Source organism: Podarcis vaucheri, assembly GCF_965113315.1.
Source record: "Podarcis vaucheri genome assembly, chromosome: 1".
Classification (NCBI taxonomy): domain Eukaryota; kingdom Metazoa; phylum Chordata; class Lepidosauria; order Squamata; family Lacertidae; genus Podarcis; species Podarcis vaucheri.
In genome coordinates, this window is record NC_138759.1 from 24,028,348 (window position 1) to 24,316,705 (window position 288,358).

A 288,358-nucleotide genomic window follows, 5' to 3' on the forward strand; every position below is an offset into this window, starting at 1 on the left:
TGCTGGAGCACGATTTCTGTTCTTATCCTGAAGCAAAGTTCCTAACCTGAAGCACTATTTCTGAGTTACCGGAGTCTGTAACCTGAAGCATATGTAACCTGAAGCATATGTAACCTGAGGTACCACTGTACCGTCTTTCTATCTTACAATAATCAAGGCGGTTTACAAGCTGAAGAAACAAAGAATGTACAATGTACAATCTAATGCCATACAAAAATGTGATAATAAAACATAGCTTTAAAATAAACAACCTACATCAAATAAAGTAACATTCAACAATTGTTATGTTGTTGTTTGCAAGCTGAAACACCCACAAAATGGATTAAAGAAATTTTATTTTTTTTAAGAGAATTGCTAATGGAAGTGATTCATTTTTATGACTAAGAAGGTGTTCAGCTAAGACAAGTTATTCAGAGACCTGAGTTTTTTCTTCCATTTGCTTACCAGTCTTTTAACAACTTCCCTTCTGCCCTAGATGGAGCTCTAACTGGGTGGGTGGTTGAAGAAACCCTCCTGGCGTTCACTTTAGTCTCGCAACTGTGGGGTTTTTTTTGTTTTTAATTTGAAAGACTCCCACTTCACATAACTGCATCCTGTGTGGTTCTAGCAACAGATGAGCGGAGGAATTTAACATGGAGGACAGGTCTCCTGTGTAGTTTTTGTATCAGAGCCACTGACCCTCATTTTTATGTGAGGACTATGGGAAGATTTCCACATAGCCTGTTCCTGCCACATAATTTTAAATTCTGAAAATCTATTCCCTGTACTAGTCCACAAGCATTGTGTGGTCAGGCAGAGTCCCCCCCCCCCCAACTCCAGGCGACTCCCGAGTGAAATAATGACTCAAGACAACGTGCTATGGGATTAAAATTGGCCACAACTTTATTAAGTTTCGGATGTAGGGAGACCTTGTAGGGATTAAAATTGGCCACAACTTTATTAAGTTTCGGATGTAGGGAGACCTTGGCTCAGTCACTGGGCGTTTATCCTTCCCAGTCCCCAGCCGGGGATCTGGGAGACATCAGGGTTATCCAGAATGTGTGGGCATTGGGCTGGCTCTGGAGAACTTATGTTCAAGCAGAGAGCCCGCCCCCCATTTCGCAGCCATCGCAGGGGAGAGCAATGACAACCTCTCGGCGTATGGCCAATGCCTCCCCTCAAGACCCCTTTAAAGTGGAACCCTGGGATCACCACCACAAGGGTGGTTCACCGCTTCACCCCCCCCCCCCCAGTTTGGGAAGATAGACTAAAGGATTCCGCCCAAGGCCTGAAACCACCAAAGTTGTGACGTTTTGCTATGGGGAAGGCAAAACCTGCCAATGCAGGAAAATTCCTTTCTGGCCCTTCAACAGCGACCTGGACATAGCAGCGCCTGCGTACCTGTGGAGAAGAGGTTAACCTGCAAAAGAAGACTTAACTGAGGGAGGGCAGGGTGGAAGAAGCTCTGGAGCCAACTGACGCTTCGCAGGTAAGATTCACCTTCTGTTGTGTTGGCAGGGCGGTCCCTCCCCCTACCTGGCCGATCCCCTGGCAACGCCTCAACAGGTGGGATTGGGCGACTGGCTGAGATAGGTGGAGACCTCCAGGTATCCAGCCTGGGGAGGGCGAAGCCAGCCCATACTACTGGGAGCCGCACTGGGATCCGGGAGGCTGCGTGCGACCACGCAAAAGGTGCCCCCCATTTGACGTAGGGAGTGATCATTTCTGAAGGTGGATCAGTTTATGAGTCCTGTTGCTATTAGGAGTCACTGTGACGGAACTTGAACTCTTCCAACTGTCATCCTCTGGAACCCAGGATAAAAGCAAACAGTTGGCTGTCTCTCTTGGAAGTGGCAAAGATGGCTCAGCAAAACTGATACAGCCTTGGCAAAGAAGGTACTTTAAAATGTGAAGTGGTATAGAAATGGTTTAAAGAAAGAAAGAAATGCTTCATTTGGACACAAGATAATATCAAGTATGGCACCCCCCATGCCAATAATACGTAATGTCGCAATTCATTAATCTGATGAAGTATTCATTCTTTCTGTTTAATGATAATAATTATATAATTATCTATATAATTACAATTACAAGTTGCCAATATGGTGTAGTGGTTAGAGTGCTTTATAATATTATTAACGTTGTAGGAAGGACAAAGAGATTCTTTTGCATATATTGAGTATATTAAATAGATCTTTGTTATTACTTTGGTTTTATCATTATGCTTGAGGCCTTCAAATGAGGTTTTTTTAATGCAAAGTCCCGTATTTAGCTTTTAATTGTTCTACCATATGTCTCCATTGAAAAAACAGGAGAAATGGAGGTTGAGTATTATTGCTGCCTGTTCATAAGAAATAATTTGATCCTGCGCAAACCAGTTGCTTATAGTTTAACAAAGTAGTCCATTTTTCTTAATCTATGATCTTTTCTTTTTTAAAAAATATATATTTATTTTTAACATTCATATCCTGCCTATTCATTCATTTGAGATCCGCACGGCAGCTATTGACTATATGAAACAAACAAACAAAACAGAAAACAAAAGTAATCCAATCATACAGAGCAGGAATAGGGAACCTTTGTTTCTCCAGTTGACATTAGACCTAAAGTAGTAGAGCAACATTAGGAGTACAGGTTCCACATCCCTCACAGAATCAAAGATTTGTAGAGTTGGAAAGGGACCCTGAGGATAATCTAGTCCAACCCCCTCCAATGTAAGCATATGCAGCTGTTTCATACGGGGATTGAACCTACAACTTTGGCATTATCAGCACCAAAGTAATAAATGAACAAATAACAGCAAAGCAACAAGGGGCAGCAGAGTGTCGGTGTTGAATCAGTTGCAGGCGTTGAGCTGATTTTTTGCTCCCTCTACAATATAATCCTTAAGTCCAAGATTTTACTTTTCCCCAATGGCATGAGCTCCAGCCATTCACATGTAGTAGAGAAAGGCAAGGCATTTAACTCAGGAGTGCATTTGCATACCCTCCAGCGTATCTCCAAGGAAAATAGGGGGACATTCCAGAATCAAATCAGAAACCTATACGGCTTCTGCAAATCCAGGACAGTCCCTGAAAAATAGGGACAATTGAAGGGTCTGTGTTATGTACTGAGTTGAATAGGATCCAAACTGCAGCAGTCTAATTGGTCCTAGAACAATAGGATCCAAATTGCAGCAGTCTGATTGGTCCTAGAACAATAGGATTCAGAATGCAGCAGTCTGATTGGTCCAAGAACAATGCAGCAGTATGATTGGTTGGCAGGAACCACCCAATCATGCTCCAGATAAAAGTGAATTTACAATCTGATTGGCTTGCAGTAGAATCCCAGAATTAACCAATCATGTGCAGCCCATTGTGTAAATAATGTATATAAAGCAGATACTTTGAGGGGACTTTCATTCATTCCTCCTCACCACTATGAGCTGAATAAAGAGCATGAAATCACTTTGCGACTCTGAGTATATTTCAGTCTGCATCTGGGGTGGGAACTAAATCTTCTTTCTGCCATAGGTGAACCCAGGGTTTGGAACAGGAAGCAGCTTGCAGTTTCCATAGCACCTAAGGGGATTCTTTGATGACCAAGCATGTTGCTCTTATCTGCATCCTTGTTGTCTTCCTTGGTCACTGTGCATATTATGTGACTACTGGGGGACCAGCTTTATATATAGCTTTGAATTAAATGCACATTTATATTATTTTTACAATTACAGATGGTGCTGTTGCAGCTTTATCTTGTGCTTGCAGCTGTTCTACAACTTTCATCAGGACTTAGCTACAATGTAAATGGTAAGTTGTATTTTACTTTATTTCACCTTCCTATTCTTGCATACGGGTTAGTTACTAGTGCACTGAATCTCACAGCCATGCATTTGCATGTGCTGTAATTTGCAAAGGACTCCATAAAGATCAAAACTTTATTTTGTCCAAGTGATGATAGGGCCCACCTTTCAAAGGGAAAAGTGTGCACAGTTTTGGGAACTGAATCCAGGATTTAATTATTTTTTTTTACTGCAGCAGATGCAAGAAGCTTCTTAAAAAAAACCCAACCTATTAAAGAGCAAGAGATATTTGCTAATGATGTTGAATGTGTGTAGTCTAGGAGTCAAGTGAGCCACAGTGAGAGCTTGGGAAGATACTGACTGAAGCACAAAGGTTAATTTGGTTGTTCAAACCCATGCAGTCTAGCCTTGGTTTAAAGATTACCATAAATATATTATTTATTTTCTTATTGCCCACCCTAAACCCTACGTCTCCCAGTAAAACTTTCTTCCTGAGACTGCTAATAATATTGAATGTTGTTATTGTGATTATTACTACTGTATTTTTTATTGCTCACTCACAAAAGCCAATGCTATCCATTTCAGCCCACAATTTCACTTTTGATTTGAGTTTTAGTATATTCTAGTTCTGTAATATCATCTTTGAAAATATTAGTGATCATATTTTTTTCTCACTCAGTGGGGAGCAATTCGAGTTTTTCTTGCTACACAGAAGAGCATCCTATGACATCTAAGACAATTAAATTGTTTCTTTCAGATGACACTTTGGTAAGTTTCCAGCAATGTATCTCCAGTTGCAATTGAATGGGGAGTAGCTCAGCAAATACATTGGTACCTTGGTTTACAACCATAATCCATTGTAAGCCAAAACAGGTTGTAACCCAAGGCACGCTTTTGCCAATGGGGTCTCCCCCCCAAAAAAAGGGTTGTAATCCAAAAAAACGGACACGCACTTCCGGGTTTGAAATGGTTGTAATCCAAAAAGGTTGTAATTCAAAACGGTTGCAAACCAAGGTACCACTGTAACACACTTGTATTAAGGCAGCGGGGAATAACTCACCAATGCACCATTCTTTGGTTCGGCAGAATAAGTTAATCAATTCTTTTATTTTCTTCCCCAAATTTAGGAAAAGGAAAGGGAATGAGAAAGTAATTAAAATAAGGGCATGGTAATATTATATAAATAAATACAACAGTAAGAAAGAACTCATCATCAGTTCACATTATGGATATGCATAAATCATAGAAGTTCATTTAAGTTCTCCAAATGTCCAGATAGATATCCACACAAAGTTGATATCTAGATGACATATGTTTAAATGGATTGTTAGCTGTCATCACTAACTGAATCGGAAGCGGTTAGACTAAGAAGCTTAGCTAAATGGAGTGAACTATTATTGGTTGTTCAGACTCCCCTTGGATCTAACCACACCGTATGCGATTTAAAGAATTTTTATTTATTTATTGGCATCAAAACATAGTCTTGCAGTTTGTTTGTTTATTTAAATAACAATAAAAGGGTGTTCTAGCTTCTGAACTTGCTGCAGCTATGAATATAGCCAGGTAATTTCTTTTACATGCTGCAGGGCTAATGAGTCTGGAATCAAGATTCTCATGGAGCTAAACTAGCTCAGGGGTTGCCAACCTTTGGGGGGGCAGTGGGCACATTTTGAATTTGAAGGAAGTGCTGTGAGTGCCAGTCACAAAATGGCTGCCATGGGGAGTGTGGCACAACACATCCTGGCTGCTATGGAGGGGCAAGGAAAAACACAAAATTAGTCACAGTACAGCCATTGCTGCTGCTCCCACCAGCTTCCTGAACAGCCTCCTCATGTATCTGAAGAAGTGTGCATGCACACGAAAGCTCATACCAAGAACTATCTTAGTTGGTCTTTAAGGTGCTACTGGAAGGAATTTTTTTTTTTTTTTACTATGGCAGACCAACACGGCTACCTATCTGTAAACAGCCTCCTCATGGTTGGCAAGCAAATAGGATGGACCAACAGGCAAGAAGGGAAACCATCCCTTCCAGTTTTTGCCCTGTGCAAATCCTTCAAAACCAACCAGATTCTGAGGGGGCATTTTTTCTCTTTTGAGATACAGTGGTACCTCGGGTTACATATGCTTCAGGTTACATATGCTTCAGGTTACAGACTCCGCTAACCCAGAAATAGTGTCTCGGGTTAAGAACTTTACCTCAGGATGAGAACAGAAATTGTGCTCCAATGGCGCAGCGGCAGCAGGAGGCCCTATTAGGTGATCCATGCGACGGTCACCTCCAGACTGGATTATTGTAACTCGCTCTACGTGGGGCTGCCCTTGAGACTCACCCAGAAACTCCAGCGGGTGCAGAATGCCGCGGCGAGACTCCTTATGGGGTCTTCGCTGCGAGATCACATTCATCCGGTATTATACCAGCTGCACTGGCTCCCAGTGGAGTACAGGATCAGGTTTAAGGTGCTGGTTTTAACCTTTAAAGCCCTATACAGCCTAGGACCCTCGTACCTACGGGACCGCCTCTCCTGGTACGTCCCAGAGAGGAACCTACGGTTTGCAAATAATAACATCCTCAAGGTCCCAGGCCTCAGAGAGGTTAGGCTGGCCTCAACTAGAGCCAGGGCCTTCTCGGCTGCGGCTCCAACCTGGTGGAATGCTCTGTCACAAGAGACTAGGGCCCTGCGGGACCTGACATCTTTCCGCAGGGCCTGCAAGACAGAGCTGTTCCACCAGGCCTTTGGTCAGGGCGCAGCCTGACTCCCTCCTCTGGCAACCTGCACAGAATTTTGCTTAATCGGTTGCCATCAATTTGATTTTAACTAATTTTTATAATGAAATATTTTTAGAATGTGTGATTATTTGATTGATTGATTGTTTATTTGATTGTTGTTAGCCGCCCTGAGCCCGGCTCGGCTGGGGAGGGCGGGATATAAATAAAATTTATTATTATTATTATTATTATTATTATTATTATTATTATTATTATGTAAAGTGGTGCGTCAGGTTAAGAACAGTTTCAAGTTAAGAACGGACCTCCGGAACGAATTAAGTACTTAACCCGAGGTACCACTGTAAAACTTAAAATAAAAAGCCAGAAGAAGGCCTGGCCTGGTGAAGTCTCTCCTCTCACAGGTCTTCCTCCAGGCATTGCTCCCTTATGAGGAGTCCCAGGGCTGGAGGGTAGGCCTTGCCTAATGAAGAAAGCCTTGCCAACACTGCCTCAGGATATTGTCAGGGATGAAACAAAGGGCAGCCTTGTTTGCCCATTTAGAAAGGAAGAGGAAGGATGGCAGGAAGGGGCCTTGGGGTGCAACAGAAGGACAAACTTAAACATTTTAGGCGTTTTGGCTAATTAAACCATCTATGGCCTTTTAAATGTGTCTGTGGGGGATTTATTGTGGGATTTTTTCTATTATGTTATGTATTTTGTGCTTTTCAGGTATATTAATTTGTTAAATAATGATCATTTTCTATACTTTAACCCTAAACTTCCCAATTGCAGTGGCACTTGTCCATGCTAGCCAAAAGCAGGCAAAATCACTTGAGAGAGGGCAAGGGCAAGTTGTGTCGCACAGCGGTAAATTAATCAACGCAGAGTCTTCTTTATAAACAGAATAAAACTTTTACTTGAAGAAAATAAACTTGTTCAGAAACAGCATAGTTTAAGAGCATACACAGAGTGCTCATAGCAGCTATTTTAGTCTTCAGAGAGGCACAGTCTTTAGTTACTGGTTAATTGGGAGTCCTGGAGCCGCTCGTTCTGTCTGCAACAGCTATACATTCACATAATGAGCTGAGACTGACTCTGATAGAGACTTCATTACAGACTGATGCCCAGAGAGAAAATGGCTACTTTATATAGGAAGAATAAGTCATCACTCAAGATGAGTCACGTGTCATGATGAATTAGCAATTTACTTTTAGCAGTTAAAGATTGTGTAGGCCTTGTTCTGTGCCTAGGCCTTGCCAGCTTCTGCCCTCAAAAACCTTTGTCTCATGACAAGTTGTCCCACAAAAACGAGGATTTCTGCCCACCTTTCCTTTATGACTCCAATAATAATAATAATAATAATAATAATAATAAATTTATTATTTATACCCCACCCCAGCCACTCTGGGCGGCTTCCAACCAAATATTAAAATACAGTAATACATCAAACATTAAAAGCTTCCCTAAATAGGGCTGCCTTCAGATGTCTTCTAAAAGTCTGGTAGTTGTTGTTCTCTTATTTATTTATTTATTTATTTATTTATTTATTTATTTATTTATTTGCTTACTTATTGCAGCTTCCGCTTTTGAAATCAATGCAGGTTGCCATTTAAAGGTTTAAAAATTCCAGATGTTGTGGATATGTGCTTCATATGTTAATCCTGGTTTTTTTCCCTGTTAAAGACTGTCCGCTGTCATTTGTATAATATTAATAAACCCGACACCGAGGAGAACAGACGGAAGAATCTAGTTCTTTTTACTTCAGTTGGTCTTGCTCCCAGCATCCAGATCTTCAACAGTACCTACTCCAAAGTCTTCTACTTCAAAATGACTCTGGTAAAGCATTGCGGAAGGGCTCATAGCACATCATTTACATGCAGAAGGTCCCAGGTTCACTCCCTGGCTATTTCCAGTTAAAAGGGATCAGGTAGCAGGTGGTCACCTCTGCCTGAACTCAGGACAGCCACTGTCACCAGTATACAGTGGTGCCTCGCAAGACGAAATTAATTCGTTCCGCAAGTTTTTTCTTCTTGCGAGTTTTTCGTCTTGCGATGCACGGTTTCCCATAGGAATGCATTGAAAATCAATTAATGCGTTCCTATGGAAACCGCCTTCAGACCAGGTCCGGGGACAGTCTCTCCCCCGACCTCTTCTGAAGGCTGGGGGGGGGGACAAGGGCTTTTCTTCCCACCCCCAGCATTTTAAAAAAAACCCGGGACAGCGGAGGACTTCTCCGCTGTCCGGGGCGATCTTAAAATGCTGGCGGGCGGCATTTTAAAATCGCCCCGGGACAGCGGAGGACTTCTCCGCTGTCCGGGGCGATGTAAAAGCCCCTGGGAAGGCAGGCGGGGGGACAAAGACTTTTGCCCCCGCCCGCCTTCAGAAGAGGTCCTGGACCTCTTCTGAAAGCGGGCGGGGGGCGAAAGTCTTTGCCCCCCCGGCCTGCCTTCAAAAGCTCTCCCGGGAAGGCAGGCAGGGGGGACAAAGACTTTTGCCCCCCGCCCGCCTTCAGAAGAGGTCCTGGACCTCTTCTGAAGGCGGGCGGGGGGCGAAAGTCTTTGCCCCCCCGCCTGCCTTCAAAAGCTCTCCCGGGAAGGCAGGCAGGGGGGAGCAAAGACTTTCGCCCCCCGCCTGCCTTCAAAAGCCGTCCGGGAAGGCAGGCAGGGGGCGGGGGGCGAAAGTCTTTGCCCCCCCGCCTGCCTTCAAAAGCTCTCCCGGAAGGCAGGCAGGGGGGAGCAAAGACTTTCGCCCCCCGCCTGCCTTCAAAAGCCGTCCGGGACAGCGGAGAAAGGCACTGCCTTTCTCCGCTCTCCCGGGAAGGCAGGCAGGGGGGAGCAAAGACTTTCGCCCCCCGCCCGCCTTCCAAAGCCAAGTGATAGCTTTCTGTTGCACAATAGAATTAGCACTTTGAAAGAATTCTTGTTAGTACTTCATTTCATGAGCATTAACAACAAAATACATATCAAACCACTGTGAGAAACAGTTCTTAAGCTATGAGACTATCAGCTATGAAAATTCATAATTGGAAAATCAGTCCGCACAGTAGTTTACCTAAATGTATGTGACTCTTCAAGTATTTAAGACTCTTCAAGTATTTAAGACTAAAAATCTTGGGTTGCCATCCTTTTTTTAAACAAAAGGGAGAAGGTGTGGATTCGTGGATTATTGAAATCAACCGAGAAGAGTTAACATATAATACAGGTGAGAGATTTATAATTTCCACTTATTTATCCTCACAGGCTATTGATGCTTCCTTGTGTTGTTGTTGCTGTTTTTGTACTCACGTTGAAGCCTTATTTACCTAGGGATCCATTAGCCACGCCATCCCCGAACCTTGGAGGGAACAAAAAGTACCAGGAAAGCAAAAATCTTCTTTGGAGAAAAGAGTTTATTGAAAATCTGTGCACAGAGATAAGGTCTGTACTCAGAGACAACCAGCTGGATAGCTCCTGAAAATATTCTGGCTGTAGAGCAAGACACTTCAACAGACCTTTTTTATACTTTTCTGATCACTCTTCCCCCTCCCACATCTTCCCCTATATGGAACATCCATATCGCTTGCTAAACACATTTTATCGCTTGCTAAACATTCCTGTCTTTCTGCTAACCAAGCACTCCCTTCCCTCTCCTTCATACACGTGTCTTCTTTTGCTAGGTAAGCATTTCCTTCGTGTCTTGTCTTATCTTGCATTACTTAAAGCAGAAGCAAAACAGCTTGCTAGTGGGTTTTAGTTACCAGCAGTTTCTGGCTAGGCAGGAAGCGACCTTCTGACCTGTAGCTAACATCAGCAGTTTCAAATAGCTGGTCAGGCAGGAAATGGACTTTTGCCCTGCCAGCCAAATTTAGCACAGTCACTGGCGGCGTGCTAACTGTCTGGCCAAAATTTGCAGAAGTTGCAGAAGTAAGATTTCTTAGGTACAGAATACAAAGCACAGAAAATATTGAGAGAAACCTTTCCCATCTTCCTTTACTCCCTCCTCTTCTTTTGAACAATCTATTACTTAGATTCGTTCTGGGGTAGGGGTCTATATTCTCTCATTACAGCAATCACGCGAGGTCCCACAATATTCTGCAAGCATTGCATCAAGCAGGGAATACAAAAGCAAAGAAGCAATAGAAGCATTATTGGGCCCACCAGCATGGTAAATATTCTCCCCATCCATCCACCTGGGAAGATGCTATCCAACCAAGACATATCCCAGCCCTCCCAAATTTGTACAGGGACATGTGCCACCTTTTCAATGCTAGCCGCCAGATCACGGATAGCCTCGCCATGGTCTGAAACGTTGAAGCAACATGCTCCATTTCAGCCATTTGTAACCACCTATTGTAGGGGTTATGGGCACCCCACTTAGTCATCAAACGGGAAATGTCGGCAAGGGAGGTCGGGGGACTTTTTCCTGCCTGTGCCAATACACATGTGGGCTCTCCAACTAGAAAGAAAAGGAGAATCATCAAAGGTATAGATGGATTACGTTTCTTCCCACAAATACGATACCGTTCATGCCAACAGAAATACGAGAGCATCCATATGACAAGGGCGGTACATATCACTCCTACCCACCAAACCCAATATCTCCATGGTTCCTCCCACCAATATTCAGGGGGTCATTTCTAGTTTTCTTTTACAGCTGAAGGGCCCACTGATATTCGTATTCAATTATTTCCTGGACCTCAGGGGTAACTTTCCACTTCTCTGCTGAGGCACCTACTATGCGGAGCAATTTCCCTACAATCCCTTGTGGGTGGACTGGGCTCTCGTGTTGTCTCTTCAAGATATTATACCCAAAAGGGGCTTCTCCCTCTTCATATATCAGCATGCACCCACAGGAATATGTCCACCCCTGCAATGGCCTGACACTTGGGGTGACTATATCAAGGGGTTCCGGGCCCAATACCAAAAGTCCTGGTGGTGCCTCTAAATTGGCTGGAGAACAAGTGTCTACGTTGGGGACGCTGCCCGCGGGCGCCCCTCCCATCCAATTATTCAGCCGTGCGTAGAGATACCAGCCTCCGGAGTGATATCAGCAAGGCGGTCGTCACTGGAGGGGATCTTCAGGATGCTGAGACACAGTCCAATCTGAAGCAGCTTTCTTCACTTGAATGTGGTGGACCCAAGGTGTGACGCCAGCGACCTTCACAGCTGCGGGTGTGGAGAGCAGATGGGCCCTTCCAGCACGGTTGCAGTGGTGCCTGGGACCAGTCTTATCCACACCTCGTCACCTGGCTCAAACTGGTCACGCAAGGAGTTCGGGCCTGGGTCCACCTGTTGAGAGAGAGAATCTCGAGAGAGTGACTGTACATAGTTACTCAATTGCACATCTTGGCTAGCATATGGAGTTAACATTCTAACATATGGGACTGGTCTCCCAAACAGAACTTCAAAAGGTGACAAGTGGGTCCGTTTGGACGGAAGACTACGGACCCTGAGTAATGCCAAGGGCAACATGGTCACCCAATTAGACCCGGTTTCCTGTGTCAGCTTGGACAGCTGATTCTTTAGAGTCCTGTTTATTCTTTCCACCTTTCCAGAACTCTGGGGTCTATAAGCAGTATGCAGCTTCCAATTGATCTGGAGCGCTTTAGCCAGTCCCTGTAGGACTACATGAACGAATGCTGGTCCATTATCAGATCCTATGGACCTTGGCAATCCATAGCGAGGGATGATTTCCTTAAGCAGGCACCTGGTTACTTCAATTGCCTTTTCAGTCTTTGTTGGCCATGCTTCGACCCATCCGGTGTAGGTGCACACTGCCACCAGCAGGTAGCGATATAGTCCACAACGGGGTAATTCAGTGAAGTCCACAACAAGATCTTCCATAGGTGCAGTTCCACTGTGCTGAACTCCCAGGGGAGCCAGTGGTCCGGTTCTGGGATTATTCTTTTGACATAGCAGACATTTCCTGGAAACCTGGGCTGCCAGTTGATAAAGGTGGGTTATATAGAAGCACTTTGCCAGCTGCTTGGTGGTAGCATCTGGCCCCATGTGGGTTGACTCATGGTATCTCTGAGTTATCTGCCGAGACAGGGACTCTGGAATCCATATCCTGTCATCAGGGGTGAGGTACCATCCTTCTTTGGTCAATGTCAGCTCCTGGGCATCTGCAGTGTCCCTTTCCTGTTGTGTGTAAGCCGGCTTGTCAGCGGTGCTTAAAATTTCTTCTGGGATCAGTGCTCCAATGATCGGATCTGGGGCCAGGTCCCGGGCTGCCTCCTTGGCCACCTTGTCTGCCAGTCGATTTCCTCTGGCCACTTCCCCTGGTCCAGTTGTGTGTCCATAACAATGGATAACCGCTACTGCTTCGGGCTCCCATACAGCATCCAGAAGGTTCAATAAGGCTTGTGGGTGGGCCACCTGGCTTCCTCTGGAGGTAAGCAAACCTCTTTCTTTCCATAAGGCTCCATGGGCATGTAAAGTCAGGAATGCATACTTAGAATCTGTATAAATGTTTATCTTCTGCCCCTTTGCCAGGTTCAGGGCCTGGTAAGCGCAGTTAGTTCTGCCAGCTGGGCCGATGTTCCAGGTGGGAGTGACTTTGCTTCAATCACCTGGTCTTCCAGGGCTACCACTGCATAGCCTGCCTTCCGCTGCCCAGCCTCGTTTGCCTCGTCTTTGAGATCAGGCCTGCTGGAATATACTTTGTCCATTACTTCAATGCAATCGTGCATCTGCTCCTCACCTTCTCCTACCGGCAACAGGGTAGCTGGGTTGAGGGCGGTGGTGACTTGGAACTTCAAACGCGGGTGCAACAATAGCATCTGGCACTTTCTCATCTTTGCTTGGGAGAGGAAATAGGTACCCTTCATGTCAAGCAGTGCTGGGACTGCATGCGGGGTCACACAAACAGTGTCTTGGCCAAAAGTGAATTTGTCGGCTTTGTTCAATAGGGTAGCTACTGCCACAACTGCTCTCATGCATGGCGGTAAACCTTGTTCTGTAGGCGTCAGGCGCTCAGATAGGTATGCCACGGGCTGTTGCCAGCTTCCCAATTTTTGGCATAGCACTCCCTTTGCTGTTCCCTGGTCTTCATCCACAAACAGGGAGAAAGGCTTCTCAGGGTTTGGATGCCAAGCGCTGAGGCTTGTTATAATGCCACTTTGAAATCCTGAAAAGCCTGTTGCTGTTCCCTGCCCCATATAAAAAGATCCTTCTCTATTCCCCTAGTTGACTCATGCAGGGGCCAAGCAATGCTTCTGTAGTTGGTAGTGAGTCCAGGAGATATTGTACATCATCATAAGTGGGATTTTAGGTTTTAAAAATCCCTTCAAACAGTTTTATGATCTTTGCTGGATTCTCCTCAAAAGAGGGGTTCTGATTTCTCCAATTACAAACATCTGCACTTGAAAAGGGTATATGCTGTGCCTTCGCTTGTCCAGCTGGGACAGGGGCTGGTGGATCATAAAACCCTCCGAAGGGGCATTACTCCGGCTGCCTGATCCTTCCTGGTTTTCTCATACTGTCTGTGAGACATACTTTCTTCGCCGCCTGTCCCCACTTCCTCTTTTCAGGGGTGTAGCATTTCTGTTGCCTCAACTAACAAGGGACTCACATCCAACTTCTCCCTCAAATGGCTTTACAAACTCCTTTAGTCTCTTTTTCTGTTTTTCTGTCCACATTTTCTTTCCTTGATTCATATCATCTAGTATCTTCCTAAACTCTTCGTCATCTTCCTCTTCTTCCGTCTCACTATCCTCCTTAGCAGGTCCTCCTCCCCCTACACCAGTACCTCCCTGTGCTTCTTGATTTTGGCCTGGGGGGGTGTTGGAGGGGCTGTTGCTGGAGTGTAAGGTGGTGGCTTAATCACTCCCCTCTCCTCATCTTCTGGGTCTTCTAACACCAGAGGCTTCACTGTACAAATCCTGTTCTGTGTGTTGCTGTCACAGCAAAACTTTAGCCATGGTAGATTCTTTTCTACATTGGTCTTCCATGTAGAGATGTAGGGGATTTGATCAGAACGGTCATTCAAAATGTTCTGATATTATGGATTAATGAGTTGCAAATCTAGATGGACGGCCAATTTATTCTTTTGGGTAGGCCAGTCTAATTCACAATGTCCTCATCTTCCCCTCATCAGCTTGAATCCCCAAAAGCCTTCCAAGTATCTGACATGCAACATAGCAATAAAGCCTTCCAAATATCTGACATGCAACATAGCAACATACAACATACAAATCACATCAATATAATTTCAACATGTAACACACTAAACACACCAAAATAACTTCAGCATGCAATACACAAAACACAAAACACACCAAAAATCACAATATATATATATCCCTCCCTCTTCTGTTCCCAACTTCTGCTGGTGGCACTCTCCTGCACAAGCAGTCCCCTTTTATTCCTGGTGGCTGGCACTCTACTGCGCAACCAATCCCCTTATTCCTGGTGGCATCTTATTGCCTGTGGCACCCTGCCACAACCAGGGGAGGTTGATCAAGCCTCCTGCCCTTTCCGTCGGGCTGCCCTTTTCCGCCGGGCTTACCTTTTTCCGCTGCGGACCTGTCCCCTCGGCGCCGTCCTGTCCTCTTGTTCTCCCTCAACTAGATGTCTCCACTCCAGAACAGTGTGGCTGGCTCCCCCCACGAAACAGGTGGGGTGCGCAGGGAGCCTGCAAACGCTGCTGAGCTGTTCACCTTGGTTGAGCCTGGCCCTCCGGTCCGTATTGGGGAGGGGGCTTATCCCGGACGAGCCCCCAGAGAGATGAAGCCTTATTTACCTAGGGATCCATTAGCCACGCCATCCCCGAACCTTGGAGGGAACAAAAAGTACCAGGAAAGCAAAAATCTTCTTTGGAGAAAAGAGTTTATTGAAAATCTGTGCACAGAGATAAGGTCTGTACTCAGAGACAACCAGCTGGATAGCTCCTGAAAATATTCTGGCTGTAGAGCAAGACACTTCAACAGACCTTTTTATACTTTTCTGATCACTCTTCCCCCTCCCACATCTTCCCCTATATGGAACATCCATATCGCTTGCTAAACACATTTTATCACTTGCTAAACATTCCTGTCTTTCTGCTAACCAAGCACTCCCTTCCCTCTCCTTCATACACGTGTCTTCTTTTGCTAGGTAAGCATTTCCTTCGTGTCTTGTCTTATCTTGCATTACTTAAAGCAGAAGCAAAACAGCTTGCTAGTGGGTTTTAGTTACCAGCAGTTTCTGGCTAGGCAGGAAGCGACCTTCTGACCTGTAGCTAACATCAGCAGTTTCAAATAGCTGGTCAGGCAGGAAATGGACTTTTGCCCTGCCAGCCAAATTTAGCACAGTCACTGGCGGCGTGCTAACTGTCTGGCCAAAATTTGCAGAAGTTGCAGAAGTAAGATTTCTTAGGTACAGAATACAAAGCACAGAAAATATTGAGAGAAACCTTTCCCATCTTCCTTTAACGTAAGGTGGTGAGTACATTTCATTTCAAAAGAAAAACTTCGCACAAAATCCTGTTGGCAGGGGGGAAATTTGGAAACTTGGTAGTGAGCATTTGGCACAATCTCAAATGGTGCAGAAGTAGTATACCAACTTCAGTGGAGAGAAAGCAAGTTTTGAGATAATGTATATTGCATTTATTTTGACTGTGATATTTTTGTAACTTAAAACAAAAAACTTTTTGTAACTTGAATAGAAAAAAATAGAAAAATTAATTGGCTAGAAAAAATATGCAGGAATGTTCATTACTAAGAATTCAATTGAAGAGCAGTGCACCATTGTAGGCAAATTTGAGAAGAGCATGTAGTCGTCATCAACTTTGGCGATCTCTCGTAGCCGAGTAATATTGACATAAGCATACAGCAATATCCACTTGTGTCTATCTGCAAGTGGAATGGGTTTCCACTTGTGCGACGAGTTTTTGCCCCCTGAAATTTGCTCCAGAGGGTTTGGTCGTGGGGATTGCAAGAGGGAGGAGAAAATGAAACCATGTTGTGCAAGCAGAGAGGCCTGTTTGCTTGACGTTGGATATCACCCATAATACTTGTGTACTTATATGACTAATCTGTCTTTGTCTTTCTTGTACATGCCGCTGAAACAGATATTAATCCAATTGAGGAATGGTTTGTAAAATTTAATATGCATCATGGTTTAAATATGTTCACTACTACGGGAACCTTGTTGGATGTCATACGAGGTACGTCATAGCTCATAGGGAGTGTTTGCGGTTTTGTAAGTAATTGTGGTTTCATGGAAATTAGCACGGACATTAAGTTTTCTGAATTTATTCATATGATATGGAATGTTTTATTTATATTCCGCTTTTTTTGGCCCAAAGGCTCCAAAGCAGTAAACAACATTGATACATATGCATACAGAAGAAATGAATGATAAAATTGCAACACATAAAATATGTCAATCAAAACAAAATATAATACTGGCAGGATTTCCAATAGCCACCATCATGAAAAAAGAGAGTATCCCGTGTGTGTGTGTGTGTGTGTGTGTGTGTGTGTGTGTAAGAACAGGTCTAAGGAAGGTACTCATTACTTGAAGCGGTCTCCTAGTACTCTTCAATTTCCAGCAGACTTAGACAACCTTGTCTCTTCTGTATGCCTTCACCCACTTCTGTATTTTCCCCTACCTTCCACCACAGTGATGGCAGTCCCATTCCCATCCCCCACCCCAACCCTGGGCCAGACTGATAACATCCCTTACTCACTTCCAAGCGTGTCTCCACAAATTTCAGAGATAGTCGCATATTTCCTAGAAAGAATTTTTGCTTTCTTAAACATTAGTGCTCTCTTGCAGATCCTCTTCTTCAGTGGTATTGGACCCTTGGTGAATACCTGAATATTAATGATACATTGTCTGCAGTAGCCAATATCCAAATAGCAAAAAGTCCTTGTGCAAGTGATGTAGCAATACTTGGTCTGATCTATAAAACTAAAAATATAGGTAAGTATCTTGCATTTTTACATAATTAGCTGATCCACCAGCTTCATTTTCCGACTGGGTAAAGTGGGATGTAACATTTTAAAATAAGTATACTTGTTTACTCAGAAGTAAGTCCCATTGTGTTGACTGAGTTTCTCCCAAAAAGCTCAGCAACTTTTACTTCTAGAAATACAGCAACCCTAGGCAGCAGGGAAAGGCCTTCTTGCTGCCATGTGGTTTGAAAAGAGTAGAGGAGCAAGTTCCCCTTGGAGCAACAGGACTGAGGACATTCTGTTGTTCTCAGAGGGCCTGGTGCAGCTTTCATGGACAATTGCCTCTCACAGCAATGGAAAAGACTTTGTTGTTGTTTTCAAAAAGATCATTTGCAGTTTTGCAAACCTTGTGCATCGCTGGCACTATTTTAGCTCGGCAAGCAATGACACTTGCATACTGAGCATTCAAAATAGATGGAATAAATGGTAGGTATGCATTTTTTGAAATGGTATCCCCTCCCCCTCCCCCCAAAAAAACAATTAATTTGAATTATTTGCTCACCGGTTTGTTTGTTTTTAGTCAAATATGTGTGTGATGGTGAAAAGCATGACTGCTAGAGCATTTTGCTGAGAATCTCAGGTGGGAAGGAGAGGACAGGACACAACCACTACACTGCAGCATATTCTACAATAACCACAGGAATACGCCAGGGATATGTTGGCAACTGTCCCCCACCCCACCCCATACCGAACCACCTGCTTGTGCTTATTAACTTAGATATGTGGTACTAGTAAAGCAGGCAGACATGCTTTCTTTCAGTGTGTGCAAGTAGGTTTGAGCTGAGTATTTAAGGTCTGTAATTGTGGATACAGGGGTGCTTATTTCCTGATTTTGCTGCTGTTGGGGTGATAGGTTGTTCTTCTACCTAGACTCAACATATATTTGTAAATAAACTCAAATATCACAGAGAAACCTCCGAACCAAACCAGCTACACTGCTGAAATTTCTAGGAAATATGAAGCTTTATAACAGTTTAATAAATGATGGTAGCCTGGCTTTATACTGTGATTCAGTTTTCATGTAATGATTAGTTTTCTTTTGTATTTGAAGGAATAATTTTAGGATTGACTGACAGTGGATTTATGGGTGGGGATACAGTATGGTTTAACTTGTCTGCTACCATTTGTGCCATCTTGGAAAACGGTAATTCTTATTTTCAATTGTTTAATTAACCCATATGCATTTCCTTTTTATTTGTAGACTGTCTTACCCCAAGGCCTTAGAACACGTTGCACTTTCATAGAATGTACAGGGTTGGCCCGAATATAGACTATACCCCTAAAATGAGATCTCTCAAAACATAGATTCTCTACTTATAAGATTGTCACCATAGACTGCACTCAGGTTTTATGTGAGCCAGATTTTGGGGGGAAGTGTGGCCTATATTCAGACCAATACAGTAATTGTAGGTCTCAGAGTGAAGGTTGTGGTGTGATGTCCAGTTCAAAACCCTAGGATCTGGAGAGCCCTCCCTCATCCCTTTTCTTTGGACCGTGATAAGAAAGAATCTCTGCCTCCTTGGGTCCAAAATTTCAGCTTCTTGGCTATGGGAACCCTCATCCCTCAGCATTTAGGGTCTTCTCTCCCAGGGGTGGGATTGACAGGACAGATTCTACAGCCTGTTTAGGGCTTTTGACTGACGCCAGACTTGAATCTGGCATGTTGGGCTACTAAGTGCTTTCAGCTGTGGTTCCCAGGGTTGCCATTTTTTTTAATCTGGAGTGCAGAACCTCCAAGTGTCCCTATTTTCCAGAGACAGTCCCAGATTTAGAGGAGCTGTCCCGGTTTCTGATTTGATCCCAGAATGCCCCACTTTTTCTTGTTGTTGTTTAGTCGTTTAGTCGTGTCCGACTCTTCGTGACCCCATGGACCAGAGCACGCCAGGCACTTCTTAGGATATCCCTATTTTCATCTGAGAAATACTGGAGGGTATGGAGTTATCTGACCCCCAAGGCATCTGAAGGCAGTCCTGTATAGGGAAGGTGGCTTTTTAAATGTTTAATGTTTTGTTGTTTTTTATAAATGTTGGAAGCCACCCAGAGTGGCTGGAGCAACACAGTCAGATGGGCAGGGTGGGAAAAGTCAGCCTCTATTCTTGCTGCCCCCTGAACTTGCCTTTGCTATATCTTTTTTTTAAAAAATGCAGCAAAGGAGCAGGGTTCGAAAGAGCAGATTTCATCACTCCACCCTCTCTAAAAACCACATAAATCTAGACCTTCTTCAAATGCATATCAGGTGCATGGATTGCCCAACAGATCTGGGTGTCTCAATATGGGTGTAATTTGCCATGTCTATAACAAGTAATGATGGAAGTCTGAAAGATGCAACTCAGGTTACTCACAGTGCCTTTTCTCCCCTCAAGATTGTTACGGACTTGCGCTTGTGGATCTCACCTTAACAAATACTCGTCTTGTACTCCTCACCTCACTAGGATTATTTATCAGTGATGATCTGCGCATTGTAACTGGAAAGATGTTGCAGGTACGTATGTGTACTTAAATATCCCTGTGTCCCCTTCCCCCAATCATCTAATGTTTTAAAAACCACTGGTAAGCATACTGCAAAAAACCTAAGTTTGGAAGATCTCCTCCTGAAATCTATTAACAGTTCAATGCCATACAGGTCTGCTCAGAAGACAATCTCATTCAGTTTAGGACTATAACCCTACTATACACATTTCCCTGCAAGTAAGTCCCATTGAACATGGTGAGAACTGTGTCTGGGTAGGCACATCTAGGATTGCATTGTTAATCTGTGTACTAATCATTCTCTCTCCAGTTCACCTGATGAACTAAGTGTATGAAGAGGCTAAGCTGGTTGCTTCGTATGTGAACCATTTTAACCTTACCAAACTTGTGGTCTTTTTCTATTCTATGGGGAAGTGGGAAACTTTGGAAAGAATCATAGAATCATAGAATAGAATCATAGAATCATAGAATCATAGAATCATAGAATCATAGAATCATAGAGTTGGAAGAGACCACAAGGGCCATCGAGTCCAACCCCCTGCCAAGCAGGAAACACCATCAGAGCACTCCTGACATATGGTTATCAAGCCTCTGCTTAAAGACCTCCAAAGTAGGAGACTCTACCACACTCCTTGGCAGCAAATTCCACTGTCGAACAGCTCTTACTGTCAGGAAGTTCTTCCTAATGTTTAGGTGGAATCTTCTTTCTTGTAGTTTGGATCCATTGCTCCGTGTCCGCTTCTCTGGAGCAGCAGAAAACAACCTTTCTCCCTCCTCTATGTGACATCCTTTTATATATTTGAACATGGCTATCATATCACCCCTTAACCTCCTCTTCTCCAGGCTAAACATGCCCAGCTCCCTTAGCCGTTCCTCATAAGGCATCGTTTCCAGGCCTTTGACCATTTTGGTTGCCCTCCTCTGGACACGTTCCAGTTTGTCAGTGTCCTTCTTGAATTGTGGTGCCCAGAACTGGACACAGTACTCCAGGTGTGGTCTGACCAGAGCAGAATACAGTGGCACTATTACTTCCCTTGATCTAGATGCTATACTCCTATTGATGCAGCCCAGAATTGCATTGGCTTTTTTAGCTGCCGCGTCACACTGTTGGCTCATGTCAAGTTTGTGGTCAACCAAGACTCCTAGATCCTTTTCACATGTACTGCTCTCAAGCCAGGTGTCCCCCATCTTGTATTTGTGCCTCTCATTTTTTTTGCCCAAGTGCAATACTTTACATTTCTCCCTGTTAAAATTCATCTTGTTTGTTTTGGCCCAGTTCTCTAATTTGTCAAGGTCGTTTTGAAGTGTGATCCTGTCCTCTGGGGTGTTAGCCACCCCTCCCAGTTTGGTGTCATCTGCAAATTTGATCAGGATGCCCTTGAGTCCATCATCCAAGAACTTGAAAGGGCAAATTTTAAAGGTCTTAACAGCCTGGAGCAACCTAGCCAGATGGGCGGGGTATAAATAATAAAAATTATTATCATATTCCCATGCTTCACTTTTGCTGCATATTTTGTGATTTTAAATATCTGCCGGGGTCTCTCAATAAAGAGTACTTGCCCCAAACTTGGATCTTGGTATCCAGGACTTCTCCTTTCTTTTTTTTCTTTGCACCAACAGTAGCTTTGCTGCAATTAATAGATACCTCTTCTATTAAGATCAATCTCTGTGGCCCTGCTTCAGGAGTGCTACCTTTAGAAGTGAAGGGGATTGTGACAGGGCCTTTTCTGTTGTAGCCCCTTGTCTTTGGAAGCCTCTCCCCAGAGAATTTTGCTGGCACCATTGTTGAATACTTTTTAGTGATGGATATGGTACTTGATTTCCTTAGGTGTTTTAGCTGTTGGTTTGTAGCTATTGCTTATTTCCTGTTATCTCACAGGAAAAGTACATGCCCTGGCTAGGTTGCCCCAGGCTGTTGGTGGAAGCAGGATTCTTATGTCACTCAAAACAACCAATGACCATGTTAATAATATTGAGTGTAAGTGGTAAATGAATATGTAAAGTAATACACTTGTGAAATTGCTTGTGAAAAGTGTGGAAGAGAAAGTGATGATTCATACAATTTGGTCTTATTGTGTTTTATTTCAGTTCAACAAACCAAACTTATGTGGCTTTGAAATGGTGAGAAACTGCTAAATGTTGTGTTTGTTGTTCTCAATGGTGTGTTTTTTAACATCTCACAAATAATGTTTTCTGAAACTCTTTCTGGCATTCATTTTGTTAGCCATTTAGAAATAAGTGTCCCAAGGATCATAAATCACGTAGTATACGGATCCTAACAATGAAATCCAGAGACCCTGGTACACTGGGCAGAATGCTAACATCGGCTTAGTATTGACATCAAATGTGTTGTCAGAATCCTATGCAATTCCAGCTGCAAGTTCAAATGTAAATGGCAGCACTCTAAAGGAGAGAAAACATAGCAATATATTGTGACACACACACACACCCCAGCACTGACACAATGCAATCTCTGTATGCTAGGCAACTGACACCTGCAAATCAGCCGTGTTGCTTCCATGCCCTCACCCACCTCGACGACACATAGAAGACAGAAGCTTGCAGGCACACACACAGAGCCCAATAAACATAGCTTTCTAGCGACAACACAATTGACAGGAAAACTCACAGGAATCAGCTGCTTGATAGCCAATGCCTTGCTTTTTATATTCTCAGAAGACACTGAACTTCATTTCTCCACCCCCACCCCACCTCACCCCCCATGCCGACCAACTGCATTGTTTGTAGACAGGGGAATTACAGTGGTGCCCCACAAGACGAATGCCTCGCAAGACGGAAAACCCGCTAGACGAAAGGGTTTTCCGTTTTTGAGCTGCTTCGCAAGACGAATTTCCCTATGGGCTTGCTTCGCAAGACGAAAACGTCTTGCTAGTGTTCCGATTTTTTTCCGCTCCCCCCCTTTTTCTAAGCCGCTAATAGCCTTTTAGCCGCTAAGCCGCTAAGCCTTTAATAGCCGCTAAACCGCTAATAGCGCTAATCCGCTAAGCCGCTAATAGGGTTGCTTCGCTAGACGAAGGGACTCGCGGAACGGATTATTTTCGTCTTGCGAGGCACCACTGTATTGGGCCGTCTTTGTTTTTATTTTTATTATGTAATCTGCGTTTTTTAATTGAAATTTATTGTTGTGAACTGCCCTGAGATCTGCAGTTATAGGGTATATTAGTATATTAGTAGTAGTAGTAGTAGTAGTAGTATTACTACTACTGGTTTATCACAGTCGCAGTTCACAGAGGAATTGCTGTGCTGAGGGGGGGTGTAGATGAACTCCTTTTACTCTTGTCCCAGTCACAGACTCATCCTGGAGATTGCTGGAGTAACAAGCTGAATGAGGGTTGGGGGAAGGGATCCCTCTTGGCCCATTCCCATTAATACAGAGAAGAGAGCTATAACTCACAAAAACGTTTGTAAATTGCTTAGAGGCTATTGCAATTAAGCAGTATATAAATTACTGTGATAAAGCAGTGAGTTTTGAAAGCAAGACATAGAATAGTGCATTGTATAGTTCCAGTTGCTAGTTTCCACTTGTGTGCTATAATTTCAGAGGACAAGAGGAATTGGGTCCCATTGAGGCCATATAGCTATCCTTTGATCTGTGAATTCCCTGACAAGGTTATATAAACAGCTGTCAATGTGTTAAATCAGAATTCTGTGCTGCATGAGAAGAACAGAAAGAGGCAGTGGAGTAGTAGTTTTGGGGAGGCATTTTGTTTCATTTGGCAGGAGCATTTTCACTTAAACCCTTTCTTTTCTCCTGACTATCATTGGGAGCTGGAATGAGATCTTGGGGAAGTTGGTATCTCAACTACATCTTGCTCTGCTTCTGACATCTCTGTAATTCTGTCTACTTTTGGCCATCAATTCTCTTGAGTTGTTCCACCACCAGCACCACTACTAATATCACTGGCATTGCCACTAGAAACTAGAAAGCTAGTGCTGTTTTCTGACATTTGACAGTATTGTCCACTGTCTTCCTTGGTTCCACAGAGGTTTTTAGGCAATGTGTGATAGTTAGAAAGGACGACTTGTGCCTCAGCAGACCCTTTCAGAATCTTAACAGCTATACTATGCAAATTCACTTGGCATGCTAAGTATTTCCTTGTCTTTTTCCGCCCACAGGATGATTATCTTAAAGCTGAAATATGGTACAGCCGCCAGTGTCTAGCTAATAAAGAATTATATGAAAGTAAGGAAACCAGGGACTCAGCTAGATTGGTAAAGAAAAAGTGATTTATATGTGTTGAATGCGTAACTTGAATCCATGGGTTCTCCAACGTTATGGAGAAATATAGCTGTGTCATCTAATGTCCTAATGTCTGCTTCCAATGTCTTCATGTAGCTGTTGAATAGCATGGGGGACAAAATGGCACACTGCAAAACTCCTTAGTGTAAGTGGAGGCAAAGAGTGCTCCTGCAATGCTTGCCTGCAATAAACCAGCTCAAGGCAGAGAGCATGCCTCTCCGCTCATACACCCTTATATATTTTAAGGCATGTAACAAAAATAATTTCAAAATTTCACCCAGAGTTCTTTTTAACTGTTCACATGAAACTGGGTTGATGCCTTTTGTAAACTATATTTTAGAAGTGCAAGCACTGAGTTGTAGCTAATATATTTCTGCTTTTCTTGCAGCAGACTATGTTGGGCTGTCATTCAACAAAGATAAGTCATTGAGCCAGGTAAGGCAAATGATGATAAAACCTTATGAAAATATAGTTGAGGTTTGGTGCATTCTGTTCAGTACATAATTTGACTTCCTGGCCACCTTGGCAAATTAATGTTCAGAAATCAAAAGGACAGTTGAGCCAATTTATTACTGGAAGCTTTTGTGGTCACTATCAGAGCTTTTTGGGAACTGGCTGCCATATGCTATTAGGATAAGTTCAAAGTTCTTGTATTTATTTACAAAGCCCTAACTTGTAGCATAAGGAGCTTATGATAGCATAAGGAGCATCTCAACCTTTAGATCACTACCTGATCACTGAGGTCTTTGGAGGAGTCACTGTTTGGGGTCCCCACACGTCCTTGTATTCACCAAGGGCCATTGGTTCAGTACTGTGGGTCCAAAAAAGCAGGTTCAGAGCCCCAATCCAAAAGAGGCTTCTGATCTAGGCTTCTGAGTCCCACAACAGTTTCTGGCCGAAAATTCTATCAGTTTAAACATATACACAGGCCCTGCTTTCTGCCTGCTAGCCATGCAAAAATTCACAAAATGTCCAAATGTAAAGAATTATTCTATGCCTCGCTATACACTCCACAGATTCAGATATCTGAAGATCCAGAGTTTACCCACTTTCTTAATTCCTTGCATCTTTGTGCTTTGCTAGTCGGTGGCAGCTATTTGGGGGAAGAAACCATGCAGGGAGGGAGGGAGGGAGGGAGAGAGAGAGAGATCAGACAAATCAGAGCAGGAGAGATTGGACAATTCATTTCCCCCCTTTGTCTTTCTTTGGCTGTTAAGCTGCAGCCATCTCAGGAAGAAACCATGGAGAGACAGTATTGGGGTGGGGGTGGGGTGGGGAGATCATACAAAGACCACGGTTAGAAACGTTCGCACAGGAATTGATGGAAATAATGTGAATGCTTGCTCATCAAATGATTTCCAGGGAATGCATAGTGTTTGGTTAGTAGGACCTGTGTGTACTTTTTAAAAAGCATCAATAATGTGCAGCTTGGCCCTTGCTCTTGTAAAATCTTCTTGCTTTGCTTCTTGTTTGCTTTATACAGGAGAGGCCTGCTGAGTGGAGCACTGACACGGCGAGTTGCTGCCACTTACCAGGAAGGAGGACAGGAGGGGCAAGGTAATGGGGAAACCACTGCTGCATAAGTGCATCATCATCAACATCAGCATGTTGGTGCACCGTACAGCTCTGACCTTTCTGTTGCCTTGGCCCTCCACTTCTCCCTCCTGGTCAGTGACAGTGGCTGTCCTGCTAGGAGGCCAGGTACACACCATTGCCCCTCCCCACTAGCCACTCCTGTATATTCAGAGCTCAGTGGATTCTTTAGCAAAGCTTTTAAGTTCGAACAATGATATATTTCTAAATCAATTACTTTGCATCCTTTTCTTCTTGTTGTTTTTTTAATTAAAAAAACAGGAATCCACTTGTTTCTATAGCAATGATACATTTAAAAAATGGCATAGCTGCTTGCCTCACAAAATGAAAGGTGAAAGGCACTTATCCAGACGGGTGGTTTCTTTTCTTGTTGATTATGAACAGAACACTGGCATCGCTTTGTTATCTCAACAGGTACAGTGCACCAAAGGACTCTGATTTAATTATTATTTAATAGATAACTCTGAACAGATGGCAATTTGCTGCTCTTGTTTAGAATGGATTCTCATTTTTTATGATGTGATTTATGGTTTGGTGAAAGCATTTGAATTGAATTAGAAAGGGGGCAATTCACAATGGATGGGACAACTGATTGAAAGCCCCCTCTCCCCATTTTCCCTGGCTGACCCTCCAATATCAAACCTGTGTCCTGCAATAGCCTCAACTCCCTCCCCACCCCACTGCCAAGCTAAGTTCCTTCAGGAGGAGTGGTGGGATATTAATTAACTAATTAACACATAAACTTCCACAGTTCACCTAAGTTCACAGGTAGTCTATGAATGCCTTTCTGAAGAATATAGATCCTTCTGTTCTCTTTCAGTTCCATGATTCCAATATATATGTTGGATATTTTCTCCAAAACAATGGCTATGGTGATGTTTTAAAAAGGAAACATTTTAAAATGAGGCATTGTATCTTCTGGTGCTCTGATCCCTGCAACTGTTGTCTTTTCTAAAACATCTCTTCTTCTTTGTCAGTTACAAATGCCACAGGTGCCTTCTCCCTCCCTTAGAACAATAATTAGGCAATATATTTTTGATTGCCCCTTAGAAGGCAGAGGAAGTGCCCAGATAGATTGCATCTGGGCACCTCTTCTACTGCATTCTTAAGGTCAGTAAAAGGGTGTTGTTGTTGTTTAATTGCTCTTGGCCAGTCTTGCCTTCCCTCTGAGGCACGAGGGCATTCAGCTAACTAAACGTCCCGAATCTGGGACTCATAGGTGCCAATTCCCTGGGGCCCTGGGTGCCCAAACACCCACAAAATTTCCCATGAAGGGGCTGCGCACCCACAAATTTTGGTGCCAGGGCCAAGCATGCGGCATGGCACCCACGACCCTGGGCAACCACGACCGCGGGGCTAAGCTTTCACTCCTGCTGGGACTTTGAGGCCTGTCTAACAAGCACTTCCTGAAGAGGCAGAAGCAGCAGTGTGGCAGAGAAGAAAATGAAACCCGTACTTGGATTACTTGATCTTCTTGCAGCAGAAGGGCATTCTGCCCATCTGAGTGCAGTTCTGGCTCCATATGGCAGTTCTTTGAGCCAGCACTTCGTGTATGTTCCCTTTTCTCAGCTTCTTTTCTGAACTTAGAGGTCCCAGCCTCTCAGAAAGTGCTTATTAGCTATGCCTAAGGGATGAACCCCCCCCCCACGCGAGTGGCGCTGTGGGTAAAAGCCTCAGCGCCTAGGACTTGCCGATCGAAAGGTCGGCGGTTCAAATCCCCGCGGCGGGGTGCGCTCCCGCTGCTCTGTCCCAGCGCCTGCCAACCTAGCAGTTCGAAAGCACCCCCGGGTGCAAGTAGATAAATAGGTACCGCTTACCAGCGGGAAGGTAAACGGCGTTCCGTGTGCTGCGCTGGCTCGCCAGATGCAGCTTTGTCACGCTGGCCACGTGACCCGGAAGTGTCTCCGGACAGCGCTGGCCCCCGGCCTCTTGAGTGAGATGGGCGCACAAACCCCAGAGTCTGTCAAGACCGGCCCGTTCGGGCAGGGGTACCTTTACCTTTAAGGGATGAACCAGGGCCTTCCCTTCAATGAACGCCTTCCTGGCAATGAGAAGGTCTAAATTGGCTCTTGTTAGGGCAACTATACCTGCCGAGTTCTAACACTCTGCTTGGACACTGTGTTTCTGCTGTGGCACCCAGAAATTTTGGTGTCAGGACCAAGCATGCTGCATGTCACCCACAACCCTGGGCACCCATGGTCGTGGGGCCAAGCTGACACTCCTGCTGGGACTTCAAAAGCACGTCAAAGTGCAAGTAGATAAATAGGTACCGCTCCGGTGGGAAGGTAACCAGCGTTTCCATGCACTGCTCTGGTTCACCAGAAGCAGCTTAGTCATGCTGGCCACATGACCTGGAAGCTATACGCTGGCTCCCTTGGCCAATAAAGTGAGATGAGCGCCGCAACCCCAGAGTCGGTCACGACTGGACCTAATGGTCAGGGGTCCCTTTACCTTTACCTTTAAGTGATGAACCAGGGCCTTCCCTTCAATGAACACATAGCTGTCAACTTTTCCCTTTTCTTGCAAGGAATCCTATTCAAAATAATGGAATTTCCCTTAAAAAAAGGGAAACGTTGACAGCTATGAATGAACGCCTTCCTGGCAATGAGAAGGTCTTAACCAGGTATGAATTGGCTCATGTTAGGGCAACTATACCTGTGCAGTTCTAACAGACTGCTTGGACACTGTGTTTCTGCTGTATCATTTCTTTCTTTGATAATGCATATGTTTAACTGTGTTTCCTTCTTTTTCTTCCTAGAATCGGGCATTGATATCAGTGCATAAGTTAACAGACGGCAGCATGAATAAAAAAAGAAAATTCCCAGCCTTCTGGTTTCCAGATCCGCGATTTATACCAAATGGATTGTATTTTCACACAAACAGCCATTTTCTGTATGCATATGGCAATCAGGTGTGTAAGAAGGAAGCTGTATTAACAACTGGCACATAGTGTTGCAAAGGTGGCATGCCAACCCTCAACCTCAATCAAGCGGTAACAGGATTCTGGGGGTTCCAGACCCTCACCCTGCGGCCGTGTTTCCCTTGAGAATCAAGACACAGAAGTCACACATCCTCCAACATTTATCCGATGAAAATAGGAACGCCCCATTCTACTATTTATACCCCACACATCTTACTTGGTTGCCCCAGCACTCTGGGCAGCTTCCAACGTATGTAAAAACATAATAAAACATTAAACATTTTAAAAAAAACTTCCCTATGGATTGCCTTCATACAGCTCGGGGGTTGGATAACTCCATACCATCCAACATTTTCCCAATGAAAATAAGGGTATCCTAAGGAAAAGTGGGATATTCCTGGATCAAATCAGAAACGGGAATGGCTTCTCTAAATCAGGAGATCCCTGGGAAATGGAGACACTTAGAGGGTTTGAGTGGAGGCTGTCATAGCTTTAAGAGTTAGGATTTATTCACATAGTTACACCTGAATTTAGATGGAGGGGGTCCAGATCTTAACAGCACAGTTATCTCAAGAGAGGCTCCCCCCCCCTCCCAGCACTGCATTCCAAGGCATCTCTCCCAGCTTCCCCGCGGCCTGCCTGCCAAGATCATGCTCCTTTCCTTTTTCTGTTCCAAGCCTCCTGCCCAAAGCCCCAAACTCTTCTTGTGACATCACACCCAGTTACCCTGGCAACCTTCCAAATTTCCTGTCTCTGTTTATATTTTAGGGGGGGCAGAAGGGGAGGACAGTTCTCTTGGATTGCCAGTGGCCCCATCTTGTTTCTCGATGGCTCTGTACTTAGCTTGTGGCTAGGGTAATCTTCCTTTGTCCTGCATGATGGTTCAGCCTGCATTTTTACATTGCTAAGCTGTCTCACATCTGGGTTAAGACATCAAACCATTATTAATTTCTTTTTTTAAAAAAATATGGGTGTCTTGACTCTGGTGGGCAGTGAGAGCACACCTTGCTCCAGGAAGAGAAAGCGGTTTGCATTGAAACTGCTGCTACAGCGGAGAGGAAAAGGCTCTGATTTGGCAGCAATGCAAATTTGGGCAGGTGCCTGGGACGGCTCACCTGACTGCCCCCTGGCATGGTCATGATGTTGGGTGATTGAAAGGTGTGTTGTCCTGCACGCTGGTCAAAAGTTGGCTTGCTGGATGTGTTTGAGTAAGATGCATGTAATCTGAGTTCTGCAGGCATGCAACAGAGTTGCTATCCTGTGGGATATATTGTCCAGTGACTTGTTTCTGAATATTCATTCATTTGAGCATAACTCCCAGATCACCCTTATCTTCAGAGTGGTTAATAGTCAGGAGCTAACAGAGAGACAGCCAAACTACCGTTCCTCTCCCTTGGAAGTCTGCATCTATGTGACTTTTTGTAAATATTCTTCAGCATCTTCAAGACAATGTGGTGGGTGCTTCTAGGTATTTCAAATGATGGGGTGTTAGAGAAGGAGGAGTACCTTTGTTGGGGGACACGTTGTGCTCCTTCTGGGGTAGTTTGTCCACCTTTAGTTCCTACCTTGTGCTCAACTCTCACTTGTGGCTCCTATTAGCTGTCATTATGGCCCAACTCATAGCCGCGGACATGCCTTAGACTTGGTGTTTACCTCTACAGATGTTGATGATCTGACACTAACTAAAAGCGAAACAAAAGATGTGCCATGGTCAGATCACTTCCTGGTGCAACTGGACTTCTCCGCAACCCTTCCCCTCTGCAGGGAGGTGGGACCGATTCGGATGGTCCGCCCCCGCCACTTAATGGATCCAATTGGCTTCCAGAGAGTGGTAGGGGATGTTTTATCCCAAGTTGATGGCCTTTCAGCTGATTCCCTGGTGGCACGCTAGAATGCGGAGTTAACCATGGCTATTGACTGTCTGGCTCCGAAGCGCCCTCTCCGATTGCATGGAGCCCGGACAGCCCCGTGTTTTCCCTGGAGCTGAGGGTGATGAAACAATCGTTGAGACAGCTGGAGCGCTGGTGGCGGAAAACTCATTCTGAATCAGACTGGACACGGGCTAGAGCTCAACGTCGAGCCTACCAAGTGGCAATGGTGATGGTGAAGAGGGCCTTCTTCGCCGCCTCCATTGCATCTGCAGAAAACAGCAGCAGGAGACTTTTTCAGGTGGTTCTCAATCTATCGGAACCACCTGTACCACCGGGGCCTGGTAGGGACCCCAAGATCTCCTGCAGTGCTTTTGCAAAGTTTTTTGCAGATAAAGTCGCTCAGATTCAGCAGGAGGTAGACTCCACCGTGGGAGCAGGACCAGGGTGGGAGAGTGCTAGAATTCTGTCTGGTCCTGTTACATGGGATCAATTCAAATCTGTTACCTCCGAGGATCTGGACAGGCTGCTTGGACAAGTGAAACTGACCACCTGTCTCCTTGATCCTTGCCCACCCTGGCTGACAAAAGCGAGCCGGGAAGGGCTGGGCGATGGGCTCTGCGGGGTGGTGAATGCTTCCCTCTGTGAGGGAGCCTTCCCAGACCCGCTGAAAGAGGCGGTCATTAAACCGCTTCTTAAAAAAACATCTTTAGACCCGGCCAATTTGGCCAACTATTGCCCAGTCTCAAATCTACCATTCTTGGGCAAGATGATTGAGCGGGTGGTTGCTGAACAACTCCAAGCACGCCTGGAGGAAACGGACCATTTGGATCCCTTCCAATCGGGATTCAGGCCTCACCATGGGACTGAAACTGCTTTGGTCGTGCTGGTTGATGATCTCCGGCGGGCTAGGGACAAAGGTAAGAGTTGTTTCCTAGTTCTGCTGGATCTCTCAGCGGCCTTTGACACCATCAACCATAACATCCTTCTGGACCGTCTAGAGGAGCTGGGGGCACTGTCATACAGTGGTTCCGCTCCTTCCTCCTGGGCCGTGTCCAGAACATGGTGGTGGGGATGAGTGTTCAGACCCCTGGGCTCTCACTTGTGGGGTGCCTCAGGGTTCTGTCCTCTCCCCTATGCTTTTTAATATCTATATGAAACCGCTGGGAGAAATCATCAGGGGGTTTGGACTGGGTGTTCATCAGTATGCAGATGACACCCAGCTCTACCTCTCCTTTAAATCAGAACCAGTGAAGGCGGTGAAGGTCCTGTGTGAGTGCCTGGAGGCGGTTGGAGGATGGATGGCGGCTAACAGATTGAGGTTGAATCCTGACAAGACAGAAGTACTGTTCTTGGAAGATGGGGCGGGCTGGTGTGGAGGACTCCCTTGTCCTGAATGGGATTACTGTGCCCCTGAAGGACCAGGTGCGCAGCCTGGGAGTCATTTTGGACTCACAGCTGTCCATGGAGGCGCAGGTCAATTCTGTATCCAGGGCAGCTGTGTACCAGTTCCATCTGGTACGCAGGCTGAGACCCTACCTGCCCACGGACTGTCTTGCCAGAGTGGTGCATGCTCTAGTTATCTCCCACTTGGACTACTGCAATGTGCTCTACGTGGGGCTACCTTTGAAGGTGACCCGGAAACTACAACTATGCGGCAGCTAGACTGATGACTGGGGGCAGCCGCTGAGACCATATAACACCAGTCCTGAAAGACCTACATTGGCTCCCAGTACATTTTCAAGCACAATTCAAAGTGTTGGTATTGACCTTTAAAGCCCTAAACAGCCTCAGCCCAGTATACCTGAAAGAGCATCTCCATCCCCATCATTCTGCCCGGATGCTGAGGTCCAGCGCCGAGGGCTTTCTGGCAGTTCCCTCACTGGGAGAAGCAAAGCTACAGGGAACCAGGCAGAGGGCCTTCTCGGTAGTGGCGCCCGCCCTGTGGAACGCCCTCCCATCAGATGTCAAAGAGAAGGCAGCCCTCTTCAGGGAAGTTTTTAATGTGTGACATCTTAATGTATTTTTAATCTTTGTTGGAAGCCGCCCAGAGTGGCTGGGAAAACCAGGCAGATGGGTGGGGTACAAATAATAAATTATTATTATTATTATTATTATTATTATTATTATTATTATTATTATCATTATTATTGGGAGGTCACTTCAGTGCTGCTAACACAGTGGTTTGACTTCACCCCTAGAGGCGCAATCCATTGTCTCTCAAGACAGATGGATGCCAACAAAGATCTCTTATACAATATTATTTATTGTCTCTCCCCCTCCCTTTTAGGTGTGGATTTCTTATGATGGAGGCAACTATTTTACACCATTCTTTACTTTAAATGCTGAGATGGTTATAGATGTAGATTCATGTGTTTACACCCAAGCGATTATATTTGTGACTGACGCGGCAAACCTTTTCTACACTAAGGCAGGTAGGAAAACATTAAAAAGTGGAGTCTCCTGCAGTCTTTGAAGACTCAAATATGAGATTAGGCTAAGAAACCAGGTCCCCCAACCTATGTGTTCTCATAGCTAGGTAGGGAGAAACAAGTGGAAGCACCTGATGCACCTAAGGAATTCACTCTCTGCTGGGCAGAACCAGGGAGCCCTAAGGGTGCCCAAACCAAGAACCATGTAGACTAGAGACATAGATTCACTGCATCTTCTATGACTTCTACCTTAAGTGAGATTGCAGGAACTTGGGTGACCAACAGCAAAGGCTATTATCTTGTCTCCTGATGCCCCTATTTTCACATTATTCTCCAGGGAATAAATGCCCTATGCATTCTGCTTGCTGATATCTCATAGTGTAGTATGGTTGGCTGGGATCCAAAGAGCCGTTGCAATCTTCTAGTGGGTCTTAGAAGCTTTTAATCCACTCATTTGTTGCTGCAGCACCCTGCATCTACCCCCCACCTTCCAAAACCCTCCATTACAGACCAATCCATTCAGACCATGAGGCACAAGGAGCTTCTTCCAAAATGGAACAACACCTCCTTGCATGCTTCAAAGTATTTGACCACATATGACCTTGTTAGATCCTGGCCCTTAGGAACTATTGTCTGAAGTTGCATATTTTAGATATACTTTATCCTCATCAAAACGATCTATTTCCTCATTGCATTGATTAAATATGGGTTGGAAGAGCTGTTGATCTCTCCAAATAGTCACAGAAACCTATTGTTCTAGAATAAACTCATGCTTCCTATAATAATAAGATTTGATGCATGCCCATTATTTATATTTCCCCTTTTCTGTAGGTGTACTGAGATATGCCAAGGTTTTCCCCCCGGCAAAGGGTATCTTCAACATGTACTTTGACCACCTGGGAATATTAAATCATATTTCTCTGAATGATACAATTGACTCATTTGTAAAAGAGACGAGTGTGGATGTGGACACTTTCTTGAAGGTTAAGGATGCTTTTGATGTGTGAATGAAAAATGTCTATGAGATTGTAATAATTGTTGTTCTTGTTAAGGACAAACCTTCACTCTTCCAACATGTCAAAGTAGGAAGCTAGTGCTAGAATGGACACTGGAGTCATTAACCCAGCATTTTTTCACCACTATCCAGATATCCTTATAATAGATGTACTTCTTTTTTGAAAAACAAAAATTAAAAGTTGATTTTAGAAAAGCCACCATTATAATGGGTTACAGCAAGAAATACAATTCTGTTGTTCCTGAAGAAAATAGCTGCTCACTGCTTTCTGAGGGGGGAGTGGGGGCGACGTTTGCGGTCCCTCGAGCTCTGGCCTCACGTGCTCCAGTCATTGCAGGAAATTTCTCCCCAGTCCCAGGAACCCTGGTCGATTCCCTGCCAAGAAGGACCATTAAAGCTGGCAGTCTGGGCATTGGCTGTTGCTCCTGCCTGGCCTGGCAGCAACACCTTGAAAGGCGGTGGGCCTCAGCGGCACAATCGGGTCCCAATAGCTCAATCTGAACCATATTTCCTGTATATGTGCCCTATATGCCGAGGGAGTGCATTAATGGAACTTTCAGAAAACCATTGAGTTTGCCCCTCCCCTTAGCACAGGCAAAGTCATATAATGCTTCAACTAAGTTGCCACCTTCAACTCCTTCACTTCTTTCAAGTGGGACTTGAAAGTGCTTAGCTTTAACTGACTCCTACCATTATCTTCAGTACCCTGAGCAAATACTGATTTTTAAAAACAGTCTTGTTGTACTCATTAGAAATTTAAGAGAAACTAGGGAGAAATTTTGTAATACAGTGGTACCTCGCAAGACGAACGCCTCGCAAGACGGAAAACCCGCTAGACGAAAGGGTTTTCCGTTTTGGAGGCGCTTCGCAAGACGAATTTCCCTATGGGCTTGCTTCGCAAGACGACAGCCCATAGGGAAATATCCGGGACAGCGGGGAAGCGCAGCGCATCTTCTCCACTGTCCTCGCACCTCCTCCGAAGCCGGGCGGTGGGGCGGGAACGCCTCCTCCCGCCGCCGCGGGCTTCGGAACGCTGCTCCGAAGCCAGGCGGCGGGGCGGGAACACCTGCCCCCACCGCCCGGCTTCAGAACGCTGCTCCGAAGCCGGGCGGGGGGGCGGGAACACCTGCCCCCACCGCCCGGCTTCGGAACGCTGCTCCGAAGCCGGGCGGGGGGGCGGGAACACCTTCTGAAGGCGGGCGGGGGGCGAAAGTCTTTGTCCCCCCTGCCTGCCTTCCCAGGGGCTTTTAAATCGCCCCGGACAGCGGAGAAGTCCTCCGCTGTCCCGGGGCGATTTTAAAATGCTGCCCGCCAGCATTTTAAGATCGCCCGGACAGCGGAGAAGTCCTCCGCTGTCCCGGGGTTTTTTAAAATGCTGGGGGTGGGAAGAAAAGCCCTTGTCCCCCCCCCAGCCTTCAGAAGAGGTCCGGGGACAGACTGTCCCCGGACCTGGTCTGAAGGCGGTTTCCCTAGGAACGCATTAATTGATTTTCAATGCATTCCTATGGGAAACTGTACATCGCAAGATGAAAAACTCGCAAGACGAAGAGACTTGCGGAACGAATTAATTTCGTCTTGCGAGGCACCACTGTATCAGTATTATTTTTTGATTACTGCAGCTATGTCTGTGCTGCTTAATTACCAGTTTCATCATCATCATCAAACCTTTTATTGGCATCACATACCAACATCCATAGCAATCAATACAGAATTCCCGCCTTCCCAGTGACACAAAACATTTGTGAAATGAAAGAGACAAAGCAATCTAACATTACATCTCTAGGTCTCCAGGGAGATCAGACGTCTGCAGTGTGTTTCGATGACAAAAAAACAGATAAAGATATTTAGCCACTAACTTGGTGAGCTCCTGATTGTTCCCCAATAATAGAAAATGTATGACCTCTAACTCTGGTTTCCATTTGGGGATGCAGAGTTGATCTAGGAACTGCAGGCGGAGATCAACATATAGTTTACATTTAAGAACAAGTTGCTGTCCCTTTATCTTAAACTGTTGTAGCCCTGGGGAAAGAAAGGGATCTAGCAAAACTTCACTAAGGAGAGGATCTTTATCTGCTGTGAGGCAGATGTTTAACCAGCATGTAAGAAATCTCGCCCAGGCTGCAGTCTCTACCTTGTGTTGACCTCCTCTAGACACAAGCTGCCTGCACTCATTCTACCGGCTGGGTAAACCCTGGCAGCCAGACTGGAATTCCGTAGAGCAATTGAGCTATAACTTACAAGAAATACACAACCCACCCAAAGGCAGCAAAGTCCTGAGCGACCCCCGCTTCAGTCAACAGTGGGTCGCACGAGGCTCAGGGAAAGCTCGTGGTGTAGCCATAATACTCAGTAGAGACCTGAACTTCATTGCCACAACAGTCCTCAAGGACAAAAAAGGCAGATTCATTTTCACTAAAGGGGCACTAGATGGCAAAATCAAACTGACAATCGGCTCCATATATGCCCCAAGCGCGAAACAATTAGAATTCTTCCAGAAGACACTAAACAAATTCCTCTCCTTCTCTGAAGGGGAAGCAAGCCTAGGAGGGGACCTCAATCTAAATATGAAAGGTATATCCCTGAAAGATATCCACCCTACAACCCCATGGGCAACCTTCCTCCGAAGGAAACCCCCAACAACTAGGAACTCTTACAAGTTACTAAAAATGCTAAAAAACAGGGGTCTCTACGACATTTAGGGTGAACAAAACCCGGGAGACATCAGCTATACATTCCAATCAGGACGCCATGATACAGTGTCCAGACTGGACAGCATTCCACTCACACAGGAATCAACAAACATAGGTAACATTGATTCCTCAGTGGAATCAACAAACATAGGTAACATTAAAATCACAGATCACGCCCCAGTAGAAGTCATCGTTAAAATAGGAGAAGGAACACAAACCACCCCATCATGGTCCTTCAGTCCCATCCTAACTACAAACAAACAAATTAGAGAGAGTCTCACAAAAACCCTCCAAAACTACTTCAAGGAAAACGATGTAGACAATATAACAACCCCCTCCTATGGGACGCAATGAAAGCGGTCACCAGAGGAGCTTGCATAAAAGAGAAAACATTCCTTAAAAAACAAACCTCCTAAAAAATTAGCAAAATAGAACAAGACATCACAGCCCTCTCAACACGCTACAAACAAACAGGATCTAAAAAACTCCTCAAACTTCTAGAACAAAAAAGGAGAGAACTAGACTCCCTAGAAATTAACAAAACAATGATCAACATTCTATACTCTAAACAACATTTCTATGAATATGGAGGGGAAAACTCCAGATTACTAGCAAATAGATGTAGGAAAAAAGCACTCAAAACAAGAATACACTGCATCACCAAAAAAGACGGCAACATAACATTCTCCCTCAGAAATAACCTCAGAATTTGCAGAATTCTACTCCAACCTATACACCTCCCATAACCACCAGAGAAGGAAATCAGAAAATTTCTAGCAGGACTGACCATGCCTACCCTAACTGATGAGGAACAGGAATTCATGGACAGCCCTATCACCCCAGAGGAAATAGATGCGGTCCTCAAAAACCTGAAACCACACAAAGCCCCAGGCCCAGACGGCTTCACAGCAGAATTCTATAGGAAATTCAAAGAACTCTTGATGCCCTACATGACCCGTCTATTCAATGACATCATAAAAGGGGGCCCCATCCCCAAAACCTGGACCCACTCCAAAATAGTCTCCATCCCCAAACCACTAAAAGACAGCCTCAAAGTAGAATCATACCCCCCAATCTCATTAATAAACCAAGACTATTCACATCAATCTTGACCAACCACCTAAAAATCTTCCTACACAAGTTAATAGCCCCAGACCAGACTGGCTTTGTCCCTGGCCGCAATATAACAGACCCCATCAGGAAACTACTGAACCTGATCGAACACAGCAAAGCAACTAAACTCCCATTGACAATTATGTCCCTAGACATCCTCAAAGCCTTTGATTGCTTAGAGTGGAAATACATATTAGCAGTACTAACTAACATGAAATTTGGCCCCAACTTCCTACAAATCCTCAAACAAATATACTCCCAAGCCTCAGCAAAATGCAGAACTAACAATATGGGTTCTAATACTATAGCTATCCAAAGAGGCACGAAACAAGGATGCCCACTGTCTCCCTTCTTATTTATCCTGGCTCTGGAACCCTTAGCAATCCACATCCGAGCAGCCACAGACATCAAGGGAGTGGAAATAAAAGGCAGAACCTATAAATTAGGGCTCTTTGCAGATAACCTAATGGTCACAACACCAGACCCCATAAGCACAGCAACCTCCCTAATCAGAGAACTCAACACATTTGCAATGGTGTCGGGCCTACAGGTAAATTTTACAAAGTCAGAAGCCATGTGTTTCAACACCCCTCCTCACACCCAAAAAGAACTCACGAAGGTCACCAAAATAAAACTTTGCCACACCAAGTTCAGATACCTAGGGGTACAAATAACCAGAAACCTCAATAAATTGTACCTCCACAACTACAAGCCCCTGTGGCGACAAATTAACAAAAACCTAAAGAGATGGAATAACATGAATTTCACTCTCTCAGACAAAATAGCCATGATCAAAATGATCACACTCCCAAAACTAACCTACCTATTCCAAACCCTCCCAATCTGGATCCCCTCAACCCACTTCCGCAGTTGGCAGAGAAAACTACACTCTTTCATCTTCTCACATAAAAAAACCAAGAATAAGCCCCAAATACCTGCACCTCCCCACCTCAGAAGGAGGATGGGGAATCCCCAACATAGAAGCATATTACATTGCCAACCAAATACGCCATATAATCCCATATATACTAGAAGATGAGACAAAACAATGGGTACACCTAGAGAGGGACACAATTGAAAATACCTGCACCACAACATACCCACTCCTCCCAAACAAACTAAAGAAAATTCCCACAACACTTAACAGGTACACACAGACCATGCTCAAAGCATGGAAAACACAAATAGGCAAACTATCCCCAACTCCATCCCCACTAATCCCCCTGGCGTACCACCCATTAATCCACCATGCAGCACAAAACCTCCAGATAAAAACCTGGTGAACCAAAGGCTTATATCGCCTAATAGACTTTTATAAAAATAACAAACCCTTGTCAACACAAGAAATGCAAGACAAACTAGAAGACACCCAAATGCCCTGGTTAACACAACACCAACTACATGCCCTCTTAAACAACCCAACAGTAAAATCAGCAGCAACTAGGCCCCTGACAACCTTCGAAAACCTCCTCCTAACAACAAAGGGAAACGGTAAAGGGACGGTATCCGCAATATATAAAATACTACTCCAAAATCCCGCAAATCCCCTAGATGCAATCAAAAAACAATGGGAGAATGACATAGGCTATGAGATTAACCCCACTCAATGGACCAGAATGTAGTCTAAACCCCCCTTTAAATCCATATCAGCGAAAAGAAAAGAACTCACACTGAAACTCACCTACAGGTGGTACCTAACACCAAGGAAACTAGTGCTAATACACCCAGGAACCTCACCAAAATGCTGGAGAGGGTGCACCTCCACAGGCACATACCTCCACATGTGGTGGGAGTGTCCCAAAATCCAACTATTCTGGACAACAGCCATACGAGAAATATGTAAAATAACTAAGCAAGTATTAGACTTCACCCCAGAATTGGCCCTACTAAACATCTTCCAGGACAACAATACCCATTTACACCACAAAGAACTCATAACCCACCTACTTTCAGCAGCCAGAAACACCATAACCAGACACTGGAGAGACCTGTCAGGAGTAAGCATGGACCAATGGTACCAAATAGTATGGGAAACAGCCCTACTAGAAAAATTAACTAATAAACTGAAACTGACACGGGGACAAACAGAAGAAGACGCCTTCACCCTGGTATGGCTCCCCTTTATCACATACACAGCCCAACAGGACAATGACAATAATCCACCAACAGCATACAAATCAATATGGCTAACCTGATCCAAAACACCCACCCACCTCACTCAACACACGAAAACAAAGATCACCACAGCCAATCACAAACAAACAATCACACCCTAGGCCAACCCCAACCTCTCTCACCACCAAAGGAACACAAGTGAACAACACAAGCAACGCTGACACCAAACTCTACATACATTAAGCATAATAGAAACACCGCCACCTGACCCCACCCCCATCCATCTTCCCTCCCTCCCTCCACCCCCTTTCTTTTTTCTTTCTTTTTTTCTTCTCCCCCTAATGCCTCAACAAATGAAATGGATTTGTAAAAATGTTACATGGGGAAAAAACAAACGAGGCATTACACTTACTTCTGTAAAACAAGAAAATCCTTAATAAAATATTTTTTTTAAAAAAAAACTTTGACGTTGAAGACCTTGAGGGCAGAGGGGATATGTGAAGACCTTGAGGGCAGAGGGGATATGTGAATTACCTCTTGTTATAAAGAAATGCAGTTTCTAAGCAATTTCTCCTCTGATTGCTATTATAAATTAAATTATCTTTTTAAAAATTCCTATTTATTCCTAAAATTGTTTAGCAAGTTTTGTATCTATAAATGCATGAAAATATATATATATAATTAATTTTCTCACTTTGTTCCAGGATATTGACTTAGGTTTTGAATTTCCTTTGGCTGTACAGTATATCACTGAAGAGCAGATGTTACTTTTAAACCACGAGCCACTGATAGCAACAAAACGTGAGAGATTCAGTAATCTGCAAAGAGGCAAAAGATTAGATTATGAGTAAATATCAATAGCAGCATATGTTTTGTTAACAAGCAATGTCTTGTTCTGTTGGGTTTTTCTTTTTAATGTACCCTGCTGTTTTACAGAATATAGCAAAATAGCATCTCTCTAATTTGGTTAAATTGTTCAGAGGGTTGCCACTTTCTTGTTCTGCCTGCTCTTAGAACCACTTTGTACTAACATTTGCAACATATACCGTGTAATACAAGTTTCAAACTGTTAACGGAAAAATCCGAGGGCTCCCTTGGACAAAAAACAAAGACACCAACCAGGATAACTTGGAGCAAAACAGCAGCCTACAACAAAACTTGTAGGCTTCAAAAATATATCAGTAGGTGATGTGTGTGTCGTAGGAAATTGGAAATGGTTTCTGCAGTGTGTATGATGATGACATGGTTTTCCCATGACTTCATCATCTGGGGGGGGGGACGGGGACCCACCACCACATTTGGGAGCAAAGACTGCTGGAGTCTGCTGTCTTCCAGGGATGTGATATTGCTAGACCCAGAAGGAACAGGTTCAGATAATATGGCCCATGAAATATTGTACCTACTGGGTGTACCTAACTTGGAGATTAAGGGGTATTTTTGTGTGATTTGATTTAATATTTGTATTCTGCTTTGCCCACAACAACTGTTGAGCTCAAAGTGGCTCACAGTAACAATAATACCATTACAAGTTAACAGACATTGTGATCATGGTAGTAAATTCAAAGCACAGGAGAATATAAAGCTAAAGACAAATTCATCAAACAGTTACTACAACTCAATACAAAATCATAATGATTCAAAAGATCAGAAATAGCTGCTGAACAGTAGCCCTGTGCCAGCTGACATGCTTGAAACCACAATTTTCTCTTAGCACTATTTTCCAGCAAGGGAATGTTAGGAACTAGTCGAAATTCGTTAAAATTCATTAGATGTGTGATCTGACATCATCAAGGTGGTATTAAATGTATGCTTCTTTTTAATTTAGGCCAGGAGGATCGTGTATAATCAAAGATGTTTTTAGGACGCCAGCTCCTCCGGGCTTTATATCATCTGTACTGGTAGATGTTCTAGATCGGTTTCCCGTTGAATCTAAAACTGCTAGCCCATGTACAGCAAATACTTTAAGAGTTTTGCCCCCTACAGGGACCAGTATATCATACAGGCTTCAGCTGACTTCTCCAGGTTTGTGCATCACCTGATAATGAAAAGTTTTGGAAGGAGGGTCTTTGGCTTATGCTAATCACACTTAAGTGGGGAAATATATAGGAAAAGAATTGTAGGGAATACTATTCATCTAAGATTGGTTGCATGGTGGTGGCCCCTGCCCAGCATTTCCTAATTTCCTATGTAGCCTCTTTTATATGTTCCTCGCCATCCAGTCATTTTTATTTCTACTAGATCCCCTTCCTAAATCAACAGCCAGCCAATCAGTCTCCAACTATGTGTAAATTCATGATTTTCTTATGGAGACAAAATGGCAAAATGAAGGAAGGATATGGACGATGTATCCCAGAAAAGTAAGGTAAAGAGTTAATCTGGTAGCCCCATAAAAAGAAGAGAAAGAGCCCCCAATTTCCAGCCTGTGAATGAAGCATGGGATTTCAGCCTTCACTTGACACTGCCTGCATTTCTGAGGTTTCTAGCAAAATAAAAAGTTTTATGAGCTGTGGGAGTTACAGGGCTGCTGTTGACTAGGAGAGCCACACAGGTAGTGGCAGTCTGTCAAAAATTAGGAATCTAAACTTTATATCAAAGAAGCCATAGCTTCAGGTCAGTTTATCTTTTGTGTAAATTAGGCATATTCATAGCAGCAGCAGCAGTAGCAACAACAACAACAAAGGGAAATGCAGCTTCTGCACATTGAATGATGTTTTCTTTATTTTCTTGTTTTCTAGGTGTGAATATATTTAAACCAACCGATCTTGAGAAAACAGTGGTGATTCCAGGCAGTAGCAGTTTCTTCATTGTTCAAGTTGTGGATGACCAAAATGCTTTAGGAGATGCTACCATGCCCAATAGGGTGCTTTTAAATACAGACATTCTACCTGGGAGGTGGTTCTTGTATGACTTTGGCACTGTAAACAAAAGAAAATGGAAAATTGTTGTTGACATATGTAGATATACAGTACAACAGTTTGATGACCTACCACGCCATGCCATTAAATACTTGGATATTGGGTCAAAGCTGGAATTGAAATTCAGAGTGACTCCAGTTAATGTAGGTAAGACTGCACATACCAGTATTTCTTGTCTCTCTACTCTATGTATTCTCTCTAAAATGTCTGAAAGTGTTTGAAATCATATGAAAGCAAACTCTTTATAAGTTATGATCCTCACTCTAATAATTTAACTGAAATTCAACAAAATGTTTTTTACATATATTTTTATCCTATTGACTCCCATCCTGCCTACAGATCTTTCATATGGATTTCTCATTTTGATGTGCATTTGGTTTTTTTAAAATGATATTTATTGAAAAAAGATTTTTTCTAAAAAATTACAAAGAGAAAAGACAAAAAGACAAAAACAGGGGGGGGGGGGAATAAAACCATCATTTTCAAATTCTCCACTTTCATTACCTTCTTTCCATGACCTCCTCCTCCCCCCATCTCTTGTATCTTAATAAATAATTATCACAGCAAATCCTTTCCATAATTCATAATATTCTGTCATTGCATTGCATTGCTCTATTTTCATCTTATCTTATAAAAAAACCTTAAAACTTAAAACTTAAATCTTATTTTTACCAACTTCTCATAATCATTACCTTTTTACCTCTTTAAACACTTTTTACAAGAGCCAAATAATTTCATTTCAGCATTTTCCCAACGTTCATCAACATTCCTAATGATAGAAAAAGAAATAAAAACAATCCAATCTTCTTCCAGCGTCCCCTCCCCCCGGTCCCGGGATTGTCAGTCCTTTTTCATTTTGATGTGCATTTGTACACAGATGTATATGAAATAAGGGTACACTGTAATCAGCCAAAATCCTCAAGTATTTTTCAACCCAACTGCAGTCTCAGAGTGGAGCTAAGTTTTGCCTTTTGTGTGAGGTTGTTCTACAGGAAAGAAATATTGGAAATAAACATTATTCTCATTGTTGTTTCCTTCCACAGCGTATAATGTGTTCCATAATAGGCTAATGCACATTGTAATTGGAAGGCCTTCTCTACTGGATGTGAGCACAAACATTTATTTTGACGACAACAATAGCAATTTAATCGATATCACTGTTCATAGTAGATTTTTTGAAAAGGTAACATGCTGCCAGCTCTTTTCAGAGTACCTTGATAAAGTACACACAGCTTTAATGTGCATTCAGACTCCAAAAATCTTCTCCCCGTGTTTTTGTACAAAACAAACTTATGTTGGTTTTAGACCAGTTTACGCTATGGCTTTCCTCACAGAACCCTAGAAATTGTAGAGTAATGAAGAAGAGAAGAAGAGTTTGGATCTGATATCCTGCCTTTCACTCCCCTTCAGGAGTCTCAAAGCGGCTAACATTCTCCTTTCCCTTCCTCCCCCACAACAAACACTCTGTGAGGTGAGTGGGGCTGAGAGACTTCACAGAAGTGTGACTGGCCCAAGGTCACGCAGCAGCTGCATGTGGAGGAGCGGAGACGCGAACCCGGTTTCCCAGATTACATGACTACCGCTCTTAACCACTACACCACACTGGCTCACAGAGTCACAGTCTCTGGCTCACAGTCTCTGGCTCACAGAGACTTGGTTGCTAGATGTGTTGGGAATTGGTTGCAGATGTTAGTAGGTGTGGTGGTGAGCTGGCAGGGAGGGGCCAGCTTGTGTGCTGGGAAAAGGCATTGGGTTGGATACTTAGTGTAACCTGGGGGTGAGAGGGAGCCTCTCCTGTTGGACATGTAAAAATCTCAGGGTACCCTGGTAAAGGCGTCTGGGTTGAAATCCGAAGGTCCAGATGACGTGAGGTGGGGGTGATGGGCCAAAGGACTTCCGTTCAGTGGCCAGGGGCTGTCAGCTTAGTTTACCAGCATATTGAGGGGACCCTTAACCCAGGACTGCCCCTTGTGAATAATCATCCAGCAGTCAGGTAGGATGATTTGGGATACACACCCAATGCCTATGCCAAAACCTCATGGCCAATTTATTTCCAAGTTCTTCTCATGTCGTTTTTGTTGCTTACTTCCCAGTTCCCAAGGCACACTGCGCACGGGCCTGCAATCCCCCTCCCACAAGCACAAGCACATTTTAAAAGCTATAAAATGTTAATCAGCCAAACGCCTGAGAAACATTTTCACCTGGCAACTAAAGATATGCAATGAAGGCGCCAGGGAAGCCTCCCTACGGGAGCGTTCCACAAATGGGGAGCTACCACAGAAAAGGCCCGCTTTTGTGATGGCACCCTCCAGACCTCTTGTAGAGAAGGCACATGCAGAAGGGCCTCAGGTAATGATTGCAGGGTTCTGGTTGATTTATATAGGGTGAGGTGGTCCTTGAGGTATTATAGTCCTGAGCCGTTTAAGGCTTCATAGGTCAAAGCAGCACTAACTGGCAGCCTTTGGGGGGAACGCAACACTGATACGAAAACCAGCCACTCATAGTGTTACACTCCTTTTAATAGCCCTCACCCTACCCCTAATCGCCTTCAGGCACCAGTTTAGCACAGACACAGCTATATAGTATAAGACTACACTACAAGGTTTACTGAAAACAATGGGATGCAAGTTATTAATGACTACAGTGCAATTGTATCTTACACAGGCATTCCGTTCAAAGCAGACTGCATATCTGCAAAAATGTGTATACTCAAATCATTGGAACTGGACCCCTTCATGAGCATCCTGGGACTCCAGAAGCCCTGAAGTGCTCTTGCGAGATCTCACAGGTCCATCCAAGTTCTCTTAAAATCTCCCAGGAGCACCTCAGACCCATCATGCAGATAGGCAAAGCATGGCAGAGATAGCTTAAAAGTTCTTTTTTGCATCAGATTTTCCTGGTGCAAAAATAGCTTTTAAGTTCTCTGCCTTGCTTCTCAAGCAAGGTGCTCGCCTCCTGCCAGCTCCTTATTCAACTTGCAAGATTTCAACCAGCCAGACTTCAACTGCGTATGGTTGAAATCAGGCAAGTTAAATGCATGTATGACGTGGTCGTACTGTAGGTCTATTGTTATGAATGGGGCCCAGTCCCAGCTATCATTACCTGATGTGTGACCCTTGTCTTTATATGGATATATTGTTGTCATACATTTGTTTTGGAGTATTAGATTAATAATATTTATTATTCCTGTTTGAGAAACATTTGTCATATGATAATTCTTAAAACTATTCCAATGGAAGACAGAATTTGGATTTCTTCTAGTACGTACAATGCACACATGCTGTGCTGGTGAAATGAATGCAAATGCCTTACGTCAACAGCAGGCTCAGTCCCTTAAATCTTCTGGCAGGCTGGACCACACACACACACACACACACACCAGCAGAGGGGGCTTCTCTCTCTCTCTCCCCCAGCCCCTCCCTCCCCGATTTCCTACTTCCTCTGGCAGTGGTTGGGAGCCGGCAGCGGCGACGGCAGCTCTCACTTCTGGAAGAGCTTTCCCGGGCGCCAGGCACAGGGCCAGCAGGCATGCCAAGCTCTAGCTGAAGCCCTGCGATGCGCCCATGGGCCTCTCTGTCCATGGCTGCCTCGCTGGCCAATCTGAAGCCTCACCGCCCACAAGCTGAGGAAACCTGGCACGGCTTTGAATTGGCCAGCGTTGCTGCCTGCCCAGAGGCGTCTGCGGCTTAGAATTGGCTGCGGGAGCTTCCTGAAGCCAATCCATAGCCACCCACACGCCCATCATGGAAGTCAGTCCCCGCGTGGTAAGATATCAGTTTAGCACGGGGACTGACTGAGTGGGCAGCAGAGTCCTTGGGCTGGATTAAAGAGCCCCTTGGGCCTTATCCAACCCACAGGCTCTTTGAGTGCGTTATCCAACCCCTACTCTTTGAGTGCGTTATAAACATGTAACACCAGATGGTGCTGGAGAAAAAACAAACAAAATTCTTTGCGATTTTCCATAGTGTTTGTTTTCTTTTGTTATAACGATTTAATTTCTGACTTATTTATAGTGGGTTTCCCCCCGTGTGTAGATCCATCCTATGATGGGAAGCTAATTATATTCATCTATGTTGGAGACCAAGTAATGTTATGCTTTTTCATAAACATCCCTAGGGTAAAACCACCATAGCTGTGATCGCATTGGGATCTCTCCGATGTGAAGTGACAACTCTTGTCTTAACACTGAAGAATTCCTGCTCCTATCTTAAATCAATGCACTATGTTCTATCTGCTAAAACCTCTCCTTCGGACTGGCTAGTTGAGGATGTCAGCGCTGAACCAAATGGCTCAGCGATTGCCAGACTTTTAAAGCAGCTACCGGTAAGGATCCTAAATCCTACATTTTAGTTTAGAATTCTTTCGTACCCTTTATTAAATGTTCTGAACAGGGGAAGGGCACAGATGTACCCATTGTTCTATGAAGCCCCGGGATACATTGTTCCAAAGCCATACCCAGGCACAAGACACCTGAGTTGGATGGATTTAAGTGTGGCCCGTGAAACAGAGAGCGATGCTGAGGACATCACTACACTCTCTGGCATCTGTGTCAGTGAAGCAGAAAGGTAAAAGCTAACTTATCTTCTGATAGAAGGCAGGGTCAACATTTCCAACTGTCTTTTTTAAAAAATCAATTTTTTTAATGTTTCATTAATAACAGTCCTATGGAGGCCACATTAATTCGATGGCAAATCATGCCAAATCACAATACAATCAAAAGAGCCAACTAAACAGTTCCGAATTAAACATTTTTGGATGACTTCCCGTGTTCTGGATATCAGGAGTTGATGTTATTCCTTGATCCTGCACCAATTCCGATCTTAATCATCTCCAGATCAAAACCTTGGCACTCAGTGGCTGATTCATTTCGCAGGTTACCATTCTCTTTCTTCCAAAACACGTATGTTTCTTAAGTCCGAAATTCAGATACATCTTAAAAGAAACAGAGATACCTCCGCTCATGGCGACTGCATCGGGGAGTTTCCAATACGTGCAGTGCTATGTCCTCTGCGTCCCTTCATTACGTCTGGGCTTCAGAGCTCTTCTCAGGATATTTGAATCATTAGCCCTTTTATTTCCTTTCCCCCTTTCTTTTCTTTTCCCACTCTTTTATTATTTTCATCTTCATGTTTCTTTTCCCTGCCTTCCTTTGGTCTTGCTCCTGGTGTTGTTGTTTTTATGTCCTCTGCTCTGGGTCAATGAGGGGGTTGTATGCACATGGAGGTGAGGGCTGGCTGGTGAAGGACCCTGTGTGAGAGGCAGGGAAGGGAAGGTCTCCCAGGTTGGGAGGCTGGAAGAAGGGAAACTCCCAGGTGAGATCTGGGAAGAACCACCCCCTTATGTGTGAGACACGGCTTGAGATCTACCTTTGAGAGAGGACTGCATTTCTCTCTCTTTCTCGTTCTGTTTTCATTTAGATTAGTTTGCTTTTTAAATTTGTTCTTTTATCTGTATTAATAAAGCCGTAATAAATTTTTATTTTTTTAAAAAAAAGAAAGAAATCTGTGCTGCTGGTAATAATTGTATGAATACAGGGTTGGGGAGATGACACAAAGGGGAAACCAGTCTTGTTTTTCATCATATAATTTCCCTCCTCTTTTTTCATTTACAAAGATTATCACACAAATAAATTTATACAACCAATTAAAAAACATAAAATCATTTACCCTTTCTGTGCTTATGTTTTATCTTTTATCACTGCATATCCAATTCATATCTATTTACTATTTATCCTTTGTATTTTATTTAAATTATTTTCACTGCACGTTTTTATGTCAGTCCCGCTAACTATTTAAGTTGTTTGCAAAAATTCTTCAAATAATAAATTTTCCCCATTAAAATGTGTTGTTTTTCATACAGGTGAACTACAGGCCACCATCGGTTTTGGGAATTGCTGTTCCACTCACAGAAAACTTCTATAATGCTGACCCTAGCAAACCTAAACTGAGGGATTATTTTACAAATTCAAAAGTAAGTCTTCATAGCTACTCCTGTAAGAGCTTTGAGAATGCACATTTAAAAAAATTGCTATCCATTTTGCACTCCGTGCTGTTGCATGTTCTTTACAAACAGATACATGCATTAAGAAAAGAGATTTCTAATTAAGAGGAGAATATTGAAATTCAACTTCCAGATAAGAATTTCTATAGAGTTTGGCCCAGAACTTAGGCATCCTGCTTGCACATACTATAGACTCAACATCTGTCTGCTTCCCACTATAAATAGCTGGTTTTTGCATATTATTCTAAGAAAAATAACCTGAAAACTTGGGCTCGAATCCTTATGTTTTAACTTTATGGCCACCTCATGGCCACCTCATATCACTTGCCAAACCTTTGCAGTAATAGGATAGATAGGATCAGAACATATGACGACACAATTGCCCAACTACTTTCCACACACTCAAGGTAAATATACTTTAGGAGCAATGGGAACAATTTGAAGCACCAAGAGCAGCCAATATGAGCATTTCCTTTTTTTTTGCCCTAGGCGAACTCTACTGTCTCACCCCATTTTACAATCCTCCATGTTTTCCTGTTCTATCAACAAGAGGCAGTAGAGGATTGCATGCATAGCTCCTTTTGCACTATTCCAGATATTCAAGATAATGATATTTTACATCTGATTAAAGACTCTCAAAGTCCACATTATCAAGGCTGCTTAAGAATATGGAGAGTGTAGAGAAGAAAAAGGGAAAGGCTGAAAAACAGGCAGAGGACTTCATCTGCAAAATCATTTGCTGTCACCCAAGAGCCCCAATGTCCATTCAGCTCATTTGTCTCTTGCTCAAGAGAATGCTTCTCTTCAACCCAACTGCATATAATGCTTCCTGTTCACTAAGGAACAAGAATTATTGCATAGTTCTCTTTGCCCTGACTCTCCCTTTCTTTCTAACAACCTTTTCCACCAAATTTGAACACGCAGGGCTCTCCAGTCCACTGATAGTTGAAAAACTATAGACTGATTCAGAGGTCAAATGATTTCCATTGCATATGTTGATCTACTTTGTAAGCACAGTCGAGAATTGCCTTGATTATACCTTCTTTGGGACACGGGTGGCATTGTGGTCTAAACCACAAAGCCCAGGGCTTGCCGGTCAGAAGGTCGGCGGTTCAAATCCCCACAACAGGGTGAGCTCCCATTGTTCAGTCCCAGCTCCTGCCCACCTAGCAGTTCGAAAGCACATCAAGGGCAAGCAGCGGGAAGGTAAACAGCGTTTCTGTGTGCTGCTCTGGTTCGCCAGAAGTGGCTTTGTCATTCTGGCCTCATGACCCGGATGCTGTCTGCAGACAAACCCTGGCTCACTCAGCCAGTAAAGCGAGATGAGCGCCACAACTCCAGAGTCGTCCGTGACTGGACCTAACAGTCAGGGGTCCCTTTACTTTTCCAACAGAATTCTGGACGGTACAAGCAATGTGCTGGCAAGTCAAAGCGCTCCGAATGTGGATGTACAGAAAATATGAAGCTGTCCTTTTCTGTTGCCTTTTCTGATTGCAAGGAGAAGGTAAGGGCTATGCCTACATGTGTAGCTTTTTGTTTGTTATTCGGAGGATATATGTAGTACAGTCATACCTCGGGTTGAATGTGCTTCAGGTTGAGCGCTTTCGGGTTGCGCTCTGCTGCAACCCGGAAGTGACGGAGTGTGTTACTTCCGGGTTTCGCCGCTTGCGCACGCACAGACGCTCATAATGACGTCACATGCATGCGCGGAAGTGGCAAAACGTGACCCGCGCACGCGCAGACGCGCCGTTGCATCTTACGTTCTATTCAGGATGCGAACGGGGCTCCAGAACGGATGTCGTTCGCATCTGGAGGTACCACTGTATCCTGGAACCATTACATCCAGTATGTAAAGTACCGGGTATATCAAAATAACAGTACGTTAAGAAACCTAAGAAGGCAAAAATACCCTTAGCTGCTGCTGAGAAGATGACAATGTTGTGACAGGCAAATATCTTTGGGAAGGGAATTCCGCAAATGGGGCATCTTAACCAATAAATCTTTTCTCTGGCTGCCTTCTGCCACACCTCAGATGGTGGGGACACCTGAAAGAGAATTTCTAAAGACTCCCATGGTTCTTCAAGGTGCTTGGGTCCCAAGCTGTATGGGGCTTTAAAGGCGAACTTAGAAATGGACTGGTAGCTAGTGAAGCCTTTTGAGCCACTTACAGTTACTAACTTAGCAGCTGTATTCTGCAGTAACTGCAATTTCTGAGCAGTCTCCAAAGGTAGCCCCAGATGCAACCCAATACAGTAGTCAATCCTTGTTTCCAGATAACTGTGGCCAGGCTATTGCTTTCCAGAAGAAGCTGCAGCTGGCACACCAGCCTAAATTAATGTGAAAGACATTCCTTCCCACAAAGGCTTATCTGGTTCTCCATTGACAAAGCTATATTTAGGAGTGTGCTCAGTCTAAGAATTTGATCCTTTAGAGCAGTGTTTCCCAACCTTTTCCCAACCATGGCCCTCTTCTGACCTTGTGTTCTTCCTGTGGCCCACCCCACATGGACGTAGCCAAGAGGGGGGCATGGGGGCAGCTGTCTTCTCATAAGTAAAAATCAATTAAAATCCATGCAGAGCCGGTGCAACGCTGCCAACGGGCCCTACACTCATTGGCAACATCTGATGGCCCTGATCCACTAAGCGCTGAGGTGGATTGCACCCTGCACCTTGCAGAGTCAGGCCAGGCTGCCACCGAACCCAGCACTGGCAGCAACAACAAGCAACTCTGGCTTGCCACCCCACCACTACACTTAGCTGACCTGGGAGCTCTGGACTGCGGGCTCTACTGGTCAAAACGGGAGCCTCAGCGATTGCCCTCTCTTTCTGGAAACAAACCAGGACTGCTCCAAGAAAACACACGTGGCAAAAAGGAACGTTAGGCCCTGCTGGGCTGCCTCCTTACCAGCTTGTGAAACGCTACTTTAGAAGGAGTGCAACCTTATGCATAACAGATTTAACAGATGTGCCACCTACCCACAGAATCTCAGACCTTCTGGGACTGATTTTCAGTCCATTGGATTTCATTCAGCTCATTAGCAATTTGTAGGTCCAGCATCAGACTTCCTATTTAGCAGAACTAAACCAGATTATGTAAATACTTACATTTGTGTCATTCCATGTCTTTCCATGCAGGCATCATTTTAATGTCAGTGATTTCTATATATGTTTCATTGCCAGGCCTTGCGAATGAAATTCCCAGTATCAAGGCTTCCTCTCTATTTCACCATTGAGGACGAGGGTCGCTCTATAAATCTGACATCTCCTTATTTTATCACAATCATAGAAGTCAACAACAGAACCAACTGGAAAGTTTCAGGTAGGGAGTGGAAGAATCTTGGGATTCATCATTATCTTTCGTATCGGAGAGGTTCTGTTGGAAATACTTGTCGTCAATGTATTTTCAGGCTCTCTTTCTTGCCCTATAGTAGGTGTGAGGAACCTTTGGTTCCCTGTATGTTCCTGATTTCCCATCATCCCTATCCATTGGCCATGCCTGCTGGGGCTGTTGCAAGTTCTAGTTCAGGGAAGACTTGATGTGGAAAGATTTGAATCTAGTCCAATTCTTTCTGCATGCAAAACTTATTACACCCACAGACCCTTAAGGCCTGAAACAAGCATAACACAACCCATTGGTTTACCATGGGTACACCCTTCCCCCTAGCTGTTCTTCCTCCTCTAGTTCTCCTGCTAGCTTTTACCATGACTAATAGTTATGGTGGCAACAAAGAGGAGTTCAGGTTAACCAACATTTCATATGAATGTTTGCCCACACCCCTCCTTTTTCACCCACTTGTGATAATTACCAGTAATCACTGTTAGTGCTTTTTTCTGGGGGGATGCAGGGGTACACATAACCCTAAACATTTTGTGAATCTAAGTTTGGCCTCATTGAGGGGCAGTATTTCAATATGAGTAGAAAAATGAGAGTACCCCTAAACTTTTTTTTTAGAAAAAAAGCACTGCTGTTTGTTAACCTCTGGAAAGCCGCTGTAGAAGACCCTGTGCAGCTCTAATACATCATGCTGTGCCTCTGATACCTTTCTTACTTTTACATTTCATGAGAAACAGATCTGGCTATTCATCTGTATTCAGGCCCTACTGAAATGTAAAAAAGAAGGAAGAAACTCAAACCTACCACTCTGCGACTGTTTTAACTGTTTTTTCAGGTACCAATCAAACATCAAGTATGTTAAAAATGAAAAAATATTTGGAGCACAGACTCAAAACTGAACTATATAATCCAGATGGCCTATCTATAACGATAACTGTAAGTGCCAGAGAAAATACATACAGTGCTACCTCGGGTTACAAACACCTTGGGTTACAAACACTTCCAGTTACAGACTCCACTAACCAGGAAGGAGTGCCTCGGGTTAAGGATTTTACCTGAGGATGAGAACAGAAATTGCACGCTGGCAGCGCAGCGGCAGTGGGAGGCCCCATTAGCTAAAGTGGTACTTCAGGTTAAGAACGGTTTCAGGTTAAGAACAGACCTCCGGAATGAATTAAGTTCGTAACCAGAGGTACCACTGTACTTTGAACGAAAAGACCAAACCTTAAACCCAAACTCTTCTTACCTTAAAATCTTTGTACCAGGGTGGTCCAACTTTTCAAACAAAGTGGGTCACAAGAGTACTCATACCCTTTCAAAGTGCCCCAATTTTCCTGCATCGTCCCAGAATTTGAAGAAGCCATCCCAGCTTCTGATTTGATCCTAGAATGTCCCATTTACCCCCTCCAGTGCCACTACAGACCCTGGGGAGGAGGATGCTGCACTTTCGCACAAGTCAGCATGGCACCAAAAGACATACGTCCTGATTTTCATCAGAGGAATGTTGGTGCCATGCTGACTTGTCGGTGTACTTTGACACGGAACCTCCGGGTCACACAAAGCCTTGTCATGTGGGCAGGTGGTGTGGTGTGGTGGAACAAGGCCTAAAATTGATGCACGCCCCACCCCCCCTGTGCTGCCTTCCCAAAGCTGGGTAATAAAGGCATCAGGCCTTGGGAAGGAGACAGGAGGGCTCTAGGATCCTTTCAGCCCTCACAGCTCCTTCCCAGCACTTACCCAACTTAGAGAAGGCAGCACGAGGGTTGGGGAGGGGGGCATCAGATGTTGCTGAGGGGTGGGGAAAAAAACCTTGAGGTCCACATGCAGCCCTGGGACCACATGTTGGGCCACCGTGCAATATTCATTTGACATTGTGGTGCTGTGGTCTAGTTATCTCCCGCTTGGACTAATGCAATGCGCTCTACGTGGGGCTACCTTTGAAGGTGACCCGGAAACTACAACTAATTGGCTCCCAGTACGTTTCCGAGCACAATTCAAAGTGATGGTGTTGACCTTTAAAGCCCTAAACAACCTCAGCCCAGTATACCTGAAGGAGCGTCTCCACCCCCATCGTTCTGCCCGGACACTGAGATCCAGCACCGAGGGCCTTCTGGCGGTTCCCTCATTGCGAGAAGCAAAGCTACAGGGAACCAGGCAGGGGGCCTTCTTGGTAGTGGCGCCCGCCCTGTGGAACGCCCTCCCATTAGATGTCAAAGCGATAAACAACTACCTGACATTCAGAAGACATCTTAAGGCAGGCCTGTTCAGGGAAGTTTTTAATGTGTGATTTTATGGTATTTTTTGTTTCTGTGGAAGCCGCCCAGAGTGGCTGGGGAAACCCTGCCAGATGGGTGGGGTACAAATAAATTATTATTATTATTATTATTATTATTATTATTATTATTATTACTGTGGTCTAAACCACTGAGCCTAAGGTCAGCGGTTTGAATCCCCGCAACGGGGTGAGCTCCTGTTGTTCAGTACCTGCTCCTGCCGACCTAGCAGTTCGAAAGCACATCAAAGTGCAAGTAGATAAATAGGTACTGCTCTGGCAGGAAGGTAAACGGCATTTCCGTGCGCTGTTCTGGTTTGCCAGAAGTGGCTTAGTCATGCTGGCCGTATGACCCGGAAGCTGTCTGTGGACAAACGCCGGCTCCCTCGGCCTATAGAGCAAGATGAACACCGCAACCCCAGAGTCGTCTGCGACTGGACCTAACGGTCAGGGGTACCTTTACCTTTTTAATTTGCATATTAATTCAAAATCTCAGAAATTTTCTGTTCCAAGGATATAACACAGTTGCTAGCAACACTGATTTTTAGGCTGTAGTTATACAAACAATTGATTGCATGTAAGATGCTTTTCTCAATAAGCAGCTCCTGTCTGTTCTACGTGGTACTGCACATTATTTCTGTGAAACATTTCAAGTGAACATGAACACTTTATATTTCGGTTATAGTTTATGACATTTAAGAGAATCGGTTTTTTTTAAAAATGGAGCAGCAATATTGAGGCAATATTGCATCATGTGCCACATTGCAGTTCAGCCAGCCATATCTATATTTCTGTTCAGGTCATACAAAACACTTATTTTCTTTCAGCAACCAGATCAAGGATTACAGCCAAGGATTACAGTTTTAATTTAAAAAATGAAAACAAATGTTACTGCATATTAGTAACAACTCCCCCCCCCCCTTTCCAACAGGGATCTGAACTTTTCCATTTCAGGGTATCAACTATTCCTGGAGTCTCCTTTTGTAACTTATTTGACGAATTTCAGGTATTGTCATTGGCTCATTTTAAAAACAACACACAAATTACACCATACTATTGGATGAATTAACAAACATAAAATAGGATACAAGATTGTACAAAATGTTCCCACATATTTAGCCCTGACTTCAGCACATTCCCAGAGAACAGCAGGAATTAGCGGGTGCAAGGGGGACTGGACTGGAGAAGGACACTTTAGGGAAACGCACAGAAGTGGAAGCTAAAGCAGACTGGAGCTTTTACATATATATATAGCCTCATACAGGGTGTGTCTTTTAAAAAAGGCCCTGTGGAACATGTGTACTCTGTATCCACGGGGCCTCTTTTAAAGGACTCACCCTGTATATAAGAATGACTTTCTGGATGCCAAGGCCCAGAACTGAGGCAAGTACTCTTTAGTGAGAGAAGCCCAGCAGATATTTAAATAGCACAACTGTGACTTCGGTCATTGACTAAAAACACTGCAAGGCAGGAGTAGCCTCTAAGCTCACAAAGCAATAGCTTTGAATGGTGCCTGAAGATTTTGCTTTGTCACTTCTGTTGTACAAGCTCTAGAAACTTAATTGTGTGTGGCTTTTTTTAATTAAAGTTCAGAGTTTGGGCCATGTGCTGGCTCTGGCACAGCAATATGCCCCCTGCCCTCTTGGCAGGCCTGCCAGTGCCAAACATATGACCATGGAAAGGCTGCCATCTCAAACAAGAGCTGATAGAGTCACTTGGATAATCTGGGCCAGGTTAACTTTCTGCTCCAGCCTTTCCAATTTAATGCCTTCCAGGTGATTTGGGACCGCAAAGGGCTAATGGGGATGGGAGTCCCAAATGTCTGGGAAGGCTAGTCTGCTCTGGCTGGCAGCACCTCTCCAATATTTCAGGGAGAGTTCCTTCCTAGCCATGCTACCCCAAATCTTTCTGAAGTAGAAATAGTAGTAGTAACTGAACCTTTGGCCTTTTGTAAGCAAAATGTGCTTTACCACTGAACTGTGAGCCTTCCCTCATAGAACTGATTGTCTGAGAATACAAGGAAAAACCTATGCTTAACAAAGAGAGACATACTTTCTTAGCCCATACTTTTCTGGGTATTTTATTTTACGAGGTACAATATAATACAGTATCTTGCAACAAACCACATGCAATGCTTACCAAATTGCTTTCCCTATAAACTCAGATGACTGCTTCTCTTCCCCCACCACTTAGATTTGCATATGCCAGCTTTCGCTATCACTTAGACCAGTTTCACTATCTTGTTGTCAACAGGGTGAACAATAGTCAATTTAAAGGGAAGTGACTGTTGGAATTACAATATTTTCTGTTGCAGATTTATATTGACGATTCTCCACTGGCATTCCCAGGAAACTCTCTTATCACTTCAATGACGACTATTTTAATGGGAGGCATTATTTTTGTGGCATATATTCTGTATGTATTTGAAACTGAGATAAGGAACTTCTTAAAAAGGAAACTAAGAAGAAATAAAGTGGCATCAAAACCCCCACCCAAGAGAGCTTCAGTAGATTCTGGTGATTCTGCAGGAAGTTGACTGGCAATAGTAATAACGTTATAATAATGTGTTGGTTTTTAAGACCCCCTGTTGCTTTTATCAGTAACTATGTTCCAGAAATGTTAATGGTATTTTTTTTAATGAACATATTTACAACTATTTCATCTTTAGCTGTAGTCTTTCTGTTTAAGAAAAATATTTTTGAAAATATGTGATGAATTTTCACTTGTTGTTCCTTAGGATGAAACGCATTTAGTAGCTGCTTGTCCTGAATTTTACTGAAGTTTATTGGGCAAGATTCCCCCCCCCCTCCGAAAATGTCACTGAAGCAGTATACAATAAAATAGTTCATATATTTAAAATACACTGCATTGCTAAATGTGTCTACTTACGCCTCTGTTTATTTTAATGTACAGGTTATTTCTGGAACTCTCTAGCTTTCTCCATAATCCAGCGCATGTTTGCGATTTGGTCTCTGGTTCCTCTGCCCCTTTGAAATCCAGCTTGCACTTCTGGGAGTTCTCGGTCCACATACTGCTTAAGCCTGTCTTGTAGAATTTTAAGCATAACCTTGCTAATGTGTGAAATGAGTGCAATTGTGTGGTAGTTGGAGCATTCTTTGGCACTGCCCTTCTTTGGGATTGGGATGTAGACTGATCTTCTCCAATCCTCTGGCCACTGCTGAGTTTTCCAGCATATTGAGTGTAGCACCTTAACAGCATCATCTTTTAAATTTTTAAGTAGTGCAGCTGGAATATCATCACTTCCACTGGCCTTGTTATTAGCAGTCCTTTCTAAGGCCCATTTGACTTCACTCTCCAGGATGTCTGGTTCAAGGTCAGCAACCAGACTGCCTGGGGTGTATGAGACATCCATATCTTTCTGGTATAATTCTTCTGTGTATTCTTGCCACCTCTTCTTGATGTCTTGTGCTTCTGTTAGGTCCTTATCACTTTTGTCCTTTATTATGGTAATCTTTGTACAAAATGTTCCTTTCATATCTCCCATGTTCTTGAACAGATCTCTGGTTTTTACCATTCTATGGTTTTCCTCTATTTCTTTGCATTGCTCGTTTAAGAAGGCCCTCTTGTCTCTCCTTGCTATTTTTCAGAAATCTGCATTCAATTTCCTGTATCCTTCACTATCTCCCTCGCATTTTGCTTGCCTTCTCTCCCCCGCTATTTGTAAGGCCTCGTTGGACAGCCACTTTGCTTTCTTGCATTTCCTTTTCATTGGGATGGTTTTCATTGCTGCCTCCTGTATAATGTTGCGAGCCTCCATCCATAGTTCTTCAGGCACTCTGTCCACTAAATCTAAATCCTTAAACCTGTTCCTCACTTCCACTGTGTATTCATAAGGGATTTGATTTAGATTGTATCTTACTGGCCCCGTGGTTTTTCCTACTTTCTTCAGTTTAAGCTTGAATTTTGCTATAAGAAGCTGATGATCTGAGCCACAGTCAGCTCCAGGTCTTCTTTTTGCTGACTGTATAGAGCTTCTCCATCTTTGGCTGCAGAGAATATAATCAATCTGATTTGCTGAATGCTGGGAAGATTTGGAGGAGGACGAATTTAAAATCACAACAGCATTCAGATTGGGTAAAAGACAGAACAGAAAGACTCTGAGGGATTGCTTGATTACCCTTAGATCCAAGGAAGAAAGGGACAAAATATTAAAACTACATTTTGAAAAGGCCCTGCAAATTGAAAACTCATCTATACAGATTTTTAAAGATATCCCTAAACATATTTTGGATTTGAGAACCTTTTATAAGGATTTGGTTTATCTGCTAAAGAAGAACACTATCCTCTTTAGGTGGGAATTCCCACAGGGACTCTCTTTTGACTACAAGGGAAAGAAGGTGAAAATAAAGACGATACAAGATAAAGAGAGATTTTTGGAAAGATACCGAGAGGACTTACAGAAGGGAACTGTGGACCCAATTGCAGAACAGAGGAGAGCAATAGATATCCTGAACCTATCGTTTGGACACAACCCACCACCATCAGAGGAAGAGCAACAACTTGGAGCTGTTGGAGGAGTACCAGGAAAATAACAAGATGGCCCTGCAATTCCTTAGTTGGAATTGTAATGGGCTCAACATGCCTTTGAGGAGACGACAAGTTTTTCACATTTTGAACAGAGAACAACTGGATTTGATATGTTTACAAGAAACTCATATAACCAGAGCTCACAGGAGATTACTTATAAACAAAAGATTAGGACAAGAATTCATCTCATCGGACAAAGTCAAAAAAAGAGTTGTGATTTATGTAAAAGAAAAGTGGGCCCCAAAAATGATGTTTAAAGATGAACAAGGAAGATATTTGGCAGTTGAGATACAAGTACAAGGAGAAAAATTTCTGATAGTTGGAATTTACGCACCAAACGAAGGCAAAGCAGAATTCTTCAAGAAACTTCATGAAACTCTGATGGACTATTTGGATTACAATATGATAATTATGGGAGACATGAATGGTGTGGTCTCCACAAACATGGACAAGGCACAAAGATTGACAGTCACCAAGGAAGGGAGACTCCCGAAGACCTTCTTTGAAATGATGGAAAATATGGACTTAATAGACATATGGAGAACAAGGAACCCTCTTGAGAGAGAGGGAACTTTTTTCTCCCAAGCAATGATGACCTGGACCAGAATTGATCAAATTTGGATTACTAGTGGGATGGCTCCAAAGATTAAGAAGGTAGAAATCTGCCCAAAAACTTGCTCCGACCATAACGCCGTGAAGATGGAAATGAAACTTACAACAACTGGTCAATTTAGATGGAGGATGAATGACACCCTGTTTCGAGATAAGGAGATCCACATGAAGGACCACAAAATGAAGGAGATATAGATAAATTCCTTAATAAATATGGATTACAAAAAATCTCTCACCAAAGTAAGGTGGATCTGAACCAGAGAATAACAGAACAAGAGATAGAGGGTGCCATTCAGAACATGCAACTGGGCAAATCTCCAGGGCCAGATGGATTGACTTCCAGATATTACAAATCTTTGAAGGAATGGTTGATTCAACCGTTAAAGGAAGTCTGTAACGAGATCCTAGAGGGAAAAAAGGCACCTGAATCGTGGAAAGAAGCGTATATATCACTTATACCAAAGACAGAGACTGAAAAGACTCAACTGAAGAACTACCGCCCAATATCATTACTTAATGTGGATTACAAAATTTTTGCAGACATTTTGGCAAAAAGATTTAAAAAAGTGTTGATGGAGAAGATTCATAAGGACCAAGCAGGCTTTCTCCCAAAAAGGCACCTATCAGACAATGTAAGGAATATAATAGACATTTTGGAAAAGTTAGAGGTGAATATAAACACTAAAGCGGTGCTGATTTTTGTGGACGCGGAGAAAGCCTTTGACAATATTTCTTGGAGCTTTTTGAAAAAGAATCTTCATGGGATGGGGGTAGGGCAAGGATTTGAGAATGGTATGGGTGCGATATACTCTGAACAAAAAGCTAAGTTGATTGTAAATAATGCAATAACTGAGGAACTTAAGATAGAAAAAGGAACACGACAGGGGTGCCCAATTTCCCCATTGCTTTTCATTTCGGTTCTGGAGGTGTTGCTAAATATGATTAGAAATGACCAGCAAGTTAAAGGTGTAAAGGTCGGAGCTAAACATTACAAGCTAAGGGCATTTGCAGATGACCTAGTATTGACTTTGCAAGAGCCAAACACTAGCACGAAAAGGGTGTTAGAAATAATTCAACAATTTGGCCAGGTAGCTGGATTTAAACTGAATAAACAAAAAACTAAAGTCTTGGGGAAAAACTTAACAGATATGGAGAAGGAGGAATTTCAAGAGGAGACAGGTCTGACGGTGGTTAAGAAGGTGAAATACCTAGGGGTTCATTTGACATCTAAAAATCTGAACTTGTATAAGGACAACTATGAAAAATGTTGGTCAGAAATTAAAAAAGATCTAGAAATATGGTCAAATCTGAAATTGTCAATGTTAGGCCGAATTGCAGTTATCAAGATGAATGTATTGCCTAGAATGCTATTCTTGTTTCAAACCTTGCAGATCCTTGACAAGATGGACTGTTTCAAGAGGTGGCAGAAAGATATTGCGAAATTTGTCTGGCAGGGCAAAAAGCCCAGAATAAAATTTAAAGTACTTACAGATGCAAAAGAAAGAGGGGGATTTGCCCTGCCGGACTTAAAACTGTACTATGAAGCAGCAGCTTTTTGCTGGTTGAAAGAATGGATGCTCCTCGAGAATACAGATATCTTGGATTTAGAAGGTTTTGATAATATGTTTGGTTGGCATGCATATCTATGGTATGACAAAATCAAAGTGCATAGGGCCTTTAAAAATCATATTGTCAGAAAAGCGTTGTTTAATGTCTGGATAAGATATAAAGATCTGTTGGAAAACAAAACCCCTAGATGGGTATCACCTTTGGAGGCTAAGGCACTGAAGAAAATCAGTATGGAGGTTGGATGGCCAAAGTATTGGGAGATTTTGGAACAAGATGGAGACAAATTGAAATTACAGAGCCATGAGAAAATGAAACCTAAAGTACGAGATTGGCTCCATTATTATCAAATAATGGAGGTTTATAAACAAGACAGGAAAATTGGCTTTCAGGTGGAAAAATCAAAATTAGAGACTGAACTGTTAGAACCCAATACTAAGAATTTGTCAAGAATGTTTAATTTGCTGTTGAAATGGAATACACAAGATGAAACGGTTAAATCAGCCATGATTAAGTGGGCACAGGACATTGGTCATAACATTATGTTTGCTGACTGGGAAAGGTTGTGGAACACCGGTATTAAATTTACGGCATGTAATGCCTTAAAGGAAAATATTATGAAAATGATTTATAGGTGGTACATGACCCCAGTCAAGCTAGCAAAAATTTACCATTTGCCTGATAATAAATGTTGGAAATGTAGAGAAACTGAAGGTACTTTCTACCATCTTTGGTGGACATGCCCGAAGATTAAGGCTTTCTGGGAAATGATATATAATGAAATGAAAAAGGTACTTAAGTGTACTTTCCCTAAGAAACCAGAGGCCTTTCTCTTGGGCATTGTCGGCCAATTGGTGTCAAAGAAAGACAGAACTTTCTTTATGTATGCAACAACAGCAGCAAGAATACTTATCGCAAAGTATTGGAAGACACAAGATCTACCCACCCTGGAAGAATGGCAGATGAAAGTGATGGACTACATGACATTGGCCGAGATGACTGGCAGAATCCGTGATCAGGGAAAAGAGACGGCGGAAGAAGAATGGAAGAAATTTAAAACCTATCTCAAGGACTATTATAAACTTGATGAATGTTAGAATGTCGAGGTTTTCAGAAAGAAAGGGTTACAGCGATATAAGACTAGATTAAAGAAAAGACTAAGACGACAGAGGTTGGACAGAGATATTTAGAAGTTGCTAAAAAATTTTGGACATTGGGATGCAGAAAGGGGAGGTATGGGGGAGTCTCAGAAAAGAGGTTTATGAAAAAAATGTTATGAAACTATACGTGTTTGTATGTCTTTTTATATGTTTGTTTGTGTTTAAAAAAAAACTTTGTAAAACCAATAAAAATTTTATGTAAAAAAATATAATCAATCTGATTTCGATGCTGCCCATCTGGTGATGTCCATGTGATGTCTCTTGTGTTGTTGGAAAAGAGTGTTTGTGATGACCAGCTTGTTCTCTTGACAGAACTCTATTAGCCTTTGCCCTGCTTCGTTTTTAACTCCAAGGCCAAACTTGCCAGTTGTTCCTTTTATCTCTTGACTCCCTACTTTAGCATTCCAATCCCCTATAATGAGAAGAACATCCTTCTTTGGTGTCATTTCTAGAAGGTGTTGTAAGTCTTCATAGAATTGGTCAATTTTAGTTTCTTCAGGTCTGAAGCTCAACATCAAAAAAAACCCGAAGATCATGGCCACTGGGCCATCACCTCCTGGCAAACAGAAGGGGAAGAAATGGAGGCAGTGAGAGATTTTACTTTCTTTCTTGGGCTCCATGATCACTGCAAATGGTGACAGCAGCCACGAAATTAAAAGACGCCTGCTTCTTGGGAGAAAAGCAATGACAAACCTAGACAGCATCTTAAAAAGTAGAGACATCACCTTGCCAACAAAGGTCCGTATAGTAAAAGCTATGGTTTTCCCAGTAGTAATGTATGGAAGTGAGAGCTGGACCATAAAGAAGGCTGATCACCAATGAATTGATGCTTTTGAATTATGGTGCTGGAGGAGACTTTTGAGAGTCCCATGGACTGCAAGAAGATCAAACCTATCCATTCTAAAAGAAATCTGCCCTGAGTGCTCACTGGAAGGACAGATCGTGAAGTTGAGGCTACAATACTTTGGCCACCTCATGAGAAGAGAGGACTCCCTGGAAAAGACCCTGATGTTGGGAAAAATGGAGGGCAGAAGGAGAAGCGGACGACAGAGGACGAGATGGTTGGATAGTGCTCTCGAGGCTACCAGCATGAGTTTGACTAAACTGTGGGAGGCAGTGGAAGACAGAGGTGCCTGGCGTGCTCTGGTTCAGGGGGTCACGAAGAGTCGGACACGACTAAACGACTAAACAACTACATTTCTGCAATACAATTTTATCCACTGGATCATGGTCATCAAAAGTTACAAATCCAAAGCCCCTCTTTTTACCAGATTGTCTGTCTGTAATTATTTCAATTGTGTCGATTTTTCCATATTCCAAGAAGTAGTCTCTAAGGTGATGTTCCTCAGTATCTTCTTTAATTCCACCAACTAACATTTTTTTTCACAGTAACATGAACTCCAGGTTTTCCAGATTCCTCCCTGGCTACGGCTCTTTTCGGCTCAACTACTGTTCCATCAATGGAATGAGGTCTGGCAGCCAATTGCTGCATCAATTTCAGCCATGGAAGAGAATGTGACAAAACCAAATTCTCGTTTGCTTGCAGGGTCTCTCATAACCACACAATCCGTTTACTTTCCCCATTGCTCATAGCAGTTTCTCAAACTTTCTTCTGTTGTTTCGATGCTTAAGCCACCAATGAATAGTTTGTGGAACTGCTCTTTTCCCCTCCAGTCACTCCCCCGATCTCCGCGAGGCATTTTTGGCTGGTTGAGGAAGCAAAAAGAAGCAAGGGAGGAGGAGAAAGATTCTTTAAATATATATATAGCTGAGGTCTTTTTTTCTGAAGCAATGGCTTGGCTAGAGGTGTGTCCCCCTCTGCAGGTGGGCCGGAAGCAGTAGCAATGGAAGTGTGTGAAGCGGCTAATGACCCTTTGCTTTCTCAGTGGGCATATTCTGACTCCATTCCCACAGGCACTTGGTTATGCTATTAGAGGGAGATATTCTATTAAAGGATAATGGAAGTAGAAGATTCTGCGAGACCAAATAGGTTACTTACAGAACCACGCTCCGTACATTGTTTAGGGCAGAACACAAAGCCAAACACGACCATCTAGTGGCATATGTAAAAACAGCAGCCTTCAAAAATGGTGTTAGATAGAGTATTATTATAATAATTATTCCTTATGGCACGTTAGTTGCTCTGTACCTTAAAAAAAACTTTCTGGGAGATTTACAAGATAAAATACTGCAGAAAGAAACAATTAAAATAAGAACATATTAAAAATAGGGACGCGGGTGGCTCTGTGGTCTAAACCACAGACCCCAGGGCTTGCCGATCAGAAGGTCGGTGGTTTGAATCCCCGCCATGGGGTGAGCTCCCATTGTTCAGTCCCAGCTCTTGCCCACCAGCAATTCGAAAGCATGTCAAAGTGCAAGTATATAAATAGGTACCACTCCGGCGGGATGGTAAACGGCGTTTCCATGCACTGCTCTGGTTTGCCAGAAGCGGCTTAGTCATGCTGGTCACATGACCCAGAAGCTGTCTGCAGTCAAACACCGGCTCCCTCGACCAGTAAAGCGAGATGAGCGCCACAACCCCAGAGTCGTCCGCAACTGGACCTAACAGTCAGGGGTATTAATAATGCAAAATATGTATGGTGGTTTTCCAACTAATTTTTCCTCAGAGTAGGCCTGGTGAAATTAATGAGCATGGCGGAGTTAGGTTCGTTAACTTAAATAGCTCTACTCTGAATAAAACTTAGCTGAGTAAAACCTAGTCTGAGTAAAACTTACCACCCCTAAAATGTTCACCCAATAACACTGGAAATAAAATTGTAAGTATCATCATGCCATTATACAAAAGTGTGGTACAATCACACTCGGAATACTGTTTACAATTCCAGCACCACACTACAAAAAGGATAACGTGGAGTTAGAGAAGATTGAGAGAAGGGCAACCAACATGACAAAAAGCTTTTTAGTTTAGAGAATAAGGTGACTAAGAGGGGACATGATAAAAGGATGGATGGATTGAGGAATGTGTTTTGCTTCCTCTCTCATAGCGTTAGGATTCACAGACATGCAATGGAGGTCAACACTGGAAGATTCAAGTCAGACAAAAGGGAGCATTTCTTCACACAATGCATAATGAAACTATGGAATACCTTCCCACAAGGCATTGCAACAGCCACCATCTTGGATGGCTCTAAAATATTAGGATTAGACAAATTCATGGAGGGTACGGCTGTCAATAGCTACTATTCATGATGGCTGTGTTCTGCTTCCAATATTAGGTGGGAATCAGAGTCATAGTGGGAAGCTCAATGAAAATACCAACCCAGTGCGGCATCTTTAAAAAAGACAAATTTCATGCTAGGACCCATTAGGAAAGGAATTGGGAATAAAAACTGCTGATAGCATAATGCTGTCATATAAATCCATGATGTGACTGCATTTGGAGTACTGTGTTACAGAACGTCAGAGCTCTTCCCTCCCCCAGCTGAGTTCTCAGGTTTTTCTGAGGAGAGGAAATATCTGCTAATCCAGTGTATACAGCCAGAGAGTGCTTTTTTGGCAGTATGAATGCTGCCCTCTAGTGTCCCTCATGTAAGTCATTTCTGCACAGCTGGTTTTTATATAATTTTTTGTTGTCGATAGAGCTGGGCATAGGCAGTAGCAGAACTCTCTTCTCCTGAAGTGCAGGAAATGTTGTGCTTTGCTGCCACAAAGTGTCTGTTGTAGAGAACAGCAATGCTGAGGAGCACACACACACATCCACACACCTGTTCAGCTAGCTGGGATAATTATGAATGCATTGAAATCTGTGTCACCTGTGCTCTCCAACTTTTTTTAGTGACTTAAATGTGAGTTTTACAACAAACAGTGAGGCGTCTGGTTCTCCCTTCATTAAGAGGGTGTTGGGGATGGGCTACTGGCAGTGACGTAGGAAGGGGTGCAGGCCGCCCCAGGTGTTATCCCTGAGGGAGGTGACAAAAAGCCAGCTGAACTCTTCTTGACACGGTCTCCTTTGAGGCAAAGGCGGCGTCCAGGGCGGTGGTGGGGTGGGCAAGGTCTGGGCACGGTGTGTTTGCACACGATTACCTCAAGGAACTGAGCGGGGTTGAGTTACTTCGCGTCCCCTTCCCACCTCTGTGGCCGGGGCCGGGCGCATGTGCTCTCCCTGCCTGTCCATGTCCCGCCCTCGCCTCAGGTGCTTTGTGTGTGTCTGTGAGGCCGCGGTTGAAGCTGTGCTGCTCACGGGGCAAGGCAGGGTCCTTCTGGTCCTGACACGGACTCCCAAAAAGGGCGCGGAGGCGGGAGAGGCTGCGGTCGCCTGCTGTCACCTTTCATTTGAAGGCCAGGGCTGCACGTTTGGGTTTCTTTTCCTGTGTAATGGGCTGTGTTTTTGAAGTTGTGAATAAATTAACAGGGCGACTCTTTCCTCCTCTCTCTCTCTCTCTCCCTCTCTGCGCCCCCTCCCACCTTTCCACATCTTCCCACTTAACTGTTTCCTGCCTCACTTTAAATCCTTTCTCATGTGGAAAGACACCTTTGGGAAGCGATTTTGCCCTTTCGGCTCCTTTCCCCTAGAATTATAGTATTGTAGAGTTCGAAAGGACCCTGCTGAGGTTCATCTAGTCCAAACCTCTGCAGTGCAGGAATATGCAGCTGTTGTATTTTTTTTTACATTTGCTCTCAGCCCTCGTTTGCCCTCCTCCTGCTATGTAAATTTACATATCTCTCTCACACCCACCCACCCACCATTGCCTCGGATGCTACTCCTACTCAGAGTAGACTCATTGAAATGAATTAAAAATCCAAACATTAATTTCAAAGGGTCTGCCCTAAGTAGGATTTAGTTGGATGTAGCCTGTTATTATGACCAAAGTATCTTAATCAAAAAGATCTGCACAAACCAGTTTATCTGAGTGCACTATTCTCAGGGTGGGGGGGACTCATTTATTTATAATTACTCAATCATATGGGACTAAATTGCATTATGTTGTAAGGACCTTTCATAAAATCTTAGAATTGTAAAGTTGAAAGGGACCCCAAGGGTCATTAAGTTCAACCCACTGCAATTCAGGAATCCCAACTAAAGCATCCATGACAGATGGCCATCCAACCTCCGATTACAAACTTCCAAGGAAGGAGAGTGCAAAACCTCCCAAGGAAGTCTGTTGCACTGTTGAAGGGCTCTTGCTGTCAGAAAAGTTCTTCCTGAATCTCCTCTCATGTAACTTGAAGCCGTTGTTTTGTGTCCTACCCTCCAGAGCGGGAGAAAACAAGCTTGTTCCATCTTCCATGTGACAACCCTTCAAATATTTGAAGATGGCTGTCATATCTCCTCTCTTTTTTTTTTTTTAAAAAAAAAAATTATTAACTGACCAATCAAATCAAATCACATCACATAAATTCTGAATTACAAAGCCAAATTTTAAATTTTTTGTTGGGGGGACCCATATTTCAAGTTCCGAAGGGGATTCCAATCATCTTCTTGCTGCTGTGTTAATATCCACAAATCTGTCCAAATAATGTTCATAATTCTATCCAGTCCTATCTTGCTGTTCTCACATCTCATCTTGTTCGTATATTTTTCTTTTTTTCTTTACGATCTCTTCTGATAATCTCCTTAAGCAGGTAAACACCAGTTATAATCCTGTGTGAATTTTCCATTTGTCCAATCCATCATGTTGAGATGGTTTCCATATATCATCACTTTCATAAATAAAAGAAGAGAAGAAGAAGAGTTTGGATTTGATATCCCGCCTTTCACTCCCCTTCAGGAGTCTCAAAGCGGCTAACATTCTCCTTTCCCTTCCTCCCCCACAACAAACACTCTGTGAGGTGAGTGGGGCTGAGAGACTTCAAAGAAGTGTGACTGGCCCAAGGTCACCCAGCAGCTGCATGTGGAGGAGCGGAGACACGAACCCGGATCCCCAGATTACGAGACTACCGCTCTTAACCACTACACCACACTGGCTCTTTCCATCATCAGTCTCGCAAATCTGTCGCCTTCTTTAGTCTCTCTGAGGAGGCTCACTCACAATATGAAAACAAATCTATTCCTCCTCCCAGACATGTGTCTTTCGACAGAACTTGCCAAAATGGCAACACTATTTTTTGCTGCGTCATTCCAAAGCTCTTATACTTTCCACGGTCTCCTTAAAACATGCTTTGGTTAGAAAATTATCTCCATACAGTCTTAAATCCTCAGCTTGTCATTTAAACGGCATTTCTGACTTGTGATGTGTGTGGGGGGGGGGATTCTTGGTTAATCACATAGAGGGGAAAAAAGGAAAGTTCCCCCCTCCCCATCCAGTCCCGTTGCCGAACATACCGAGCCTTGGTGTGTCTTCTCATGATTTATTCCTGTTCCTCCGGCCTGTCTTGTTTCTCAGAGATCTCTTCGGTTAGCAGTCTTTACTCCCCATTCTTCCTTGAAATATATGCATTAGCTTCCTCCTAATTGTTTCTTTTGAAGTTGCTGCAGCTAGAGGCGCGAATCAGAGACAGCGTCCAGGAGCGCCGAAGTCCGCACAAGGGCTTTCTGCCTAGTGCCCCCACCCCCTCAAATTCGGGGGTGGTATAGGGCACAGCAGACAAGGGCAGTCCCCCCCACACGCTTGGGGGGGCAGGAGGCTGTTTACTCCCATCACAGCCTCTTAATTACCTCGTGTGGGTCGGAGAGATGTTATTGTCAGCCATCTTCCGATGCGCCCCTAGTGGCCCCCCCGGGCTGTCATATCTCCTCTCAGTCTCCTTGTTTCCAGGCTAAACATACCCAGCTCCTTCAAGCACTCCTCATAAGGCTTGCTTTCCAGACCCTTGATCATCTTGGTTGCCCTCCTCTGCACACCTTCCAGCTTGTCAATGTCCTTCTTAAATTGTGGTGCCCAGAACTGGACACACTATTCCAGGTGTGGTCTGACCAAGGCAGAGTAGAGTGGTACTTGATCTAAAGACTAGACTTCTTTTGCTGCAGCTTCACATTGTTGACTCATATTGTGGTCTACTAAGACTCCTAGATCTGTTAACATATACTGCTGGTAAACCAAGTGATCCCCATCTTGGTGCAGCTGGTTATTCTTGCCTAAGTGTAGAACCTTCCAGGCTGAAAGGGACTAGTGGGACTTAGAAGAACAAAAAGGAAAATCCCTTCTGATGGGTTCCAGCGTCACTTGCTGCAATTTGGGGATTTCTTAAAACATGGAATTTTGTAAAGCACTTATCTAGATTAGGGAAGGTTTAAGAAGGCAGTCCTCATCTGACCACACCATCCATAGGCACCAACTCCCTACGGCTGAGGAGACCTCAGACCATCCCGCCCCCTGCAAAACTGGGATGGGGCTAAGCCCACCCACAGGGGCCAGATCTCGCTGTGGCGGGCCTCGCAGGTCCTTCCCAAGCCTGCGATGAGCCCCATTGGACTTTCCCATGCCTGCGGCAGGCTGCGAAAAGGCCCAATAGGGCTTGTTGCGGGCACAGAGGGGCACCTATGACACCACCTAAATCAACTGTACTTGAGCGCTGTACTTTTGGCTGTTCACAGAAGCAGCATGCAGGTATGAGAGATTACATCCTCTTTATTGCTCCTGCTTTGGGTGCTTTTGCTGGGCATGAACTCAGTGACCGTGCCGGGCAGCAAAAACCTTATCTACACCGCTAGGATTTGCTGAAACAAATTTGGAAATTGGGATGTAGAAAGGGGAGGTATGGGGAAGTCGGTGAAGTAAGGTTTAAGAAAAAAGGTTATGAAACTATACATGTTTGTTTGTGTGCTTGTTTGTTTGTGTTGTGTATTGTTTGTGTTTATAAAAACTGTGAAAAACCAATAAAAAAATTATATATATATATATATAAAAAAACCTTATCTACACCACTGATGTAAGTATCTAATTTTCCTTCTTTTAATAATTTCAATGGGGGGGCGGGGTTGACAATAAATTTTCCGCACTGGTGAATTCACCTGACCTTCCTACGCCACTGGCTACTGGCAGGCTGAGTTTTGGGTGCCTGTAGCAGGTCACCATTGCATTACAACCATCGTGTCCTAGCTGAAAGGAGCCCTAGGGAACTACATTTCCCAGGCTCCCTGCTACTGCAGATGTTACTGTTCATGGGCAGTAGGTAGAGGCTCGAGAGAGAGCCGAAGCAAGACAAAGTCAGACATTGTTGCTGTTGCTCCATGCTGCTCCTGTCCCACCAGAAAAAAATGACATAGAAGTGCCTCCTCCTGCTGCCTTTTCTCACTGGAAGACACCTCTGTTGTCATAGTTAATGCAGAATCATGTCTGGTGAACCTGCTTTATACTATTGTTATGTTGTTGTTTGCAAACTGAAACGCCCACAAAACGGATTAAAGTATTTTACCGTATTTTTCGCTCTATAACACGCACCTGACCATAACACGCACATCGTTTTTAGAGGAGGAAAACAAGGGAAAAAATATTCTGAATGAAACAGTGGACGTATCATTTTTGTGCTTCATGCTGTGGCCACAGACATGTGATCTGATGGTGAATTTGGGGTGACCCAATGCAAAAATCCTGAGAATCCCTGTGGATCCATGCTTTGTAACCATGTTTTTGCACCAGTGCAGCCCCAGGCAACAGTGGGTGTGTGATTTTGGGGGCCAGGCTGTAGCTATGGACATGCTATGTGCTCTGATGGTGAATTTTGGCTGACCCAATGCAAAGATCCTGAGGATCCATGTGGATCCATGCTTTGTAACCACGTTTTTGCACCATTGCAGCCCCAGGCAACAGTGGGTGTGTGATTTTGGGGGGGCAGGCTGTAGCCATGGACATGCTGTGTGCTCTGATGGTGAATTTGGGGTGACCCAATGCAAAGATCCTGAGGATCCATGTGGATCCATGCTTTGTAACCACATTTTAAGTGGGGAGGGAAGGAAAAACACAGAAAGCTAAGAATGCAGGAGAGGGCTATAACGTGAGGAAAGGAAGGCAAAAGTTTCCCCCCACCCACCCACACAAGCCAGCCAGCGTGCTCTCTCTCTCTCTCTCGCTCTCTCTCCCTCTCCCTCCCCCTCCCACCTGCATGTTTTCCGGCTGCCTGATATATACGTATTTTTTTTAACTGCCTTGACAGAAGAAAGCATTTTAACTGCATTAAGAACTATTTAGCAGCGAAACCTAAGCTTTGCCATCCCTTAAGAGGTACAGACACTGTAATCTTCCAGATCGCATGAATTTACAGGCAAAACACTGTTTAAGGATTTCATCCTTTTAAATGGAAGAAAGCATATTTGAATGCTGTGTGTCTCCAAAAACAAAAAGCAGAAAGTCAAATCAGAATTTTAAACTGAACCTGTAATCTCTCTTCCCTTCACAAACATTGTTCCCTCCGGAGCATGGAGAGGAATTAGAGGGACGCTCTGCTTTCCTCTCTTCTTGCCTGGAGGGGAGGGGCTTTCCCTGCTCTTTGTTCCGTTTGAGCAAACACAGTAACGAAACAGAGCGGGTGGGCAGTAAGACCCTGAGGCAGAATGCAGGAAAGCAACCACTTCCTCTTTCAGGTTTCCCTTTCAGGTTTCCCTTCTCCCTGAAGCGCGGTTTGATTTTTGCCTGATTTTTCGGCTCCAGGGACCACACATTCGCTGCATAACACGCACAGACATTTCCCCTTCCTTTTTAGGAGAAAAAATCTGCGTGTTATAGAGCGAAAAATACGGTAATTTTTTTTAAAGAGAATTGCTAATGGAAACGATTCATTTTTATGACTAAGAAGATATTCAGCTAAGACAAGTTATTCAGAGACCTGAGTTTTTTCTTCCATTTGCTTCCATCTTTTATCAGCTTCCCTTCTGCCCTAGATGGAGCTCTAACTGGGTGGTTGAAGATATCCTTGTGGCATTCACTTTAGTCTCGCAACTGTGGGGTTTTTTATTTTTAATTTGAAAGACTCCCACTTCATATAGCTGCATCCTATGTGGTTCTAGCAACAGATGAGCTGAGGAAATTAACATGGAGGACAGGCCTCCTTTGTAGTTTTTGTATCGGAGCCACTGACCCTCATTTTTATGTGAGGACTACGGGAAGATTTCCACATAGCCTGTTCCTGCTACATAATTTTAAATTCTGAAAATCTATCCCCACAAGCATTTCTGAAGCTGGATCAGTTTATGAGTCCTGTTGCTATTAGGAGTCACTGGGACGGAACTTGAACTCTTCCAACTGTCAGCCTGTGGAACCCAAGATAAAAGCAAACAGTTGGCTGTCTCTCTTGGAAGTGGCAAAGATGGCTCAGCAAAACTGACACAGCCTCGGCAAAGAAGGCATGTGAGAACCTTCCCTGAAGCAAGGACAGTTGAAATTCTTTCCATTTTAGAGTTAGAGCAGCCATTATCTAAACAAGGGCGGGGGGTGGAGTAGCAGGGATTGTAAAGCCCCATATTTTTTGTTCTGTTTGCATGGAGAGCTTTCTGTGGATTTTTTTGAAAAAAAAACAGAGGGATTGGGCATCTTTAAATTTGTCATTTACTGGCCTTCTAATCAAATCATATAAAACTGGAAATGGGTGACCTCTCCAAAGTTTGTGCTGGTGATATGAACCCTACCATAAGCTTTGGGTCACCCCAAATCATACATTATCATCTTCAGGAGACTGCCTTCTACAAGACAGCATGCAGTTACAATTGGCCCAATGATTTTGTTTTGCTGGATTTTTCTTTTGCTGCATTCCATTGGGGAGTATTTCTGTATTTGCATGTATCTGACTCTCATTTGTAATGTTTTACCTGGATTTTTAGTAATGCTCTATTTAAGACAGAAAAACTACTTAGAGATTACTTTTAAAATGTGAAGTGGTATAGAAATGGTTTAAAGAAAGAAAGACATGTTTAATTTGGGCACAAGATAATGCCAAGTATGGCACCCCCATGCCAATAATAGGCAATGTAGCAATTCATTAATCTGCTGAAGAAAGTATTCACACTTTCTGTTTAATGATAATAATGATATAATTATTTACATTAGTTATATTATATTAATTATATTATATTATATTATATTATATTATATTATATTATATTATATTATATTATATTAATGATATAATTATAATTACAAGTTGCCAATATGGTGTAGTGGTTAGAATGCTTTATAATATTATTAACATTGTAGGAAGGACAAAGAGACTCTTTTGCATATATTGGGAGCATTAAATAGATCTTTGGTATTACTTTGGTTTTATCATTATGCTTGAGGCTTTCAAATGAGCTTTTTTCTTAATGTGAATACCCACATTTAGCTTTCTGTTGTTCTACCATATATCTCTGTTGAAAAAACAGGAGTAATGGGGGTATCTATGATTGAGTATTATTGTTTCCTGCTCATAAGAAATAATTTGATCCTGCACATACCAGTTGCTTATAGTCTGCATCTGGGATGGGAACTAAATCTTCTTTCTGCCATAGGTGAACCCAGGGTTTGGAACAGGAAGCAGGTTTCAGCTTGCAGTTTCCATAGCACCTAAGGGGACTCTTTGATGACCAAGCATGTTGCTCTTATCTGCATCCTTGTTGTCTTCCTTGGTCACTGTGCATATTATGTGACTACTGGGGGACCAGCTTTATATATAGCTTTGAATTAAATGCACATTTATATTATTTTTACAATTACAGATGGCGCTGTTGCAGCTTTATCTTGTGCTTGCAGCTGTTCTACAACTTTCATCAGGACTTAGCTACAATGTAAATGGTAAGTTGTGTTTTACTTTATTTCACCTTCCTATTCTTGCATATAGGTTGGTTGGTTGGTTAGTTGTGCACTGAACCCTGCAGCCATGCATTTGCATGTGCTGTGATTTGCAAAGGACTCCATAAAGATCAGAACTTTATTTTGTCCGAGTGATGTATCACTATAGGGCCCACCTTTAAAAGGGAAATGTGTGCACACAGTTTGGGGAACTGAATCCAATATTTATATATATATATATATATATATATATATATATATATATATATATATATATATATGCTTTCGTAGATTTTCACGGGTATAGGAATGCAGGTTTTGGTGTCTTCGGGTGTCTTCCCGTGTAAGAGTCGGGGTGTCTGTGCGACGTTTCGACGAGGTCTCACTCATCATCTTCAGGCTGGTGCTTTCGGCTTCTTGTTACTGGAACAGAGCAGAGTCTGGTGTTTGAGTTCCTATAAATACTGTTGAGGGGTGTGGTGTATAGCCTCCAACGTTCTGGGTAGAGAGGAAGTTCCTAGATTAGTGTGCCTTTTCTTCTTTTGTTCCTTAATTACTTGAGGGATATCTTGGGTGATTTCATGAGTGATATTCTGAATATCACTGGGTGGGTCATTAATTACTTGAGGGATATCTTGGGTGATTTCATGAGTGATATTCTGAATATCACTGGGTGGGTCATTAAGTGTAGATTAGATTGCTAAAGCTCTCGTGTCTTGACCTCTTGAGCTTGTGAAGAGTTTTTCTGAGAAGATGGCTGTGCTGCATTTAGTTGTGCTCTGGCTTGGCTTCGTGTATAGGGGCGAGCTATGGTTTTGTGCCTTGTGCCAGCCTCTCTTTTCCAACACATGAAAGAAACAGGACACGAAATTAATTTTGCAGATTCCAAATTGCTCTTTAACATGGAACATCACCACAAGAGAATAATCATGGAAGCCATCGAGATAGAGAAACACCCTCACAACATGAACAAGCGTGACGACACGTCCCGCCTGCCAGACATCTGGAAATTAGCCCTCCGCACAAAAACCGACACCAGAACCAGAGGCACATAGAACGCCGTCACCAATCAACCACACCAGACCCAAACCCAGACCCTCTCCACAGACATATTACAGACTCCATCCAGCAACCAAACTATAGTGGCACCTCCGGATGCTGCACCCCCCTGCAATCCCTACACAGATCTGGCTGGCACAAGGCACAAAACCATAGCTCGCCCCTATACACGAAGCCAAGCCAGAGCACAACTAAATGCAGCACAGCCATCTTCTCAGAAAAACTCTTCACAAGCTCAAGAGGTCAAGACACGAGAGCTTTAGCAATCTAATCTACACTTAATGACCCACCCAGTGATATTCAGAATATCACTCATGAAATCACCCAAGATATCCCTCAAGTAATTAATGACCCACCCAGTGATATTCAGAATATCACTCATGAAATCACCCAAGATATCCCTCAAGTAATTAAGGAACAAAAGAAGAAAAGACACACTAATCTAGGAACTTCCTCTCTACCCAGAACGTTGGAGGCTATACACCACACCCCTCAACAGTATTTATAGGAACTCAAACACCAGACTCTGCTCTGTTCCAGTAACAAGAAGCCGAAAGCACCAGCCTGAAGATGATGAGTGAGACCTCGTCGAAACGTCGCACAGACACCCCGACTCTTACACGGGAAGACACCCGAAGACACCAAAACCTGCATATATATATATATATATATATGCAGGTTTTGGTGTCTTCGGGTGTCTTCCCGTGTAAGAGTCGGGGTGTCTGTGCGACGTTTCGACGAGGTCTCACTCGTCATCTTCAGGCTGGTGCTTTCGGCTTCTTGTTACTGGAACAGAGCAGAATCTGGTGTTTGAGTTCCTATAAATACTGTTGAGGGGTGTGGTGTATAGCCTCCAACGTTCTGGGCAGAGAGGAAGTTCCTAGATTAGTGTGCCTTTTCTTCTTTTGTTCCTTAATTACTTGAGGGATATCTTGAGTGATTTCATGAGTGGTATTCTGAATACCACTGGGTGGGTCATTAAGTGTAGATTAGTTGCTAAAGCTTTCGTGTCTTGACCTCTTGAGCTTGTGAAGAGTTTTTCTGAGAAGATGGCTGTGCTGCATTTAGTTGTGCTCTGGCTTGGCTTCGTGTATAGGGGCGAGCTGTGGTTTTGTGCTTTGTGCCAGCCAGATCTGTGTAGGGATTGCAGGGGGGTGCAGCATCCGGAGGTGCCACTATAGTTTGGCTACTGGATGGAGTCTGTAATATGTCTGTGGAGAGGGTCTGGGTTTGGGTCTGGTGTGGTTGATTGGTGACGGCGTTCTGTGTGCCTCTGGTTCTGGTGTCGGTTTTTGTGGGGAGGGCTAATTTCCAGATGTCTGGCAGGCGGGACGTGTCGTCACGCTTGTTCATGTTGTGAGGGTGTTTCTCTATCTCGATGGCTTCCATGATTATTCTCTTGTGGTGATGTTCCATGTTAAAGAGCAATTTGGAATCTGCAAAATTAATTTCGTGTCCTGTTTCTTTCATGTGTTGGAAAAGAGAGGAAGTTTTTTCTTCTTTTTTGACGGCATTCTTGTGTTCTGCGATACGTGCATTTATTCGTCTGTTTGTTTGTCCAATGTACGTGGCTGGGCAGACTTTGCAGGGTATTTCATAGACCCCTTGGTTTTCCAGCTGGATTTTGTCTTTTGGGTTTCTGAGGATATTGGCTATTTTTTGGTTGGTGCAGAAGGCTGTTTTGATATTGTGTTTATGGAGGATTTTGCTGATTTTGTCTGTAGTGCCCTTGATATAAGGAAGGAGGGCCATGCCATTGTTTTCTTCTGTGTCTTGGTTTTTGGGGGGTGTTTCTTTTTGGATTAGCTTCGTAACCCTGTTTTTCTGGTATCCATTGGCGATTAACACATTTGAGAGATTCTGTAACTCAGTTGTCAAGTGGTCTTTGTCAGCCAGGCGTTTGGTTCTGGAGATGAGAGTTTTGGCTACGGAGTTTATTTGTGCAGGGTGGTGGTGTGATTGTGCATGTAAGTAGCGGTTGGTGTGTGTTTTTTTCCGGTAGATAGTGTGTCCTAGGGAGCCATCAGGTTTTTTGTAGATTAGGACGTCAAGAAAGGGGAGTTGGTTGTTGTCTTCTATTTCCATAGTGAATTGTATTTTGGGGTGTAGGCTGTTGAGATGTGTGAGGAAGCTATCTAGTTTTTCTTTCCCGTGTGGCCAAATTACAAAGGTGTCGTCAACATATCTGAGCCAAAGTTTGGGTTTGTGTTCTGACTTGTCTAAAGCATTGGTTTCAAAGTGTTCCATGTACAAATTTGCGATGACCGGTGAGAGGGGTGAACCCATAGGTGCTCCTTCTATCTGTTTGTATCTTTGTCCATTGTGGATGAAGTACGTGTTGGTTAGGCAGTGGTTGGTCAGGTCCAGGATGTATTTGGGGGGGTTGTATTTGTTTTGAATGGCTGTCAAGGCTTCATTAATGGGCACTTGAGTGAAGAGAGATACAACATCGAAGCTCACAAGTAGGTCATCGGGATGTAGGTATTGCTTCTTTATTGGCACAAAGCACAAAACCACAGCTCGCCCCTATACACGAAGCCAAGCCAGAGCACAACTAAATGCAGCACAGCCATCTTCTCAGAAAAACTCTTCACAAGCTCAAGAGGTCAAGACACGAAAGCTTTAGCAACTAATCTACACTTAATGACCCACCCAGTGGTATTCAGAATACCACTCATGAAATCACTCAAGATATCCCTCAAGTAATTAAGGAACAAAAGAAGAAAAGGCACACTAATCTAGGAACTTCCTCTCTGCCCAGAACGTTGGAGGCTATACACCACACCCCTCAACAGTATTTATAGGAACTCAAACACCAGATTCTGCTCTGTTCCAGTAACAAGAAGCCGAAAGCACCAGCCTGAAGATGACGAGTGAGACCTCGTCGAAACGTCGCACAGACACCCCGACTCTTACACGGGAAGACACCCGAAGACACCAAAACCTGCATTCCTGTACCCGTGAAAATCTACGAAAGCAAATATCTCACCTCTACGGGGAGGAAACCTTCCAGCTGACAAGAACCTACGAGAAACTAGAAATCCGAAGAGCCACCATCTTATGTGATCTCCTGTTCCTACGCAACTGCCGAGACAACAACTTAACTCCCACATGCTTCCAACTTAAATTCCACTCTAAAACCCCAGCTACCGAAAGGATCCTGAAACGAACTGAACTATCCCTAATCAGAAACGAAATACATAAGAAAAGATACCTACTAAACCAAACCAACAAAGATCTGCTCACTCTTCACCTCAAACTATGTAACAAAATCCACCCTGCACTCTGGGACAAATGCAAACAACTAGCCGTCTGGAGAGCTGAAACTGAGACCTCACATAAGACAGACAGACACACCAACAAACTCTACAAACTAGAGAAACGCCAGAAACCCAGCCACCCTCCACAACAACCCATGAAACAAACAGTACATAACATATCAGACAGGATCCTCACCCCAACTGAAACCAAAGTACTCTCCAAAGGTTTCAACTTTGCAGTCGCCCCGAGACGCATCCCCACGGAAAACATCATATGCGGAGTCGAAGCTAGCCTGACCAAAATCGACCCAGATGAAGCCAATAAAATCAGACTTGAAGTCACCAACATCCTCTGCTCCAGCAAACCACCCAGAAGCAATTTACACAAAGAAGAACAGAAAGCACTCACCAACCTGAGGAAAGACAACAACATAATCATTCTCCCAGCAGACAAAGGCAACGCCACTGTTGTGATGAACACATCGGACTACCAAGCAAAACTATCAAATCTACTCCAAGACCCTACCTACCAACCTATAAAAACAGATCCCACCACCTATCTGGAAAAAACCACCAAATCCAAAATAAAAGCCTCTCCTATCAGTGAAGAAATCCAGCTAAGAATCATCCCCAGAGAAAAATCATCCAGATGCCCCAAACTCTACGGTCTCCCCAAGATACACAAAGAAGGAACACCACTCAGACCAATAGTCAGCTCCATAGGCTCACCTCTACAAAATCTCGCTAAATTTCTCGCTAAGCAACTTCAGCCCTATGCAGAATCCATCGCTTCACACGTTACTAACTCCTTCCAGTTCATAGAAACAATAAAGAAGCAATACCTACATCCCGATGACCTACTTGTGAGCTTCGATGTTGTATCTCTCTTCACTCAAGTGCCCATTAATGAAGCCTTGACAGCCATTCAAAACAAATACAACCCCCCCCAAATACATCCTGGACCTGACCAACCACTGCCTAACCAACACGTACTTCATCCACAATGGACAAAGATACAAACAGATAGAAGGAGCACCTATGGGATCACCCCTCTCACCGGTCATCGCAAATTTGTACATGGAACACTTTGAAACCAATGCTTTAGACAAGTCAGAACACAAACCCAAACTTTGGCTCAGATATGTTGACGACACCTTTGTAATTTGGCCACACGGGAAAGAAAAACTAGATAGCTTCCTCACACATCTCAACAGCCTACACCCCAAAATACAATTCACTATGGAAATAGAAGACAACAACCAACTCCCCTTTCTTGACGTCCTAATCTACAAAAAACCTGATGGCTCCCTAGGACACACTATCTACCGGAAAAAAACACACACCAACCGCTACTTACATGCACAATCACACCACCACCCTGCACAAATAAACTCCGTAGCCAAAACTCTCATCTCCAGAACCAAACGCCTGGCTGACAAAGACCACTTGACAACTGAGTTACAGAATCTCTCAAATGTGTTAATCGCCAATGGATACCAGAAAAACAGGGTTACGAAGCTAATCCAAAAAGAAACACCCCCCAAAAACCAAGACACAGAAGAAAACAATGGCATGGCCCTCCTTCCTTATATCAAGGGCACTACAGACAAAATCAGCAAAATCCTCCATAAACACAATACCAAAACAGCCTTCTGCACCAACCAAAAAATAGCCAATATCCTCAGAAACCCAAAAGACAAAATCCAGCTGGAAAACCAAGGGGTCTATGAAATACCCTGCAAAGTCTGCCCAGCCACGTACATTGGACAAACAAACAGACGAATAAATGCACGTATCGCAGAACACAAGAATGCCGTCAAAAAAGAAGAAAAAACTTCCTCTCTTTTCCAACACATGAAAGAAACAGGACACGAAATTAATTTTGCAGATTCCAAATTGCTCTTTAACATGGAACATCACCACAAGAGAATAATCATGGAAGCCATCGAGATAGAGAAACACCCTCACAACATGAACAAGCGTGACGACACGTCCCGCCTGCCAGACATCTGGAAATTAGCCCTCCCCACAAAAACCGACACCAGAACCAGAGGCACACAGAACGCCGTCACCAATCAACCACACCAGACCCAAACCCAGACCCTCTCCACAGACATATTACAGACTCCATCCAGTAGCCAAACTATAGTGGCACCTCCGGATGCTGCACCCCCCTGCAATCCCTACACAGATCTGGCTGGCACAAAGCACAAAACCACAGCTCGCCCCTATACACGAAGCCAAGCCAGAGCACAACTAAATGCAGCACAGCCATCTTCTCAGAAAAACTCTTCACAAGCTCAAGAGGTCAAGACACGAAAGCTTTAGCAACTAATCTACACTTAATGACCCACCCAGTGGTATTCAGAATACCACTCATGAAATCACTCAAGATATCCCTCAAGTAATTAAGGAACAAAAGAAGAAAAGGCACACTAATCTAGGAACTTCCTCTCTGCCCAGAACGTTGGAGGCTATACACCACACCCCTCAACAGTATTTATAGGAACTCAAACACCAGATTCTGCTCTGTTCCAGTAACAAGAAGCCGAAAGCACCAGCCTGAAGATGACGAGTGAGACCTCGTCGAAACGTCGCACAGACACCCCGACTCTTACACGGGAAGACACCCGAAGACACCAAAACCTGCATTCCTGTACCCGTGAAAATCTACGAAAGCAAATATCTCACCTCTACGGGGAGGAAACCTTCCAGCTGACAAGAACCTACGAGAAACTAGAAATCCGAAGAGCCACCATCTTATGTGATCTCCTGTTCCTACGCAACTGCCGAGACAACAACTTAACTCCCACATGCTTCCAACTTAAATTCCACTCTAAAACCCCAGCTACCGAAAGGATCCTGAAACGAACTGAACTATCCCTAATCAGAAACGAAATACATAAGAAAAGATACCTACTAAACCAAACCAACAAAGATCTGCTCACTCTTCACCTCAAACTATGTAACAAAATCCACCCTGCACTCTGGGACAAATGCAAACAACTAGCCGTCTGGAGAGCTGAAACTGAGACCTCACATAAGACAGACAGACACACCAACAAACTCTACAAACTAGAGAAACGCCAGAAACCCAGCCACCCTCCACAACAACCCATGAAACAAACAGTACATAACATATCAGACAGGATCCTCACCCCAACTGAAACCAAAGTACTCTCCAAAGGTTTCAACTTTGCAGTCGCCCCGAGACGCATCCCCACGGAAAACATCATATGCGGAGTCGAAGCTAGCCTGACCAAAATCGACCCAGATGAAGCCAATAAAATCAGACTTGAAGTCACCAACATCCTCTGCTCCAGCAAACCACCCAGAAGCAATTTACACAAAGAAGAACAGAAAGCACTCACCAACCTGAGGAAAGACAACAACATAATCATTCTCCCAGCAGACAAAGGCAACGCCACTGTTGTGATGAACACATCGGACTACCAAGCAAAACTATCAAATCTACTCCAAGACCCTACCTACCAACCTATAAAAACAGATCCCACCACCTATCTGGAAAAAACCACCAAATCCAAAATAAAAGCCTCTCCTATCAGTGAAGAAATCCAGCTAAGAATCATCCCCAGAGAAAAATCATCCAGATGCCCCAAACTCTACGGTCTCCCCAAGATACACAAAGAAGGAACACCACTCAGACCAATAGTCAGCTCCATAGGCTCACCTCTACAAAATCTCGCTAAATTTCTCGCTAAGCAACTTCAGCCCTATGCAGAATCCATCGCTTCACACGTTACTAACTCCTTCCAGTTCATAGAAACAATAAAGAAGCAATACCTACATCCCGATGACCTACTTGTGAGCTTCGATGTTGTATCTCTCTTCACTCAAGTGCCCATTAATGAAGCCTTGACAGCCATTCAAAACAAATACAACCCCCCCAAATACATCCTGGACCTGACCAACCACTGCCTAACCAACACGTACTTCATCCACAATGGACAAAGATACAAACAGATAGAAGGAGCACCTATGGGATCACCCCTCTCACCGGTCATCGCAAATTTGTACATGGAACACTTTGAAACCAATGCTTTAGACAAGTCAGAACACAAACCCAAACTTTGGCTCAGATATGTTGACGACACCTTTGTAATTTGGCCACACGGGAAAGAAAAACTAGATAGCTTCCTCACACATCTCAACAGCCTACACCCCAAAATACAATTCACTATGGAAATAGAAGACAACAACCAACTCCCCTTTCTTGACGTCCTAATCTACAAAAAACCTGATGGCTCCCTAGGACACACTATCTACCGGAAAAAAACACACACCAACCGCTACTTACATGCACAATCACACCACCACCCTGCACAAATAAACTCCGTAGCCAAAACTCTCATCTCCAGAACCAAACGCCTGGCTGACAAAGACCACTTGACAACTGAGTTACAGAATCTCTCAAATGTGTTAATCGCCAATGGATACCAGAAAAACAGGGTTACGAAGCTAATCCAAAAAGAAACACCCCCCAAAAACCAAGACACAGAAGAAAACAATGGCATGGCCCTCCTTCCTTATATCAAGGGCACTACAGACAAAATCAGCAAAATCCTCCATAAACACAATACCAAAACAGCCTTCTGCACCAACCAAAAAATAGCCAATATCCTCAGAAACCCAAAAGACAAAATCCAGCTGGAAAACCAAGGGGTCTATGAAATACCCTGCAAAGTCTGCCCAGCCACGTACATTGGACAAACAAACAGACGAATAAATGCACGTATCGCAGAACACAAGAATGCCGTCAAAAAAGAAGAAAAAACTTCCTCTCTTTTCCAACACATGAAAGAAACAGGACACGAAATTAATTTTGCAGATTCCAAATTGCTCTTTAACATGGAACATCACCACAAGAGAATAATCATGGAAGCCATCGAGATAGAGAAACACCCTCACAACATGAACAAGCGTGACGACACGTCCCGCCTGCCAGACATCTGGAAATTAGCCCTCCCCACAAAAACCGACACCAGAACCAGAGGCACACAGAACGCCGTCACCAATCAACCACACCAGACCCAAACCCAGACCCTCTCCACAGACATATTACAGACTCCATCCAGTAGCCAAACTATAGTGGCACCTCCGGATGCTGCACCCCCCTGCAATCCCTACACAGATCTGGCTGGCACAAAGCACAAAACCACAGCTCGCCCCTATACACGAAGCCAAGCCAGAGCACAACTAAATGCAGCACAGCCATCTTCTCAGAAAAACTCTTCACAAGCTCAAGAGGTCAAGACACGAAAGCTTTAGCAACTAATCTACACTTAATGACCCACCCAGTGGTATTCAGAATACCACTCATGAAATCACTCAAGATATCCCTCAAGTAATTAAGGAACAAAAGAAGAAAAGGCACACTAATCTAGGAACTTCCTCTCTGCCCAGAACGTTGGAGGCTATACACCACACCCCTCAACAGTATTTATAGGAACTCAAACACCAGATTCTGCTCTGTTCCAGTAACAAGAAGCCGAAAGCACCAGCCTGAAGATGACGAGTGAGACCTCGTCGAAACGTCGCACAGACACCCCGACTCTTACACGGGAAGACACCCGAAGACACCAAAACCTGCATTCCTGTACCCGTGAAAATCTACGAAAGCAAATATCTCACCTCTACGGGGAGGAAACCTTCCAGCTGACAAGAACCTACGAGAAACTAGAAATCCGAAGAGCCACCATCTTATGTGATCTCCTGTTCCTACGCAACTGCCGAGACAACAACTTAACTCCCACATGCTTCCAACTTAAATTCCACTCTAAAACCCCAGCTACCGAAAGGATCCTGAAACGAACTGAACTATCCCTAATCAGAAACGAAATACATAAGAAAAGATACCTACTAAACCAAACCAACAAAGATCTGCTCACTCTTCACCTCAAACTATGTAACAAAATCCACCCTGCACTCTGGGACAAATGCAAACAACTAGCCGTCTGGAGAGCTGAAACTGAGACCTCACATAAGACAGACAGACACACCAACAAACTCTACAAACTAGAGAAACGCCAGAAACCCAGCCACCCTCCACAACAACCCATGAAACAAACAGTACATAACATATCAGACAGGATCCTCACCCCAACTGAAACCAAAGTACTCTCCAAAGGTTTCAACTTTGCAGTCGCCCCGAGACGCATCCCCACGGAAAACATCATATGCGGAGTCGAAGCTAGCCTGACCAAAATCGACCCAGATGAAGCCAATAAAATCAGACTTGAAGTCACCAACATCCTCTGCTCCAGCAAACCACCCAGAAGCAATTTACACAAAGAAGAACAGAAAGCACTCACCAACCTGAGGAAAGACAACAACATAATCATTCTCCCAGCAGACAAAGGCAACGCCACTGTTGTGATGAACACATCGGACTACCAAGCAAAACTATCAAATCTACTCCAAGACCCTACCTACCAACCTATAAAAACAGATCCCACCACCTATCTGGAAAAAACCACCAAATCCAAAATAAAAGCCTCTCCTATCAGTGAAGAAATCCAGCTAAGAATCATCCCCAGAGAAAAATCATCCAGATGCCCCAAACTCTACGGTCTCCCCAAGATACACAAAGAAGGAACACCACTCAGACCAATAGTCAGCTCCATAGGCTCACCTCTACAAAATCTCGCTAAATTTCTCGCTAAGCAACTTCAGCCCTATGCAGAATCCATCGCTTCACACGTTACTAACTCCTTCCAGTTCATAGAAACAATAAAGAAGCAATACCTACATCCCGATGACCTACTTGTGAGCTTCGATGTTGTATCTCTCTTCACTCAAGTGCCCATTAATGAAGCCTTGACAGCCATTCAAAACAAATACAACCCCCCCAAATACATCCTGGACCTGACCAACCACTGCCTAACCAACACGTACTTCATCCACAATGGACAAAGATACAAACAGATAGAAGGAGCACCTATGGGATCACCCCTCTCACCGGTCATCGCAAATTTGTACATGGAACACTTTGAAACCAATGCTTTAGACAAGTCAGAACACAAACCCAAACTTTGGCTCAGATATGTTGACGACACCTTTGTAATTTGGCCACACGGGAAAGAAAAACTAGATAGCTTCCTCACACATCTCAACAGCCTACACCCCAAAATACAATTCACTATGGAAATAGAAGACAACAACCAACTCCCCTTTCTTGACGTCCTAATCTACAAAAAACCTGATGGCTCCCTAGGACACACTATCTACCGGAAAAAAACACACACCAACCGCTACTTACATGCACAATCACACCACCACCCTGCACAAATAAACTCCGTAGCCAAAACTCTCATCTCCAGAACCAAACGCCTGGCTGACAAAGACCACTTGACAACTGAGTTACAGAATCTCTCAAATGTGTTAATCGCCAATGGATACCAGAAAAACAGGGTTACGAAGCTAATCCAAAAAGAAACACCCCCCAAAAACCAAGACACAGAAGAAAACAATGGCATGGCCCTCCTTCCTTATATCAAGGGCACTACAGACAAAATCAGCAAAATCCTCCATAAACACAATACCAAAACAGCCTTCTGCACCAACCAAAAAATAGCCAATATCCTCAGAAACCCAAAAGACAAAATCCAGCTGGAAAACCAAGGGGTCTATGAAATACCCTGCAAAGTCTGCCCAGCCACGTACATTGGACAAACAAACAGACGAATAAATGCACGTATCGCAGAACACAAGAATGCCGTCAAAAAAGAAGAAAAAACTTCCTCTCTTTTCCAACACATGAAAGAAACAGGACACGAAATTAATTTTGCAGATTCCAAATTGCTCTTTAACATGGAACATCACCACAAGAGAATAATCATGGAAGCCATCGAGATAGAGAAACACCCTCACAACATGAACAAGCGTGACGACACGTCCCGCCTGCCAGACATCTGGAAATTAGCCCTCCCCACAAAAACCGACACCAGAACCAGAGGCACACAGAACGCCGTCACCAATCAACCACACCAGACCCAAACCCAGACCCTCTCCACAGACATATTACAGACTCCATCCAGTAGCCAAACTATAGTGGCACCTCCGGATGCTGCACCCCCCTGCAATCCCTACACAGATCTGGCTGGCACAAAGCACAAAACCACAGCTCGCCCCTATACACGAAGCCAAGCCAGAGCACAACTAAATGCAGCACAGCCATCTTCTCAGAAAAACTCTTCACAAGCTCAAGAGGTCAAGACACGAAAGCTTTAGCAACTAATCTACACTTAATGACCCACCCAGTGGTATTCAGAATACCACTCATGAAATCACTCAAGATATCCCTCAAGTAATTAAGGAACAAAAGAAGAAAAGGCACACTAATCTAGGAACTTCCTCTCTGCCCAGAACGTTGGAGGCTATACACCACACCCCTCAACAGTATTTATAGGAACTCAAACACCAGATTCTGCTCTGTTCCAGTAACAAGAAGCCGAAAGCACCAGCCTGAAGATGACGAGTGAGACCTCGTCGAAACGTCGCACAGACACCCCGACTCTTACACGGGAAGACACCCGAAGACACCAAAACCTGCATTCCTGTACCCGTGAAAATCTACGAAAGCAAATATCTCACCTCTACGGGGAGGAAACCTTCCAGCTGACAAGAACCTACGAGAAACTAGAAATCCGAAGAGCCACCATCTTATGTGATCTCCTGTTCCTACGCAACTGCCGAGACAACAACTTAACTCCCACATGCTTCCAACTTAAATTCCACTCTAAAACCCCAGCTACCGAAAGGATCCTGAAACGAACTGAACTATCCCTAATCAGAAACGAAATACATAAGAAAAGATACCTACTAAACCAAACCAACAAAGATCTGCTCACTCTTCACCTCAAACTATGTAACAAAATCCACCCTGCACTCTGGGACAAATGCAAACAACTAGCCGTCTGGAGAGCTGAAACTGAGACCTCACATAAGACAGACAGACACACCAACAAACTCTACAAACTAGAGAAACGCCAGAAACCCAGCCACCCTCCACAACAACCCATGAAACAAACAGTACATAACATATCAGACAGGATCCTCACCCCAACTGAAACCAAAGTACTCTCCAAAGGTTTCAACTTTGCAGTCGCCCCGAGACGCATCCCCACGGAAAACATCATATGCGGAGTCGAAGCTAGCCTGACCAAAATCGACCCAGATGAAGCCAATAAAATCAGACTTGAAGTCACCAACATCCTCTGCTCCAGCAAACCACCCAGAAGCAATTTACACAAAGAAGAACAGAAAGCACTCACCAACCTGAGGAAAGACAACAACATAATCATTCTCCCAGCAGACAAAGGCAACGCCACTGTTGTGATGAACACATCGGACTACCAAGCAAAACTATCAAATCTACTCCAAGACCCTACCTACCAACCTATAAAAACAGATCCCACCACCTATCTGGAAAAAACCACCAAATCCAAAATAAAAGCCTCTCCTATCAGTGAAGAAATCCAGCTAAGAATCATCCCCAGAGAAAAATCATCCAGATGCCCCAAACTCTACGGTCTCCCCAAGATACACAAAGAAGGAACACCACTCAGACCAATAGTCAGCTCCATAGGCTCACCTCTACAAAATCTCGCTAAATTTCTCGCTAAGCAACTTCAGCCCTATGCAGAATCCATCGCTTCACACGTTACTAACTCCTTCCAGTTCATAGAAACAATAAAGAAGCAATACCTACATCCCGATGACCTACTTGTGAGCTTCGATGTTGTATCTCTCTTCACTCAAGTGCCCATTAATGAAGCCTTGACAGCCATTCAAAACAAATACAACCCCCCCAAATACATCCTGGACCTGACCAACCACTGCCTAACCAACACGTACTTCATCCACAATGGACAAAGATACAAACAGATAGAAGGAGCACCTATGGGATCACCCCTCTCACCGGTCATCGCAAATTTGTACATGGAACACTTTGAAACCAATGCTTTAGACAAGTCAGAACACAAACCCAAACTTTGGCTCAGATATGTTGACGACACCTTTGTAATTTGGCCACACGGGAAAGAAAAACTAGATAGCTTCCTCACACATCTCAACAGCCTACACCCCAAAATACAATTCACTATGGAAATAGAAGACAACAACCAACTCCCCTTTCTTGACGTCCTAATCTACAAAAAACCTGATGGCTCCCTAGGACACACTATCTACCGGAAAAAAACACACACCAACCGCTACTTACATGCACAATCACACCACCACCCTGCACAAATAAACTCCGTAGCCAAAACTCTCATCTCCAGAACCAAACGCCTGGCTGACAAAGACCACTTGACAACTGAGTTACAGAATCTCTCAAATGTGTTAATCGCCAATGGATACCAGAAAAACAGGGTTACGAAGCTAATCCAAAAAGAAACACCCCCCAAAAACCAAGACACAGAAGAAAACAATGGCATGGCCCTCCTTCCTTATATCAAGGGCACTACAGACAAAATCAGCAAAATCCTCCATAAACACAATATCAAAACAGCCTTCTGCACCAACCAAAAAATAGCCAATATCCTCAGAAACCCAAAAGACAAAATCCAGCTGGAAAACCAAGGGGTCTATGAAATACCCTGCAAAGTCTGCCCAGCCACGTACATTGGACAAACAAACAGACGAATAAATGCACGTATCGCAGAACACAAGAATGCCGTCAAAAAAGAAGAAAAAACTTCCTCTCTTTTCCAACACATGAAAGAAACAGGACACGAAATTAATTTTGCAGATTCCAAATTGCTCTTTAACATGGAACATCACCACAAGAGAATAATCATGGAAGCCATCGAGATAGAGAAACACCCTCACAACATGAACAAGCGTGACGACACGTCCCGCCTGCCAGACATCTGGAAATTAGCCCTCCCCACAAAAACCGACACCAGAACCAGAGGCACACAGAACGCCGTCACCAATCAACCACACCAGACCCAAACCCAGACCCTCTCCACAGACATATTACAGACTCCATCCAGTAGCCAAACTATAGTGGCACCTCCGGATGCTGCACCCCCCTGCAATCCCTACACAGATCTGGCTGGCACAAGGCACAAAACCACAGCTCGCCCCTATACACGAAGCCAAGCCAGAGCACAACTAAATGCAGCACAGCCATCTTCTCAGAAAAACTCTTCACAAGCTCAAGAGGTCAAGACACGAAAGCTTTAGCAACTAATCTACACTTAATGACCCACCCAGTGGTATTCAGAATATCACTCATGAAATCACCCAAGATATCCCTCAAGTAATTAAGGAACAAAAGAAGAAAAGGCACACTAATCTAGGAACTTCCTCTCTGCCCAGAACGTTGGAGGCTATACACCACACCCCTCAACAGTATTTATAGGAACTCAAACACCAGATTCTGCTCTGTTCCAGTAACAAGAAGCCGAAAGCACCAGCCTGAAGATGACGAGTGAGACCTCGTCGAAACGTCGCACAGACACCCCGACTCTTACACGGGAAGACACCCGAAGACACCAAAACCTGCATTCCTGTACCCGTGAAAATCTACGAAAGCAAATATATATATATATATCAAGTTCAAGAAGCTTCTTTAAAAAACCCACCATATTAGAGACCAAGAGATATTTGCTAATGATGTTGAATGTGTGTTGTCTAGGAGTCAAATGAGCCACAGTGAGAGCTTGGGAAGATACTGACTGAAGCACAAAGGTTAATTTGGTTGTCCAAACCCATGCGGTCTTGCCTTGGTTTAAAGATTGCCATAAATATATTATTTATTTTCTTATTGCCCACCCTAAACCCCATGTCTCCCAGTAAAAGTTCCTTCCTGAGACTGCTAATAATATCAAAGGTTGTTGATGTGATTATTACTACTGTATTTTTTTATTTATAACTCACAAAAGCCAATGCAATCTATTTCAGTCCCCAATTTCATTTTTGATTTGAGTTTCAGGATATTCTAGTTCTGTAATATCATCTTTGAATATATTAGTGTTCAATATATCTTTTTTCCTCACTCAGTGATGGCCAATTCGAGTTTTTCTTGCTACACAGGAGATGAGCGGAATATGTCATCTAAGGCAATTAAACTGTTTCTTTCAGATAAAAGTTTGGTAAGTTTCCAGCAATGTATTTCCAGTTGCAATAGAATGGGGAGTAGCTCAGCAAATAATGCATTTGTATTATGGCAGTGGGGAATAACCTGCCGATACACCATTCTTTGGCTCAGCAGAATTAGCTAATCAATTCTTTTAGCTATTTCCCTCCCCCCCTCCAAATTTAGGGAAAGGGAAGGGAAGGAGAAAGTAATTAAAATAAGGGCATGGTACTATTTTATAAATGAATACCAACAACAGTAAGAAAGAACTCATCGTCAGTTCATATTATGGATACCGATAACCATTGGTGCATAAATCATAGAAGTTCATTTAAGTTCTCCTAAAGTCCAGATAGATATCCACACAAAATTGATATCTAGATGACATACCATATTTTTTCGTCTATAAGACGCCCCTGTCTATTTTGGGGGCCTCAAAATTTAGAAGATAGGCGGGATTGAGCTTTTGGGGAGGATAATTTGGGGGGAATGCCAAAAATCGTTCACCTGCCAAAACGCAGCACACAACCAAGTGACGCAAACGGAAACCACCTATCAGCTCCCCGATTTCCACCAGAGGTCACCAATCATGCTCCCGCTTGCTGCGACAAGAGCAGCTGTCTATTAGCTGCCGCAGTGGGAATCAGGAGGGCTAACGGTGGCGATCAGGCAGCTGTGATGCAAGCGGTTGTGTGCTGTGTTCCGGCGGGTGAGCGATTTTTGGGATCCCCCCCCACACACACACACAATCAAGCAGCCAATGCCGAAAATTGCTCAGCTGCCACAATAAAGTGCAAGCCCGAGTTTTTAAGTGGTGATTGGCCACTTGATTGTTGGGGGGGGGGGAGGAGATGCCAAAAATGGCTCACCTGTCGGAACGAAGTGTGAGCCTGAGATTGTAAGTAGCAATTGTAAGTGACACGAGCGGTTGTGTGCTGCGTTCCGGCAGGTGAGCAATTTCCAGCATCCCACCCCCCAGCAATCAAGCGGCCAATCGCTTCTTGCAATCTTGGGCTTGCGCCAAAAAACCTTTCGCCCGTCCCTTCTCAGCACTACCTGTGTATAAGACAAGCCTAAATTTTGAACCTCATTTTTGGGTCAGAAAAGCTCATCTTGTACACAGAAAAATGTGGTTTGTTTAAATGGATTGTTAGCTCTCATCACTAACTTAATCGGAAGCGGTTAGACTCAGAAGCTTAGCTAAATGGAGTGAAATATTATTGGTTATTCAGACTCCCCTTGGATCTAACAACACCATATGCGATTTAAAGAACTTTTATTTATTTATTGGCATCATAACAAACATGGTATTGCAGTTTGTTTAAATAAACAATAAAACGGTGTTCTAGCTTCTGAACTTGCTGCAGCTATGAATATAGCCAGGTAATTTCTTTTACGTGATGCAGGGCTAATGAGTCTGGAATCAGGATTCTCCCTTTCTTCCCTCCTGCCATATGGACAACATTGAACTTCATGGAGCTACATCAGGGGTTGCCAACCTTTTGGAGGGGGGGGCAGGGGGCACATTTTGAATTTGAAGGAAGTGCCGTGAGTGCCAGTCACAAAATGGCTGCCATGGGGAGTGTGGCACAACACATCCTGGCTGCTATGGAGGGGCAAGGAAAAACACAAAATTAGACACAGTACCGCCATTGCTGCTGCTCCCACCCGCTTCCTGAACAGCCTCCCCATGGTTGGCAAGCAAATAGGATGGACCAACAGGCAAGAAGGGAAACCATCCCTGCCAGCTTTTGCCCTGTGCAAATCCTTCAAAACCAACCAGATTCTGAGGGGGCATTTTTTCTCTTTTGAGATAAAACTTAAAATAAAAAGCCAGGGACCACCAAGCTGGTGCCTGTAGGCACCATGGTGCTCAGACCCTTGAAAAAAGACCCCTGTAGATGCTGGGCTAGCAGTTCCTGAGGTAACTGCAAAGAAAGACACCTAGAACAGGCGCCGGCTCCGCATTTATAGATCTAGGCCTATGAAATAGACACAGTGGCCAAAACTGCCCCAGGATACTGTAATTTTCGCAGGAAGGGGCCTTGGGATGCAACAGAAGATAAGCTTAAACATTTTAGGCCTGGCCTGGTGAAGTCTCTCCTCTCACAGGTCTTCCTCCAGGCATTGCTCCCTTATGAGGAGTCCCAGGGCAGGAGGGTGGGGCAGGGCAGGTGGAAGGAGGCCTGGCCTGATGAAGAAAGCCTTGCCAACACTGCCTCAGGATATTGGAGAAAGGAAGAGGAAGGATGGCAGGAAGGGGCCTTGGGGTGCAACAGAAGGACAAACTTAAACATTTTAGGCGTTTTGGCTCATTAAACCATCTATGGCCTTTTAAATGTGTCAGGGGGGGGTCTATTGTGAGATTTTTTGCTATTATATTACGGTACATATTTTGTGCTTTTATATTGTAAACTGCCCTGTGATATTCAGGTATATTAATTTGTTAGATAATGATCATTTTCTCTACTTTAACCCTAAACTGCCTAATTCTCAGTGGCACTTGCCCATGCCAGCCAAAAGCAGGCAAAATCACCTGAGAGAGGGGGAGGGCAAGTTGTCCCTCCACAAAATGAGGATTTCTACCTTCCTTTCCTTTCTGGCTCCTTAAAGCCTTATTTATTGCAGCTTCCGCTTTTGAAATCAACAGTCCAGTTTGTTAGGTTGCCATTTAAAGTTTTAATAATTCCAGATGTTGTGGATATGTGCTTCGTATGTTAATGCTGGGTTTTTTCCCCCCTTGTTAAAGATTGTCCGCTGTCATTTGTATAATATCAATAAGCCCGACACCCTGGAGAACAGACGGAAGAATCTAGTTCTTTTTACTTCAGCTGGTCTTGCTCCCAGCATCCAGATCTTCAACAGTACCTACTCCAAAGTCTTCTACTTCAAAATGACTCTGGTAAAGCATTGCGGAAGGGCTCATAGCACATCATTTACATGCAGAAGGTCCCAGGTTCACTCCCTGGCTATTTCCAGTTAAAAGGGATCAGGTAGCAGGTGGTCACCTTGTCCTGAACTCAGGACAGCCACTGTCATCGGATACTTATTAAACAATGCCATAACATTCGGCTGGAAACTTACAGTGGTCCAATGTGTAGCCCAAGGACTGCATGCAGTCCTCAAGACCTTTTTTGTTGGCCCTCAGCAACATTTGACGCCCTCTCAGCCCTCACACTGCCTTCCCAAAGCCAGCTAAGTGAGGTGCTTGGTTTGGGAAAGGAGGCGCAAAGGCTCTGCCAAGGTCCTAGAACCCTATTACCTCCTTCCTGAAGCTAGGAAAGCGCTAACCGCATCAAGGCAGTGTGTGGCCCACAGATTACATGGTCAGAGTACTCTTGCAGCCCACTTGGTATAAAAGTTGGGCCGGCCTGAGCTAGATGGACAAGCAATCTGACTTGGTTTAAGGAAGGTTCCTGGGGTGGATCTATACTCATGGTTTTAAATGTTATTTGTAAGGGCTACCTGCAAAATTTCATGTTTGGATCTCAATGTTTTGTATATACATGTCTGCAATATTTGATTTTATTTAGGATAAATGGGTCTTTTGGGAGCAAAATGTAACGGGAACAAACAAGACTTCAAACTATAACTATAATATCAGTTAGTCCAAGCATTTCTTTAGAACATGGGTAGGCAAACTACGTTCTAAATCCGGCCCGCAGACGGTCGAGGAATCAGCATCTTTTTACATGAGTAGAATGTGCCCTTTAATTTAAAATGAATCTCTGGGTTATTTGTGGGACCTGCCTGGTGTTTTTACATGAGTAGAATGTGTGCTTTTATTTAAAATGCATCTCTGAGTTATTTGTGGGGCATAGGAATTTGTTCATTTTTTTTCTTCAAAACATACCGTGTATTCTCGAATATAAGCCAACTTTTTCAGCACATTTTTTATGCTGAAAAAGCCTCCCTTGGCTTATACTCAAGTGAGGCGGGCAGTGGCAGAGAGATGAGCCCTTTCTCGCCACTCGTCTCTCTGCCACCGCCCGTAAGCTATGAGACTATCAGCTACGAAAATTCATAATTGGAAAATCAATCCGCACTTAAATGTATGTGACTCTTCAAGCATTTAAGACTAAAAATCTTGGGTTACCATCCTTTTTTTAAACAAAAGGGAGAAGGTGTGGATTCGTGGAGTATTGAAATCAACCGAGAAGAGTTAACATATAATACAGGTGAGAGATTTATAATTTCCATTTATTTATCCTCACTGGCTATTGATGCTTCCTTGTGTTGTTGCTGCTGTTTTTCTACTCACGTAAGGTGGTGCCATGTTTTTCATTTCAAAAGAAAATTTTTGCACAAAATCCTGCTAGCAGGGGAGAAATTTGACAACTTGGTAGTGAGCATTTGGCACAATCTCAAATGGTGCATAAGTAGTATACCAACTTCAGTGGAGAGAAAGCAAGTTTTGGGATAATGTATATTTGCACTTATTTTTGTAACTCACTCTATTTGGTGAAGGGTGTGAAGGGTCTGAATAGAAAAAAAGAGAAAAATAAATTGGCCAGAAAAAATATGCAGGAATGTTCATTACTAAGAATTCAGTTGAAGAGCAGTGCACCATCGTAGGCAACATTTGAGAAGAGCATGTAGTCGTCATCAACTTTGGCAATCTCTCGTAGCCGAGTAATATTGACGTAAGCATACAGCAATATCCACTTGTGTCTATCTGCAAGTGGAATGGGTTTCCACTTGTGCAACAAGTCTTTGCCCCCTGTGGACCCCTGAAATTTGCTCCAGAGGGTTTGGTCATGGGGATTGCAAGAGGGAGGAGAAAAGGAAACCATGTTGTGTGAGCAAAGGCCTGTTTGCTTGACATTGGATATCACCCATAATACTTGCGTACTTATATGACTAATCTGTCTCTGTCTTTCTTGTACACGCTGCTGAAACAGATGTTAATCCAATTGAGGAATGGTTTGTAAAATTTAATATGCATCATGGTTTAAATATGTTCACTACTACGGGAACCTTGTTGGATATCGTACGAGGTACGTCATAGCTCATAGGGAGTGTTTGCGGTTTTGTAAGTAATTCTGGTCTATTGGAAATTGGCACGGACACTAAGTATAAAGTTTTCTGAATTTATTCATATGATATAGAAAGTTATATTTATATTCCGCTTTTTTGGCCCAAAGTCTCCAAAGCAGTAAACAACATTGAAACATATGAATACAAAAGAATTGAATGATAAAACTGCAATACATCATCATCACAATAATAATAATTTATTATTAAAACCCCACCCATCTGTCTGGATTTCCCCAGCCACTCTGGGTGGCTCCCAACAGAATATTAAAAATACAATAAAACATAATGTGTCACACATTAAAAACTTCCCTGAAACAGGGCTGCCTTCAGATGTTTTCTAAATGTCAGGTAGTTGTTTATCTCTTTGACATCTGATGGGAGGGCGTTCCACAGGGAGGGCGCCACTACTGAGAAGGCCCTCTGCCTGGTTCCATGTAACTTTGCTTCTTGCAGTGAGGGAACCACCAGAAAGCCCTCAGAGCTGGACCTTAGTGTCCGGGCTGAAAGATGGGGGTGGAGACACTACTTCAGGTATACTGGGCCGAGGCCATTTAGGGCTTTAAAGGTCAGCACCAACACTTTGAATTATGCTTGGAAACATACTGGGAGCCAATGTAGGTCTTTCAGGACCGGCGTTATATGGTCTCAGCGGCCACTCCGAGTTGCCAGTCTAGCTGCAACATTCTGGATTAGTTGTAGTTTCTGGGTCACCTTCAAAGGTAGCTCCATGTAGAGCGCATTGCAGTAGTCCAAGCGGGAGATAACCAGAGCATGCATCACTCTGGCAAATGAGTCCATGGGCAGATAGGGTCTCAGCCTAGGTACCAGATGGAGCTGGTAGAAAGCTGGCCTGGACACAGAATTGACCTGCACCTCCATGGACATCTGTGAGTCCAAAATGACTCCCAGGCTGTGCCCCTGGTCCTTCAAGGGCACAGTTACCCCATTCAAGACCAGGGAGCCCTCCACACCTGCCCGTCCCCCCGAAACAGTAATTCTGTCTTGTCAGTTGAAACAAAATATCATACTGGCAGGATTTCCAATGGCCACCTTCATGAAAAAAGAGAGTATCCCGTGTGTGTGTGTATTTTACTAAGAACAGGTCTAAGGAAGGTATTCGTTACTTGAAGTGGTCTCCTAGTACTCTTCAATTCCAGCAGACTTAGACAACCTCGTCTCTTCTGTATGCCTTCACCCACTTCTGTATTTCCCCCTACCTTCCACCACAGTGATGGCAGTCCCATTCCCACCCCCCACCCCAACCCTGGACCAGACTGATAACATCCCTTACTCACCTCCAAGGGTGTTCCCACAAATTTCAGAGATAGTCACATATTTCCTTCACTCAAGTGTATTTTCTTTTTAAGTAAAAAGCAGAAAGAATTTTTGCTTTCTTAAACATTAGTGCTCTTTTGCAGATCCTCTTCTTCAGTGGTTTTGGAGTCTTGGTGAAAACGTGGAAGTTAATGATACATTGTCTAAAGTAGCCAATATCAAAATAGCAAAAACTCCTTGTGCAAGTGATGTAGCAATAATTGGTCTGATTTATACAACAAGAAAAATAGGTAAGTGTCTTGCATTTTTACATAATTAGCTGATCCACCAGCTTCGTTTTCCTACTGGGTACAGTGGGATGTAAAAGTTTAAATAAAATAAGTGTACTTGTTTACTCAGAAGTAAGTCCCACTGTGTTGGCTAGGGCTTAATCCTATACTTGCTTGGGAGTAAGTCTCATCAAATGAAGTTGTTTTTGCTTGTGAATGCATTTGTTACACTTCTACTACACATGAGTGTTCTGCAACTAGCTGTTAACCTGTGAAATGCTGGCTCCGTGTGCATATGTGTCCCCTTGGGGAACATTGTGTGCGAATCTAGGTCTATTATTTCAGGTCAGTAGGGGTGATGGTGGAAACCCTGCTTCTAAAGAGGACTTGCCTGGTTTAATCTGAATAGATCACCACCTGGATCAAATCATGAGTCCACTTTAGAATTCACATTCCAGCAAATTCCTTTATGAGATAGTCTGAGGGTTCAGCACTGCCTCTGTTCCTATTTACTTTTTTTCCCTTCTAAAATGTTCCATTCTCTAGCAGGGTTGCCATATGTCCGTAATTTAACTGGTGAAAATAGTGTCCAGGGGGGGATTTCGGAAAATCAGCTAAATGTCCGGAATTTTGAGCTCAACAACTTTGAGTTTCATTAATTTCTAAAATAATGTCTGCTCAATAGCTTTGAGTTTTCCCCAGAAAGCTCAGCAACTTTTACTTCTAGAAATACAGCAACCCTAGGCAGCAGGGAAAGGCCTTCTTGCTGCCATGTGCTTTGAAAAGAGTAGAGGAGCAAGTTCCCCTTGAAGCAACAGGACTGAGGACATTCTGTTGTTCTCAGAGGGCCTGGTGCAGCCTTCATGGACAATTCCCTCTCACAGCAATGGAAAAGACTTTGTTGTTGTTGTTTAAAAAAAGATCATTTGCAGTTTTGCAAACCTTGTGCATCGCTGGCACTATTTTAGCTTGGCAAGCAAATGACACTTGCATATTGACCATTCAAAATAGATGGAATAAATGGTAGGTATGCATTTTTTGAAATGGTATCCCCCCCCAAAAAAAACAATTAATTTGAATTATTTGCTCACTGGCTTGTTTGTTTTTAGTCAAATATGTGTGTGATGGTGAAAAGCATGACTGCTAGAGCATTTTGCTGAGAATCTCAGTGGGAAGGAGAGGACAGGACACAACCACTACACTGCAGCATATTCTACAATAACCACAGGAATACGCCAGGGATATGTTGGCAACTGTCCCCCACCCCATACCGAACCACCTGCTTGTTCGTATTAACTTAGATATGTGGTACTAGTAAAGCAGGCAGACATGCTTTCTTTCAGTGTGTGCAAGTAGGTTTGAGCTGAGTTTTTAAGGTCTGTAATTGTATCTGTGGATACAGGGGTGCTTATTTCCTGATTTTGCTGCTGTTGGGGTGATAGGTTGTTCTTCTACCTAGACTCAACATATATTTGTAAATAAACTCAAATATCACAGAGAAACCTCCAGTCATCTCTTCATCAAAAGCAAACCAAACCAGCTACACTGCTGAAATTTCTGGGAAATATGAAGCTTTATAACAGTGTCATAAATACTGGTAGCCTGGCTTTATACTGTGATTCACTTTTCATGTAATGCATTGTTTTCTTTTGTATTTGTAGGACTAATTGTAGGATTGACTGACAGCGGATTTATGGATGGGGATACGGTATGGTTTAACTTGTCTGCTACCATTTGTGCCATCTTGGAAAACGGTAATTCTTATTTTCAGTTGTCAATTGATCCATATACACTTCCTTTTTATTTGTAGCCTGTTTTACCCCCAGGCCTTAGGACACGTTGCACTTTCATAGAATGTACGGCATTGGTCCGAATACAGACTACACCTCTAAAATGAGATCTGTCAAAACATAGCTTCTCTATTTATAAGAGTGTCACTATAGACTGCACTCAGCTTTTATGTGAGCCAGATTTTTTTGGGGGGGGGGAGTGTGGCCTATATTCATTTTTTTTTAAATGATATTTATTGAAATTTTACAGACAATAAAAAGTTACAAAATTAAAAATAGGAAATAGAAAAAGAGTAACAATAATAAAAGGGAAAAAATACAACAATACAAAGACAAAATACATAAAAAGCAAAAAAAAGTTAAAAAGAAACCAATATTTTCATGTCTTATATTTCATTTATTTGTTTCCTGACCTCCTCACACACACCCTTTTTGTATTCCAGTTCACATGGTTAATTCAGCAAATCCTTACCCTCTATCATTTATCTTTACTTAATATCTTAACCTATTATAACTATATATTTCCAACCATTGTCAATCCGTATTTACATATTCTTATTAATCTTTTTACCAAAACCGCTTATTTTCAATCCAACATCCCTTTAACATTCATTAATTTTACAGTATTTCTGCAAGTAGTCTTTAAATTTCTTCCAGTCTTCTTCCACCACCTCTTCTCCCTGATCTCGGATTCTGCCAGTCATTTCTGCCAGTTCCATGTAGTCCATCACCTTCATCTGCCATTCTTCCAGTGTGGGTAAATCTTGTGTCTTCCAATACTTTGCAATCAATATTCTTGCTGCTGTTGTTGCATACATAAAAAAAGTTCTGTCCTTCTTTGGCGCCAATTGGCCGACTATGCCCAAGAGGAAGGCCTCTGGTTTCTTCAGGAAGGTATATTTAAATACCTTTTTCATTTCATTATAAATCATCTCCCAGAAAGCCTTAATCTTTGGGCACGTCCACCAAAGGTGAAAGAATGTACCTTCAGTTTCTTTACATTTCCAACATTTATTATCGGGCAAATGATAGATTTTTGCAAGCTTGACTGGGGTCATGTACCACCTATAAATCATTTTCATAATATTCTCTCTTAGGGCATTACATGCCGTAAATTTTATACCTGTGGAAGTGTGGCCTATATTCAGACCAATACAGTAATTGTAGGTCTCAAAGTGAAGGTTGTGGTGTGATGTGGTGTGGTTCAAAACCCTAGGATCTGGAGAGCCCTCCCTCATCCCTTTTCTTTGGACAGTGATAAGAAAGAATCTCTGCCTCCTTGGGTCCCAAATTTCAGCTTCTTGGATATGGGAACCCTCATCCCTCAGCATTTAGGGTCTTCTCTCTCTTGGGTATGGGACGCGGGTGGCGCTGTGGGCTAAAGCCTCAACGCCTAGGGCTTGCCGATCGAAAGGTCGGCGGTTCGAATCCCCGCGGCGGGGTGCGCTCCCGCTGTTCGGTCCCAGCGCCTGCCCACCTAGCAGTTCGAAAGCACCTCTGGGTGCAAGTAGATAAATAGGTACCGCTTACCAGCGGGAAGGTAAACGGCGTTCCGTGTGCGGCTCTGGCTCGCCAGAGCAGCGATGTCACGCTGGCCACGTGACCCGGAAGTGTCCCCGGACAGCGCTGGCCCCCGGCCAATAAATGTGAGATGGGCGCACAAACCCCACAGTCTGTCAAGACTGGCCCGTTCGGGCAGGGGTACCTTTACCTTTACCTTTACCTCTCTTGGGTGGGATTGACAGGTCAGATTCTACAGCCTGTTTAGGGCTTTTGACTGACGCCAGCCTTGAATCTGGCATGTTGGGCTACTGAGTGCTTTCAGCTGTGGTTCCCAGGGTTGCCATTTTTTTTACTCTGGAGTGCAGACCCTCCAAGTGTCCCTATTTTCCAGAGACAGTCCCAGATTTAGAGGAGCTGTCCCGGTTTCTGATTTGATCCCAGAATGCCCCACTTTTTCTTTGGATAGCCCTATTTTCATCAGAGAAATACTGGAGGGTATGGAGTTATCTGACCCCCAAGGCATCTGAAGACAGCCCAGTATAGAGAAGGTGATTTTTTTAAATGTTTAATGTTTTATTGTTTTTTATATGTGTTGGAAGCCACCCAGAATGGCTGGGGCAACAAAGTCAGATGGGCAAGGTCAGAAGAGTCAGCCTCTGTTCTTCCTGCCCCCTGAACTTGCCTTTGCTATATCTTTTTTTTAAAAAAATGCAGCAAAGGAGCAAGGTTCGAAAGAGCAGATTTCATTACTCCACCCTCTCTAAAAACCACATAGATCTAGACCTTCTTCAGATGCATATCAGGTGCATGGATTGCCCAACAGATCTGGGTGTCTCAATCTGGGTGTAATTTGCCATGTCTATAACAAGTAATGATGGAAGTCTGAGAGATGCAACTCAGGTTACTCACAGTGCCTTTTCTCTCCTCAAGACTGTTACGGACTTGCACTTGTGGATCTCACCGTAACAAATACTCGTCTTGTACTCCTCACCTCACTAGGATTATATATCAGTGATGATCTGCGCATTAAAACTGGAAAGCTGTTGCAGGTACATATGTGCACTTCTAAATGTCCCTGTGTCCCTTCCCCCCAATCATCTAATGTTTTAAAATCCACTGGTATGCATACTGCAAAAAAACTAAGTTTGGAAGATCTCCAATGCCATACATGTCTGCTCAGAAGACAATCTCATTCAGCCTAAGACTATATTCCTACTACACTGGTACCCCGCAAGACGAATGCCTCGCAAGACGGAAAACCCGCTAGACGAAAGGGTTTTCCGTTTTGGAGGCGCTTCGCAAAACGAATTTCCCTATGGGCTTGCTTCGCAAGACGAAAGCCCATAGGGAAATCTCCGGGGACCTCTTTTAAATGCTAGCGGTGGGGAGCAAAGCCTTCCCCCCCCACGCCTTCAGAAGAGGTCCAGGAAGGCTGGCGGGGGCCGAAAGGCTTTGCTCCCCAGCGCCAGCATTTTAAAAGCAGTCCGGGATAGCAGGGAAGCGCTTCCCGCTATCCTGGACGGCTTTTGAAGGCAGGAGAGGCATGCCGGCAAGTCTCCGCCAGCAGCGGCAGCGCTGCCGCTGCTGGCGGAGCGCTCCGCGAAGCCTGGGCGTGCTAATGTGAGCGCGCGCAGGCTTCGGGATGCGGGCGAGTCTCCTCCAGCAGCGGCAACGCTGCCGCTGCTGGCGGAGCGCTCCGCGAAGCCGCTATCCTGGACGGCTTTTGAAGGCAGGAGAGGCATGCCGGCAAGTCTCCGCCAGCAGCGGCAGCGCTGCCGCTGCTGGCGGAGCGCTCCGCGAAGCCTGGGCGTGCTAATGTCAGCGCGCGCAGGCTTCGGGATGCAGGCGAGTCTCCTCCAGCAGCGGCAACGCTGCCGCTGCTGGCGGAGCGCTCCACGAAGCCTGGGCGCGCTAATGTGAGCGCGCGCAGGCTTCGGGATGCGGGCGAGTCTCCGCCAGCAGCGGCAACGCTGCCGCTGCTGGCGGAGCGCTCCGCGAAGCCTGGGCGCGCTAATGTCAGCGCGCGCAGGCTTCAGGATGCCGGCGAGTCTCCTCCAGCAGCGGCAACGCTGCCGCTGCTGGCGGAGCGCTCCGCGAAGCCTGGGCGCGCTAATGTTAGCGCGCGCAGGCTTCGGGATGCGGGCGAGTCTCTGCCAGCAGCGGCAACGCTGCCGCTGCTGGCGGAGCGCTCCGCGAAGCCTGGGCGCGCTAATGTCAGCGCGCGCAGGCTTTGGGATGCGGGCAAGCCTCCTCCAGCAGCGGCAACGCTGCCGCTGCTGGCGGAGCGCTCCGCGAAGCCTGGGCGCGCTAATGTGAGCGCGCGCAGGCTTCGGGATGCGGGCGAGTCTCCGCCAGCAGCGGCAACGCTGCCGCTGCTGGCGGAGCGCTCCGCGAAGCCTGGGCGCACTAATGTCAGCGCGCGCAGTCTTCGGGATGCCGGCGAGTCTCCTCCAGCAGTGGCAACGCTGCCGCTGCTGGCGGAGCGCTCCGCGAAGCCTGGGCGCGCTAATGTCAGCGCGCGCAGGCTTCGGCATGCCGGCAGAGGTCCGCGAAGCCTTGGCCGGACAGCTTTTGAAGGCAGGCGGGGGGAGCAAAGACTTTCGCCCCCGCCAGCCTTCAGAAGAGGTCCAGGACCTCTTCTGAAGGCTGGCGGGGGGCAAAAGTCTCTGTCCCCCCCTGCCTGCCTTCCCAGGGGCTTTTAAATCGCCCCGGACAGCGGAGAAGTCCTCCGCTGTCCCGGGGCGATTTTAAAATGCCGCCCGCCAGCATTTTAAGATCGCCCCGGACAGCGGAGAAGCCCTCCGCTGTCCCGGGGTTTTGTAAAATGCTGGGGGTCGGAAGAAAAGCCCTTGTCCCCCCCCCAGCCTTCAGAAGAGGTCGGGGGACAGACTGTCCCCGGACCTGGTCTGAAGTCGGTTTCCCTAGGAACGCATTAATTGATTTTCAATGCATTCCTATGGGAAACCGTGCATCGCAAGACGAAAAACTCGCAAGAAGAAGAAACTTGCGGAACGAATTAATTTCGTCTTGCGAGGCACCACTGTATACACATTTCCTGCAAGTAAGTCCCATTGAACATGGTGAGAACTATGTCTGGGTAGGCACATCTAGGATTGCGTTGTTAATCTGTGTACTAATTGTTCTCTCCCCAGTTCACCTGATGAACTAAGTGTATGAAGAGGCTAAGCTGGTTGCTCCAGCTTAGCTGCATGGCATTCACAAGCCATTCTTGTGTTCCTATATCAATAATTTAGAAACTTTCACCACTTTGGAACTAAACCAAATATTACTGCCTGTGCAACGTTTCTGATTGATGTGTGGAAAAGCATATGAACCAGACCTTTGAAGAGAATTTGTATGTGAACCATTTTAACCTTACCAAACATGTGGTCTTTTTCTATGCTAGGGGAAGTGGGAAACTTTGGAAGGAACTTGAAAGGGCAAATTTTAAAGGTCTTAACAGCCTGGAGCAACCTAGCCAGATAGGCGGGGTATAAATAATAAAAATTATTATCATTATTCCTATGCTTCACTTTTGCTGCATATTTTGTGATTTTAAATATCTGCTGGGGTCTCAATAAAGAGTACTTGCCCCAAACTTGGATCTTGGTATCCAGGACTTCTCCTTTCTTTTTTTTCTTTGCACCAACAGTAGCTTTGCTGCAATTAATAGATACCTCTTCTATTAAGATCAATCTCTGTGGCCCTGCTTCAGGAGTGCTACCTTTAGAAGTGAAGGGGATTGTGACAGGGCCTTTTCTGTTGTAGCCCCTTGTCTTTGGAAGCCTCTCCCCAGAGAGTTTTGCTGGCACCATTGTTGAATACTTTTTAGTGATGGATATGGTACTTGATTTCCTTAGGTGTTTTAGCTGTTGGTTTGTAGCTATTGCTTATTTCCTGTTATCTCACAGGAAAAGTACATGCCCTGGCTAGGTTGCCCCAGGCTGTTGGTGGAAGCAGGATTCTTATGTCACTCAAAACAACCAATGACCATGTTAATAATATTGAGTGTAAGTGGTAAATGAATATATAAAGTAATACACTTGTGAAATTGCTTGTGAAAAGTGTGGGAGAGAAAGTGATGATTCATACAATTTGGTCTTATTGTGTTTTATTTCAGTTCAACAAACCAACCTTATGTGGCTTTGAAATGGTGAGAAATTGCTAAATGTTGTGTTTGTTGTTCTCAGTGGTGTGTTTTTGTAACATCTCACAAATAATGTTTTCTGAAACTCTTTCTGGCATTCATTTTGTTAGCCATTTAGAAATAAGTGTCCCAAGGATCATAAATCACGTAGTATACGGATCCTAACAATGAAATCCAGAGACCCTGGTACACTGGGCAGAATGTTAACATTGGCTTAGTATTGACATCAAATGTGTTGTCAGAATCCTATGCATTTCCAGCTGCAAGTTCAAATGTAGATGGCAGCACTCTAAAGGAGAGAAAACTTAGCAATATATTGTGACACACACACACACCCCAGCATTGACACAATGCAATCTCTGTATGCTAGGCAACTGACACCTGCAAATCAGCCGTGTTGCTTCCATGCCCTCACCCACCTCGATGACACATAGAAGACAGAAGCTTGCAGGCACACACACAGAGCCCAATAAACATAGCTTTCTAGCGACAACACAATTGACAGGTGTCACGGGAATTGGGGTTGCTTGTGTGTAAACCTCTAGCGGTTCCAAACTGCTTAGGGGTGGGTTGTGTCTTTCCCTGACTGAGCAGCCTGGGTGCTGCTGCTGCTCAGTCGCTCGACGAATCCGTGAGTGGGAGTCTTCTAAATTTCCTCCAGCATAGAAGCTCCTTAACGGATAATCTCCGCCTCCCCTCTCTGCGCGAAACCCTTCTGCGCAGAGTGGGCATCCCTAGGGGTGGCCCTCCACTCTCTTCACTGCCTTCAGTGCCAGAGTCTCGGAGCCTCTCCTCCAAGATGCTTTCCCCCTCTTCCTTCTTCCTGGTGTCACCTGGACATTCTTCCCCAGATGACGTTCTCTCTCTACCCTTACTCGTTCCTTCTTCTGCAGAATCGGGAAGTACCACCTCTCCCCTCTGCTCCGATGTCAGTTCCCTGACATCCACCTCCCTCCCAGGGCCCTCCCCTCCCCCCGTCCTTCCCTCTGACGGTGACGCAGGGAACCCTCGGAAAGAACTCTCCTCTCCATCTGACGATTCAAACACCCCTCTCCATTTGCTGCTGTCTCTCCCCTCTTCCCAATCTTCCCACTCGGATTCTTCTTCGGGCCAACCCCCTCCCTCCTTGTCGGAGGCGGGAAAACCCGCAAACTCTTCCTCCTCATCGGTGGTGCCAAATTGCTCCCTCCAGAATCTCTCTGGTGGTTTTGGCTTTCTCGGGTACCTGCTATGAAACTCCTCCTGCAGGTACTCATCCCTCATTTCTTCTGCTGGGACCCATGCGTTTTCCTCAGCTGGCTCCCCCTCCCATGCCACCAAATACTCCCCCCTCCCCCCTTTCCACCTGGAATCGAGAATCTCAGCTGCATGTCCACTGAGTTCCCTTTCCTCCATCTGTGGATGCAAGGGTGTTACATTTTGCTGACCCAGACACTCCCTCCCTTCCCTGAACGGTGAAAGTAAGGACCTGTGAAACACGGGGTGCAGTTTCATGTGAGATGGCAATTTGAGCCTAAAGGTCACCGGATTAACTTGCTGAGCTACTTCGAACGGTCCCAGCCTCTTTGGCCGTAGCTTTTTCCACCCTCCTTTGAATGGTAACCCTTTGGTGGACAACCACACCTGGTCCCCCACTCTTATGCTTTCTCCCTCCCTGCGGTGCCGGTCTGCCTGCCTCTTATACACTTCTTTGGCTCTCTCCAGGTTTAACTTAAGCTGTTGGTGTAAAGCCTGCATTTCTTCCACAAACTTCTTTGCTGCGGGAACACTCCAACTTCCCTCCCCTTCCCCTGGAAAAGCCCTGGGGTGACACCCGTAATTTGCCATAAACGGGCTCATCCCTGTGGACACATGTTCTGCGTTATTGTATGCAAACTCAGCCAACGCTAATTTGTCCACCCAATCCTTCTCCCTCTCGTTGATGTAGCAGCGTAGATATTGTTGCAGCACGCTGTTCGCTCTCACTGCCTGTCCATTAGTCTCCGGATGCCTGGCCGTTGAGAACGCCACCTCCACGTCCAGCAGACTCATCAGCTTTATCCAGAAACGTGACGTGAATTGCCGGCCTCTGTCGGATAAAATCCTCAAGGGTGCGCCATGCAACCTGAAAACATGCTCTACAAACAACTTGGCCGTTTCTTCTGCAGTCACCGCATGCGAACACGCAATAAAATGGCACATTTTTGTCATCAAATCAACTACCACTATTACTGCCGTTTTCCCCCTGGCCTTGGGTAAATCAGTCATAAAGTCAATTGATACCACCTCCCATGGTCTCTCTGGTGTGGGTAATGGTTCCAGTAACCCCGCAGGTGCCGACCTCTCCCCTTCGCTCTCTGGCAAACCTGGCACCCTCGTACATACTGCTTCACATCCTCTCTCACCCGTGGCCACCAAAACTGCCTGGTGACCCGTAACATAGTTTTATGTTGTCCAAAATGTCCCGCCGTGGGATTGTCATGCATCTGTTTGAGTATTCTGCTTCTCAATTCCCCCTCAGGTATGTACAAGCCCCCCCGAAGGTCCAGCTTAGTAAAAATCTTCCCCTTCCTCACCCTGGCCAAAATGTCATCAATCCTGGGCATAGGGAAGGTCACAGGTTCCGACACCCTGTTGACGGACCTGAAATCTACGACCAATCGTAGTTCTTTGGAGTCTCTTTTGTCCACAAAGAACACTGGACTGCCCCCCACCGCCCTTGATACACGTATAAAGCCCCTCTTCATATTCTTGTCAATGAACTTTCGCAACTCTTGCATCTCCCTGTCTGACATGGCATACAGCTTACCCACTGGTAACTGAGCCCCTGGGAGTAGGTTGATCTGACAGTCAAAGGGCCGGTGAGGGGGTAGTCTATCCGCCTCTCTCTCGCTGAAGACTTCTTCCAGGTCTGCATACTGAGGTGGTACCCTCCCTTTTTCTCCCACCACCATCCCTGCCACCCTGGCTACTGCCATCCTTGAGGTTTCTCCTCCGTGGCAATGCTCTACGCAGTGAGCTGACCCAAAAGTGACTGTCCTCTGGTGCCACCCTACTACTGGGTCGTGTAGTGCCAGCCAACTCATTCCCAGTATGATGGGTGGTCCTGCTAGGGTGGCTACATGGAAGGCAATGGTTTCAGTATGTCTGGAAACTGTCATTTTCATGGGAGGGGTCTGGTGGGTTACCTCCCCTCCCAAAAGTTCTCTCCCATCTATCGTGGTCACTTGCAGGGGATGTACCAAAGGCACCACCTGGAGCTGGTGTTCTAGCGCAAAATCCTTGCTAAAGAAGTTGCAAGAGCTGCCTGAATCCAGCAGCGCCTTCACTTTGATGGGGTGTCCGTTTGGGAGTTCTAGCACCACCTCTATTGCAATGGCTGCTCGGGGGGGTCTGGTTTGGGCACTTCTACTGGTTGCTCGCCTGGCTGCTGTGCCCTCCTTCCTGCAGCCAAGCCTTGCCGTTTCCCGGTTCCTCCTTCTCCTCCTCCTCACTCCCCACTGCCCCCACCATTCCTTGCCACGCCTTCTTCTGAGGGCATGCTCTGGCAAAATGTCCCGGCTGCTGGCATAGGAAACACCTCTTACTGTTTTTCCCCTCCTTCTTACGCCCCTCGCTGGAGTTTGAAAACCCCCGCGCACTCACTCCTCCGATCTCCATTGGCTCCTCGGGCGGCACTGCCGACGCTGGCATGTCTGGAATCCGGTTGTCATGCCAACGCTCTGCTCTCCCTTCCCGCCTTTCCAAAGCGCGCATCTCTTGTCGAACTCCCACAGCGAGCGCCAACTTGGTCAGCTGGTCCATCGATTGCGGGCGGGGTGAGCGGGAAAGTTCGTCTCTCACCCAAGGAGATAACCCCTCCTCAAACAACATTTGAACAGGTTCTGAACTCAGATCCCACCCAAGTTTATGGATCAACATAGCAAATCTCGACCAGTACTCTCTCACTGACTAGTTTCCTTGTTTGCACCCCATCAGTTCTTTGCGCGTCACACTCAGTTCCACATCGCTCGAGAACATGTGGTCCATCGTGGAAAAGAACTTTCTCAGGTCCTTCAAGGCAGCGTTCTCCGCTGCCATTAAGGGTCGAACCCAATCTCTGGCTCGCCCCTCCAGGTGCCCCACCACGAAAGCAACTCTCCCCCCATCGTCGGTAAAGTCATCGTACTGCAGGTCCAACGCATACTGCACTTAAAAGCGTTGTAATCTCTGGGGTTGCCCCCAAACTTCTGCACAAGTCCCGGTACCTTTCTTGCGATGGGGGTAATCTTCCCCTGGGCGTCATGTGTCCTCCTTTCATCCAGCCGCGCCGCTAGCAGAGCCAGTTGCTGCTCCAAGTCTCGGTTTCTCTCCTCAAGACTCTGCCCGCCTCTGGCTCCCTCTCCTGCGCCTGCTCCTTCTGTTTGACTCATGACTGTTCCCCAGTGCTCTTGTACACAAGCAACGTAAGGGACTCATAGATTGCTGTCACGGGAATTGGGGTTGCTTGTGTGTAAACCTCTAGCGGTTCCAAACTGCTTAGGGGTGGGTTGTGTCTTTCCCTGACTGAACAGCCTGGGTGCTGCTGCTGCTCAGTTGCTCGACGAATCCATGAGTGGGCATCTTCTAAATTTCCTCCAGCATAGAAGCTCCTTAACGGATAATCTCCGCCTCCCCTCTCTGCGCGAAACCCTTCTGCGCAGAATGGGCGTGCCCAGGGGTGGCCCTCCACTCTCTTCACTGCCTTCAGTGCCAGAGTCTCGGAGCCTCTTCTCCAAGATGCTTTCCCCCTCTTCCTTCTTCCTGGTGTCACCTGGACATTCTTCCCCAGATGACGTTCTCTCTCTACCCTTACTCGTTCCTTCTTCTGCAGAATCGGGAAGTACCACCTCTCCCCTCTGCTCCGTTGTCAGTTCCCTGACAACAGGAAAACTCACAGGGAAGAAAGGTTGGCTAGCTCACCAGAACCCTTGGGTGGCTTTATGGCTCCCCTTGGGAGATGACGTTAGACAGAGGATCCACAAATGTCGGGGTCTGAGCAAACAGCGCCTCAGGAAGGAACTTTTTGACAACGTGAGGGAAGGACCACAATGGGACAAGTTATTCCTTCACCGGGAACCAGGCTGAGGTAGCAAACAGAAGGAGGACTTAAGGCCTGCCAGGCAGAAATATGGAATTAAGGCAGCTCTCACAACTGTCATGCCAAAGGCACAAAATCGGAGGTTGCACCTTACACTCCAGCTCTCTTAGCCACACAGCTATACAAGCATCAGAATGTTATTTTTCATTCCGTAGCTTCCCACAGCATCAGGAATCAGTTGCTTGATAACCAACGCCTTGCTTTTTATTTTCTCATAAGACACTGAACTTCATTTCTCCACCCCCACCCCCCATGCTGACCAACTGTGTGGTTTGTAGACAGGAGAATTATTGGGCCGTCTTTGTTTTCATTTTTATTATGTACTCTGTGTTATTTTATCGAAACTTTATAATGTGAACTGCTCTGAGTTATAGGTTATAGGGTGGTATACTACTACTACTACTACTACTACTACTACTACTACTAATGGTTTATCACAGTCGCAGTTCACAGAGGAACTGTGAACTTTGAAGTGCTGAGGGGTGTGTGTAGATGAACTCCTTTTACTCTTGTCCCAGTCACAGACTCATCCTGGAGATTGCTGGAGTAACAAGCTGAATGAGGGTTGGGGGAAGGGATCCCTCTTGGCCCATTCCCATTAATACAGAGAATAGAGCTATAACTCACAAAAACTTTTATAAATTGCTTAGAGGCTATTGCAATTAAGCAGTATATAAATAACTGTGATAAAGCAGTGAGTTTTGAAAGCAAGACATAGAATAGTGCATTGTATAGTTCCAGTTGCTAGTTTCCACTTGTGTGCTATAATTTCAGAGGACAAGAGGAATTGGGTCCCATTGAGGCCATATAGCTATCCTTTGATCTGTGAATTCCCTGACAAGGTTATATAAACAACTGTCAATGTGTTAAATCAGAATTCTGTGCTGCATGAGAAGAACAGAAAGAGGCAGTGGGGTAGTAGTTTTGGGGAGGCATTTTGTTTCATTTGGCAGGAGCATTTTCACTTAAACCCTTTCTTTTCTCCTGACTATCATTGGGAGCTGGAATGAGATCTTGGGGAAGTTGGTATCTCAACTACATCTTGCTCTGCTTCTGACATCTCTGTAATTCTGTCTACTTTTGGCCATCAATTCTCTTGAGTTGTTCCACCACCAGCACCACTACTAATATCACTGGCATTGCCACTAGAAACTAGAAAGCTAGTGCTGTTTTCTGACATTTGACAGTATTGTCCACTGTCTTCCTTGGTTCCACAGAGGTTTTTAGGCAATGTGTGATAGTTAGAAAGGACGACTTGTGCCTCAGCAGACCCTTTCAGAATCTTAACAGCTATACTATGCAAATTCACTTGGCATGCTAAGTATTTCCTTGTCTTTTTCCGCCCACAGGATGATTATCTTAAAGCTGAAATATGGTACAGCCTCCAGTGTCTAGCTAACAAGGAATTATACGAAAGTAAGAAAACCAGGGACTCAGCTAGATTTGTAAAGAAAAAGTGATTTATATGTGTTGAATGTGTAACTTGAATCCATGGGTTCTCCAACGTTATGGAGAAATATAGCTGTGTCATCTAATGTCCTAATGTCTGCTTCCAATGTCTTCATGTAGCTGTTGAATAGCATGGGGGACAAAATAGCACACTGCAAAACTCCTTAGTGTAAGTGGAGGCAAAGAGCGCTCCCGCAATGCTTTCCTGCAATAAACCAGCTCAAGGCAGAGAACATGGCTCTCCACTCATATACACTTATATGTTTTAAGGCATGTAACAAAAATAATTTCAAAATTTCACCCTGAGTTCTTTTTAACTGTTCACATGAAACTGGGTTGATGCCTTTTGTAAACTATATTTTAGAAGTGCAAGCACTGAGTTGTAGCTAATATATTTCTGCTTTTCTTGCAGCGGACTATGTTAGTCTGTCATTCAACAAAGATAAGTCATTGAGCCAGGTAAGGCAAATGGCGATAAAACCTTATGAAAGTTTGCCGACGTATAGTTGAGGTTTGGTGCATTCTGTTCAGTACATAATTTGACTTCCTGGCCACCTTGGCAAATCAATGTTCAGAAATCAAAAGGACAGTTGAGCCAATTTATTACTGGAAGCTTTTGTGGTCACTATCAGAGCTTTTAGGGAACTGGCTGCCATATGCTATTAGGATAAGTTCAAAGTTCTTGTATTTATTTACAAAGCCCTAACTTGTAGCATAAGGAGCTTATGATAGCATAAGGAGCATCTCAACCTTTAGATCACTACCTGATCACTGAGGTCTTTGGAGGAGTCACTGTTTGGGGTCCCCACATGTCCTTGTATTCACCAAGAGCCATTGGTTCAGTACTGTGGGTCCAAAAAAGCAGGTTCAGAGCCCCAATCCAGAACAGGCTTCTGATCTAGGCTTCTGAGTCCCACAACAGTTTCTGGCAGAAAAGTCTATCAACCTCACTTCAGTTTGCCTCTGCGGATGCTGTGCAGGAAAACTGAAGTCACAGGTGAGTGATTTTCAGCAAAAGAAAACTGGTGCCAGGCAAGATGAAGATGAAGGCATTTTGCAACAGTTTTTTCTTCAAAATAAAAGTGGCCAGTTTAAACACATACACAGGCCCTGCTTTCTGCCTGCTAGCCATGCAAAAATTCACAAAATGTCCAAATTAAAGAATTATTCTATGCCTCGCTATACACTCCACAGATTCAGATATCTGAACATCCGGAGTTTACCCACTTTCTTACTCCTTGCATGTTTTTGCTTTGCTAGTCAGTGGCAGCTATTTGGGGGAAGAAACCATGCAGGGAGGGAGGGAGCGAGAGAGATTGGAGAAATCAGAGCAGGAGACATTTGAAAATTTATTTCCCACCTTTGTCTTTCTTTTGCTGTTAAGCTGAAGCCATCTCAGGAAGAAACCATGGAGAGATGGGACTGGGGTGGGGAAAGATCGTACAAAAACCACGGTTAGAAACGTTTGCACAGGAATTGATGGAAATGATGTGAATGCTTGCCCATAGAATGATTTCCAAGGAATTCATAGTGTTTGGTTAGCAGGACCTGTGTGTACTTTTTAAAAAGCATCAATAATGAGCAATTTGGCCCTTGCTCTTGTAAAATCTTCTTGCTTTGCTTCTTGTTTGCATTTATACAGGAGAGGCCTGCTGAGTGGAGCACTGACACGGCGAGTTGCTGCCACTTACCAGGAAGGAGGACAGGAGGGGCAAGGTAATGGGGAAACCACTGCTGCATGGGTGCATCATCATCACCAACATCATCATCATGTTGGTGCACCGTACAGCTCTGACCTTGGCCCTCCACTTCTCCCTCCTGGTCAGTGGCAGTGGCTGTCCTGCTAGGAGGCCAGGTACACACCATTGCCCCTCCCCACTAGCCACTCCTGTATATTCAGAGCTCAGTGGATTCTTTAGCAAAGCTTTTAAGTTGAAACAACGATGTATTTCTAAATTGATTACTTTGCATCCTTTTGTTGTTGTTTTTTTTAAAAAAACAGGAATCCACTTGTTTCTATAGCAATGATACATTTCAAAAATGGCACAGCTGCTTGCCTCACAAAATGAAAGGTGAAGGGCACTTTTCTAGACGGGTGGTTTCTTTTCTCGTTGATTATGAACAGAACACTGGCATCGCTTTGTTATCTCAACAGGTACAATGCATCAAAGGACTCCTTTTTAATAGATAATTCTGAACAGATGGCAGTTTGCTGCTCTTGTTTAGAATGGATTCTCATTTTTGTGATGTGAATTATGGTTTGGTGAAAGCATTTTAATTGAATTAGAAAGGGGGCAATTCGCAATGGATGGGACAACTGATTGAAAGCCCCCTCTCCCCATTTTCCCTGGCTGACCCTCCAATATCAAACCTGTGTCCTGCAATAGCCTCAACTCCCTCCCCACCCCACTGCCAAGCTGAGTTCCTTCAGGAGGAGTGGTGGGATATTAATTAACTAATTAACACATAAACTTCCACAATTCACCTAAGTTTACAGGGAGTATATGAATGCCTTTCTGAAGAATATAGATCCTTCTGTTCCCTTTCAGTTCCATGATTCCAATATATATGTTGGATATTTTCTTCAAAACAATGGCTATGGTGATGTTTTAAAAAGGAAACATTTTAAAATGAGGCATTGTATCTTCTGGTGCTCTGATCCCTGCAACTGTTGTCTTTTCTAAAACATCTCTTCTTCTTTGTCAGTTACAAATGCCACAGGTGCCTTCTCCCTCCCTTAGAACAATAATTAGGCAATATATTTTTGATTGCCCCTTAGAAGGCAGAGGAAGTGCCCAGATAGATTGCATCTGGGCACCTCTTCTACTGCATTCTTAAGGTCAGTAAAAGTGTGTTGTTGTTGTTTAATTGCTCTTGGCCAGTCTTGCCTTCCCTCTGAGGCACGAGGGCATTCAGCTAACTAAACGTCCCGAATCTGGGACTCATAGGTGCCAATTCCCTGGGGCCCTGGGTGCCCAAACACCCACAAAATTCCCCATGAAGGGGCCAGGCACCCACAAATTTTGGTGTCAGAGCCAAGCATGCCGCATGGCACCCACGACCCTGGGCAACCACGACCACGACCGCGGGGCTAAGCTTTCACTCCTGCTGGGACTTTGAGGCCTGTCTAACAAGCACTTCCTGAAGAGGCAGAAGCAGCAGTGTGGCAGAGAAGAAAATGAAATCCGTACTTGGATTACTTGATCTTCTTGCAGCAGAAGGGCATTCTGCCCATTTCAGTGCAGTTCTGGCTCCATATGACAGTTCTTTGAGCCAGCACTTCGTGTATGTTCCCTTTTCTCAGCTTCTTTTCTGAACTTAGAGGTCCCAGCCTCTCAGAAAGTGCTTATTAGCTATGCCTAAGGGATGAACCAGGGCCTTCCCTTCAATGAACGCCTTCCTGGCAATGAGAAGCTCTAAATTGGCTCTTGTTAGGGCAACTATACCTGCCAAGTTCTAACACTCTGCTTGGACACTGTGTTTCTGCTGTATCATTTCTTTCTTTGATAATGCATATGTTTAACTGTGTTTCTTTCTTTTTCTTCCTAGAATCGGGTATTGGTATCAGTGCATAAGTTAACAGACGGCAGCATGAATAAAAAAAGAAAATTCCCAGCCTTCTGGTTTCCAGATCCGCGATTTATACCAAAAGGATTGTATTTTCACACAAACAGCCATTTTCTGTATGCATATGGCAATCAGGTGTGTAAGAAGGAAGGTGCATTAACAACTGGCACATAGTGTTGCAAAGGTGGCATGCCAACCCTCAACCTCTGTCAAGCGGTAACAGGATTCTGGGGGTTCCAGACCCTCACCCTGCGGTTTCCCTTGAGAATCAAGACACAGACACTTCCGGGTTAGCGCCATCGGCTAATGGCAGATTCCCTTCGAGTTCCGGAGGGAATCGGCTCTGCACGAGTTGGGTCTAGCCGCTGCGGCGACGCGGGGACCCTTAAAAATCACAGGCGGTGAAGCCTGTGAGCCTGGTGACTCAGCGGGCACCATTTGCACCCCCCCCGACCCACGAAGGAGCCTTTTTAAAGGCTTCGGAACGGGGGACGGGGTGAGTGGCGCGGTGCTGAGAGTCGACTGCTTCTCCTGCAGAGTGAAGCCGCATGCCATGGTCGGAGAGCGCTGACTTCTTCTTATGAACAATTGGATTCTAAAGCAGCAACCCGTGAGTAGTACGGAAATTGGACTTGTAAAGAAATTTTTTATTTTTTTTTAATTAGGCACGATCGGGGAAGGCGCAAATAGGAAGTCCGTCTCCCCGTCTTATACATAATCTAAAGCAAGGACCAGCTATCTAAGGTCGAGAGGATTTTATCTTTTTTATTGGCTAAAGATATTAATTTCACTATTTGGCAGTTTAAGTAATTTTACTGGAGGTTAAGAGCTAATTTTGGGAGCTGAAGTGCCACCCCCCCCCGGACCCGGGAGTGATCCGCGAGAGAGCCTGCTGAAGAGATATTGAAGAGCTTGACAGCTGTCAAATTAGCTGTCAATACGGGAAAAGAGAACTTTGTTTTATACTGTCTCTGCTGGTTATATTCGTTACAATTTGGCTATATTTTGTTGAAAATAAGGAAAAACTGATACAAACTAACTTGATTTTTGGATTTGAACTGGAAGGAATACTAAGTAACCAAAATCCCTCTAGAGGGGGTTTTGGGACATTACAAGAATGGCTGAAGGAGGGAAAATTCAAGCTAAATTGGACAGAGTGTTCTTTCTCTTGGGAAAGTTACAAGGCCAAATTGATGTTTTGGCTACCAACGTTGCAACTCTGGACTTAACAGTAAACAAATTCACTGAATTTGATAAGGACTTGATCCAGGAAGTTTATGCAGCTGGACAAGAGGAGAAATTGAACCTTGAGAGTGTGGAGAAAGAGACACATGTTGTTTCTGAGGAAAAGGAAGGAGGAGATGTAATGTGGCAGATGACAAAGGAGAGCTAGAGGCCTGACATGATGGTTACAAAAGAAAATAAGAACTTGATGATGAAAATCTGGTCTGAGCTCGAGATTGAAGAATGGAGAGATCTCCTTATGTGGAGATCTGAAGACCCAAGGATTACAAATCTGATTAAGGTGAAAGTTGGAGCTTCGGGGACATTTGGACTTGAAAGGAATAAGAAACAAGATTTGGGCTCCACTTTTAAGTATGGAGGTCTGGCTGGAAGAAACATTGTTCCTATCGGGCCAGAGCGTCTCCAAGATCTGGTGTTTAATACTAAGGACTATCAAAAAAACCGGTAGAGAGGAACTGAGAGAGAATTGAGAGCCTCGGATGTGAGATCTCAAGGCTGATAGCAGATTAAGACTGATGGACATTTGTTGGGGATTGAAACCGGGAAAGGGGACGGGGTGGGGTTTGGGGATCCAAAGGGTGCATAATTATAATCCATCTTTTTTCTTTTTATTCTGTTTTGTTACTAGTATGAAAAGTGGGGAATTCGTGGAAGGGGATTTGGGTCGTCTTTAGAAAAAGGATTTAAGATTTAAGAATAAACATTGATGCATAAATTTTGATGTTGTAAAAATGGTATTTTAAATTGAACTAAATATAAAAAGGTTAAAAATTGGGGATAAGAACTTGTTGAAACCAGAGTTTGCAGGGCAGCAGTTGAAGAAGGAGCAAAAAGGGTTTTCTTGTGTGTGTGTGTGTGTGTGTGTGTGTGTGTGTGTTTCTTTGTGGCTGATTAGCTGTTTTCCCTGTGTAAAGGTCAGAGGGGGCAGGGTTTCTGTTGAGGCAGGGGATTAGCTGTGGGAGGAGCTTATCAGAGTTTGCAGGGCAGCAGTTGAAGAAGGAGCAAAAAGGGTTTTCTTTTGTGTGTGTGTTTCTTTGTGGCTGATTAGCTGTTTTCCCTGTGTAAAGGTCAGAGGGGGCAGGGTTTCTGTTGAGGCAGGGGATTAGCTGTGGGAGGAGCTTATCAGAGTTTGCAGGGCAGCAGTTGAAGAAGGAGCAAAAGGGGTTTTCTTTTGTGTGTGTGTTTCTTTGTGGCTGATTAGCTGTTTTCCCTGTGTAAAGGTCAGAGGGGGCAGGGTTTCTGTTGAGGCAGGGGATTAGCTGTGGGAGGAGCTTATCAGAGTTTGCAGGGCAGCAGTTGAAGAAGGAGCAAAAAGGGTTTTCTTTTGTGTGTGTGTTTCTTTGTGGCTGATTAGCTGTTTTCCCTGTGTAAAGGTCAGAGGGGGCAGGGTTTCTGTTGAGGCAGGGGATTAGCTGTGGGAGGCTTATCAGAGTTTGCAGGGCAGCAGTTGAAGAAGGAGCAAAAGGGGTTTTCTTGTGTGTGTGTGTTTCTTTGTGGCTGATTAGCTGTTTTCCCTGTGTAAAGGTCAGAGGGGGCAGGGTTTCTGTTGAGGCAGGGGATTAGCTGTGGGAGGAGCTTATCAGAGTTTGCAGGGCAGCAGTTGAAGAAGGAGCAAAAAGGGTTTTCTTGTGTGTGCGTGTTTCTTTGTGGCTGATTAGCTGTTTTCCCTGTGTAAAGGTCAGAGGGGGCAGGGTTTCTGTTGAGGCAGGGGATTAGCTGTGGGAGGAGCTTATCAGAGTTTGCAGGGCAGCAGTTGAAGAAGGAGCAAAAAGGGTTTTCTTTTGTGTGCGTGTTTCTTTGTGGCTGATTAGCTGTTTTCCCTGTGTAAAGGTCAGAGGGGGCAGGGTTTCTGTTGAGGCAGGGGATTAGCTGTGGGAGGAGCTTATCAGAGTTTGCAGGGCAGCAGTTGAAGAAGGAGCAAAAAGGGTTTTCTTGTGTGTGTGTGTTTCTTTGTGGCTGATTAGCTGTTTTCCCTGTGTAAAGGTCAGAGGGGGCAGGGTTTCTGTTGAGGCAGGGGGTTAGCTGTGGGAGGAGCTTATCAGAGTTTGCAGGGCAGCAGTTGAAGAAGGAGCAAAAAGGGTTTTCTTGTGTGTGCGTGTTTCTTTGTGGCTGATTAGCTGTTTTCCCTGTGTAAAGGTCAGAGGGGGCAGGGTTTCTGTTGAGGCAGGGGATTAGCTGTGGGAGGAGCTTATCAGAGTTTGCAGGGCAGCAGTTGAAGAAGGAGCAAAAAGGGTTTTCTTGTGTGTGCGTGTTTCTTTGTGGCTGATTAGCTGTTTTCCCTGTGTAAAGGTCAGAGGGGGCAGGGTTTCTGTTGAGGCAGGGGATTAGCTGTGGGAGGAGCTTATCAGAGTTTGCAGGGCAGCAGTTGAAGAAGGAGCAAAAAGGGTTTTCTTTTGTGTGCGTGTTTCTTTGTGGCTGATTAGCTGTTTTCCCTGTGTAAAGGTCAGAGGGGGCAGGGTTTCTGTTGAGGCAGGGGATTAGCTGTGGGAGGAGCTTATCAGAGTTTGCAGGGCAGCAGTTGAAGAAGGAGCAAAAGGGGTTTTCTTGTGTGTGTGTGTTTCTTTGTGGCTGATTAGCTGTTTTCCCTGTGTAAAGGTCAGAGGGGGCAGGGTTTCTGTTGAGGCAGGGGATTAGCTGTGGGAGGAGCTTATCAGAGTTTGCAGGGCAGCAGTTGAAGAAGGAGCAAAAAGGGTTTTCTTGTGTGTGCGTGTTTCTTTGTGGCTGATTAGCTGTTTTCCCTGTGTAAAGGTCAGAGGGGGCAGGGTTTCTGTTGAGGCAGGGGATTAGCTGTGGGAGGAGCTTATCAGAGTTTGCAGGGCAGCAGTTGAAGAAGGAGCAAAAAGGGTTTTCTTGTGTGTGCGTGTTTCTTTGTGGCTGATTAGCTGTTTTCCCTGTGTAAAGGTCAGAGGGGGCAGGGTTTCTGTTGAGGCAGGGGATTAGCTGTGGGAGGAGCTTATCAGAGTTTGCAGGGCAGCAGTTGAAGAAGGAGCAAAAAGGGTTTTCTTTTGTGTGCGTGTTTCTTTGTGGCTGATTAGCTGTTTTCCCTGTGTAAAGGTCAGAGGGGGCAGGGTTTCTGTTGAGGCAGGGGATTAGCTGTGGGAGGAGCTTATCAGAGTTTGCAGGGCAGCAGTTGAAGAAGGAGCAAAAAGGGTTTTCTTGTGTGTGTGTGTTTCTTTGTGGCTGATTAGCTGTTTTCCCTGTGTAAAGGTCAGAGGGGGCAGGGTTTCTGTTGAGGCAGGGGGTTAGCTGTGGGAGGAGCTTATCAGAGTTTGCAGGGCAGCAGTTGAAGAAGGAGCAAAAAGGGTTTTCTTTTGTGTGTGTGTTTCTTTGTGGCTGATTAGCTGTTTTCCCTGTGTAAAGGTCAGAGGGGGCAGGGTTTCTGTTGAGGCAGGGGATTAGCTGTGGGAGGAGCTTATCAGAGTTTGCAGGGCAGCAGTTGAAGAAGGAGCAAAAAGGGTTTTCTTGTGTGTGTGTGTGTGTTTCTTTGTGGCTGATTAGCTGTTTTCCCTGTGTAAAGGTCAGAGGGGGCAGGGTTTCTGTTGAGGCAGGGGATTAGCTGTGGGAGGAGCTTATCAGAGTTTGCAGGGCAGCAGTTGAAGAAGGAGCAAAAAGGGTTTTCTTTTGTGTGCGTGTTTCTTTGTGGCTGATTAGCTGTTTTCCCTGTGTAAAGGTCAGAGGGGGCAGGGTTTCTGTTGAGGCAGGGGATTAGCTGTGGGAGGAGCTTGCTTTGGGTTCCGGGCAAGATGGCGTCGTTAGCGGCAGCTCAATTTTGTGCTCCGCGTTGATATATAGATTTATTAGTACTCTTCAGCTCTTTTAAAGTTTTTTTTTTTTTCTTCTTCTCCTCTCTTTTAACCGAGCTTAGCAGCTTTAAACTATCACTATTTTTTATTAACTGCCAAAGGCCTATTTTTATCCGAAGGAGGCTCAGCAAGCCGCCTATCTTCACGAAGCTGGTAATTAGCAGACGGGGGAGGCCAACTACTCCTTCGGAAGACGCCGAGCTTTTTATCTACAAAAAAAAAAGGGAAGGAAATGAAGCCGCTATAACCCCAAGAAACACAAGGCAAGTTCAACCCGATAATTATTACAAGGGACTTTTGTTTTCTTTTTACTGCATCGTTATACTGCCTAGCTACCTTATTGGTTACGTCGTGAGGTCGTTGAATGAGGGAGAAAGACCTAGCTGAACTTTAAACGAAACAAGGCACAATATAGAAGCTTAAGACCAGTAATATTTTCCAACATTTCAAATGATTGATACCTCACAAGTCCCGATGTAAATAGCTGGAGAACTAAACAGGTTGGAGAGGTTGGAGAGGTTCAGGAGGCAACTTCCATAAACTTCCATAAATCGGCACCTCTGCTACTGTTTTACTCCAGCTTAGAACAAAAGATAAGCCGCCGGTAAGCAAGCACCCCCCTACCATACATCCATATATACCCATATACCCACTATGGTCCTCACCAGGAAAAATTACAAGGACCAAGGAATTCTGCCTAATTCACCACAGAGGCCGATGGAACGACGAAGGAGACAAAGTAAAATTACCAGCTACTTTCCCCAAAAAGACTCGAGCAAGAGAACTCTGAATGAGAGTATCCTAGATGTAGCTATGCCTTTGCCACTTACAGTGCTGGATTGGTCAACACAGTTAAAGGACTTGCAAACAAACAACAAGTGGACAAGCCATCCAACAAATCTGGCTCAAGAACTTGCCATAGCAGAGAATGCTACAAAGGCTAACACAGCCAACACATCTGATGCCAATCCTCATTTGTCACCGCTGGAACTTGGAGGTAATCTTTCATCCCACTGGGTGAAAGCCAATGACTGTGGAACAGAAATGTGGGGTGATCATCTTCAGGAGCAGATATACCAGATCTCTAAGGATCTCCTCAACGTTAAAAAATTTCTAGCGATAACAAACGGGCTGCTCCTGACCCTAGTGGATAACTTCAAACAACATGTGAGCGCTTCAGTCCAGAATACAAATCCCCTAGCCAGCCCGGATCCACCACTCCCCAGTAAACCCCGGAGGAAAAAAGCTGAGCCTAAGAGGAAAAAAAGCAAAAACATGAAAAACCCAAGGCGGCTTAAGGCAACTCACCGTACCTGTAAAAAATATTGGCAGAAGCTCTTTAACCTTCTTCCATCCCTTTCTACAAGTGGAAAAAACAAATCCAAGTCGAGTGCCATCAAAGAGACACGTAAAGTAGATACTCCCATAAAAGAATCTAAATCAAGTTCTGAAGAATCAACATCGAGCTGGGACAAAGGAACTGATCCATCTGCAGTCATATCGCCCCAGAGTCCTCTCATGGCCAGCACAGAATCAGTAGACAGAGGTGAGCAGGCGACCCAAACTATCGAGGGGAACCACTCCTCTCAAGTTCGACAGATGTTGTGTCCCAAAAGAGAATGGAGTTTAGTCCTAATCCCACAAAAGCTTGTCTTTGCTAATTACCCTAAACCGCCTAGATTTTATGCAGGGTTGGACCGTACAGACCACTTTTTGTCCATTATAAGTGGCATTTTACCGGGGGTAGTAAAAGCAACTGACATAGCCGCTATAGAGTATCTACATCAAGATGATTGCTCGGTACGAGCACTGATTACTTTTTTAGATCATAATCTGGCCAGTTTCATTTTTAGAGCTAAAAACCTATTCAAAAAAGAAAGAATAGTTCTGTTAAGAATATTTGAAAATAGAGCACCTGCAACCCCTCTGATAGGGCCCAAGAGCATAGGAGTGGAAGTTCACAAAAGGGAAAAAACCAACCACCAAAACCATCGAAATAGAAAGTATAAGTTCCAGCAGGATCATCCCCACCAAACAGCACCAAATGAAAAAAAGGAAGCCTCACACCCAACTGGCGTCGAGCCTCCCACGTGGGACAGTGAGGACTCCGTTTGGGAGGAAGAACTCTCGCTGATAAAGCGATTCTGGTCACTGCATTCTCCAGCTCAAACTGAGATCCTGAAAAGATTTGATTTACTTCGAAGCAGACTAGAAAAAAAGGATGATCAAGGTGAGACAATGAAGGACCCTTATGTGCAGCCTATATCTCCCAAATGTCTGGTGGATAAGAAGACAGTGGGAGGCACCTTTAAATGTGTGGACGTGGAATTACAATCAGAGCCCCCTGTGATGTACAATAAAGTAAGACCAAAGCAAGGTGTGAAACCTCAAAGCTCCTGGCACAGCTATCTTAAATTGTCTCCGAAAGAATTAGCTTCCCCCCCAACTCCAAAACCTAGCCCCAAATCACCAAGAAAAGAGGATCACTACACTCTCTCCAAGCAGCCAGCCTCGAAAAGAACCAACGGGTGTGTTTTTTTAGACACCAAAGAATTGCTGGACATGGTGGTGACATAGATCCAGCCCCCCGAAGGGCCCGGGGCCTAAAAGTGCTGTCCTGGAATATCGCGGGCTGGCACGCCAAGAAAAATAATCAACAATTTTTGTGTTACCTTAAGCAATTTGACATCATCTTCCTTCAGGAGACATGGCAGAATGACCCTATATTTCTTAATGGGTATAACTGCCACTACCTGCCTGCCTCTCCATCTCAAAGGGGCGGCAGATCTAGTGGTGGCCTAGCTTGCTTCATTTCCACGGAGCTAGCGCACTCCCTAACAGCCCTACCCAGCTGCAACTCTTTAGCAACAGCCGCCCTACTTAGCTTCAAGAGAACTATTCTCTTGCTGGTCAATGTCTATATCCCCCCAGGCCAAAAAAAACCCGTTGTTAAGGCTACATGGGCTGAGCTAGAGGCGTTTTTAGAGCCACTCGAATCTATTTACCCGTCTGCCCTGACCATTGTGTGTGGAGATTTCAACGCTCGTATAGGGACAGATGACAACAGTCTACACACTCATTTCAACCAATTTTTGGACACTGAAGAACAGACGGATATTGGCGCGACACGTCTGTCCAAAGATAGTAGAAGTAATTTCCCAGGTCTCTGCTTAGTGCAGGCTGCTAGACGGAGGGAACTGCTGATATTAAACGGCAATATAGAGGGGGACCGCCCCGGGGAATATACCCATTTCTCCAAGGCTGGGGGAAGTGTTATAGACTATATCTTAATCTCAAGATTTGCTCACAGCTTTATAAGGAAGTTTCAAGTGGGCCATAATACTCTGAGTGATCACCTACCTCTAATTTTAGAGCTTGTAGGCGGGCCTTTTGACTATTCTATTGCCGAGCCACAATATATACCTTCTGTAAATTTGGATATACCAGCCCCCAAAAGACTCAAATGGTCCCCAATATTGAATGAAAACCTAACCCTCCTTCTTCAGTCAGTGGAGTTAAAGCTTATTCGCTCCGCTATTGTATCAGGAAATTCAGCAGCTGCGATTATGGAACGCTTTAAATTACTCTTGGAAAGATTGAAACCCCATTTAACAACAGTGATACATAGCTCCGCTACAAAGAGGGCAAAGGACGGAGCTAGCTGGTTTGACCTGGAGTGCAGGCAAACAAGGAGACAAATGAGAACAGCCTACCGGAGATACAGGAAATCAGGGACTGCTCTCCTACTCAACGCTTATATTTATCTGAGACGGTCGTATAAACAATTATTAAGGAGAAAGAAACTGGAAGCTGAAAGAGCCGCATGGCACAGGTTGGTTAAGGCATCGCACGAGAAAGATACTACTTGCTTTTGGCGAACCATATCTGGTCTACTGGACCAGGAGCGCACTAATTCCATCTGTACAGTGGAACCAATGGAGTGGTTGCGCCATTTTCAATCTTTGTTCTATGACCAGGAAGCCCAACATTACAAACTATGCATTCAACTGGAGGACCTACCTCATTGGCCAGCAGTAACTTCGAAGGAAGTTGAGAACTTAATTGTACAATTAAAGAACAACAAGGCCCCAGGGAATGATTACATCCCTGCCGAACTTCTGAAGTCCAACATTGGCTGGTGGGCCCCCCTGCTGGCATCTTTATTTTCTTGGATCGACTCAACGGGTTTACTCCCAGATGGTTGGACTGAGGCAATAATTATCCCAATCTACAAAAAAGGTCCCATGACAGATCCGGCGAGTTATAGACCAATCAGCCTTCTGCCTATACTCAGCAAACTATATGCCAAACATCTTTATACCAAGCTAACTAGCTGGCTGGAAACTGAAGCTATTCTAGCGGAAGAGCAAGCGGGTTTCAGGCAAGGCAGATCCACCATAGACCATTGCTTCACCCTAGCCTATTTAATTGACAAATATGCCAAAAAATCCCGTGGGGTGTTATATGCAGCCTTTATTGATCTAAAGGCTGCTTTCGATTCAATTCCACGTGTAAGACTCTGGGATAAATTGAGCACCTCTAGCATAGACAAAAGACTATTATTTCTGATCAGCTGTTTATACAAAGACACGGTGCTGCATGTAAGAACTTCGTTAAATGGCCATCTTATAGGACCAGTTCCTGTCAGTAAGGGGGTCAAGCAAGGCTGTATCCTGGCTCCAGTTCTATTCAACATCTACATCAATGATATGGTTAACTGTTTGTCATCTCCGGACTTCCACGCCCCCAAACTGGCTGACAAAGCAATATCAGTGCTTTTGTACGCTGACGATGCGATACTCCTATCCCGAACAAGAATAGGCTTAAATAGGCTCATAGATGAATTCTCAGCATACTGTAGAAGAGAGCAACTTGCAATAAACTATCAGAAAACCAAAATCATGGTTTTTGCAAGGAAACACAGACAGTACAGCTGGAGGATGGATAACCAGACAATTGAACAAGTCAAAGCCTTCAAATATCTGGGTATCGTTTTCCAGTCGACCGGGTCCTGGGATGTCCACCAAAAATGTGCCAAAGAAAAAGCTGCTCAAAGCATCAAGATGCTGTCCCGCTTCTTCTATACGAAGGGGGGCAGATACATCCCAGCAGCCCTTGAAGTTTATCAAGCAAAACCTCTGGCGCAGTTATTGTACGGGGCGCAAATCTGGACGGGGACCCATTGCTCCAGTCTTGAAACTGTCCAGTCCAAATTTCTAAGGCAAATACTCGGTGTCCCCCCCTGTGTTCCAAACGCAGCATTGCGACTCGAGGCCTGCCTTCCATCTGTGGAAACTCGGACCTGGCAGAGAACATTTAATTATTGGCTTCGTCTTAATCTGAATCCTCCTGGTCTACTGCCGTTAGTAATGCAAGATCCTTACGAAAGCAAGTGGTTTAAAACTGTGCATAAAAAACTCCTTACATGCGGTCTGCACTCACAGTCCCTACTATCAATGGGCCTCATCAAAGCAAAGAGTCTAATAGGCCAGCGCCTGAAAGACATCGAACGACAAAACAACCTGACTATCTTAAAGAAACTGTGCCCATGGTATACCTACTTTCCCCCTTCTCATTTTGACTCTCCAGCCTCATATTTGTCTAAACTAACCATCCCAAAATACAGACGCGCCTTTACATTGGCCAGATGGGATGTTCTTCCCTCTGCTGTACTCGAAGGTCGTTACCAAAAGACCCCATTTGAAAAACGACTCTGCCCATGTGGAGATGGTAACACGGAAACAGTGTCCCACGTCCTTTTTTCTTGCCCTCTTTACAAAGACCTAAGGAATGAGATTATTACTCCACTCATTCTCTCCAACCCCGGCCGTTCAACAGACATTACACTGCATTTTCTATTATCTGATACGAACAGTCAGATAACAGAGAAGGTCGCGAGGTACATCGAGAGAGCTGTGAAATTTAGGGCCACCATCTGAGTGACAGACCTGTTCACCCGACGGACCTCCTTTTGTCTGTTCTTTTCTTCCTTTTATCCCTATTCTCATTTTTAATTTTTGTACAGCTGTGGCCTGTTGGCTTTGCTAATAAAGTTTTGATTTGATTTGATTTGTGGGAGGAGCTTATCAGAGTTTGCAGGGCAGCAGTTGAAGAAGGAGCAAAAGGGGTTTTCTTGTGTGTGTGTGTTTCTTTGTGGCTGATTAGCTGTTTTCCCTGTGTAAAGGTCAGAGGGGGCAGGGTTTCTGTTGAGGCAGGGGATTAGCTGTGGGAGGAGCTTATCAGAGTTTGCAGGGCAGCAGTTGAAGAAGGAGCAAAAAGGGTTTTCTTGTGTGTGCGTGTTTCTTTGTGGCTGATTAGCTGTTTTCCCTGTGTAAAGGTCAGAGGGGGCAGGGTTTCTGTTGAGGCAGGGGATTAGCTGTGGGAGGAGCTTATCAGAGTTTGCAGGGCAGCAGTTGAAGAAGGAGCAAAAAGGGTTTTCTTGTGTGTGCGTGTTTCTTTGTGGCTGATTAGCTGTTTTCCCTGTGTAAAGGTCAGAGGGGGCAGGGTTTCTGTTGAGGCAGGGGATTAGCTGTGGGAGGAGCTTATCAGAGTTTGCAGGGCAGCGGCGCACGCCTAGCGGCGCGCGCAGTTATACCCATCTTTTAGATTTAGGGGAGCTAGTCTCAAACGTTTGTTGGGGGAGACCTAGGTTTTTTTTGTGGGGGAATTTATCCTGTCTACAAGCTTTTTATGATGGAGGACCTCTGTAGCCACCCCCAACGACACGATCTCAAGATGGAAGGGGAGGGAACAGCTGCAGTCGCCTGCGATTCCTGCGCAATGTTTGCCATCTTGCCAAAGGTTGCAGGCAGCTTTACCTGCAGCAATTGCATGTTGATTGCCCTTTTAAAAGGCAAAGTCCAGCAACTGGAGGAACGTGTAGCTACGCTCCAAAGAATTAGAGAGCTGGAGCTCTTCTTGGAAGCAACAGAGCACACCGTCCCCACCAAGGAGGAGACAGGGGACTCCCCTGAGAAGGAGGCTAGTTCACCAACACAGGAGCCAGATATATGGAGAAACGTGACTCAAAGAAGTAAGAGGCCCAGGGTTCACTCTGATTGTTTAGAAATACACAATCGCTTTGAGGTCCTCTCCCCTAGCATGGAAGACGAAGAGCAGACTCCATTTGAGGATCTCTCCCTCATTACAGTCGATCAGGTATATGAAGACGAGCAGCAAAGTCAGTCCTCAGGGAATGTGCAGGCAACCTTGGAACGGACAGCTCACGGAAGAACCCCGACCAAACCCAAGAGGAGGCGTGTAGTGGTGATAGGGGATTCCCTACTGAGGGGAACAGAAGCAGTGATCTGTGGGCCTGACAAGATGTCTCGGGAAGTGTGCTGTCTCCCCGGGGCTAAGATCCAAGATGTAACTGAACGACTGCAAGGAATCATAAAACCCACTGACAAATACCCCTTCCTCTTGGTTCATGTGGGAACCAATGACACTGCAAGCAATAGCCTCCAGAAGATCAAAAGAGACTACGAGGTTCTCGGCAGGAAATTGAAGCAACTAAATGCACAAATTGTCATCTCGTCTGTCCTCCCAGTTGAACGACGTGGCCCAGGGAGAGAGGGGGAAATAGTGGAAGTGAACAGCTGGCTTCGCAAATGGTGTAAACAGGAACGGTTTGGATTCTTAGATCACGGACTGCAGTTTCTTGAAGATGGACTTCTGGCAAGTGATGGGCTGCACCTCACAACGGTTGGGAGAAATGTTTTTGCCAAAAATCTCAGAAACCTCATCAGGAGGGCTTTAAACTGACTAATGTGGGGGAGGGAGACAGTGCTCCTGAAGGTAGGAGTCTATCAATTAATGAAGATGATCATCCAAATGCCATAGACCAAATGGAGCACGCGGACCTAGTGGTGGGAGGAAAAAATCCTTAAATAAGAGACACGGGGGAATGATTAATGGACTTCAATGTCTGTACACTAATGCGCAAAGCATGGGAAATAAACAAGATGAGCTTGAGCTCTTGGTACAGCAAACTAAATATGACATAATAGGCATCACTGAAACCTGGTGGGATAAGTCCCACGATTGGAATGTAATAATGGGGGGATACAATCTATTTCAGAGAAACAGACCAGACAAGAAAGGAGGAGGAGTGGTGTTATATGTCAGGGATGTGTATACCTGTGAAGAGATCCAAGATTTAGAACCTCAAAGCCAAAGTGAGAGCATTTGGGTCAAAATTAAGGGAGAGAAGAATAACAGAGACCTCATTGTGGGAGTTTACTATAGATCCCCAAGCCAAACGGAGGACATAGATGATGCCTTCCTGGAACAGATGGCCAAGCATGCAAAAGGAAGGGAGATAGTAGTAATGGGGGACTTCAATTACCCGGATATTTGTTGGACGTCAAACTCAGCCAAGAGCATAAGGTCAAACATATTCCTCACTGGCCTTGCAGACAACTTCATTGTCCAGAAAGTGGGAGAAGCAACAAGAGGAACAGACATTTTAGATCTGGTCCTAACCAATGTTGATGACCTGGTTAGTGGGGTAGATGTGGATGGATCATTAGGCGCGAGTGATCATGCTCTTCTGAAGTTTACTATACAGCGGAAAGGAGCAGCCAAGCATACTAGGACTCAATTTCTTGACTTTAAGAAAGCCGACTTCATAAAACTTAGGGAAGTGCTGGGTGAGATCCCATGGACAGCAATACTAAAAGGAAAGGGAGTTCATGATGGCTGGGAGTTTGTTAAAAGGGAGATAGTAAAAGCACAACGTCAGGCAATACCAATGAGACGGAAACATGGAAAGTGCTTAAAGAAGCCAGGGTGGCTATCTAAAGAACTTTTAACTGAGTTAAGATTTAAAAAGGATGTGTACAAAAAATGGAAAAGGGGGGAAACCACCAAAGAGGAATTCAAACAAATAGCCAGCACGTGTAGACACAAAGTCAGAAAAGCTAAAGCACAGAATGAACTCAGGCTTGCTAGAGAGGTTAAAAGCAACAAAAAAGGCTTTTATGGGTATGTTTGTAGCAAAAGGAAGAACAAAGAAACAGTGGGGTCACTCAGAGGAGAAGATGGTGAAATGCAAACAGGGGACACAGAAAGGGCTGAACTCCTCAATGCCTTCTTTGCCTCAGTCTTCTCCGATAAAGAAAACAATGCCCGACCTGAAGAATTTGGAGCAAATGATTCAGCAAAGGAAACACAGCCCAGAATAACTAAGGAGATAGTACAAGAATATTTGGCTAGTTTAGATGTATTCAAGTCTCCAGGGCCAGATGAGCTGCATCCAAGAGTATTAAAAGAACTGGCAGATGTGATCTCAGAACCACTGGCAGTCAGCTTTGAGAATTCCTGGAGAACAGGCGAAGTCCCGGCAGACTGGAGGAGGGCAAATGTTGTCCCTATTTTCAAAAAGGGGAAAAGAGAGGACCCAAATAATTACCGCCCAGTCAGTCTGACATCAATAGCAGGGAAGATTCTGGAGCAGATCATTAAGCAAACAGTCTGTGAGCACCTAGAAAGGAATGCTGTGATCACCAATAGTCAGCATGGATTTCTGAAAAAATAAGTCATGTCAGACTAACCTGATCTCGTTTTTTGACAGAATTACAAGCCTGGTAGATGAAGGGAACGCAGTGGATGTAGCCTACCTTGATTTCAGCAAGGCATTTGACAAGGTGCCCCATGATATTCTTGTAAAGAAGCTGGTAAAATGCGGTCTTGACTATGCTACCACTCAGTGGATTTGTAACTGGCTGACTGACCGAACCCAAAGGGTGCTCATCAATGGTTCCTCTTCATCCTGGAGAAGAGTGACTAGTGGGGTGCCACAGGGTTCTGTCTTGGGCCCGGTCTTATTCAACATCTTTATCAACGACTTGGATGATGGACTCAAGGGCATCCTGATCAAATTTGCAGATGACACCAAACTGGGAGGGGTGGCTAACACCCCAGAGGACAGGATCACACTTCAAAACGACCTTGACAGATTAGAGAACTGGGCAAAAACAAACAAGATGAATTTTAACAGGGAGAAATGTAAAGTATTGCACTTGGGCAAAAAAAATGAGAGGCACAAATACAAGATGGGTGACACCTGGCTTGAGAGCAGTACATGTGAAAAGGATCTAGGAGTCTTGGTTGACCACAAACTTGACATGAGCCAACAGTGTGATGCGGCAGCTAAAAAGCCAATGCAATTCTGGGCTGCATCAATAGGAGTATAGCATCTAGATCAAGGGAAGTAATAGTGCCACTGTATTCTGCTCTGGTCAGACCACACTTGGAGTACTGTGTCCAGTTCTGGGCACCACAATTCAAGAAGGACACTGACAAACTGGAACGTGTCCAGAGGAGGGCAACCAAAATGGTCAAAGGCCTGGAAACAATGCCTTATGAGGAACGGCTAAGGGAGCTGGGCATGTTTAGCCTGGAGAAGAGGAGGTTAAGGGGTGATATGATAGCCATGTTCAAATATATAAAAGGATGTCACATAGAGGAGGGAGAAAGGTTGTTTTCTGCTGCTCCAGAGAAGCGGACACGGAGCAATGGATCCAAACTACAAGAAAGAAGATTCCACCTAAACATTAGGAAGAACTTCCTGACAGTAAGAGCTGTTCGACAGTGGAATTTGCTGCCAAGGAGTGTGGTGGAGTCTCCTACTTTGGAGGTCTTTAAGCAGAGGCTTGACAACCATATGTCAGGAGTGCTCTGATGGTGTTTCCTGCTTGGCAGGGGGTTGGACTCGATGGCCCTTGTGGTCTCTTCCAACTCTATGATTCTATGATTCTATGATTCTATGAATTAACAATTTGAATTGGAATATAAGAAGGGGAGGTGTGGGGAAGTCAGAGAAATACGTTATAGAAAAAGAAGGGTTCTAAACTGTATATGTTTTCTTTTTTGTTTTTTCTTTTTGGTTTTTTTTGAAATGGAAAATTCTTAATAAATATCTATTTTTAAAAAAAGAGAATCAAGACACAGAAGTCACACATCCTCCAAAAATTTCTTCGATGAAAATAGGAACGCCCCATTCCATAACAATAATTCTACTATTTATACCCCACACATCTTACTTGGTTGCCCCAGCACTCTGGGCAGCTTCCAACGTATGTAAAAACATAATAAAACATTAAACATTAAAAAACCCCAGTATACCTGAAAGAGCGTCTCCACCCCCATCATTCTGCCTGGACACTGAGGTCCAGCGCAGAGGGCCTTCTGGCAGTTCCCTCACTGGGAGAAGCAAAGCTACAGGGAACCAGGCAGATGGCCTTCTCGGTAGTAGTGCCCGCCCTGTGGAACGCCCTCCCATCAAATGTCAAAGAGATAAACCTGACATTTAGAAGACATCTGAAGGCAACGCTGTTCAGGGAAGTTTTTAATGTGTGACATTTTAATGTATTTTTAATCTTTGTTGGAAGTTGCCCAGAGTGGCTGTGGAAACCCAGCCAGATGGGTGGGGTACAAATAATAAATTATTATTATTATTATTATTATTATTATTATTATTATTATTATTAGGAGGTCACTTCAGTGCTGCTAACACAGTGGTTTGACTTCACCCCCAGAGGCGCAATCCATTGTCTCTCAAGACAGATGGATGCCAACAAAGATCTCTTATACAATATTCATTATTGTCTCTCCCCCTCCCTTTTAGGTGTGGATTTCTTATGATGGAGGTGCCACTTTTATACCATTTTTCACCTTAACTTCTGAGACGATTATAGAGGTAGATTCATGTGTTTACACCCAAGCGATTATATTTGTGACTGACTCGGCAAACCTTTTCTACACTAAGGCAGGTAGGAAAACATTAAAAAGTGGAGTCTCCTGCAGTCTTTGAAGACTCAGTTTTGAGATTAGGCTAAGAAACCAGGTCCCCCAACCTATGTGTTCTCATAGCTAGGTAGGGAGAAACAAGTGGAAGCACCTGATGCACCTAAGGAATTCACTCTCTGCTGGGCAGAACCAGGGAGCCCTAAGGGTGCCCAAACCAAGAACCATGTAGACTAAAGACATAGATTCACTGCATCTTCTATGACTTCTACCTTAAGTGAGATTGCAGGAACTTGGGTGACCAACAGCAAAGGCTATTATCTTGTCTCCTGATGCCCCTATTTTCACATTATTCTCCAGGGAATAAATGCCCTATGCATTCTGCTTGCTGATATCTCATAGTGTAGTATGGTTGGCTGGGATCCAAAGAGCTGTTGCAATCTTCTAGTGGGTCTTAGAAGCTTTTAATCCACTCATTTGTTGCTGCAGCACCCTGCATCTACCTTCCAAAACCCTCCACTGCAGATCAATCTATTCAGACCATGAGGCACAAGGAGCTTCTTCCAAAAAGGAACAACACCTCCTTGCATGCTTCAAAGTATTTGACCACATATGGCCTTGTTAGATCTTGGCCCTTAGGAACTATTGTCAGAAGTTGCATAATTTAGATATACTTTTTCCTGGTCAAAACGATCTATTTCCTTATTGCATTGATTAAATATGGGTTGGAAGAGCTGTTGATCTCTCCAAATATTCACAGAAACCTATTATATTCCCCCTTTTCTGTAGGTTCACCGAGATATGCCAAGCTTATCCCTCCAGCAAAGGGTATCTTCAACATGTACTTTGACCACCTGGGAATATTAAATCATATTTCTCTGAATGATTCAATTGCCACATTTGTAAAAGAGACGAGTGTGGATGTGGACACTTTATTGAAGGTTAAGGATGCTTTTGATGTGTGAATGAAAAATGTCTATGAGATTGTAATAATTGTTGTTCTTGTTAAGGACAAACCGTCACTCTTCCAACATGTCAAAGTAGTAACCTAGTGCTAGAATTGACAGTGGAGTCATTAATCCAGCATTTTTTCACCACTATCTAGATATCCTTATAATAGATTTAATTCTTTAAAAAAAAACACCATTAAAAGTTGATTTCAGAAAAGCCACCATTATAATAGGTTAAATCAAGAAAGACAATTCTTTTGTTCCTGGAAAAAAATAGCTGCTCACTGCTTTCTGGGGGGGAGCAGGGGCGACGTTTGCGGTCCCTCGAGCTCAGGCCTCACGTGCTCCAGTCGTTGCAGGAAATTTCTCCCCAGTCCCAGGAACCCTGCTCGATTCCCTGCCAAGAAGCACCATTAAAGCTGGCAGTCTGGGCATTGGCTATTGCTCCTGCCTGACCAGGCAGCAACACCTTGAAAGGCGGTGGGCCTCAGCGGCACAATCGGGTCCCAATAGCTCAATCCGAACCATATTTCCTGTATATGTGCCCTATATGCCGAGGGAGTGCATTAATGAAACTTCCAGAAAACCATTGAGTTTGCCCCTCCCCTTAGCACAGGCAAAGTCACATAATGCTCCAACTAAGTTGCCACCTTCAACTCCTTCACTTCTTTCAAGTGGGACTTGAAAGTGCTTAGCTTTAACTGACTCCTACCATTATCTTCAGGTCGCTGAGCAAATACTGATTTTTAAAAACATAGTCTTGTACTCATTAGAAATTTAAGAGAAACTAGGGAGAAATTTAGTACTATCAGTATTACTTTGTGATTACTGCAGCTATGACTGTGCTACTTAATTACCAGTTTCTAAGCAATTTCTTTTCTGATTGCTATTATAAATTAAATTATCCCTTAGTGTGGTGTGGAGCCAATGTGGTGTAGTGGTTAAGAGCAGTAGACTTGTAATCTGGGGAACCGGGTTTGCGTCTCCGCTCCTCCACATGCAGCTGCTGGGTGACCTTGGGCTAGTCACACTTCTGTGAAGTCTCTCAGCCCCACTCACCTCACAGAGTGTTTGTTGTGGGGGAGGAAGGGAAAGGAGAATGTTAGCCGCTTTGAGACTCCTTTGGGTAGTGATAAAGCGGGATATCAAATCCAAACTCTTCTTCTTCTTATTATTATTTTTAATTCCCATTTATTCCTAAGCTAGTTTAGCAAGTTTTTTATCTATAAACGCATGAAAAAAATTTATATAATTAATTTTCTCACTTTGTTCCAGGATATTGACTTAGGTTTTGAATTTCCTTTGGCTGTACAGTATATCACTGAAGAGCAATTGTTACTTTTAAACCATGAGCCACGGATGGTAACAAAACATGAGAGATTCAGTAGGCTGCAAAGCGGCAAAAGATTAGATTATGGGTAAGTATCAATAACAACATATGTTTTGTTAACAAGCAATGTCTTGGTCTGTCAGGTTTTTCTTTTTAATATACCCTGCTATTTTACAGAATATAGCAAAATAGCATCTCTCTAATTTGGTTAAGGGACGCGGGTGGCGCTGTGGGTAAAAGCCTCAGTGCCTAGGGCTTGCCGATCGAAAGGTCGGCGGTTCGAATCCCCGCGGCGGGGTGCGCTCCCGTTGTTCGGTCCCAGCGCCTGCCAACCTAGCAGTTCGAAAGCACCCTCGGGTGCAAGTAGATAAATAGGGACCGCTTACCAGCGGGAAGGTAAACGGCGTTTCCGTGTGCGGCTCTGGCTCGCCAGAGCAGCGATGTCACGCTGGCCACGTGACCCGGAAGTGTCTCCGGACAGCGCTGGCCCCCGGCCTCTTGAGTGAGATGGGCGCACAACCCCAGAGTCCGTCAAGACTGGCCCGTACGGGCAGGGGTACCTTTACCTTTACCTTTAATTTGGTTAAATTGTTCAGAGGGTTGCCACTTTCTTGTTCTGCCTGCTCTTAGAACCACTTTGTACTAACATTTGCAACATATACCGTGTAATACAAGTTTCAAACAAAACTTGTAGGCTTCAAAAATATATCAGTAGGTGATGTGTGTGTTGTCGGAAGTTGGAAACGGTTCCTGCAGTGTGTATGATGATGACATGGTTTTCCCATGACTTCATCATCTGGGGGGGACGGGGACCCACCACCACATTTGGGAGCAAAGACTGCTGGAGTCTGCTGTCTTCCAGGGATGTGATATTGCTGGAGCCATAAGGAACAGGTTCAGATAATATGGCCCATGAAGTATTGCACCTACTAGGTGTACCAAACATGGAGATTAAGGGGTATTTTCGTGTAATAAGAAATACATTTGATTTTGATTTGATTTAATACTTGTATTCTGCTTTCCCCACAACAACTGTTGAGCTCAAAGTGGCTCACAGTGACAATAATACCATTACAAGTTAACAGACATTGTGATCATGGTAGTAAATTCAAAGCACAGGAGAATATAAAGACAAATTCATCAAACAATTACTACAACTCAATACAAAATCATAATGATTCAAAAGATCAGAAATAGCGGCTGAACAGCAGCCCTGTGCCAGCTGACATGCTTGAAATCACAATTTTCTCTTAGCACTATTTTCCAGTAAGGGAATGTTAGGAACTAGTCGAAATTCGTTAAAATTCATTAGATGTGTGATCTGACATCATCAAGGTGGTATTAAATGTATGCTTCTTTTTAATTTAGGCCAGGAGGATCGTGTATAATCAAAGATGTTTTTAGGACGCCAGCTCCTCCGGGCTTTATATCATCTGCACTGGCAGATGTTCTAGATCGGTTTCCCGTTGAATCTAAAACTGCTAGCCCTTGTACAGCAAATACTTTAAGAGTTTTGCCCCCTACAGGGACCAGTATATCATACAGGCTTCAGCTGACTTCTCCAGGTTTGTGCATCACCTGATAATGAAAAGTTTTTGGAAGGAGGGTCTTTGGCTTATGCTAATCACACTTCAGGGGGGAAATATATAGGAAAAGAATTGTAGGGAATACTATTGTTGTTTATGCTGTACTTTTGTACTGTTTTATTGTTGTTAGCCGCCCTGAGCCCGGCTTCGGCTGGGGAGGGCGGGATATAAATAAATTATTATTATTATTATTATTATTATTATTATTATTATTATTATTATTATTCTAATGAATATGCCCAGCATTTCCTAATTTCCTATGTAGCCTCTTTTATATGTTCCTCGCCATCCAGTCATTTTTATTTCTACTAGATCCCCTTCCTAAATCAACAGCCAGCCAATCAGTCTCCAACTATGTGTAAATTCATACTTTTCTTATGGAGACAAAATGGCAAAATGAAGGAAGGATATGGACGGTGTATCCCAGAAAAGTAAGGTAAAGAGTTAATCTGGTAGCCCCATAAAAAGAAGAGAAAGAGCCCCCAATTTCCAGCCTGTGAATGAAGCATGGGATTTCAGCCTTCACTTGACACTGCCTGCATTTCTGAGGTTTCTGGCAAAATAGAAAGTTTCATGAGCTGTGGGAGTTACAGGGCTGCTGTTGACTAGGAGAGCCACACAGGTAGTGGCAGTCTGTCAAAAATTAGGAATCTAAACTTTATATCAAAGAAGCCATAGCTTCAGGTCAGTTTATCTTTTGTGTAAATTAAGCATATTCCTAGCAGCAGCAACAACAACAAAGGGAAATGCAGCTTCTGCACATTGAATGCTGTTTTCTTTATTTTCTTGTTTTCCAGGTGTGAATATATTTAAACCAACCGATCTTGAGAAAACAGTGGTGATTCCAGGCAGTAGCAGTTTCTTCATTATTCAAGTTGTGGATGACCAAAATGCTTTAGGAGATGCTACTATGCCTAATAGGGTGCCTTTAAATACAGACATTCCACCTGGGAGGTGGTTCTTGTATGACTTTGGCACTGCAAATACCAGAAAATGGAAAATTGTTGTTGACATATGTAGATATACAATACAACAGTTTGATGACCTACCACGCCATGCCATTAAATACTTGGATATTGGGTCAAAGCTGGAATTTAAATTCAGAGTGACTCCAGTTAATGTAGGTAAGACTGCATATATTTCTTGTCTCTCCGCTCTTCAGTATTCTCTATAAAATGTCTGAAAGTGTTTGAAATCATATGAAAGCAAACTCTTTATAAATTATAATCCTCTAATAATTTAGCTGACATTCAGCAAAATGTATTTTACATATATTTTTATATGCATGATTGCTTTTAAAAATGTAATAATAAAAATAATTATAACCAAGATTTATCAAATAAACTATCAAAGCTTATCTGACTTCCATAACTTTTGCAGATGTTACATGCTGTGTGTGTGAGAGAGAGAGAGAGAGAAGGATTTGGTCATTTGTATCCAAAACTATATTCCATTAAAAATCCTTCAAAAATAAATTAAAAGGCAGATATATTCACAAATATCTAAAAAAAGCACCACACAGAATTCTGTGTGCAATAATAAATCTTAATATTTCCATCTTTCAAAACATAGCAAGTCCTAGATTTGCATTCGATAACATTTTATATTTCTTTGTATACCCAATTGTTGTTGTTGTTGTTTAGTCGTTTAGTTGTGTCCGACTCTTCGTGACCCCATGGACCAGAGCACGCCAGGCACTGTCTTCTGTATACCCAAAGAGAAGTCCAATTTGTTATATGTATTAATTCAGCCATTGAAATAGCAAATGCCTTCAATTTGCTTATTCGATCCTTAATTGATGGTATATTGGAAAATATGTTATTTTTTGCAAGGAATTCATCTTGATTGCTAATAGTGCTGTTGCTAAAACAAACAAAAATGACAACAGGATGAGCCCTGCCAAGCACCTTTAGTTAAATTAAATGCCGATGAAGTAATCCCATTTGTATAAACTCTTCAGAACAGATCTGTTTATTCATTATGTTTGTCAGATGCTTTCTACAAAACCTCGGAATTCGAACGTAATCTGTTCCAGAAGACCATTCAACTTCCGAAACGTTCAAATTCCAAAGTACAGCTTCCGATTGGTTGCAAGAGCTTCTTGCACTCAAGTGGAAGCCGGACAGATGTTCGAGTTCCGAGGAATATTCGAAAACTGGAACACTTCCTTCTGGGTTTTTGGTGTTCAGGAACTGAAACGTTCGGCAACGTTCAAGTTCCAAGGTTTGACTGTACCATGATGAATGGTACTGAAAAGCCACTGAGAACTCTAAGAGAACCGAGAAGGTCACACCTCCCCTCCATATCTGTCTTGGTAAAGGTCACTCCACATGGCATCCAAGGCAGTTTCTGTGCCAGAACCAGGCATGAGACCCAACTGGAATGGGCCTAGAAAATCAGGGCTTGGAGGTAGCCACCTACCAACCACTTGAACACCTTCCCCTTCATTTTGAAGAAAGGTTTGTTTCAAAATGTATATGTCATATAGATTTTGAAACTAGCGGGATATCCTATTGACTCCCATCCTGCCTACAGATCTTTATACAACTCTTTATAAGTTATAATCCTCACTCTAATAATTTAACTGAAATTCAACAAAATGTATTTTACATATATTTTTATCCTATTGACTCCCATCCTGCCTGTAGATCTTTCATATGGATTTCTCATTTTGATGTGTATATGCACACAGATGTATATGAAGTAAGGGTACACTGGAATCAGCCAAAATCCTCAAGTATTTTTCAACCCAACTGCAGTCTCAGAGTGGAGCTAAGTTTTGCCTTTTGTGTGAGGTTGTTCTACAGGAAAGAAATATTGGAAATAAACATCATTCTCATTGTTGTTTCCTTCCACAGCGTATAATGTGTTTCATAATAGGCTAATGTACATTGCAATTGGAAGGCCTTCTCTACTGGATGTGAGCACAAACATTTATTTTGATGACAACAATAGCAATTTAATCGATATCACTGTTCATAGTAGATTTTTTGAAAAGGTAACATGCTGCCTGCTCTTTTCAGAGTACAAACAGCTTTAATGTGCATTCATACTCCAAAAATCTTCTCCCCGTGTTTTTGTACAAAACAAACTTATGTTGGTTTTAGACCAGTTTACGCTATGGCTTTCCTCACAGAACCCTAGAAATTGTAGAGTAATGAGACTTGGTTGCTAGATGTGATGGGAATTGGTTGCAGATGTTAGTAGGTGTGGTGGTGAGCTGGCAGGGAGGGGCCAGCTTGTGTGCTGGGAAAAGGCATTGGGTTGGATACTTAGTGTAACCTGGGGGTGAGAGGGAGCCTCTCCTGTTGGACATGTAAAAATCTCGGGGTACCCTGGTAAAGGCGTCTGGGTTGAAATCCGAAGGTCCAGATGACGTGAGGTGGGGGTGATGGGCCAAAGGACTTCGGTTCAGTGGCCAGGGGCTGTCAGCTTAGTTTACCAGCATCTTGAGGGGACCCTTAACCCAGGACTGACCCTTGTGAATAATCATCCAGCAGTCAGGTAGGATGATTTGGGATACACACCCAATGCCTATGCCAAAACCTCATGGCCAATTTATTTCCAAGTTCTTCTCATGTCGTTTTTGTTGCTTACTTCCCAGTTCCCAAGGCACACTGCGCATGGGCCTGCAATCCCCCTCCCACAAGCACAAACACATTTTAAAAGCTATAAAATGTTAATCAGCCAAACGCCTGAGAAACGTTTTCACCTGGCAACTAAAGATATGCAATGAAGGCATCAGGGAAGCCTCCCTAGGGGGAGCGTTCCACAAATGGGGAGCTACCACAGAAAAGGCCCGCTTTTGTGATGGCACCCTCCAGACCTCTTGTAGAGAAGGCACATGCAGAAGGGCCTAAGGTTAAAACTGTAGGGTCCTGGTTGGTTTTTATAGGGCGAGGTGGTCCTTGAGGTATTATAGTCCTGAGCCGTTTAAGGCTTCATAGGTCAAAGCAGCACTTGGAATTGGGCTTGGAAACTAATTGGCAACACCTAGAACAGGCTGGATCCTGGACATAAAAACTAGCTACTCATAGTGTTACACTCAAATCATTGGAACTGAACCCCTTCATGAGCATCCTGGGCTCCAGAAGCCCTGAAGTGCTCTTGTGAGATCTCACAGGTCCATCCAAGTTCTCTCAAAATCACCCAGGAGCATCCAAGGCCCGTCACACACAGAGGCAAAGCAAGGCAGAGAAAGCTTAAAAAAGCTACTGTAGTTCTATTGTTATGAATGGGGCCCAGTCCCAGCTAACTTTACCTGATGTGTGACCCTTGTCTTAGTATGAATATATTGTTTGTCATAGGCTTGTTTTGGAGTATTAGATTAATAATATTTAAAATGTTCCTGTGGGAGAGGCATTTGTCATACGAGAATTCTTAAAACTATTCCAATGGACGACAGAATTTGGAATTCTTCTAGTACGTACAATGCACACATGCTGTGCTGGTGAAATGAATGCAAATGCCTTACATCAACAGCCATGCTTGCATGGATAAGGCTCTATGGCAGGGGTCAGCAAACTTTTCTACCAGTGGGCCGTCTCACTGTCCCTTAAATCTTCTGGAGGGTTGGACCACACACGCATGTCCACACGGACACATACACAATGGTGGAGGTGGGCTTCTCTCTCTCCCCCAGGCCCTCCCCTCCTCCTGCTTTCCTACCTCCTCCGGCGGTGGTTGAGAGCCGGTAGCGGTGGTGGCACCTCTCGTTTCTGGAAGAGCTTCCCAGGTCTGGGCCAGTAGGCATGCCAAGCTCCGGCCGAAGCCCCACAACATGCCCACAGGCCTCTCTGTCCATGGCCTCGCTCGCCAATCTGAAGCCTTGCCGCCTGTGTGCTGAGGAAACCAGGGATGGCTCTCAATTGCCCAGTGTTGCTGCCCGCCCAAAGGCATCCGTGGCTTCGAATTGGCTGCGGGAGCTTCCTGAAGCCAGTCCAAAGCCACCTGCATGCCAATCGCGGAAGTCAATCGCCGCGCTGTGCCAGTTTAGCATGGGGACTGACCGGGCAGGGTCCTCAGGCTGGATTAAAGAGCCCCTCTGGCCTTATCCGGCCCACAGGCCTTAGTTTGCTGTCCCCTGCTCTATGGAGTCAGCTACATTAGTCGAAAAACAGCGCTTTAAATGAATTATAAACATGCAACACCAAATAGTGCTGGAGAAAAAACAAACAAACAAAATTCTTTGCGATTTTCCATAGTGTTTGTTTTCTTTTGTTATAATGATTTAATTTCTGACTTATTTATAGTGGGTTTCCCCCCGTGTGTAGATCCATCCTATGATGGGAAGCTAATTATATTCATCTATGTTGGAGACCAAGTAATGTTATGCTTTTTCATAAACATCCCTAGGGTAAAACCACCATAGCTGTGATCGCATTGGGATCTCTCCGATGTGAAGTGACAACTCTTGTCTTAACACTGAAGAATTCCTGCTCCTATCTTAAAGCAATGCACTATGTTCTATCTGCTAAAACCTCTCCTTCGGACTGGCTAGTTGAGGATGTCAGCGCTGAACCAAATGGCTCAGCGATTGCCAGACTTTTAAAGCAGCTACCGGTAAGGATCCTAAATCCTACATTTTAGTTTAAAATTCTTTCGTACCCTTTCTTAAATGTTCTGAACAGGGGAAGGGCACAGATGTACCCATTGTTCTATGAAGCCCCGGGATACATTGTTCCAAAGCCATACCAAGGCACAAGACTCCTGAGTTGGATGGATTTAAGTGTGGCCCGTGAAACAGAGAGCGATGCTGAGGACATCACTACACTCTCTGGCATCTGTGTCAGTGAAGCAGAAAGGTAAAAGCTAACTTTTCTTCTGATAGAAGGCAGGGTCAACATTTCCAACTGTCTTTTTTTAAAAAAATCATTTTTTTAAATGTTTCATTAATAACAATCCTATGGAGGCCACATTAATTCGATGGCAAATCATGCCAAATCACAATACAATCAAAAGAGCCAACTAAACAGTTCCGAATTAAACATCCTGTGTTCTAGATATCAGGTGTTGATGTTATTCCTTGATCCTGCGCCAATTCTCTTAATTAGTCCAAGTTCCACAATTCCGATCTTAATCCTTTGTTCTAGCAGCCACTGATGTGATGACTTTCAATCGTGTTTAATAAATCCAAATCCATTAACTTGCAGAGGGAATTTATATTCTGTAGCTGTGTGAAGTATCTGTTTACCTTCTTCTTTTCCTTAATGTTGTAATCAGTCAATTTTCTTCAACATTGCCCCTCCATTGAAAACTCATGCGTAGGTAAGCTCCATTTTGCCTCTCTGAAACCAAAAGCAATCCAGGGTCCGGCCGTGACTTCCGATTAACTTCCAGTGTTTATCTCCTTGTTTTTTCTAACAAGTTGGTGTCTCACCAAAACCGTAATAAATCAGAATTAGAGCTCTCTTTAGTTGGCAATGTTACCAATCATCACAGTATTCCACACAGTCTATTCTTTCAAGCACTCCGTAAAAAAAATTATAAGTTCTTCTTGAATCCCTCTTGCATTCCCTATATAGTTGTAATCCATTAGTAATTTCATTCCATAAATATTTGATTCTTTTTCAGTGAAGGCTTGCCGATCCATAGCACAGCAAAAATAATGTTAAAAAAAAAGAGCAAAGGCTCCCCTTTAATCACGTAGCATTCCAGTTATGATAATGAGAGTTCTCCTCATATCAAACCTTGGCACTCAGTGCCTGATTCATTTCACAGGTTACCATTCTCTTTCTTCCAAAACACGTCTGTTTCTTAAGTCCAAATTCAGATACATCTTGAAAGAGACAGAGATGCCTCCGCCCATGGCGACTGCATGAGGGAGTTTCCAATATGTGCAGTGCTATGCCCTCTGCGCCCCTTCATTACATCTGGGCTGCAGAGGTCTTCTCAGGATATTTGAATCAGAAGCCCTTTTATTTCCTTTCCCCCCCTCTCTCCCCCCCACTCTTTTATTATTTTCATCTTCATGTTTCTTTTCCCTGCCTTCCCTTGGTCCTGCTTTTGGTGGTGTTGTTTTTATGTCCTCTGCTCTGGGTCAATGAGGGGGTGTATGCACATGAAGGTGAGGGCTGGCTGGTGAAGGACCCTGTGTGAGAGGCAGGGAAGTGAAGGTCTCCCAGGGTGGGAGGCTGGAAGAAGGGAAGCTCCCAGGTGAGATCTGGGAAGAACCACCCCCTTATGTGTGAGACACGGCTTGAGATCTACATTTGAGAGAGGATTGCATCTCTCTCTCTTTCTCGTTTTGTTTTCATTTAGATAGGTTTGCTTTTTAAATTTGTTCTTTCATCTGTATTAATAAAGCCTTAATAATTTAAAAAAAAAAACACAAAAGCTGTGCTGCTGGTAATAAGTGTATGGTAATAAGAGTTTTTTCATTTACAAAGATTATCATACAAATAAATTTATATAACCAATTGGAAAATATCAAACCATTGACCCCCCTTTCTGTGCTTACTTATGTTTTATCTTTTATCACTGCATATCCAATTCATATCTATTTACTATTTATCCTTTGTATTTTATTTAAATTATTTTCACTGCACATTTTTATGTCAGTCCCACTAACGATTTAAGTTGTTTGCAAAAATTCTTCAAATAATCAATAAATTTTCCCCATTAAAATGTGTTGTTTTTCATACAGGTGAACTACAGGCCACCATCTGTTTTGGGAATTGCTGTTCCACTCACAGAAAACTTCTATAATGCTGACCCCAGCAAACCTAAACTGAGGGATTATTTTACAAATTCAAAAGTAAGTCTTCATAGCTACTCCTGTAAGAATTTGAGAATGCGGATTTTTCAAAATTGCTATCCATTTTGCACTCTGTGCTATTGCATGTTCTTTACATACACATACACACATTAAAAAAAGAGATTTCTAATAAAGAGGAGAATCTTGAAATTCAACTTCCAGATGAGCATTTCTATAGAATTTGCCCCAGAACTTAGGCATCCTGCTTGCACATACTATAGACTCAACACCTGTCTTCTTCCCACTATAAATAGCTGATTTTCACATACTATTCTGAGAAAAATAACCTGAAAACTTGGGCTCAAATCCTTATGTTTTAACTTTATGGCCACCTCATTGCCACCTCATATCACTTGCCAAACCTTTGCAGTAATAGGACAGATCAGGATCAGAACATATGTTGACACAATTGCCCAACCACTTTCCACACACTCAAGGTAAATATACTTTAGGAGCTATGGAAACAATTTGAAGCACCCAGAGCAGTCAATATGAGCATTTCCTTTTTTTTGCCCTAGGTGAACTCTACTGCCTCATCCCATTTTACAATCCTCCATGTTTTCCTGTTCTATCAACAAGAGGCAGTAGAGGATTGTATGCGTAGCTCCTTTTGCACTATTCCATATATTCAAGATAATGATATTTTACAACTGATTAAAGACTCTCAAAGTCCACAGTATCAAGGCTGCTTAAGAATATGGAGAGTGTAGAGAAGAAAAAGGGAAAGGCTGAAAAGCAAGCAGAGAACTTCATCTGCAAAATCATTTGCTGTCACCCAAGAGCCCCAATGTCCATTCAACTCATTTGTCTCTTGCTCAAGAGAATGCTTCTCTTCAACCCAACTGCATATCACGCTTCCTGTTCACTAAGGAACAAGAGTTATTGCATAGTTCTCTTTGCCCTGACTCTCCCTTTCTTTCTAACAACCTTTTCCACCAAATTTGAACGCACTGGGTTCTCCAGTCCACTGATAGTTGTAAAACTATAGACTGATTCAGAGGTCAAATGATTTCCATTGCATATGTTGGTCTACTTTGTAAGCACAGTCGAGAATTACCTTGATTATACCTTCTTTGGGACACAGGTGGCACTGTGGTCTAAACCACAGAGCCCAGGGCTTGCCGGTCAGAAGGTCGGCGGTTCAAATCCCCACAACAGGGTGAGCTCCCATTGTTCAGTCCCAGCTCCTGCCCACCTAGCAGTTCGAAAGCACATCAAGTGCAAGCAGCGGGAAGGTAAACAGCGTTTCTGTGTGCTGCTCTGGTTCGCCAGAAGTGGCTTTGTCATGCTGGCCACATGATCCTGAAGCTGTCTGCGGACAAACCCTGTCTCCCTTGGCCAGTAAAGCGAGATGAGCGCCACAACTCCAGAGTTGCTCGCGACTGGACCTAACAGTCAGGGGTCCCTTTACTTTTTCCAACAGAATTCTGGACGGTACAAGCAATGTGCTGGCAAATCAAACCGCTCCGAATGTGGATGTACAGAAAATATGAAGCTGTCCTTTTCTGTTGCCTTTTCTGATTGCAAGGAGAAGGTAAGGGCTATGCCTACATGTGCAGCTTTTTGTTTGTTATTTGGAGGAGTTATATAGTATCCTGGAACCATTACATCCAGCATGTAAAATATATAAAAATAACAGTACATTAAGAAACCTAAGAAGATAAAAATACCCTTAGCTAGTGCTGAGAAGGTGACAATGTTGTGGCAGGCAAACATCTCTGGGGAGGGAATTCTGCAAATGGGGCGTCATAACCAATGAATCCTTTCTCTGTCTGCCTTCTGCCATGCCAAGGAGAATTTCTAAAGACTCCCATGGTTCTTCAAGGTAATGGGTTCCCAAGCCTTATAGAGCTTTAAAGGCAAACTTTGAATTCTGCTTAGAAATGAACTGGTAGCTAGTGAAGCCTTTTAAGCCACTCACAGTTACTGACTTAGCAGCTGTATTCTGCAGCAACTGCAATTTCTGAGCAGTCTCCAAAGGTAGCCCCAGATGCAACCCAATACAGTAGTCAATCCTTGTTTCCAGATAACTGTGGCCAGGCTATTGCTTTCCAGAAGAAGCTGCAGCTGGCACACCAGCCTAAATTAATGTGAAAGACATTCCTTCCCACAAAGGCTTATCTGGTTCTCCATTGACAAAGCTATATTTAGGAGTGTGCTCAGTCTAAGAATTTGATCCTATAGAGCAGTGTTTCCCAACCTTTCCCCAACCGTGGCCCTCTTATGACCTTGTGTTCTTCCTGTGGCCCATCCCACATAGAATCATAGAATCATAGAGTTGGAGTACTGTGTCCAGTTCTGGGCACCACAGTTCAAGAAGGACACTGACAAACTGGAACGTGTCCAGAGGAGGGCAACCAAAATGGTCAAAGGCCTGGAAACGATGCCTTATGAGGAACGGCTAAGGGAGCTGGGCATGTTTAGCCTGGAGAAGAGGAGGTTAAGGGGTGATATGATAGCCATGTTCAAATATATAAAAAGATGTCATATAGAGGAGGGAGAAAGGTTGTTTTCTGTTGCTCCAGAGAAGCGGACACGGAGCAATGGATCCAAACTACAAGAAAGAAGATTCCACCTAAACATTAGGAAGAACTTCCTGACAGTAAGAGCTGTTAGACAGTGGAATTTGCTGCCAAGGAGTGTGGTGGAGTCTCCTACTTTGGAGGTCTTTAAGCAGAGGCTTGACAACCATATGTCAGGAGTGCTCTGATGGTGTTTCCTGCTTGGCAGGGGGGTGGACTCGATGGCCCTTGTGGTCTATTCCAACTCTATGATTCTATTCTATTCTATTCTATTCTATTCTATTCTATTCTATTCTATTCAGCTCATTACCAATTTGTAAGTCAGACTTCCTATTTAGCAGAACTAAACCAGCTTATGTAAATAAAGTGGTACCTTGGGTTACATACGCTTCAGGTTACAGACTCCGCTAACCCAGAAATATTACCTCGGGTTAAGAAATTTGCTTCAGGATGAGAACAGAAATCATGCAGCGGCGGCACAGCGGCAGCAGGAGGCCCCATTAGCTAAAGTGGTACCTCAGGTTAAGAACAGTTTCAGGTTAAGAACAGACCTCCGGATCAAATTAAGTTCTTAGCCCGAGGTACCACTGTACTTACATTTGTGTCATTCCACATCGATCCATGCATCATTTTAATGTCAGTGATTTCTATATATGTTTCATTGCCAGGCCCTGCGAATGAAATTCCCAGTATCAAGGCTTCCTCTCTATTTCACCATTGAGGACGAGGGTCGCTCTATAAATCTGACATCTCCTTATTTTATCACAATCGTAGAAGTCAACAACAGAACCAACTGGAAAGTTTCAGGTAGGGAGTGGAAGAATCTTGGGATTCATCATTATCTTTCGTATCGGAGAGGTTCTGTTGGAAATACTTGTCGTCAATGTATTTTCAGGCTCTCTTTCTTGCCCTATAGTAGGTGTGAGGAACCTTTGGTCCCCTATATGTTGCTGAATTCCCATCATCCCTATCCATTGGCCATGCCTGCTGGGGCTGTTGCAAGTTCTAGTTCAGAGAAGACTTGATGTGGAAAGATTTGAATCTAGTCCAATTCTTTCTGCATGCAAAACCTATTACACCCACAGACCCTTAAGGCCTGAAACAAGCATAACACAACCCATTGGTTTACCATGGGTACACCCCTCCCCCTAGCTGTTCTTCCTCCTCTAGTTCTCCTGCTAGCTTTTACCATGACTAATAGTTATGGTGGCAACAAAGAGGAGTTCAGGTTAACCAACATTTCATATGAATGTTTGCCCACACCCCTCCTTTTTCACCCACTCGTGTTAATTAATCACTGTTAGTGCTTTTTTCTGGGGGGATGCAGGGGTACACATAACCCTAAACATTTTGTGAATCTAAGTTTGGCCTCATTGAGGGGCAGTATTTCAATATGAGTAGAAAAATGAGAGTACCCCTAAACTTTTTTTTTAGAAAAAAAGCACTGCTGTTTGTTAACCTCTGGAAAGCCGCTGTAGAAGACCCTGTGCAGCTCTAATACATCATGCTGTGCCTCTGATACCTTTCTTACTTTTACATTTCATGAGAAACAGATCTGGCTATTCATCTGTATTCAGGCCCTACTGAAATGTAAAAAAGAAGGAAGAAACTCAAACCTACCACTCTGCGACTGTTTTAACTGTTTTTTCAGGTACCAATCAAACATCAAGTATGTTAAAAATGAAAAAATATTTGGAGCACAGACTCAAAACTGAACTATATAATCCAGATGGCCTATCTATAACGATAACTGTAAGTGCCAGAGAAAATACATACAGTGCTACCTCGGGTTACAAACACCTTGGGTTACAAACACTTCCAGTTACAGACTCCACTAACCTGGAAGTAGTACCTCGGGTTAAGGATTTTACCTGAGGATGAGAACAGAAATTGCACGCTGGCGGCGCAGCGGCAGTGGGAGGCCCCATTAGCTAAAGTGGTACCTCAGGTTGAGAACGGTTTCAGGTTAAGAACAGACCTCCGGAATGAATTAAGTTCGTAACCAGAGGTACCACTGTACTTTGAACGAAAAGACCAAACCTTAAACCCAAACTCTTCTTACCTTAAAATCTTTGTACCAGGGTGGTCCAACTTTTCAAACAAAGTGGGTCACAAGAGTACTCATACCCTTTCAAGGTGCCCCAATTTTCCTGCATCGTCCCAGAATTTGAAGAAGCCATCCCAGCTTCTGATTTGATCCTAGAATGTCCCATTTACCCCCTCCAGTGCCACTGCTGACCCTGGGGACAGGATGCACCAGTGCTTGCAGTGATGCTGCGCTCTCGCATGAGTCAGCATGGCACCAAAAGACACACTTCCTGATTTTCATCAGAGGAATGTTGGAGGGTATGGAGTACTTTTACACGGAACCTGTGGGTCACACAAAGCCTTTTCATGCGGGCAGGTGGGATGGGGTGGTGGAACGAGGCCGGAATTGATGCACGCCCCCCCCCAACCCTCGTGCTGCCTTCCCAAAGCTGGGTAATAAAGGCATCAGGCTTTGGGAAGGAGATGGGAGGGCTCTGGAAGGGTCCTAGAGCCCTCTTACCTCCTTCCCAAAGCTGGGAAATCACTAAGTAGTCTTTGGGAAGGAAACAGGAGGGCTCTAGGATCCTGTCAGCCCTCACAGCTCCTTCTCAGCACTTACCCAAATTAGAGAAGGCAGCATGAGGGCTGGGGAGGGGGCATCAGATGTTGCTGAGGGGTGGGGGGAAAGCCTTGAGGGCCACATGTGGCCCTTGGATCACATGTTGGGCCACCTGCAATATACATTTGACATTAAGTATAATTTGCATATTAAATCAAAATATCAGAAATTCACTGTTCCAAGGATATAACACAACTGCTAGCAATACTGATTTTAAGGCTGTAGTTATACCGATATGGTACTGCACATTATTTCTGTGAAACGTTTCAACTGAATTACAATTTTAATTAAAAAATGAAAACAAATGTTACTGCATATTAGTAACAACTCCCCCCCCCCTTTCCAACAGGGATCTGAGCTTTTCCATTTCAGGGTATCAACTATTCCTGGAGTCTCCTTTTGTAACTTATTTGACGAATTTCAGGTATTGTCATTAGCTCTTTTTTAAAAACAACAACACAAAAATTACACACGGAATGAATTAACAAACATAAAATAGGATACAAGGTGTGTCTTTTAAAAGAGGCCCCATGGAACATGTGTACTCTGTATCCACGGGGCCTCTTTTAAAGCACTCACCCTGTATATAAGAATGACTTTCTGGATGCCAAGGCCCAGAACTGAGGCAAGTACTCTTTAGTGAGAGAAGTCCAGCAGATATTTAAATAGCACAACTGTGACTTCGGTCATTGACTAAAAACACTGCAAGGCAGGAGTAGCCTCTAAGCTCACAAAGCAATAGCTTTGAATGGTGCCTGAAGATTTTGCTTTGTCACTTCTGTTGTACAAGCTCTAGAAACTTAATTGTGTGTGGCTTTTTTTAATTAAAGTTCAGAGTTTGGGCCATGTGCTGGCTCTGGCACAGCAATATGCCCCCTGCCCTCTTGGCAGGCCTGCCAGTGCCAAACATATGACCATGGAAAGGCTGCCATCTCAAACAAGAGCTGATAGAGTCACTTGGATAATCTGGGCCAGGTTAACTTTCTGCTCCAGCCTTTCCAATTTAATGCCTTCCAGGTGATTTGGGAGTGCAAAGGGCTAATGGGGATGGGAGTCCCAAATGTCTGGGAAGGCTAGTCTGCTCTGGCTGGCAGCACCTCTCCAATATCTCAGGGAGAGTTCCGACATGGTTGCTGCCGGCTTCGCCTCCTATTTAAGCAGTTGGCCCCGCCTCCCTGCAGGGCTGATTAGCTAACTGAGCTTTGGTGGGAACCTCCAATGGCTATCACAGGGAGTCAGGCCAGCCCAGCCAGCTGGTGGGTCCCAAGGGGCCAGGGTGCTGACACTGACAAACTGGAACGTGTCCAGAGGAGGGCAACCAAAATGGTCAAAGGCCTGGAAACGATGCCTTATGAGGAACGGCTAAGGGAGCTGGGCATGTTTAGCCTGGAGAAGAGGAGGTTAAGGGGTGATATGATAGCCATGTTCAAATATATAAAAGGATGTCACATAGAGGAGGGAGAAAGGTTGTTTTCTGCTGCTCCAGAGAAGCGGACACGGAGCAATGGATCCAAACTACAAGAAAGAAGATTCCACCTAAACATTAGGAAGAACTTCCTGACAGTAAGAGCTGTTCGACAGTGGAATTTGCTGCCAAGGAGTGTGGTGGAGTCTCCTACTTTGGAGGTCTTTAAGCAGAGGCTTGACAACCATATGTCAGGAGTGCTCTGATGCTGTTTCCTGCTTGGCAGGGGGTTGGACTCGATGGCCCTTGTGGTCTCTTCCAACTCTATGATTCTATGATTCTACGTGGTCCCGCAAAAGGCTCCCACAAGGAAGGTGTGAGCGCTCATTCTTAGCCCATACTTTTCTGGGTATTTTATTTTACGAGGTACAATATAATGCAGTATCTTGCAACAAACTGCATGCAACGCTTACCAAATTGGTTTCCCTATAAACTCAGATGACTGCTTCCGTTCCCCCACCACTAGGATTTGCATATGCCAGCTTTCACTATCACTTAGACCAGTTTCGCTATCTTGTAGTCAACATTATGAACAATAGTCAATTTAAAGGGAAGTGACTGTTGGAATTACAATATTTTCTGTTGCAGATTTATATTGACGATTCTCCACTGGCATTCCCAGGAAACTATCTTATCAGTTCAATGACGACTATATTAATTGGAGGCATTATTTTTGTGGCATTTATTCTGTATGTATTTGAAATTGAGATAAGGAACTTCTTAAAAAGGAAACTAAGAAGAAATAAAGTGGCATCAAAACCCCCACCCAGGAGAGATTCAGTAAATTCTGGTGATTCTGAAAAAAATTGACTGGCAATAGTAATAACGTTATAATAATGTGTTGGTTTTTAAAGTTGCTATAAGACCCGCCTGTTGCTTTTATCAGTAACTATGTTCCACAAATGTTAATGGTATTTTTTTGAATGAACATATGTACAACTATTTCATCTTTAGCTATAGTCTTTCTGTTTAGGAAAAATATTTTTGAAAAGATGTGAGGAATTTTCACTTGTTGTTCCTTAGAATGAAACGCATTTAGTCGCTGCTTGTCATGAATTTTACTGAAGTTTATTGGGCAAGATCCCCCCTCTCCAAAAATGTCACTGAAGCAGTATACAATAAAATAGTTCATATATTTAAAATACAGTGCATTGCTAAATGTGTCTACTTGCGCCTCTGCTTATTTTACGTACCGGTTATTTCTTGATTAAAGAGGTGCTTCTTCCTCCTATTAATGTACATATGTGTGCAAACTTTGGTATTTCTCCAACCTAATAATAATAATGACAATTTATTTATATGCCACCCATCCGGCTGAGTTTCCCCAGCCGCTCTGGGTAGCTTCCAACAAAAAATTCAAAAAACATTAAAACATCAGTCATTAAAAACTTCCCTAAGATAAAGCTTTTCTTCTGCATTATGACTATTAATAGCATGATATTTCTGCAATGCAATTTTATCCACCGGATCATGGTCATCAAAAGTTACAAATCCCAAGCCCCTCGAAGTGGAATATTCTGCGAGGCCAAATAGGTTACTTACAGAACCACGCTCCGTACATTGTTTAGGGTGGAACACAAAGCCAAACACGACCATCTAGTGGCATATATAAAAACAGCAGCCTTCAAGAATGGTGTTAGATATAATATTATTATTATAATAATTATTCTTTATTGCACATTAGTTGCTCTGTACCTTAAAAAAAAATTTCAGTGAGATTTACAAAATAAAATACTGCGGAAAGAAACAATTAAAATGAGAACGTTTAAAGCAGTGTATAATCAAAATATGAATGGTGGTTTTTCAACTAATTTTTCCCCTCAGAGTAGGCCTGGTGAAATGAATGAGCATGGCTGAGTTAGGTTCATTAACTTAAATAGCTCTACTCCGAGTAAAACTGAATTGAATACCACCCCTAAAATGTTCACTCAATAACACTGAAAATAAAATTGTCAGTATCATCGGGCCATTATACAAAAGGGTGGTACAATCACACTTGGAATACTGTTTACAATTCCAGCACCACACTACAAAAAGGATAACGTGGAGTTAGAGAAGATTGAGAGAAGGGCAACTAACATGACAAAAAGCTTTTTAGTTTAGAGAATAAGGCGACTAAAAGGGGACATGATAAAAGGATGGATGGATTGAGGAATGTGTTTTGCTTCCTCTCTCATAGCGTTAGGATTCACAGACATGCAATGGAGGTCAACATTGGAAGATTCAAGTCAGACAAAAGGGAGTATTTCTTCACACAATGCATAATGAAACTATGGAATACCTTCCCACAAGGCATTGCAACAGCCACCAGCTTGGATGGCTCTAAAATATTAAAGGTAAAGGGACCCCTGACCATTAGGTCCAGTTGTGGCTGACTCTGGGGTTGCGGCGCTCATCTCGATTTACTGGCCGAGGGAGCTGGTGGATGGCTTCTGGGTCACGTGGCCAGCATGACTAAGCCGCTTCTGGCGAACCAGAGCAGCGCACCGAAACACTGTTTACCTTCCCGCTGGAGTGGTACCTATTTATCTACTTGCACTTTGACGTGCTTTCGAACTGCTAGGTTGGCAGGAGCAGGGACCAAGCAACAGGAGCTCACCCCGTTGCGGGGATTCGAACCGCTGACCTTCTGATCGGCAAGTCCTAGGCTCTGTGGTTTAACCCACAGCGCCACCCGCGTCCCAAAAAAAAAAAGATTAAAGGTAAAGGTACCCCTGCCTGTAGGGCCAGTCGTGTCCGACTCTAGGGTTGTGCGCCCATCTCACTTAAGAGGCCGGGGGCCAGCGCTGTCCGCAGACACTTCCGGGTCACGTGGCCAGCGTGACAAGCTGCATCTGGCGAGCCAGCGCAGCACACAGAACGCCGTTTACCTTCCCGCTAGTAAGCGGTCCCTATTTATCTACTTGCACCCGGGGGTGCTTTCGAACTGCTAGGTTGGCAGGCGTTGGGAGCGAGCAACAGGAGCGCACCCTGCCACGGGGATTCGAACCGCCGACCTGACGATCGGCAAGTCCTAGGCGCTGAGGTTTTACCCACAGCGCCACCCGCGTCGCTTCATAAAGATTAGGATTAGGCAAATTCATGGAGGGTACGGCTGTCAATAGCTACTAGTCATGATGGCGGGAATCAGAGTCATAGTCGGAAGCTCAATGAAAATACCAACCCAGTGCGGCATCTTTAAAAAAGGCAAATTTCATGCTAGGAGCCATTAGGAAAGGAATTGGGAATAAAAACTGCTGATAGCATAATGCTGTCATATAAATCCATGATGCGACTGCATTTGGAGTACTGTGTTACAGAACGTCAGAGCTCTTCCCTCCCCCAGCTGAGTTCTCAGGTTTTTCTGAGGAGAGGAAATATCTGCTAATCCAATGTACAGATACAGCCAGAGAGTGCTTTTTTGGCAGTATGAATGCTGCCCTCTAGTGTCCCTCACGTAAGTCATTTCTGCACAGCTGGTTTTTATATAATTTTTTGTTGTCGATAGAGCTGGGCATAGGCAGTAGCAGAACTCTCTTCTCCTGAAGTGCAGGAAATGTTGTGCTTTGCTGCCACAAAGTGTCTGTTGTAGAGAACAGCAATGCTGAGGAGCACACACACACATCCACACACCTGTTCAGCTAGCTGGGATAATTATGAATGCATTGAAATCTGTGTCACCTGTGCTCTCCAACTTTTTTTGGCAGTATGAATGCTGCCCTCTAGTGTCCCTTACGTAAGTCATTTCTGCACAGCCAGTTTTAATAGGTATATTGTTTTGTTGTTTATCAAAACAAGTTGAGTGAGCTTCCAGGGCTCAAAGTGCACTCTCAAATAAGTGAATTTGTGCTCCTATTAATTTTGGCCTGAATTAGGCTTAGGTTCTCTTCCAAACTCAAACTCTGTGCATCTCTTGAACACGTTACCATTAGCACAACAGAGTCTGGAGGCTTCTACACCTCTGCACATCTCCTGTGGAATGCAAAGCAGCATTTTGGGCATCAGACTCCTTGGGAAATGTACTTCCTGTAGATCCTGCCAACTCAGTTAAGGGGTCAGGAGCCATAGCAGCTTCATCCTCTATAGTTCTCTGCTGATCCTTGTGGCAGCGCTTGCAGGGAAAACCTTCCTTATAATCCCTTGGTAAAACTGGGTGAAAAGGGGAAGGGGGTGGCAACTGCATTCTGGAGGGCTGAAACTGAGCCAAGCCCATTATGAGCTGAGTTAATTCTGGTGAAGGTTTGCGCTCAGCTCGTAATGGGCTTGGAGGATTTCTCAACTGTGAAAATCATATAATCATATCATGAATTATTTCATTTGTATCCATAGATCTCAGGGCAGTTCACAGCATAAAAATACAAGATCAAAATATATAATTAAAACACACCAAAAAAATAGTGTGCAATTCGCATCTAGTCCAAATCCCTGCTGCACAGGAATCTTTTACCCAATGTGGTGCTTAAATCCACAATCCTGAGATTAAGTATCTACCGACTAAATGTCAGCACAATTGCTAGTTAGCACTCAAAGAACACCCACTAGACATTTGTCGTGTGCCATCTTCCTAAGGTAGCATTTCTGTTATGAGACTATAATATTTTCACAGGATTTTGATATAGTTATGTTGTATATCTGAGATCATTCAGATTGGAATAAACCTGTCATCCGGGCAAAAAATGGAATTCTTTGGCTGCTATTATTTATGTATTACGTTAATATACCACTTTTTTTCCTCCAAGGAGTTCGAGATGGGGTACGGTACATGGTTTACCCACATGGCGAGCTTCATACAGATGTGTGGAATATGGTTCATGAGTGAATGCTCTTCAGCATTTCCTATGACCACAAGTAGTGATGAACTGAAACTATATAGCTAATTCCTGTGTAATTTGTGGAATGTGTGTGAATGTGTTGAGGAGAGTAATACCTTCTGTGCTAGGTTTTCCCTTGCTGTTCTACTTTAGGCAGAATAACACCTAGTTTGTTGACTTTCTCTCAATCAGTAAAGGTCCCTTATAGCTTTTATTAGAAACTTCCACCTTGCCCCATTGTTTCCTGTTACTATGCAAATAAGTCTCGTTGAACTTAATGAATGTTGATTGCCCCCCTTATCAGTTCCTGTTCCCCACTCTGGGAGAAGTCTTTAATTGATTTTCTTTATTTACATTTTAAATTGTACAATTTCACATAAAGCAGAAACAACATCCAACACAATATAAACTAACAAGGCACTACGAAAGTGTCCTCAAAATTTATAACTAATAAAAAACTTCAGTAATAAGGAACAGCTGCGCCCCCTACATCACTTCCTTGAAGCTGCTTACACTCAATATTTAAGGCTGTTGTGGCAATTGCTTATCTCCTAAAAGGTAGGATATTTTCTGCGGTATAGAACAAACCTGTAACATTTAGGTTAAAATGTTTGGCTCTTGCGGTGGAATTCAGTTGCTGAACTTACCTTGGTTTTAAAGGCAATACAGTGGAACCTTGCAAGACAAATGCATCACAAGACGGAAAACTCGCAAAACGAAAGGGTTTTTGGTTTTTTGAGTTGCTTCGCAAGACGATTTTCCCTATGGGCTTGCTTCGCAAGACGGAAACGTCTTGCCAGTTTGTTTCCTTATTCTTAAAACCGTTAAGGTTTTTGAAGACTTTGGTGATTTTTGAAGCTTTTCCAAAACTTTTCCAAAACCGTGCTTCACAAGACGAAAAAAACCGCAAGACGAAAAAACTCGCGGAACGAATTAATTTCGTCTTGCGAGGCACCACTGTATTTTCAGGAGTCTTTGAGAGGCTGGGTTGTTAAAGCACATCTAAGAATGGCATGTATGTTTGAAAGTTTTGTTTCAGATTTGACCAGTGTTTTTAAAATGTTTGACTTTGAGCCATCCATGAAGCACGGTGTTCACCATACAGAAAGGAAGAGTCAGAGGCCTGTATCCAACAGTGTCACTCTGCTCATTATAAGGCTTCCGTCAGTGGAACAAGGAGGAAGCAGTTTTTGGTGATTCTCCATCTCCCTTCCTAAGCCCCTCACTAAATTTGCTGTAGAGGTTTGGCAAGGGGCATCAAGAGCATCTTGGGGGCTCCACAGGGGAGAATAGTAAAAATCGATTGCCTCCCTTTTGGGGAAAGATTATGGGAGCCATCTTCATACTTAACTGTTTACTCATGCCAGGATTTGTTGTTTTCTTCTAGAGACAATAACTTTTGTTGGGGAGAGATGCAGCCAGCTGCTGTGTCCTATGGCCGCTGATTTTGTTGTTTCAGCAGTACACAGCTCTGCATGTGCTCAGCTGATGTGTAAGTCTAAGTGGGTGGCTCCTGTTTTCCTCTCTAAACACTTGATGGATGGATACTATATAAAGAAAACAAACAGCCTTAGTTTATCCAATTTAGCCTTGGTTAGAATAAAATGGGGTGTTGTCATATGAGCAATTAATATTTTAATGATTACAAACCAGAATGTGCTCACCTGGCTGATCAAAATAAGTTGTTCATAAAATTGTTTTTGAGGGTAGTCTAGTCTAAACTACAGGTAGTAGACTAGGACTGAAACCCTTACTCAAACTGAACTGATATGACTAGGAAAACTGATACTCAGCTAATTGCTGAAAAAGCCTTATAATGCAGATAAATAAAACCATGACCACACTATGATGTTGTAATCAAACATTGTTTGATTAATTAATTAAATGGTGTTTCCATGTGCTCTGGTACTCGTCACAGTGTCCCATTGTGCCAGAAGAGGTTTAGTCCACATGACCTGGAAAGCTGTCTGCAGACAAATGCCGGCTCCCTCGGCCTGAAGTGAGATGAGCGTTGTACCCCATAGTTGCCTTTGATTGGACTTAACCGTCCAGGGGTCCTTTACCTTAACCTTTTTTAAAAAAAACCTGTAATCAAAATACTAAGCTTTAATAAAAAGCATATCAGCTGTTCAGCATATAGAACAGCTTTCCACAATCTGATGCCCTTCAGATGTTTTTCACAAAAGGTTTGAAAGCCGATAGGAATTGTAGTCTAAGAATTTGATAGAAAGATGACCTAGGACAAGCATTTGGAACCTGTGACACTCTAGTCCAGATATAGTTCAACTCAAACTCCATCATGGCCAGTGGTTAGGGATGTTGTAAGCTGTGGTCCAGCAACATCTGGAGGACCACACATTCCCCATCCCCGATCTAAAAGACCCTTGCAATTACAGTTGTACCTCGGCTCCCAAACGCCTTGGGAGTTAGTTGAACATTTCGGCTGACTGACCACTATGTAGGGTTCAGAGGATATGCTAAACAGAAGCTATAATAATAATAATAATAATAATAAATTTATTATTTATACCCTGCCCATCCAGCTGGGTTTCGCCAGCCACTCTGGGCGGCTCCTAACGGATTAAAAACAGAATAAAACATTAAATATTAAAAACTACACTAAATAGGGATGCCTTGAGATGTCTTCTAAAAGTCAGGTAGTTGTTTATTTCCTTGAAATTTGATGGGAGGGCATTCCACAGGGTGAGTGCCACCACCAAGAAGGCCCTCTGCCTGGTTCGCTGTAACTTGGCTTCTCGCAGCGAGGGAACCGTCAGAAGGCCCTCGGCGCTGGACCTCAGTGTCCGAGCAGAACGATGGGTGTGGAGATGCTCCTTCAGGTATACTGGGTCGAGGCCGTTTAGCTAATCTAAAGTGGAAGTGGAAGCTTCTGATCTCAGGTGCTGGAAGAACAAGAGTGCACAAGCCCAGTAGGAAGAGGACAGGATTTTTCTTGTAACACTAAACAATGGTTTAGCATTGATTCCAGACATAGCCTGAGTTTCCTACTAGATTCAGAAAGTAGTAAGTCACAACCAGAAAAATTGAGGAGGTGCCACCCTGCATCTCAACAATATCATCCACTTCAAATAGGATGGGGGACTGTGTATTGACATACCTGCATTTCAGGGGTTTGGACTAGATGACCCCCCGCAGGGCCTCTTCCAACTCTGATTCTATTATTTTGCAGCCTCTGTCATCTTCAGAAGCAGTATGCCTCTGAATGTTTTGCTTGTGTTCTTCTCATAGGTATATGGTTGGCCACTGTGAGAACAGGATGTTGGACTTGGTGAGCTTTGGGTGTGAACCAGCAAGGCACTTCCTATGTTCTTAACCTTCTCAAGAGTTATCTGTGGTGGTGTCAAGAAACGTTTTCTGGACCCATTCATAATGATCTCTGAATATTCAATCACAAAAGTTGGTACAACTCAATGGTGCGACAAAAATATTCTTTTTGGCTTTTGTTGCCGTTGTGCTGAGTTACTCAAGCAATCAGTGGGTGACCAAAGGCATCTTGGTGATAAACTAAGTGGGGTTCTTCAGAACAATGTGCAAACTGTTTATTCAGAATAGTCAGTGATACTGTGTCTCTTCTGGAGCCTGTGGCTGGATGAGTCTCCACCATTGCACTTATGCAGTAATAGTAATAATAATAATAAACACCCCCAACCAGGAATTGCCAGCCTCTTATCAGCTAAACAGGATGCTCCCCAGATACTAATCCCACATCCCTGACCAGTAGAAAAAGTGGTTGGGCCTGATGAGAGCTGGTTCTGAAGAGAACCATATTGGTTACATTTTGTGTTTAAGGCTGGCCTTTTTGACTTCTGCTCAGCAAAACTATGAAGAACTTGTTAGTGTTGTATACAGGATGTGCTACTTTTGCAGAGGTTTCTCTGAGCGTCACTGACTTTTGTTTTGAATATGTAATTGTAACCAGGGGAGAGAGAACTATTATTATTTTTATTACATTCATATTCCACCTTCCTCCAAGGACCTCAAGGCTCTGCCCCCCCACCTCATTTTTAACCTCTAAACTCTGTGAGGTGTGTTAGGCTGCTAGACCGGACGTCACCCAGTGAGCTTCACAGCCTCCCAGGTCTGCAGCACTGTGCACTTACCTGCAAGTCAGCAGAGCTGTTTATTCCACTTGTGCGCTAAATGTTCTGAGCGCCCGAGGTAATCCTTTTAACCTCTTGTGTCTGGCACTTTTGATTTATCTCGGGATATCAGCTAGCATGCCCTGGGGCTCTGCGCAGTGGGGTGAAATCGAACACCAGCTGTTGAACTCGCGGAGGCGGCCGCGCAAGTTGCCGCTTCCAGGCGCAGTTCCAGCGGGATGCCCAGAGCGCATCTGTACGGAAGTGCGCGCGCGGTTGCCACAGGCTCTCTTTGGGGGGGAGGGGAGTTATCACTGGAACTGGCAATGGATCCCCAGAACACGTGCAGGTGGCAGAGAGACCCAGCTGTGATTCCCCCCCTCGCCTACACAGGTCTTCTTTGGCACGACAAACTCCTTGTTATACCATGAATGTCACCAGAGCTGCCAACTCGCTGGGGCCCGGGGTGCTCGAGCACCCACAAAAATCCCCCATGAAGGGACCGGGCACCCACAAATTTCGGTGCACGCTACAAGGCACTCACAGCCCCGGGCTAAGTTCGCCCTTCTGAATGTCACGTGTGAATAGGGCCACCTTCACGGAACTCGCTTCTCTACAGGCTGCTTCAGACGCGGCTTTTCCTACGCGGAACAAAACGTGTTGTTTTCCCTCCGGGAGAGTTTCCTGCGCTTCTCCTCGGAGGAAGGGGAGTGCAAAGTGCGAAGAAGCGCGCCTTCAGGTTGAGCCACCATCCCGAGCGGAGCCTCTGCCAGGCTGCTGGCCCTTTAAATGTTCGCGGCCGGCCCGTGCTGCCTTTCGCTCGGAGACCCCGCGCGCGCAGCGAAGAGGTGAAACCAAGATGGCGGCCGCGCCGTGACTGAGCCTTGAGACAGAAGGACACGAACGGCCAGCGCCTCAGCCACCCAGCCCGCCCACGAAAGGGCCCCGCGCCTCGGCCCGCTGCGTGGGAAGGAGCAGGAGGAGCGCCGCGGGCGACGAGGCTCGAGCCCGGGACTCGGCACCGGCGGCGGGAGCGGGAGCAGGAAGAACATGGCGGCGGAGGAGTCGGGCTGGGAGTTGAGTCGCCGCTGCTCGTGAGGGGAGCTGATGGGGGAGACCGGGCCGTGAGGCCGCCTGCGCACCCCCGGCCCGCCCGGCCCCGCTTCCTCTCCCCGCCCACGCCCAGCGAGGCAAGCAGCGAGGCAGCAGCAGCACCGTCCCCCCACCGCCGCCGCCGCCGGCTTAGGCCGCGGCCTCCTCTGCGAAGAAGGGGCGGCTCCGTCTCGGTCCCCTAGTCTGGCCGAAAGAAGGGGCTTCGGGCCTGGGAGCTCCGCGCACAATAGAGCCGGGCAGAGGACGAACCGGTCCGCTTTGCCCGTTGTTTCCCCCCCGCTTCGCCTTCCGCTCCCCCCTAAAGACGTCTCCCGATCTATCCTTACGGGTTTCCCTTCCCGCCGCTCCCGTGGCACTTTTCGGTTTGTTTTTTTTATGGGGGGGGCTGTCGGTTTCGACTAGCTAATCCCCCCGTTTACCTTTCCTGTCACCACTGATCCGCCCGCTTTCTTTCTCCTCCCGCTGCTCTGTCACTTACGCCTCCGATCTGCGCCCCGCTCCTCCACTTCTTCATGCCAGCCTGCCTTGTTGGCACTCCCGGTTAATTTCTACGCTTTTAGTCACCTTTGTAATTCGGGACCCTTTTCACACCTTTCTTTTAAGACCCTCCTCGTCCTTCTGTTTCCCCCTCTCAACTCTGCCATTGCTACTTCCTGCTATCTCGCATCCTGCAAGGCAGTGCTGCTTCTTCACTGAAGAAGTTCTGTGTTCCCCTAAGACTTGCTTCCCTTCCCTCCTTTCCTCTCCCCCCCCCACTTTTGCTTTGGCCCCCTTTTAGGGGTGATGCAGCAGCTACGCTAGCAGTTGCCATAAAGAGGACTGTTGTGGGACACCGTCTGAGACTTTTTATTCTCTTTCCTGCTCCCCTTCACTGAGGGGGGCAAAGCCCCCCCCCTGCACATCAGCTCAGTCAACTATTGTAGTCCCCTGTGGTGTGGCAAGAGGCAGGATGACTGATACCCGGAGAAGGGTGAAGGTTTATACACTGAATGAAGATAGACAGTGGGACGACCGAGGCACTGGACATGTGTCCTCTGGCTATGTGGAAAGGCTGAAGGGCATGTCCCTGCTAGTCAGGGCAGAGAGCGATGGTAAGTTTGGCTGAATGTGTGAACATGTGCACACCAAAAGTATTAATCCCTGTGTTCATGTTAGTAAGGTGGAGGTGGTAATCATATCTTGGAACTGAATTTCAAGTGTTGGGTGATGTATATGGGAGTCTGAAACCAGGTAAGTATTATTCAACATATGTTGGCTATCATGACAGATGATTCCCAACAATGTGCTGTTGTTAACTACATAACAGTTATTGCAATATTCTGCTGTAGAATATTTGCAACAATAGACTTCAGCCACTGTGCCTAGATAAAAATTAAGTACTGATTAGCATATTTTGCTCCTAAAGTCTTAGGATGGAAGATAATTACAAAAATTGCATTAATTTTAATGAATGTATATGCTATCCTATAATCCTTGTTATCTCAGCAGGTGTGTGGAATGATATTGAGTTCTAATTCCTGCTTTCCATAAAAACCCATTATCACCTTACATTCTAGAGAGAATCTATAGTTCATGTTTGTCAAACCCATGAACTATATTATCAAAATTATAAGTTGAAAAACACACTTACCTTTTTTAACATGATTGCTGTGGCGAGATTCTTTGTGAAAGCATATGAATAATTTCTTTATGATAAATTAAACTTCAGGATCTGCCTTGTGTATCTGCTCAAAGTAAATAAAATGTTTTTTCCTTCAGGTTTTAGGCCAACAAAAGAAGTACAAATCAGTTGGGGAACACTTAATAGCAATTTGGAAGTTGAGTGAATCCAGTGTGTGCTGCAATATATACAAGCGATCTTAAGTTCTATTTCATCTTTAACCACATTTTTTCCCTTCCTATTTTTGTTTTGTTTTTAACTTGATAGTGGCCCTTTTAGGTTGGTGCCGAAAAACATCTTCTCCCTCTTTTGAAACTAAGTAAAAATGAAAGTAGACTAGGTGGGGGGAAACCCCTAACAAATAAATGGAACTGATTTACAAGAGAGCAGTGAGACTTGCTGATAAGCTTGTGCATAATGTTTCAGTCTTGCAGCATTATCCTTTCCATATTTACTGTTAATTCAACCCCATTGATAGTGCTGTATTCAACTTACCTGGTTAATTCAAGGACTCCCACTAGTGCAGTGGGACTGCACACACCACACCCCCCGCCAAGCCACCCAAATCTGCTCTGGGGCAAATGCTTGTACTTATGGAACCATTGTACTAGCACAATGTTGAATTCTACCCGTAGACTCATGTCATTAGTTACACTAAGTTTGCGTGTTAACTCAGGGAATCTTTGTGACTGATTAGAACTTAATAGTCTTAGTTGATTTATCAAAAGTGTGCCTCAAATTATCTTAGTATGGAAGTCCATTTTCCAAACTTTAGAAATGAAGTAAAATGGAATTATTTTATTTCTTAATATTACTTTTAAACTTTTCAGACTTTAAAATACACGTAGGTCCCGCTTACCAAACACAATGCATTCTGTGAAATCATTGGTTAGGCAAGCATTCACAAAACTAGTCTATAATTTCCTATGGAAATTCAACTGTGGGATTTGTTTTCTCCCCCCCCCCGCCCCCATGGTTTCTTCCTGTAATGGCTGTAGCCAATCAGCAATCAGATAAGTGAATCTGTGGGGTGTATAGCAAGGTTTGGGCGTAATTATTTTCATGGGGACATGACTTTTCAGATAGTGAGTGTGCAGATAGTAGGGGCAGCGTGTAAAATAATGTCAATGAAATGTAAACATATAGATATTGTGGAAGTTTTACACAAGTCATGCTTCATGATTTGCAAGCTGAACCTAGTCCAGTTGCATCTCAGATGATGAGCTGTTTTGTTCTAGACAAGCAGCAGAAACAGGAAACTTACCATGCCGCTAGCAGGCAGCAATACATGGCTGATGGGCTGAGTTTGGTGGGGTATGTCACAAATTTTGCCCCTACACAGCATTCTGGAATAGGCACCTTGGAGATTAAATAGAGAGCTTTCTCACTCCCAATGTATTGCTTTGTAATTATTTCTAGAATTTCTTGTTCAGCTTTGCTTTATATTTTCTGTTGCCATATTGATATTTTTATGTGTCTTGCTGTGCACCACACTTATTCTTTGCATAAGAACGTTATAGACATAGGACCTGGTAGAAAGTGATAGATAGGTTCTAGTATCTGCATCTCTAGGGAGTAAAAAGCAGTAAGTATTCCACAGTGTTGTAGTCTCTCCAAATGGGGTTGCAGACAGGCAAATTGGTGACAAAGGCAATGGGATGGTCCTGGTACTTGGGATACGAATCATGTGGTATTAACAAAGCTCCCCACCACCACCACCCACATAACAGGTATATACAGTGCATCACAGGAGCTACTGCCATTAGGAGTGTTTGGGGGAAAACCATACACATGGCCTAAGCCACATGGTTGAAATAGTCAAGCACATTTCAGCAGCATAGAATTTCATCATGCTCAGTTGTCTTCCCCAGTGCTAGCAAAGTGATGAGAGCCAAGATAAGGCAATGTGGAGAAGGGGTAAGTGGAGTATAGTACTAGCCATACTAGATCAGGCAAGTAGCCTATATATTTGTATATATGCTTTGACATTGACTTGAATGATAAATTGTCAAGGGAGTTTAAAATGTACACCCCAGATAAGGCTTTCTTCTAAGCAAAAATGGCCAACATATGTGGGCAACTTGATTCTCTGGGAAGCCAGAAATATCTCATTTCTCCTCTGCAGCACACACAGACTTTTGGCTGCATGATAAAACTGGAATGAAAGGAAAGCCTATTTTTATTGCATTTTTCCTTACTATTATTATTATTATTATTATTATTATTATTATTATTATTATTAATTTATTTATACCCCACATTGACAAGGACTCAAGGTGGCTTACAAATTAAAAATAAGAACAGCTTACTTACTGTGACACTTTTTCCACTTACTGTATAGTCATTTTCCTGTGCAATTCTGTACATGTCTACACAGAGGTCTACTGAGTTCATTGGGACTTACTCCCATGTAAGTGGGTACAGGATTGTAACCTGTGAATATTGCAAATGTCTCTCTAATCTCTTAAACTACTGTACAGTATATGAGGTAGATTTAGTGGCAGTTATACACTGTTGGGCAAATAGCATATGTCCTGTCTGTTTTTGAACCCACCCTGTTTCTTATGTTAAAAGAAGAGGACAGACATGTTTTTAACATTAGTCCATATTATTCCCTGGTGAAATCTTTCCATGCCCTTAAATCAATTTTATTGAACACCTGTTATCTCAGTGAACTAAGGCAACAGCCACAACTAAACACAATATATTTGGTAATAGTGTTAATCATTTAACCATTAACTTAGTAACTGAAAAGTAGACTCCTGCTAACTGAAATTTGTGGAAGAGATGAGTTTAAAAGGTAACTTTCAGGTACCTGCTCCATTTGTTCAGTCAGTTAACTCTAAGAGAATGTTCTCTGCACTCTCCTGGGATGATAAACAAGAGACTTGGTCTATGCAGAGAACAAAAACTAGGCACTGTATCTTTCTTTTTTAACTATTTCAGGCATTTAAGAAGTGTTGAATCATCAGCTGCTTTTACAATTTAATGGTACTGCTTCTCCCCCCCCCCCCGGCAGTAATAACTCAGTATTTGAACTGTAAACTTTTTCTACCCTTCAGATGTGTCCTCAGAAGTATGTTTCCTTTGGCTTCAGCCATACACTACTTCTTCCTAGTTGCTGAATGCTTGAATTCTTTACTTTTAACCCATTGACATGATTAGTTATAGATTTGTACTTACAGGTAATACAGAACCTTAATGCAACAGTTTGTTTCTCCTACTGCTATTGATGTGGTTCATATATAATAAAAAGCCAAACTATGGCTTTTTGCAATGCATGAACATGCAGGTTTCTGATGAATAAATCACAACTGCTTTTCTCTTCCTCTGATCCTGATGCTGCTGCTGCACTGCTATGAGCAAAGTCATGGTTTGACATGTAAACCAAAACTTGGTTACAGCTTCTGGTTTCTCTGGAGTGAGAGAAATCCTGAGCCTGTGTTCTGATGATACACTAACCCAAACTATGACTTAGCTCACATAAGTGCAGATGCAAAATGCTTTTACTAAGCCATGGATTGGCTTCACATTGCATGCGAACTGATTTGGATTTTTGGATTTCTGTGTTCGCATTGTATACCTCTAACTAGACCAGAACATCTTCAGCTGGGCTGGGCGGGGGATCTGTATTTCATCACAAAAATTCTGGAAGCTTGATAATGGCACCTAGAAATTTGAAATTGTTCAGCATTCATTGAAATTGAAATACATACCAGTCCTAGAGTCCAGTACAAAAGTGGAGTGTAATATATGCAGGACCTTTTAGGAAGGTTGCAATAGCAAGCCTTGCATTATTTCTGTAATGGTGGCTAGTTGGCTACCACTCTTTCACAGTATAGCAACCTTTCTATTATCCATCCTGAAAGGTTTTACAGAAGACATGATTTGTATGGTTTATGTTTGTTTCCTTTCCAGAATGTTTTAATACCTTGAAACCTTCTTTGAGGGAGAGGAAGTGTGTTTTTATATTAACCTAGGAAAGTTTGCTTTGCACAGTCGAGTCTTAGAAAAATCAATATAACACTAACTAACTGCCTTTAATTAAAATTATATATTACAGGATTTCAGTGCTTGATAATCATTAGAACGGCCTTCACCAACTGGTGTCCTTCTCATTTTTTTGGATGTATGCACTGATAGGAGTTGTGGTTCAAAAGGTCTGCAGGACACCAGGATGGCGAAGGTTGCTGTAGAGAACTGTTTGCAGAATCAGTAACCATTTCTTCACAGGAATAGTTGTGTATACCTGGTGAACGATTATTGTCAGTTTGCTTTGTATAGATCATATAAATGCTACTTTATTTCTAGGGGAGGAAATAAAACACTTTCCCCCTTCTTTTTAGGTTCTCTTCTTCTGGAGTCCAAAATCAATCCTAATACTGCTTACCAGAAGCAACAGGTAACAATTTAGTCAGCTATCTTTCCCAGCATAGGAAATGTTTGGTGGAAATATGACAATTGGGTCTGCCAATTTCAATTGCTTTCAGGCTGTCGTGGCTTGGGTTATGAACTGCTGCTATGACCCAGAAGTGTATTTGTTGATGATTCACTGGCAACAATGTAACAGTAACATGGTAATTGTTTGTGTCTCCAGCTTAATCTAACAGTTCAGTTACCATAGAACCTTTTGATGTATGGCAGTTTTCCAGAACTCCTTATATCATTCCTCTGTACAATAGTCTTGTGAGTTAGGTACTCTTGGGTGTAATGAATACAGTGAAGTCTAGTGAACTTCACATTAAACTTAACAGATCAGCTAACACAATAAAAAAGCTGCACCCAAAAAGGTGTCAGGAGATTTTTGGACTGATTGACAAACCAAATAGTAACTAATTGCTTGGATAAATTGTGATTCACCAATGGGCTCTTAGGGAACTCCTATGTAAAATTGCAGGACCATCCATACCAAATTACTAGTAGATCACCAATGTAACACCGTCTTTTAAGTAGCATCCAAGGAACTATATGCTTCTCAGTCAGATTACCCAAGTAAGGCTGCAGTCAGAATAATGTATACTCAGAAGTAAGTCCCATAGAAATCAGTGGGGCTTGTTGCCAGGCTAGTAGGATTACAATTGCAGTCTCAACTAGTAGACAATGTAGGGGAGTCCTGTAAATAAAAAGATTTTGTGGATTTTCAAAAAGCGTGCAGCAAAGGGCCTTGTGAAAAGTTCATTAAGAACGTAGCAGTCATTAATTAGTCTCTGTGATCTTATGGGTTGGTGACTGATTAAAAAAACAGGAAAAAGCATATGAATGAGTAAACAAATTTCTGCAGACGCCTTTTAGTGTAATTCTGTAGGGGGAAAAGCAAATTGAGATAATAGGAAAAGAGTGGAAAATTAAACAACAAATAATGCCATTACCAAAGTTGATGTTGTGTATATTTGAAATGTTGTGTGCATGCAGTTCAAAACCTTTGGGAAATTGTAAAAAGGTTGCATAAAGGCTGCTAAAATTATCAGATGGATTAATTGTTTTATGAAGAGAGTCTAAAATACAATACAGATGGGAGTGTGGTTATTGGTGATAAAAAAGTGAATAAGAAATATTCTTTATGAAAGCTGGCTTTTAATCAAAATGAGAATGTAACAGATGTGACAACCATAATTTCATGCAAAGCATGACATAACACAGTGTTGCCCTATAAAATCCATCTACTTGCCAAAATATACATGATGTTTTAGATCCAGCAGCCCTAGTTTGCTCAGTGGCAACTGTATCTCATATGCTAAAAACACTGCCAGCGTGCCGTGCATGTGACTTTCTTTGCACTGGCTTGGTATCCACTGACAATCCAATATGGGAATTTTTAGTTTGTGTTTTTTGTTGTATTAAGAGTAATACGCAAGTGAAACACTTTGCTTTTTTATCTCAGACATTATTGGATCAAATAATTCATCTTTAGAAAATGTTCTGTAATGTTAAATATAGCTTAACTAAACATAACTCTTACCTTTTAAAGGACACACTGATTGTGTGGTCTGAAGCAGAGAACTATGATCTGGCACTTAGCTTTCAAGAAAAAGCTGGATGTGATGAAATATGGGAAAAAATATGTCAGGTAAGTTTTCCCTCTCAAATATTTAAATATTTGTTCCATTTGCAATATTAAGTGAATATTTCCTTCACCATTTCCTTCAGAAGCATCCAGATTATTTAAAACCTGAAATGTGTTTCGTGCATATTCAGACTTCCATTCAAACTAACAAATGGGCTAACTAAACAAGAGGGCCAAATACCTACAACTCCTGATTGTCAGCAGATATGAAAACGAAAATATTCCACTGTTGTAGAACACTGGGAAATCATAAATTACCGTAAACCTTGCCATTAGGAAGGTAAAATAAAAAAATTCCTTCCAGTAGCACCTTAAAGACCAACTAAGTTAGTTCTTGGTATGAGCTTTCGTGTGCATGCACACTTCTTCAGATACACATGCACACGAAAGCTCATACCAAGAACTAACTTAGTTGGTCTTTAAGGTGCTACTGGAAGGAATTTTTTTATTTTGACTATGGCAGACCAACACGGCTACCTATCTACATTAGGAAGGTAGTAAGATAGCAATAGCAAAAGTAGAATTAAATTGGTGCCTTTGCACTTAACAGATGGGTTTTTCATCAAGTGGATAATACCATTAATAGAAGAGGAGATTTTTGCCTGTTCCCCTTTCCCTCTGCAGCCCCCAAAAGTAATCTCCAGAGATTTGTTTTGGGGACCCTCCAAAACAGCATGGAAGGTGCTCTGAAAGCCTGTGTGGAAAAAGGGGAAAACTGAAAACTATCATTTCCTTTAGTAGAGACATCTGCTGATCAAAAGTCCTTTTGCAAGCCCAAGAGCATTTCATTGTTTTTATTTGTTAAATTTCTGTCCTACCCTACCTCCCAAAGGAGCTTGAGTTGACTTCTACCCATACAGTTAATTTGGAGTAGCAAAAATATTTGTACATAAGTATGGAGCGCAGGATTGGCAAGATGGCCCAGTTTAATTTGTAACAGTAGCCCTGACCAGAGTGTGGATAACTAGGTGGCAGTTGCCCAGGGTGGTACTGCTTGCATTTTATTTTAATGTGCTGCCCTTCATCAAGAGAGATTCTTGGGTTGGTGCTAATACATTCAAATAGAAAAACCAAATATTAGTAGGCAAGCATTAGCTAGGTAGGAGAAGTCTTCTAAAATATTCAGGCTCATTCTATAGTGTTGGTTAGAGGCTGAACTTAGTATTGTGAAGCAAAAAAGCTCACTTCGGTTTTTAGTCTAAGATAACAATGTTTGAAGACAAACCCGGTGCTGCTTGCATTGTAATGCTTAGCTGCCATGGTGTGGACTCTTCTGTAACTAGAACTTTCACCCACCCAGTTGGTTCTTGTATATTTTTTTCAATACCTGATATTCAAGGTTTAATATTTGGTTTTACCCATTTCCACTGGATTGGGTACAGTTCCCTTTTCTCTGCAATATTGTTTAAGATAAATTTATGGTAATAGTGCTTGGATTGTCTGCATCTCTGTATATAGCTGTAGGCATCTGGCTGTGAAAGCTGAAGAGGTCCCCTTTGGTTTTCTCTCACTTTAATAGGTTCAAGGGAAAGACCCTTCAGTGGACATTACTCAGGATCTGGTGGATGAATCTGAAGAGGAACGCTTTGATGATATGTCATCCCCAGGTCTAGAGTTGCCATCTTGTGAATTAAGTCGACTAGAGGAAATTGCAGAACTTGTGGCGTCTTCGCTGCCTTCTCCATTGCGGCGAGAAAAACTTGCTCTAGCACTGGAAAATGAGGGCTACATTAAAAAGCTCTTAGAAATTTTTCATGTGTGTGAGGACTTGGAAAACATTGAAGGACTACACCATTTGTATGAAATTATTAAGGGAATCTTCCTTTTGAATAGAACTGCACTTTTTGAAGTAATGTTTTCTGAAGAATGTATAATGGATGTAATTGGATGCCTAGAATATGATCCTTCTTTATCACAGTCACGGAAACACAGGGAATTTCTGACAAAAACTGCAAAATTTAAAGAAGTTATTCCAATATCTGATCCAGAATTGAAACAAAAAATACATCAGACATACAGAGTACAGTATATTCAAGATATGGTTCTACCTACTCCTTCGGTGTTTGAGGAAAACATGTTATCAACTCTTCATTCATTCATCTTTTTTAATAAAGTAGAAATAGTTGGTATGTTACAGGTAAGTCAGGAATTGTTTTCTTTAATCTTGGATGTTGTGCAGATTGAATGTTGTTTCTATCTAGATTTCCTTGTTTGGAGCCTGATGGCAAACCTGGGGCAATTCCTGTACCTGGAAGATGCAGTCTGGGATGCTGGGTCTTACAGTTTGGCTCCTGTTAATTGGTTTAATTAAAAACTCAAATACTGGGTTTTTAAAGAATTTTGGGTAACTTCTAAACTCTTGAACATAGTGATGTAAAATTTTGCTGGTAACATCAAATTGCACCTCTGCATTCCCTGTGAATATCATGCAAATACTTAGCACTAAAAGGCCAGTGGAAGGCAACAGAAACTAGCACAAACCTGCTATGACCTAGTTGTCTGAAAAGTGACAGAATCCATCCTCTTTGAAGGGGCTCCCATTCCTGCAAATTTGATTCAGTTCTGTTTGAATATGTTAAGATACAAATGCATTGTGATTTTTCCCAATGGGTAATACAGTAAAGTAAATCTTTGTTTACAAAATAAAGGAACCCTAAAAAGTAGGAATGAAACAAAACATTGCATGCCCACAAACCAAAACGAATCCAAACTTTTTTTGTTTTTTGCAGAGCCTTGGTGTTTGTTAATTATATGGTTTCAGGGGATGTTGAGAACTGCAGAGGCCCAAGAAGCTGAAGGGAAACAATTTCTGTTTTAAAATGAATTGTAACTTTTAATAGATACAGTTTCATAGCGCCGAAACTGCTGTAGTATGTAGCGAAGTCAGGTGTTCTTGGTAATTACACAAATTACACATCAGAAATTACATCATACTGTACTTCTTTGTTGGTCAGTGCCAAGTTAGACAATTTCTGATCTATTGTGAGGGTTGGGGTTGGGGGGGGAAGCATTGTGTATGCTTTGAATACTTTAGGTTTTGAGTTTTTTGGGTTTGCAAAGGGCACTGTAATTGGGGGACGGGGAGAGTACATCTAATGGGTAAAATGCATGGATGCCACATGTGAATATTTAAGAGTTAAAAGCTGTAACCCATGAACATTAGAGTCTTTTAATACTGGATTACAAGGCACTACCATATGGTAATTTTGCTCTTGTGTGAAAAACTCAGTGATTCTGTGGTTCTGTTGCTTTTTTATTATTAGCTTGGGTAAAGTTGGAGTTAATGAGCTAATCATATTTACTGAAATTAGCAAATATTCCAAAGAATAGGAGAAATATTTCAGGTAATAAAATGCAGTTTAAGGCCTGATGTAAAGTTTTATGCATGAGAAAGAAGAGTTAAAATGCTACGGCTATAGTGCATAACAAACTGAACTTTTTAAAGAGTTGCTAATATAACTTTAAATATCAGTATGTGATACTGTGGTGCAAAGGGGCCAGATTTGGACAATTTTGACTATATTAACAGGAACATTAACGCTTATGCATTGTACAACTCGGGAGTCAGTAAGACTGCATTTGAAATAGTACAAATTTTGTGTGCTCATTTCAAGCGGAAGTATGCAAAGGTAAATATAGAAGGCAGCTTTTATTGTGAAAACATTAAGATGCTAAGTATATCTGTTCTACAGAAGTAGAGAGGTTTGGAAGAAATGTTTTAACTTTTGCCAACAGAAAAAGAAGAGTAGAAGAGAGCACTGTTTGTAGGATGCTCCTGCTTTAGGTAGTGGAAGACGTGATTGTTGCTGGTTGCTTTTTCACCCTGCAGCCTCCCTGAAAACTGTTCCAGAGGGTTGAGGACCCTGCAGAAGAGCATGGGTAGCGACATGGGCGTGGAAAGGGAATTGCCTCCCACTTTCTTAAATGGAGACTCTCCATTCAATCTCAGTCATGGGAGCCTACACAGAAGGGAAACTCTGAATCCAACCCAATTAACTGATAATCATATTTTTTATCATAACCACCTGGTGCACATGAAACACTCCTAATCCTGTACTGTTTGGGAGCTGGCTTTTGATGATCAGAGCTAAGCTTCTGAGTAGTAATAAATTTTAAGTATGCTTTTCATAGGTACATTTTTAAAATATTGATATACATCTAGCCTTGGGAATGGGCTAGAGGTATATGAAGCCTTATTTATTTATTTATTTAACTAACTAACTAACTGCCCTATACCCCTAAATCGCAGGGCATAATCACAACATAAATTGCTACCTGTTCGTGGCAGGGGAGAGGGGATGTTCTTTGCTTGGAAAAAGTGAATGTTGTAAACACCTTTTCATTAATTGATCATCAAATGTTAAATCCAAGAGCTATGGGTGGTATTCAACTAAGTTTTACTCGGTAGACCTGTTGAAATCAACTTATGTTCATTAATTTAACACTACCCTTTGTTAACCAAAAATAAATAGTTAAAAATCATGAGGATAAACTGGGAATCACATATGGTACAATTGTTGTGTCGGTTAATACAGAGCTTGCAACCTAGATTTTGTTTCAAACACATATAATGTGTATTTACATAGAGTGCAGTGGGTGATTGTTAACATTTATCAGTGGTGAGATATACACTTAACAAACTACTATAGTTGAACCTTGTCACTTTTAAAGTTTTGTCCTAGTGGACAGGATAGCTGGCCGTGCTTGATTGTTAGGTCTTACGGCTATTTCACCTACTTTTTGTTGTTGTTGTTGTTGCTACTGCTGCTGCTGCTGTTGTTATATTTATATTTACTTTGTACCCTGCTCATCTGGCTGGGCTGCCCCAGCCATGCTGGCCGGCCTCCAACACATACAAAAACACAATAAAACATCAAACATTAATAGTAACAATCTGATCCAATATAAAAAGTCACAATAACTTTAAAATAAACAACCTATATCAAATAAAGCAATATTCAATAATCCATTAGAATCTAATAGTAAACAGTTTATTAATATTTAGCAACTATTTCTATGTAAAAAAAGCACACTTGTTCCATGAAGTATGACTTTTAGTGTCCAGGTGACGTGGATGGGCTAACTAATACCTACAAAGGCTTTATAATCTGATTACTTGGGGGATGGAGAGGAATTTTTTTTATATTGTCATACACATTCATTTCCTACAAGAGATTGGTGCAATAATGGCTTATTCACATGTACCTGAAACTGCTTAGAACGTGTGTTTATCAGAAGAGCAAAATTCTACTTATGTCTACTGTGCCTACCTTGCCCTTTGTGCATTGGCTCTTAAGTTGTACCTGTCCAGTTAGAAACACAACATATTAACAGAGATGCGAGGAGAAGAAGTGTGATACAACTTCCTATTACATAAATTTATGTGCAAGTGGTGTACAATTTGTTAGCAGGCTTGTGTAAATATGAAATGATTAAATGTATGGAGTCATTTGGGGGGGGGCTTTGACTTGACTCAGGCTGTGTAAGCTCACATGCAAAGGCTAGGAAAAATGTGGTATTAGATGGGAAATATTCTGTCATTTTCTGTAGACAATGTGAATATTTGATTTCCACTATCAAGACAATTCTTTTTTACATTTTGCACAAGTAATTAGGTGAATGAAACATTGCATCTGAAGTCAGTGGGAGTTTGCCCTTAAATCAAGTTTTGCTTTATATTATTGTTAAAGACAACGTGTACCAGTGAGGCATAGCTTTGTCCCTTCAAATGATCTGATTTGTAACTGGTGTGTTTGGTTGGAGAATATATTATAGACCTTTAGTGTCAATTTGTATTTCTAAACATAACATTGATATATTATAGGAAGATGAAAAGTTTTTGACAGACCTGTTTGCACAACTTACAGATGAAGCTACAGATGAGGAGAAAAGACAAGAATTGGTAAGTGCTTTGAAATGAGCTTAGTGAGGCAATTGCTGCATTCTGTTTCTTGGTGAATAAAGTATTGTTTTCTGTGTTTCAGGTAAACTTTCTTAAAGAGTTTTGTGCATTTTCTCAAACATTACAACCTCAAAACAGAGATGCTTTTTTCAAAACATTGTCTAATATGGGCATTCTTCCAGCACTAGAAGTCATCCTAGTAAGTTTGCAAAGTTTACTTCTAAACTTGTATGTTCTTTTCATTGGGGCATTTTTTGAATAAGAAGTACCTGTAGCACTGTGTCAATCATCAGGGCAAGCATTTTCAATTCCCAGAAGAAGCAATCCCCCCTTCTGCGTGTTGTGCTGGTGGTTCTACTGACTCATCTGAGCTGTGTGTTTTTTGTTTGTTTTTTGGCTGGGGGGCAGGGGGGTCCACTGCACAAGCGCAGATCTTTGCATGGGCTTCCACTGATGGGACTCATTAGCTGAATTCTGCCCATAGTCTGGCAATTAAATGTTTGCAACTTTTTTTGTACCATTTTGGGATACTACATTATCTATAAAAACCATATAGTTTTATATATATCCTGTCCTGTCATACTCCAGGTAGGGGAATGGAAGAGGGCAGCCCCAAAGCATAGGCAAAGCATCAAAAACCGTACTGGGCGGTTTAATCAGATACACAAAACGTGCAAGAGGTTTTGGTTTCAACCTTCCTTGGAGGCAAAGAATATTATAAAATAGACTTCTTTAGTAAGGCATTTTGTCTCAAAAGTGAGCTAATTAAAACAATGAAAATAAGTTTTAGGCTACCTTTCTACTATAGTTACATAATTTGTTTTTTGACTGCAGGGTATGGATGATGCACAAGTGCGAAGTGCAGCTACTGATATATTCTCATATTTGGTTGAATATAACCCATCTATGGTACGAGAATTTGTCATGCAGGAAGCTCAACAGAATGATGATGTAAGTAGGTGGCTCTTACCGTTTTCAAAATTACATTTCCATTAGTAAAGCATGACAATGAAGTATTTCAACAACTGAAGCTTGGATAGATGCTTCAGTATTCTTTTACTGATGTGTAATTGTATAAACTCAGGTAGTTTTCTCACAGATATGTTACTGGCTTCTGCAAACCACAGTTTGCACATTAGGAGCCAGTCTTGGAAGTTTGTAGTCTCTTCCTTTTGCCTCTTGAGCCCAAATATCTCTCTTGCTTGCCATGTCAGCTTTTACCATGGTTCAGAGTTACCTCTGCATTGGCACTAATTACCATATATACTCCAGTATAAGCCAACTTTTTCAGCACATTTTTTATGCTGAAAAAGCCCCCCTCGGCATATATTCAAGTGAGGGTCCTTTTGGGCTGCTGCTTCCTCTTCCGCCTTTGCCACTGTTTGTGGCGGAGGAACAAGCACCCCGAAAGCAGCCCTTTTGGGCTGCTTGTTCTTCCTCCACCACTGCCGCCACCACAAGGTTTGTGGTGTGGTGAACCGGCTTATACTCGAGTCAATAGGTTTTCCCAGTTTTTTGTGGTAAATATGGTAATAATGATACTAAGCAAATTTCCTCTAAACCTTTATTTGCAAGTCCTGTCTTATAACCCCGGGTTTATTTGGAAATGCTAGTTGCCATTAACCATGGTTAGCATTGATACAGGTATTAAATTGTCTTGTAAACATTTCTGCCCCCCCCAAAAGAGAATCTGGCAGAGGAGGAACTGCGCACCCTGGTTCCTCCTCTGCCCTACCTTTCTTTGGTTTGGAAGCTCCAGATGGTACATCATGCTGCAGCTAGACTGCTTCTGGGAGCTTCTTGTGGAGAACATGTGACAGCATTGTTAAAACTACTGCACTGGCTGCCAAGGTTCAAAGTTCTTGTACTAATTTACAAAGTCCTGAACAAGTTAGTTCCGGTGTACCTCAGGAATCTCTTGAACTCCTTATATCCCAGCCCAATTGCTGAGATCATCCGCAGGCATGTCGTTGGTTGTTCCCCAAGTTGGTGAGGCACATTTGACAACGATGAGAAACTGAGTCCTTAGTGTCTTCAGACCAGTCCTTTGAATACTCTGCCATTAGAGATTTGACAGGCACTTTCTGTGCCAACTTTTAAACGACTGCTGAAAACTATTCTGCCAGGCCTGTACAGGCAATCAATAATACAGTGGTACCTTGGTTTTCGAGCGTCTCAGAAGCCGAACCCTTCGGAACCTGAACGCTGAAAACCTGGAAGTAATTGCTTCTATTTTCAAACATGCCTCGGAAGTCAAACGATTTCCGCTGCATTTTTTTCTTTTTTCTCCATTGACTTTGCCAACCACCCTTTGTGCTTTGGTTGTCAAACATTTTGGAAGTCGAACGGTTTTCTGGAACGGATTATGTTTGACCGCCGAGGTATTGCTGTACATCCTTCCACAAGGGTTAATTGATATGTTTTTAACATTTTAATGGTTTTATTGTATGGTTTTTATATTTTATTGTTGTAAACTGCTCTGGTATATATTCTATGACATAGTGATATATTAATATTTTTATAAATAACTAAAAAGTAGTAAAACCTCATTCTTCATACAAGTTCAGAGGGCTGCTGGAAGAAGAGAGGAGCATCCTCTGTTTCTGTGCTTGGTGCTCTACTGCATGCACTGTTTAGAAATAGGAGGAGGAACAGAGTTTCTCCTGTAGCTGCCACAGTCCACATACCTATATATAATTTCTTGTTGTCTGTGGTGACCATGCAAATGATGATATACAGAGGCTGTTTTAAAATATGGTTAAAGCCAGCAAGGGAAGGGAGATTCACTTCAGAGAACTGAGAGTGGGGGGAAAGTAAACCAGAGTTTTGTCCCTACTGGGCCAATTTCTGAGGACTGATTCACACTTTCCACTGATAGCCTTTATTTGGATACAGAAACCACTGTAGAGAAATCACTCTTAAGTGCGTCCCTAGGTAAAACTTGTGTGGAGAAAAAAAACCCTGAAAATGATACTATGAAGCAGCTACAAATCTGTGAATATAACTATGCACAAGTCATATACATGATTATTTTTGATAACAGTATTTCTTTGGATGATATAGTTTTGTTTTTCCATTAATGTATTAAATTTTTGAATACGTTTAATACAAGTTTTTATGCTGAATTGTTTTGCTTTTTTTTAAAAAAACCATTCAATAAAATCTCTAAAGTGATATCAGCTGAATTGAGAGATTGATATATAGTATGTTAGACCCCAGAACATATTTTTAAAACAGCAGTAGCAATTGAGTGTTTCTATAAATAGGATGCAATTTTCTTATAGCATGTAGTAAAGAGCATTTAGTAGCTAGTGATTATGCCATACCATCATAAATGGCTGTAGCATAGTGTACATTCAAGGATCTCCCCATAACGTTCAATGATGCTGCATACTATACAACCAAGGCAAAGGTTTAGGACCAAATATATAGTTACATGAAAGCAATCATTTTTATATAAGTCAACTTTTAGCAGTAGGTCCTACTCTGTTGGCTTAGATGTAAAGGTGTTTTGTGTGGGTGGAAGCTTCCATTTGCTCACACAAGGTGGTCCCCAGAATTCCACCAGTTTCCCCCTCCTGTTGCAGCTTCCCCAACTCATCCCTTGCTGATCCAGAAGGTCCCGTGACCTTTTGCACACCAGTTTTTAAGGGCCACTGTGGGACTGTACCTGGGAGGAAAGGTGGCAGTAAAGCTCCATAGTGCCTCTCTAGACCCAGACCCTTTTCTGTGTTAAAACTTGCAATAAATATTGTAGCTAATACTTTACCTTTTAAAAAGAGACCAAAATATGAAGGGGGGGGGGAAATCAGTCTCTCCCCACTTACTTGGTTTTCTGTATGTTTAATAGAGCTTCTGAACATGATTTTGGTTCTGCAGTTGTTCAGCGACTGTGGACCATCTTTAGTGGCACTGAGTGGTTTGATTTTCTCCATGTGCATGTCCCTCTTGCCTCCCTCACAGAGCAAGTGCTGGAGAGAAATTATTGCAGCTGTTGCTGGGAACCTTGTCCTCTCTATTCTTTGAATGGGAGAAGGCGAGGAGACTTCATGCCAGGCCAGTGATGCTCCTATTAAGAACATCCTCCTATTTTGTGCTCAGCTACAGGATGATGTAGAATATCTCTGCCTTTTTCTGGGTTGGATTCTTGGAGAAAATGCAGAGAAACTTGATGCAGTACAGCCTCACTTGGCTTCTTCATGAGTAGGCAGCAGTCTGTCAGTTCCCTACTCCTCACATGGTAGTGATGCATCTATTGGAATTTGGAAAGTACATTTATATGTTAGAGTACTTGGCTAGCATCTGCATAGCTGCTTCAGGTAGGCCCAAGGATGTGTATCTATCCTGTGGGGTTGCAGATGATCCCATGTTTTTTGAAATTTTCCTCACTTCCAGAAACAGCATGAGTGGCTGCTATTATGAAAACACCTACCCACAGTTCCTGCTTAGATCCAGGCTTTTGTCTAGAATTGTCTCCTGGTGTGTCTTATTTTGCATCTTAGTTGTTACTAACCAGTTCATTATTTAATTTTATTTTTTAAACCAGGATATTTTACTCATTAACCTCATCATAGAACACATGATTTGTGATACAGATCCTGAACTTGGAGGAGCAGTCCAACTGATGGGTCTATTGCGTACGTTGGTGGATCCAGAAAATATGCTAGCTACTGCCAATGTAAGCAAGTATTTATGTGAAGTCATAATATATGCCCCCAAGTTATTAAGGCGCTTTGTATTATGTGCATTAGGTATAAATTTATTTATTTTTTCTGCAGAAAACAGAAAAAACTGAATTCTTGGGGTTCTTTTACAAACATTGTATGCATGTCCTCACTGCACCACTACTGGCCAATACTACAGAGGAAAAGCCTAGCAAAGGTGAGGCAAGAAATCTTTTGTTGAGGCATCATTTTCCCTATTAAAATGCTTTGGCAAGAGTGTTTTTCTTTAAAAGCATTATACAAATAATAAACTGAATTATGCAAATAATCTAAATAAATTTCGTAACCAGCAAAATGACAGGGTATGTGTGGACAGAGGGCTGCTGTGTCAGAAGGAGTGGCGAGGCACATTGCCCTGTTTCATCCTTATAAAATCCAGATCACTTACAGCTGGGGGGGAGGACAGTTTTTATTTTCATCAAGCAGGTCTTCCAGGTGTAGTACTTCAGAGCTTCCCATAATAGTGAAAATTCATGTACAGTGGTACCTTGGGATGCGAACGGGATCCCAAGACGCGATCGTGCGTGGGTCGTGTTTTGCCGCTTCCACACATGCGCGTGACGTCATTTTGAGCGTCTGCGCGAGCATTGAAACCCAGAAGTAATGCATTCCATTACTTCTGGGTTGCCGCGGAGTGCAACCCGAAAGCGCTCAACCTGAAGCACATTCAACCCGAGGTTTGATTGTAATAGAGATCTGAGCTTAGTCTTGGCCCCAGTCACTAAGAATCATCCCTATACCTTTGTGCATAGCCCCATCCTTTGCAGTCATCCAGCACCTTCATGTGCTCCCAGCAAATGTGGTTTGAGTTTAAGAGCAGGAAGTAGATCACTGCATGCCTGGATAGAAGGCACTTAGACTGTGTGTGTCTTGCTGTCCTCCGTGTGTGCAAATGGGATGGATTGTTCTTGAACATCTCATAAAATGCATCAAAATTGAACCTGCAGCTTTTACACTAATAAAAAACTAAAAGATATCAAGGAGGTGGAATAATGTCTACTATGTAGTGATTTGTCTATGGTGCTGGAATCAATTAGTATGTTTTGCTTTATATGCCAAACAAGTGGAACAGAAAATTAAATAAGCCCAATCTTATTTCTGTTTTTGTTTATGTTGCAGAAAATAAATTGTGAGTTGTTTTATGTATCAAAAAAAAATAATAATTGTTTATTTTTATGTGATTTTTATGTTGTCTGTTTTGTTTTAGATGACTTTCAGACAGCCCAGCTATTGGCCTTGATATTAGAGTTACTAACTTTCTGTGTGGAACATCATACATACCATATAAAGAACTACATTATAAATAAGGATATCCTTCGAAGAGTGCTAGTTCTGATGTCTTCAATGCATGCCTTCTTGGCACTATGTAAGTATTTTCATAAAAATCATGGGGATTTACAAATAGTCATGTAAAACGCATAATCACAGACAGCTAATAAGAGCCATACTTAAAATCCCAGAAACTAATTAATCAGATCCAAAGAGTATCAATACAAAAAGCATACTAATAGACTGTTAAGTAAATCAGTTGTGGAAACAACATAAAAAAGATCTGAAGGCCTGGCCAGGTGAAGAGATGCATATAATTAAGTATCAGGAAGCTGCCCTGCCACTACCTAGTAATGCGTATTGCCAGAAAAGGGGTATTGGCAACCAGGCAATAGTTGTCACACATTTCTGGATCCAGTGACAACTTCTTAAGGCGGGGATAAACTGTCCCCCCCCATTGCAATGAAGTATTATTCACTCCCTAGGCCTTTCGGTCATTTTTTTTAGCATCAACCAGGGTTGAGGGAACAACCCTTCAAGCAGCTTGGTCACGTCATCAGGTTGCAGTAATTGAAATTCATCTGTCATTTCTGTGGAGCTGCCGCATGTCTCAACCAACCCAAACCATCTGAACTTTTTGTCTGGAGGATCAGCCATTGTGGTGCTTCCATTTGTTTTGGATTGCAGCTCCTGTCAACACGGCCAATGGTCAGTGGTGATAGTCCAAAACAAGTGGAACATTGGCCTTGTTCACACATCATGGTTAGTCAAGTTAACAGACTATACAAGTGTGCTAGCTTTTGGAGAGGAGCTCACAGCTGCTTTGCTACTCTCCTGTCCTAGCACAGCAGCAGCGTGTTCAAACCCAGGATTGTGATTAAGGTCTCTTCTCCTTAACCACTACCTGTAATCAAGGTTTATCCTATGGTCACAGTTCATGGTTGAGGAAGAGAGACCGTAACCATGATCCTGGTTTCAAGACAACATACTTTTCCAAACCTTGGCTTAACTGCTGCACTATGCTGTGCTAAAGACTGAAGAGCAGAGTAGATGTGAGCTCCTCTGCAGGAGCCCATTCGTGCAGTCCTGGTAAGCCATAGTTCAGCTTACCATAATAAGCAAACTAAAGGACTGGCTACCTCTGTTTTATGGTGTTATCTGCAACATAGTGACTTTTCTCTTTTTCATAAAGAGTTTTATATGATACTGTGGCAGTCCTTTGTCAGTATATTCTCATCTGACTGGTCTTCAGTGTCCTTGTTTCCTTTTCATCTTCACATACTACTGTGTAAAAGTGTTGTGAATTACTTAAGCTGTGGGCCGTTCTATTAAACTTTGGGTACTGAGGATGTTGTTATTGAAAACCAAATGTGAAAATTGCTTTTAAATAATGATTTTTCTTCATTAGGTGCCCTGCGTTTTAAAAGAAAGATAATTGGGTTGAAGGATGAATTCTACAACCGCTATATAATGAAAAGTTTTTTGTTTGAACCAGTGGTCAAAGCATTTCTCAGCAATGGATCTCGCTATAATTTGATGAATTCTGCTATTATAGAGATGTTTGAATTTATCAGAGTGGTGAGTACCACTTTCTAGAGAAGGGTGGATGTTAACACTGCAGGTGCTGGTGTCAAAAGCATTATTAACTCTGAGTATGTTCTACAGGAGGGAGTTGCAGATAAAATAAGGTAACTCCAAGTATCTACTTGGAGAGAGAAAAAGAAAGTTTGCGGAATGTTGGAATAGGAGGCCTTTCAAGGCAGAAATATTTATTTTTTTATATTGATCACCTCGTTAGCACTCTAGGTGATGTGCAGTACTTCAGTTTAAAACCTAAGTGCAAATGGTGACTGTCAAATTCAACACAAAAAACCAGACCAACACATTAAAACCTAATTCTAATGACAATCTAATCACATTAATATTCTGGAGTGCTACAACAATTTTGCAAAAGCTAAAAACAAACTACCATCAACTGTTTTTAACAACTACTGATGTTAAAAAATAATCTTTGGAAGATTTTTTTAAAAAATATTAAATTGGTGTTAAAAGGCCTGAGAAGGGAAAACAGTCTTTGATCAAAAAAGTCATTCATGTAAGTCACCAGGCAGGCATCTGGAGTGCATTCACTAACAGAAAGAGGGCCACCAACAAGAAAGCCCTCTTTCACTCTCTTATAGCCACCCGCCACACTTAAGTTTGCTTATCTTAAGGCTTGGGTAGGTACATACTCACCCAATAGTCACACCATATTGATAGTGACAGAAGCATGAGAGATGGCGCGGCTTCTTAGGGGAAAGCATTTGTGGTCAGCCTTGTTTATAAGTAGGAGTAAGAATGTACCAATGAGGGCAATTACTGTGAGTTGGGACATTTTGAGCCATTACTTTTGATACCTATATAGAAGTTGAAAGGATGGAAATCCACCTGGTTCAGAAGATTCAGGGCCCCAAAACAGAACTCTTCAAACAAATTAGATTGTAATGCACTCCAAGAAAATAATGAGTGCCTAAGGTGCAGTACTGATGCAGTTACTTGACTGAACACAAAGGAAAACCCATCTCTTAACTACCCAGGGATAGATGGAGTAATGGTGGCTCACAGTGGGTCATTGCTACTGAAGCACCAGGATGTTGAAGATGAAGTTTTTGGCCTGGAATGTGGTGCAAACATTTTTTAAAATTGCAAGTTAAAAAGTGTTTGCAGATTTATTTTGTAATATTAAAAACATAGCAGTCTTCAGCATAGATAATCTGAGCAAAATTAAAATTTGCATGTTCTGGCTAATAGATATCTGGCTAGGCATCCTGCTCAAAGAGTGAAGGAGTTAGACTTCAGTTAGAGTTTATTGTAACAATACATTAGTGACAATCTTTTGATCACAGCACCTCTTTCATGAAGTGTAAAATTGTCACTTGTAATTTTCAGTTCCTGGCAGAAAAACGAGAATGGTTTTCCGAAATTTCACTGTTGGCATATTGTCAGAACCAGCTCCTGAGTCAGGATTTTAAAAAGTTTTCAAAACCGTTCAAACATTTTGTTGGACATCATAACTTTCCATCTGTTTACTATTCTTTAATCATTGAAGACACTTTCTAAGCACCAACAATGTGTCAGGGACTGATTAAAAACATGGTTCTTCCTAAAATTTTATATTTTGATTTGCTGCATACTTCCATTTGCTGCATTTTCTGTAATGATGGCCATGTTTACCTCATGCTGCTTAGTAGTTGTTTGGATGAAAAAATGACTAGGGAACAAACTTAGAATACTTCCCTTAAGCATTTTAAAAGAATTTTTTTGTGGCTTTTCTATGCTTCTACTTTTTAACATCTTTAATTGGAAAAAATAACTTTATTTTCTAGGAAGACATAAAATCCTTAACAGCTCATGTAATTGAGAATTACTGGAAAGCACTAGAAGATGTAGATTATGTGCAGACATTCAAAGGTTTGAAATTGCGTTATGAACAACAAAGGGAAAGACAAGATAATCCCAAACTTGACAGGTTAGTGCACACAAATGGTTATTGGCTCTTTCATAAAACATTTTCCTATTGAGGACAAACTAGGGAAAAATGAACAGCACACTTTGGTTCTGTTTCTCAGATGGCTGCTTTTAGTGTCAGTTGACTGACATATTTTTAAGTGAAGATCATTAAGTGAAGCTATAAGCCACTGTACTGTGTTGGAAGGATTCTTTAATTAAGCCATATCAGGATATACAGAGAAATATACATCTCCATACAATTGACCCAGATAATCTCTGGTGGATGACTATAACACACATGCTTATTTCCCAATGCCAGAAAAAGACATAAAGCCCTGGACCTTATTCTGTCCAGGTAGGCTAAAATATTGTTCTGCCAGCTTCATTTTGCAGGTGTACTTTGTATGCATATCCAAAGTTTGCAAATCATTTGTGAGAGTGTCTCATTGCCCAGATCAAGCAGTTAAGTCTCACCATTTGTGTACCTTCAAGGTAAGAAACCCATCAGGTTGGATTCAAACTACTTGTGGGCAGAGTTCTGTCCACAAGACTCTGCCATTGGAACAAGGGTGGGAAGTGATTTTGCTTTCCCCCCTTCCTCCTGCAACCCCTCATGTCCCCTTCAGAATAGCCTGGGAGATGGTGCTGGGGGCTGAAGGGGGAATCTGCAAAAATCCACCACCATCTCTGCTTTCCTCCAACAAGAGCCTCTGTTTCATCTTTATCCATTCCGCAAACAGAAGCTGTCTGGATACAGCTCATCAGTTGAAAGCACAAACTCTGTCTACTTTATCCCTATGAAGAAATCACTATTTCAGTCAAATTGTATTATCTCAAAATACAACTTCTTTGGAGAGGGAAACCCCAATAAAAAAGTGTGTGCATTGATTCTAGTTGTTCGGTTTATATACTCACATACACACATGGGGACACACACTTAACATTTGCATTCATTCCTTTTGGTGTTTGGATAAAAACCTTTGGCAGCCAACTCTTTTTAAAACATTCCATTTTGATAGATTTTCATCATAAAGGTACATGTAGATTCTTCATGTTGGTACATGTTGGTCCCTCCCAACACTATGATTCTATGTATTTTTGCAATTAAATAAAGTGCACAATTTTTTGTAAGTTGTCTCATTCATCTCAGTGCATCTTAGATGAACCCTGGTGATTTTCAAACTTCAAAATGTTTTACAACTTACACCTACAATACGTAGCTGGCGGTCAGAAGTGCCCTATTCTTTCATTAATCACCTGCATTAGAAAGTCATACAAGAGATGAGAAGATAAAAAGGCATGGAAACAGTGTCAGGAACACACCTAAATGAAATAGTGGTCTCTTGATGTGCATGTGGCTTAGCTTAATGCTAAAGCACATCCACAGCTTGCATAGTGATTGTCCTAGTATATTAGTTTCTAAAAATATTTATTTAGGCATTGTATCACGTAGTTGTGTGAGAGAAATGTAAAGGTTTCGGCACAAGGCTCATTTTTTAAGCTCTTGCTTTAGCAATATATGAATTTTTTTAAAAAAAATCTTTTTTCATAGCATGCGTTCCATCTTAAGAAACCATAGATACAGGAGAGATGCAAGGACCTTGGAGGATGAGGAAGAGATGTGGTTTAACACTGATGAAGATGATATGGAAGATGGGGAGGCTGTGGTGCCACCTTCTGACAAAAGTAAAAATGATGAAGATATTATGGATCCTATAAGTAAATTTATGGAAAGAAAAAAATGTAAGTAACTGGGTGGGATTACTATCTTTCAGCTTTAAATAGATTTAGCTACCATAGGGCTGTAAATGGATATTGTAAGGTTTAAATGGACATAAGGCTGTAGCTCAGTGGAAAAGCATTTGCTTTGTAAGCAGAAGCTCCCAGGTTCAATCCCCAGTATCTGCAGGTAGGGAGATAGACAATAGTATTGTGTAGTATAGTATAGTATATAGTATAGTGTATAGTATAGTGTATAGTATAGTGTATTGTATTGTATTGTATTGTATTGTATTGTATTGTATTGTATTGTATTGTATTGTATTGTATTGTATTGTATTGTATTGACAAAACTAAGCTAGATGTACTTTGACTGTGTAAGGCTGCTTTCTGTGTTTCTATTGAGGAAGCTTTTAATGCAGGGGTTGCCCTCCAGAAGTAGCTGGACTACAACTTTTATCATCCCTGGTCATTGGCCAGTTATGGCTGATCCATCAGGGCGAATAGAACACTGCCCCACCAACCTTAACCTCCCCTTAGCCAGACCACATCTGCCTGCCTTCTTCCTTCCAAACAGTGTTGCCCTTATAGAACTCATCAGGAAGGTGGATGGGGACAAAAGTAAAATTAGTTGGCTCTGCCTTTCCTTGGTACTAGATCCACCTACTCTTGGTCTTTCTGACTTCTGTTCTACTAGTCCAATGGGCACCAGTCCCATTGGCCATCCTGACTAGGGCTGATGGGAGTTGGAGTCCAGCAATCAATGAGAGCCGCAAGTTCTCCATCCCTTTAATGTATTCACAATAACTTTTTACACCAAAGGCCAGTGTGCGTGCGCGTGTGCGTGTGTGCCTAATTAGGCACAGAGCTCCCTCCTGCACTTTTAGACAGTAATAAATTCGTACTAAAATAAGCAGGAATGTAACATAAGTATGATAATAGTACTTTTTGTCTCCTTTAGCCTCTTGGATTTCATAGTGGAACTTTTATTAAAGCTGTACTTGTTTTAAATTACAGTTAAAGAAAGTGAAGAAAAAGAGGTCCTTCTGAAAACGAATCTATCTGGTCGCCAGAGCCCAAGTTTCAAACTTTCTTTCTCTAGTGGTACAAAGGCTAATCTCACCAGCCAGTCATCTGCAAGTAATTTGCCTGGGTCTCCTGGGTCCCCTGGATCTCCTGGGTCCCCTGGATCTCCTGGATCAGTTTCTAAAAGCACATCTCAGATGGCAGCTATAACTACCAAGGTACTATTTTCACTTGACTCAAATCATGCTGTTATCAGAACTATTCCATGAGACGGCCAATCTCTTAATTTGCCATTTGGGAAATCCATAGGTGATTTGGATGGAGTTTGTGACTATCTCTCTGCCCCATGCTTTTAATATGGTCTATACTTAAAAGTAAAGAAGACTTTAAAAGAATAGTTGCTTTTGTGCCCTTTAAAATATATACAAAACATACTGCCTTCAATAGAAATAATTTTAGGGGAATTCATCTTGTTACAAGCAAGATATTTATTAATTAATGAGTTTTTTACAATTGTTTTGTCCATTTAGACTCCTAACAGAGTTGCTTAGGAAATACTTCTACCTCCCCCTGTACATTGACTGATTTGGGATCAGTCAAATCAGGGAGGCACAGCTAATTTATTAACAGAATGTATTCTGTCCTATGGAGCCAAGTCCAAGTGTAAATACTGAATATAAGCCATATGTTAAACAAGATACATGGTAAGAATTATGGCATTATTTTAAACCATAGCAGCACAGCCTTCCTGCCCCATGCTGCTTCTAAGCAGAGTACTGGGTAGGTAACTATGTCTATGTAGAACCACCAGCTTCAGTCAGCCAGGTCTCTTGTCATACATACCAGGCTAGTTTCTTCTCCTAAATTAAATCCTATATGTTAGGTGTGTGGTCTGTGTAATTCTAAGTCATTTAAACTAGGGTTCAGTGAGTAATTTGGTGTGAGAAAAGAGGACCAGAATATGGGGAAGTTTTAGTGCCCTAAACTCTGTTCCCCCCAATATTGGCCTCTTACTCTTCCAGGGGGAAGCTATGCTATTCCCAGTGCTGTCTATGGTTCCACCACTGTGCAACATGTTCCAATCATTGTTAGCATTTGTTTACTTTTCATATCTCAATATTTTTTGTACTTTTATGTATTCTTGGAGCAACTTCAGAATGCCACAAAACAGCCACTTGTCTCAAAAATCAGCCAAGTATTGCTAAGCCCCAGCACAGTTCCTTAAGCAGTTCAGTTGCTTCCGATGCTCGTGCATGTTGGATTTTAGGATTAGAATCATTCTGTCATAGAGTTGAAAGGGGACCACAAGAATAATCTAATCCAGCCCCCTGCAATGCAGGGATCTTTTGCCCTGCGTGGAGTTAGAACCCAGAATTCTTCCCCTAAATTGCACTCCATGTAACAAGCAGTATTTTATAAAGTGAAGCATAGTTATTTATTTGTTTGTTTATTTGTGCCTAGTCTTGTCTTCTGAGAAACTCAAGGCAGCGTACATGAGGTTCTTTTTATCATTGCAACAAACCTGTGTGTAGGTTTGGCTAAGAGATGGTGACTGGGCAATGGTTGTGACTGAGAGGGAAATTGAATCGTGATCTCCAGTCTTATTCTGACACTCTAACCACAGTGTTTCCCTTGAAGCAGACTTTACTATGACTGCTTTCTAGGATTGCAGCTTTGAAATGTGTACTTTTAAAATCCATCAAAGATGGTATGTCTTTATCTGCGAAACGCTGTGATATATATTGTAACATCTGATAGTGTGTTTATACTATGGGGCTGGTCTGCATGCATCTGTCATATATACATATATAATGTTATACTATCATTTCCCTCCAGAACAGCCCATTGTATTTCTGGGAAGGGGCTATTGGGTTGTTTTTATTTTTATTATGTATTTTGTGGTTTTATATCTTGATTTTATTCTGTGAATGGCCCTGAGACCCCTGGGTATAGGGTGGTGTAAAATTCAATTAATAATAGTAATAATACCCACATTATTAATCTTCGCTTGCATAGCACTGTGTGTTCCTTTGTATGTATTAAGCCAAGTACAGTTGCTTTTAGCTGCTCATCATACCTGAGCATTGTGCCCCTTAATTGCTAGCAAGAGTCATCTAAGTATGTATATTTTGGTTAAGATAATAATCTCTTGCACAGTATAGGAATTAATGGCCATGCATTGCATTTATGTTTTTGTCTCTGAATATTGTGAATTTGTATCTCTGTGTTTTACATATATATCAACTTATTGGAGTTTTAAGCAGATCATTTTAAGTCCATTTGAAGGATGAAACTCTGGAATAGCTAATGTTTGTAAATCTTTTTTTCTTTTCAGGGAGGCCTAGTGGGGCTTGTAGATTATCCTGATGATGATGACGAGGATGATGAAGAAAGCATACCTTTATCACAGAAAGCAAAGCTAGAGTCCTCATAATGACAGCTCTGAAATTTAATATCGGTTGAGGGATAAACAAAGTTTCCAGAGGGGGGAAAGTTTATAATTAAAAACTATAATTTCTAATGAATTACTGTGTATAACACAGATCAATTTTTAAAACATGGATTTCTGCTAGTCAAGTGCCAATTTGAAGGAGCAGAAGAAGAGGAAATACTATGCTTTATGGAAAAGACATGCCTTTGACCTCTCCAGCTTGGACCACACATTGCCCTTTTCTCAGGGAAGGAAACGGAAAAAAAATATATATGTAAAAGCCAACAGGGCAGGAGTTTTGGTAGTGGAACTCTGGATTGGCTGTTCAGTTTGTTACAATCAGAATATGCTTTCTTGGACCATGTACAAGACTTTGAAGAAAATGCTTTTTCTGCCCTAATTCTTCACTAGCTAAGAATGCCAGCAGTTTCTTTGTCTAAAGAGACCTGCCTTTGAAACCATACATTCTGAACATTTTAGTCAAGCTACAACAGGTTTTAAAGAAAAACTCATTGGGGGAGGGCTGAACATAAGTTTCCTCTTTTCTTTCTTTTTTTTTAAAAAAATAATCTGTTCCCTTTTGCCCTTTAAACTGCAGATTTTTGTTTGGAGCTAAGGGATTTGTCTATCCCTTGATTAAAGATTGAATGGAATTCTAGATGTGGTCACTTTTGTGTCATATTTTTATTTTGCCCCGAGTGTATGCTTAGTTGTTGAGTATATATTTGGGACCATTAAAATTTTTTTGATGTAATATAATCTCACTGTTGTGCTGGTACCTGTTTCACATGTGTAATTCTGTTCTGCATCACAATTCTTGATATGTTTAGGATTTTATGGGAGATGGTATAGTTTTTATTGAAAAAGAGCAAATGAATCTTGCCACAATGTGCATACAAAAGCAATACTATTTTGTGACTAAATATTTTATATTAAACTTTACATCATCAACTGTCTTGAAACAATTCAGGGAAATAGGTTGTTTTTAAAAAAATAAAAAATAAAATAAAGAAACCTATAAATATGAAATTAGTATTCCAAAGAGATTTTGAAATTTCCTAGCTTGGAACCATGCTGGTACATTTAAATCAAATTTGAAATGGTTATTTAAGAGTACTGACACATTTGAGTTTTTAAAATAAAAACAAATAGAAATGAAACAATTTACTGCATTAGTGGCATTATTTAAAAACTTCTGACTCCCTTTGGAATACCAGTTTTACTTTCACAGATTATGCTGGGGCTTTGAAATATTAATGTTGATTCAGGTTATTAATCTATTCTAGTTCTTGATAGGAAAATATCGGTATAACACTGGCTATCTTTTGTCTGCTCATTGCAAACTGGACTAAAACTTGGATTCCATAAGATAGTTATAAGGACTGAATTTCCATTTGCTGGAAACGTGTTACTGGTTGCTTATTGAGGCGGTAGAGAGAAGACTACAATTTAGGATGTGTTCTATTGTATAATTTCCAGAGAGATTTCTCAAGTTGGTATAGTAATAGTTCTTGGGTGAACATGCACCTCTGTCCCTTCCTGCAAAGAGAAAATATCAAGCAGTTGAAAAGTATCCTATTCATTGAATCAAAACACCACCATCTTTCCAGGAAAAGTTCTGTTCACTTATCTCTACAGAGGGGGAGAGTTGCTCAAGTTCAAGTTTTGAGGTTGATACACTCCCTGGAAAGTATCGAGTCCCAGTATAACCCAGTCATCCCACCATCTAGAATCAACTTTCAAGAGCTGCTTCAAGCAGCACTGATGGATTTACCCGTTTTTATATTACAGAATATCCCTTTATGGCCTTTAAGCCCTGAGGGGTAGTTAGAATTGTATAAACTTGTATCTGAGTGGAGGTTTTTGATGTTTTTTTTAGTGCTCTCTTTGCTCAGTATGTTTGACATTTATTATAACATGGAGTTCTCTTAATATATTGGACACACTTAAATTTTTGTTCTTTATCACACTCTACCTCAGTCAATAAACGAAAAAGTAGGCTGTCTTTAGCATTAAAACTTTTTTTAGTAGGCATTATACTCACTGCAAGGAGAGCATCACATTGCTACTTCTCTTTCCTACATAGGCACTATTAAATAATCTGGATTTGATCCCGTGCCATATTCACCTGATCCTCGTGTTCTTAAGTTAGAATTTTCAGCTCCTTGCCTAAGTGTTTCCCAAGCTTTCTTGGGAGATGTTCCAACATTTACATTGATTCAAAATTATTTTGCATGTTGTAATGCAAACCTGTGGTTTTACCATGGACCCAGATAGCCAATCACTTTCATCCTAGCCTAGCTTTGCAGTGTCCAAGTCTAGTACTCTGCCTGTTGAGTTAAACTTTGCTCTCCGCACAGCACCTTCCCCAGTTGGCACCGATGGAAGTTCTGAGACTGTATTTTGGATTATGATTTGATGTTAGAAGCATAAGGTGAAACTGAGCTGTGTGGCTCAGCCATGCGGCGGGCCTGCCAAGAATACAGAGGAGTGGTTTTCCTTGGATTTTAAGGAAAGAAGCAGGAAAGTTGAATAGATTACATTGATTAGCTCGGAGCCCACAATAAATGGGATATGGATCCATCTTCATAGGTGTAAGTTTGTAGTATGTCTGCTATGAATTACTTAAATCACATGCTCCAACCGTTCCTGAGGATCATAGTATATTTTCTGAAGCACATCAAGATACCAATGGATTAAACAAATAACATCCAGTATTGTGTGTGTCTCCATCATGTGATAATAGGGGAAGGGGATTAGCTAGTGTGCTTGGTGCTCCCAGGAGGCAAAGTGCAGAGTTTTCAGACCATCCACATACAAGTAATGGAGATAGGAAGCTTACAAATTTCTTACCCTTTTTCCATACATTGAAAGATGGGGAATTAAGAACTGGGTTACAAATATAAATGAATTTCCTTCCGCTGATTACCTACTGAAGATGTCTAATGCAAAGGTGGGTAGATTAAAACCCCTTCATGAAACACCATGTTTCACCCCATGAAAACTTTTCTGAAAATTGTAACCGTCATATTTACCTTTTAATGTTTGGTTACAAGTACTACATAAAAAGCCCAGCTGATGTATTTATTCATTATTATTTTTTTATAAAATTTTTTATTGGTTTTACAAATTTTTTTAAAACAAACACATAAAAAGACATACAAACACGTATTGTTTCATAACATTTTTTCCATAAACCTCTCTTCTTGGACTCCCCCATACCTCCCCTTTCTGCATCCCAATGTCCATAGTTTTTTGACAACTTCTAAATATTTCTTTCCAACCTCTGTCATCTTAATCTTTGCTTTAATCTAATCTTATATCACTGTAACCCTTTCTTTCTGAAAACCTCGACATTCTAGCATTCATCAAGTTTATAGTAGTCCTTAAGATAAATTTTAAATTTCTTCCATTCTTCTTCCGCCGTCTCCTTCCCCTGGTCGCGGATTCTGCCAGTCATCTCAGCCAGTGTCATATAGTCCATCACTTTGATCTGCCATTCTTCCAGGGTGGGTAGATCTTGTGTCTTCCAATACTTTGCGATAAGTATTCTTGCTGCTGTTGTAGCATACATAAAGAAAGTTCTATCTTTCTTTGACGCCAATTGGCCGACAATGCCCAAGAGAAAGGCCTCTGGTTTCTTAGGGAAAGTACATTTAAGTACCTTTTTCATTTCATTATATATCATTTCCCAGAAAGCCTTAATCTTCGGGCATGTCCACCAAAGATGATAGAAAGTGCCTTCAGTTTCTTTACATTTCCAACACTTATTATCAGGCAAATGGTAAATTTTTGCTAGCTTGACTGGGGTCATGTACCACCTATAAACCATTTTCATAATATTTTCCTTTAAGGCATTACATGCCGTAAATTTAATACCGGTGTTCCACAACCATTCCCAGTCAGCAGACATGATGTTATGACCAATGTCCTGTGCCCACTTAATCATAGCTGATTTAACTGTTTCATCTTGGCTGATGTATTTATTCATAGCTGTCCTATTACCTTGCTGATTTTTGTCTTGACAGAAGGCCAGGAGTAATACGTTTTTTAATGGGATCTTCTGCCACAATGATTTTGGTCTACTGGTGTACTGTTCAACCAACTCTCTTTTCTCTGAGTGATTATGCGCACACACAACCTGACATGACAACTGTTCCTCTGCAGTAAGGAGAACCTCCTACGGTGTCAAAACTATTTTAGGGTTAGTTTGGTCCCATGTGGTAAAGGGAATTGGTACCACACATGAGTATGCATGCCATACTTTATTTTCAGGGGTGGGGGGAAATCTGCCCCACTTTTTGGCTTCCCAAAAGTGCTCCTTTCAGATTACAAAAACACAACAAAAATGAGAGACTAATGCCAGCATGTTGTAAAACTGTGGCCTGATAGATCAAGCAGACGTGTGATAAAAGCTTCCTAATTAGGCAAGGCAATGCAGCTTGCAGAGTTCTAACCATCATAGGAATTTAGGATGTGGACATCTGTATGGACCCACCGTCTACTGCTTACAGAATCTAAATATTCTAGTAAGCTAGAGAATTGTCACCATTGTCCTCGTCACGTTTTGGGTGCTCAGTTGGAAACATTTTGCTGACTTGTGCTTGCCCACATACATGAACTCTAAAAACCTTCGAGCTTCATTTAAATGTCAGTAAAATTACAACCTGGCCTTTGCCACTAAGGATGGGATTTATTTCAAAGAGCTCCTCTAGCTTTAAATACATGGTGTTGGGAGGGGGCACCTTTTTTCTGTCCCACTACTTTGCCAAGCCCATCCGCTACTACTTTCCAAGAACCAAGATTCTTTTTAGAGGACACATGAATGGTGAGGCTTTGTTAATGCTTGGGACTGTTGCTAGGAGACATTTGGAGAGAGGTGAATAACTCTGTTTACAGTTAGTGCAAAGTATATGCCAAAATGCCTTCAGTTTGGAAATCCCCTGTTTGTGTCAGCTGCTGTGGGATGGCAACAAGGTGCTTGAGAAAATAACAGCATTAAAACATATTTTTTTCTTTTCAATTTTTTTTTTAATTTCAAACAGCTCTTCTGAGTCCTGCATGACCTTTTTTCTATTAAAAATAAATAAATCAAGGGAATCATGTCAGGTTCACTTAACTCAAAAAAGGGTGTACTCAGTTGTGTTCTTGATTTACAGCTTTCAGCTATCTAGGGAGACCTATAAATCTTATAGTCTAATCCTCTTCTCTATATTGAGAGAGAGGGCAAGACCACTGAGTTCACACCAGACAAGTTTGTATAGAATTGCATCCTAAGTCTGCAATTGTATGTAATAAACTTCCTGGGAAGTAAATCCTAGTGAATAACATGACACACAAACATGTAGCCTGACAAAATCTCCTGGGCCCGCTGTCACTAGCAAGATGCCCCAGAGATAGCAGAGTGTTTGGTCCCTTGGTCTGTGAGACCTCCCCCAGCCACATGCAAAGGTCCACAGTCAGTGGTTCACATGGTCTCCCTCCATTGTCCATTTCTTTGTTTTTGGTGAGTTCTGCATGGCGGTTTACTGTTTGCCTGCAGCTGAGCAGGAATAAGATCTTGGCTCCTTAATTATAATTTGCACCCCATGTTTCCATAGATCAGGGACAGGCAACCTGTGGCCTTCCAGATGTTAATACACCCCTGAACATTGGCCATACTGGCCTGGGGTGATGGGAATCTAAAAACATCTGGAGGACTACAGCTTCCTAATTGCAATGTCCACTGTGGCTAACACCATTAAGACTACAAAATACAGTAACAACTAAGAGAAACTAAAATAAAAAAGCAGAAAGAAAAAGGAACATCCAGCCAAAAACAAGCAATGCATAGTAGTGTAAGAGGACAAGGAATACAGCAATACAATTAGTCAGAGCCCTGCCAAACAAAACAAAAAAACTTGGCCTATCCAGCTGGCTTCCATAGTTATCCCAAATAGTGCCATTGCCATGATTTCTGCACCACTTGTGACTGACTACTTGAATGTCTGTTTTAAAACAAAGTTTGCCATGGTCACCAGAGTTGCTTTTTTTTTTTTTTTTGGCTTTAACTAATGCGCTCAATGAATGGCGTTTTTCAGCCGCTAGGTGGTGGAAACATTCTTTGCATTGCCTGGTCATGGGGAGTGACAGACATTGCGAACAATGCCTGTTTTTCTTCTTCTTTGTAATACAGAAACTACAATGTTTCAAATCTTGAGTGTCCGGACTATACAAGCTATGCAGATGTTAGAACTGTACTCACAAGGGTATCCCATAGCTCATTTTATTTATCCAACATGTGCACTGAAAAGTAGAACATGATCAACAACAAAGTAAGTATTGACAGAATGCTTAAAGAAGGTGCCAGTTGCATTTTGGAAAGCAAAGAGATGGGGCAATAGCTGTTTGAAGTTTATTTAGCCACGTACTGTTCACCATTCAGCTGCCCCTTGAATGTTCTTCGTACAGTTCAGTTGAAGAGCGCATATGTTTTTGCCAAGTATTTTCTTGCTCTTCTTTCTGTCCTCTAGAGCGTTTCATAAATCACAGAACTGGAGAGTTGGAAGGGGCCCCAAGAGTCAATGAGCTATCCCTGGGTGGGTTCGAACCACCAACCTTCTGGTTCAGAGCCTGACCCACTGCACCACCTCAGATCTCCTGACACTTTGTTGTTGTTGTTGTTTAGTCGTGTCCGACTCTTCGTGACCCAATGAACCAGAGCACACCAGACACTTCTGTCTTCCACTGCCTCCCGCAGTTTGGTCAAACTCATGTTTGTAGCTTCGAGAACACTGTCCAACCATCTTGTCCTCTGTCGTCCCCTTCTCCTTGTGCCCTCCATCTTTCACAACATCAGGGTCTTTTCCAGGGAGTCTTCTCTTCTCATGAGGTGGCCAAAGTATTGGAGCCTCAGCTTCACAATCTGTCCTTCCAGTGAGCACTCAGGGCTGATTTCCTTAAGAACGGATAGGTTTGATCTTGCAGTCCATGGGACTCTCAAGAGTCTCCTCCAGCACCATAATTCAGAAGCATCAATTCTTCGGCCATCAGCCTTCTACACTTTGTTAGAACACAAAAGTAAATCCATGCCAGGTCTGCTGGCATAATTTCAAAGTAGTGTTATTAACTTGCAGTGGTCATACATATTTTTTTCTGACATTTCTCCATGCAGTTTATTTAATAATAATAATAATAATAAATTTTATTTATATCCCGCCCTCCCCAGCCAAAGCCGGGCTCAGGGCGGCTAACAACAATCAAATAATCAGTCAAATAATCACACAATCTAAAATATTTCATTATAAAATTAATTAAATCAAATTGATGGCAACCAATTATGCAGAATTATGTGCAGGTTGCCAGAGGAGGGAGTCAGGCTGCGCCCTGACCAAAGGCCTGGCGGAACAACTCTGTCTTGCAGGCCCTGCGGAAAGATGTCAGGTCCCGCAGGGCCCTAGTCTCTTTTGACAGAGCATTCCACCAGTTTGGAGCTGCAGCCGAGAAGGCCCTGGCTCTAGTTGAGGCCAGCCTAACCTCTCTGAGGCCTGGGACCTTGAGGATGTTATTATTTGCAGACCGTAGGTTTCTCTGTGGGGCATACCAGGAGAGGCGGTCCCGTAGGTACGAGGGTCCTAGGCCGTATAGGGCTTTAAAGGTTAAAACCAGCACCTTAAACCTGATCCTGTACTCCACCGGGAGCCAGTGCAGCTGGTATAATACCGGGTGAATGTGCTCTCGCAGCGAAGACCCCATAAGGAGTCTCGCCGCGGCATTCTGCACCCGCTGGAGTTTCTGGGTCAGTCTCAAGGGCAGCCCCACGTAGAGCGAGTTACAATAATCCAGTCTGGAGGTGACCGTCGCATGGATCACAGTGGCTAGGTCAGGACGAGAGAGATAAGGGGCCAACTGCTTAGCTTGGCGGAGATGAAAAAATGCCGCCTTTGTTATAGCTGTAATCTGCGACTCCATAGAGAGGGAGGTATCGAAGATTACACCCAAACTCTTAACTGCATTTCTCCATGAAACCAGATGAGTCAGACAAAGGGCAGCAAGGAGTTTAAAAGGAAAGAACTGGCATGCATTTTTGCCTTAAGAGTTAACCAAAAACTCCCAAACCAAAATCAACTGCAGTGCCTGCTAACCACAGATGCAGAAGTATGAGCTGTGGTAAGCTGCAGTTCAAAACCAGCAATTCTATCTGTATGTACAAGGCAAATCTAAGAGCATCACTATTTGGAATTCTTAACGGTTCCCTAGCTTCAACTGAGAATACCATACAATGCCAAGGACATGATGATACTTACATATAAAATAAATATTTTAAAAGGACATGCTACTGCCTTCTAATAACAGTTATTCTTGTTATTATTAGCAGGGTTTGTGAATGCAACGATCCAAATTTATGTTTGTGTGTGCGATTTAATTTTCATTCAATTGCATTTCCTCCCCTTTTATTTTCATAGGAACATGAGCATAAGATGAGCCTGGTGGACCAGGCCAATGGCCCATTCAATCCAGTATCCTGTTCTCAGAGTGGCTGACCAGGTGTCTCTGAGAAGCATGGAAGCAAGGCATGAGCACAACAGGACTTGGCCCACATTTGATTCCAAGCAACTGGTATTTAGAGCACAATGCCTCCAACAGTGAAATCCAGTATGCCTGGGAGCGTTTCCACCCCCATCGTTCAGCCTGGACACTCAGGTCCAGCTCCAAGGGCCTTCTGGCAGTTCCCTCATTGCGGGAAATAAGAATACAGGGAACCAAGCAGAGGCCCTGTGGAACACCCTCCTATCAGATGTCAAGGAAATTAACAACTATCTGACTTTTAGAAGACATCTGAAGGCAGCCCTGTTAAGGGAAGTTTTTTTTTATTGTTTGATGTTTTATCGTGTTTTTAATATTCTCTTGAGAGCCGCCCAAAGTGGCTAGGGAAACCCAGCCAGATGGGCAGGGTATATATAAATTATTATTATTATTAATCGGAACTTAACATGGATAGAAACCATTGATTTCCTTATTTCTTATATGCTATTGAATTACATGTTTTGGATTAACTAAATAAGAATAACTATTTTTTTAAAAAAAGAAATAGTAAGCCCCACTGTGTTAAGTGGAGCTTACTTCCATGTAAATGTATATAGGTGTACAGACTTAGTTTGTTCAAAAATAATCCGCCTCTTTACTGCTCCTCCCAGATATTTCCTCCCAGCATAGAGGGAAAAGGTCACCTATTTTTTATTATTTAACCTGTTCAGAGTCTTGAAAATGAGGCAGGCAATCAACTTTCAAAAAAAGAAAGAAAAGTGTGCCAAGTGTGGTTAAGAAACACTTGGCTGCATCATCACTATCAAATGTTATGTGCATCTGGTACAGTAATTCCCAATTATTAGCCCTCCTCCACTGCAAAAGTACAGAGGTGTGTCCAAAATGCCAAGAGTCTGTTGTAACAAATTGTTAAATAAAGTACAACAGAGATTCATATCTCCAGTAGTGTGTGTAGAGAGCCAGGAATATACAAACAGGAAGCAATTTCCTACTTAGTTTATATAGTCTTTAAGAGACTGAGAAATTAAAGTCTGCTATTGTTTTAGGAAGATATGGCCCACCAGAATTCCCTAAGGCATAAATGGCCACTAGAATCAGTAATGACAAAGATTGAAGAAAATACACCTGAAGGTTTTATACAGATGGTATTTTACCACCCCCAGGGTTAATTTACCGTATATCTATGGCTCTGTTAAGCCTTGAGTGCTGGAAAAGAACTCTACTGCTTTGAGTACTACCATCATATGTGGTGGGATTGCCCAAAGATTTGATACTTTTAGGATAAAATGTTAGTGGATGTTGAGAGTTCTAACAACTAAAGCAAATATTTCAGACCAATTATAATGAGGTGTCTGTAAAACAGAGAGAAAAATGGGCCTAAGCAAATCCATGGAGGCAAGTGAGAAAAAACCAGGATTGACAATAGTTTATGGGAAGGAAGGTCACACAAAATAAAATAATGCATAAGTCCCAATGCTTTTAGTGGAACTTGCTTTTGAGTGTCTGGGTGAGCAGGTAGAAGCGAGTTGCAGAGATGATGCCCCAGTTTCAGTGGTCAGACTGGAGGAGCTCACCACTGTTTGGGGCAGAAGCCTAGATGTTTGGTCTCTGTTCCTTGTTTCAGCTCTCCCACTCCTTAAGAAGGTCCTCCTGGTAGCTTATCGATTTAGATCCTCTGGTTTGGCGATGCTGTTTCTGAATGCCAGATCGATCCATAATAAGACCGTGGGACTTCCTTACCTTGTTTCCCCAAACTGTACTTTCTGCAGGAGCTGTAACAAGGTTCAAATTATTGCTTTATCCCATTTCTACCCCACTAATGAGCTCTCTTTCTCCCCACATGGACCCTGTGAGGGAGGTCAGGCTGAGAGTCGTGTGACTGGCCCAAGGTCACCCCATCAGCTTCCTGGCACAGAGGGGATTTGAACCCTGGCCTCTCCCAGGGCCTGATCCAATGCTCTAACCACTACACCACCATACCCTCCCAACATTTCTTAAATGAAATTAGGGACATCTGAAGGAAAAGCGGGACGCTCTGGGATCAAATTAGAAACCGAGACAGATTCTATAAATCCAGGACTGTCCCTGGAAAACTGGGGCACTTGGAGGGTCTTCACCACACTTGCTCCATCCCCCCCCTTCTCTCCCTTTCCCAAATGATTCCCAGGACTCTGGGGTTAAATCCCCTATATACCTACAGGCTCGCTCGACCAATTCCCTTTGTCCTTTGGAAGCTTTTGGCATGAGTTCATGTTTAAACACAATAGGCCAGCCTAACGCTGCCGTCATGTTTGCAGAGACCACGAGCCCAGAAGAAAAACATCCTGCCGCTCCGAAGAGGGGAATCGAGCCCCCACTCGGGGGGCTTTCGTGGGAGAGGATTGTTTCTGCGCTGAAAACCAGAGCCTGTAATTCCTCTCCAGTTTAATCAGCCTGCCCGCCTCCTCCTCCTCCTCCCAGCGGATTGTTGGGGACGCCTCCAAAGTGCTGGAGACCAAGGCAGGCGCCTGGGACTGAAACCAGAGGCGCGCGAGGCCACACTTTGCCTTTCCTTTTTGAGAAACCCGAAGGGGCAGCCGGCGTCTCATCCGCTCGGAAGAAGTAAAGGCTAACTTGCTTCCAACGCGGCTTACATCCACAGAAGCGACGGCGCGCACCGCGGACCCCGCGCAGCTCAAGGGGACCCGGGTTCCCCTCGCGCGCACTTTGTCCTCGCGGCGCAGTTGCTCGCACCTTCCCAGCCCAATTAAGCCCAGAGGCATCTTCCATTGGCCAGCTCCAACCCTTTACCCCAGGCTCTCATTTGCAACCAGCGACGTCCATCAAAGTGGGTGGCTTGTGTGTGTTTGCCCTCCCCCGCTCCCCTTTCATCTTCAGTTGTAAAAAGAGTTCCCGCTACAGGTAATAACTGCGCGGCGCAGGAGGACTTTGTCTCTTGCCTGGAAAGAGGGAAAGGGCGAGGCGCTCTAGAGCGCACAGGCAGAGCGCCCGGGACGCGCGTTCTGCTTGGCTTCCAGAAGAAAGAAAACTTTCGGAAGCTTTTCTAAAAGAAGAGGTCCCTTTCCCGTTGGTTCCTTTCCCCACCCCCGGCCCGTCTTGCGCATCAGCAGCCGCCACGAAAGAGGAGCCACTCGCTACGCCCGGAGGCTTCGGCAAGAGTGCGCCGCCGGTGGCTCAGCTCCCGCCGCCGTCGCCGCTCCTTTGCGCGCGAGCTGCGCCCTGTCCTGCCCACCAGCAGGTTGTTGGCGAGGGCTGGGCTGCCTCGAGGAGGAGAAGGAGGCTGCCGCCGCCGCCGCCGCCGCCGCTTTTGCAAGCAGGAGCGCCGCAGGAGGGCGACTGATCGCGGCCCGCGTGTGCGCGTCCCTCCCCGCCGCAGCCCAGGGGGAGGGGAGAGAGGAGATGAGCCTCGTATTGTTTCCCTCGTAAGCCAGTCCGCCCGGGCTATGGGCTCCTCGCCTTTGTTCCCCGCGTGAGCGCAACCAGCTCGAGCCAAAGGCAAACGGAGGAGCCCGCCTCCTCCTCCTCCTCCTCTTCGGGGAGCAACATGGACGTGACCATTTCCGAACTCATGGAGCTCTTTCTGCAGAGCCCCTTGGTGACCTGGGTGAGTTTTTGCAAAGGCGCCGCCGTCGCCGCGTTGCTGCTGCTGCTGCTGTTGTTGTTAGCAGTTGTTGCCGGGGCGGGGGGCGGGCTGAGCGCCTCTCTGGCGGAGGAAATCGCCTTTCCTCGTGGGGCACCTAGGAGAGGCCACCCAGGAAAGGGGGTCGATTTGGGTGGGGAGGGAGAGAGGAGCCGCTTGGCGGGGGCCCCTTGGGAAAACACCAACACGGAAAGTGTGCTTGTTGCCTTGCTTTTGTTGGCGCCGCTTTCCTCTCGGTTTCCGGAAGGAAAGAAGTTGATGGAGTTTGAAGTGGGTGCCTTGTGCTCCCAAGTAATCCCTGCAGGATTACTTTAAGAGAGAGAGAGGAGAAAGAGTGTTAGATTTTCATACTACCTAACTTGTCGCAAAAGTGGGCTTTCCAATTTAAAAGTTTTTATTTTTTTTTCCGAGCCATGGAACTGTGCGGTTGGAAATGGCCCATTCATTGTGTTCTTTAAAAAAAGATCGCTATCCGTGATCAGGCTCATTATTGTTCATTCATAAAAGATTCCTTTCTCTTTTATGGGATGTGGCACCTTGCTCTCCGGCAAGGTGTCGGAAACCCTAAAAGGAAAGGGGGAGGGGACCCCTTAATCTTTTAAACTAGAAGCACTTGTGCATTGTGACTGTTGAGGCTGCTTTGGCCTTAATGCTGCCCAGATGAAGCTTCCCTACAAGAAGAGTAGTGACATTCAAACCCGACCAAGATCACCAGGAGATTCCCTTTTGAAAGCCATAATTGGCCATAGCTTCCTCTCCCTCGCACACTTCTGTTGTGCCCACATGCCGAAGTAGACATGCGCATGATTGTCACCAAGGGCCGTGGTCTTCCTGTGCACAAATCCTGCTTAGCACTGGAGGTTGAACCATGAAAGCAAATGGGGCACTGCCCTGCGGACCTCATTCTACCCATAATTCTACCCATAACCAGCCCCACCCACCGGCCTTCTTACTTACTGCCAGTCTAAGGAGTGGCACTGCTTGCCAGCTTCCTCCTCCTTGATGTCAGCGCTGCCCTTGCAGAACTCTGCAAGGAAGAGGATTGGGGGCAAAATTAGGAATGAGTTGCCCTTGCCAGTCATTGGTTCTGGCTCCAGCTCCTGTTGGTCTCCCTAAGCTTCCACCCCACAAGTTCCAATGGGCACCAGCCACCATTGCTACTGTCTTTGGGAATTCATGGCATTGTCTCCTTTCCAACACATAATCCTTCCTTTCTTGGAGCAGGAGTTTACAAAGGAAGGGGACATAGGATTTCTCTTATACAGTACATGCTAATGACTCTTTCTGGCTCCCCCTCCCCTCTGGACCTTTCATCCAGGGCAAGAGACATTTTGGGGGGTTGGCCTTTGAAGCCAGTGCAGTTTTAAGGCAGAAACAGTCAGCAAAACCTTGCTTGGAACAGAAGGAGAGCTAGTTGAAGGAGAAATAATCGAAAAGGAAAGGTAGCATGTGCTCTTTTGCCCCACTTGAAGCCTGATATGATCCATGTGTTTAACTCTCCAGTTGAAATCAACTGGACCAAAAAGCGCCTCACCTGAAAATGGATTGTGGCTGTGAGGTGTGGAAGGAAATGAAGGACGATCAATGATCAAATGCACATCCCTTTGCCCTAAGCGTGAGGATTTCCCCAGTCTTGATTGACCTATGCTGAATTTACACATGCAGTGGTAGAACTGACTGCACTACTTCAGGCAGTAGGGTAGGGACCAGCATTTTTCAATACTCCCCTGCATATACTCCCTGTACAGGGCCAAGCCACCTGTTAGCCAAGGTGTCTCAGGTGGCAGGTTTGGAGAAGCAGGGGATCAATTCCTCACCTGGCTTACCTGCCTGCCTGCAGAGCTGCCCACCTCCATTTTGCTGAGTGGCTACTGACCTTGCTCCTGTGGCCTGGACAACAGCAGTGTAGTGGCCATGATCCGAATGGTTCTCCTGGTTACCACTTCATCTGATCATGGGTCCTTTCTTAAGAGTGAGCCACTGTGGATGAGGCAGCTCTGACAGTAGTAGGCAGTAGCATTTGGTGCTGCAAACAGGACATTGGTGGAGATAATCTCTAGGGCTGGCTCACTCTGAGTAAGGTCTCTTTGTTCCTCTGAACGACAGGTGAGCAAAATGTCCCCAAGGAGGCTTAGGCGGCAACCTTTCTCCCAAAGTTGTTACCTGCCTGAGTGGAGTTGTTACACAGAGGAGGGTTCAAAAAAGCTCTCTTCTACTTGCTGTCAGACGGGGTGCAGTCAGTTCTACCACATCAGCAGTCTACCATTTGATTTCTAGACTGGCCACAACACCTCATGCCATCTGGTGTGCCATAATAAATTAATAGTAGCAAGCAACGTGTACCAGGCCTGTAGAAGAGGGCAAACTTTTCAGGTAAAGTTGTTCTCTCTTTTTTTAATGTGTATGTGTCAAGAAGATTAATTGGGGAATGGAAATTGGTTTAAGTAAGATCTTGGAAGGAATCGAGACAATGCCAACTGCTATTGAGATGGATTTGTAGCAGAAATAATGGTGGGTGTTTCCTTAAAGTTAGTGGATACTTTTCTCAGGCATCTTTGCTAACATGACTGAAGGTGACGGGGGCAAAGTTGCAAAGTGTTGTCCCCCCCCCTTTTTTTGAGATTATTTCCTAATAAAGCTTTTTTTCTGGCAGGTGAAAACGTTTGGACCATTAGGGAACGATAATGAAGACAAGCTCGCCATGTATATGGACCTTGCGGACGGAGTCTTCCTGAACAAAATAATGTTGCAAGTGTGAGTTACAATCAAAGGGATGAGTGGGGAAATTATGCTTTTAGAACTGGTGGAATGAAAGCATTTGTAATGAAAGTCAATGCCATCGATTCAGCACCCTAGTTTCGTGGGTGACTGTTGCTGCCTCTTTCCTCCTGGGAAAATTAATCATGGTTCACCTCTGGCTTTTGATTGACTTGCTCTTCTGTGCTGTCGCTGAGGGCTTTTCAAAGCCTATGGTTCCATCACTCAATAGCAAAGTGCACACACTCTTGGGAAGCACATGGTTCCAAGTTCAAATCCTGGCACCTCCAGTTAGAGCAGGGGTGAAGGGCCTGTGGTTGCCCAGTTGGCTTTGAGCTGCAGCTCCCACCATGGCTGACTATTGGTCATACTGGCTGGGGCTGATGGGAGTTGGTGTGCAGCAGTATCTGACGGGCTGCATGTTCCCCACCGTTGAGTTAAAGGCTCTTGGGACCAGGTATGGGGAAGATACCCGAGACCTTAGAGAACAGCTGCCAGTTGATGCACTAGGTGCTAGATGCGAAAGTATAGGACAGCTTCATAATGCCAAAGAGATGCTTAGATGCCGGGAATGGGGAGAGGTTGGCTTTTAAAAAAGGGAAAAAAGGTCACGCCTTTTTATTCAATTTATTCAATAATTCAGTTTAGACAGAGAGAACTTTTTTCTTTTTTAAACATGAAGTTTGAATGTTCTGAATGTGCTGTCCTGCCAGAAGTAGGGTGTGATGTATCAGACAATTTTAGCAGCCTATTGTTCATAAAGCTTTTGCAATCATAAAATCCTTTAGACGTTAACCTAAAATGGCAACGGAGAGAGGGAGGAAACAGTGGTGCCTGGGGAAATATTAATTTGTGCATAAGTGTCTTTTCTTTCTTTCTGTCTCTGAGCTCAGTTAAGCCTAATTTTGACCACATCCCTTCCTGTTACGGATTCTGTAACATGATGAAACAACCTGTTTCATGTGAGCTTTGTGCTTGGCTTGAAACACAGCTGCGTTTCAGAAGAGTTTAATCTCAGCAGAATATGTGGACTTGTGATCTTCTTGCCTTAAAGAAAGGTGTAAGGTTGTCTTCACTCTCTTAATTCAGTTATCACCAAGCGTCACGTCAGTGTAAACGTTCACAGGTTCACAGCTCTCCAGAAATACAAAGTTAGTCAGATGTGAAACATGTTTTTAGAGCGGTGATTGTCAGAGCACCTCAGCAGAGCTGGTTTTGCTTTTCCTTGTAGTGGAGTTTTTCGGGGCCAGTGTTGGCAGTGTGCCCAGTTGTGCCTCAGGATCAATGAAATTTAAACCTTACTCCCGAAGGGTTGAATCTGTATAACAAGAAACCAGAACTGTGGCTTTTGTGTACATCCAGCCTAAGCTTGCTGCAAAGGTGTTCACAGCTACTGCCTATGACTTTTGCCTTTCATGTCGAGACATTTAGATTCTGCACAGCAGTTACTGCTTTGCCTGTAAATCAGAGGAGGCCTTTCCTCCTCTGCCTCCCACCAACTCCTAAATTGTTTTTTATTGCTTCAGAGAAAGGAATGAATCTGAGTTTCTAGTGCAGACTCATCAGTTTTTCAGGCCTGGTGTAAAACTGTCTTTTAAAGTGTTTGGCTCAATACCTTTTAGTGCTTACTGATTTCAGATTTGACAGCATATTTTTTGACTGACTGAGATAATGTCGGTTATTTTGGCATGTGAGCACTCCCTTTGCTTCCTGCTTTGAGCATCAGTGCAGTAAGGTGCCAATCCCCTTCTGTTAAATAGTCTGAATGCTTCTGGGTTTTTCTTGCCAATTTTATGTGAAATTACATCTGCAATTGGACACTGCATTCCACTGGTGAAATGTATTACCTAGGTGCCTTCTTGGAAGGAGGGCTTTGGCTCTGTATTTCCTGATTGCAGCTCACTTCAGGTTGCAGCCAGACTGTGTTTGCAGAAACTGGAAACAGAGAAGGCAGTATCATTATTTCTGCTATTGCTGGTTTACCTAACAGCTGGAATGAATGGGTCTTGGTTGGAAATGGATGCAAATACTGCCTCATGCATTTTTATTTTTATTTTAATCAATGCTTCCCTATTTGTAAAAAGGCAGTGACATGAATATTATCTTATTCATTCATTCATTCAAGGTTGAGTGTTGGAAATTTATTTTCATTTTATCATTGTGGGTGGAATAGAACTAAAAGTGACCCTTTTTTGCACCATTTGCTAAGTTCTGCATTTGCACATATACTTTTAACTGATCCAACGCCAATCTAAGAAAAAATGATTTAAAAAAAATTATTATCAAAGATCCAAGTTTGGAGAGTGTATGTGTGTCATTTTCTTCTTTTAAGTGCAGTAATTTTACCCTCACTTTCCTGAAAGGAAGCCTTGTTGAATTCAGTGGGGCTCACTTCTGAGTACACATGTATAAGATTGTGCTGCATTTTGTTTCATGTAGGATGCAATATAAGGACGCGGGTGGCACTGTGGGTTAAACCACAGAGCCTAGGGCTTGCCGATCAGAAGGTCGGCAGTTCGAATCCCCGTGACAGGGTGAGCTCCCATTGCTCGGTCCCTGCTGCCCACCTAGCAGTTCGAAAGCACGAAGTGCAAGTAGATAAATAGGTACCACTCTGGTGGGAAGGTAAACAGCATTTCCGTGCGCTGCTCTGGTTCGCCAGAAGCGGCTTAGTAATGCTGGCCACATGACCTGGAAGCTGTACGCTGGCTCCCTCGGCCAGTAAAGCGAGATGAGCGCTGCAATCCCAGAGTCGTCCACTACTGGACCTAATGGTCATGGGTCACTTTACCTTTAGGATGCAATATGGTACTATTATATATTTAAAAGCAGCTCAGTAGGTAGGTAAGTCTACTAAATTTCGTTCTTGGAGAGAGTGTGTGTATATCAGAACTGCAACTTGGTGGTTAGACAGCTGGGCAACTTCCCTGAAGATACTGCGTGTCTGACTGATGGACCTCTTTCCATGTAGAACACACAGCTTTAAAAGATTAACTAATCCATTGGGATAGAGAATGCAAGGATGGCTAGTCAAATGAGTTTCTTGTGTATGCTCCAGGGACTGATTAAACTTCAGTAGCTCTCATGACCTTAAAAGGCTTCGGATAGACTTTTTCCCCTCTCTCTCTCTCCCCATAATGCCATAGCCAATTTAAATTACTGCTATGAAGTGTGCACACACACTCTACCCACGCCTTGCAAGTTGAGACATAATTGGATATCTTTATCTTGTACAGCATTTTTAGGGAACTATCTTTAGATCTTACAGAGCGAATGCATGGGTGGGCAGAAGGGAGATGTAGATTTCTGGGTGATTTTCAGTAGACTGCAGGGCCGTCCCTGGAGGGGGGCAGCTCCCCCCTCAGTCAAGTCAATAAATAAAAATACTTAACTGACTAATTGCATCACAGATAACTCAGTTCTGCACCCCCCCCCTCACATAATGCCTGCTCCTCCAATAAATCCTGGCTATGCTCATGTGCAGAGCTCAGGACAAATCATATTGTATGGGGCTCTCCTTTGCTTTGCTTTCCTCTCCTCTCTGCCTCTGCTGTGCTCCACCTCTTTATGTTGGTGATGGTGGCAGACTCTGGGGGAAATAGTCGCAACTACTCTCTCTAAGACCACTTATAAAATGTGAAGGTAGAGTCGAGTCCCAGTAGCTCCTATGACTGGGTAAGGGTGGCTGGAAGGAGACAGGTGTTCAGATATGGGGAAGTTATTCTTCCCCCTGAAACACCAGGATTCATATGAAAGCAACTGAATCACCAGCAAATTCATTTATTTTAATTAAAAGTTTATTGGCACAAACACATACAGATTGAACACAATAAAAATGATGGTAAAGGTAAAGGGACCCCTGACCATTAGGTCCAGTTGCGGACGACTCTGTGGTTGTGGCGCTCATCTCGCTTTACTGGCCAAGGGAGCCAGCGTTTGTCCGCAGACAGCTTCCGGGTCATGTAGCCAGCATGACTAAGCTACTTCTGGCGAACCAGAGCAGCGCACGGAAACGCTGTTTACCTTCCCACTGGAGAGGTACCTATTTATCTACTTGAACTCTGATGTGCTTTTGAACTGCTAGGTGGTCAGGAGCTGGGACCGAACAATGGGAGCTCACCCCATCGCGGGGATTCGAACCACTGACCTTCTGATCGGCAAGTCCTAGGCTCTGTGGTTTAGACCCATGTCCTTCCACAGCACCACCTGCGTGAGAGAAGAAAAACAAAACACAGATACAGAGGAGGTTTTTTAAAAAAACAACAACCCAAGAAACTACTGAAAATAAAGTGCAGCATTCAATTGTTGCCTGGGAGAAGAAAAGGTGGGTCAATTGAGTTCTCAATAAAACCTCTCCACATAATGGAAAGTTACTCTTCCATTGATTATCACAAGGTGTGCTGCTGGGCCAGTCTCTTGGATGGCTTTGAAAGAGTTCAGATAAAGTAATGGGAGGTTGGTATAGCCAGTGACTGCTGTTCCTAAGCACAGAAAGTACTTCCTCTGGACAAAGAGACAAGGGGGACCGCCTGGCATCCTAGCCTTGGCATTGCTAGAGGGTGTACTGTTGTCACCACTTATCTCTGTTCTATGGGGCCTGCATGGCTATTGCTGTCCTAATCAGAAACCTGTTTTGCTTATACTGGAGAACAGATATAAAGCAAAATTCCCAAATGGCTTTGTCAACGTTTGAGAAAACATTTGCGTGGTCACTCCACCCAGTGAATGGAATTTGACATTTGTACGTGCTGGGGGAAGGGGAGTGCAACAACCACTGCGAATACCTGATACAGTCTCCTCTGCTTTTAAATGGAGGGCTAGATAACTTGTGTCTTCAGCTGCTTTCAAACTGCAGTTCCCATCATCCTTGACTACTGCTCTTGCTCAGTGGCGTAGCGTGGGTTCTCAGCACCCGGGGCAAGGCAAGTAATTTGCGCCCCCTAACCCGTGGATTTTAGCACTCGAGTCTCTTCCGCGCGCCCCCCAGATGTTGCGCCAGGTGCAGCAGGCCCCCCTGCACCCCCACGCTACGCCACTGCTCCCACCACAAGTCTTCAGGACAGCCATCCGAAGGCTGGTGCGGGGAGAAGGTCTCTCCGCCCCACCGCCAGGCTTCGGAGCAGCCTTCCGAAGGCTGGTGCGGGGAGAAGGTCTCTCCGCCCCACCGCCAGGCTTCGGAGCAGCCTTCCGAAGGCTGGTGAGGGGAGAAGGTCTCTCCGCCCCACCACCAGGCTTCGGAGCAGCCTTCCGAAGGCTGGCGGCGGGAGGAGGTCTCTCCGCCCCACTGCCAGGCTTCGGAGCAGCCTTCCGAAGGCTGGCGGCGGGAGGAGGTCTCTCCGTCCCACCGCCAGCCTTCGGAGGAGGTCCGAGGACAGTGGGGTTCCTGCTTCCTCGAGGAGGGCCGGTCAAACGCGCCCCCCCAAATGTTGCGCCCGGTGCGGCCGGCACCCCTGGCACCCCCCACGCTACGCCACTGCTCTTGCTAGCTAGGGATGGTGGGAGTTGTTGTTCAAAAACAGCTGGAGACCCAAGTTTGGGAAACACCGGGTTAGAACAATGTTGTCGGACTCTGCAACTCCCAACACACCTGACTGTTGACTATGCTGGCAAGGGATGATGGGAGATGGAGCTCAACAGCCTCTGGAGGGCCACAGTTGATTTAAAGTACAGTGGTACCTCGGGTTAAGAACTTAATTCGTTCTGGAGGTCCGTTCTTAACCTGAAACTGTTCTTAACCTGAGATACCACTTCAGCTAATGGGGCCTCCTGCTGCCGCCGCGCGATTTCTGTTCTCATCCTGAAGCAAAGTTCTTAACCTGAGGTACTATTTCTGGGTTAGCAGAATCTGTAACCTGAAGTGTCTGTAACCTGAGGTACCACTGTATTCTGGACATCTTGCTGGGAGCAAACACAGTGTGGCTGTCTCTCCACCATTGTCTGCTTTGTGCGCTTTCCAGAGGTACTTGTCTGGATGGCGTTCGGAGAGAGCGTCGTAGACCTTTGGTCTGGCAAAGCAGTTCATCCATTTTCCTATTATGGTCTCGCCATGCATAGTCATCCAACTGAGACCAAGGTGAAGGACAGCCGGCAAATTGATGCCTGTAAGACAATCTACTTCTATGCCTCCTGTGTTTCATAGGCATGTCTGTTTTGCCAGTATCTGCACTTAATATTTTATTAACCGCTTCCCAGGTGGTAAGCTGGAGAACCATACCTTAGCCATTGTTCCAGGGACAGGGGCTTGTTATACAAGGAGAGTTCAACAAGTTATATTGCTTGTCTTTCATTGTCCCCTGTATCCTAGCCTCCTTACTGATCTCACTGGGCCAGTAAAATATTTGTGAACCCAAACTAATGATTAGATGGTCAGTTCTCAGTGAACACTACTGAAAATTACCAGAAGACTCTTAAAACACGGACAGCCATTCTTTCATTCCCTCCTCGCCACTCCCTGTGTACGTTTCATATGGCAGAGTGGCCATGGAAACACTTTCAAGGAGTTTCACATAACAACTGTTGTGTGCTGAGTTCTTTTATTCCTAGCTAGAGAAAGCAATAACCATATACGCCCCACATAATAAGGACAGCTGTAGAGAAATGACTAAACTGTATAGGCTCTAAATAGTGCTGAAACCAGGATGTGGTTAGATCAGCAGCTGCCCATCACCAGAAGATAGGTGCATGCTTTCAGCTGCTCATCATAAGTGCAATGTTGCACGCCAGATCTTGAACACAGGAGCAGGTCAGGAAACTATTGTCCAAGTTAGGGCAGCAGCTGGGACACTCTCACAAACTGAGTGCATAATACTGGCCAAATTATTTTGGGAACAGAGACAGATTTACTAGAGTGGGATTTTCTATCTGGTGGCAGGGGCGGGGGGGGAAGGCATTAATAAATTGAAATACATCTCCTGCCCTTTATTTATAAATATTTATATCTTCTTCTTCTTTGGCGATCACTCGTAGCTGAGTAAGATTGTCTTCCATAAACATGGCATGATGCTGGTTTATGGCAGTATTTTTTATTGATTGCCAAAATCAGATTGCCCCACTTTGCCCAATGGCTCAAAGGATTCACTCTTGTGCTTTGCACAATATGGCTTAGCTGTTGTTAAGTCCCCATAAATGTGCAATAAAATGCTTAATAAACTCACCTGCTCCCAGAATAATAAATAACTAAAAAAAATGGGTGCAATAATAAGCTAATAAGAACTTGAAAATATTGAAACAGGCATCTGTGTTAAATGCTCTGCAATTTCTGATGCAATAGAATAGAATTGTGCTCATGAGATGCTCCTGCCAGCAGAAGTGGGGAACTGGCTTTCACTGATATCACCTTCCTTCCCCCTTAGTCCCTTGAAAATCTGTTCCAGAGCATTGGAGGACTGTTCAGCACAGCGTGAAAGGTGGTTCGAGGTACTGTAGAGGAAAGGGAGGATCAACAAATAAATGCTACCAAAGGCTGTTCCAGTGGGGGAACTTGCGCTGGATCCCAGTTCCTTCTGAAAATGGAAGGCGCCATTTTGTTCACAAATGGTTGGTTAGAATCCCAGACATACATCTTTTGAACTGTTCCCTGGGGAACCTGGAGGTTCATTGGAAGCTTCTCAGCAGGGTTCCTCACCATAAAGATAAGAAAGAGTGGACAGCTCTGCCCACCACACCTGCTATTCCCCCCCCCCCGGCTTGTGCAGCCACTGCAGAGTGTTTGTTTTGTTTTAGAACCTGCTCTCAGCTCATCTATGAGGCATTGATGGGAGCGGACTGGTTTTTCTACTGCCTACCTCTATTGAGCATGTCTCCTATTTATATTATTTATATAATATAATATCCTGCATCTCAAACACGAGGCGAGTAAAATGCTCCCTGGAAATCTCTCTTAATGTACCAGAGTTTCTTAGCAGGTGAGTCAATGAGGAAAAGGTTCCTCGAAATAGGGAATAGCATTTTCCGGCTTTTGAAAGCTTACCCAAGCCTCTGTTAGAAGCTCTTTGAACAAAAACAATTTCCGCACCTATTTGGCATTTCAGTTAATCTTGGCATTTTTAGCATAAAGGTTGGACATGAGCTTGTTTTTCCATCATGTTCTTTCCAGTACACTACACTACACTGTGATTATAATTGCAAGCAATAGAAAACTGGCCTTCGGAAGTCGTTTATCTTTCATGGCTGTAGTACAAGCAGTGGCAGGTGCCAAATATCCTAAATCAGTGTGTTTTCTTTTACTTTCTGTTGACTCAGGACAGTGAGCTAACAGGTACTGGCTCTGTTGAATAGCCAGAAGAGTCTGTTGATATGCATATAAAACAATGTGGAAATGTGAACAAATCTGTGAAACCTCTGCTTGTTCAGTCCCCCACCCCCAACTTTGATATATTTGTTATAGGCATTTGCAACCTGCTCTTTATCCAAATCTCCCCGGCCAGAGAAGCTCCCATGCCCCAAATTTATTATATAAAGGAAGACATGTACAACCCACAGTCCTTTTCAACTCCCAGAATTCCAAAAGTGCACCTGGACCTGACAGGCTTCTAACCCAGACAGGCTTCTGGATTAGGTCATGTTTGATGCTGAGAGCTCAGTTGGCAGGCTGTCTGAGAGTTAAATGATTGAGTTCATATATTCTAAAATTAAAGGAAAGGTGAACAAAAGAAGTTTGGGCCCACAGGGCACATGGCTGTGATGTGAATTTGCCAGAGTGTGGTGTTCACATGCTATGCCTCCTGTGCAATTTGCTTTCCTTTTGTTTTTAAAACTTACTCATCTCCCCTATATCAGTTTCCAAACTTTCTTCCCTAGTAAAGGTAAAGGTACCCCTGCCCGTACGGGCCAGTCGTGTCCGACTCTAGGGTTGTGCGCCCATCTCACTTAAGAGGCTGGGGGCCAGCGCTGTCCGGAGACACTTCCGGGTCACGTGGCCAGCGTGACGAAGCTGCTCTGGCGAGCCAGCGCAGCACACGGAATGCCGTTTACCTTCCCACTGGTAAGCGGTCCCTATTTACTTGCACCCGGGGGTGCTTTCGAACTGCTAGGTGGGCAGGCGCTGGGACCGCTCACCCCGCCGCGGGGATTCGAACCGCCGACCATGCGGTCAGCAGGCCCTAGGCACTGAGGATTTACCCACAGCGCCACCCACGTCCCTTCCCTACAGACCACCTAATGGGTTTTCCACCTGTTGGAGCAATTGTAATGTCTTTGCACTTCAACCCTGGCTTTAGATGTGATTGAGGGATACCCACATTTGAAGATAATGGTCTGCTGCTGTCATGTAGTTTGGACATTACCCGTGTCTGGCATCATCACAGGCAGGGAAGAGATATTATTTGTTTATTAATACATTTATTTATTTGGTTTTTCAGCTTAAAATTTTATAATCACATATCCAACATGCAACATAAAAACAAGATTCCAAAGAATCTCCTGGACTTCCCTCCTCCCCTTTTGTGGGTCCTATTGTTAGTCATTTCCTCCCGTATCTTTTATAATAATCCAAGCCTTTTACACCTCCGTTATGTCCAAAATTCACCATTAAACTACAAGTATTCCAATCCTAGTGACGATTTTAGCTGTTCACAATGGTTTTTAAGATAATTTATAAATCCCCCCCATTCCTTATTAAAATTTTGGTCTTCCTGATTTCTGATGCTTTGCCATTTTGGCATTATCCATCAACTTAATGGGCAGGGGAAGAGATTTAGCCCCCACCTCAAAGTAGCCCTTTACTCCCCTGCCAGTGAACGGCTGGCAGGGGAGTAAAACCTCCACTGTGGGTGGAAGCAAATCTTGCCCATCGCCCCTGGGAATGGGGAAGCCAACCCGCTCCTGACACAGTAGATTTGGGAGTAAACGCTGTTCCTTCTCCTTTCCCATTTTCGAACATTTCCAGTGTAGGAGGGGTGTGTTGGTTTTTCCTAGGCTTTCCCAGCTTGGTGGGCTATTGGTAGTGAGGGAAACATTTATCCTCTCTCAGGCCATGCAGGTCCGTGTTTGGTTTGGGGGAAGAGGAGCGCCTTGGGTTTGGAAAGGAGACCTTGTGCAACTGCTTTCCCCTCCTCTTCCTCCCCTTCCCCATTCAACCCTGATGGTTCATCTTGCTACAAGTTAATACAGTCGTACCTCAGGTTGCGAACGTGATCCGTGCGGGAGGCACGTTCGCAACCCGCACGCGCATGGTGCGATTTGGCACTTCTGCACATGCGTGTGACGCCATTTTGTGTTTCTGTGCATGTGCAAGCACCAAAACCTGGAAGTAACCCATTCCAGTACTTCCGGGTTCAACACAGCCCACAACCCGAAAACGCGCAACCCGAGGCGTTCATAACCCGAGGTACAACTGTAAAGCCCAAAGTACTATATAGACAAACCTGAGTGAAAGGGGAAGTGGTATGATGAAATGCTGCGCTGCGGAGTCTTACTTCTGCTGCTCCAAGGCCAGACTTTGCCTTTTGTGATGGAGCCAATTTAACAGCCGCCAGTCTTGACAACCTAGAACCAAAAGCCTTTGGGTTCTAATCTTTCCCAGACATCTTTGAAAGCCTCAAGCTTTTGCTTGTTGCCATTGCCTGTTTTATTTTAAATATTATTATTCACTACATCTCTGGCATGTGGATGAATTGGGTTGAGCTCCTTGTAAGGAGAGCTTTCCCTGTTTTGTTTGGGAGCAGCACAGCTCGGCCTCTTGTGTCCTGTTTTCATGCTGGGGCAAGGGGCAGATTCCACCAGTTGGTAGATCAGTCCTGGTGGCTGCACCAGCAGTTTCCTCTCAGTCATGGAAATCGCCTCTGAGGAAGGCTGGGACTGTGTGAGGATGGGGAATTTGTTTAAAAACCAGTTTAAAAATTTCAGACCTGTGCACCTGATTTGATAAGACTTGGTGAGTAGCTTGGGGTAAAAAACTAACCAAGTGTAAAATGATCACATTGTTACAACAGCTCTTACACAACTGAGGTTTAAATACCATGAAACAATCTGTTTTCCTTTAAGGTAAAAAAGACTTCCTTAACTGAGAAATACTCAGGGTTAGGCTGCCAATGTGCCTGTCTTTGTGAAAGACTTCATTTGTCTGTTTCTTTATTATATAACCGCTACTGCCATTTAATTTTTGCACATAATACATATAGCAAGCTAGGTGCTTTTCAAATAAGACAGTTTCTGACTAGTCTATGCATACAGTAGAAAGAATATTGAGGGGGTTGATTTGTATCTGGAAGCTGCCCAGAGTGACTGGGGTATAAATAATAACCTCATTATCATCATCACCATTATCACTTCAGTCTGTAGATGAGCGAGTCACTTTTTTATTCTGCCTGTTAAGTGGGGAAACAAGTACAATGGTGATATGTCATAGCTGGCTCTTTCTTTCTCTTTCTTTCTTTCTTTAATTTTTTTTAAAAAAACTGCAGTTATTTACTTGGTAGAACATAGAAAAACAGCCTTCCTATTTGCATTCTGAAGTGATACTGTTTACGGTACCTCTGGTTACATACGCTTCAGGTTACAGACTCCGCTAACCCAGAAATAGTACCTTGGGTTAAGAACTTTGCTTCAGGATGAGAACAGAAATCGTGCTCCGGCAGCACGGTAGCAGCAGGAGGCCCCATTAGCTAAAGTTAAGAATAGTTTCATCTTAAGAAAGGTCCTCCGGAACGAATTAAGTACTTAACCCGAGGTACCACTGTACAGCACTTTATAGTCTACTCTATTACCCCATTACCTTGGGAAGCATGGTATAAAAGTCATTATACATGTTAAGTTGAATGAGATGTTCATATTTTGGACCACAAAATTTAATTCTGCAAGTAGTAGTTTTAATTATGGAATATTGTCTATAGGACTCCTTATATGTAGTGAAACTAGCACAATTCTCATTCATTCTCTCTCTCTCTCTCTCTCTCTCTCTCTCTCTCTGTGTGTGTGTGTGTGTGTGTGTTTGTGTGTGTGTAAAGGCTAGGTTAACACTTTTAGCCTGCAAGCTTAGTTCTCCAGCCATCTATTTTGAAATCTCAGCCTTGCACCTTCAGCCTGAAATAGACCATTTCTGAATCTTAGTACCTCATTCTATCTAACTTGTGGAATGACCTTGTGATTACGAAGGTCAAAGAGGTTATGGAATTTACAAGGGGTTTGGATATTTCGGGAAGTAGCAAAGGAGCAAATAAAGGGCAATTGAGGGACATAGCAAAGATACTGTTTAAACAACAAAGTAATTACTGAATTCCTTTGGATTTCCTAAAATCCCAGCCTTCCTCTTTCAGAGATCCACGACCCACAAACCAGCGTGTCAACAAGCATGTCAACAATGATGTCAACCTACGGATTCAAAACCTCACCATCTTGGTCAGAAACATCAAGACCTACTATCAGGTATATCTTATGTACTTTTTGTGCCTGCTATGCTGAAGAGACACTTGCCACAGGAAATAAAAGAGGAAGTGGTCTGTGATGAAATGTTTTCAGTTAATGCTCTGATCCTTGCAGCAAATCAAGTGTGGGTGCATTTAAATGGGAAGAGTATTTTAGCTCTACATGACCACACATTCCGTTTTCCACCTCCTGGACTGGAACTGGGTGGTTTGTGTAAATTGTTGGACAATAGACCTGGCTGCAAACTTGTTGAAAGAAGCTACCTTCAAACTATGTTTATAAATGTACATTGCCAATTTCCCAGAAACCCTTGACCTTAGTAGGCTTGCCAAGGAATTCCATAGCTCAACATCCATCATTGATCAATAAGTAGTAATTTCCTCTGGCATTCTTCTTCATTAATTTACTCTTCTGTGACTTGCATCCAGTTTGAAATGTGTGCAAAATGTATACATAGTCAGGACAAAAAAAATCCATTAATAGGAACCATGTGTGGCCGTATGAGGGATTTTGGTTTGTGTACCTGGACTATTGGTCTGCTTGAGTAATATGTTTAAAAAGAATGTCACCCCATAGCTCACATTTTAAAAGGACTTCCAATTTCTGTTCTGCAATAATACTTCGACACAATGGATATCAGACACATCAACCTCGGCCCCCTGAATATTTGTTTTATGGGAGCCAGGCCCCCTCAAATTAAGGCATCCCTGAGCGTGTCACAGGTTCAGTGGCCAGCTCCTCCAGAGCCCTCGGCCTCCTCTGTCGTGCACAGTTCGTCACATGAGCATGACACACACTGGGCCCTCTCAGTCTTGGGGCAACCTGACACCTCTGATGAATATCATCCAAAAACTTTATGGAAACCAAATATCAAGTCTAAAATAGAATATACAGTAGTATTTTTCTCTAGATGAATGTGACCATCAAATATTAAGCGTCTCATGGTGATTACTATTCTGTACCACCATATCATAGTCAGGCCAGTGTACAATGAAAAGACATGAAATACAATTAAAACCAATGCAAATAAATTTCAAAGTGTCTACCAAAAAAAGAAAGAAGCTAAATTAAAAGGTTAAAGATGTAGGTGGAAGAGTTCAGAAGTTAATGCAGCACAGAAAAACGATTGAATAAATTATTTTTAAAAAGTCAGGAAGGCAATCAAACCAGTGGGATTTTCAAAAACAAAATCTGTGCTATCTGTGATATGTTGGAAGGGTTAACTTCTGAGTCTCCTCAGCTATAATGCTTGAATGTGCCATCAATGCAATAATTAGAGCAGCTTCCCTTGTGAAGTGCTCCCATTGTGTAGTGTCTGGGAACTAGCTTCCATTGTTCACCCTCAGTTTGCATATGTTGCAAATGTTCCCATAGAACAGCAGAGGTTGATCAGTCCATGCTTCTCGTGGAGATTCCCTGTTGTGTATAAATTAATTCTGACTACTCGGTTGTGTACTGCTAGAAAGGTCAGGCATGTTTCATTGTTTCTAATGAATTAGGAAAACACACAAGCAAATGTGTGGGTTGCATGCATTCCTGGATCAAGCATGCTTTGTCGTCCTCAAGATACGTAGAAAAACAGAGTTTACCTGTGGGGTTTTGTGTGTGTGCTGATGTCCAATTTCATCATGCAGTAGATGAACTGCTTCACTACAGAAGAGCATGTGGTTCCATCAGGATGGCTATTTTTGCAATCTAGATTACAGTGAAAGTAATGTACTTTACATATGTCAATATTTCTGTCCAGTGCAGAAGCTCTGACTTTCACTCCAAGGTCATTATAGAACCTGGCATCTAGAAATCATGTCTGAGAAGTATTAAAAGAAATAATAACACCATATAGAGGTGCCCTAAGCTTTTGCCAGTTAATCACTGGCCATCCTGCTATTACATTCCTGCTTTTCAGACAGATGGTTCTCTAAAACACACAGAGTCCGAGGGCTTGGAAGTTGGTGGAGGAGAGAGAAATAACTCGAAATCAGGCAGCTAACCTGTTCCAGCATCTTACCAGCAGTTCCAGGCTGCTGAATGTATTTTTATACCCTCATAAATCTAGTTGCTATTCTTGTAATGTGAATAGTAAAAATCTGCATTTCATAACGTAGGAAGGCCGGTAGCAAGACAGAGTGTGTTTTTGTTTCTTTTTATCCTGTGTCTCCAAATGTCTAATTACGTGGCTTCTTTGTCTTGCTGCTGCTTTTGTCTCTGGAATAGGTTGTGTTCTCTTTCAGAGTGCAAAAAGGGCACTATTAGAACAAGTGTGTTGTTTTTGTTTTTTAAAGTAGAGCAGCTTTTGAAAAACTCCCATGTGGGTTTAGGAAGACCCAGAAAAGACTTCACATTTCGTAACCAATTTCCAGCAGGCCGAACCTAATTTTGTGCCGTATGTAAAACCAGTTGTGCCGTCTGATAGTTATCAGAGTAATTTCTCAGAGTAACCCCCTCTCTGCCCTTTTCGTTTTTAAATAAAAGCTTTGGGTGCGCTACATTTTAAGCAGTATCTCCTAATAGCAGGAGGTAAGCTGGGTTAGCAAGGGAAAATGTGATTGATTTAAATTGCAGCCTGGAAAGGGGGGAGGGGGAAGGTTCCTGAGAAACAATAGAAGTGAGATTTGCTGCTTCCGCAAGGGAAGTGTGAACTTCAGAATGCCACATTTTTAATTATGGTTTTCCTTTGTCCAGTTCTTTGCTGAACAGCTATATCTTTGTAGGATTGTGTCTTGGGATAAACAAATGTGGCATGTTTAACTTTGTTATTCTTTGGCAGGTGAAATTGCATAGTAGTCACTTTTTAAAAATCCCCTGTTATATTATAATCCTTCAGCTTGGGCTTCTTAAGAGAGCAGGACCAGTAAACCTTTGATCCACCCCCATCTGCCTGAAAATCAGATATGAATACATTCCATAATGTATGTGTTTTGACATTTCCTGTGTTTTGCTTTTTTGGTTCTGAAAGAGAGCACAGCCTTGAAGCCACACTGCCAATTAAAGCATGTTTGGCTCTGTCCCTGGCCTTTGAAGAATTTATGGTTGTAGCAAAATTCTGATCCGAAAATCCATGTAGGGAACCCTGACGACATTTTGGCCACACTTTGGGTGGTAGCGTTCATTATTTGTACAAGAACTGCAGCACGCACAACAGTACCTCTGTTTGTTTATTTGCAAGGTCTCTTGCCCACCCTTCACTATAAGGGCTTGGGGCAGGTTAGAAATAAAATATAATGTATGATGATAAAAGCAAATAAAACATTTGCAATTATGAAACAAACAAACCCATTCCAGATGGAAGAGAACAGCATAAATTCAGCGAAAGAGGATGGTCCCACAGAAAAAAAAACCCCAACCCACGCCTTAACTGTCAAGTGAAACATAGGCAATTGAAGTATTGCAAGCCATGTTGAGTGTTAGGTAAGACAAGTGTGGCCTTCCAACAAAATGTTGTAGTGTGCAGTGTTCATGTTTAGGGTGTCAGCCAGCTTGTCATTCCCCTTTGCAGCGAACTCTGTTCCACCCCTCTCCGCAACAGGCTTGCTCGGCATCAGCCTGCCCCCAAATCGGTGATCTCCAGTGGTTGGAAAAGATGGGAGTTGTAGTCCAGCAAGGGACGGAAACAATATAAGGAAAGGAGAAACAAGGTGATTATTTGTGTGACTTCCTGACACAAATTTGTTGTACTCAGGGTGAAGGATAGACTCATGTGCTTAAATGTGTTCCTTATTGCTAATCAGGTATTCCATCAACTTTGTTAGATGATCAGCTCCATCAAAACCAATAAACCAGGGAAAGCACTCTGGCTGTTTACTGCAAAGCTGTGAACACTAAAGCATAAGGAAATATAGATACATCTGCGCTGGTGGTGTAAAGTGAAGGAGAAAAATGCATCCTTTTAAACTTGGGGATCCTTCTCTGTGGGTTACATTTGTTTTTAAAAAGAAATTCAAGAAAAGGAAGCGATCAAGAAGAGGAGGCAGCATTTAGGTGTGTTCACTTAATGGGAACAGTTGTCCTTCCGCTGTTTCTATAAGTATTGTCTTGTGTGCAAAGCTTATTTCAAATGTAATCTTGGTGGGGAATTGTTCTAACCAGGAATTCGTGGGAAAAGATTAGTTACGTTTTCGATTTACAGTAAACATTGCACTGCCTGGCAAAAGAATTGTCATTTGCGTTTTGAGCTGTTTGCTTTGGGACTGGCATGTGCAAGTTTTGAAGTTGGGTAGCTGTGGCATCTATGCTATGGCACCACATGTTTCCATCGATCCCAGCTGGTATTTTTAATATGCCAGGAAGATTAGCTACTTCTGGCGGCCATGCAGAGTGTGTAGGGGACCACAGGCTCTAGGAAGCCCACCAAACCTGGAAATAATAAATTACGCCATGCAATAATTTTGTTGTCCATTGTTTATATGATTTAAGTTTTTCTTCTTCGTAACAAATGTTTGATGCCCGTTGTCATATCAGTTAATATTAGGTATAAAGATGCAACTGTAATTCATATGCATTATGAAGATACGTGCTTCATAGTATGTGTTTTATGGGGCTGCATCTGAGTGCTACCCATGCTGGAGCTTACAGAGCCTTCTTGGTGGTGGCTCCCCATTTGCAGAATGCCCTCTCTGGTGCGGAGCATCCATCTTCCTCATTATTAACATTCAGGAGGAATTGAAAAACATTCCTGTTCCCCCAGGCATTTGATGGCTCGAAGATACTGTTTGGGGCAACCTTGAAATTATTAACTCTGAGGACATGTGGTTATTTTTACTTTTTTATTTTCAGTTGTGTTGTTCTACTGCTTTGTTACCTACCCTGGGAAATTCTGGGAAGAAGGGTGGCATATAAATGTAACAAATATATTCCCTCTTCTCATAACAATGGTTCACCTCTGATCAGAAAGTATGTACTTAAGATACTGGAATGTATTCAAACTAAATTGGGTGAGGGGGGCCACTGTGTATTTTGTGCAAGGGCCGGAGTATGGCTGCCACAACTTTTTATGCAGTTGTGTTTGAGGGCTAAAGTTGGTGGTGTACAGCCTCAAAGCCTTACTTTCGCTGTACGTTATTCTCCAGTGGATCTTGAAGGGAAAATCTTTTTTTCCCCTTTTGGAACCCTCTGGCATTGAATTTATAAGGGATAAAACTAAATGTGAAATACAGATAATTTTATGGTGGTCTCAGGCAGGAATCAGACACACAGTGTATGAAATGAGTGGCTTAAGCATTGTGGTTTCCTAGCAACTCTTATCTCGTTTAAAAATTGCTGTTAACACTTGTGTGTACAAAGATTGCCGAAAGAGGTTTCCTAGATTTCCTGAGTTCAGACTCTCTGCTCAGAGGAGGGTAAAAAAAAAAAAAAAGCAACAGAAACTTACTTAACTCTTGGCATGTTTGGCAGTTGCTTGTGAACCAATTTTGAGGCCCGTGTGTGGGAAAGTAGCATATGCATTTTTCTCTTTATACAGAAAAAAAATATTACCCAGGTAGTAAAATAGATTAGTAGTACAGTGGTGCCCCGCAAGACGAATGCCTCGCAAGACGGAAAACTCACTAGACGAAAGAGTTTTCCGTTTTTGAGGTGCTTTGCAAAACGAATTTCCTATGGGCTTGCTTCGCAAGACGACAATGTCTTGTGAGTTCCTGCTGGTTCCCCCCCCTTTGCTAAGCCGCTAAGCCGCTTATCAGCTGATCCGATCAGCAGATAAGCCACTAAAAGCCGCTAATAGCGCTAATCCGCTAATCCGTCAATGGGCTTGCTTCGCAAGACGAAAAAACCGCTAGACGAAGAGAATCACAGAACGGATTCTTTTCGTCTTGCAAGGCACCACTGTACAGAAATATAGATTTGATCTCTAGTGTATGATAATAAAATACTTGAGTTACAACAATTTAAAATACAGCATCACAACAGTTTAAAACAATCTTAAAAATAGGATGTGCCCTAAAACTGTACCTCTCGTGTGGCAAAGGCATTAAGAAATGTGTCTTCAGCATACGAGGAAAACTACTGATTCACGAGGGTGCCAGTTGCACTCCTTTGGGGAGGGAGTTCCATAGCTTAGCAGCTGCCACACAAAATGGTGTCTCCTGGGCCACCGCCACCTCAAGCTTGTGAGCGGGGTGGGAGGGTCACCTCTTCTGATTAACACCTAAGAGGGTCTGTAGGGAAAGGGGCAGCCTTTCAGGCATTTGGGGCCTAAGTCATTTAGGACTGTAAACATTAATGTGAGCACCTTGTACTGGGCTTAGAAATTGACTGGGAAACCCGTGCGATTGTTTTAAAAGGGAGGTTGTATGAGATCTAAATGGAACGTCAGTTAGTAAATCTGGCTGCTGAGTTTTTGGGCCAACTGAAGTTTCAGAGTCTTCTTCAACAGCCTCACATAGAGGGTGTTGCAGTAACGCAGTCCGGAAGTTTCCGGAGTATGGAGTACAGTGGCCAAGTCATTTCTGTCCAAAAGGAGCCACAGGTGGCAAACCAGGCAAACCAATGCACTCCTAGCCACTGAGGTCACCTGAGCATGAAGTGACAGTGTGGAATTTAAGACCACACTACAAGGAGCGGACCTGCCCCTTACAGGTGCAACCGCACCTCTTGGATGTGATGACACCAAACACCTCTGTCTTTTCCAGATTCAGCTTCAATTTGCCTGTACTCAGAAGGATAAAGAAGACAAGGAAGTAATATCTTCTCATAGTGACATTTAAGGCTATAGTCCAGGCATAGGCAGACTCGGCCTTCCAGATCTTTTGAGACTACAGTTCCCATCATCCTTGACCACTGGTCCTGTTAGCTAGGGATGATGGGAGTTGTAGTCCCAAAACATCCGGAGGGCTGAGTTTGCCTATGCCTGCTATAGTTCTCTGCTCACCTACCTGGGAATAAGTCCCATTGAGCTAATCTAGAGCCCTTTTTGGTTGACAAGCCTAGGATTGAACTTTAAATTTAACCAGGTGTTGCCCTAGATCTGACTGAGGTGTCTGGATGGTACCAGAGTATAACGTTGAAGCAGGATACACCTCTCTGGGGAGATGGTGCCAAAGTTTTGGAGTTGGTGCAGCCTCGGTGTAGACGCTTGCAGTAATACATGCTTTTATTGGCATGTTTGGTGTGGGGGTTTTCAACCCAGCACAGATATTGACTTTCGGGTTTTAAGCCATTTCACTTCTATCGCACTTTAATCTGGCTAATATGAATTTATTCAACAGACTGATATACCTTCTGTGTAGCTGTCGCTGTCAGAATCACTGAACACGAGGTATAATTGCAGCAAAGCATCGGAACGAGACAAAAACAAACAATCCTCAGCCAGCCATGGTTGAAGCTAATGTGTGCTAATGCATAAGAGATTGGCATGGTGGCATCTGGGGCTGGGTAACGTCTGCAGTTAACCATGCAGCGTCGAGACCATTTTGACATTCATTGGGTTAAAGGGAGGAAAAGGTCACTCTGGGGTTAATGCTTGGCTTATTTGGAACAGCTGTGTTGTGCTAAGGCTTAAAAGGCTATGTTCCCTTGGGAACTTGGAAGAAGAATCCATAGCTCGAAAATGGAAGCAGGTGGATCTCCTTTAGGAATCTGTTGGCTTATGGAAGCCCAACATACTCAGCGCATTTCGGATTCAACACCTCATAAAAGGACCATCAATGTTTACAATTGTTTGACCCAGCAGAAAGTTGTTCCTCTTTGTATTGAGTGTTGGGTGTTCCCCTCTCGCAGAGCTACAAATCCCAGAGTTCCCTGGGAAGAGAGATTGGCTGCTAAACCCCTCTTGAGAACTGGAGCTCTGTGGAGGAAAGAGGGGTCTCCTAAGAACTCTCAGCACCTTTAACAAACTACACTTCCTGGGGTTCTTGCGGGGAAGCCATGACTGTTTAAAGTGGTACAATACTGGTTTAAATGTATAGTGCAAATGGGGCCTGTGTCCTGCTCCTCTGCTTCCACTTCCACTGCTGCCACCTCCTCCTGAGCTGTAAGGAAATTATTGACCAGAGAGTTCCCATATTCTTTTTGATAATGAAATAATATTTGACATGCATTGATTACCATATAGAAAAACAACACACTATATTCTAGAGATGCTCTTTATACCTGCAATGTAAGCATGCATCTGGGCTGCGCTTGCACCGTAACATTATTGGAAATGCAAGCAAACTGCTCTCTACGGTCAGCGTCCCTCTTGGTATAGACAGTGGGCTTGCCACTTACATACAGTGGTACCTTGGGTTAAGTACTTATTCGTTCCAGAGGTCCGTTCTTAAGATGAAACTGTTCTTAACCTGAAGCACCACTTTAGCTAATGGGGCCTCCTGCTGCCGCTGCACCGCTGCTGCATGATTTCTCTTCTCACCCTGAAGCAAAGTTCTTAACCTGAGGTAATATTTCTGGGTTAGTGGAGTCTGTAAACTGAAGTGTATGTAACCTGAAGCGTATGTAACCTGAAGCGTATGTAACCCGAGGTACCACTGTAATTGCACCTTTAGGTGTGTGGCCGAAAAGGAAATAAATAAATGAAGAGCGGCAGAAACATGCCAGAGAAATACTTTTTGAGCCCTCCGTTCTGCTTACCAGGCTCTGGGATGGCTGTGCTCCTAGGGCCCTCACACATCCTTCCCCAGAGCCCAGTAAGCAAGGCAGAGGGCTCAGAAAAGCAAGGCTCAGTAAGCAGGGCAGAGTCCAATAGCTTTTGGAAGGCCACATGTTCCCCATTTCTGATTTGGAGGATTTGAGGCTCCTGATAAATTCCAAAGCCCATCCTGCTTTGCAAATACGGTCCCAGAATTCACTCCATTTCCCATAGGCATGGCAAAATTCAACGTGTACTTCACTTGTGTTATGTTGCAAAGTTAGCAGTGCATCCTGACCTACACACAGAGCACCCAGCGTTTTGTCTTTTCTGGGTTCATTCCTGTTATCTGGAAGCCTGATCATGTGAGCTGTTCCTCAGTATCTTAAGCTGCCTTGACAACAAAGCAACTCGTGTGCTAAGCATTGTTGCTGAATCCTTTGCATAATTGATCGTTTATGTACTGAGTTCTTGTACTGAGTAATTCTTGTTTTTTCGCCATTGCCATTTGCTTTGGCTCTTTTGCTTGACAACCTGTTGAAGATTTCAAAAGCAACAGTATAGCCGTCACAGATGACTGGAACATTTGTTTTTAGTAGCCAATTTAAAACCATCCTCTCTGGCTTATTCCACCGGATTGGTTAAATGCATTCCTTTTTTGTTTAGTGTTGGTGAGTCACCCTGTTGCTGATGAAAAAGTATTTGCACTTCATAATTGGTTTTAGTTACTGTTGCCTACAAAAGTTAAGAAACGTTGCTGATTCCTTCCTAGTCAGATTTCAAGACTGGTTTGCAGCTGGGACATACATATTTCGGCTTCATTAACTACGAACCCCAAAATCTGGGATCCCCTCAAAACTGGTGCTAAAGTTTTGCAACTGGAAGCTGCAGATTTCCACACTGAAGAAGATACAGTGGTGCCTCGCAAGACGAAATTAATTCGTTCCGCGAGTTTTGTCATCTTGCGATTTTTTTCGTCTTGCGAAGCACGGTGTCGGGAAAGTTTTGGAAAAGCTTCAAAAATACCAAAGTCTTTAAAAACCTCAAAAAAGGCTACCACGAAGTCAAGTCGCAACTGTATTAACGGTGTTAAGAAAAAGGAAACAAACTTGCAAGACGTTTCTGTCTTGCGAAGCAAGCCCATAGGGAAAATCGTCCTGCGAAGCAGCTCAAAAAACAAAAAACCCTTTCGTCTAGCGAGTTTTTTGTCTTGCGAGGTACCACTGTATAGTGGTACCTCAGGTTAAGTACTTAATTCGTTTCGGAGGTCCGTTCTTAACCTGAAACTGTTCTTAACCTGAAGCACCACTTTAGCTAATGGGGCCTCCTGCTGCCGTCGCGCTGCCTGAGCCCGATTTCTGTTCTTATCCTGAAGCAAAGTTCTTAACCTGAAGCACTATTTCTGGGTTAGCGGAGTCTGTAACCTGAAGCGTATGTAACCCGAGGTACCACTGTACATTGATTTCTTCACACACCCTGCAGTGCTCCCTGGAATAAGGTTGCCATACATCTGGAATTTCCTGGACATACCTGGAGTATTGCAGTCAGAAGCAGTGTCCAGGTGGAAAGCTAAAAAATGTCCAGACGTATGGTGACCCATGTCGGCAGTGTCATTTTTGGCAATTTCCCTTTAAAAAAAAGCTCAGAAACATCATTTCTTTTTGCGATTTTGCCCAAAATGCTCAAAAACTTTCTTCAAGTTAGTGAACATGTAGACCAGAATCTTCAAATGACAATTGATAATCCACTTTAAAGGGGGTGGTTGTGCCATCCTCTCTTTAAGAGGACCTCTTTGGACCTAGAAGTGTTAAATAAGTATTGCCCAGTGGTGAAGATACCCATTTTGGGCAAGGTACCCGTGAGAGTGGTGGCCACCCAGCTTCATGTAAGTTTGAAGGAAAGTTGATTATTTGGAAAATTTGGATAACTCTGACCTTCAAAGTACGACTGTGCTTCAGTTCTCACTGCTTCAGCTCATAACAATTTAGGGTTTGTATACCTGAAGGACCACCTCCATACCTACCAACCTTCTCAGGTGTCCTTGGAAAGGACATTCTCTGTGGTAGCCCCTAAACTGTGGAACTCCCTCCCCACAGTGATGCATCTAAGCATATTCATTGTATTCAGCTTTCACTGTACGCTGAAGACACACCTCTTTGGCATTTACAAGAAAGCATTTACAAACTACAAGAAAGAAGATTCCACCTAAACATTAGGAAGAACTTCCTGACAGTAAGAGCTGTTCGACAGTGGAATTTTCTGCCAAGGAGTGTGGTGGAGTCTCCTTCTTTGGAGGTCTTTAAGCAGAGGCTTGACAACCATATGTCAGGAGTGCTCTGATGGTGTTTCCTGCTTGGCAGGGGGTTGGACTCGATGGCCCTTGTGGTCTATTCCAACTCTATGATTCTACATTTTCGTGTGTAAGACTTGGTGTTTTTTTTACTGAAAAATCATGTTTAAAACCGGGGGTTGTCTTATACATGGGTAGTGCCTAGGGGGGACGTGGGGTTATTGGTGTCTGCGGCAAGGGGTGGTGTTGATTTGGTGTTTCTGTGGCAATTTATTTTCTAGAACCCCTATCCTTTGCTGAATTTATACTGTTCTGTTCCATTTGTCATTTTTATCATTGCAATGGTTTCATTTGTTTTTATAACAAACATGGGAACCTGCCCTGGGACCTTACGCTAAAGGGCAGGTAAGAATTTCCTATAAGCTAACTAAGTAAGAGGTGCAATGCTGTACCAACGGCAATAAAATAAATTAATGTGATGTACCACATGCCGTACATTGCAATATGTGAATGCCATGTATTGCATAGCTGCCATTTCCACCACTTTACATATTAGGGTAAATGAGCAGATTCAAAAGAGCAGCTGTGCTGCTAGGTATAAAATATTCAGGAACGGTAGAGGAGCCAATCTTGTTTGTGTCTTCATAAGAGCTCATTAAGCCGAAAATTGTTATCTGCCACTTTATTACAGGCCCCAGAAACTGGGACAAAACTTTAACAGCAGCTTCTCACCTGTGTTTCATCTTTCAAAGCAAATCCTTTTGAAAAGGCTTATTTCAAGTTGCCATCAACAAAACGTGTGGCATATGCCCTGGAGGCAAGTGGTTAGATGTATGGGTGGTAGCGTGGACCTACTTTGACTAGGCAACCTGCATTAGCCTCATTAAGGAGGGCTTCCTCTGAGTGTCTCTGTGTTGCATATATGAGGTGAAACATCTCCCTTGCCGTTAATGAGAGAATCATCCCCTCTGCTGTGCGCTGTCTCTTTCATGTGCCCTGTCATTGCCCTTCATGCCGTTTAATTCAGAACTTAGTGGCCCTTGAAATAACTCCTTCAGCTCTTGATGGACATTTTTGCAGAGGCAAAGTAGTCCGTTTGGTTCCGTTTGTTTAATGTATTGCAGTGGTAGCACGATTGTCATATTTCCTAAGCGGGCTGAGCATCAGCAGGGGCCAAGAGGTATAGAAATGAAATTAATAATATAATAGTAGCAATAATAAATCTGATTGGGGGTGGGTGGGAGGAATGGTGCCTGGACACTCTGTTGTGGTGACTATGACCTATGTTTAAGGTGCCATTTGGTGATTATCTTATACAGTGGTACCTCGGGTTAAGAACTTAATTCGTTCTGGAGGTCCGTACTTAACCTGAAACTGTTCTTAACCTGAGGTACCACTTTAGCTAATGGGGCCTCCCACTGCCGCTGCACGATTTCTCTTCTCATCCTGAAGCAAAGTTCTTAACCCGGGTTAGCGGAGTCTGTAACCTGAAGCATCTGTAACCCGAGGTACCACTGTACATCTGAGTTTCTAACACTGATCCTATCTACAGTATTCAAATTGGATGTTGCTCATTAAAAACTCTTTGACAGGCTCCTGCAGGATTAGCTTTTGCAGAGGAATGAGCTAATATCTGCAGCTCTCTCGTTTCCCACCAGCCATGTCTTAGAATCAACTAGTCCATGGCATTCTTTGTGGGGGGAGAAAACTGGTTTGACCGGGTAAATTAACACCTTGGCATGGATATTCTTTCACAATGACGGAAGCAGAGTTTATTGTAGTAGTAAGAAGGGTTTTTAACAAGGCTATTCTTCTTTCAGCCAGGCCTCCCTTACTTTTAGAACGTTGCTTGATATGTTTGCGTATTTCGTGAGGAGTGTTGGAGCAGACTACATGAATTTAATGTTTCCTGCCCCTTGACATCCTTAAACTATGTATGCTTTCTATACTTCCTGGTGTGGAAGATGGTTTTGGTTTCCGTTCCAAAGAATAGCATCGGAACTGCCTCCAAATAAGAGTTATAACTACCGTATTTTTCGCTCTATAACACGCACCTGACCATAACACGCACATAGTTTTTAGAGGAGGAAAATCCGTAGGCATGCCACCCGTAGGCATTCCCTCCATAACACGCACAGACATTTTCCCTTACTTTTTAGGAGGAAGAAAATGAGTGTTATGGTGCAAAAAATACGGTAAATGTATTGTCTTCCGTGGACTCTCCTTCATTGGAGGTTATTGAGCAGAGTTTGGATGGCCATGTGCCATGGATGCTTTAGTTGAGATTCCTGAATTGCAGCGGGTTGGACTAGATGACCCTTGGGGTCCCTTCCAACTCTACAGTTCTATGATTCTTTGCCCCGCTGACGTTTCCCCCCTCCTTTTGTTTCCTGCATTTGGTGCCTACCCTTCTTTCAGATGGGAGCCTAACACAAACTCCCTGTAAAACCCATTAAAATCTACATTTTGTATGTGTTTTTTTCTCTCAGATAATTCTGTACCATTCTAAATTTCCACAAGAAAAAAGACTTTAATGGCATTATTCAAAAGACCATAACTCTTTAAACACAAACAAACAAACAAACAAACAACCCTCAAAACATATATTTTTAAAAAACCGAATTAGCCAAATGAAGAAAGTTGGCAATGCTACAAGGAACCTCAAAAACTGGCCTAACCGGGAGTATTGTGTGGGTTAATCTTTTGTAAATGTTAATGGCTATATGGTGCCTCTTCTGTGTTTGTGACAGACGGCAGGATAAAGAGATCTTAGCAGGTCTGTGTTGCACCTGTTAATTTTTTTAAAATATTTTTTTTGCTGGTGACTTTCCTGGGCGCTCCCAGGAGAAGTATTAAATATCTCATGATTTCTAAAATGTATTAATAAAGAAAGACTGGTGAACTTTTCCTTGACAACCAAAATGTATTTTTAAAAAGCCACCCTAGTCGGAAATGTTTGGCTGATTATGGGAGATGCTTCATATCAGTAGGAGGAAAACCCCAGAGGAGGAGAAACTAAAGCTCCGCAAATGAATTAGCGTTAACAGTATTAGTTCTACACAAGGTGCACAACAGATTACTTTAAATGGAGATAATTGGTGATGTAGCCTTGTCTCAGATTCTTGAGCGCTGATGATGACTAGTGATGGCATCTGAAACATCTGCCAGAGCTGGTGCCAGTGGTCAGCATAGCTGGTCACCTGTCAAGGCCAGTGCCTCCGCAAGGACCCCACTGCCAGCTTCTGGAGCCCCCTGGCTCTGCAGCCGTCTGGTCAGCTGCTCTCTCTGAATGAGTTAGTTGTGAGAGAAGCAAGGAGGAAGTGCATTATCCTTCATTCAACTTTCTTGCTAACTAGTTATGCACACAGTGGCCAAAGGAAGAGGTTTAGTGAATGAGTAGCAGTAACACCAGCACTCTGGAGTTTTTGTCCAAAGGCCCTCTCAGATCTGAACCCCCCCTTCTCTTTTCTGTGGGTATATCATGGAGCCCTGCCCCAAAAAGCTTACAATTTATGTTGGAAGAGTTTGTTTTTGCAAACCTATACAGTGTTGCTGAAAATGTACAGTGGTACTTCGGGTTACATACGCTTCAGGTTACATATGCTTCAGGTTACAGACTCTGCTAACCCAGAAATAGTGCTTCAGGATAAGAACAGAAATCGGGCTATGGCAGCAGCAGGAGGCCCCATTAGCTAAGTGGTGCTTCAGGTTAAGAACAGTTTCAGGTTAAGAACGGACCTCCAGAACGAGTTAAGTACTTAACCTGAGGTACCACTGTATAGCACAGCTGGGCCTCTAGTTTTTCCTCAAGGATACATGTGGGCCTTTGAGACTTTGGCAACATGTGCTGAGCAGCTGGATTTAATTTTTTTAGCTGTCTGTAATCTTAAGTGACAAGCTCTTAACACAACCACACTTTATTATCTCCAGTTACTACAGAGAAACCACCACTGTGCCATTCGGGAGTGGAATCAAATAAAAATCCAGGGTAATTTAACTGGAGAGCAATATAAACATGAAGAGATACTTGCACACGCTTTAGAGTGAAAAGTTGAGGATAAATCAATAGGATTCTTTCTTTTCTTTTCTTTATTTCCTGTCAGTGATTAAATTAGTAAAATATGCTGCTGGCAGTAAAAGCTTGCAAGCCTGTACTTTCACAATTGGATTTCTCTTCGGAGAATAGCAGATATTTGATTAAATGAGCTTTAGTAATGGGACTTGGGAAAATTTTAAAAAGGAACCGTATTTTTCCGTGTATAAGACTAGGTTTTCTCCCTAAAAAATAATGTCCAAAATTTGGGGGCATCCTATACACGGACAGATCTTTCCCCATTTTCTTAAATTGGAGTCCCCCAAAATAGGGGGGGGTCTTATACATGGTCTTATAGATGGAAAAATACGGTAAATTAAATTTTGGATTTTTAGAAGAATGCCAGAGTAGAAATTTCGGAGTTGAGTTCCTTGGAGTACATTCTGATTATAATTATGAAAACGTATGGCATTGACTACTTAACATCTGACTGTATCATAGTGTACATATCTGGTTGCGGCAACTTAAGAGCTTCCTACCTTGCAGAGTGCAATCCTAAGGTACAGTGGTACCTCGGGTTAAAAACTTAATTCATTCTGGAGGTCCGTTCTTAACCTCAAACTGTTCTTAACCTGAAGCACCACTTTAGTTAAGGGGACTCCCGCCATCTCATGATTTCTGTTCTCATTCTGAAGCAAAGCTCTTAACCCGAGGTACTATTTCTGGGTTAGCGGAGTCTGTAACTTGAAGTGTCTGTAAGCTGAAGAATCTGTAACCCGAGGTACCACTGTACTTTTTTCTTTTTTCTTTTTAGGAACACAGGAGAAGAAATGCACACTGCCGAAACCTTTGTATGTGCCCTGTGTTAATCATCACACTAGCTATAATACAGATTTATTTATATGTTTATTTGTAAAGGTAAAGGGGCCCCTGACCATTAGGTCCAGTTGTGACCGACTCTGGGGTTGCGGCGCTCATCTCGCTTTATTGGCCGAGGGAGCTGGCATACAGCTTCCGGGTCATGTGGCCAGCATGAATAAGCCGCTTCTGGTGAACCAGAGCAGCACATGGAAACACCGTTTACCTTCCCGCTGGAGCGGTACCTATTTATCTACTTGCACTTTGTGCTTTTGAACTGCTAGGTTGGCAGGAGCTGGGACCGAACAACGGGAGCTCACCCCGTCGCAGGGATTCGAACTGCCGACCTTCTGATTGGCAAGTCCTAGGCTCTGTGGTTTAACCCACAGCGCCACCTGCGTCCCTATGTTTATTTATAGCCTGCCATTAACAGGAATGTCCCAGAAAGATTTACAGCATATAAAAACACAACACAAAAGACCACTCCCTGCAGATATGGTAACGCCCAAACAATACCATACAGGGAAGATACCAAAACCAATTCTTCAGTTTTAAAAGGCCAGAGGTGGTACTAGGTATGTCTCTGGGAGGAGGGTATGCCACATGCCTGGGGACCATCTCTACAAAGGCCCCCCTCATGAACCAAATCTCTCAGAGTGGCAGGAAGGGCTTCCCACTGATTTTAATAAACCTATAGGGAAAAAGGTCCTCTTTCAGTTGTATGGGGCCCAAATCTTTTTTAAAACAGTGCATTTAAAATATTTGAAACCTTTCACATTTAATATCAAGCATTCAGTCCTTTTATTTGTATGCCGCCTTTACAAAGTTAAAACCATGCTCCAGGCAGTTTGCAACATATAAAAAAATTACACAGGTGCAAACATAACAAAAGTAGTCATGAGCACTAAACAAAACAAAAAAAATCAAAAACTGCATAATCAAGTTGAACCACTTCCACATAAATCATAAGATCCGAAATAAATAAACAAAGAATAATATCTGGTGATTGTGATTTACACACCCCTTGGAGAACATTTTGAGGAGTTTATCCATTTTCTGAATAAATAAATAAATAAACAGTATTATCAAGAACAACGTACTGACCACATTATTACGAATAAACCTATATTAGTTTATGTATAAGGATTGAAAGTTGAATTGTCATTTTATTTTTTATGTATTTATAAGGGGGAAATTGGGCAACTTATCCATAGACTGCAGGTTGATAAGGTCAATAAGGACAGTTGTGAACATATAGATTTTTGTGTGTTTGCCTATTAATTACATGTGAATAGCAAAAGACTGCTCAGCATTGTCCTGTGGGTAATCAACAAATGGAATTTACTTGGCTCAGGCATTAGATTACAAGAGTCAGCGGATTGTACCCTGTGAATTATTTATTTGGTCCCCTTTTTAAGTTGGTACAAGATTGAAATGTGATTTCATATTAGCTCTGTTCATTCTTTGGATTAAAGGATGAATCCTGAAAGTTAACGTAAAGACGTTGGCGTCTGATCTAAGGCAGGATGAGATTGCCTATCTAAGCAAGGTGGGGATGCTTGATCTTGATGACTCTGCGGTGATAGTCTGAAGCCAAAATAGAAGTGCATGTTTGTGGGTTTAGGTCAGAGTTGCTTTTCATGCAGGCTCAGTTGCTTCTGAATCACCAAAGAAGCTTGAAAACAAGTAGGACATATTATCTGCAACAGGTGTTCATATAAAACATGCTTGAGGTCTGGTTGGGTGTTTGTAGATTGACTACTAGAATCCTATAAGCAGCCCCAGCAAATGACAGGCCTACTACTTCTGATTTGCAAGCAAATATGACAGTGGAGTCTATATTGGCATGCAGAAGTAAGGACAAAAACGAGGGATGACCTTGTGATGATGGGCATGTGGTGGTCCCAGCAGATGGTGTGTGTTTCTAAATTTAAAAATGTGTGTATTAAGAAGCTACAAGCATGAATGTACTGCAATGTGCAACCACATGGTGGCTGCATACTTTTATGACATAAGGAAAGACCTAGTCATCCTTGTTCCAGGCTCCATGAATGAAGCCAAATTTTTAATGAATTAAAAATTTTCTTAAGTGCAGTAGAAAGTTTGCCCTTGATGGTAATCAGGTCCTTTAGTTTAGGCAATAAGAAACCTGTACAATCTCCAGATGGGCCACCTGAGGCATCTTCAGATGTTGTTAGACTCCCAACTCCCATCATTCCCAATCCGCGTGGCCCCAATGGTCAGGGATGATGGGAGCTGTAGTTGAGCAGCATCTGCCAAGGGCTCTTTCCAGTCAAAGGAATGCACACGGCAGATAGTTTACCTCTCTGTTGTCAAAGACTTGGGATACGTTGATCTTGGTGTCTCTGTTGACAGTCCCTTCTACAGCTCAGGAGACCTATACACACCCATCTAGCGTTTAGGCAGCTATTCCCAGGTCTGCACTCCATGGAGCAGTTGAAGCAACAGGGGACCCCTTCCCCCGATGAGCTGTGCGCATGGAGGCTATGCCTGTGTGGATGCTTCCTCTGCTTACCTCTTTTCAATCCGCTCCTGGTTCTGGGAGACAGTCGTGCAGGAGAGGGTGAGGAAGCACCTGGCTCTTCACTTGCCTGACCACTGGCAAGTGGCACCTGCCCAATAAGCAAAAAAGTAAGAGGTAGTAAAATACTAATGCCCATCAACTTGGGGCCCCCCTCAAATTTTTTACTGGGTGGGGCTGAATGGACCTTGGACCCTAAGAGTTTGCTACCATACAGGGGTTGGCAAAGTTTTTGTGGCTTGGGCCAGTTCACGGTCCCGCAGATGCCGCGGTGGGCCGGAGTGCATGTGCAAACGCTATTTCCGGCACGGAGGAGGCGTGCACAGCTTCCAATTGGTTGCAGGAGCTTCCTGCAGCCAATGGGAAGCCGGCCAGCATCATGGAAGGCGGTCCCTGCTCCGCTCTGATTTTTCTCACGGGAGCCGACTGAGCGGGCAGCGGGGGTCCATGGGCCGGTTAAACAATCCCCATGCTTGTGGCCCATGGGCTTTAGGTTGCCGACCCCTGCTCCTACACGTCCACCCCATTTGAATTTATCATATGCTGTATACTAGAATGGATTTTGCAGTTAGTTTTGTCTGATCAATGTACTGCAGAATGAATTATTTTTAAAAACCCAAAATCTCTAGATGTTCAGTGCTTTCTTTTGGGCGTGCAGCTTAATTCAAAAGGTCTAGAGTCTACAGATTCTTATCAGCAGAGCCGCTGAAAAATATGCCACTATGCTTACCAGAATTGCTTCCAGGAAGCAGCACCTGCCAACATGGTTCCACCAGCTCATACATTACTTCCTGCATGAGTCTGCAGCCACAGGACCTCTCGGTAGGGAGCATTTTAGAGCATGCAAAGCTGCCCCTAGACGGGAAGTGGAATCTATGGTTCTATGCCCACTTGTTTCACTTCACATTCATTTGAAGGCATTATAAGACCTTAGCATTCAGTAATGATGATAAAACCGCTTGGCATTGTACACTATATATATATATTAAAAAGAGCAAATGTTGCTGGTCTAAAAAAACGAGGGAATTTGGGGAGAGGCAGAGATTAGAGGTCATTTGCAAGTGAAAAGCTTCATACAAGGGGCAGGGGACCCCCTTTTAAGCCAAGGGGACACATTCCCTTCTGGGCAGCATTCTGAGAACCCATGCCAGAAGCAAACGTAGGCAGGGCAAGAAATGTAAAGTTTTTTAATTGTACAGTAGACTGGTTTCTATGCACACTGTCTCTCACCCCTCTCTGTATTCTATCGAGGCAGTCAAGAGGCATTATAAGAGTTCAAGGAAACATGTCAGGCAGGAAAAAAGACTTAGCGTGCAAAGCAGTGAGGGGGGTGCTCTGCAAAGAGGGGGGCTGGCATGGGTAGAACTGTGAGGGCCATATAGAGGGTCCCAGAGGGCCACATTTGGCCCTTATGTCTGAGGTTCCCCACTGCTCGTTTAAACATTTGCAAGGAAGGAGAGATGTGCATGTCTGGATGCTGGAATGTTAAGGGGGCGCAAGTGAAAAACGAGAGGGGCATAAAATGATAGCAAGTAACCCAAGAGGAGGATATTGGCACACTGAAGACAAAATAGGTTAAGAGAGAGAGAGGGAACAAGAGGCTGGAAAAAATAAAGAGATTTGAAAACAAAAGTTGTGGTTGAAATGATCTTACAAGGAAATGGAAGATAATCTGTTCCAACCTCCCTACCTCTGCTCCAGCCTCGGGTTACATATGCTTCAGGTTACAGACTCTGCTAACCCAGAAATATTACCTCGGGTTAAGAACAGAAATCGTGTGGCAGCAGCGGGAGACCCCATTAGCTAAAGTGGTGCTTCAGGTTAAGAACAGTTTCAGGTTAAGAACGGACCTCCGGAACAAATTAAGTACATAACCAGAGGTACCACTGTAAAGCACTCTCTGAATCACCCCTGCTGCTTTCTCTTGTCCCCCCGCCCACAAAAAAACTAAGCAAACACACATATACACATACATGTTATGGAGGATCTTGTTCACCAAATTAGCAAATGTGCAGCTGTGCTCTAAAAGCCCAAGTCTCACTTATGAGTTTTGATGCTGCCTCCATGAACAAATTCACTTCTTCCAGGCAGTAGTATGTTTGTCTAGGCAAGTCATATTAAATAACTAGTAGTTCTCAAAACTGCTTTAAAAACAACTGTCTCTAAAAACAACTAGCATTAGTTTTCATTATTCTATCTCCTCTTTTTTTCATATTTTAGGAGGTCCTCCAGCAACTGATCATTATGAATTTGCCAAACGTCTTGATAGTTGGCAAAGATCCTCTGTCTGGTGAGTAGCCTTGCAATGCTCTGTCCTCTTAAATTTCAAAAACACTGACTGTATGGAACAGTATTTGCAACTTTCTCAGCTGAAATTAGTTTGGTGCAGAAGAAAATAAGGAGACTAAAAGAGAGGTGGGTATAAGCAAGGGGTAGCCATTTACAGTATATGTGTTCTGCGTCCATTGGAAATCAGCACTTTGCTCCTGAGTCACGTGGGGCGAATGCATTTTACATTGAGTCAGCACTGTGGAATTGCAGTCATCCGAAAGGTGAGAGCAAGAGTTGTGATTTCAGCTGCAGCACCTTTTCCCTCCACAGCTTGTTGCCAAACTGTAAAAGAAATTATTGGCTATATTGCCAACTAGGGGCAAGGTCCTGTGGCCGCATTTTGAACCACCTTTATGTTTTCTGTACTGCTAAACAGAACTTGATCCAGAGCATAATGGAAGCCAGGTACAGGTTCCTCTGCTTCGAAAACAGGAAGCCAGTTGTTCAAGGCTACACAGCAGGTGCCAATAGTGGGTTGGTTCCCTCTGTGGTGTAAGCTTCCAACAACAGAAGGTGGGTCAGTTCAGAGCTAACACGCCATATATGTGTCCCACGGGACTCATAAATAAAATTGATGAGGCCTTTGTGTGGATGTGCTCAACTTGGTTCATTATTGCACAAGCCCCTTGCAGAAAACAGGTTGAAATTTTGATTTAGAGCTGACTAGGATGAAGGCTCAGACCTTTGTTCAGCATGGTGTATCAATGAAGAGAATTGAGGGCACAAGGGCATCAGATTTGGGATTTTTTAAAGAAATATTTATTTCTATAAATGTTTATACCCTGCACTTCTGGACGGAGCATACCCATATCTTGCATTGATATGGACATGGCATTGCAGTAGCGTCTCTGATCGGTAAGCCTCTTGCTGCAGTAGTTTGATCCTCCGGTGTCTCTTCTGAAAGCATATCCAGTGTGGGGTTTGTAAAATTGCCTTGCAAAAAAAATAAATAAACCCTTGCCCTCCAAGTCCTCTGGAATCTTCATAGTCATCTGATAATTTAAAGGAGCTGTCTCGTCTTAGTGATGAACTGGGGTGTGTGTGTGTGTGTGTGTGTGTGTGTGTTTAAACAGTGTGGCTTGAAGTACCCTTTCCCACTCCAGAGCTCCTTCTCCTCTCTAGCACTATCAGCTGATTCCTCTTCTCCTTCTCCCTCTCTTTCTTCTTCTTCCTGTGTCTTGACAACTACATTTCCTACTCTTCCCAGACAGTCACACTGTGAATCTGTAAATCTGATACTGAACTATGTGGAGTCCCAGCAATTGCTTTGAGGGTTCTGTGCCTGAGAAGCTTGCTGCAGACTTCTGTTTTTAGCTCTTAAATGTCAAAGCAATTCTTTATTTTCTCCCTCCCTTTGAACTTTTTAGGGTTACCCCAATCAGACATTCTTGCACCTTTCATTGAATTATTTCACTGAACTTAAATGTTTCGTATTGAGAACAAACTGTTTACCCCGCATTCAGAGGAACTTGTGGAAGAGGCGAGAACAAGATGTGATTCAGGTGTTTTGGGGTTGCAATTAGACATATATCATTCCTTAAGTCTTTCAGCCCAGATCCACCTCCCAACCCCACCTCAAAACTGTATGGACATAGCATAGCATAGCATTAATATTGTATCTGTGCAGAAATTGACCAGTTCAGAAACTGGAAAGGCCATAGCTCAGCGGTAGAGGGCATGCCTAGCCTGCAATACATCTCTAGGATATAGATAATACAGAAAAGAGTGCTTAAGCATGCACAGAGTGCCTTTATCTCACCACTGAGCAACTGCATTCAATCTGGAATGTGTGACTTCCAGAGAAGCTTGAGTTCCAGGAGTATAATATGATGCAATCCAATACAGAGGCACCTTTTGTTCTCCTGGCTAAGCTGCTGCTGCTCCATCAGTGACCAGTGCCTCTCTGGCATCCACATGTAGTCTATTAAGCCCACGAAAGAGAGGAAAACAAAGGAGCAAAAAAAATGTATATAGGGAAGAAAAAGAGAGGACAGAAGTCAGGAAGAGGGAAAAGGTTAGCAATAAATTTGTACTCGTGCACCAATCTCTTATTCAGAGAGAGACTGTAATCCTGAGCTGTCTCTGCCCATCCATTATGGTAGCAGCCCCATTGTAAGGTGTTCATTGAACTAATGCCTGAGACCCAAGATCATTGTTGGGCTTTGGCCATCTCAATGAAACTGATCTCTCCCAGCATTCACATCTCCAAAGAATCGGCATTTGTTTGTAATGTGCGTCTTTAATTTTGTGCCAACTACAGGTATTTTTTTTTGCCTTTTCCTTGCAGAAGTGTAGGCAGTTGTGTTGGTTTTCCCGTAACAGGGGAGCATTCTGAAACTGGCAGCATTTGCCAGAGGGAGTGAGGAGCCCCAGTCTCGGGCAGGCAGCAAAAAACGAAGGCTTTTGGAGGCCCTAGTAGGGCATGGCCAATGAGCCGCATTCTGCTTCCTGGGTCTTGTGGCTTCCTGGGCCTGCTTTAGGAGTTCAGTCAGAGGACATAGTTAGGGATTCAATGAGAACACAATGTGCACATATTAGTCTGGTGGTCTTGAGAGATTTTTCAAATCACCCCCCCCCCAAAAAAATGAAACAGAAGCAAATTCCCTCCCCTTGAACAAATGTGCCAAAATAAAGTCCTTGTAGAGAGGAAAGCCAGGAACCTCCCCAATGAATGCCTGTATTTTTGGTCCTTTTAATCATTAAAGGTTTAAGCTCCCACTTCCATATTTACTTTTCACACCCCGTTTCCTTCCTCATTTTGTTCCACAATTCTCCAAGGAGGCAAAATGTAGTACAGGATAAAATGTGTCTGCATAACTCTGAAGTGAAAAGTTGGGTGGCGCAAGTCAGCAGATGTTAGTGTTGGAAATTTAGATGATGGATTTTTTTCCTGCATCCTTTTAGATACCATGTGGCAATAAAAAAAATTGGGACCACACTCAGTTTTTGGTGAGACCTGAATAGCCATTGGCTCAGCGACTTAAAGCGTTACGGTATCTCTGTGAGCGTTTTAGCTGCTCAGAGGTTTCTGTTGGCTTGCGAGGTCTAGAGACCAGTTGGAGCTGCTGTAGCAAAATGGTGCAAGCAAGAGGCAAGGCGGCCGGGCTGGCCTTGCTATATAGCAGGCCAAAGCAACCTGCGCCATGGGGGGGGGATGGGGAGAGAATAGATGAAGGCAGAAATTGGTATCTGAATGACACAGCAAGATTTAGTAAGATGTTTGCCTTTGTTGTCCCTGAGAGAAGTTCAGTTCGACTGGAACTCTGCACATGTACCAAGTGGTTATTTTGGCTTTGCTCTGAGAAATGAGTGCAGCACCAGTGTAAGGAATTGGCAGAGTTTATCAAGGGAAAACCCCACTGGTTTGTGCCAAATTTCCTTCTCATGGTAGAAGCTGTAGGATTTCCTTGTTCTCACTGGTATTCATAATGGATTGTGTATGCTCAAGTCTGATCGCTCCTTGGAACTCCCAACATATCTAATGCTAAGGTAAAGGTAAAGGGACCCCTGACCATTAGGTCCAGTCGTGGCCGACTCTGGGGTTGCAGCGCTCATCTCGCTTTATTGGCCGAGGGAGCCAGCGTACAGCTTCTGGGTCATGTGGCCAGCATGACTAAGCCGCTTCTGGCGAACCAGAGTAGCACACGGAAACACTGTTTACCTTCCCGCTGGAGTGGTACCTATTCATCTACTTGCATTTTGACGTGCTTTCAAACTGCTAGGTTGGCAGGAGCAGGGACCGAGCAACGGGAGCTCACCCCGTCATGGGGATTCGAACCACTGACCTTCTGATCGGCAAGTCCTAGGCTCTGTGGTTTAACCCACAGCGCCCCTCACATCCCTATATCTAATGCTAGTAGATGCCTTTATATAGCATTAATTAACTCTGTACAGTCATGGTGGCATCTATCGGGAAGCACCTTCCCATGGTAATTGGATTGCCTATCTTTACATTTCCAGGGGAACTTTTCCGATTTTCCACCCAAAGAACATCTCAGGCACCTGAGATTGACCAAAGGCCCCTTGTGGTTACCCTCCCACCATATGACAAGAAACTGGTACTGATCTAATGACCCAGTACATGAATTAACATGCCCTTCCTATCCAGCCCTATCCTTAACAAGATCATCCAATTATTTCCAGAGTCATCACGTCCGTTGCAGTAGCCTCTGTGGTGTGTGGTCGCTTCCATTATAAGTTTCCCTATGTGATAGTTCTGTGAACACATGTGTATAGACAGAAAAATATATGGTAACCTGCTTCTGTGTGGGGGTGCATTTGAGCACCAATCCTGACAGCCAAATGGCATGGGCTGGCACTGAGGACAGCACTGGTACAATGGTAGCCCAGAAACTGAGTCGGAAAATGTATAAGGGTGACTATACACAGAAGGCATTTCAAAGAAATGTGTCTACAAATTTGTGGGCCACCTATTGTGCAATCTCAAATTTCCTTTAGAAAAGAAAATCTACTAAGGGGGCAAACTAGATAAATCAAATGTCTTTGTTTTAAACCAAAGTTCTCTTGCGGTCTTCTCCCATTTTTCCAGCCTATGGCTTTTTCCCTCCCTCATTTTGTTTCTTCACCTTTCTATCCTTTTGTTGTTGGTGTGCTAATCTCTTTTTCTCGGCCTCCCACAACAATCCTACCATCTGTTTTTCACCATCCCTTTCCTGTGTGAGTGTGAGGGGTCCAGGCCCTGTACTGTATGTAACACAGCTTCCAGAGTACAGGTTTTATTCCCTCTGGACTTGGCCTACTGTGGGGAGCAGATGGCCTTCCTGCAAATCCCTTGGTTTAATGGCTCAGTGACCTAGTGTGACAGGGGCTGCCGTGGAATTTTTTAGAAAATAAGGGAAATGCCATTGTGTTCGTTTTTTTTGAAGAGCCTTGGCTGTTTGTGCAGACCTAAAATACCAAAAGTTCTGTGATGCTTTAAAGTCTTGGTTTATTGTGGGATTTAGTTTCTGTAGGCAACCCTACAAAGACATTGACAGAGAAGGAGCTAGATATATATAGAGATGCATTGCTTGATGCACTTTGAAGAAAAGGGAAGATCTTAAAGTTAACCCAGGTTTGAATCCCTTACTTCGCAGTGGCACTCACGGGGTAATCTTGGACCAGTCACTAACTTACCTTACAGGTTTGTTGTGAGGATGATATGAGGATGGGAGAACCACATGTGCTACTTTGAGCTGCTTGGAGGAAAGGCAGGATATAAATGTAATTGCAATATTAATAATACAAAACCTAATTTAAAAGTAGTCTGCCTTTTCCGAAACTGTAAAACGTGGGTGCTGAAGAATTGCCATTTACACCAAATGGAGAGCAGCTGGCCGTCAGATTCCTCGATTCAGCCCTGTCAGATATTGTTAACTGATTCCTGATCTACAGCTTTCCATGCAAGCTCTCCCTTTAATTTCTGTTTAAATATTTAGGCTGAGAACTTAAGTCTCCCAAGGCTCTTGGCTGATGCCTTCTGACAGCACTTAACACACACACAACTACCATTTAATTATCGGTATGGTTTCACCAGTCTCAGCTGGGCTGCGGAGCAAGCATCTTGGTAATGCAAATCTAGACATTAAAAGGACAATGCAGAAGGGCTGCTGTGGCCGGGCCATTCTCAGATGTGTCAATCTGCTATTTTATGCTTGGCATATGGTACAGACCAGGGGGGTGTTAGCACTAGCCAGCTCTGTCACCGAATCTAATTAGCGTTCCTCTTTGCTTGTTTCTCTTCATGCAAACAGGGGATGGTGAACCTGTTAACTTCACCCCCGTGAGCGTTAATCCAAGGGTGACTTAAAGAAATAATGTATATGGGACTAGACCACAGATGGGCAACTTGAAGGAATAATGTATATGTGGCCTCCAGCAACTCCTCTGGATCCATTATTCCATTCCATCGGAGTTCCTTATTATTTATTAATCTTTTAATATAATAATGATCTCCTTAGAAGTTTACAGGAAAACAACAAAAATACAGCATTCAATAACACTTCCTGAAAACAAGATAAAAACAAAGCAGAACTGTCCATTACAAATGTAACTCAGCACTGTGTGAAACAAAACAAAAAAGAAGAAGTTAAAAGTCAGGGTCCAGAGAAGTTTGTGTAAACAGACAAGTTTCAAAGAGGCATTTGAAGGGCTTTCCAATTTATTCAAGGGAGGGCATTCCAGAAAGTCCTTCCTGTACATTTCCTTTGTATTTTTCCTTCCTTTTAAAAGTGGCCCTTTCTGTATAGCATCAGAACAATAATGCTGTTTTTTTATTCTTTACTTTTTTCTGATTGTATGACTTGGAGAAAAGGTTTCCCACCTCCAGAACTGTCTTGAAATGAAATTAGTAGGCATAAATAAAGTCAGGAAGGAGTTTTAAGTACTGAAAAGCCATTGCAGGATACATCAATTTGCATTGAACATTAAGTGCCACCAGAGGTAAATAGGTTAAGAAGGAAAATGAGTCAATTTACATTTTCATTAGGTAGTAAATTTGGGGGTGGGGGCAAAGTCTTCCTTTGGCTGTTTGAGATTACATTGATATTATTTTGTTATTAAAAATTTTAGGTGCTTGCATTCCCCCCCCATCTGTATTTTAATTTTTTTAATTACATGGGCAAGGTCATAGCCATGGCTTGATAGATGTAGAATGTTTTAAATCAATTTAATAAGAACACAAGAGCAGACCTATCTAGTCTAGCCTCCCTGGCCAGTGAGAAGCCCAGAAACAGAACATGAGCACCATATTTATTTATTTAGAACATTTTAAAACCCTCCCTGCACCAGATGATTCCAGGGCAGGTTACAGTAGCATTGTTATGTATTCAGTGGTCTGTGTTTGCCTGAGCTTGAGTCTGGACTAAGGATTCTGAGCCCCTGTGTTCTGATACATGATATCCAATCACAGAACATTTCAGGATTTGGGTTTCTACCATTGGCCCTTAAACTCTGAGTCGTGATTTGCAGCTTGGAAGTTCAGGCAGCCAATCACGTTGGCAGTGGAAGTGGCCCAGGCATTCAGAAATCTATATAGCTTAGCTAAGACTCTTTTAAGACCATGAGACTCTTAATCTCAGGGTCGTGGGTTCAAGCCACATGTTGGGCAAAAGATTCCTGCATTGCAGGTGGTTGGACCAGAGGACCCTCGTCTGTCCTTTCCAACTCTATGGTACAGTGGTAGCTTGGTTTAAGAACAGCTTAGTTTATGAACAACTTGCAAACCCGGAAGTCTTGGTTTGTGAACTTTGCCTTGGAAGCAGAACATGTGTAAATTGAGTCCCCCGCTGCTATGGGAAAGCACGCCTTGGTTTAAGAACAGACTTCCAGAATAGATTACAGTGGTACCTCGGGTTACAGACGCTTCAGGTTACAGACTCTGCCAACCCAGAAATAGTACCTCGGGTTAAGAACTTTGCTTCAGGATGAGAACAGAAATCGTGCTCCGGCGGCGCGGCAGCAGCAGGAGGCCCCCATTAGCTAAAGTGGTGCTTCTGGTTAAGAACAGTTTCAGGTTAAGAATGGACCTCTGGAACGAATTAAGTTCTTAACCTGAGGTACCACTGTAAATTTGTAAACCAAGGTACCACTGTACTATGTTTCCACAGCAGTGGACTTGTTTGCATTTACAGTATTTATATATTTGCATTTGTGAATTTCTTCCTGTAAAACATCTCAAAGCCATTAACAAAAATGTTAACAACAAGAACATATGGAAAACAATCTTGGATGTAAAACATTTAGAAGAATTACATAGCTAAAAAGCCCAGGCAGATGGGTTTTTAACCTAGTGCCAAAATGCAAAGAATGACTGTGGCAGTCATATTTTGGTGGGGAGAGCATCCTATAATTAGGGTGCCACTAATGGGAAGGGCGTCACTAGTGTTACCACCCAAAGAGCTTCAGCCCATTGAGAGCCAGTGTGGTATAGTGGTTAAGAGCGGTAGTCACGTAATCTGGGAAACCGGCTTCGTGTCTCCGCTCCTCCACATGCAGCTGCTGGGTGACCTTGGGCCAGTCACACTTCTGTGAAGTCTCTCAGCCCCACTCACCTCACAGAGTGTTTGTTATGGGGGAGGAAGGGAAAGGAGAATGTTAGCCGCTTTGAGACTCCTGAAGGGGAGTGAAAGGCGGGATATCAAATCCAAACTCTTCTTCTTCTTCTTCTTCTTCTTCTCCTGCAACTGACATTTCGGAGGCATGCTATGTTTGATACTGGAGATTACAATCCTTTGCACTGGTATGCGGGTCTGTGTTTTAATGATTTGCTGTTAAAAAGTTAGGTCTGTATATGTTTTGATTGATGTTTGATGTATTTTGCTCTTATGTTTGGTTGTATATAGTGCCCGGAGCTCCTTTGGAGAAATGGCAATCCACAAATGCCCTAAATAAATAAATAAACAAACACCATGACTTGTAGCCACGACTTCCCCTCCTGGCAAAATACAAGCACTTTATGCAGTTACAATCACAGGTACACAAGGAGTATATAGTCAAGTATTCAGAATACATATGGCCAACAATTGAAGAGAATTTATAACATGGTAAACCCGAATTTGATTTATTGTGATGGAAAGGATGCATTTATAATCCGTTTAATCTGCATATTTACTACTCAATGTAATGAATCAGGCATCCCAGCTTTCTCCTTTTTTAAGCATGCACAAAGGCTTATAAGACCTTAATCAAGCAGAGTAGTTAACATGGGAATGCTAGTGTGTATTTTATTATAGGAGTTTGATTACACCGTCTAATGCAGAACCAGTGGCTTGAATCCTAAAACCCTTTGAAATCTCAGTCTAGACAGAACCAAACAGTTTATGTATATTTGTTTAACCCACTGTGTGGCCCATGTTTCCTGGTTCGGTTCTGCAGTGTACTTGGAAGGATAAGTGTAGGTTATTCAAACGCCATGGTCCTATCAAGTACGCAGCACCAGAAGGCACTAAGCAGGTCTTAAAATAATGAAATACGATGGTGCTCAGCATAGCAAAATGCATAGGAACAAAATAATACAAGGCAGCATTTGATATGCAATCAGCTTCATCAGCATTTGGCAGGAGCAGGTGATATCTTTTAAAGAGCTGCCATCAACTTCACTGCATGTCTGCTGCATTTTTTACTTGCCTGCAATTGTTTCCCATTAATGTCTAATAAGAATTCTTTTGTACCATCTGTCACTTGAACATCAGTCATTCAAACAGAAGCTGCGAAGAGCAGAGGAGTTCTGCTTAACTTAGCCATATAATCATACAACATCAGTCAAAGCTTTCTTGGTTCTGTGGTGTTAAGTGCTGTGCTTGAAATCACTGCTGCATGAGTTTAAAATATACACTAAATTTTGAAGTGCTTTTAATATGTAGCTCTCCCCACACCCTTTTTACTTAAACTACAGTTTATCTTTGTGTGTTAAAAGTAGCTGCTAGGGAAGGTCATGGAAAAGTCCACCTTTTGAGGAAGGCATTGTGGGAAACAGTATTAAATAGCTTTGTATTGGAGGGAAATGGGGGTAGGAGAATAAACAGTAATTTATTACAGTTGGATAGATACAATTCTGCTATACATTGCAACAAACCATAGAAATGTAATATGGAAGAACGTTTAGCATGCAAACATTGTGTTAAACCATGTTGTAAACAAAGTTTGGCTTGGAAATCAGTTCAAATGACTTAACTATTTTATGTACATTGGATGAATTCTTGAAATATACTCCAGGGTAAGCAAGAAATAAAAACAGTCCTTTTCTCTTGCCAGTATTTTCTTTTTTAATGGTGAAAGTTTGTCGTCGTCCCCGCCTTCCATACTGAATTTCCACTCAAAGTTGATTAGTAGTTCAGTTACTGTGTCTTTTTGTTAAATCTACATTAGCATAATTGATTGACTCCATTCCAGTTTCCTGTAGATAGGATCATATACTAGCACAGTCAAGGGAACAACTATTTTGGACAAAGGCTTACTCATGGAAAGGGCTGTAGCTCAGTGGTAGAGTATTTTCTTTGGAGGCACATTGTTCCAGGTTCAATCCATGTACTCTCCAGATTAGGCTGGAATTGTCCCCAATCTGAAAACCCTGGAGAGACACTGCTAGTCAATGTAGACCACTGGTTCCCAAGCTAGTACATGAGAGACCCATGTAAGCCTCACTGTATCCAGGTCTTCATTGCCCCCTGGGTGCAATCCATGCAAGCTTATAAATCAATAACCGTCTACAGACAAAAAGCCGTAGCAAATGTAGAAATGTTATTATTGCAGCTAACTGTTTTTTCCAGGTCTGGGCCCCGTGGGTCTTTGTATCCATGTCTTAAAAGAATAATTGAAGTGTAGTACAAGAATACGGTCAGGGGAGCATTTTCTGTAAAATAAAGACTTGATATTGTGATGGTCGCTCCACACTTTGGCCACGATCCAGGAAAGCACTTAAGCAGATCAGCTATCTCACCTGCAGCTACACAACAGCTTTTGTGCATTTAAACTCACTGGGAGGCCCAAATTATTTGGTGGGAGTGGAAATCATTTGCATATACAAGTCTATGGAGCCCTTTACATTTTGGTGCCTTTCTTTAGATGGGGGGGGGGGACAACAACCTTTAAATGTTGAATGAATTTCACTTACGTGAATGGCATTCATGTCATTACATTGCCGGTGGCAGAACTCAAGTCCAGAGTGGCAGTGTAAGTGATAAGTGCACATCCAGAGGAAGAAACTGATACAGCTGCTTGCCTGGGAAGCTCTTTCTGTTTCTTCTTTTTGCCTGCCTCTCACCAGTCTCCTTGGCTACTACCGTTGTAGCACTGATAGGCCAGGTATATAGCCTTTGAAAGCCTAAGAAGTAGTTGGCTTGTTGGGCTGGAACTGAAGACCTGGTGTCAGGGTTCAGCCCTGCCCAGACTTCAATCCTGAGGTCTCCTTAGAGGAGGAGCCCCCTGAGCAGATTTTCACACTTGCAGGAGGTCCTAGGAGTGAAGGTCCCAGGACCACCTTTCTGGGTTCCTAGCCAACTCTCAAATTCTGCCCGCCTCGATGTCACCCAGAGCCACAGGAACACAGAAGACAGCATGCCAAGCTTCAGAGTTGTCACTAAACGTACAGTGCTCTTCAACCTTGGGTGGCCAGCTGTTGTTGTAGTGTATCATCTCCCATCATCTCCAGCCAGCTTCTTCAGTGGTGGCAGAGGCAGGTGGAATGCCCACAGGGCTGCTGCCTTAGGGGCTTCTGCCGCCTGAGGCAGCCACCTCAGTCTGCCTAATGGCTGAGCTGGCTCTGGCCTCCATTTTCTTTCTAAGTTCTCAGTCTAAGCTGCTTCACCGCTGAAGGAACAGCTCTCTTCCAAGCGCCCGTCTTTCTGACCCAGACACTTGAGTTCAGATAACCACTAGGTCAAGGACACTCATTGGTGATCTTGAACCATTCTCCACAGACTGATTTTGTTCTGAGGATTTAGAATAGAAAGTACCACTTTGCATTCAGGACATTACAGGTTCAACCCCTGGCATCTCTAGTTAAAAGAACCTTCCAGAACAAGGGTAGGGAATTTCTTATGCCCCAGATCTTTGAGAGCTGATGCTTGTCAGACTGTATGGCAGTACAGTAGATGGGCAGGTGACATATCTCCTGTAAGGCAGGTTTTATGTGTTCAAATCTCTTGAAATTGAGTCTGATTATTTGGTATAGATCAAGGCAGAGATATTTCATGGCGCCTTTATCGTCATGCAGACAAACTGCAGGGAAACAGCAGTCATTTTAATCACATCTAAAAGAAGCTGTGTGAAGAGTCAAGGCGCTTTATTCTCAGCTGAAACAGAAAACTGCTTTTTTTTTTTTTTAGCAAATAGGTAGGAACACACATGCCAGTACCTTGGGGAAAAGCAACTTGTTTCACATCAGCTATGCGTTGCTGCAAAAATAAATAAATTTGCACTGATTTGCATCAAGTGCAGTAAAACCATCCACTGCCTTTCATTGGTTTTGTATTTATATATACTGCTAATTGTGCCAGCTTGTTCTTTGAGTTTTAAAAAGAATTCACAGTGATGAGTTTGGGGTTTTTTCCCTTAACAGCTACAAGAGCTATGAACTGTAAACACATCATCTCAAAGCTGAAACATTTCTTTTAAAAAGCAAAGAAAATTTGATCTGTGACCACAATTGAAATGTAGAGATATGCCGCCTTTTTAATGCTATGTCGCTGAGGATACGTTGTTAGAAAATCATTGGCCTTTTTCATTTTAATAATCTTCATAATGATTTTCTAATACTTAATGGTCATTTTTCATCTCCTAGGGAAAAGTATGGATGAAATTAAAAAGCTGCTTCTGCTAGTTTTGGGTTGTGCTGTGCAGGTAAGTTTACTCCTAATTTAGCACTATACTTATAATTAGTAAACCTAATAAGCTAATTACCAATGCAAGCTATTAAATATCCCAGCCACATTTGTTTTATCATTTCAGGTTATATAAAAAAAGAAGGTGCAGTGCATTTTCAGTGCTCAATAAACAATTATGTGATGTGCCTTTTTTGTTCCTCTTGATAGTGTGAAAGAAAAGAAGAATTTATAGAAAGGATAAAGCAACTAGATATTGAAACTCAGGCTGCAATAGTTTCTCATATTCAAGAGGTAAGATTCTCAACTCCTTTGTTCCTGTTCTCTTGTGTCCCAGTGGACTTTCCTCTAACTTCTCACTGAGTACAGGTGGCATTCGTATCATGGCTTTTTGGCTCATGAATGTTTTGCTTTTCCTGTCTGTATTAGGGCCATAAATGGGAAATGCAAAAGAAAGATACTCAAATGGGCATAAAAACAAAAACTGGAGCAACTCTTAAATAATAATGCAGAAGTTGGTCTATAATATCACTATTATGTGTTAATGTTAGAGGAAGAAAATATGTGTCATCAGAACCAGCCAGCATGGCCCAAAGTTCGGAGGTGACGGTTGTTTGAGTGAGGCTGCTCTTCAGGCAAAACTCATGCACAGCTTCCAAAAAAGAGACAAATCTCCTGCTTTTTTCTTTCTTCATTTCAGGTAACCCATAACCAGGAGAATGTATTTGACTTGCAGTGGCTAGAGCTCCCAGATATGGCTCCAGAAGAACTCGAGTCTCTTTCCAGAAATATGGTTTTCCATCTCAAGAGGCTGATCGATGAGAGAGATGAGTGCACAGAGGTATGGATAAAGTATCTTGAATTGCTTTTTATTTATGTTAAAGACAATGCAGTTTGTTTGAAGTATTGTGCTAGACTTTTCTTTTTCTGTTAACCTTTTGCTCTTATATTGATCTCTTCTTTCAAGTACTGGCCGTTTGGGGCCTGTCCTTTTAAATTAATAAATAAAGCCTCTGTTTCTCTCGGCCATGGTCTTAATTAACAATGCAAGTTTTCCACCTGCGTGTTTCCATAACATGAAGAGCACAGCTTCCTAGTTAAAAACTGAGCCAGATGTACTGAAATCTTTGATGTTTCTACTTGGCTCACCTTGTATCTGAGGTGTTCTACATAATATGCAGAATGAGGCGATAAAGTTTTGGACTGTGCCATTTCAGACTGCAGGTGTGGGCAGGATCATAACTTTCAAATGCTTCCCCAGGTAAAATTATCCAGTAAGTCCAATAAACAGCTCAGGACCAGCAGGTGTCGGCTTTCTTTGCTGTATCATGATTATTGCTTATTGCTGTTGGGCATGTGAGATAAAGTAGCGCATTTGGGAGAAGGGAGTTCTCTCTTTTACGAGCTAGATTACTGCAGGCAGAGAGCTTTTTGTGTGCAGGACTATGCATAAAATAACAAAACAAAACAGCCTCCATCTGCAGTCTGAAGTGGCACAGAACACAAATTAACCACCTTGCTCTGTGTTCTGACTTGCTTCTTGACAACCAAGTTATTTTCATTCCCTCTCTGCACTCTTTGCTCTTGACTTAGCACCCTAAAAAGCCTTCCTCCTGATTCTTGCCAAATACACTTGGGCCAGGCTAGATGTGATAGCAGTAGGGCCCAACTTGTAAATGTGGATCTGTCCTGATCACATCAGGAATCATGAGAGGGATGAGAGGGCTGGTTTTAAGAGCAAAAGGACATGTGGGTGAGTGCTCTCTCTCTCATCTTGCCTCTCCACAGTCTAGGGACTCAGCTACATTAGTAAAGAAAAATACCATACTTTTCTCTCTATAACACACAGATTTTTTCTCCTAAAAAGTAAGGGGAAATGTCTGTGCATGTTATTGAGCGAATGTGTGGTCCCTGGAGCCGACTGACCCGAGTGCAGGGGCAAAAATCAGACAAAAATCCGATCGCGCGTCAGGGAGGAGGGACACCTGAAGAGAGGAAGCTGTTGCTTTCCTGCATTCTGCCTCAGGGTCTTACTGCCCACCCTCTTCTGTTTCGTTTGCTGTTTGCTCAAACGGAAAAAAGAGCAGGGAAATCCCCTCCCCTCCAGGCAATCAGAGGGGAAAGGAAAGGATCGCGTCCTTCCTTCTAATTCCTCTCCGTGCTCCGGTGCTGCTGCATCCAGGGAAGCATTTTAGGGACTCGCAGGCAGCCGGAAAACATGCAGGTGGGAGAGAGAGAGGGAGGGCTGGCTTGGGTGGGTGGGTGGGGGGAAACTTTTGCCTTCCTTTCCTCCCTCCCGTTAAACCCCTCTCCTGCATTCTTAGCCAGCTGCTTCTCTGCACACCCCTCTCGTGCTCCTTGTCCCTTCTGTGTTTTTCCTTTCCTTCCCACTTAAAACGTGGTTACAAAGCACAGATCCACATGGATCCTCAGGATCTTTGCATTGGGTCACCCCAAATTCACCATCAGATCACATTACATGTCCATGGCTACAGCCTGCAACAAAAAAATCACGCACCCACTGTTGCCTGGGGCTGCAATGGTGCAAAAACGTGGTTACAAAGCATGGATCCACATGGATCCTCAGGATCTTTGCATTGGGTCACCCCAAATTCACCATCAGATCACATGTCTGTGGCCACAGCATGAGGCACAAAAATGATACATCCACTGTTTCATTCAGAATTCCCCCCCCCTTGTTTTCCTCCTCTAAAAACGATGTGCGTGTTATGGTCAGGTGCGTGTTATAGAGCGAAAAATACGGTAGTTTTAAACACGTTGAATTACCGTGACACCAGATGGCGCTGTGGAGTCCCATTTCCCATTATGAGTTTTACAACACTTTTTCGCAGAACGTTTTTTTGATGTGTCTAGATCCAGCCTAGCTCTTCCCCTCTCCCTGGCACTTTTCAGTTGGGTGCAGTCCTGGTATCGGAACTCAGTGGAGAGAAAAGCGTGCAGGCGGGAGATAAACTGCAAGGTGCCAGTCAGTTCTCTTCTCCCCCCCACCCCAGTTTACATACTTGAGGCAGATCTACATTTCAAGTGATGAATCTGCATCTGCTGTATATGACTGTAGGTTTGGGTAAGGGATGACAAGACCCTTTCTCATAACCAGCTTGGTCTTTTTATGCTCAAATATGGAATTTTTTGGAAGCAGTGTAAAGGATGCTGCCCCCATGCTGTTGTAAATGTATATTATTTTCCATACTGTGTTCGTTAGAAGCTGTACATCAAATATGAAGCAGTTTACATTAACATAAAGGTCTTTATAAGGAAGCATCTTATATTGTAGTAACTGAAAAGAAGAGAAGGGGCAGATTTCCCCAGATCTCAAAAAGAGATTGGGATTCGTTAGCCTAGGAAAAAGGCCAAGAAGCCTAAGGACATATGACGTTGTTATAATTCTCAAATTGTATAATAAGCCATCTCAACAACCACTTCAAAAGTTTACAGAACTCTGAATGAAAAAATAATTCCATGTAGGAATTGGCAAGTACCCTGCCCTCTTAGCTCCAGCCGTCGACTCCTGAGATGTGTATTTTCAAGACCCACCCTTGTTTTGTGGTTGCATTTTTTTAATCGTTAAGTTTTCAGACTCCTTTTAATGTATTTTAAATTGCTGTAAGCTGCCCTGAGACCTTAGGGTGAAGGGTGGTTCATAAGTTAAAATGCTACTATTACTACTACTAATAACAACAACTACTACTACATGGTCCTTAGTGGACCGTGACTTCTGATCATTGTGCATTTGTCTATTTCACTGGCTGTGCACTCACTTTAGACAATGTACAGCTTTCTACCATATGTGTGTACAGAGAAAGAGTTGTGACATTGCATGGGGATGTAGTGGTCTGCTTTGCACATCACAATAAGCCGAATTATGGCTTGCCATGAATGTGGGGAACCTTTGGCGCCATTGCGTACTTTATTTCTGTGCTAGTGCAACTAAAGCTTTCTGTGTCCAAATCTTCCTATAAAGTCATCGACTTTCATAAAATAGTCTGAGATCCCTTTATGAATGGAGCTATGTCCAAGCTGTACTCTTCACATGGGTTGTTTTGTTTGTTTGTTCCCAGCTCATTGTGGATCTCACTCAGGAGAGAGATTACCTGCAATCCCAACAGCCGCCCAGCCCATTAAAAACTTCCAGCCCAGCCTCTTCGCCAAACCCAGCCAGCCGCCTCTCCAATGAGGACAAACAGCATCTGTCTGTGGAGCTGGCAGACACAAAGGCTAAACTAAGGAGGATCAGGCAGGAGCTGTAAGTACTGACACTAAGCCCCTGGAGCTGGTGGAGAACTATTGGCCTCTTGGTGTCCTTCGATAACACAGAACTGCATGCACAGTGTGTAGCATTTAGCTTCAGTGTACAGTGGTACCTCGGGTTACAGACGCTTCAGGTTACAGACGCTTCAGGTTACAGACTCTGCTAACCCAGAAATAGTACCTCGGGTTAAGAACTGTGCTTCAGGATGAGAACAGAAATCGTGCGGCGGCAGTGGGAGGCCCCATTAGCTAAAGTGGTGCTTCAGGTTAAGAACAGTTTCAGGTTAAGAATGGACCTCCAGAACGAATTAAGTTCTTAACCCGAGGTACCACTGTATTGACCACTGGTAAGTCCTGCATTTAGCTGTACTTACAGAACAGGGTGCTCAGTCTCCCCTGCTGCCTTCCTGAAGAAAGCACTTCGGGGTTCATTTGTTTTCCACAACACACGCCTGCTTTTGCACACTTGCTCATCGACCCACTACATTTTCTTACCTTCACACAGTCTGCATTCTTAAAAATGTATATACCAGGGTTTCCCAAATTTGGATTTCCAGCTGTTTTTGGACTACAACTCCCATCTTCCCTAGCAGGACCCCTCCTCAGGGATGATGGGAATTGTAGTACAAAAACTGCTGGAGCCCCAAGTTTGGGAAAGCCTGGTATATAGAGAAAAGAAGACTGAAAGTGGTGGAAGTTGTCGCCGTAAATATTTGAATGGTCACGTGACACAGACAGATGGCAAGGTGGCTTTTCCTGCATTTATATGCTTCAGGGCAGAAGGCCGCATCTCACTTGACATGGCTGCTGCCAGAAGCTGCATTATCTTGCCACACCTGCATCCCCCAACCCTCACCAGCAACAGTCCACGATGCTGAGTCCTAACTACTCATGTGCTAACAAAGATGCACATCTTTATTCATGGTCCTGCTGTTTCCCTGTGTGCAGTTTTAGCAGGACCAGCCCAATACATTTTGCTGGCTGGGGCGAAGGGCGATTTGGCACCCCACACCCACTTCAGTTCATGTATGGAATCTGGCAACACTGGGAGCTGAGCCTTATTTTGACACTAGCAATGGGACAGCAGCCTCAACTGCACTTGAAGGCAGCTGGTTAGCTTGGGGTGGAGGGGCATACATACCAGGCTATGTGCAGCACACAGCTCTTTCCTCTCCTCTCCTTGGCACCTGCAGCCTGAGCCAGCTGTCCCACTCTGCCTAATGGTAGAGATGGCACTGAGTTCTTTTAAAAAAGTACCATGAAGATATAACACCACATAGCATTATTTTGCCTTGCCTCTTTTTCTTTTCTTTTTCTGTTTTTACTTACCCCTTCCCATGTGTCATTGTTACTGTTGATTCTCTTTATTTTTTGATGTATACTTTTTTTTTGTTCTTGGTTGGTAATGGATAAACCAGAAAATTAAATGACTTTTTTTAATACTGTAGTTTGAAACTGCTTTTTAGTAGTATGTGGTGCTTGCTAAATTTGGTAAATTAGCAACATGAGAACTTGAATTGTACCACATTTCTCATCTAGGCCTAGATATGGGATATTCACAGTGCCTTAATGGTTCTTGGGACTAATGTGGCAAGATCTTAATCAACTTTTATGAACTCTTTAGGGAAGAAAAATCGGAGCAACTTGTTGACACTAGACATGAAGTAGATCAGCTAGTCATGGAACTGCAGAAAATAAAGCAAGAGGTAAGGAAATCTATGCAGAAGTGCTATTCAGTTCAGAGGTGGGGAACCTTTTTTCAGCCAAAGAGCAGCATTCCTTTGTGAGAACCTCATGCCTGTGGTGGGTGGGGCCAGAGGCAAAAGTGGGTGGAGCAATGGAATGTGGCTACATTCCAGCCATACAAGGTCGAATCCCCACGACAGGGTGAGCACCCGTTGCTCTGTCCCAGCTCCTGCCAACCTAGCAGTTCAAAAGCATACCAGTGCAAGTAGATAAATAGGTACTGCTGCGGCGGGAAAGTAAACTGTGTTTCCATGCGCTCTGGTTCCTGTCATGGTGTTCCCTTGCACCAGAAGCAGTTTAGTCATGCTGGCCACATGACCCAGAAAGCTGTCTGTGGACAAACACCTGCTCCCTCAGCCTGAAGAGCAAGATGAGCGCTGCACCCCATAGTCGCCTTTGATGGGACTTAACTGTCCAGGGGTCCTTAACCCTTCACCTTACCTAGTCCAACCCCTTGCGATGCAAGAATCTCACCTAAAGCATCCATGACTGATGACCATTCCACCCCTGCTTAAAAACCTCAAATGAAGGAGAATCCATGGTGTTCCAAGGGAGTCTGTACCGCTGTTGAACAAGTATTACCGAAATGCCAATCTTAAATTCTTTTGGCCTATTTCTATTAAGTATGCAAGCATTTTTGTTACTCAGATCTTAAGCAGGTAGTTTTACCTGAAGCATACAGTGCCAAAAGTTAACTGTCAGAGGATGTGGTGGACAAAGCAGTTGCTTAAATGACTAAAAAGGAATGAAACAGATTCATGGAGGAGAAGTCTGTTAGTGACTCTTAGTCATGTTAGCTACATAGAAACTCCATGTTCAGAACCGTATGCTCAAGATTTCCCGTTGCTGTGGAACGGTGGTGGCAGAGGACTATGGACTTTGTGATACTGATCTATTATTTTTATCCTGTATTTTTGGATATCACTTATGGTATATGTTTTTAAAATATGAAGCAGCCTAGAAATGCTTTAAAATAAATAATGAAATAAACAGGAAGTATTGGGGGTTTTTTTCCAGGGGTGGCACCCATCCATTGCAATGCCCTCCTGCTTTTTTATGGCTTTGGCATTTTCTTATGGTGGTTTAGTGCATTTTGTGGAGTTCTTTTCATTATATGCATATTTTAGTGTTGCAAGCCATTTTTAGGGGAAGTGGACATGGAGGACGGAGATGGAACAAGTTTCTACATAAACAGATAAAATGAGTGTCCATCATTAAAGTGTTTTAAAACTTTGCTGTGCTAGTTTTTTTCTCCTTTTTTGGTTTTTGTTTTAACTCAGAACATTAACCTCATGGCAGATGCCCGCTCTGCTCGGGCCTATAGAGATGAACTGGATTCCTTAAGAGAAAAAGCAAACAGAGTGGAGAGGCTTGAAATGGAGCTGGTCCGGTGTAAAGAGAAACTGCACGATGTGGATTTCTACAAAGCACGGATGGAGGCAAGTCAGGTTTTTAACCAGGAGTTTATGTATTTAGATATATTTAAAAAATGTACCACTAAATATAATAAACGATCTCAAAAATATGTAATAAAGGTGCATTCTGTTTCCCACAATGGTCAGCCAGATGCCTACAGGAAGCCCACAAGCAGGTCCAACACGCAATGCCTTCTCCTGCTCACCATCCCCAACAACTGGTATGCCTCTCCTTCAACCCCAGTATGTACCTCACCCTTGAAATGGTCCCTAGGAAAACATGGCGGCAAATAGCATTAGAGAGGAGTGAGTCCTCTGCCAGCCTGCGGCTCAAACTACATCCCCAGTTGCTGCCTCTTCTGCTCCACAACAAGTTCCAACAAGCAGGAAGAACTGAGGGGACAAGATGGCGGAGTCATCGCTCTAGCCATTGCTTCAGCCTAGGGTTGCCTCCGCTTATAGCTGCAGAAATCTTAAATCTCCCTTGTCTCCATATGATTGCCTATACCAGCCTGACAGCAGAGGACCTTTACGTTTGTCTTTGTGTTTTCACTAGTAATAGTTGGAATTGTGAGGCATTAGTGTTGAGCCTGTCAGAAGTCGGGGCAGCTTCTCTCACCTGTAGAAAAGTCTGTGGCCCTCACTCCTCTTCATAAAATTGAATGCTAAAGGAGCGTGTTTCTCTCAAAACAGTGCTATGCTTCAGCCCATGAGCGCTGCTTTTGCCATCCATGGTTGCTTCATTTTGAGAAAGTAACTGAGTGCTGTTTTAATTTGACAAGCCTTCCAGGAAGCAGCAAGGTGCATGTGGTCTGTAGGCTGCCCTGCTGTGTAATCCCAATGTAGTGTGTGTTAATAATGCACAGAAGAGCAGTGCTAGTCCATTTCCTCTGAGGAGGAGAGTCCAGCCCGTCATAAATATGCCATGGCATTCCTCTGCATTGAGTACCATGCTGCTACGGGAGACTGGATTCTTTCAGAAGCTAGGGAATCTCTGCTTGAGTCCCCTGCTGCAAACACCAGTCAAGATTCCCCAGAAGAAAATGAGAAGTGAGTGGAATAAAAATGAATACCAGTATGCAGTTTTTAAAAATGCACACAGAGAGTGGTGTTTTAATACTAAACTGTAGTATTCAGACACACACACCCCACCTCCCAAGCTATGAAGTCATCTGTGCAGTTGTTTTAGTTAGTTACCAAAGAAATTGTGATTAATGGCTTTTTTGTTAATTAAAGTAGAGAATAAATCTTTAGGCAGGCATTGTTTGTCTTTTATTGCTTACCTAACACAAATATGATTTGCAGCTAAGTGCCCTTTGAGGTCAATGCCACAGGGTACATTTTCCAGGCTCTGACTTGCAGCTTTATAGTTTTGTGGAGTAATTATTTCAATTAAAATGTTGCTTGTAGGCAAAGTTTGAACAATGGTTTCACTATGTGAATGATACAGGCCACCTAAAGCAGAATTTCATCTGATTCCAGCAAACTGCGGCCAAGTCAGCTTTAAACCATGCTTTATTAAGCTGGCTTGTTGCAATCAGCTGTAGTTAGGATTAAGCACAATTTAGGGTTTATTTTAACTTCTGACATGATAAACCATGGTGCATCATATCAAGAATAAGGCACATCAAACCTCAGGCTCATGCCTTCACCTTCCTTTTTTACCATACTGGAGGGCATGAGCCCGAGACTTGCTGTGACTCTTTCTTGACACAGTAAACCATGATTTATTACCACTGACACAGTAAACCATGATTTATTACCATGATGTCCAAGCTGACCTATTGATTTGACCAACCGTTAAACCTTCAACACATTCACTGATTCTTTTCAGAACTAATTAAGGATTAGATATGTGCTGTTCTTTCAAGTGCTTTCACCTGTTTAATACTATGTAAAACAAGTATCAGTCTGCAGCTCTGTGCACACTTACTTGGGAGTAAGGCCCATTGAACTTTCTTCCAAGTACATGTGTTTAGGGTTACGCTGCAAATACAGAGCTAAATATTGCACTACAGCCTCATGTAAGCTTAGGCTGACCTGCCTCCTTGTTGCAAAGTGCCCTTAAAAGAGGTTCTAAACACATGTTGGCCTTGCAAAGACGACTCTGAGGGGAAGCAGAGCGTTTCTGTAATACATTTGAGCAGGGGAAGCAACCTGCGGGCCTCTGTCCCTTCCCCACAGCAAAGCCTCTCCTCCTAAGGGCACCAAGCTATTGCATATGGCTGTTGTATAACATATATTTTGGTGCTAAGTCATGGTATTTGTTTTGTCTTCCTCTTTCTCATGAAAATGAGATGGAAGGATTTTAATATTGGTTCATTCTTTTGAAGGATGCCAGTTAACTTTAGCATTTCATTTGTTATCTAGTTAATGGCTTTAACATATGGATTTTGCTGATCTGAGTAAACTTCCTGCTCTGCAGGTTATTTCTGTCTTTCTACAATTTCCATATCAAAAGTGGCCTGGTCTTGTGATTCTCGAAAGTCAAACTTCTGCTAGGAAAACAAAAGTCTTTTAATTCAAGAATGATGTTGCAGCACACGAAGATTAAATTTCAGTACATTAAAATTACCTGCCATTTGAAATCTCAGTGAAACCATCCTTTACTTTGTGAATTTGCCATTTTCAGGAGCTTCGAGAAGACAACATCATATTAATGGAAACAAAGACGATGCTGGAAGAGCAGCTGATGATCGCAAGAGCTCGTGGTGATAAATTGCATGAAGCTGAAAAGGAAAACTTGCAGCTGAAATCCAAGCTTCATGACATAGAGCTGGTATGGTGTCGTGTTCTTAATTATCAATGGGAATTTTCTTTTAAAAACTAATTATTATTATTTTTGAGTGAGAGCTACGATAATACATGTCTTTCCTCCAGAATGAGGAAAGGTGACCTTTGAAGGTGACCCGGAAACTACAACTAATCCAGAATGCGGCAGCTAGACTGGTGACTGGGAGCGGCCGCAGAGACCACATAACACCGGTCTTGAAAGACCTACATTGGCTCCCAGTACGTTTCCGAGCACAATTCAAAGTGTTGGTGCTGACCTTTAAAGCCCTAAACGGCCTCGGTCCAGTATACCTGAAGGAGCGTCTCCACCCCCATCGTTCTACCCAGACACTGAGGTCCAGCACCGAGGGCCTTCTGGCGGTTCCCTCACTGCGAGAAGCCAAGTTACAGGGAACCAGGCAGAGGGCCTTCTCGGTAGTGGCACTCGCCCTGTGGAACGCCCTCCCACCAGATGTCAAAGAGAACAACAACTACCAGACTTTTAGAAGACATCTGAAGGCAGCCCTGTTTCGGGAAGCTTTTAATGTTTGATGTATTATAGTATTTTAATATTCTTTTGGAAGCCGCCCAGAGTGGCTGGGGAAGCCCAGCCAGATGGGCGGGGTATAAATAATAATAAATTATTATTATTATTATTATTATTATTATTATTATTATTATTATTATTATTATATAATGAAATGCCCAGTTCTTCAGCCTGAGGGCCAAATATTCTCCCACCAATGATATCCATGATCATGCTGGGGATTCTCCCTGTGAAGAACTTGGCTGGAGAGACTACAGCTCCCCACATGCAGCAGGATGAAAAAATTGTCCATCGTTGTCTTTAGTACATAGCAGCCTTTGTGGTGTGGTGGTTAAGAGCGGTAGTCACGTAATCTGGGGAACCGGGTTCGTGTCTCCGCTCCTCCACATGCAGCTGCTGGGTGACCTTGGGCCAGTCACACTTCTCTGAAGTCTCTCAGCCCCACTCACCTCACAGAGTGTTTGTTGTGGGGGAGGAAGGGAAAGGAGAATGTTAGCCGCTTTGAGACTCCTGAAGGAGTGAAAGGTGGGATATCAAATCCAAACTCTTCTTCTTCTTCTTCTTCTGTTAGGTATAAATGCTAAGTCTCCAAGCTCGATTACTGTTATGTCTTTCTGTGTTGCCCCTTCTCCACTAGGACAGGGATACGGACAAGAAGAGGATTGAGGAGCTGCTGGAAGAGAATATGGTGCTGGAAATTGCACAGAAGCAAAGCATGAACGAATCTGCACACCTGGGCAGGGAACTGGAGCAGCTGTCAAAGAGCACAGATCTCTCTGATAGTAAGTGGCATGGGGTGGTTTGGCACATAGCTGCCTGTCCATTTTTTGTTTTTATTCTGGTTTAGATACACATAATGAAGGAGGCTTCCCCAGTAAGTGCTTCTCTCTTGTATCTAGGTCCTCTCTCATACATCTTTTCCTTTTCAATATTTTTTTTTAAAACCCAGGCCATCTCTGTCATCGGGCAAGGTGAAGCAGCTTCCCCCAGGTGGCAAATTCTGGGCTTCTGTAAAGACTAGCAAATTGGCAATTATGATGCTCATTATCTTTTACCAGCTTGGGTGAGGCACTATTTGAATCTTCTGCCTTGAGCACCAAAACATATCAGGCCATGCCTGCTTGAAAGGGCGACCAGAAGCACACCTTACAGTGTCTCGCCAGTTTTTCAGCACTTTACAGTAACACATCTTGCTGCTGGCAGAAGCACTGACTATTTAATTAATAAATTTCTGAATGGTGGATTTTCTTGGATGATGGCCTAATAGAAATGCCTCTGGTTCTGTAGGTAGGTAGCCAGATACAAACATCTGTGCGTGATTTATAAAGCAGTTAATTTCAGGTGCTGTTAATATAATATTAAATGGGGGAATCTGTTCTTTTATACCCATAGTTTCTCACTAGCTTTCTCTGCTGCTAGTGATCCAGTGGGCTGATACATATGTAATGCTGATTCCCTTGAAACCACTGTGCATATATTTTGTTAAATAACAATTATCTAAGGAGGTCATGAGCCTTTGGGAGGGTGTGTCCCCACCTGAGGCGATTCTTCTGCTGTGAAATTCCCCAACGTCTGAGACAAAATGACTGTGGATGTTATTACTGTGAAATTCCTTTGAGATACTTTATTGGATTGTGATTCATAAATGGAATTTTAGAGGCAAAAAATTATTATAAATTATTATAAATAGTGAGTCAATAATTCTGCCTTTAAAACCATGGGTATCGAGCCAGATATACATGATCACCAGTATCCTTAATAACAAATCATAGTAAATAATAATATGTATCTTGCTAGGATTTATTTGTTTTTAAGGATATTGATGATAATGTGTTTGACTTAAAAATATATTAAAGGAATTATTATCTTCCTTTAAATCAATTCCATTTAAATTACATCTTCTGTACTCAGCTGATCAGTTGGTTATAGTAATAAAAAAAAACCTGTTTTTATGAATGAAAAGAAGAAATAATTTTCATGGTGTTTTAGAATGAAAGGGCACATAATTCTCAGAAGTGAGAATTCTCTCCTTTCCCCTCTTGTTTTTAAAGAGTTGAGTATTGATACAAGTCAGGTGATAACACATGGGGTTAATCCTGGATATAGATGCAGGCATACAAATGTGCTACAGTCTTGTATTCTGAATGTTGTATTTCAACAGCAAGGAAGTCTTTTGTCTTTGAACTGAACGAATGTGCATCAAGTCGCATCTTGAAGCTCGAAAAGGATAACCAGAGTCTGCAAAATATTATCCAAGAGCTCAGGGATGCATCGGTAACCTCTGAAGAGAGTAGCCTTAAATTTGTGGAGCTACAAAATGAGAATCAGCAGCTTGGCCAAAAGGTAATTAACAAAACATTAATTGAGCGTACCAGGGGCTGTTTGCCACCTTCTCCTTTTTTGTTCTTAAAGGGATTGGTATTGATCCATTCTCTCATAGCAAGATTATTCATTTTCCCTGCTAGGAAACCCAGTACAGTGCTAGTGTGAGCAAGGAAAGATTCTTGTCTTGGACCTTGAAGAGCAGCTGCCAGTCAGAGAAGACATTATCAGACAAGCTGGATTAGTAGTCTTGACTTGGTTTAAGGGAGTTTCATTCATGTTCGTACGAGTAGCACAAACTCTCCGCTATATAGATGTACAGTATTTAAGACGTTATGGGGCTGATGATGAATCCTTGATAGTCTCTGGCTGGTAAGGTAAAGGGGTAAAGGGACCCCTGACCATTAGGTCCAGTCGTGACCGACTCTGAGGTTGCGGCGCTCATCTCACTTTATTGGCCGAGGGAGCCGGCGTACAGCTTCCAGGTCATGTGGCCAGCATGACTAAGCCGCTTCTGGCGAACCAGAGCAGTGCACAGAAGCGCCGTTTACCTTCCCGCCGGAGCGGTACCTATTTATCTACTTGCACTTTGATGTGCTTTTGAACTGCTAGGTTGGCAGGAGCTCTGGCTGGTAGCTCTTGACAATTTAACTTTCATAAATTCACTTAAGCCTTCACTATATGTCAGAGTTACAAACAAACCATGGGTATCGAGCCAAATTGCTTTAATTTTTCAACCCCAATGTCTTCAAGAAGAAGCAAGCAGATTAAACAGACATTTCCATTTAATTTCTGGTCCCCTCTGGTGCAAGAATCTTGTGCACAGCAGTGGATTTATATTCCAGCCTTTGGCAAAACATCCCCCAGGGAGCCACTTCTAGATGTTAAATGATCTTCTCTACATACTCGGCAGGGCTGCTTTATCTAGACATTTCCTGTAATAGTGGCTGATACACATTTGTAATCTGCCAGCCCTTTGCCAATTTCTTTTCTATAACTGAGGGCTTCCCCTAGGCATCTGTCTGGCTGCTGTGCAAACAAGATGCTGGATGAGCCACTGGCCTGATCCATCTATCTGGCTGTTCTCATGTTAGTCCAAGTCCATTGGAGACACCCAGACCTTTGTTCAGATGGAGTAGAGAGATTTTGTATAAAACATAAAATCATCTGAGGTTGACTCACCAGCTACATTCAAACTTCACACTGAACTGTGGTTTAGTAGTTTGATATGAACAAGGCTTGTGCTCATATACTCTGAGGGACCATGAGAAGACCAGAAGCTTCCTCTTCCATTTTTAACTGCAGTTTAGCATTAGCATCTATTCTATCTATAAGCTGCCTTCAGTCCCTGTCTGGGGAAAAGACAGGATATAAATAAATATAACAACAATGTCCAAATCTAGACAAGCTGTGGTTAATCATAAGGATGGTTTACTAAAGCAAGCCTATTTCAAACCGTGATTTGTGAAATTTGCTTGTTTCGGTAACTTCTAATTATGACCAGCAGTGGTTTAGGCATCATGCTAAACTGTGGTTAATTGATACAAAAGCAAAAAACTTCTGCTCTCCTCCTTGCTCAGCCAGGGGAGGTGAGAGAACATGAGCCAACAGCTGCTTCATGTAACCACACTAAGTCCAAATGTAGCCATTAGCAGGGAAAAGGGGGAAATGCTTTCTTTCTTTCTTTTTTTATAATATTTTATTAGGTTTTATCAATAGAAAAGTTTAGAAAAATACAAAAGCAAAAAAGATACAAAATTACAAAATACAAAAATACAGACATTAAACACAAAAAAGAAAAAAAAGAAAAAGAAAAAGCACATATAGAAGAAAAACAAAATTTCCCTCTTTCTTAATTTCTCATCTTTAGTTAACTTATTTTCCTGACTTCCTCACGTCTCCCAGTTTTGTATCCCTTTTAAAAACTGGTTCAGCAAATTCATGTCCTATTTAGTTTATCTATTATTAATCCCATCTTACATTTTACCTTGTTGCTAGAACCCCTTTAATTCATTTCAATGTCATCAGCATTCAAAAATTTTACAATATTTCTGCAAATAAGTTTTAAATTTCCTCCAATCTTCTTCCACCGACTCTTCTCCCTGGTCTCGGATTCTGCCAGTCATTTCCGCCAATGCTTTCGTTGCATAGAGATTACCTAAATTAGCCAGAAGCTTGGCCAACCATACCAGATGGCAGCAGCTGTTTTCAGTGCTTAACATTTTGTATCCACAGACCTCTTCCTCAAAGAATTCTGCTGGATATTCTACAGGACAAGTTCAGTTTATTTTAATTATCCTAAAGGCTATGGGTCCAATGTGTTGAGATATTCCAGAACCTGGTCAGGCTGTAGTGAATATAAAAATAGGCCATTTGTAAGGCTGAGTATTTATTTTGCCAGACAAAGCAGGTAGTGTTTGGTATGTTGATGCTGGAGTGAGCTGGTAATGCTGGACTGACAACTGGCTGGATTAGAATCAGGAAAATTGGGGGGGGGGGTTCCTATCTATCTCTCCCCATCCCAGTTTATTTTAATTTTACATTAATTAATTGGAGGATGGGGAGCATTAGAAAAGATGCATTTTAATTAAAACATTAACAGCAGAATTGTATAAAATGAACGAGAGCTTACTCTTTTAAAGCCCTTTGAGCAGGGGTTTCCAATCTGTGGTCTTGTGGTCTGTGGACCATCAGTGGTCTGTGAGCTTCATTCAGATGGTTCCCAGCATGTCTGTGAAATTGTGACTGAAGATAGGCAAGGGCACACCTATCTCATTAAATATTTGTATTGATTTTTAATTGTTTTTACTGCTTCTTTTATTGTATTTTATTGTTTTACAATTTGCTTTCTCTGGAATTACAGTTGCTACAACAGGCAAGACATCAATGTGTGGTCCACCAAGGTCTTCAACAAGTGCCTATGGCAGGGGGTGGGGGAGTTTAGGGAACCCCTTACCTCACAGTTAGATAGAACATTCTGTCACAGAAACCCTTCTTTCCTTATGCCAACGCCATTGCAACATTGCCTGGACTTCTTCTGCTACTTTAGCCGTGTGGGGGTGAGCTGGACCATCTGAGCTCCCGCATGGCTGCCTTAATATGACAAAAGGGGAGCTACAGTTGTGCCTTCTAGATTGTGTCCAGAGTAGAGGTGTAGAATTTCTGGAAATTTTGAAACCATGGGAGGGTAAACAGGTTTTGTTTTGCTTTTAAATCAGACTAATCTTTTGAGCTGTTGCTGTCGTGGAATTATAAAAACTGAAGGTTTGCCCTGATTGAAACAAGTTTCTCTACCCTTTCACAAGCAAAGGAACCACTTCTTACTTCTCTCGTCAGAATGGCAAAAATGCGTCTTGCTTGTGTTTGAGAATTTCCATCTGTTTTTTGGGTGAGGACTTGCCTGTCCTCAGTGTAACTGTAAAGGAATTGTAATCATCTGACACTGTATATAGTCTTACATAACAGTCTTCCTGTTACATAGTTTTTAGGTAACATTTTGAGGGATAATAATAATAATAATAATAATAATAATAATAATAATAATACTTTATTATTATTATTATTATTATTATTATTATTTATTATTATTATTTATTATTATTATTATTTCCCCAGCCACTCTGGGCGGCTCCCAACAGAATTAATGATGATAATAATAATAAATGATAAAACATCAAACATTAAAAACTTCCCTAAACAGGGCTGCCTTCAGATGTCTTCTAAAAGTCAGATAGTTGTTTATTTCCTTGACATCTGATGGGAGGGCATTCCACAGGGCGGGTGCCACTACCGAGAAGGACTCTTCATGGTTCCCTCACTTCTCAAAGTGAGGGAACTGCCAGAAGGCCCTCAGCGCTGGACCTCAGTATCCAGGCTGAACAATGGGGGTGGAGATGCTCCTTCAGGTATACTGGGCCGAGGCTATTTAGGACTTTAAAGATCATCACCAACACTTTTAATTGTTCTCAGAAACATACTGGGAGCCAATGTAGGTCTTTCATTTTGTTTTGAACATTTCATTCACCATTCTGAAAATTTTTTTCCATAATGCCAAAAAATTTCGAGGGGGGAGGGGAAAGGCTTGGGAAAAAACTGTTTTTTTCTGGGTCTCCACATCTCCACACCAGAGCACTGAATGGGGAACTCTGCTAAGGCAGTGACACATTTGAGGCCTACCCCTTCTGTTCCTGAGAACTTGTGATACAATTCAAAGAGCTGCAATTTTTCAATAAGGGCATACCTGAGAATCCTGGTGCACACAAAATGGGTATTTTTGTCCATTGTCCATTGGATAATCCTGGTTTCTGTATATAACATGTAACTTGGCTGATAGGGATGAAAACATCTAGTTTGGGGAATGACAGACACTTAAAGGTTAAAACAATTTCAGTTTCCAGCACTGAAGTTCTACTGCAAACTGAAGTGAGACATTCAGCAACCTTGCAGAAGTAAAAGGTTGCATTGTTTATATATACAGAGATAGAGACCCAGTTTGTTGAAACTTGTTGCTTTGAAAAAAGTACCGTTGAATGGACAAATGTGCAAGTATTTACATCCTCATAATGTCTTTACATGTGAACAATGTTTGTTCAGGCTTGCATATGATATATTGTGGTAATTTTCTCCCATGCAGATTGAAAAGCTGCAGAACCAGATTGAAAGGGAGAAGCAAAGTAATCAAGACTTGGAAGCTTTAAGCGAGGAGCTGCTAAAGGAGAAGGAACAGCTTCAGGGCAAGATGGAGACCTTGAAAGCTGACAAAGAGAGACAGGTGCTTGCAGATGTAACCCAGAGGCATGTTTGCTTGGTTAGTTGGCTGGTTGGTTATTTAGAAAGACTTCTTGGCCCACAAATATAAAAAGGCACCAAAACTTCTTCCTGCCAGGAAATTAGGGCTCCGCAGGATCAAAACATGAAGCATTTCAACTTATCCATCACAGTCCACATGGGTGTCTCCACACTTTCAGGTCACCTTGACTTGCCAGTTTGAGTGAGAGTCAAGAGGAAGTAACTCAATTTTCATACTGCCAGAAGCAAAATTGAGTTGCATAAGCAGTTGTGTATGGATCAAATTTATAAAAATGCTGAAAGAATTGCATCACCTTTGCTGCTGTTCTGAATAGCTTCAAGAATTCATTGAAACAACGAAAACTGTCTTATACCTTATATTGATCCATCTAACTCAGTTTTGCCTACCCTGACTCCCATAACAGTCCACAGGAACTCTCTTGCAAAGTGACAAAACCAAAATCCTAGGTATACCTAAGTAAACAACTCCCATTGTGCTTGCTTAGTCACATCATCTGTTTGAGTAATATTTGGGCAGAATAAAGAGTAAACACAACTCAGTTCAAGGTGGTGTGGAAATTTCCACAGAAAACCGAAACACTCTGCTTCCCCAAGGTTGATTGGGATATCCCAGACAGATCTCTCAGGCCATCTCCTCCACAACTTTAATCCTGCATTGGGAATGTCTTGACACTGACACTGCCATGCTCTGGCACCCCGGGACCTCATAGCACCTCCAGCCAAACCTAAAATGTTTGGCCTACAGTACTTGTCACAGAGGTGCTAACTGCTTGCTAGCAGGACAGCGTGTCCATAGTGCTATGAGATTTAATTTTATTTATTTATTTATATACCACCCTATACCTGGAGGTCTCAGGCCAATTGAAATGACACAAAACAGAGCAAAAGGATTATTGAACCAGGTGTATAGTATTTATACTCAAGTATGGGTGGTGCTGTGGTGTAAACCACGGATCCTAGGGCTTGCCGATCAGAAGTTCAGCGGTTTGAATCCCCGCGATGGGGTGAGCTCCCGTTGCTCGGTCCCAGCTCCTGCCCACCTAGCAGTTCAAAAGCATGTCAGAGTGTAAGTAGATAAATAGGTACCGCTCCGGCAGGAAGGTAAACGGTGTTTCCATGCACTGCTCTGGTTCGCCAGAAGTAGCTTAGTCATGCTGTCTACATGACCCGGAAGCTGTCTGTGGACAAACGCCGGCTCCCTTGGCTAGTAAAGCGAGATGAACGCCGCAACCCCAGTCATCTGCGACTGGACCTAACGGTCAGGGGTCCCTTTACTTTTACTTCTTGAAATAATGCAATTTCTTCATGTATCTCACCTGTTTGGTCTAGGCTGTGTTTCTTGAAAGGTGAATTCCCAAGGGCTTGTTTGCAGCTTTCTGGTACTGAATGCCTGGGAAGGTACCATTACGTTTATGTCCTTCTCGTGGACTTCCCTTAGACATCTCCTTGGCAACTGGGGGAGCAGAATGCCAGACTAGTTGAGCTTTGGGTTGGAGGCAGCAGGGCTTTTTGTGTTTGCCTAATATACCATCTTGTTTTGTTTCTGAATGTAGATAGAAGACCTAGAAAAGGAAACGGACCATCTCAACCAAGTGGTTTTGTCTCTGAGGCAGAGGTCTCAGGTCAGTAGTGAGGCCAGGGTGAAAGACATTGAAGTGGAAAACAAAGTACTCCATGAAACGGTTACAGAGACCAGCAGCAAGCTCAGCAAGCTGGAGTTTGAGAAGAAGCAACTGCAGAAGGACTTCGAGCAGGTTAAAGAAAAAGTGGAAAGAGTAGAGGAGATGGACAAGGAGCTTCATCGACTAGAGAGGGAGAACGAGCAGCTCACAAAGAAAGTTGCTGCCATGAAGATCACTACGGAGAAAGTACAGGTTCTTGAGGAACAAAATGGGAACTTGGAAGTGGAAAACAGGAAGCTGAAAAAATCCCTGGACACCTTGCACAATGTTTCTGTCCGGCTAGAAAGCCTAGAAAAGGACAACAAGGAGCTAGATGAAGAGAACCTGGAACTCAGGAGAATGGTAGAGACAATGAAGTTTGCCAGTGCAAAAATGGCCCAGATAGAAGCAGAAAATAAAGAGCTAGAAAGAGAGAAAGAAGAGCTCAGGAAAAACGTGGAGATGTTAAAGATTCTGATCAAGAAATCGGAACGGCTGGAGCTGAGTTACCAGAGTGTGAATGCTGAGAACCAAAGACTCCAGCAGATTATAGAGAACAGCAGCAAGAAAATCCAGCAATTGGAGAAGGAACTGGAAGGCACTGAAAATGAGAACCAAACCCTCCAGAAAAATTTAGAGGAGCTGAAGATCTCAAATAAGCGGTTGGAGTGGCTGGAGAAGGAGAAGAAACTGTTGGAGCAAGAAGTGTCCCAGCTGGATAAAGACAAGAAGATACTGGAGAAGGAGACAAAAAGACTTTGGCAGCAGGTGGAGCTGAAAGATGCTAATTTGGACGAGAACACTGCAGAATTGGCAGCAATGGAGAAGGAAAAGAGAACACTAGAAAGAGAACTGGCTAGGTCCAGAGACTTGTCTCATAAGATGAAAGAATTTGAAAAGGACAATAAAGATCTCCTAAAGCAACTTGCCATTGACAAGAGAACATTAGCTACATTGAGAGAGGTGAGTACATGTAACATTAGTGTCTTTGTCCGAAGTGTGCATTTTAGCATGTAGCATATTAGAACGTTTTATACAGGGTGAGTCCTTTAAAAGAGGCCCCATGGATACAAAGTACAGTGGTACCTCGGGTTACATACGCTTCAGGTTACATACGCTTCAGGTTACAGACTCCGCTAACCCAGAAATATTACCTCGGGTTAAGAACTTTGCTTCAGGATGAGAACAGAAATTGTGCTCCGGTGGTGTGGCAGCAGCAGGAGGCCCCATTAGCTAAAGTGGTGCTTCAGGTTAAGAACAGTTTCAGGTTAAGAACGGACCTCCGGAACGAATTAAGTACTTAACCCGAGGTACCACTGTACACATATTCCATGGGGCCTCTTTTAAAAGACTCACCCTATATATAACGTATAGCCAATGCAACTGAGGGAATTAGGGGGACACTATGTGGCCATTTGGAGCATAACATCTTGTCATGGCCCAGAGAGGGGGCTGAATTCTCATTACCATTTCTGTTGACCTCAGGCTTGTTGGAGCCACTTTTTAAATTTTTTTACTAGAACCCCAAGGTGTGCCAACCAGAGCCAGGTAGAAAAGGCATTAGACAACACAAAATAATTGAAGAACACTGTGACCCCTAGAAACTTGTTATCTGCAATTGAGCTGAGCTTAGTTTATAGTCCTTTCCCCCCAGTGTCTACTTTGGTTAACTTTCTTCATTGCAGCAGCCTAATGTAAATGAACAAAGTTCATTTGTTGTTGTTCATTTTTGAACTAATGGAAGTTCAGATCCCAATCTACCTTCTGCTCACCCCCGCAATAGGTGATGTGCACTCTCCTCTGTGATCCACAATCTAGATGTTGTAGAGTTATTAGTAAATCACTGCCTAGTGCCGACCTGATTTCTGAATCACAGAAGAGAGAGTCATATTTCACAGGCAGGCTGTGATTTCAAGAACACAGAACATTGAAGTCGTAAATCCTCAGCAAAGGTTTCTTCACAAATTAAGGCCTGGTTCACACAGTTAAAATAGGCTGGTTCCAGAGTGACTTTGCTCAAACACCTGCTAAGATATTAAGCCAAGTTAAACATGAGCCTTTGGCTTGTACACAGAGCCTCTTTGATTCCTCTTGTACTGTGGCCCACAATTGAACTGGGAAGTTCCCAGTTATCCATATCTGTTTGTTTCATACAAACTGACAAATTTTACAACAAGCCAAGATACCAAACCATACTTCAGAGTTCTTATTATGTCAACTTTTTTGAAAGCTGGTATCACAGTTTGCCGGTTCAGACTAAATGTGCAACTATGGTTGATTAAGGACTATTTGGTTTAACTGTGGTTTATCACAAAGATAAATTCAGTTCTTCATCCAGTGCAAATTTTTATCTTGAGAAGTATTGTACAGTAGATGACATAGTTTTTCTTCCCAATAGTGACAACTGTGCAAGAAAAGTCTTCTGTGAAGTGGCCCAGAGGGCTTCCAAATTCTAATATTGTTGTAAAGAAAAGCAATTATGTTGTCTCTTTCACTGTTAGGCTACTAATTAAGTTGGTCCTTATTTGCAGGATTTGGTTCTTGAGAAGTTGAAGAGCCAGAGATTGTCTAGTGAGATGGACAAGTTGGACCAGGAACTGGAGAAGATCGGATTAAATAAGGAGCTGCTCCTAGAGACTGATAATGGCAACAATGAGAAGTGAGAAGACCACCTTTTTGTTTTGGAAGGATTTCTGGCACATTTTGCCTCAATTTCCCCTCATTACAATTTCCTAGGTTCTTTGTACTCTTGTCAAAAGTTTGTGGGATTTCTCTGGTGCTCCTATTTGTTTCTTCTAAAGGAACTAAATTACCACATTACTTGTTTCTAACAGAAGCTTCTATAGGTAGATGAAAGTCTCCTATTAGTCCTAGAGTTGCTGTGAAGTTGACTTTCTCTTCAAACAAGGCTGTCAACAGAGATGCCAGCTGCACAGATGTAGGGACATCTTGCAAGCCATAGTGAATTAAATATGAAGTTTTAGCTTCACTGAGTTTCAGTGAGATCAGGGATTTACTTACCGTAAATATTGCAATTTTGCCAAGTAATGGTTCTGCTTTCCATATCACTTGCTATTTGAATTATTCTCAGGGAGATGTGGATACATGGCATCTGCAAAAATATCTGTAATGTAGTAGAATGGCATGAGTACAAGGATTTACCTTTATTTTGCTCTCCCTTCCAACTGCACTGTTCACCATAGGTGGCAGTGCTACTGTATGTTTAACCCAGTGTGGGGCCCAAGTAGGTCCTCCAGGTCGCCTTGTGTGGCCCACCAAACCATTTGGGCAAAGGCATGCACACCTGCCCTAAATGTGTAGCATCACATATCCCATCAAGTACCATTGTGACTGGCCCAAAAGGGGTTTTCCCTGTGCTTTGCTGATTGCCAGGGCTTACAGAGTACTGTGTACAAGGGCTTCACAAGCCCCAACTATCAGCTGGCACAGTACTTGAGAAGAGCTTGCAAACAGAGATGCACAGGGGGTTGTAAGCCCCAGTGATCAGCTGATCATCAGGACTTGCAATGGGCTACGGCTTTGCCTACACAGTTTGATTTCAAGTTTGACATCGTTGTGATGTCAGGAGATTGAAAGGAGCATAGCTTCACCCACCTGTCAAACTTGGCCCTGGGGGTTGTAATGCAGGAGATAAGGATCTGGCCCACTGCCCTGCCCATACCCAGTTCTCTATACCTGGTCTAGCAGCATGCATCCATGGATGCCAGTATACAAGCCCCCACCCCAGGCCAGTCCCCATACAGCATCCTTTTACGCATGTCCGGATGTTTTTATTCTAATTTCCATAAGTAGAGGTAAAGGGACCCCTGACCATTAGGTCCAGTCGTGACCGACTCTGGGGTTGCGGCACTCATCTCGCTTTATTGGCCAAGGGAGCCGACGTACAGCTTCCGGGTCATGTGGCCAGCATGACTAAGCTGCTTCTGGCGAACCAGAGCAGCGCGGGGATTCGAACCACTGACCTTCTGATCGGCAAGTCCTAGGCTCTGTGGTTTAACCTACAGTGCCACCCACGTCCCTAACCCCATAAGTACATCTCTGCAAATGAGAAAGTAGGATACTGATGGAAAGTCAATGGTTCTGTGGGCTCTTTTCTAATATTCAGGAAGAATGGCTGAAACGCCTCAATATGGCAGAATTTTTGCACCTGAATATGGCAGAATTTTTGTGCCTTTCTCATTACTGATATGGTCATTGTTTCACAGGAAGTATAAGATACTGGAAAGCAAAACTGAATGTGACCTAAAGACAACGCTATCCAATAAAGAAGAGAAAATTGCTGTATTGGAGGCCCAGCTGCAAGAGTTTCTCACCTTGAATCAGCAGTTACAGAATGAACTAAACACCGTAAGAGGGAAACCTTTGCTTCATAATATAAAGGGTGAAACTGCATGTTATGAAAAATTGATTGTTTGAAAAGCACGTGGGCCACTTTTTATTCTGGAGAAAAGCGAACTGTGGAATTTGTACTCCATCCAGGTCGTGAAATTGTACCCAATGCACACCAGTTAACTGCCTATCATGTCGCCACCCCTGGCTGCTCTTTGCCTTCAAACATGCTGTATGCAGGGGCAAATGGCAACTTTGTGTGTTTATGTAGTTCCATAGAAAACCCATGTGGGGCCCTGACAAATGTTGCCTCTCCTACAAGAAGTTTGGGAAATACTGGCCTAATGAAGTCTTTAAAAACACAAATTATTCAAGAGATAGATTGCAGAAATTCAAGACCCAGAAAGCAATGACAGGTTGTTATACCCAATGTACCATCAGTGTAAAAACAGTTGAAAACAGGTTTCCATATACATTGCAATGTTTGGGTTAAAAACCTCACAAATATTAATAGAAAAAAGCAATAAAAAGTAGTAGTTAAAGTGATGAATGCTGAATGTTTTTAACAGATATATATGGTTGTGATCATCTGTTTTTTGATAATGGGTTTAGGGTTAGGCTAAGTTACTCCTGTAGACTTCACAGTTCTATTTATTGGCATATTTACAAACAATGTGTATTACAGATGAGGAGGGACTTTGAGGGTGCCAAGCAGAAGCAAGAGGATGGAATCCTTCTGCAGAATTCATTGAAGCAGCCCAATGAAAATTTGGTTTCCTGTCATCAGACAAAGGAAAAGTGGGAAAAGGGACACAAAGAAGCAACAATGGAGCTTCTGAAAGTAAAAGACAGAGCTATAGAACTGGAAAGGAATGTGAGTTTTGTCCTTTACTGGGTTAGCTTATTATGTTCATCCTATGTGATGCACTGTAGCCAGTGTTGCACTAAGGTGAATTCACTTAGTGGTATACTTGTTCCAACAAAACACTTTGCTGACGGTGGAACCTCGTTGCACAAGAGACATGCATAAGCAGGTTGCTGATAGCTTTGTTTCACGATGCATCGCTCAATCTGTTGTGCAACAAGTTTCTTCGAGTGCAGCTGTTGCATTGGGTTCTTCTCTTGAGCAGCTTTAAATCTCACCTGTCCACGTTAGCGTAAGAGTCCTGGCACTAGCAGACAGATAATGTTGGGTACAGCCCATTGATGGTTGATTTCTGTGTATGTGTGCTGAGAGGGAACCACGTGCCAATTACACAAGCCTGTGGCTCTGAAAGCTCTGACATATTTTCCTCTATGGAACTTCTCTCTGTAGGAAAATCATAATGTGTGGAGCATCCCTTATTTTATGAATCTGTTTAAAACATGTATTACTCCTCATTATGATAGCAATCCCAGAGCAGGCTACATTAAAAAATAATCAAAATACAACATGTACAATGTAACATCATAAATAAATATCCCACGTTACTCTCAGTAACTAAAACTAAAATATTAATAGCAAACAGGCAGTAATGTTCAGCAAATGCCTGAGCAAAAAGGTAGGTCTTCAGCTGGTGCCCAAAACTCAAGATATTTGATGCCAGCCATATCTCTGTGAGGAGCCATAACTGAGGGGCTACCCCTGAGAAGGTCCTTCCTCTGGCATGCATTTTCAGAATGCTTTCTCTTCACTTCATACTTTATGTCAGTCTTCTACAGTATTACACCTTCTCCCATACAGAGCTCAATGAATGTGCCTGAATAAGAAAGAGGAACAAAGCCCTCTTTTCTTTTGCAGACGCTCATTATTAAGGCTGGTGGTTTCCAAGCTTCTTCCACCTACAGGCAACCCTTTCCATATTCAGTGGTCTGCCAAGGCATTCATGCATTCTGCAGAAATTGCTGGTGCACATTTGATGGTGTTTGCGCACACTGTTGACACTGTATCGGAAGAATGAAAATGTGCCAAAACATACTCAGCACACCTTTGTTTGCATATTGGAGATGATCTGCATTGGTGGGCAATTCAAGAAACTGTCTTGACATTATAGACCTTGTCATTAAGACATCCCTGATTAGCTTCCTAAGGGTCCCAGTTCTCTCTTGAACACAGCTTTAAACCATTGATTTAGGGGAAGAAGGATGGAAGTCCACTACCATTGCTGCTTCATTACCTGTATGAAAGTCTGGGGTGCAGGGTACTTGCAACCATTATTTCCTGCTTTTTTCTTTAACATAGGCAGTATTGGCCCCACTTTAGCATCTATAACTTTTAAGGGTACTCATGAGCTGTTTGCTTGTGAAAAATGGAAGACTGTGTAGGCTCCCCTTGCGTCAGAGATGCTCTGAAGAATCTGTAGCTGCTGAATCTTTTTCCTCCTGCCTTTTCATTTCTGTTTCTCCTATCAGAATGCAGCCTTACATGCAGAGAAGCAGCTTCTGAAGGAGCAGCTAAGACATTTGGAAACCCAGAACACCTCCTTCAACAATCAGATCCTGACACTACAGAAGCAAAATGCCTTCCTTCAAGAGCACAACACTTCCATGCAAACACAAACAGCCAAGCTCCAGGTCAGGAAAATCCCTACTGTGCACATCTGCCAGAAACATTTTAGGTGGCTCAGTTTAAAATGGGATGGAATTAGCCAATTTCTAGCAAAGGTCTTATCATTTTGAGTCCATCTGGTGGTAAAGAAAGATTACCCTCTCCTACAAGGTTATGAGATTAATACATTGGTGTATTTTCAGGGAAATTGAGGTATGTTTTGATTTTATGGGCGTGATTCAGCTTATGACTTCTGCTTATGCAACGGGGCTTTCTCCCCTTTCCTCCCACCCCCGAAATTGGTGGTCAGGAGAACCCCCAGAACTGAGGGAGGAGAGGGAGGATCATTCCCTCTAGCAAGCTGAAATGTTTGTGCTAATGGAACGAGTGGAAAAGCACAACACTGGATTTCACCCTTTCTTTTGTTCTTGATTTAGTGCTGTTACGTAATTTGGAAAACTTAATGCACAGGTGGAAAACCTGATACACTCCAAATATTGTTGGATTCCATCTTCCATCATTTTGTGTGATATAGTTCTCAGCTCAAACAAACCAACAAACCAAAATGTGCTTAAAAGTGAGCTTGTTGGCTGTTGGGTCAATCCATTCCTTCCCATTCCCACCAAAGGTAAACATCGGAAACCTGAGTTTGTTGTTAATGGATGTTATATTGCATATTGCAATATAGCATGCACATCTAACAACAATATTTATTTTAAAAATGCATATATTAGGACAAGATGCATTTAGAAAGGCTTGTATTGGGATCAAAATTTATTTTAAATATCCATTTTATGGTTAAAATACATGTTTAAATTTGAGTTTTTATATTGATTTTTTTAAAAATGAAAATGAAGGACGGAATGGACTTGTGAACACACACGTGCAAGACTTGACACATTCCAGAGACACATCCCTCCCTAGTATGTGTTCCGCGGGGGATAGAATCCTGCCCTCCCCCCCCCAAAACTCCACTCCTTTAATTTCCTCCCCAGCCCAGCTCGGAAGTATAAAATATTTAACAACGATTGTCAAATCAGGGTACGGTACTGATAAAATGCAATAAAAACCATGCAATCAGTATGCAGTAATCAATAAAGCAAGCAAGAACACATACGTAATCAAATGACTCATTGCAAAGTGCAGCAAGACAAAGTCAATCAAAGGCTTGGGTGAATGAGTAGGTCTTCAATTGGCACTGAAAACTCAGAAAGGTCAACACAAAGCACACCTGAAAAGGAAGGAAATTCTGCAGTCAGGGGGTGCCTGGGTAATTAATGCCTTTCTTCAGTTGCTCCTTATTGATTCCCCTGTCAAGAGGACATTCACACTAGATCTTCGCATATCAGCAGGTAGGTATGAGAGAAAGGTTCTCTATCAGGCATTCAGTTCCAAAGTGGTGTAGCAGTGCAAGCACCTTTTATATAATTTACCCCTGTGTGTGCTGATGAAACGTTTCTTGATTCTCTGAGAAACTTTTAGGTGGAGAACTCAGCCCTAAATTCGCAGAGTGCTTCCTTGATGGCCCAAAACGCTCTACTCCAAAACCAGCAGCTGACCAAGGAGAACGAATGTGACAATCTGTTGAAGCAGAAAGATCAGCTCAAGGCAGAATACGAGTCCCTCCTGCAAGACCACGAGCACCTGGCCTCGCTGCACGAGCGGCAGTCGACAGAATATGAAATGCTGATAAAACAGCACAGCTGCCTCAAAGCGCTTCATAAAAACTTGGATCTGGAGCACAAAGATCTGGGAGAAAGGTTAGTGGGTCTTGCATAGCCTCTTGGAATAAATGAGTTATTCACATCTGAAGCCCCCCTGGGGGATTTACTGCAGGATGGGGTTGTAAAAAGGGTTGCCAACTTAAAAAAAAAAACAACTCACAAAAACAGGTCTCAGCCTTTACTTAGCAGTTTGCTCTGCAGATATTAGCAGATGATGTTTCCATGTAATGAAAAGCATCACTTGCAGATTTCAGCAGATCAAGCATCTGTTTGAAAGCACAATAACAGGCTGATCTGCACGTTCCCCCCCTGATGACTTGGCAACCTTCTCAAGTTCCTTGTGTTGGAAATATTGTATGTGCCAGTAGTTTCTCCTGTATCAGATGTTTGAAAATGTGTGTGTGTAAAAATATATAAATTACAATGTACAGTGGTGCCCCGCAAGACGAATGCCTCGCAAGACGGAAAACCCGCTAGACGAAAGGGTTTTCCGTTTTGGAGGTGCTTCGCAAAACGAATCTCCTATGGGCTTGCTTCGCAAGACGACAATGTCTTGCGAGTTCCTGCTGGTTTTTTTTCTCCCCCCCCCCTTTTTCCTAAGCCGCTAAGCCACTTATCAGCTGATCTGATCAGCAGATAAGCCGCTAATAGCGCTAATCCGCTAATCCGTTAACGGGCTTGCTTCGCAAGACGAAAAAACCGCTAGACGAAGAGAATCACAGAACGGATTCTTTTCGTCTTGCGAGGCACCACTGTATGTGGTTTAAGTACATGGAATAAACCAAAAAAATATGGATGTTATCCAGCCATAGATAAGAACTTTCAGGTCCTATCAATCCGAATCACAGACAATTAGGCATGCAAGAGAAGTTCCTATCTTTGGTTGCATTGTGGCTTATGCAAATACATAAATTTACAATAGACCACCAGAATCTGTTGACACAGAGAAAAATAATCTCGATTTTCTGAATCGTTTTAATCGTGAGACGCATTAAGGCAAAATGGCAGCCATTCTTTTATCTATTTCCTGCAGATATAACAGCTTGATACAACACAAATCCAAACTGGAGGAGCTGGAAATGGTTTTAAAAACAGAAAAAGAGGTTCTGCAGCAGGAAAAGAGAGCAAGTGCACTAGTGACCACGGAGAACCAGAAACTGAGAGAAGAGCTGGAAAGGTACACATCCTCAGAAATTATGCCAGCCCCTTTTACATGTTACTGGGCAACGCGGTACATTCCAGATAATAATAATAATTAATAATAATAATTTATTATTTATACCCCGCCCGTCTGGCTGGGTTTCCCCAGCCACTCTGGGCGGCTTCCAAAAAAATATTAAAATACTGTGATACATCAAACATTAAAAGCTTCCCTAAACAGGGCTGCCTTCAGATGTCTTCTAAAAGTCTGGTAGTTGTTGTTCTCTTTGACATCTGGTGGGAGGGCGCCACTACCGAGAAGGCCCTCTGCCTGGTTCCCTGTAACTTGGCTTCTCGCAGTGAGGGAACCGCCAGAAGGCCCTCGGTGCTGGACCTCAGTGTCCGGGTTGAACGATGGGGGTGGAGACGCTCCTTCAGGTATACTGGACCAAGGCCGTTTAGGGCTTTAAAGGTCAGCACCAACACTTTGAATTGTGCTCGGAAACGTACTGGGAGCCAATGTAGGTCTTTCAAGACCGGTGTTATATGGTCTCGGCGGCCGCTCCCAGTCACCAGTCTGGCTGCTGCATTCTGGATTAGTTGTAGTTTCCGGGTCACCTTCAAAGGTAGCCCCACGTAGAGCGCATTGCAGTAGTCCAAGCGGGAGATAACCAGAGCATGCACCACTCTGGCAAGGCAGTCCGCAGGCAGATAGGGTCTCAGCCTGCGTACCAGATGGAGCTGGTACACAGCTGCCCTGGACACAGATTTAACCTGTGCCTCCATGGACAGCTGTGAGTCCAAAATGACTCCCAGGCTGCGCACCTGGTCCTTCAGGGGCACAGTTACCCCATCCAGGGCCAGGGAATCCTCCACACCTGCCCGCCTCCTGTCCCCCAGAAACAGTACTTCTGTCTTGTCAGGATTCAATCTCAATCTGTTTGCCGCCATCCATCCTCCAACCGCCTCCAGACACTCACACAGGACCGTCACCGCCTTCACTCGTTCTGATTTGAAAGAGAGGTAGAGCTGGGTATCATCCGCATACTGATGAACACCCAGCCCAAACCGCCTGATGATCTCTCCCAGCGGCTGCATGTAGATGTTGAAAAGCATGGGGGAGAGGACAGAATCCTGAGGCACCCCACAAGTGAGAGCCCAGGGGTCTGAACACTCATCCCCCACCACCACTTTCTGAACACGGCCCAGGAGGAAGGAGCGGAACCACTGTATGACAGTGCCCCCAGCTCCCAGCCCCTCAAGACAGTCCAGAAGGATGTTATGGTCGATGGTATCAAACGCTGCTGAGAGATCCAGCAGAACTAGGAAACAGCTCTCACCTTTGTCCCTAGCCCGCCGGAGATCATCAACTAGTGCGACCAAGGCAGTTTCAGTCCCGTGATGAGGCCTGAATTGGCCAGATATAGATGCCTAAAGGGCTACATTCAGCCCATGGGATGAAGGTTCACCACCCCTGCTATATTGGCCTCCAACAGATTGGAATTCATTAACACCAGAGGACAGCACCTTAGCTTCCCCTGCTTTGGGATGGCATGGTTTATCCCATATCATTGCTAGGGGTGTATACAAACTTCTGCCCAAGTGATTGAGCCCACCTCATTGAAAACAGCAACAACAACAGTAATAATTTTATTTATACTCCACCCATCTGGCTGGGTTGCCCCAGCTTCTCTGGGTGGCTTCCAACACCCATAAAAATAAATATAGAACATCAAACATTAATAGTTACAATTGGATCTTACATAAAAAGTCACAATAACTTCAAAATAAACAACCTACTTCAAATAAAGCGGTATTCAACAATCCACTAGAATCTAACAGTTAACAGCAAAATCAAACATCAGCAAATAAAAATTAAACAGTCCATACCCATCAGCTACAATAAAGAATTACCAATCTATAATCAAGAAAAATAACAGCAAATCACAATGCATAAAATACCACAAAACATACAAAAGGATCAGATTGAAAAACAAGGACACACAACCCATAAAACTATCTTTAAAAACTATCCCTGAGCTACTCTGTTCCCAGCTGCCTCTGCTGCTCTCAAAGTCATGGTCTGGGAAAGGCTTCCAGGGCTGAAGGGTGGGGCAAGGCAGGTGGAAAAGCCATTGCCTGCAGAAAGTCTCTCTCTTCTCAGTTCTATGTAAAAGGTGAAGGAATGCGGGTGGTGCTGTGGTCTAAACCACTGAGCTTCTTGGGCTTGCCGATTGGAAGGTCAGCAGTTTGAATCCACACAACAGTGGGGGCTCCTTCTTGCTCTGTCCTAGCTTCTGCCAACCTAGCAGTTTGAAAGCACACCAGTGCAATGAGGGGCCACTAAAGGCGCATCGGAAGATGGCTGACAATAACATCTCTCCGACCCACACGAGGTAATTAGGAGGCTGTGATGGGAGTAAATAGCCTCCCTACCCCCCAAGGGTGGGGGGGGGGCTGCCCTTGCCTGCTGTGCCCTATACCACCCCCGAATTTGTGGGGATGGGGGCACTAGGCAGAAAGCCCTCCTGTGGATCTCGGCGCTCCTGGACGCTGTCTCTGATCCACGCCTCTAGCTGCAAGAACTTCAAAAGAAACAATTAGGAGGAAGCGAAGGCACATATTTCAAGGAAGGAGGGGGAGTAAAGACTGCTAACTGAAGAGATCTCTGATAAACAAGATGGGTCGGAGGAATAATAATAATAATAATAAATTTTATTTATATCCCGCCCTCCCCAGCCGAAGCCGGGCTCAGGGCGGCTAACAACAATCAAATAATCAGTCAAATAATCACACAATCTAAAAATATTTCATTATAAGAATTAATTAAATCAAATTGATGGCAACCAATTAAGCAAAATTCTGTGCAGGTTGCCAGAGGAGGGAGTCAGGCTGCGCCCTGACCAAAGGCCTGGCGGAACAACTCTGTCTTGCAGGCCCTGCGGAAAGATGTCAGGTCCCGCAGGGCCCTAGTCTCTTGTGACAGAGCATTCCACCAGTTTGGAGCCGCAGCCGAGAAGGCCCTGGCTCTAGTTGAGGCCAAGATAAATCATGAGAAGATACGCCAAGACTCGGTATGGCAAAAGGACTTGATGGGGGAGGGGGAAAAAACTTTCCTTCTTTTTTCCTCTAAGTGATTAACCAAGAATCCCCACCCCCCACAAGTCAGAAATGTCATTTTAATGACTTAAGCTGTGGATTTATGACTGTGGAGATAAATTTTCTAACCAAAGCATGTTTTAAGAAGATCGTGGAATGTATAAGGGCTTTGGAATGACGCAGTTAAAAATACCGTCACCATGTTTGCAAGTTCTGTCGGAGGACTTAAGTCTGGGAGGAGAAATAGAGCTGTTTTTATATTGTGGGTGAGCACTTTAAAGCGAGACTCCTCAGAGGGACTTAAGAATGACAGTTTTGCGATTAATGATGGAAAGAGCGATGTTATTTATGAAAGCGATGATATATGGAAACCATCTCGATTTGAGGATTGGACGAACGGAAAAATTCACACAGGATTATAATTGGTGTTTATCTGCTTAAGGAGATTACCAGAAGAGATCATAAAGAAAAAAGAGAAAAAATATACGAACAAGATGAGATGTGGAAACAGCAAGATAAGACTGGATAGAATTATGAACTTTATTTGGACTGATTTGGACATTAACGCAGTAGCAAGAAGATGATCGGAATCCCCCTTCGGAACTTGAAATATGGGTCCCCTCAACAAAATTTAAAATTCGGCTTTGTAATTCGGAATTTATGTGATGTGATTTGATTTGATTTGATTGGTCGGTTAATAAAAATTATTTTTTAAAAAAATGAAAGCACACCAGTGCAAGTAGATAAATAGGTACCGCTGAGGCGGGAAGGTAAGCGGCATTTCCATGCGCTCTGGTTTCCATCACAGTGTTCTATTGTGCCAGAAGCAGTTTAGTCATGCTGGACACATGACCCAGAAAAGCTATCTGTGGACAAATGCTGGCTCCTTCGGCCTGAAGCAAGATGAGCGCTGCACCCCATAGTCGCTTTTGACTGGACTTAACCGTCCAGGGGTCCTTTACCTTTTTACCTTTTACCTATATAAAAAACATGGTGTTTGCAAGTACATTGCATATAGTTTAGGTATGGAATGTTTTTATAGGCCTTCCATTATACCATTGTCTTTTTAACATGATGACGATACTTTCTGTGTCTATGTTGTATATTTTTTTCACCCAGTAATCTCCTTCCCTAGTCATAGGCAAAATTTTGGGGATATAATGCAGGATATTATCTATCACAGGACTGAATGAACAACTGAAATATGAGCCTAGAAAATGCCAGTATTAAAAACATACACCCTCAAACGCTGCTCTGGTAATTATTTTGGGCAGGGCATAATTGTACTTAAATGGAGTAGGATTAAGTTAAAACCTTGCTTTTGGAAAACAGAGGTACCATTGAAACTTGTAATCCCTCTCAGATTTTACTATTAGCAGATCTAATGCTTGACTAATTATTTGCTAATAGAAATAGACCTGCCTCTTTGTTTAGAATTCAGAAACACTGTATTCTTACCCTTCAGAAGGACCAAGGTTTTAACTGTTCATTTCTGGTTTGAATTGCTGTTGGAGATTTGGACAGGGAAGCAGTGAGATGTTTGGCTTTTCCTATTTAGGGTTAATTTCTTGCACAGCAAGCTCAAAGCAGAATACGAGGGGCTTCACGTCCACACCAAGGAACTGAAAACCTCCTTGAATAGCTCCCAGCTACAGCTGAACCACTGTCAAGCTCGCTATGATGAGCTGAAGGAGCAGTACCAGACCATGGACATTTCCTTGACTAAATTGGACAACCACTGTGAGGTGAGATCTATGGACCAATGAAATACAGGTGGTTATTGTTGGGATCAGGAAGACTTTGCCAGTCCATAAATAGATGGTGCCTCATTCACAGAGGACCGTAAGCCATGGAAGATCACTCCCACTTCACTGCTTCTCTGTGGTGCAAACAGGAGCAACAAACCACAATCCTTGGTGTAACATTAATGTCCAATCTGGGAGTTATGGCTTCTTTCACTCCAAGCAACTGGTAAGCCAAGAACAAACCTTGGCTTCGGATTGTCCTTTGTTTGGAGTGAAGCAAACAACAATCCCTGGTTCAGCCATACTGCGAAGCCCAGGAAGATGGATCGTTGCTAGCAAGGAGAAATGAAGTGAGAGTTATCTGCGTGTTTGTGGTAAATCATTTACCATGGTTTACTGTCATGTGAGAATGCAGCCAAAGGGAGCAAAATGTAGTGGCGTTGACTTGCACTTAAATGTCAGTAATTTGAAGGGGAAACCCTGGTGTTGGGCTTGGGTTGCTGCCAAATCCTTAAAAAGTGAGATGGGTGGACTGGAGAACAGGATGGGGTTGGGGAGCTCACCTCTTCCATGCCTTCATCTTTTCCTGTCTCATAACTGTTACTTCTTTTTTTAGCTTCTTTATTCCAGCAGGGACTCAGCTTCACAATGCACTTGAAAGCTCCCCCCACCTTGCTTTGTTAGGGTTTCAGCATCACCCAAGCTGGATTATGCAGCCTGTCATGCCTAGTTTCACTCCCAGTTAAAATCAGTGAATGAATGGCAATGAAAGCGATAGGCTACCACAATATAAATGCAGCAAACAGCCAGTAATTTATTTGAGCGAGACATACTTATGCATGTGCATCTTAGCACTGGTGGCAGTGGTTTGGCACTCGCTATCTGACCGCCAAAGTAGTTGGTGAGCTTTAGGGTACAAAGGACCTTTGGCTTGGTGCTGTTTTATTAATGGTGAATAGACAAGCGCAGGTAGGGGAACTTCACCTGTGATGTGTCTGTTGAATAGCTTCTGGCTCGCCTAAAAGGAAACTTGGAAGAAGAGAATCATCATCTCCTGAGTCAGATCCAGATGCTGAGTCAACAGAACCAAATGCTGTTGGAGCAGAACATGGAGAACAAGGAGCAGTATCATGAGGAACAGAAGCAATATATGTAAGACTCCCCTCCCCGCTTATTTATCATGTTGTCAGTGAGACTGTTATTGAAGCGTGGCGATGAGGGTGCATGGAGACATCCAAGGGGATATCTGAGTCCCTTGGGCCACATTACAGCCAAAAGTCAATTTAAAAAGCTTCTGAGCAACTGGGTGATCCCTTTACTCAACTTTACGCAGCTTACAGAGTATTGCATAGATCCCTGCTCCTGCACTTGAACAACCTGATGCTAGGGTGTGAAAGCAGATGCAAGCTGCAGAGAGTTATTTCCTGAAAGCACTGTACTGACTGCAGTGTGAGTTGCCACACCTAGTTCAAGGTGTTGGTATCAGTGTGCAAAGCCCTAATGGCCTGGGATGCCAAGTAGCTAGAAGATAAGCCATTGCAGACCTCAGTGGTTGGCAGGCAATGCCCTATTGGTGTCATCACCACTGGGTGCTGCCTGTCTGGTGTGAAATTGTGTCAGGGCCTTCTCAGTAGTGGCCTCTTGCTCATGGAATGCCCTCCCTGATGAGGTGCACCTCTCCCCCTAATTATTAACATTTAGGCATTTTAAAAAATGATACTAATCCTGTTCATCCCGGCATTCGATGGCTGAAAGATATTGACTTGTATCCAACTCTGCACAAATGGATTTCCACTCAGTGGGACTTCCCCTTCCTCTCCTCCTCCTGTGCACCCCCAAAACTTCTCTAAGGGCTCCCCCAAAGTCTCTGGAGCAGATTTTGGGATTGTGCTGGGGACTGCAGGCAGCAATAGAGGAAGGAGAATGTTCACTGCACATGCAGAAGTTTGTTACGGTGCTGAAACTTGTGCTGGATGCAACCCATTGTTTCTGTCAACTTAATTATTTCTATAAGGCTTGTTTTTTTAAAAAAGGGATCTTTTTGCCATCCTGGGTTTCTTTGGGAGGAATGGTGTGATTTATCATTATTATTTCCCAATATATAGTGCAACTGTGCAGGACACACTGATGCCAAGTAATTGGTTTAAGAAGTGCAAGATACTTAACTAATGATGTTGCCAATTATCACAGATAATCCTTATGATGTGCTGTCTAGTATTAGCCTCTATGTATAATTCAGATTTCCTCTGGACCATGAAGAGCAGCCTCCCAAGCTTCGTCTCAACCTGTGGCTGAAACTTTGGAAAGTTGCAAAAGCGATTTGCAACAAGACATGGAGGGAAATCAAGCCCTGAGACTTGCCTGAGACTTGCCTGGTGCACGCAAGCCTTTAAGTGCGCCTGAAACCCCAAGTACTCTTGAATGAGTCATGGCAGGCAACAGCTAGAGCAGCAGTCTTGTTTCATTCACTCGTAGTGTATATAACAGGTTAAGGCCAGCATGCATACATAAAGGTAGTTCTGGGGTTTCTTTTTAAGTGTCAAATGTGCTTACCTGGCATATGGCAGATTGAATGATGCACCTGGTAAGTTATGTAAAATTTGTTGGGACAAGCTGCAGGTATGAAGGTGTGAGGTTCTATTTCACATGGTACTGGCTGATCCCTAAACTTTTAGCAGACATGGTAACAGCCCTGTACTATCCAGGCATCCAACTACATTGTCCAGAGGCCCAGATATACTGTGTGGTCATTAAATCCTGCCATGAACTTGTCGTGATTGTATTGAACATATTTTGACTTAATCTACCGAGGTAGTTTAGCTCACACGTTCCACAAACAAAACAAAACCAGCACTTTCCCCCCCTCAAGGACTGCAAACATTTAAAAAACCTCCTTGTTGTTTTCCTGTGCTTCAGCTTTTTGGTGGTGGCTGCCCTACCAACTAGACGGCTGACGTGCTTAATCATGAAGCTAATTACTTCTGTGTGATAGGTACTTTCTCAGAAGGGCTTTTCATCGCTCAAAATCCTGCCCTCGGGGACACGGGCTTTGTGAGAGTTGAATTATTAATTATACTCAATTCCTAGCAAGTAGAACCCTCTAAGTGCTCATGTCTTGTTTTTCCCCTGCCGCTTTGGTTTTTCAACAGTGACAAACTGAATGCATTAAGGCGACACAAAGAAAAACTGGAGGAGAAAATAATGGATCAGTATAAGTTTTATGATCCGGCTCCAAAAAAGTAAGTTTTCTCAAGCTGAAATGGCACAGGGGCAGTCCTCTCCTAGGCAGAAAGATGCCCCTTAAGTGTGCGAGGGCAACTTGTATTGCGAGGGCCTTTGTGTTTGGAAAGGCGGCCACTTACTGACAGTTCTTGCAGTCTAGAAATTCTGTTTATTGAGGCACAGGCATTTCCTCTTAGGGAAGATATTGGGGTTGGGGGGGTTGGTCACACCTTGCAGGTTTCATCATGTGTGGATGCACAGATAGTCACTGTTGATAAGGCAAGGGTGGGGGCGTTTTTCAGCCCGAGGCTGCATGCCACCGATGAGTAGGGTCAGAAGCAAAAGTGAGTGAAGCTACAGATGCAACTCTTACTTTGTACAGTAAGCTACATTTGCCACACAAAAGCCAAAGATCTCTAGACACCACACAGACCACTTTTCTCCACCCTCCATTCAGGCCAGCAAGATACGCAGTTCAAGGACATGCAACATCCAGGCAAAAGCACTTGAGGAAGGTGCCAGTGATGGGTAGTGACCTGGGGTGAGTCCCAAGGGCCAGACAGAGGGGCCTAGAAGGCCACATTCAGCCTGTGGGATGAAGGTTCACCACCTCTGCTATATAAGGCTCATAGATAAGGGCACTGGTGTCCGTATGTATCTCAGCAGTGAGCAATTACAGTGTTAAGTCCCCATCTTTCTCCCAGAAGGGTTTTTAATGAATGGAATCCGAAAAGGTCCTCATAAGTGACAACAAATAAAAAATTCATGGGATGTTTGTCTATGTGAAAACTCCATGCAGGGTCTTTGCCCAGTGTTTGGTTTTTAAATCCTCTGGCAAAACGCGGCCCAACTTTTATTGACTCAGGGAATGTCATCTTCCTGATGCCAAGGCAGTTTTCACAGTACTCTTTTATGGTGGAGAGAAAAGATAAGCATTGCACTGTGCTAAAAACACGAAACAAAATGATTGCTGCTCCTTCCCTCAATAATAGGAAAAACCACTGGATAGGAGCGAGAGCCTTGGTTAAACTCATGAAGCCAAAGAAAGAAGCTACAAGAGAACGGTTGAAATCCTCAACAGAGAGCCCTCCATGGCACTCAGAAAGCACAGACACAGCTGGGTCACCATCGCCATCACAGCTGCCCAAGCAGCAGGAGAATCTGGAAAACACCTCCGCAGAGTCTGGCTCGGTGGAAGGCAGAGAGCAGAATAATGGACCTATGGGGAAAGGTAGGTGGTGTTGCACTTAATGGATAGTTAATCAACTGCTGGTCTGTTGGTGCTGGCAAGGTTAGCTAGCTAAGAAAAGAAAAAAAGAGTGCAATTCAGCCACAGCTGAGCATTTCTGAATGCCACTGAAATCAAGTGGGAAATTAAGAGTGAAGCACATCTGTTTTTTTTAGTGGGCTATTTTAAATGCACTTTCATGAGGAAGGGTAGACAAGGAGACCACCTTGTGGAGATGGTAGAAATCGAGAGAATAGTGGTACCTTCTGGTTCCACAGAGGGACGCGGGTGGCGCTGTGGGCTAAAGCCTCAGCGCCTAGGGCTTGCCGATCGAAAGGTCGGCGGTTCGAATCCCCGCGGCGGGGTGCGCTCCCGCTGCTCGGTCCCAGCGCCTGCCCACCTAGCAGTTCGAAAGCACCCCCGGGGGCAAGTAGATAAATAGGTACCGCTTACCAGCGGGAAGGTAAACGGCGTTCCGTGTGCGGCTCTGGCTCGCCAGAGCAGCGTTGTCACGCTGGCCACGTGACCCGGAAGTGTCTGCGGACAGCGCTGGCCCCCGGCCAATAGATGTGAGATGGGCGCACAAACCCCAGAGTCTGTCAAGACTGGCCCGTTCGGGCAGGGGTACCTTTACCTTTACCTTTACCTGGTTCCACAGAGGTGATGGTCTCTCACCTGTTTCATAGACAACATGATAGGGGAGTGGGTGTTGTGCTGAGAAGGCAGGTTGGAACATGTTGTCGCTTTCCATTCACACATTCAGTAAACATGGGATTCCTCAGTGGGGTCGCACCTACTGACCACTATCTCTGTATGTTCAGTGGAAAGTTTCAAAAAGTGTGAGTATACCTGGTACTCTGTAGGTGCATAAAGCCTGTATGTGTGATTAGGAAGTTCATTGGTACAGGGTTCCCAGTTGGAGGCGAGAATCTACAGAACATCTAGCTCCTTCTCACTTTTTGCTGAGCACACTGGCAAAGCAGAGCTAGGAAGCATAATCTTGAGCCTATGCTTACTGAAAAGAAGGTGGGCAGCCGAGCGTTGCATGAAGAGAAGAGGAGATTGGGGTTAATGGCTGATGAGAGAACCTAGAGGGATTGGGGGGGCGGCAGGATTTGAGGTTTAGGTAAAATGATTAGCTCTTTATTCCCTGCCCCCCAACACATACACACACACACACACACACACACACACACACACACACACACACACACACAAATACACAACCAGCAGAAGCAGGAAAAAGTATGCAGAGCATACTTTCCCATTCTAGAATAATGAGTCCTTTGGAAAGTGGACTCCTTTAACTGCAAACACAGATGGAGAATTATGTTGTACTGCCTGGTGTTCTTGGGTGCTCCATACAAAGTGAGGTTGGTTTTGCTGTTGCAGCAATGTCCCAGTTCACCACTCTGGAGCTACCTCTGAAAATGAGTTCGTACTTATTTATACAGGGTTGCTAAACAGTTTTTTCTCGGGATGGAATGTTGATTTGCTTTTTAAGCATGGATTATATTGAGGTTGCAGCCACTGCTTATCAAACTTCTGAGATGCAACAGGGGTCAATATACGTCTGATAAACCATTTTCCAGCATATTAAGCTCTGCCATTGAAGCCATGGCTACTGTGAGTTGTGGATCCTCAACAATGCAGATACGGAACTCCCATCACCCCTGACGGCTATGGTTCATGGGAGCTGGAGTTCAAACATGTCTGAAGAGCCACTGATTCCCTAC

General features: G+C 43.4%; 4 protein-coding genes and 2 long non-coding RNA genes across 20 annotated transcripts in view; 4 read left to right on the forward strand and 2 right to left on the reverse strand.

The window, feature by feature from the left end:
- Nucleotides 1–319: 319 nt before the first annotated feature.
- Nucleotides 320–1,467, reverse strand: LOC309539085. The gene is made up of 2 exons (XR_014222681.1): nucleotides 963–1,467; nucleotides 320–908 (listed from the first exon to the last, which is right to left on the reverse strand). It is a non-coding gene; the product is annotated as an uncharacterized lncRNA (long non-coding RNA).
- A 146-nt stretch (nucleotides 1,468–1,613) lies between these two features.
- On the forward strand, nucleotides 1,614–57,244 carry CATSPERB (cation channel sperm associated auxiliary subunit beta). 4 transcript variants are annotated; one of them, XM_082232497.1, is made up of 27 exons: nucleotides 1,614–1,875; nucleotides 3,692–3,767; nucleotides 4,440–4,528; nucleotides 8,151–8,303; nucleotides 9,608–9,668; nucleotides 16,497–16,592; nucleotides 17,207–17,353; nucleotides 18,437–18,529; nucleotides 19,749–19,867; nucleotides 21,943–21,975; nucleotides 23,992–24,058; nucleotides 24,504–24,550; nucleotides 25,970–26,122; nucleotides 28,467–28,619; nucleotides 32,787–32,931; nucleotides 33,760–33,911; nucleotides 40,566–40,708; nucleotides 41,687–41,883; nucleotides 42,597–42,923; nucleotides 43,820–43,959; nucleotides 46,893–47,099; nucleotides 48,636–48,746; nucleotides 50,170–50,280; nucleotides 51,956–52,094; nucleotides 52,945–53,045; nucleotides 55,313–55,387; nucleotides 56,696–57,244. In XM_082232497.1, exons 2-27 carry the CDS (start codon nucleotides 3,692–3,694, stop codon nucleotides 56,915–56,917), a joined length of 3,357 nt encoding a protein of 1,118 aa, XP_082088623.1. In that variant the 5' UTR covers nucleotides 1,614–1,875; the 3' UTR covers nucleotides 56,918–57,244. The 4 variants fall into 4 exon arrangements, with proteins under 4 accessions (XP_082088623.1, XP_082088624.1, XP_082088625.1 ...); XM_082232498.1 differs by lacking the exon at nucleotides 16,497–16,592 and having other exon boundaries at nucleotides 1,615–1,875; XM_082232499.1 differs by lacking the exons at nucleotides 1,614–1,875; nucleotides 3,692–3,767; nucleotides 4,440–4,528 and adding an exon at nucleotides 7,152–7,334.
- Nucleotides 57,245–70,079: 12,835 nt separating this feature from the next.
- On the forward strand, nucleotides 70,080–150,685 carry LOC309537540 (cation channel sperm-associated auxiliary subunit beta-like). Of its 10 annotated transcripts, none has more exons than XM_082232422.1 (27): nucleotides 70,080–70,097; nucleotides 73,855–73,930; nucleotides 90,277–90,368; nucleotides 93,102–93,254; nucleotides 94,470–94,530; nucleotides 95,254–95,349; nucleotides 96,808–96,954; nucleotides 98,595–98,687; nucleotides 101,157–101,275; nucleotides 104,347–104,379; nucleotides 110,821–110,887; nucleotides 111,333–111,379; nucleotides 112,923–113,075; nucleotides 114,470–114,622; nucleotides 131,165–131,309; nucleotides 132,073–132,224; nucleotides 133,509–133,651; nucleotides 134,932–135,128; nucleotides 135,947–136,273; nucleotides 138,008–138,147; nucleotides 140,505–140,711; nucleotides 142,795–142,905; nucleotides 144,329–144,439; nucleotides 146,096–146,234; nucleotides 147,079–147,179; nucleotides 148,424–148,498; nucleotides 150,128–150,685. In XM_082232422.1, exons 2-27 carry the CDS (start codon nucleotides 73,855–73,857, stop codon nucleotides 150,347–150,349), a joined length of 3,360 nt encoding a protein of 1,119 aa, XP_082088548.1. In that variant the 5' UTR covers nucleotides 70,080–70,097; the 3' UTR covers nucleotides 150,350–150,685. The 10 variants fall into 10 exon arrangements, with proteins under 10 accessions (XP_082088548.1, XP_082088545.1, XP_082088550.1 ...); XM_082232419.1 differs by lacking the exon at nucleotides 70,080–70,097 and adding an exon at nucleotides 72,403–72,507; XM_082232421.1 differs by lacking the exon at nucleotides 70,080–70,097 and adding an exon at nucleotides 72,492–72,511.
- Nucleotides 150,686–159,680: 8,995 nt separating this feature from the next.
- Nucleotides 159,681–188,585, forward strand: PPP4R3A (protein phosphatase 4 regulatory subunit 3A). Its single transcript, XM_082232745.1, has 15 exons — nucleotides 159,681–160,633; nucleotides 165,549–165,604; nucleotides 167,171–167,269; nucleotides 168,786–169,403; nucleotides 173,091–173,168; nucleotides 173,251–173,367; nucleotides 174,003–174,119; nucleotides 177,715–177,846; nucleotides 177,947–178,049; nucleotides 179,100–179,258; nucleotides 180,570–180,739; nucleotides 182,527–182,669; nucleotides 184,203–184,393; nucleotides 185,387–185,613; nucleotides 187,731–188,585. Exons 1-15 carry the CDS (start codon nucleotides 160,492–160,494, stop codon nucleotides 187,827–187,829), a joined length of 2,451 nt encoding a protein of 816 aa, XP_082088871.1. The 5' UTR covers nucleotides 159,681–160,491; the 3' UTR covers nucleotides 187,830–188,585.
- A 9,666-nt stretch (nucleotides 188,586–198,251) lies between these two features.
- Nucleotides 198,252–288,358, forward strand: part of CCDC88C (coiled-coil domain containing 88C) — a 102,064-nt gene continuing 11,957 nt past the window's right edge. Inside the window, exons 1-25 of one of the 3 annotated variants that reach the window (XM_082231832.1) lie at nucleotides 198,252–199,956; nucleotides 202,646–202,746; nucleotides 215,004–215,112; nucleotides 235,616–235,685; nucleotides 248,007–248,065; nucleotides 248,257–248,340; nucleotides 248,747–248,887; nucleotides 252,126–252,310; nucleotides 253,940–254,021; nucleotides 255,342–255,500; nucleotides 258,109–258,255; nucleotides 259,433–259,577; nucleotides 260,957–261,138; nucleotides 265,751–265,888; nucleotides 267,480–268,550; nucleotides 270,119–270,246; nucleotides 271,814–271,955; nucleotides 272,623–272,811; nucleotides 274,329–274,490; nucleotides 275,947–276,224; nucleotides 277,222–277,365; nucleotides 281,986–282,172; nucleotides 283,179–283,324; nucleotides 285,322–285,411; nucleotides 286,387–286,625. In XM_082231832.1, the coding sequence (XP_082087958.1) occupies nucleotides 199,897–199,956; nucleotides 202,646–202,746; nucleotides 215,004–215,112; nucleotides 235,616–235,685; nucleotides 248,007–248,065; nucleotides 248,257–248,340; nucleotides 248,747–248,887; nucleotides 252,126–252,310; nucleotides 253,940–254,021; nucleotides 255,342–255,500; nucleotides 258,109–258,255; nucleotides 259,433–259,577; nucleotides 260,957–261,138; nucleotides 265,751–265,888; nucleotides 267,480–268,550; nucleotides 270,119–270,246; nucleotides 271,814–271,955; nucleotides 272,623–272,811; nucleotides 274,329–274,490; nucleotides 275,947–276,224; nucleotides 277,222–277,365; nucleotides 281,986–282,172; nucleotides 283,179–283,324; nucleotides 285,322–285,411; nucleotides 286,387–286,625 (4,438 nt within the window). In that variant the 5' untranslated portion in view covers nucleotides 198,252–199,896. Of the gene's footprint in view, nucleotides 199,957–202,645; nucleotides 202,747–214,989; nucleotides 215,113–235,615; nucleotides 235,686–248,006; nucleotides 248,066–248,256; nucleotides 248,341–248,746; nucleotides 248,888–252,125; nucleotides 252,311–253,939; nucleotides 254,022–255,341; nucleotides 255,501–258,108; nucleotides 258,256–259,432; nucleotides 259,578–260,956; nucleotides 261,139–265,750; nucleotides 265,889–267,479; nucleotides 268,551–270,118; nucleotides 270,247–271,813; nucleotides 271,956–272,622; nucleotides 272,812–274,328; nucleotides 274,491–275,946; nucleotides 276,225–277,221; nucleotides 277,366–281,985; nucleotides 282,173–283,178; nucleotides 283,325–285,321; nucleotides 285,412–286,386; nucleotides 286,626–288,358 lie in introns of those variants that run through there. The other 2 variants (XM_082231831.1, XM_082231833.1) reach the window with 2 other exon arrangements.
- Nucleotides 286,634–288,358, reverse strand: part of LOC309538915 — a 1,917-nt gene continuing 192 nt past the window's right edge. Inside the window, exons 1-3 of the long non-coding RNA XR_014222496.1 lie at nucleotides 287,805–288,358; nucleotides 287,269–287,772; nucleotides 286,634–286,888 (exon numbers count right to left, since the gene is read on the reverse strand). The exon at nucleotides 287,805–288,358 is cut by the window's right edge and continues 192 nt beyond it. This is a non-coding gene — a long non-coding RNA (uncharacterized lncRNA). The remainder of the gene's footprint in view (nucleotides 286,889–287,268; nucleotides 287,773–287,804) is intronic.

Coding starts and splice junctions, on each gene's coding strand:
- LOC309537540 (XM_082232422.1), top strand. CDS start 73,855: ATGGCGCTGTTGCAGCTTTATCTTGTGCTTGCAGCTGTTCTACAACTT. Junction 94,531..95,253: donor AGAGTTAACATATAATACAG/GTGAGAGATTTA, acceptor CTGCTGAAACAG/ATGTTAATCCAATTGAGGAA. Junction 132,225..133,508: donor ATGTGGACACTTTATTGAAG/GTTAAGGATGCT, acceptor ACTTTGTTCCAG/GATATTGACTTAGGTTTTGA.
- CATSPERB (XM_082232497.1), top strand. CDS start 3,692: ATGGTGCTGTTGCAGCTTTATCTTGTGCTTGCAGCTGTTCTACAACTT. Junction 47,100..48,635: donor GACTTTTAAAGCAGCTACCG/GTAAGGATCCTA, acceptor TTTTTCATACAG/GTGAACTACAGGCCACCATC. Junction 50,281..51,955: donor TTTCTGATTGCAAGGAGAAG/GTAAGGGCTATG, acceptor TTTCATTGCCAG/GCCTTGCGAATGAAATTCCC.
- PPP4R3A (XM_082232745.1), top strand. CDS start 160,492: ATGACTGATACCCGGAGAAGGGTGAAGGTTTATACACTGAATGAAGAT. Junction 177,847..177,946: donor ATATGCTAGCTACTGCCAAT/GTAAGCAAGTAT, acceptor TTTTTTCTGCAG/AAAACAGAAAAAACTGAATT. Junction 182,670..184,202: donor GATAATCCCAAACTTGACAG/GTTAGTGCACAC, acceptor CTTTTTTCATAG/CATGCGTTCCATCTTAAGAA.